General features: G+C 39.1%; 7 protein-coding genes across 10 annotated transcripts; 2 read left to right on the top strand and 5 right to left on the bottom strand.

Moving 5' to 3' along the window:
• Nucleotides 1-4,855: 4,855 nt before the first annotated feature.
• Nucleotides 4,856-18,205, bottom strand: LOC102226309 (potassium channel subfamily K member 4-like). Its single transcript, XM_023342210.1, has 8 exons — nucleotides 18,017-18,205; nucleotides 12,629-12,749; nucleotides 12,074-12,335; nucleotides 8,229-8,352; nucleotides 7,990-8,150; nucleotides 7,719-7,905; nucleotides 6,339-6,502; nucleotides 4,856-6,002 (listed from the first exon to the last, which is right to left on the bottom strand). Exons 1-8 carry the CDS (start codon nucleotides 18,201-18,203, stop codon nucleotides 5,409-5,411), a joined length of 1,800 nt encoding a protein of 599 aa, XP_023197978.1. The 5' UTR covers nucleotides 18,204-18,205; the 3' UTR covers nucleotides 4,856-5,408.
• Nucleotides 18,206-21,870: 3,665 nt separating this feature from the next.
• On the bottom strand, nucleotides 21,871-29,463 carry LOC102236833 (adenylosuccinate synthetase isozyme 2-like). The gene is made up of 13 exons (XM_005800757.2): nucleotides 29,168-29,463; nucleotides 28,495-28,597; nucleotides 27,451-27,519; nucleotides 27,320-27,370; nucleotides 27,154-27,220; nucleotides 26,943-27,050; nucleotides 25,986-26,067; nucleotides 25,741-25,867; nucleotides 25,494-25,648; nucleotides 23,869-23,993; nucleotides 23,687-23,784; nucleotides 22,758-22,907; nucleotides 21,871-22,670 (listed from the first exon to the last, which is right to left on the bottom strand). Exons 1-13 carry the CDS (start codon nucleotides 29,399-29,401, stop codon nucleotides 22,618-22,620), a joined length of 1,422 nt encoding a protein of 473 aa, XP_005800814.1. The 5' UTR covers nucleotides 29,402-29,463; the 3' UTR covers nucleotides 21,871-22,617.
• A 130-nt stretch (nucleotides 29,464-29,593) lies between these two features.
• mthfs (methenyltetrahydrofolate synthetase) lies at nucleotides 29,594-30,656 on the top strand. The gene has a single exon (XM_005800801.2). The coding sequence runs from the start codon at nucleotides 29,789-29,791 to the stop codon at nucleotides 30,503-30,505; it is 717 nt and encodes a 238-aa protein (XP_005800858.2). The 5' UTR covers nucleotides 29,594-29,788; the 3' UTR covers nucleotides 30,506-30,656.
• Nucleotides 30,657-42,516: 11,860 nt separating this feature from the next.
• Nucleotides 42,517-57,700, bottom strand: LOC102225792 (chromosome-associated kinesin KIF4-like). Its single transcript, XM_005800800.3, has 31 exons — nucleotides 57,516-57,700; nucleotides 56,123-56,267; nucleotides 55,933-56,047; nucleotides 55,589-55,779; nucleotides 55,278-55,367; nucleotides 54,998-55,164; nucleotides 53,926-54,020; nucleotides 53,501-53,620; nucleotides 53,048-53,223; nucleotides 52,755-52,816; nucleotides 52,531-52,663; nucleotides 52,330-52,388; nucleotides 52,000-52,105; nucleotides 51,396-51,503; nucleotides 51,111-51,269; nucleotides 50,931-51,034; nucleotides 50,684-50,828; nucleotides 49,433-49,543; nucleotides 49,261-49,344; nucleotides 49,063-49,176; nucleotides 48,823-48,978; nucleotides 48,624-48,721; nucleotides 47,794-47,923; nucleotides 47,547-47,717; nucleotides 47,327-47,446; nucleotides 47,136-47,213; nucleotides 45,539-45,640; nucleotides 45,208-45,375; nucleotides 44,239-44,364; nucleotides 43,367-43,483; nucleotides 42,517-43,031 (listed from the first exon to the last, which is right to left on the bottom strand). Exons 2-31 carry the CDS (start codon nucleotides 56,243-56,245, stop codon nucleotides 42,825-42,827), a joined length of 3,735 nt encoding a protein of 1,244 aa, XP_005800857.1. The 5' UTR covers nucleotides 56,246-56,267; nucleotides 57,516-57,700; the 3' UTR covers nucleotides 42,517-42,824.
• A 4,157-nt stretch (nucleotides 57,701-61,857) lies between these two features.
• ammecr1 (Alport syndrome, mental retardation, midface hypoplasia and elliptocytosis chromosomal region gene 1) lies at nucleotides 61,858-77,088 on the top strand. 2 transcript variants are annotated; one of them, XM_005800756.2, is made up of 6 exons: nucleotides 61,860-63,362; nucleotides 67,952-68,062; nucleotides 70,877-70,991; nucleotides 71,759-71,849; nucleotides 71,967-72,063; nucleotides 73,221-77,088. In XM_005800756.2, exons 1-6 carry the CDS (start codon nucleotides 62,902-62,904, stop codon nucleotides 73,333-73,335), a joined length of 990 nt encoding a protein of 329 aa, XP_005800813.1. In that variant the 5' UTR covers nucleotides 61,860-62,901; the 3' UTR covers nucleotides 73,336-77,088. The 2 variants fall into 2 exon arrangements, with proteins under 2 accessions (XP_023197988.1, XP_005800813.1); XM_023342220.1 differs by lacking the exon at nucleotides 67,952-68,062 and having other exon boundaries at nucleotides 61,858-63,362.
• tmem164 (transmembrane protein 164) lies at nucleotides 76,855-99,304 on the bottom strand. The gene is made up of 6 exons (XM_005800755.3): nucleotides 98,086-99,304; nucleotides 88,153-88,202; nucleotides 85,769-85,835; nucleotides 84,279-84,357; nucleotides 83,301-83,401; nucleotides 76,855-82,158 (listed from the first exon to the last, which is right to left on the bottom strand). Exons 1-6 carry the CDS (start codon nucleotides 98,521-98,523, stop codon nucleotides 81,952-81,954), a joined length of 942 nt encoding a protein of 313 aa, XP_005800812.1. The 5' UTR covers nucleotides 98,524-99,304; the 3' UTR covers nucleotides 76,855-81,951.
• Nucleotides 99,305-111,944: 12,640 nt separating this feature from the next.
• Nucleotides 111,945-231,932, bottom strand: LOC102225530 (gamma-aminobutyric acid receptor subunit alpha-3-like). Of its 3 annotated transcripts, none has more exons than XM_023342212.1 (11): nucleotides 231,547-231,932; nucleotides 187,186-187,292; nucleotides 164,546-164,670; nucleotides 157,733-157,800; nucleotides 144,132-144,352; nucleotides 135,671-135,753; nucleotides 133,358-133,501; nucleotides 128,092-128,244; nucleotides 125,351-125,556; nucleotides 117,619-117,657; nucleotides 111,945-117,476 (listed from the first exon to the last, which is right to left on the bottom strand). In XM_023342212.1, exons 2-11 carry the CDS (start codon nucleotides 187,269-187,271, stop codon nucleotides 117,156-117,158), a joined length of 1,446 nt encoding a protein of 481 aa, XP_023197980.1. In that variant the 5' UTR covers nucleotides 187,272-187,292; nucleotides 231,547-231,932; the 3' UTR covers nucleotides 111,945-117,155. The 3 variants fall into 3 exon arrangements, with proteins under 3 accessions (XP_023197980.1, XP_023197981.1, XP_023197982.1); XM_023342213.1 differs by having other exon boundaries at nucleotides 164,546-164,667; XM_023342214.1 differs by lacking the exon at nucleotides 117,619-117,657.
• Nucleotides 231,933-236,648: the final 4,716 nt, after the last annotated feature.

Here is a 236,648-nt window from a genome sequence, read left to right as displayed (position 1 = left end):
TAACATTGTTCAAACTGGGAGTTGGGTACGTGTATACCCCCTCCACTCTTGACACTACACCATTATCTGCTTCTAAATATAGCCCGGTCCCTGTTCGCCTGTGTGGTCGGAACCGACGCGGTCACGCTCGCTTCCCTCTCTCTCGCGCGCGGCGTCGGAGCTGTTGGATCTACCATGTGGTCACATGCGCGTGGCGGGCCGGGCTCGCGACTCACTAGAGGAAAAACTCCCGGTGCTGTCAGCGCGACCTTGAACAAGGTCACTCACTCGGCGCTGCAGACGCTGCAACTCTGCGGGGCTGCATCACAGCCTTCTGCTGCAGAGTCGGCATTATCCCGGACGAGAAAGCCGTCACGCAGAAGAATTCACGCCGCATCCAGTGGCGTGGGGCGGGGAAACACACGTGTTTTAAGCAGGTTTTGTTTTATGATTTACTGCTTCGTGAAATGTTCTAACAAGTCAGTGCGGCGTGTATCCTATGGTGGAGAACGACTTTATGGTCTGGGCGTAAGGAACGCTTGATGGATGCCAGCTGCGGTCTCAAGGGTGCTCCTTAGTGCGGGTCATGACCTCCGACAGGTGTAGGCTCATATGGTTTATAAATACCAAGGAGCCATTGTGCCTGTAGTGCACAAGCAAGTAAGGCGCAGTATCAGTGAGTCATAGATTACACAAAACATTGTTCACCTTTACACCAAACAACCTACTTATTTAAATTATTACACTATAAAAAGAAATGTGGAGGGTATTAAATGTAATCTAATAAATAGACATACATTTCGTTAATGCACAGTCTCTAAATGTGTAATGCTCAAAAATGGTGAAATTGGGCATGAAGTCAATTTGCCCTTCCACCAGTTCTATCCCCATTTGTACCTTCTTGTTGCCATTCAATGTGGTTCATTATGTATGTTTAGAGCTTTGATAATTTCATATCTTGCTTTTATAGATGTTGTCTGCCGTGTTTTCACATCAACCATCTATGCACTTAGAAATGTAGTTATATGACTCCAAAAACTCATATCTACCATCAGATCTGAGGTCATAATGTGTCTTATTTCATTAGACGTTTAGCCCAAACAACAATTAGAAATATGTGTCATGCATATACCTCCCATATCACATGCTATGAATGGTTATAGCGAAAAATGAAGAGTAATAATGATAACAATAATGATATTTTAAATTAATTTAAATTAGCTTTTGAATTTAAAGTTATGTATTTCTGTCATAAAGTACTGTGCTAAGTGTTAAGATTTACTCAGGCAGAAAGGAACCACATGTTCACTAGACAAGTAGGAAATGTTCAGATGTACAGTACAAAGCATTTCAAGGCCGCCGGCACCATTTCATATCTGAAAAATTGCATAGTGAAGGTCTTCAAACTTACAAGTATTTTAATAAAATGACCAATTTTTTCCTGATATTTCTTATGCCGACTTCCCATTGATTGAAGTTCCCCTATGACACATGACAGATTATTACTTCCCATTGAAACTAAAGTAACTAAGCACATTCCAGTTGGAGGCTATTATTACTTGTTAGAGGCATAAAACCACAATTGTTTACAGAAAACTAAACCTAAGTAAGTCTGCAGTCATCGAAGCTGGTTTAAAAAAATTATTTATGGTTGGTACAAAATGTTCCTGTTGTGGCCTGAAAATGTTTTGGTTGTTTTGTACCCAAGGTTTTAGGGTATTATCAAGTCAATAAAGTTAAGAACCCGTCACAAGATTTGTTATTGAGCATGTTTCTGTGTTAGGGAGAGAATTTAAGTTTGCATCCAGCTAAAACTCAAATAAACTAGCAAGTTCGGCTTCTTAAAACCTAAGATTACTGTTGTGACTGAGAAGCAAATCTTAGCTGCATTTGCCAAGGAAAATGTTGACAGTTCACCTTGACAACGTATATTTTAAAAGTTTAGCAGTAAAATTGTATGCCTTCATCACAAAGCCATTGTTAATGTTTGCCTTTGATGAGCCAAATGTGCCAAATGATCTTGGTAATTAAGTTGGTTTAAGAAATTGGTTGGTTTCATTTTTTAACTCACATGATGTCTTCGCAGATGTGCTGGTTCAAATCTACCAAAATAAAATGTACACACATTTTTAAACCAGTCTGACTGATTAGGTTTTGACAGTTTGTTTGATCGGTACACCGGCTGAAGAAGATTAGCCAAGAGCGATTTCTGGCCATCGGTCTTGACTGATGGCCAGAAATGAGAAGCCAGAACAAACCTGGGTCACCAAAAGGATAGTGCAAGATAAACATGCTTTTTTTTAATGTAAATTAAACTTACTGTATTCAGATTGCATAGGTTAAGTTGTAATAATTACCCATAAGGTCAAGGTCTACCATTGTTTTTCTGAGCCAGTATCAGAGAACACGTACTCAAGTCAAGGGAGTGCTGCGTTGGCAAAATAACTAACTTCTTTGTGGCACAGATTTCTCGTTGATTCTATATCTAGATTAGTATTGAATCATTACTAAATAAAAAAAAAAAGAAGTCCTGACCATGGGAACCCCAGATTTATCTTATTATGTCAAAAAGGCTGCGGTTTCTATCTTGTATTATGCGCAGCACTGTAGAGACACCATATTTGGATCTAAATTGGGTACGGATTTTCCCATTGAATTCAGGTCAGGAGTGTGCCTCGGCACTTCAGACGCTGCCCACCATTCGTCCTCTAGTGGCAGCAGATGGAGGCTGCGGTGGATGACGTTATAGCAGCTGAGAGTGTGTCCTCCAGTAAAAGGTCACCCACTGCCTTTGTACATCATCTCTGCTTCCTGAATTCCTTGGTTGCAGTCCCCAAACGTTTCCTTTTCTTTTAGCAATGTCCTTCAGAGCGGTCTCAGATTTCCAAGGGATACGTTATTATATGGTTCTTCGCCTTCATGTTGTTATTTGGCAAACCTGAGGCTAGATGGAAAGATAGGATAATTAAAAATAGCCTCATGTCGTATAATTAAGATTGATGCCAATCCACAATCAGGAGGTAGATTAAAATTTCACTCCAGCACCACAAAGGTATTAAATGTGTTGCTGCATCTTGCCTGCCATCTGCTGGTTGCCTTAACATAAAAGTCAGCAGTTTTTGTAACAAGCAATTGTGTCAAACGGTTTTTATAAGCATCTAGCTGTATTTCTAATTGAAAATAACTAATAGATAAGAGATCTGCAGCCACAGCAGCATTTTTTTCCCCAGTGCCGGTTTCAGACTGACTAAAGCTAGAGTTTCCAGCAGAGTATCACTTACGGGGATCACCTGAAAAGCGTCAATACAGGTTAAAACGACGACGACTGCAGGCGTATCACACTGTGCCTCCACGAGATAGAATGTCCTCTTTTGAAATTTGGCACCATATTCCTGACCTGGTCTTAAAATGTTAAAAAGTTTTGCGATGTTTAAAATATTCCAACCCATTTCAGAAACTATAGAGGTCATGATGCAGTTTGACCAACCCTATTAAAATTGACAAAAATATATTTTAATTTGAAAAGGGAGATTAGTGTTGACTGTAGAAACATGACATGGCGTTATCTGTTTTTCTACTGGATACACCCCCTGTCTAATTGTATACTTTTAATACATTTTAGTTAATTTTATTATGTATGGCATTTGGTCCTGTATTATATTTTAAAGTGCTTTTAAAAAACTGGACTGGATTGGAAGCTGGATAAACTCCAACATCATTTTATGGGAATTTATAATAGACAAGGACAAGGTACCATATATTTTTATAAAGTGGAAGTCATGTAATATATGGTTGCTGAAATTACAGCTTCAAGAATTTAATGATATGTCTGTAACAACTTTGCACTTCTAGACACGGAATCTCTCCCTGTTGCAAAATAACTCAACTTCAGTTTGTTTGCAATAGTGCTAATGCTAAAGTCAAACTTGCTACGGTGAATTCTGAACGTTTTTCTTAACCACAGCTAAAACATGTTGTTCAGTAGCAAGACTGACTTCAGGAAAGCTCCTGTAAACAGTCATTTCAGGTCTTGTTGGAAATTAAGTAGGATTTAATAGTACTTTACGTAACTCGGTTCGTAATTTTGGTTGGCTTGAGAACATCAAATTGCATGTATCACATTTGGGAGTAATTATGGACTCAGATTTTAAATTTAATAAACAGATCCGCTCTGCTTGTCAAAAAATAAATTTTCTTCAAGTTCCGACAAACACTCAGTTTTGTTGAGGGATGACTTGGAGAAAATAATAGGCGCCTTAAGCTCAACATGTCTAGACAACTGCAACGAACTTTATGCTGGTGTCAGTCAACAATCTTCTTCACAACTTCAGCTTGTTTAAAATGATCCTGACTGTCTTTTAATTTGTATCCAGACTAGAACACATCTCATTTGCTTTCAGCTGCCACAAAAGCTACGAAGAACCTTAGTGGAGATAAAGGTTTATCTGTTGTGCTCTCTCAAACTTGGGATTACGTTGCCTTATAAATGGTCAGCAGGCATATTTTCCTCCTATTTTTAAAGTCTCTTTTAAAGCCATTGTGTTTCAATAGCATATGGCCTGGTGTGGGTTGACATGCTCTTTCTAGTCAGAATCAGAATCAGATTTATTGGCCAAGATGTGCACAAACAACGAATTGGGCCTCGATATTATTGCGCTCACAGCGTACAGTCAGAAGACCAGTCCAGTGACCATTGGAGATAAGCACCAGCAAGTGTAAACAATGGATTAATGACAAAAAATTTTAAAGGTGCATCAATTCTTATGCAAGACTCTGTTCTTTTGGAAAAAAAATTGCCATTGTTTTTTTTTTGTATCAAGCAGCATGTATGAGGGTTTTGGTGGAAGTTTGAGAAATAGAACAGAATTTACAACAATTTCTTTTTGAAAAGTTCTTTAATGCACTTATGCAGAATAGTAGCACTGATGAATCTGACCATCAAAAATGCAAATGGATGGCTATGCATATTATTTTTTACAAACTCTTTAGGTACCAAAAAGTAAACCTGTTTGATTGTTGGCGGGATTCAAGGATAATGGACTCAGGTAACATTTCTCTAAATTGAGTTTCACACTGCTGTAGCAAGTTTCTGACAACACAAATCTGGTTGCAGTACCCGGATTATTTAAAAAAAAGTGGTTCATTTTGACACAGTGGTGATCAGTGCAATACCGTTTTAGGCCAGTAGAGAGCAGTAGCTCCTCACAAAGTCGTAGAACCTATGGCATCTTAATCTTTTCATTTGCTGCATATGCACTCACATGCAAAGAGAAAAGTTATATGGCAAACCACACAAAGGTTTATAAGGCATCAGCATTGTGTCTTCATTTTAACTGACAGTATATAGGCAGCATTTACACAGAAAGGAACTGCTGGACTGAGACCTCCTCTGTCAGCAGTGGGCAGAGTCTCATGAGGTGTTAGTACCTTCAGTCCAGAGGCTTTTTTGGAAGATCTGGGACAGGTGTTGTGTTTCCATTGGGTTGCCTTTTGTTATTGTTGGAGTAGTTGGTTTTAGAGCTTTTTCTATTAGTCGGCCGCCTATGGCGTCTCCTCTTTGCCTGACGAGAGTTGGGTTGTTTTGATTCTTGCACAGGTTCTAGTTGTATTTTGCCACTCTGAGCGTCCGAGGACTCGTCAATGAAGGCAAAGTTCTCCGCCAAGTAGTCCAGAGGCTGCGGCTGGACAAGGTCTGGAGGAGCCTCCGTTGCTGGAACCCGGTCGGTCTGTGTGGCCTGAGAGTCCGTTTCTGATTCTGATCCGGATTCTGATTCAGAAGATGAATAGGAAGAAGAGTAAGATCCAGATTCGGTCTGACTCTGGTTTTGCTCTTGTTTTTCTCCTGGGGCTCCATTGGCCGAGTGGCTGTGACCGTGACTGTGACTGTGACCATGGCTGCGATGGCGGCGCTTTCGCCGGCGACGCTTGAAAGGGTCCTCTAAATTTCCTGGAATACGAAAGTCCACGGACATGTTCTGGATGTTCTGGGTCCAGTCTGTGGCATGGGCTCTTAGTTCCTCCATCTGAAATAGACACACAAAAACTTTATCATCTTAAGATCTGTACGGAATGTCTCAACATTTTTAAACTCTACTTTAAAAAGAAAATCCTTTGTGTTTTAGTTATTTCATGCTTTACATGCATAACAGTCTCTTCAAAGCCAAAACGCTCTTGTAATGTTATTGGTAATGGTAACTCAAGACATTGGAGCTGATGTAGCTCATGGTAGTCCATATAGTAGGTGGAAAGAGACCCAAGAAACACTTGAAACCATTCACCATCATCTACCTTAGTACCTTCCCTCGTTAAAACAAATGATGATATACAGACAGCAGAAAAAATACAGAGAAAGGAAGTACCTCAGCCCTGGTCTTCTTTGATAGAACCCGGAGCCAGTTACCGATCATTGTCAGGACGGAAGCAAAGTATGCAAGACCCAGGAGGATCCAAAACCACACCAAAGGCTTATACCAGTACTCTGGCAGAAGGTTCTCTCCTATGCGGGTCATAAATTCACCTTCCCCTTTGATACAAATACAAAGTATACAAAGGAAAATGTTAATTAAGTAAATCAATCAATCAATCAATTACCCAATCAATCAACCAATCCATTCATCCATCTATCCACATTCATCCATTCATCAACATCCGTCCGTCCATCCATCCATCCATCCATCCATCCATCCATCCATCCATCCATCCATCCATCCATCCATCCATCCATCCATCCATCCATCCACCTATCCATGAGACAAAGTAATCAATAATTCATCCCTCGCACAAAATAGTTGAATAATTAATGATGCTGTCTATGCATAAGAGAACTTAATGCATTGCAACGGACATGTATTTATGGATGACTAATTAAGTCACATTGCAACTCGTCTACAGATCAATAATTTCATTGAAAACATATCAAAAATGGTCGAACGGTTCCGTTCACTTGAGTTCCTTTGCAGTCTGACATTACATCAAAGAATGATGTGTGATTTTAGAACAGTTAGGATTAACATTTCTTTTTGCCAAATACCAGAATAATGAACAAGAGATTTTTTTTTTATTTTGGAATCTTTTTAAACTCTCTTCAAATTCGGAAGTTTACATACAGTATGTCTCTTTAGCATTTGGATGAAAGGTCTTCAAACTGTATGATTGGAGTCTAAGATGTTGGGCATCCTACAAGCTTTCCACAGTAGTTTGTTGTAATTTTGGCCGATTCCTCTTGACAGAACTGGCATAACAGAGTCGGGATTGTAGACTGCCTTGCTCACAAACACTTTTTCAGCTTTACCTATGATTTTCTATTGGGTTGAGATGATGGCCTTTACAGAAACTGATTTTGTTGTACTTAGGCAAATTTGAAACAAAAAATGTCAGTATGCATGGGAACATTTTCCAACTGGAAGAAATGCTTTAGCTTCCTGGCTCATGTCTTGTGATGTTGCTTTAATATTTCCATAAAATGGTCCAATGGCCAAATTTAAAGACATATATCAAAGCATGTTGGAGTATCTTTTGGGGAAAAGTGTCGCTTTGAGAGAAAATGCTCTAGGGAAGCTTCTCAGTCATCCAAGACATGACAGTCCTAATTACTTAAGTAGCAGGCAACTAACGAAGCATGTTGAAAGAGAAGTGAAACATCAGAAAAAAACAAACAAACAAATAAGAGAATAAATCCAGTTTCCTACTACTTAAGAATACGCTAAGGTATGCCAGGTAAGTCAGAACTGTTTATTTACCTGCAACATAGTCACCAAAGCCCACTGTGGTCAGTGTGATAACCACAAAGTAGGCAGATTCCAGAAGGGACCAGTTTTCCACTTCTTGAAAAACCAAAGTGGGCACAGCAAGAAAAAGCAAGCAACCCAGCAGGATGGACAGGATTGCTGAGATCACACGCACAATAGTGGGACTAATGCGCCACTTCTGTCAACAAAGTGAGATAACATAATCACAAAAAAAAAACTTAAAATGAAAGGAAGTGTTTTAAATACTATGAAAGCGTCATACCAGGAAGAGTTTCTCTATTTTGGCAACAGTGTTCCTCAGGCCAGTACCGAGATGGTCCCCAACCCCAGCAAGCAGGATGCCAAACATTGGGATTCCCACGAGGGCGAAACAGATGCAAAAGAGCTTCCCTCCATCTGACTTGGGGGAGATGTTTCCATAGCCTGTACATGTCGTGAGGAAGCAGCTTATTTAAGTCAACACAGTTATAAAACACGGTGCATGTTTTAGCAGACACCTACCAATGGTAGTCATTATTGTCCCTGAGAAAAAAAGAGCACTAGCTACATCCCAGTTCGTGGCAAAGGTTTTATTGAGTATAGCAGCTTCAGCGTCCACTCCTGCACCTACAGCCTCAAGCACTTTCTGAGAAGGGACAAAGCACAAGAGATTAGAAAGGTAAAGATGCTTTGAAAAATGCAATGTTGATATAAAGAAGGTCTGTGAACCTTCTATAATGGCTCACCAATAAAAACCTAACCAACAGCAGCTCTAATGATCTTAATCCTCAATTAAGATTTATGTTCTGTATTGTTTTCTGCTCCTACTCAAACATAAATATCCACTCAACATTCATGTAAATTTTACCTAATAAGTTGGAAGTTCTGAATTGCACCGGAGAGTGATTGTTTGAGCTCATCTCCTAGAGTGATGTTTAATGCCTCAAGGCCAGCGTCAAAACTATCCCATCCATCTATTCGTAAGAGTTCACATAAATGAGATGTAGCTGGTTGTAGGAAAACACAACATTAAAAACAGTCCATGATTTGTTCGCTTGATTGCAATCACAGCAGCAGATATGTTCAAAAATATCTTCCCCCTCACCAGACACACAAACAACCCCTATAATATCCACTCACAGTTCCAAGATTTTCTACTTATAACTTTGTGGCTTTAGGCCTAGAACATACTGGAGCAAAACTTTGACTAAACCAAAGAGTTGTTTAGCATCCAACATGTGGCTCAATGAAACCTGACACACAATACCAACTTGGGGCAGAGGTCGACATCTGAGGAATAACTGCGAGGGCTGCCAACTCAACCATAAATAAGAGGACAGCAGTTCTTATGTAAGCTGTCATTACCTGCGTAGTCCTATTGAATAACTATAAAAATTAAGTAGGGTGATTTCTACTAACATAGCATAAATATTTGCCTGCTGAACTGGACTGTTAAAGGTCGCCATCAAGCTAATTTTCTTGTCTCTTCTAACAAGAGACATGCAAACATGCCTTTATCTTGGCTTTTTTCTATTCTTCCTCTTGTTCTCTCTCCCTGAAGAATAAGTTCTTTTTTTGTGACATTGTTTTGCTCGCTTATCTTCCACCGGTGCTTTGGAGGTTTGAATACGAAATGCACGGCAGCTCGTATTACCGGTGAAACATGACCTACCGCGGCCACCAGGGGGAACCCAAGAGCAATTTATTTTTTTCTTTTTGCTCATATAAAGAAGAACTTTATAATGAAATTGCTAAAAAAAAGAAAAAAGGAATTAGACTTTGATTTCATGTTTCTTTCAATGTACTAATATTTTAAATATAAACATTTTAAAATAAAGGCATCTGCATCCTGGTTAATGCATGGTTAGTGTAAAAAAAAAAAAAACAGAATAAACTGTTAATTTTCTACTCATATTTCACATTGTGTGATCTGTTGTTGTGGCTTTTAAATTTTTTTCTTAAATGCATAGCAGATTTATTTCGTTCATCGTTTCTATTGCCTTTTCATATTGATATTGTTTAAATACAAAGGTTTCATTTATGATTTATCTAGGAGGTGGGGGGGGAGGCAATTCTAGACTTTTCCAAGATTGAGTGGGTCCAGATCCTTCAGACTCCCCGAGATTTCCGCCCACGCATGATACAACTAATCACAGATGAATGAAACGGGTTGAAGTCAACCTGCTGCTGCTACACCTCTAAGCTGCTAAGCAAGGCAAAAGCTATGTAATAGTTCAAGGGTGTAATGTATTGATCACAGATGGTTGGCAGATTTGAGACAGAAACCAAATGATGAACCATTGCAGTGTGGTACATCAGGCATACTTCTTACCATGAACACACACAGGACAGGTCAAAGTTGTCACACACCTCCAGGAAGGTGTTGTACTCTCCCAATGTGATTAATCTTTTGCAATGGGACATGTCACATCCCATGCGGACATTACATCGAACCTACTGAGGTCCACTTCACTCCTCCTTTGGTTCTGAAGTGCCGGTTTTATTTGCAAGAGTGAATATTACTGGCTTGAAGTTGTGATTTATAATTAGCCAGACAAGCCACTTGGTCTTTGGCCTGTCTAATAGACATTTAATGGAAATGTTCTGTTAAAGAGGCTAGAACAAGATGCTATTCCCTCCTTACTATGTTGATATACTTACTCTGCTCTTGCTTCATTTTGCTCTGCTTTGTGTGACGTTTTGAAGACTCAAAAGCTTCACCCAACGTCTCCACAGCCGTTATGACAGCAGAGCAGTGTAGAGCAGAAATTCAGTCTGCTGATATGAAACCATGAATTATTGTAGAAACAACATAAGAGCAATGTTTCCTACTGGTTTACACCCGAACCAAAGGTCATCCTACTCTGACTGGATCAGCCATATCTCAGTTTCCCTCTAGACACGGACATCTTCTAATGTTAGACTTCATACTTCTTTATTCATTTGATCTCTCTCTAAAATACTTTACAAACTTGTTACTTCTCTTCCGTCCTTCGGTCACATTAACCTTTTCGCAAATGTCAGCCATCGCACATGTAGATAGCATAGCGAGCTAAAACAGTCATTTACGATGTTCTTTCTGAAACGAGGACAGGCATCTTTGGATCACAACCCGGTGGCCAAACCAGCAGTGTAAATTCTCCGCCTGTGTGTGGATCAACTTTCCTGTACTTAGACGCACCCTGCAGCAAAACCAGCGTCACATAGTTGCTCAGATCCCACCTGTTATCTAGTGGAGCTACGCAGGAACGCTGCACTGCTACACAGAACTGGGTCTCTATCCAGATCCACAAAATAGAGACGCAGTACTGCAGTGAGTAAACAACATCTGCAAATATGTAAAATATTCAAACATTTGTAATCTATTGAACTTTTACAACATATTTTGTCTAGAATCCTCTTCAGGTGACCATCAAATGTAGGTCTTATTATTAGTCGGCCATTCCAAAATGTTGAATTTCCACTCAAGAGGTCCATTTATTTGTTGATTTGAATGTCTGTTTAGACTCAATGTGATGCTAAAAACTAGAATCTCTCTTCGTCTTCTGCTTTCCACTCTGCAAAAACACAAAAGGCCAATAATGCCTTAATATTGACGAAAAAGTACTAGTTACAAATGAAGTAATCAGCCAGTGAAAAAAAAGTTTTATTTCATATTATGGATTATAATATGGTTACACCTGCTTATTTTTCCAGGACTGTGACGCACTAGTGCCTATCACCAGTGGCGAAGGCAGATACACAGTTTGCCAGTCACAAGTCAACACAGGGCAGACACCCATACACACACTCACATGCTATAACACTGGAACCTTTTGTATCCTGCTCCTGACTGACACCTTTTTGTAATGATAATTCATTTAAAAATACTTCAACTTGAATGAATCAGCCAGGGGTTTCAACAAAATACTACTGCAGCTTTTTATTTTCTTTTTGCCAAATAAATTTGTATGATTCATTTTAGCAATAAAATATTCCAAAAATAATTTCACATGAAGCTGTTTTTAAGTTGGATGATTTAAGCAAGTGCCAGACACAGCTAAAAGTTTAACAGCACCATTAAAAAACCCTATTTTTTGTTGTTGTTTAAAATAGAGAATATTTATAATTATAAGTATCATAATTTTCTTTAGGATAACAAAACTGAATTTTATGCAATCCAACACATCCTAAAATGGAGTTGAAAGGATAACAAAGCTAAATACTGCTGCTGTAAATGACAATGAAATAAGACTTAAACAGAAGCAGTTCAAAGCAGACATGGACACGACATCCGTTGATTTGTAGAAAAAGAAATTCAAAAAACAAAGTTATCTCAGGATAAGTGACAAAACAAGTGGTTCCCGCCTCGCCGGGTCCAGCTTTACCTGAACGTAGTCGTTGAGGGCGTACAGGTCAATGCAGGAGTTGTTGAACAGGAAACCCCGGGTTTGGTCCATCAGCACCGCATGCTCTTTTTCCTCCAGCGGAGCCTCCAGGGCGCGGAACACCAGCGCTCCCATCACCAAGTAGAGGAGCACCACGGTGAAGATCAACAGCAGGGTGGAGCAGCGCATGGCTGCACCGCCGCTCAGTCCGAACTCAGCCTGGTGCCTCTCTCTGACGGGGCCTCGATCCCAGCTGCTGCAGCTGAAACATCAGCAACCACAGAAGCACACGGATTTTATTCTGACCACACAGCGTCTGAAAGTGGCTCCTGACTGCACACATGCCTGCAGCAGACAGTCCAGTTACATCAGCTGCACCAGGCATTAAATCAACTCGGGCTTTACTGTACCGCTGACACACAAGAAGATGGGGGGGGGGGGGGGAGAACCTGTCATCTGGCCTGCCTGGTGACACTCTGAACAGAGGCCATTGTGTGTCTGTCTATAAAACGTCCACGATGCGTGTCATGAATGCAACAGACGGATCAAACTCACCTGTCGGCCCTCTTTATCTGCCCGCGCCTTCGCTCCTTTTTCGCATCGGCTCTAATGATGGTGTCCCTGGACCCGTAGTCGATGGGGAACCCGTCACCCTCGCACTCCAAGGAAGGGGACACTGAACGGGGAAAGACACTTCAGACTCCACACACCTTGATGTCACCAATCAAACCAGACTTTACCCATCTCTACAACTAGTGGCAGAGTGAAGCGAGGTGGAGCTTTCTGAGGAGTGTGTGGGGGTGGGGGGGTTCTGGCTCTTTATCATCAGCTGGAGGAGAGAGATGTGAAAGAGCAGGTTGGGTGGGATGACGCTGATCACTGTTGGCTCCGATCAAGACGGCACTCTACTTTATTAAACCCCAAAACAAGAGGATGTGTGACTCTGCACAAGTCCACCTTAGTTAAACTGATAGAGCTGACCACCAGCAGCTAAATGTCATCAGAAGCTCAGATGCTGAGTAAAGTTTGAGATGCTCTAACTTGGTTATCGTCCTGAAAGGCTTGGGTTACAAGTTGCGATCCTAAAAGCAGTGGACTGCATGCTAGGGGGGCAGCATAAAGGAGCACCACAGTTCCCTGAAGTTCAGAGATTGTAGCTCTTTAGTCAGCAGATCTGTTCTGGTCTGCATCCAAAACTTAGAGCAGTAAACTGCCACACAGTGACAGCCAAACAGACGTGCACTCTAACCAGTTTTACAGCTGCTGGGAATGCACAGAGGAACTGCCCACTTGCAAATATGAGCACATCTCAGTCATACATACATATATAGGTGTATAGAAGCCTTCCTAAATGGCTAAAAACACAACACGATGCTCGTTTGTAGTCACATTTTTTTATGATAATGCCGGCGCACAGTGCTGGTATCATTACTAAACACTTTTCTGCAGCACATTTAGAGACAAAATTTAAACTTTTACACGCTTCACTGAGCTCCTCTGTGACCAATCGATGTGAAATTGCCAAGCGAATATACACTTCAGAATGCTAAGCACGCTGCGAGACACTTGACAGAGGGAAAGTGTAATATGCACTGCGTTAAGTGCCAACAGGGCTGCTGCTGCTGCTGCAGCGCAAACGCAGCCCTGCATATGGATCCACTCTTATTGTAACGATAAGTTTCAGCCTGACAGATGCTGCGGACGCTTTGAGGCATGTGCTCTTACCTCAGACCCGAAGGATCCTCAGGAATCCAACAAGAGGCGCGGCGGTAAGATGCGGGGATGGGGGTGGGGGGGCGCGTCCCATGGAGTTCAAGCAGCCGCATGCAGACAAGTGTGTGAGAAAAGGAGCGCGGTCGGGTTGTGCTGAGCACACCAGAGAGGGAAAAAAGGTGCTCAATCAAACGGACTTTACGAACAGAGCGAGAGAGGGAATTAAAGAGAGAGCTGGAATGGAGGTTTGACAGTGTAACTCGTACAGTTTTTGGATTTTATTTGTATTTTAGGAAAGATTAACTGAATTATTTGCTTCAGTATTTTGTAATTGGTGTTTTGCTTTGCAAAAAGCAAAGAAAAAACAAAACTACAAAAAAAAAAAAAAACAGGAGTGAATTGAGTTGTACTATAGCAAGTTGGTCTATCAGTGCCGCATTTATTTATCAGCTCACGTAAATCCTATAAAGTCTTTACTCATTTATTTACCTATAAATAAGGTAATTATTTATTTACCTATAAATAAGGTAAATAAATAAGACTCAAAGGATCCTCAGGCTTACACACTAGACCTCGTGTGTAAGCCTGAGGTCTAATACCAGGATTTTTTGAGTTCCTGTGCTTGAGCCCAGTGAGACCTGGCCAACATACACATGCTTACATTCGTACTATTTCTGGCTCATCTGCATCAACCTAGAGTTTCATTCATAGGTCTTCAATTTCATTCTCCACTTTGATAGCTGGCAGGTCACCACACGCAGAGGAAATTGGAGTCCCACAAACAGGAAAGTCTTCAAACTCGTCGACCTTTCAGTGTTTTTCCCATAATAAGTCCAGAAAATCGAATGTGTTTCATTGAGTTTTAACGAAACACACCAACATAAGGTTGAGCAGTTGAAATTCAGTAATAATTTATTTATGCCCAAAGGGAAATGAAATGTTGTAACTCATATCATCAGATTATTTTCAAAGAGTCCAAGGTGTTGCTGTGGGCAGTAGCACTGCTAATCCCCCTCATTTGCTTTTGCTGCTACTCTTTAAATCTCTATCTGGCCAAATGGTTAGGTGTTCACTTTTTTTTCTTTGGGCTGCAAACCTCTGAGGTATTTTTCTACCAGCTGTTGATATCTAGAGGTTGATTTTTTGCACATTCTTTTTTGCAAAGTAGCTCAGGCTCGGTGAGAGCTGATGAAAAGTCTCAGTGTACATCAACTTTCAAATCTTGCCACAGATTCTCTGATTTAGGACTGGGTCATTCACACTGATGAGGAGTATGTTTTGATCTAGAGCATCGTTTCTCAAAGTGGAGGGCGCCGCTAAAAATGTTCGACTTTTGAAACTCAGAAATTTCCATGTTTTTTTTTCTAGAAAATCTCTGGGATTAATTAATTTATTTTTTTTGGGTGCAAATTACTCCTGCTTTTCACGTGAGGTACTCAATTCCTTGGATGACATTGTCAGATACATGTGCTTTCAGGGCGTTGGATGTATCATCTTCTGCAGCCATTTTCTGTAGTAGTTTGAGTTTGTGGAGATTTTTTGGCTACCAAGAGAATCTGGTGCACATGAGAAATAAACTTCTTTTCTTTTCTCCATGTCCCAGGAGCGTCCAAAATGGCAGTCAGGGGGACATTTGTGGGACCTCAAAACAATTTTGGGTGAAAACTTAATTACAATTCACAAGTAGCTTAAGTTCTGCAGTGGACTGGTGACGTGTTAGATAATGGATGGAAATGGCCTAAATTTGGTTTGATGGTCAGACAGTTGATGCAGAAACACATAAAGACATCCGGGGGTGTGATTTCAAGTGATGCTTTGTCTTTTCAAAGAAGATACAAAGTAAGATCTTTTTTTAAAAAATCATCCAAGCTTTTGGTTTCCATTTAATATATTATTAAAAGGGGGCCACAAACACACACAGTGACTTTTACTAAAAAAAACAAAAAAAAAAAAAACAATTGGGAATGTTCTTAACATAAACTTGGCAAAATATTTTAAGAGTGAGCCATATCCTGGACCCCGTTCTTGTTGTTGAATACACACACACACACACGCACACACACACAAAATAAAAAAATCTAGAAGAAGAAGATCAACCTGACAAATACAGAACATGATTTGCAGTTACTTTTTAAACTAGAAGTTTTTCATGTTTCAAACCTACAAAGATTTTGATTTGCCGCCAACAGAAATTATGAAATTAGACTGCTTTGAGTATTACATTAAAATATTGTTATATATATATATATATACAGTTTTTTGCCATTTTAATGATTAAAAGCTAAATATTTGGCAAGTACATTTAACTTGGTGTTTTTGGCCGTCGAGGCAAAACGTTTGGACACCACAGCCTCCAAAGGTCCTTGAAGCTTGGTGTGTTTTCCATCTCCCCAGATTTTAGCGTTCAGTGAACTATTAGCCTCCCTGAAGTTAAATCCATCTTTTTCCGTCTGGCTCCTGAACGTCTGTCTGCATTCATAACCTCCCCTCCACCTCCCACTTGTGACAGATGGTTCCCTTATGGTGCGTGAGCTGATCAGATGGCGCTACAATGACTTCAAAAATAAAAACAACAATATGGGTGTTGGTGTGTGTGTGTGTGTGTGTACTTTGTCTCTATGACAATTGTTTTCAGTGCGAGCTTTGTGGCTTTCTGTCGCATCAGATAACATGTTCCCCGTAATCAGAGAGTGATTATCACCCTAAATACCGGTTACCATGCTACCAACACATCTTCAGCTGTTGTGCATCAGTCAGTTTCATTCACTCCTTCGCTCTCGTCAGTTCCTCTCGTTTCTGCCCCCGGCGGCACTTCACCGACGCTCTCGGTTGAATCTGACCTGGCCTCCGAGAATGTGTAAATATTTTATATAAAATCTACGAAACTGCAGTGAAAGGTGGTTCTACAAAGAGCTGAGTCAGAGAGAGCGAATACAAATGAGCATCACACTTTTGACGTTCACTTCAGTTTAAAAACGACGTAAAACCATCTGGTACTTTGCGTTCAGCCTGTCACAATACGCACCAAACCAATTAATTGGTCATTTCCATTTGCATGCTTGTTTGCCTAATCTTTAAAGCAAATGCTGCTATTTAATACAGCCGCCATTTTGAAAAGGTTCAGCAAGCATTTGACATACAGTACGATGCCGTTAGTTGGGGTTTTCTTGCTACAGGAACTTTTGCTGGTTTTCTCTGTCTGAGCCTAATGATCAATATGTTTTGTAAGGTGATTTTCTTCATCTTACAATTTAATTATTGTTTTGGCTGTTTTCTTTTACTTATTTTTGGATATTTGAAATGTCTTCCAGTTCCAGTGTTAGATGTTCTTTGGAAAGTTTATTGATGTCTGAGAGCAGGTCCTTTCATTATTGTGCCTTTGTTACTATATTAGCTGAAAAGGTTGTCAAAACGACAATATTATCGTTGATTGCAATAATTTCTGGGACAATTTATCCATCCATCAAAACTGGTTAGAGTGACAGGACTACGTTGTGTTTCCTTAGATTAAAATAAATCAAAACACATTGAAGGCTGTCAAAATGTACATTTTACCACACGCCTCTCCATAAGTTCTGTATTAAATTAATTGGATGTTCATTTCACTGATTAATAATGTTTCCACAACAGTCCTTGTAAAAGCGTTGCATCGTGAATCACAGCTCAGCGCCGGGGTCGCCGAGTTTGAAACGCGACATTCAAAGCCGATTGATTATACACGGCTGCTGCGGCGCCAAAAAGCGCTAAACTTTGAGTTTCTACGACTGTTATTGTCAAAGGAACATCAAGTAAAGTGAGCTGCGATGGACCCGACTTCCAACTTCTCCATCTTTTCCCGCAAATACCGGGGAAAACCTCCACTGGGGTCTGGAGTTGCTGAGAGGCAGAATTGGATTTATTTTATGCACTGCACCTAATAAACTGTTAAATACATTTAGCCGCTTCAATTCAATCTGCGTGAGAGCTTCCGTCTGTCCAATCTCGGCAAAACTGAACTCTGTCCAACTGCAGTGAAAGAGGTGTCCCGTTGCTTTGAATGCATAAATCACTTCATGTGTGAGAGAGAAGAAAAAGTTTGATGTTTGACAAAACCTTAGAGAAGGGCTGTATTTTATTCTGCAAAACAAAACAAAAAAAGAACTTTTTTTCCTGGTTCAATCATTCATTTCAAGTCACACCAGCAGTAAAACAAACCAAAGAGTTAAACAAAGAAATTGAAATTCCTCTTACTTCTTGTGGACCAGTGACTACACCTCCAGATGTTCTTCCAGTGAAGTGCTTCGTTTTGTTCCTTGCAGCCAGATAAATATGTCCATCCAGCAGGAGCAGGGGAGACAGATCCAATAAAACATCTGCAAGACCCACACCGGAGCAAAAGTTTGCTCAGACTGATTGACCTGACGACAGACGCGCTCATAATTACTGTAGACATGAAAAGGACGGCAATAAAAAAAAAAAAAAAAAACAGAAGCAGACAGAGGGAGAGGAGGAGAGCTACGCCGCTATTATGAGCACTTTATTTTCAATTAAGCCCTCGTGCCTCCACAGCGAGCTCACTTTCTGACAGAGCTTTTGATGATGCGGGGACTTTCTCCCGACTGGAAGCTGCGTGGTTAGCAAACGTCGGCAACTTTGGTCATTTGAGGGAAGACGCGTTATCGGACACGACAAAATGAAAGAAAGGGCAGGAAAAGAAGATGAAATTACAACTGGAACATGTATATGCGTCTACATTTTATTTTATTCATGTTTATACTTTTAATCTTGTAAAATCTAAATAACAAAATGTCCAATACTTATTTAATAAAATGTTCAATAAATTCTCAGTCAGTGGCGCCCCGTGATTGAATGGGGCCTGGGCAGCAGCCCTTGTACCTGCAGTATACATGCAGGGTTTCTCCCAGTGTATTATAAGCCTGGCAGGCCACCAGGCTTTACTTGTGTCCCTCTAGGTTAAGCATTGCTTATTTAAGTTGTTTGTTTTTTTAATGTTTGCATTTTAAGACTTTACAGTTGATGTCCAGGTACTAATCTTCAAATCTTCCAATAACACACAGCTATCAAGAGATATTTCCTGTCGACTTTAAATATTTTTTAACTCTAAAACACAACGGGCCGGGCTTAGCAAGTTTTCTATGTTAAATACTGACAGAAGTATTTAACGCGTGAAAAGTTTTACAGGGTAAAGCGATAACGTGATCAGCAGCAGCTGTAGGCCTGAATCAATTTTCTTTTCCTTAATAAAACCTTGATGTAAAGACGGAAATATCTCATCTCTGAAATTGACCCAGAAAAGGAAAGCATCGACACCTTTTAATTATTTGCTTATTCATCGCATACATATTTAATTTAAGTGCTCACAGCACTGGGAGGGATCCAGAAATGCAGCAGAAAGCTGTTTCACTGAGCAAAGGACAGCTTTTTGTTTTTGTTCAGAATTTTTGCTGCTCTTTCCCCAAATCACTACTTATCCCCAAAATTAGTAATGTCTTTTTTTTTTTATACATGATTACATGCATGAATCATCAAGAAATGATTTTGACTAATCGGACCAGGACCTTCCACAATGGATGTGAATAACTTTGGATGAAATGGTAATCAATGAAATTATGTCTTTAAATGCAGATTAAATAACAAATCCAAGTTTTAGAAGTGTTTCTGTCTCCTGGAATAATTACATTGAATTTCCACAAAAGAATGACATTAAAAGTATCAGTAATGTCTTAAATCAAGTTTTCGTGCCATTAGGTTTGAAGCTTTTTTTTTTTTTTTTTTACACAATTTTCCTCAAAATGTCAAAATCCCAAAAGAAAACGTTTCAAAAAAAAAAAAAAAAAACCCAAAATACAATTTCTTTTTGAAATTACAGCAAACTTTCTAGATATTTATAGAAAAGAATAAAAGTTACTTTTTTCAGAAAATCATGCAATATTTGATGTTTTTTCCTGGACTGAGGGAAAAAAATGGCTCTTTAGTTTGCAGACCTCTGAGTACTTTATCTGGTTGAACACTCCACACCTTTAATTCCCGTTCATATTGGACTTTTCTTTATGATAATGACGACACCGAACCTCCGACTACGCTGTCTGAAATATTAGCCAGCTTGGATTCAAATCAGCGCATCAGTGTAATCACATTTCAATATTTTGAAGCAAATCCATTAATTTATATCAATAAAATGCCAGGAAACTCAAAGCGCAGACAGGTGAGCTAATGTGCTAAAACAAACTTAACTTCCATCTACCACAGTATGCGTTAGTACTAACTGAAAGGACATAAGTGTGACCTCATTTCCCCATTTTTACTCATCATCTGACACAGCAGCTGCACAGTGAAAAGCCAAACCTTCGAAGCTGGGTGCATTTGACACGTCCTGTTAACACCTCTTATTGATCTGCCCAGGAATCTACTTGACACTTTAAACCAATGCCTGGAGAAAGCTTTTAGACACTGAGAAGGAATCAGGATGAGTAAGGAAGGAGCGCTCTGCAGGAACTATAGTAAGGTGAGTAAAGGTGTGGGACGACAGTCGTGTCGATGAGAAGTTTTACATTTTCTTCGGTCATCATGACTCCGATTCAGATTTACTCTTGGTTTCATTTGCCCAGAACACATTTTTATGGAACATTACTATGTCCTTTAGAAATGCTATTCTGGATTTTATTCATAATCCCGATTCAACACACAAAGGCACATCATCTTTTTTCCTGAAAAAAAAAACAAAACAGATATTTCTCCTCAATGTATAACTAAAAAGTCCAAAAGTATCTTCTATCTTCTCTAATGAATAAAAAAAAACAAAAAAACGTTGAGTAATCACAAACACAGGATGCAAAATTAACTAACATGTTTGCAAATGTCTTTAAATCTTTGTTCCGTCTTAACAGAATGACGCCGTCTCTGTGTCCTAAGTGCACAAAGGAGCGTAATCACAGCTCCTTCCTCCCAGCTGCTGTTAGACTTTAGCCATCATTGCTCCCAGAAAACTGGAGCTGCAAAGCATTTTTTTAAAATTATTCTGTACATTAGTCCTCACTGTACAATCTATTATACTTACTGTTATTTTGTGAATCTACATGTTTCAACTTGCCTGTCGCTTTAAACCTGCATTTCTCCACTGAGGGACAATTAAACGTCGTTTCTACTAAAGGTTAGAAAAGGGGTTTTTTTTTTAGCATTTAGCAAAGCTAATTTTAGTTTCATTTTATTTTTTAACTCTCTTATAAGGGCTTTTATAAGTATTTTTCATTAGGCCTCTTAAACTAGGATTTAGTCTGAATTTTGTTGCATAAACATGTAAATTTGAGCTGGTATGACAATGAAGTTCCTTGAAATCATGATGAATTATACTAAATATGCATTATTGATGCAAGAGGTACGGATCAAACAACAAATTAAACACTTTGGATGCATTCTGACTGATGCCTAGTTGCTTATAGTACAGTAAATAGATTTTTGAGAGAAAGAGTAGATGCTACAAGATTTCTGTCTTTCAACCACTTCTTTTCATTCATACCTTTGTTTACATCAACATGTGACATATTTATTTTAAACTGTAAATGAATAAATACAATAAAACTTATAAGATCTCTCTCTAGAAAAAAAGAAAAATCTGATTGCGTGTTGCTTTTGCAAAATCTGACAGAAGTTTTTGTGATATTCCCAGTTAATTTCACAAGATCACATAAACATTTTGCAGGATACACAGCTACTTTTGTGAAATCTCACAAAGATTTAAGGGCGGACTCGGATCCGGCGTGTCGGGTTTTACAACAGGCATGTGCTGGAGACGCCTACACCTGTCATGTTATGTCCAGGCCAGCCTCTTTTTATAGATTTTCAACTTCATTCCTGAGCCTTAATAACATAAAACTAAGTATTTTTGCACTATGCTGATGCTGGCAGATCAGACTTTGACTATACAGTTTTTCTTTTCCCATTTGATGAGTAGAGAGACTCCAAATCAATTTCCCGTTAGGAACAATAAATCACCCGTCGACCAAGTGGGAGGACAATTTACGTTCTCACAAAAATGGTTCATAGACAAAATGATCTAACGTAAATTAAAAAAAAAGAACAAAAACTACATGTGATGGGTTCCTTTTAATGAATAGCAAGCTCTGGAATAGTCTTTTACATTCGCCACATTGGGCTGCACTCAGTACATCACCACCCACCATCTGAACATTTACACAAACTTCAAATGCTCGACTCTGTGAAAATGTGAAAAGCAGTTCATTGATTCAGACGGCTTAGTGTTGCCTTCAATCTTCAGGAGTTTTTCTTTGTTTACATTTTGTTCTTTCACACATCACACAAATTATCTACAAGTTAAGAATTGAGATGCATTTCTACTCTAAAATTTAATGTGCTAAGCAGAAAACAGAAAAGTCCCAAGGATTAGTGCTTCCCCCCCCCCCCCCGCCACGTAACAAATATAATCTCTTTTTGTTATTTGGAAGTTGCTCATCTTAAAATGTAAAAATAGACTTGCGTATTAAACAGATGTCAGATCTGCTTATTAACGTTCAAAGGCTAAAACAGGCTGTGCTTAACTGGACTGATACGGGGAAAGAGCTGCACCATTATTATCGTTATTCAACTTTTTAAAATGAACACCCTATATATAATTATATATATATATATATATATATATATATATATATAGAGGTCAGCATGTGGAATGCATAAATTAGATCTGAAGATGTTTTATTATTGTGGCACACAAGCAGCATTGCTGGTTTCTACCCCCTGACCTCTGACCTCCACTTTGTGTGAAATGATGATTGCTGATGTGAAGCTCCTCCTCTTCCTCGTCCTGCTGCTGGGGATCAGAAGAGTTTGATCATGCTTTCTCTAGACTTCCCCACTCCGACCCACTTCACTGAAATGAGAAACAACAGCGTTTGAGGACGCGACTGGCGGGTCCGGCTCAGGTTTCTCCATTAGCCGAGGAGATCTCTTTACAAACCCGGCACTTGCAGGAAGTCCTCGATGAAGCGGATGTAATTCTGCGCCTCAGGAGGCAACTCCTCGAAGCTCCGGACCGTCTCGGTGCTGCAGCGCCAGCCGGGCAACGTCTCGTAGTCCACCGACACCCGCGTCAACACGTCCATGTTCGCTGCGGCGCGAGAGACGGATATCGTAGTGAAAGTGGGAGAAAAACAAAAATCCTCTTTTAGGAGTTTAACGGCAGAAAATGGATGGGTTTTTATCTTCAAGTTTCGTTTTTATCCTTCTGCCTGGAGGAGCTGATCCAAACAAAATCAGCACCATGTTTATTCATCAGGGCCCAGAATCTATACGCAACAGATAAAGTGTCTTCTAATTTATGAATAAATGATAAAGACATGCCCACTTCACGGCTTTCACGGGAGTTAAATATTAAATTGTGAAAATTCAGTTCAATACATCGTATTTACTTCACACATAAGAACCAGCAAAGTTCCCAAACTTTTCCATTAATATCAATGAACTAAAGAAGACAGTTTCAATTCACTATTATATCATTTTTTACTGTTATTAATAATATAGTATTCTCCACATTCTACATCAGGGACAAGTAAACTAAAATAATGAAAACTTATGTCTAGACACCTGATTGGTCTGAGAAAGTCACAAAATTAAAAAGGTTCTCACCAAGTTTTCTGCCAAATTTCAAATAGAAATGATTTTGTTAATTCGAAAACAAGAAACGGATCGGCTTATTTAACCTCAGACATTCTTTAAATATCTGGTTTCAACTGTAAACAACATTTTCCCAAATTTAAATCAAGCATTTTCCAAACCTCGAATTTCACGTCTATTTGAAATTCAAGAATTTTCAAGGACTTTAAAGCAGCCAATACAAAACCCTGATAAACAATCCAGGAAGACCTCCGAGCAGCAGGAAGTGCTCACCTGGAAAGCTCGGCAGGGGTTCGCCATTAACCTTGTAAGCCACGCCCACTTTAATCTCTGGCAAGGTGTCCAAGATGTCCAACTTTGTCAAAGCGATTCTGCACAAACGAAGCACAGCTGTGTTGAGGGCTGGGGGCCGCAGAGAGGAGACGGAGAGAGGACGGCGCAAAACGGTTCCTTACGCCGAGAAGCCGTTGACCATGTGGGCGTATCGGACCAGAATCAGGTCCAGCCAACCGCAGCGCCTCCTCCGGCCCGTCGTCACGCCAAACTCTCGCCCTCTGCTCTGCAGCAGATCGCCGATGTCCTGCAAAGCCAACAGGAAGTTAAACCAGTGAAGCAGGAAGTTTATATACGTCTAAGGACTTTGGATTTTTAACTAAACGGCATCGATCTTTTTAAACGGACTGGTTTCCTGGTTTGGGTCTGATTATTAAACACAGTTCAAGAGAGTAATTTTAGGCTCCTCCCACTTGAAATTTCTGACCAATCACACAGCAGCTGTGGTCAGAAGACCCTTTAATAAAGTTCTACCCAGAAGACCCGTCGAGAGCTCCACGTTCAGGGTTTTGAGAACGAAACTAAATAATTTGGTTCTTGAATTGCTAGGAGAGGTTAAGTAAGTCAAACTTAGACACAACAGCACAAACACACTGGTTGGACATTAAAGCTGCTTTTGGAAAGAACAAAACTGTCTCACAATGTAGGATCTGGAATGTGGCGCACCGTTGGCCCCCTGTCCTCTTCCCCATCGAAAATGGATGAAAGTCAGGTTTTTGCCAGAAAACCAACTAGAAAATAAACTCCAATTGTGCCAAGAAGAGTGGTCGAATATTCAGCCTGGAATATGCCAGTGGGGTTTTCTTCTTGCCAAGAAACATTTATCCAGATTAGAACTGAAACGATTAATCGGCCTAATCAATGACTGAAATAATTGTCAACTAATTTAGTTTGAGCAATCATCAACTGGAGTATAAGACTCAAAAACACATTAAGAGCAGAAATTAATCCAAAACTGTACAAATAATATATACATTTTGCATTTATGGTAAAAAAAAATAAATAAAATATTTTTCTGTAAATATTTTCTGTCCTGGACTCCTCGAGTGGTAGCTTTACCTGGTTCAAATTCTGTAAAAGAAAACTAAACCTCCTACTAAGCACCTTTTAATGTCCAATTAATTAATTCTTCCAAAATTTAGCAGATAAATCCTTCAGTTTCACATGTTGATGTTGGCAGCATTTGGTTTTTTTGGTGCAGATGCCTCCTTTGTTACAAATGACCAAGCCTTCACTAAAGGAATGCTGAAAATTTTTTATTTTCTTACTCAAAAAAGCAAATGAATTACTTGTGTGTTTCCATATTGTAATGCATTTCTGACTTTGTTTAAAAAGGCTTTAGTGGTTAAATAAAAAACCTGCAGAATGTGCCTTTTTTATCTGATTAATTGGTAGAATAATCAATTACTAAAATAATTGTTAGTTGCAGCTCTAATTCAAATACTAGAGCGAGTGTTTGTATAAATTTCAGTGTCTGCAGATAGTAAATCTACAATAAATTCAAACTTATCTTATTTTTATAATATCATCCAAACTATCTGGTGTACATTCAGTCCAGCATTGTGAAAGAACGACTCAAAAACATAATTAAAAGCCTCAAATGAATATTTATACCAGCTGTGTCTGAGAATCAGGAGGCGTCGGACTTATTTTTGCAGAGCATCTCAGTGACTTCTGCAGCTTTTATGGGAAGCATTGCTCCACAAATCTGTCAGCGACTCCAGCTGGGTCACAGTTTCTCACTCACGTTATCCTGCTCAGTTGGAAAAGCACCAACTCCCACCCGGGTCGTATAGGCTTTAACGACGCCGTAGACCCGGCCGACGTACGAGGGAGGCACACCGAGCCCGGTGCAGACGCCGCCGACGGTGCAGTTAGAAGACGTGACGAAAGGGTACGTCCCTAAACAGAGACACGTCTGTTAGGGCTTTAACAGGGACAAAGAGAAAAGATGTTTCTTCCTCGTGTGTTGGAGTCGAGTCTCTGTCGCTCACCAAAGTCGATGTCCAGTAGAGCAGCGTTGGCTCCCTCCACCAGGATTTTCTTGCTGGGACCAGTGAGAGCTTTGTGCATGAAGTACACGCCATCAGTCACCAGGGGGCGCAGTTTCTCTGCATATTCCTACAAAACAACAGCGCTGCTATTACACTCAGAAATTCATCTGAGCATCATTTCAAATGATTTTGTTTGGGTTAAAAATTAAATATAAATGTAAAAAGGGAAAAACATAATAAGTTACTTTGAGCTGCTTCAGCTCCCCTTTGATGTCGACGTTGAGGTTTGGATACATGGCCAGGAAGTGATCGGCCAACATTCGAAACCTGCAAACCCAACCAGAGCAGATCTTAAGAAAAAAAAAAGAAAAAAAAAAAAAAGACTCAATTCACAACAGGAAAAAGATGAGAGCAGGGAGACGACAAGGTTCTTTCAGATTCTAGACTTTAGAGAGGTGCTGCCATCTGCTGGCCAAAGAACATACAGCCTTTTGTTATATTCATAAAACTGGTGATTTACTTGAAAAGTAGACTTTCCAGTCTACTTTTTCAGTATGAAAAGAGATTTTATAAAGTAGCGCTCTAAAATAAATTGTGGATGATATGAATTTAGAATGTTATCACAATATTTTGTGGTACTATTGTGATAAGGATTAAAAAATTATGATAAAAAGAATCTACTACTTATTTTTTAGCTAACTGGAACAGCATGCAAGGCACCAGAAACACAAATACTGCACTTGAAAACAACTTCCCATTTCTTAAAGAATGGGAAGTCCAGTTCATAATACTAAGCTGCAAAAATATTTGCTGACGGTTTTGTGGAACAAACAATGGAGAGTAGTAAAATAACAATTCAGATGTCAAGTTTTTTTAAACATTAATTGAAATTTATCGGGACAACTATACGATAAACGCCCACCACTATATGGATGCAACAAAAAATTTTCATTTTAGGAGATTTCCCCATAAATTTAGATGTCAAATCTTCTATTAATAGCTACAACAGGCTTTTCACAAAGTAAATTCCCTGTCCTCCTTAATTTTCCATATCGATAGGCTCACCTTATTCTACTTTTTTGCAATAAAACATTTTACTCTGGCTGGGTTTTATTTTGTAGCAGCGGGAGGGGAAAAAAATTGTCTCTGAATGGAAAAGGTTGGGCTGGACGGTTGGAACTTGGGACACAGTTGCCACTCACTTCTCTTCAAAAACCTTGAAATCTGAGACGAGGTCACAGACTCTCAGACCGTTGCGAGCGGCTTTGGATGAGTAGGCTGGTCCAATGCCTTTCTTAGTGGTCCCCAAACTGGAGAGCAGATAAAAGAAAAAAACACAGAAATAATTCACAATTTGAGAGGAGTTGCAGAGAAGCACATTCACATCGCGTTCAGGTAACTTAACAGACGTACTTTTTCCCTTCTTGCTGCTGCCGCTGCTGCTCCTGGATCCCATCGACAGCTTGGTGGAAGTTAAACACTAGAGGGGAGAGTGAACCGTGAGGGAAAAAAAAACAAAAAAAAAACATGTTTCCAGTTCAAAATTATGAAAGAGAACGAGAGAAGTAAGCAAACTCACCGATGTGGGCCCGATCGGAGATCTTTAACCTCTCCTCCCATCCCTGTAATCCTGCAGGAAACCGAGAAAACTTCAACTCACGTGTGTTTTTACACAAATCTGTCTGATCTGACTGGAGAAACGGTTTTTACCTTTCCCCTTCCGCAGATTTTTCTCAGCCTCTTCAAACAAACCGGGCAGGTGAATCACCACTCCATTGCCTGTTTACAAACAAGGAGGAGAAATTATTTAATACATCTAATAGCCTACAAAATTAATACTCATTGCATTTATGAGACTGCTAAAAAAAAAGCAACTACTTGTTAATGCATTTCAGGGAATAACATGTTTAATTATCTTATTTTAAAAAGGAGGTGAATTATTCATTTGCATTTTTTTTGTGTATTGCGCATATGCCGTACAAAATGTTTAGGTGGTTAAACGAAAAATCTGAAGAATGCGCCACTTTTTAAAAAATCCAATTAATCGATCACTAAAATTCAAATTCAAAAATACTTTACTGATCCCAAAGAGAAACTGAATGCTGCTGTAACTCATTTCATTCTAAATCTTTCAAAGAGTTATTGCAGATGACGACGCTGTGGGCAGGAAAAATCTTTAGTAGCAGTCTGTATTACAGCGGGTTTCGAAAAAACCTCTGACTAAAGACACAGTTTTTCCACTAATAATGATAATAATCACTAGTTACAGTCCTACTCTGGTCGGATAAAAACAAAATTGACCTTTTTTTGCCTGAACATCCTCTTCATGAAAGGGTGTCTTCAGTCAGAGGCTTCTTCACACCCTCTGTAATACAGACTGCTACATTAGAGCACATTTAGAGTCCAGACCTCAATTCGACTGGGAATGTGTATCCAGGTTTAAAAAAAATATATATAAATAAATCACTTGCAGGCCCAAAACAGACATCATGGAGGTGGGGAAACATTTGTGTGTTGAGTCCATTCATCAGTTCCACCCAGGGTAAACTGGGTCATCGTTCAGTTCAGCTTTCTGCCAAGCTGTACTGTCTCTATGGTTCAGTGCCCTCTGTTTACTACGGCGCTTTCTTATCTCTTCCTCAAGCGCCACTGGGGAAAAGATAAAGGAGGCCCGCTGAAGTTCGGATGCTGCCCTCGTTACTGATGCTTTTATCATCCCGCCATCTTCTGGCCTGAAAGCGAATAAAAGCCTACCGATGAATGAGATGGCCTTCTTGTTGAGCACGCCGCTGGGCAGCAGGTGGAAGTCGTACTCCACTGAATCCACCACCACCGTGTGACCTGCATTGTTTCCTCCCTGCAAAACAGCACAAAACATGCAGCCGTTCTGTCAAGACAGTCCTGCAAAATCAGGTTAGCAAGCTGTAATATCATTTTCTGATTAAGCCTCAAAAAGGCCGTGGCAGCTCTGCTGCTCGACAGGCAGGGGAATCACATTTGGGGTAATAGTCTCTGTAGCTGAGAGTGTGCAGAGCAACAGGGACAGCTTCTTTCTGCAAGGTCGATGCCTTACATAACGGATTATTCCGTGGCTATGCTTATCGGTGTGGAGGTCACGAGCTTCATTCTCTAACCGTGTCGTTCTCGTGACTATGACAAAAAAAAAAAGGAAGAAATAAACAAAAATGACTGCTAACATGAAACTAGCCCTTCCACATCCGGGAGGTCAGGGAAGGTGATGACGTCAAAGCCGGTCATGAATATGTAAAGGAGGCACACACACACACACACACACACACAAACAGTCTGACTTCCACTCACGAGTGGAAATATAACTGTTAGTTCAAATATAAAAACGACATTGGGCTAACGTATAGACGCCGTTAAGTAAAAACTGTTGCGCTAACACGGTGGTGTAGTTTGATACCTGGCACCTGCATACAATATCCGCATCCATGGCGAGCAAGTCCACAACTTTTCCCTTCCCCTCGTCGCCCCACTGCGCTCCGAGCACCACGGTCACTTTGTTCTGGGGCTCCCGCGGGGCGCGGAGCGACACGTCCTGCTGGACGTTCTCCCTCGGCCGCTTCACCACCGGCTCTCCGTTCAGGGAGGCAGCCTCCTGGCCGTTAACGTTAGCCATATTGTCGTCGGACGCCATGCTGCCCTCTCTCCTCGTTTTACCGCGTTCTCTCGCTGCTCCACGGGAAGTCCTGGCGTCCTGCGCCGCTAGGTGGCGCCGTTTCCTTAAATTCACTCATTGTTCTGGGTAAAAATAATTATTATTGGACGTTTTTAGTTTACTCTTTCGATTACCTCTATCTAGTGGCTGTGAATGACTTTGAAAGTATGTAATTGAGTAATTGTATTAAGTTTGAGCAGATTATCAGTTTATTAAAATATCGCGAGTAGGCAACGGAAAGGTATGTGACGTTACATGACGCAGTTTGCACAACTTCCGGTTGTTTTGCTTCGGTACTGAAATATGGAAAGAAAAAGGTCATGTTGTTGAACTCTTGACCAGAGTCTCTTGTCCTGTTAAGTGTTCATGTGCCTGTTAATATTTAACTTGCTGAATTGCACACCAGGCTGTAGATCTCTAAATCAGCTCCCGCAGCACATGAGGACAGAGGATTTTCCTGAGCGCATGTCCCTGATAGAGAGCATGGCTGTGCTGAGAGCGTCCAAACAAGCCCTGAGGAAAGATCTGAAGCGTCGGCTTGCTGCGCTTAGCGCCGAGGAGAAGCAGCGACAGTCCCTGGTGCTTTCACGCAAGCTGTTGGAACATCCCAAGTATATCTCCTCACAGCGAGTTGCAGTGTTTCTCAATATGGATGATGAAGTGCGCACTGAGGAAATAATCAGAGACATCTTCAAACGGGGCAAAAGCTGCTTCATACCCAGATATCTGAGCAGTAGCTCCCATATGGATATGCTGAAGATCAACAGTCTGCAGGACTTGGAGAAGTTGCCTCTGACATCCTGGAATATCCGGCAGCCATCGGATGATTGCAAAAGCAGAGAGGAAGCATTGTCTTCAGGAGGGCTGGATCTCATGTTGATGCCAGGCCTGGGCTTTGACCTCAATGGAGGACGTCTTGGGCGAGGAAAGGGCTTCTACGACACTTATTTGAGACGCTGCAGCGAACACCCTATAGGGAAGCCTTACACCATCGCCCTGGCTTTCAAAGAGCAGCTCTGTCAAAAGGTTCCTGTGGGCTCCAATGATGTCTTGATAGACGAAGTCCTATATGAGGAGCAGTAACCAGTCCCTTATGTGCACATCTCACATGATCCAGGATAATTCATGAATCACTTCCCACTTCATAGGAATAACAGCATGAATTCTTGTCTTTTTGTCTGACCTACTAATGAAAAAAACAAAACAAATAAAACACAAAATATCAAAGAACCAACCTGGTAATAAGACTCATAATTTGGACTTGCAAGCTTATAAACAGTCATGGTTTCTGATCATCGAGCTTTAACCATTTATGACTGAGAAATGGTGCTATAAGTGTTTTAACATATATTTTACATTGCAGTGGAGCAATTTTAACCCAATTTCCATTTTCAGGATTGTTTTACATCAGTCGCATTTAAGGGGTTTGAGCATGAACAACCTTTATAAGGTCATGCAGCAACATCTCAGGCTAATTTAGGTCTGGACTTTGAGTAGGCCACTCCAAAACCATCCTTATAACCAGCTTTGTGGACTCTTTCTCTTTGACATCACATTGATATTTAGGGTGTATGATAACAGAACAATCTTCTTCTCGTGTCATTCAGCTCAAATCTCCATTTTGACCTTAATTCAACACTCTGGCCCACTGCAGGCCGCTCTTTGTGATGTTCTTTCATGCAGGCATGCAGTATTGGCTACATATTGACATTTTACATATAAATCCTTATCTTCTCTATATATTGTTTGTATTTTTGAATAGCCCCAGCTTTCACTAGCTATACCCGGGCACCATTAGTTCTGTAACATTTCTATCAAACATTTTCTGTTCAAAAGCAAAATAAGTTGCTTTAGTAGTTTTAGACTGATGAATTTAGTAGTAATGTGGTGTATCAAAAGTAACCTGGGTTATTTATAACTATTCTTGACAAATTGTGTTTGCATTATTCATACACCACTTTCCCTGACAAGTGGTATGGTAGCCACTAACCAGCAGGAACAGAAACCTTCTGATTTGGGTTTAATGACTTTAAAATGGTAAATGTGCACTTGAGGGTTTTAATTACCAGCCTTTGCCTGAGCCATATGATATACAGATGAACTACTTAGGGCTTATCTTGGCTATCTACAGCTTCCAGGTCTCCTGAATAAACCTTGAGCACAACAAGCTAATAATTTGGGGGGGAAAAGAACTTAAAACATTAAAAATAATTAAATAAGAGCTCATGTAACGCCAATTAAGGCTAGGCGCCTGACTATGGCCAAATACATTAAAATTCAGACCGAAAGGTTCGGCTGAGGAGCCCGTGTGTGTGAATAAAACACCATCAGACAGGACGTAAGTTTAAGTTATTGTATTCAAATTCATATATTTGCAATAATAATATTTTCCTATAAGTATAAACAACAAGCACAACAAGAAATCAACAACAACAAAAAAATAAACCCTGATGACACCCAAGAGTGTCTTTTTCTCTTATTCAAGTCCGTTCTTTTGTATGCAGGGCGATTAATGGTCCATCAATCAATAATCAGAATGTTTTAAAGTCCATGACCCAAAGCAATAGGTCCGGAAAAGAAAAGTAATTTGGTTCAATAAAGTACTACCGCAAAGCTGCGGTGATCCAGTAGCTCGCCATCCTGGGTTGAAAGAGGTGGTGGGGGGAAAAAACCTGACCTAAAAAGGTCATAAATAAAAAAAAACATAATTAGCATTCACATTTAAATATTTTACTGCTATCCAAAATAGCTAAACATTCATCAAAAATAAAATTAATTGCTAAATTCCATAAAGCATTTCAATTCAAATGAATTTTAAGTTACATATCAAATTAAAGTGCACTTTCAAGTTGTATCTAAGTGTTATTGACATTAGAGTCAATTAAACTCTAATGGCAATTGTTTCAATAAACAACTGACAGTATTGTTTCAATAAACAATGAATTGTTTTTTTTGGTTTGTTGCGCAACTCCAAATAAATGATCCAATTCCAGAGTTCTGTAGACCCTCAACAAAATCAACGAAAAGTGACTAAAGGTATCCTAAAAAGGACAAATTTACAAAAAATAAAATCGCTTATTTAATACTTTGAGAATATATCTTCTATTCGGCCACAAAATGAAGAAAAAGAGAATGATCTTTTAATCTATAAGACCATTTTTAAGTCGCCAATGCATAGATTTTAAGTGGGCGTGTCGCTACCGCATTTCTATTGTTAAAAAACACAAAGTAGGTAAAATTAACGACTCACCGTCGAGTGGTTGTCAGAAAACACACAATATAATCCTTCGTCTGTGTTACTTTGGCTCGATCCAGCAGTATTCTTCAACGATTTTGGAAAACGCCAAGCACAAACAGCTACCCACAGGAGATTCGAGTTCTTCTTCTTCTTCTTCTTCTTCTTCTTCTTCTTTAGATTTTAACGGCAGCTTGCATCCATTATTGTTGCACTACTGCCATCTACTGGATCCTAATATCTATACCTCAAATTCTCATAATGATCCCAGTATTTAAAAAAAAAAAACGAAAAATCTTCTTTTCCCTATTTAACTGATCAACCACATTCTCAAATTTCAATTCCCTATTAAAACCTAACTCCGTTTTTAATAATCTTCTTTGATTTACATATTTTCTACAACTAATAAAAACCTGTTCCATTGTTTCTACAGTATCACTAACTACATAAACCAGTAAGATGTTTCCCCATCTTAAAAAGAGTTCCATTTAAAAAACTGTGACCGGTTCTTATTCTATTTACAATTATCTCCTCCCTCCTAATTTTTCCTCTAATCCTTAAACCATCAACTGCATTTTGTATCCTATATAAATGCCGTCCATTTATTATCCCACCTAATTTTCCATATTTTCTTGCTTTCTCTCCAAACTATACTTTTGCCTTCAGATTTAGATAACTTTACTGGCATATCAACATCTTCTTTTTTAATAACTTCCTTAGCCAACCTATCTGCTCTTTCATTGCCCAAAATGCCTACATGAGCAGGAATCCAAAATAATATTACATCTTTATTTTGTTCACATTCTACGATGAATAGCCATAACCTCATATAATATATTTTGATGATTATTTGTACATCCCTTTTCAATACTCAACAATGCAGATAATGACAAACTATTATTTTATTTATATTAGTATCCTCCACCCATTATAAAGCTACTAATATAGCCCTACTGTATATATACTGAGATAATCAGATGTTCTTTTTGAAATATTAATCTTTAATTCAGGAATCACTACTGCTATACCAGCCGCTTCATTTTTTGGGTCTTTTGAACCATCAGTATAAATCTGCAAATATTCATTATATTTATTCTGTATTTGATTATAACATTCTTGGTAAATATTTGCTATATTTCTTTCCTTAATGATCCGTCCATATTAATATATTTCCATGTAGGTCTCAAAGGCCACAATACTGTTGGACTAAATTATTTGTTATATACATTAAATGTTTTTGCTCTGTCGTCAGCCAACCCACCCAAAGCTATTAATTTGGTCCTTTCCTCTTTCCCAACAATTTTCTAATACTTTCTTAACTGGATGACCTTCATTATGTCCTTTCAAATTTATCCAATAATTAACCATTATTTGTTGTCTTCTGATACATAATGGCCTTTCTCCTGATTCTATTTGCAAAGCACATATTGGAGTTGATTTAACTGCCCCTAAACAAATTCTCAATGCTCTGGCTTGAATATCATCTATTTTTTTTTTTTTTATCTAGTTTTAGCAGCTGAACCATACACCACACTCCCATAATCTATTCTTGACCGAATTAGTGACACATAAACATTTTTAAGTGATTCAAAACTTGCACCCCATGTCAACCCTGCTAAACACCTCATAATGTTAAGAACCTTTTTACTTTTCTCCATATGTGATTTTCCCAAGTTAGTTTCTTATCAAAATCTACTCCCAAAAAACGAAAACAGTCAACCCTTTCTAACTCTTTCCCATATAAATATAGCTTTTTATCAACCCCAAATTTTTTATTTGTAAAAAAAACATTACTTTTGTCTTCTCAATTGAAAATTTAAAACCCCACTCTACCCCCCGCCCCCACTTACCCACTTTATGCTTTCCTGAAGAGATCCGAGTTCACCTCTGACCCGGAACTTAATAGTGTGCTGTCAGTTTGACCCGCCAAAATAAAACACGGGTTGATTATTTTGCGCAGATTACACTCATCTAGGTGCAGGGCGGAAGTTGCTCTACTGGGGGCCAGTGTACCCCTGCCTTCACACTTCATACTCAACTGTACAACTCTATTACAACTGTATTTTCGCTGGCTACATCCATAAAAATGGCCAATGTTTGTGAAAGTGGGATTTGTTGAGGTTTCCTGGTTGGTGGTAGCAGCTAAACACACACTCAAGCTATATGAGGTGAAGGGTTTGATCACCCTACGCTCCACTCAACCCATCACTGGCTGCTCATGCAGGAACGTGTTTGGAAACCTATTCAGACTTCTGACAGATAAACATGGCTCACCTTAAACATCTTGTTTCAAGTCACTTCACAAGATCCTGTAGTCCAACACATGTTTCAAGGTCATGTTTTCCTTGAACGGTTTGTGATACGTGTTAGAGTTCATACCATCACATTTCCACCTCTGTGCTTCACAGGTGTGAGTTTTCTTTTCCTGTTTTGCTGTGTTGGGTTTATACCAGACATGGCATCTCTTCTGATGTACAAATAACTCAAATTTTGACTGATTTGTCCAAAAACTATGTTTGTTTAGATGAGGGGTCTCAAACTCCAGTCCTCGAGGGCCACAGTCCTGCAACTTTTAGATGTGCCTCTGCTGCACCACACATGAATAGAATAATTGGGTCATTGGCAAGGCTTTGGAGAATTTATCTACACAAGGAGGAGGTAATTAAGCCATTTCATTCCAGTGTTTTGTACCTGTGGCACATCTAAAAACTGCAGGACAGTGGCCCTTGAGGACTGGAGTTTGACACCTGTTGTTTCGATCGTCCTTGTGCACAATTGTTAAAATTTCTATTAAATATGCATCTATGTCTGAAAATCACACAGGGTAGAAAAGTCGTTATTTTTTCCCATGACTGTTTTTTGTGGAAATTGTTAAGTGTAACCTTAAATATGGCAGAAACTTTGACGAATCAATTTGTTCTCGAAGTGAGAACACCTCCCCGTTTGATCAAACGGACTCAAATTAAAGGTTGTATTTTTGTAAAATCCCCAGCATGAGAGTGTGAGGTGTTCCTTCTGCAGCAACAGGATTTTAATTAAGGCTTAGGGGGTGACAGTAATTGCAGAGAGCACTCTATGAACACAACAAGCCCACAGTTTATTAATAATCCAGAGTATGACTGAGCAGTCCAATAAAGTTGTGACAGCTTTGAAGTGGCTACTTTTTCTCAGAAACACAGAGGGCAACAGCAGCAACCCGATGGTTTGCATAAATCATCGCTGCTTCATGAAGATAGCAGATGTGTTTGCAGGCTGAAAAGAAAAAGCGCATTAGCTGAATTATTACCACATCATATATTATGAGAACATGGCATAAAATTGATACGAAACTGAGTTTCATTTTCACGCTTATCTTGCTACTTTTTAATGATAACTTTTGAATCAGTTCTTACAACATTTATCTGCACAATAGCAATCATTGTTAGGATATTTTCTCTTTCACCAATGAAGAAAAACAAAAAATACTCTGTTATCCTCGATGTTAACATTTGAGAGATTTTTCTAGGTGGAACTGAACAAATGTGCTATCCAGGAGGATCCGGTGGCAGTTCTTACATGAGTGGTGCCCTGGGTCCCACTCTTATCTCAGACAAAGCTAAAAATATTTTCTTAATTAAACTAAAATTAACTTTACTAAATTAATTATATTAACAAACAGTATTGGAAAGAATCAAAGTTTAGTGCACAATAACCAAGTTCAAGATAGTCTTAGGATCTAAATTCGGTCAAGATTACTTAAAAATAGAGAAAAAACCCTTTAGTGTAGCCTTCAATCTGTAGCTGTAGCATCATTAAGTAGGTTTAATATTAAGAGGACATTCACATAGGAAATAGGAAACTATTTCAAGTCGCAACGGATCTTTTTTCTTGTGACGCCCCCGGTGGGACATGACGCCCTGTGAGGTTGCCCATATGTGATAAGACCTTTTCCACTAATGTCACCTGATCCCTCTGAGGTTAATAATCAGTCATCATTCAAAGACTGCATGAAGAAAAGGGAAACGTACAAACAAAAGACTCGTGGACAAATAACTGTATATTTCATTTATTGTAAGTTCACAAAAACAAAAGACAAAAACAAAAAAGTTAAAACGTCACCGGCTTCAAATCTGTGAAGGCTCAGAGGAACAAACGCAGCAGTGGCCTACAGAACTGACAGGCAGATGGTTGAAATCACTGGCTGTCAATTCATAGGTCATCACCTTGTGGCCCATTGCGTCAAAATAAATTAATAAATAAATACTTTCTCCAATCGGCAACGGCAACCTTTGGTAATCGGTCGGTCTCTGCAGGTAACAGCACCTCCACTGGAACTGACAGCAGCTTCCACATGGAGTTGCTGTTACATCCAGCGACAACCACTGGGATCGTCGTTGGCACGGAGGATGAAGATCGCCTCACACGTCCGCTTCCCTTCAAAGAGAGAGAGAGAGAAAAGAAAGCTAAGAGATTTAGTAGCCGGCCGACGCGGCTCCGCTCCCAGGCAACTTTGACCTGACAATTTCCTCCTCCCAGTTTTTATAGCCTGAAGTATAAACAGCATCATTGCTCGTACTCCTCCAACAGCACGGCCAAAGGGCCAAGGCCTGTGTAGATAACACAGATTTTATGGCAGCTGTCAACAATGAAGGCGAGTATAAGGGTGTGTCTGACCTGTGTACCTGCAGGCCCCGCGTTTCCTGCTCACTCTGACATTTGTCTTCATAAGCTCTTGCTAACTAACCTGCTTTGTAGGTTGAGCTGGAATATTTGGGATATTTTGTAGTTTTTATTCGAGCTTGGAAAGTTGCAAGAAAAAAAAAAAAAAAAAGAAGACACAGAAATATAACTCATTCGTCATGGATCAATAAAGTACTAAAAGAGGGAATAAACACCAAAGAAGATAAAGATGGGTTTTACCTTACAGAAAACCATTTTGGTGGTTTTGTTTCTCTCTTCCACTCACCTTCAACTTCAACATGGCCCGGCGGATTTCACAGAAGAGGCCAAAGGTTCGAAGAGCAGCAGGGTGTCGTGACCCACGGGCGGACGTGAAGGCCGGAAAAGGGGCCCGAAGCCCACCTGCCGGGACCGGGTCAGGCGTGAGCGTTGCCCACGGCGATCGGCCAGAACGAGACAGAGAGAGAGAGAGAGAGAGGGAGAGAGAGTGGGGAGGGGGAGTCCTCGTTTCGATGCGAGCAGCAGGAAAGACGGCGATGGCAATGGCAGCGAGGCACGGTGGCCAGTTTAAGTCATCGGGAGTCGCTGGAGGGTTAATTATTACATCTGCTGTCAATATTTAACAGGCCGAGCGCCCTGCCCCTCAACCCAACATCCTGATTCCACTCTGAGTGGCACTGAGGGTGGGGCCGGGCCCTCAAGTACATCTCTTTTGTCCCTCATGCAGAAAATATGTATTCAGCACCACTTATAGCCCTCTGGAATCAAAATCTACAAAAATAGATAACTAAAACTGGATGGTGAAACCTTTACTTCATAGACATTTACATGTAGAGATTACAGAGGACTTGATTTTGGTTGGAACGAATAAAAAACCCGCTTTAGCCTCAGGTTGCTTGATCAGAAGACAAACTCAAAACTGTGAAGCAATCTCACATGAGGAAGCAAAAAAATAAAAATAAAAATAACTCTTGATCTCTGTCGATCAGACGACATTACAATACAATAAAAGGTTAAAGCCTTCGTTAAAGATTGGTGGAGGCCTCTTTGGTGCGAGCAGGTTACAGAGCGTCGCAAAAAAAGTACTCATTTCGAGGACTTTAATCGCGTTTTATCACGTTATGACCGCAAACTGTGTTTTATTGAGATTTCATGCGACACAAAGTAATGCTTAAATGTCCAAGTGGAAGGACGACGACACATGGCTTTCAAATAAATAAAAAAAATAGAAATCTGAAATGTTGATTTGTCAAATGTTGCTCTGATGGTTGAACAAATTTTCTTGTACAAAAAAAATATTTGCCCTCTTTTGTTTTTTTTTTTACAAATCAGCTCAAACTACGTCAGGATGTCTAGGTCCTAGCACCCAAATTTAGTGTGTCTTTATCCCAATGATTGCCTTGTGCTTGGTCATTCATTCAATCAATCATCCATTCATCCATTTTTTTATTGTAATTGCTATTAAAGCTCCAGCAGACCTCACAGACTAAAATAAGAGCCTGGCAGCTGCAGTAGAAAAAGCTCTGGGAACATCTTAGGACACAGCTGTCAAACTCAAGGTCCGGGGGCCAAATCTGGCCCGCCGCAGCTTTTCATGTGGCCCTCCAGACTCCAAATTACATCATTAAGTCCTTCCAGTTTTTCCACAACTCTGAAAAATTCACACAAAATCAACAAATCTCCACATTTGCTTTCTGATTTTACTGCAAATTGTCTCAAAATTGGTCAAAAACTGTATGGGTTTTAGTGACTGCTGCCTCAGCCTTACTTGATTTTACAGTCTGTAATTGACACGAGTAATAAAAAGTCACATTTAACATCATACATTAGCGCGAATGTCGTAAAAATCCCTTACAAACATTTGTAAGTTGGCGCCACAAAATCTGTAATTTTGATTGCAAAAAAATCCCAAGCACTAAAGCAATCACAAAATCTTGGAGGAACAGCTATTTATTGATGCTTTCACTGCTTATTTGGTTTTATCAATTAATTAATAATTACTTAATATTAAGGAATTATATAAATATATTGTCTATTTTTCAATATATTTATATAATTCCTTAATATTAATTTTAAAAAAAAGTTTTATTTCCACTGGGAGATTACTTCACTTACAACAAAATATTTTTCCCATATTATGAGTGAAATAATCTGCCAGTGGAACTACTTTTTATATCAATATTGAGAAATTATTGGCTTAAAACAAGCTCCCATATCTTGCTGAAAAAGTTACTTTTGTCCTATTTCAACATATTCGAAACTAAACCAAAAGTTTTTGGTAGGATCATTTTGCAGCGTTCACAGAGAAGCTGGAGTGACACTGACATTGCACTGTACCGAGACGAACTCTATTCTCTGAATTTCATTTAGGGGTATCAGAATTAGGGAGGTTACTCTGATCTCTTTTCATGAAATGTTAGCGGCTGTAATGTGGAAAAGTTCAAACTGTACGACAGTTATTAAAAAAAATAATAATAATACAGATGTTGAACCATCTGTATTTTCTCGCAGAAAAGAAAAGCTGATTATAAAATACTGAAACGTGTTGTTTTGTATCGGCATCACGAAAACGTTTCATGAATTATAACCTGCATTTCTTCGTCTTATTTCTTCTTAATCAAACGGGCAAAGGTCTGTTTGTTCTGATTTGAGTCACAATGAAACGACCCTAAAACCATAAAAGAAAGATAAATTTTGTGTTTTTCTGTCACCTTTTTATACTAATCCTTCTTTTAAACGGTCTAATTTTTTAATAACGCAACACGCTTGCTAAAAAAGAAGAAGCATGAATTATGGTTCTTTTGTTTTTCCTTTTACCTGACTTTTTAACCTTTATTTTGATTTTTTTTGTTTTTTTATATTCATACACTTGAGCTATCTTATCTGAGGGATCGGTACACCTTAGAGCAGAGTCCAGTGTCCTCAGGAGAGAGAATATCCACACAGCAGTTCTAGCCGTGCAGATAAAGCCTCTCTTTGCGGCTTGGAGTCGACAGTGACGAAGGTCGTGATAACTCCGAAAGCAATTGAGATCAGATAGCTGCATCCGCTCGCCGAGCCCAGAGCACGTTGTCACATGCAGGCCCCTCACGCCCCCCAGCCTGTACCCGCTCCATGAGCCGAGTTCAGAAATGATTGACTCTTTAGGGTTGTATATTCCATGAGTTCAATGACTAATTCAAGTTTAGAGCAGCCTGTGGCTCCTTTCTTTATCTGCAGCTAGGTTTTGTTCCTAATGGCGATTGCCGCCTCAGCTTTTTGAAGATTTCCTGACATGAAATTGGTCATGGACTGCAGTTTGGTTGCGGTGAACGTGACGGGAGATGCTCGAGACAAAAGAATTTGTGTGAAACACCTGATCGAAGCAAGGAAGTGGGATCTGCCCACCGTTTCCACTGTATTCGCAGAGGAAACGGCCCTCCGTGCAAAAAGTGTTAACAAAAGTCGTCCTGAATCAACTCTTTCACTTCTTCTCCGCCGTGAATCACGCTACAAACACAAAACTTTAATGCATTTTATTCAGAGTTTAAAACTGCGAAGTGACGGGATGACGCATGGTTTCCAAATTCAAATGTTCCGCAAAAATAAATAAATCTGAAAAGTGTGGTTATGCATCTGTGTTCAGTGCCTTTTATGCTAACACCCAGGCGTAGACACTGTCTCATGCTACTAGAGCAACTGCCCTTTTTTCTCTCTGAACAAAAAAGTGCCCTTCTGAAATACTTGGGTTTTTTTTAGTGCATACATTGTGATCCAATGTAGCAATTTTGGATTTAGAAGTATACACTACCAGTGACCCACATTTTTGTAAGTTTGCCTGACAATACCATTGGATGCTAATGTTACAACTTCACTTGTCTCATTTTTGTCTAAGCAGAGCGAAAAACAGCAAACCGTTCCCTGCTGCGACATTATTAAGCATCGGCATCAAACAGAAATTAATGATTTAAAATGGGTGTACATGATGCTCCCAAATTCTCTCGCCACTACAGCTGTTAATTTGTGGCAAAAAGACAAAAAGGTGTTGGATCTTTGCGCTGAAACGTTGAGCTTCACCCAGCTGGGTTAGGGTTACTGTGACCTCTCTCGCCCTCTGCTGGTGGCAGCAAACATTGCAGACAGAGAGAGGCGTACCGGACCTGCTTTCAGTTACCATTATGCATTCAAAATAAGACAAACAATATTGTTAAACACATTTCCAGATCCATATGGAGCAACAGTAGAAAACTGAACTCAACATGGCCATAGATGTGCATTCTGAGACAAGTGTCAATAATGGTGGAAGTTAAATACAACAAACATTTAAATATTTACCCACAACCGAACTCATTGGTTAAAATTTCTACATAATTATTAAAGTAAATAACTGCATTAATAAGCATACTCTGTATGCATTGGCAGCAAATGTCTCTAAAGTGATATGTGAAGTGGGAATGCGTATGTTTATGAGAATCTTCCTCCATCAGAACATTTGCAAGGTCAGACACTGATGTTGGCTGAGAAAACCCGACTAGCACTCTCCCCTCCAATTCATCCCGAATGTTTCCTATTGGGTCTCCAACCCAATAGGAAACATTTTTGGGTTGAAAACAGAAAACCTTGAAAAGTCAAAGTCCGTTTGGTGTTGAGGAGCCTTACAGTGCTAGCAACTTGTAGCTAATGTTTCTAGAGGCTAGGAAATTCACCATCATGCAATCAAGTATCAAGTGTGATGGAAGAAACCACAACAGTTTGTAAATACTACAATTTTATTCATTCTAAAATGATGTTATTCCACAGATAGGTGATGAGATTAATGGTTTCAAGTAATAGTGACGCTGAGCTTCAAGGTCCGCCAGGAGACGGGGTCAAAGAAATGACCAATGTGAAGTCCAGAAAATTGAAACACAAAACTTCTAGAAAATGGGACATCTAAAAGTGTTAGTGGATGATGAATAAACTTGCCTAACAACGAAACAAAAATACATCTTAATTTTGTGCAAGCTTAATGTGAAAGAACTGGATTAATTAATGTAGTCAACTGTAAGAAATGGTGATTTTGAAAACGGATTTCAATGCAAAACGTCTCTGAAACAGCAGAAAAACTGGACATGAAATTACAATTTGGATAAATAAAAATATTCTTCATCAATGCTTAGAAATTTAATATTTTTGGAACAATAAAAAAGGGGAAGAAAAGTCATCTTTGTTCAAATCTAGATGTGATTTTAAGACTTTATTAAGCTCTGATACTAAAAGCACATACAAGGCGATGAGTGGCAACGGACTTTTTTTTTAACGCCAGTGAAGGACAATGAAAGTTCTGTGCAGGAGTTCTTGATCAGCAAGAATTCCAGTCGGTGGTTCAAAACTATTTAACGTCCATTAGTTTCTCTCTATCAACAGAAGAGTTTAAATCTACAGCTACTTCCACGGTACAGTAGAGGACATAAAAATAGACAAAAGATACGGCAAAAACAAACACTGACAACTACATGAAGAAAAAAACAACAACAGAAGTTATTAGGATTAGGATTCCTCTCGAATGGGAGTGCAGCCAGAGAAGAAACTGTTCTGGAAGCTGGTCAGGAGTCGCTTCTTCTTCTTGAGGAAGCTGACCGTCGTTCTGTCCTCGTTATCCTCTTCCTCGCCTTCCTCCTCCTCTGTCAAGGCGGGTTTCCTTAGCAACTTCAGCTCAGCGGTGCCTTGGCCCATGTCTCCAATTTCCTTCAGCACCTACAAAGTGTTTTTTTTTTATAAAGTTCATTAGGAATAAAAAAACATTCACAGCATTGAACAGATTAGTTTGTGTGAAGTTAAATGACCTTCCTACTCAAATTAAATGCTTAAACACAATATAAGTAATCATTTGACTTTCTGTAGAGTCTTGTCAAAGTGTATTACAAAACTGTGCAGAAAAAATATCGAGCACTTTATAACGAATCAAGTTCCGTGCAAATCTCAAAAACATCTTATCGAAGTTTAAACATTTTGAAGGATTTCAAGCACATGCATGAACAGAGCTTCTGTTTGCGACTCCGGGAAAATGCTGTGCCCGTGTCCATCGTTACCTTTTTAGTTGGGGTGCAAGATGGAGGCTTGAAGAAGGTGGCGTTGTCGGGGCTGTCGCAGGACGGGTCCTGCAGGGACACAGAGTCTCTAGAAGCGCCGTCTGCGATGCTTCCGTCCTGAAACGGAGATCAGAGGTCATCGTTTTTCATCGTTAGAAAGGTATTTGATTTTAGGTTTGCTTTTTTTGGGACTGATCAAAATGAAGCGGTTCTGCTGCAAGGTAAACAAATAAAAAGCTGTGCAGCATTGTCACTTGTTCCATTATTAAATCTATTACACGTCACAGATGTGTTTCAATGCATTTCCTGTTTTCCTGAAAATGTGAAATCTTTCCTGTATGCTTGGTTTTTGGGGTGCAACATAAAGAGCACTTTCTTCAAATCAAATGAAACTTGTGTCAAACGTTTGTGCAGCAAAAAAAATTTGTATGTGCCGCCATCATTTTAATAATAATAAATATTTCCACAGGTCAAAAATCAACCAGTTTCCATCCCCACGTCTACAACATTAAACACATTGACTGCGCTACAAAGTTTTTAGCTGCACAAACATGCAGGAAAAAAAAAAAATATGAATTTTGTTTGATTATGTAAATGTGTAGGGGCAGGTTGAACTCTGGAAAAGTTTTGGTTTTAAATGCTAAAAATTATGACGGCACAAATGAAAATTTTTGCCACACAAACCAGCAAAAAAGTAGCACGGTTGATTGTATTTTATTAGTTAATAGTGTTAATATGGATAAGCTGGTTGACCTTAGAAGACCTCTGGAAAAACTTGCCTTTAAAACGATGGCGGCACAAACAGAAAACGTTTGACACCATTTTCATTCAACTTGAGGTCACAGTTGGACTCTGGAGTGGCAGGAACTCACCGCGGCCGCCGCCTGGCTGTCCAGGTTTCGACACTTCTCGTGATCACACTGGCAGTTCTCGCCGCACGTCATCTTCCCTTTGCGACACCTGCACTGCTTGTTGCTGCAGCGACCTTTGCACGCACACTGAACAAAGGCACAGAATTTGGCGTTAACGCTTTTCTGACTCAGAGCTCAACTTTAGGAACTACCGGACTGGTTTATTGGATTAAAGCAGTGCTAGGCGAGAGCTGGTGTGCTTTCTTTCTGGTTTATTGATGAAGGTTGCAAGCCTGAGTTGTAGTCCACAGAAAGGTTGCATCATATGAAGAAATGATGTCATAAACCCAGGATTTCTATCAATTCCACTGAGTTCAATGTAAGAATTTTTAAAGGTTTCAATTTAAGACCTGAGCAAATCATAAAAACAACTTTGCTAACTTAATAGCCAACACAGTTAATAATTATGTGAAATCAGATAATGAAAGGAACTGCAAAGAAGCTGCAAAAAGCCAGGAGCAGAACTCTGCCTACAGGCGTGAATGTTTGGTATTCTGAACCGGACACATTTCAAGAAAAGTGGGAGCAGGAGGAGCTAAAAGCCACAAAAACATGGAAATTTCCCTTTTCGTTAAACTAAATGTGTGTTATATTAAAATGGAAAGTAAACTCATCAAAATATTTGGTGGATGCGAGCAAATCAAGTTGTGATGTGGCAACTAATTTAGTTACAATAAAAAGAGAAATAAGCCAACAGAAATTAGGCATAAGATTAAAATCTAAATTCTAACCATTTTTACATATTTATCCAGATATGGACACACTGCTACTGACACTTTTCATTTCTTTCTCTTTTTTTTTTTGTATTTAGCAGAATTTTGAGAAGCTGATTTTTTTTAAAAAAAGTAAGTATCTTGGTTTTCATTTTTATTTAGCGTTTCCCACATCGTGAATCCCGTCTCCGTTTTGGAGAACTCAGGTTGGTCTTACCCCGGTTAGTTTGGGTTTCTTGGAGGCCCTCGGTCCCTTCTCGGCATTCTCGGGAAGCCACTCGTCCACTTCGCCCTCGTCCTCTTCCTCGCTGGGGGACAGCAGCTCCGTCACGTTGATGGTTGTGTTCAGAGCTGCCTTAGCGGTGGTGAGCCTCTTCTGTTTGGGCTTTCGGGAGAACACAAAGTAAACAGAATCAAATTGGGATTACAAGTTGTGAGTCTAAACACTGAGCCAGCTGCAGTCATGAGGCAAGATGCCGGAATATCTGGGAACTCAGGTGGGGCTGGGAAAACTTCAAAATGGCAAAAACATCTTAAAAAAAACTTACTTTTGGAGGAACGTACTCGAATGAGTCGTTTAGGCTCATTTCATTCTTGATGGCAGGTGCAAGAACTTTCTTCTCACTTGCCAAGTGGAGCAACGAGAGTTTCTATGGTGGGAAAAAAAAAAGTTTTTTAAAGCCTCGTTAGATTAGGGGGGGAACAACTCCTGCTAGCTGCCTTTGGGATTTCATCCCCGTTCAGCTCGCTGCCTGTCACGCTTTCACGAAATCCATTTCACCTCAGGCAACAAAAGTAATAAAGCCACCTTGTTTTCTTTTTAATTGATTATTTTACTGTACATTTCCTCAATATAATTTAGATTTGTCAAATTATCTTTTTGGCTTAAGACACAGCCAAAACTACAAATGCAAGAACACATGAAACATCTGCAATTATCAACTCGTATGGACAAATGTGAGTTTTCACCAACTTTTACTATTTTCTTTATTATGTTTCATTATTAAAACATCATCACTGACATTTCAGATGTAGCCAGAAGGGTTTCTAATCCAAGCAGATGATTTCTCTCAATCATTTTAAAATCAAAATACATCAAAGTTTGTCATATTTTTCCCCCCCAAACAGTAAAAATCCAAAGCGCAGAGCAAACATTTCCAAAGTGAAAGTGAACAAGTCCAGGCTTTCTAGGTTTACCGTAGACCCACCATGATAAGTGCAAAAAAGCTAGCTAGCTAGCAAGGGCATGCTAGCAGCTAGTTAGCGGTAGCCTCAACCGCCTGTAGTCACGGAGCGTAATGAAGATGTCTGCGTGCGACAGAAAAGTCCCACGAGAAAAATAAACTAAGTAGAATATACTGGACAAAATAGTTTTACCACCACAAAATTCAAGACCTGCAATTAATGTATTTAAGGCTGACTTACCTTTTTATAATGATTTCAAGACATTTTTAAGACCTTAAATTAGATGCATTCATTTAAGACTTTTTAAGAATGTGCGACCACCCTATATAATATTTTGAAAGTTAATTTATCATTTCAGAAATGGCCCATTAATGAATAATAAATAAAGGTAGTTCTTTACTTTCTGTTTAATTTATTTACAAGTTAGTAAAAAGGTGTCAAATATAAATGAGATTGATTAATATTTTAAAACGATATCATTATTTCAGTTGATTAGTTTCCACCTTTAACAAATGTGTCAAAATCTCTGATTGATAAGAAATTAGCCAAGACGAAACCAAGTAAAACTAAAATGTTTAGAACATCATGAAAAATCTCAATACTGTTAATTGACACTCATATTATAGAAATTCATTACACATAATAAAGGCTTGAAATATTTCAAGAATTTATTTCTTGTTATTCTGATTATTATGGCTTACAGATGATAAAATGTCTCAAAACGTTTAAATATTGTGAAAGTTACACCAAATTCATGAAAAGTTGAGTGGAAGGAAAAAGTGTGGCATTTCCTTCTCATTGGTCAATGAGAAGGAAATAATTCAGGCTTTAGATCCACTTTAATTGATTTTCTCTAGCAATCCGAGTATAAAAGTGAAATTATTTTAAAATAATCTAATGTAGTATCAATCTACCGTACAAACTTTAAAAAAAAAAAAAAAAAAAGATTAGGGATGTTACCTCTCTGTACTGCTCGTTCTGCTCCATTAGTTTCTGGTTCTGTTCGCTTAATGTTCGTAACTTTGCGAGCTCTTCCTCCTAAAAACAATACAAACTTAAATACTTCATCAGAAGACACTTGCGAAACATTTAAAAAAAGTAAAACGATAAAATAAAATAAATAACAGACATTAGATGTTGAATAAACAAACCTGGACTTTGAGGCGCTGGAGAAGCTCTCTCTCTTTTGAGCTCGTCTCCTCTTCCTGCTTCGCTTCTTCCGACTCCTCGCATATGGGTTTGTTCTGCAGCTGGTTGAGGAGGTAAAGAACCTGCAGAGAAAACAAACAGAAAGGGTTCGACGGACAGCGCCGGGAAAAACGCTCCTGTCTGAGGAGTTGTTTTTTATTTTTCCCCTCACAGATGCATCACCTTCTCTTGGTGCCTCTGCTCCAGTTCCACCAGCTGCTGCTGATGCTCCATGTCCATGGTGCACATCACGTTCCGCTCATCGGCCAGCATCTTTCTTAAATCCTGGGCGTTTCCCTTCTCCTGTTTCAGCTCGCTCTCCAACTTGGAGTAGGCCGCTTTAGCCGACACCAGCTGGGAATGAAAGTTGTCGGTGACGTTTGTGTATGAAATGCATTCAAGTTTAATTAGCTTTATTTTTAGTTTTTACCTCGGCCATTAGAACCCGAACCGCACTCTTTGCGTCCACTATGCTGGTGAGGCCGTCGACTCGTTGTTTTAAACGCCCCTCGCCGTCGGCGACGAGGACTTTCTGCTGGAGGTCAGCGATCTGAGCGTTTCTGTGAGGAATCAAACCATTTAGCACATCTTTTCACATTGTTTTATAACATTGTTTTGCTGCCAATATCAGATGTTCACAAGTTATTTCTTGAAAGTCCAAGTCAAGTCTCAGTCCCACAACAGTCATATTTCTGCTGTTTTATGGTTTGCATAAAACACTGGATTGTGATGCCTAAGAAATGACTATTAGCTTAAAATCTTCTTATAAACATCAACTTATTAGTGGATGCAGCAGTAAGCGTCTGCTATATTTTACTCAGAAAAGGAAAATGAGGGCTGTGAAGTAAAAATAAAAACCCTGCCTTTTGCTAGCGATATATGAATAAAAACTAAATCAAACTTAAAGACAATTTCAATTTAACAACAATTCCAACATGAAAAGCTCTACAGTAACAACTTTTGTTTCTTAATGTAATCTGGTGTTACTACAAATATGATTTTGAACGGTGGCGCCGCCATGTTTGTGATAGTTAGCATGCAGTATTTGTGTCACTTAGCGCTACGTTAGCACTAGGTAAAGAGAAATTAATAACCCAAAGCAGGCAGGCCATTAGCCAGATAAGAGATTATAAACAAAGCATTAAAAAACCCATTAAAAATAAAGTCATGTTCATAAGTTTTAAAACTGCGAGTCGAGTCTGAAGTATATGTGATTTAAGTGCTATTGCACACTGGCTGTAAGTGGACGGTTTTATTTACCTCAGGCCCATTTCTGTCTCCAGGTTCTCCACCTGCTTGGACAGCGGGGTCTCCAGCGCCCCGTGGGTCTCCAACTCAGAGATGATCAGAGTCCGACGCTGCATTAAAATATCCCACAAAACAAAGGAGTCAAGATCTTTCCCTTTTCCTGGATTTCTTTTACATTTTTAGGCACTCCAGCACAAGTGTCTCCACCTACTCTGATTTTAGGAGCAGGTCTCTCCCCGGCCTCTATCTGCTGTTTGAGGTTGTTGATCTCCTGAGCCAGGACCTTCCTGTCGTCCAGCAGGTCGTTGAGGTGGCGGCGCGCCTCCTCCGTGCTCACCATCACCTCCACCTCGTTCAGCAGCCACGTCTGACGCAGGGAGAGCCGCAACTTTAAGTCAAACTCTTTCATGAATAAGTGTTTATTTAGTGAAACAGAAACCTGGTCAGCTACCTTGACTCTCGCAGCAGCTCCCTCCAGGCCTCGGTTATGGCCATCTTTGCGTTTCTCTGCAGCTTCGCTTCTCTTCAGCAAGGCATCTTTCAGTCTTTTGTTAGCAGCTGCTGCCTGTGACGAAATGACAAGTGGGTTAATGTGCTGTGGAGCAGCACAACAAAAGTAAGCAACACAACAACAGAAGAAGAAACCAACCTCCTCAGTTTTACGCCGCAGGACGTTGGCTTGTTTCTGGAAATCTCTCTCCAGTTTAAGCAGCTCGTACTGCCGTTTACGATCCTGTAACACGATTGTGGAATAAAAAGCAAACATATGAGGATGGCCTCTTCTCTCCAGCTTCTCAAAATGACTTTCATTTGTTCCAGACCTTCTCCTTCAGCTGCAGGACCTCCCTGTCCTTCTTGTTCTTCCACTGCCTGTGTTTCTCAGCATCTTCTCTCATCTGCTTCATCAGCTGTATTCGCTGCGACTTCATAGCCTGGAAGAGAAAACACCAGGTTATTTCAGTTTGTGATCATGTAACTTCAATGTAATAAGTTCAGCTTTCCCCTCAGAAAACCTGATAAGGCCATCATTAAAAGTTGACAGGAAATAAATATCAATTATTTGAACTTCAAATAAATCCTTAAGTAATGAGCCATTGGACCTTAAAACTCACATTTAAAAGCAAATAAATTAAAAGAAATTATAACAAATATTTACAATAAGTATTTGTAAGCTTAACTAAGTATCCTGGGAGTTCAAAATTTGGATATTTATTGTATTAAATTATCTTCTACTTTGCTAAATCCTATGGTTTGGTGCAATATTTTCATTTCCTGGTTGTGATTGGTTACTAATCCAAGCCTAACCAAAATTTGCAAGGTACACTCCGATTGGATGAAAATGACGCTTAAACTTTGTGACATTTAAAGCGCGTGTCAGAACATGTATTAAGCAGAAGACATAAATGCACGCCATTTACGTCTTTACTTCACAGCCCTCATTTGTTCACTGAGCGCTCAACGTAAAAAAAATTTTTTTTAAAACGCGACTATCCACCTTATTCCTGGGAGGCTTACTGGGGAAGTAAGACCCATAGTCGTTTCCCCAGTAAGCCTCCCTGGAATAAGGTGGATACCTCAGCCGTTATTGTACCTCAGCGTGAGTCGAGGGTTTTATACTTGACGCCCACTTTGGTACAGCTCAAGCCGCCATACTACCGAGGCCAACGTGCGGTGGCGAGGACGACACGTTTGCAACTGCGCAGACCAGTTTGCTATTGCGGTTTCTGTTGTATAAAAAAATTATTTAGGACCGTCACGCGGCTTGGTACAGTCGTATACGCAGCTGTACCGAGTCCGGCTCCCGTCCTCGGTTCTTTTACCACAAGTCTTCCCTCCTTCCTGTCTGATAACTGTTAAATAAAACGTCACTAGTGCAAAAAAAGCTAGTGCTGGCCTGAGGGGGCAAGTGAAGTTAGACGGCAGCCAGGTTTATTATCCACTGGGGAAAACACAGAGATAACAGTAATATTTACAACCAACTACTACTTGTTTTTAATTTAAAAGTAAAGATTGGGCATCTTAAGTTTTACAGATCACTTCAAGTTAACATATGTTTTAAAAAGACCAATTACCTGTATCTCCTGCATCAGCTTGCTGACTTTCTGAACAGAGGATTCCTTGAGTTTCAACAGCTTCGACTGATCAAGTAGCTTCTTCTTCATATCTACAAGCTGTGCTTCTAGCTCCTGTAGTCTCCTCCTCCGCTGCTCGCTGAGTCTACAATAAGTTCATGGATATCAGAAGTCAATGGAAACATCATTTTGTACTTGTACGATTTTAAATCAGATCACTGCTACAGGGAGGATAAAGTTGTCATACTTTGCCTGGTTGGTGTCTTTCTTGGCTGACTGAAGAGCCAAAACCAGTTCCTCTTTTTCCTTTTGCAGAGAATCGACGGCCGACTGCATAGTTTGGACGTTTCTCTGGGGATCAAGTCGATCTGAATGAATGACCTGGACAAACTAACACTGAGCTCTTTTGCTCTTCTTGTCGTCTTACGTGGTGCTCTGACTGCATGGGCTCCAGCTGGCTGTCGTTCTCGCACATTTTCCTCACGTAAGCTTCCTTCAAACTCAACACGTTGTTCAGCTCTATGAGCTCTTTGGAGAGCTGGGCTTGTCTCAGAGCATGGTTGGCTGTGAAAGCCTCCGGGTAATCCTTTGCAGACGCGGGGGACAAAAAACAAACACAAAAAACGTTAGAAAGCGTATATGTGTTGTTTAAAACAATTTCATGCTTTCACAACAAACCATCTAAAGTCATCTAATTGCACAGAAACCGTACTGATGCAGACTGCTCAGGTGGATTTTTGCTGCCGCCCGCTGCCCCCTCTGGTACTTCCTCTCTCGCAGACATGGCGTCAATGGAGGCAGATATGCAGACGCTCTCGTTCTTACAAAGCAAACACATAGCAAAGAAAAAACGGAACAATGAACACCTGTAGTGTCAGCCAAGACAATTACATTCACTATAACAGAGGTGTGGGGCGACAATTCTGATAGACAAAATTGTTTTTCGTTAACGATAACATTTTATCGTTGACGATAATGATCATTTTAAAAAAAGACATGGCAAAACTATATGATGACTAAAACGAAACGAAAATGTTAGTATGTAACTAAATGTATGGCAAAGAGAATATTTTTTGGCTCTTTTGGAAGTAAAGACTTTGTCGACTAAAAACAATCACGTAGAAACGACTAAAACTAAGACGCATTTTTGAGAGAGAGAGAAAAAAAACTAAGACTAAAACTAAAATGGCTGCCAAAAGCAACAATGCTTTCACACTGCGTTTATCAAATTCATAGATGGACATTTTCCCTATCACATCAACTGCAGCAGCTGCAAAAGCTGTTGGCGTCATTCTGATGAAAGCTGGTTCATTTACCTTGAGCTCCAAGATGAGCTCTTGTAAGTTCTTCATCACCTCCACATTTTCCTTTAACTCCTGGTCCTCCAATGACTGCAGCACTTTCTGAAGGTCGACAGCACAGCTGAAAGAAATAAAGAGTTTAAAACCGTTGAACTTAAAAGGGCATATTTAGTAGGACACTAATTATGCTTCTAATTGGTTTAAAAACAAGAAGCAAACTTGATGAAGCAACCTATTTTTTTTTTAGAAAGTTATTAGTGAAGTCTTTATATTTTGAAATGTTTATTTTTCCCATATATATCCAGAACAGGAAACAACTGCAATCAGACCATTTTGAAAACTTACGCTGCATGGCGCTGAAGCTGCTCCAGTTTGCTTTGCAGTTTCTCATTAGTTTGTTCCGTCTGAAAACGAAACAAAACAGTCGACAGTGAAGTTGAGAACCTAAAATGTTTACTTTAGTTTGGAATAAACCAATAATCCCCCCTATTGATCCATTTGAAACTTTATAAATATCATTTCGGAGATAATTCTGGTCCCACTTACCATGATGATCTTCTCAAACATGAGGGCTGTCTGTCCCACCGCCTCGCTCAGCTCTCGGCACAGCTTGCTGTTCTCGTCCTGCAGAGTGCGGTTCTTCTCCAGCAGCTTGCCCACGTCCTCAGCTGAACTGGGCCTGGAACAGAGAGCCGTGACCAAGACGTCGCGCGTGTTTTTCTGACTGGATTTATTAACTCATCCTCCCGGTTTGACCCCCGACCTCTTACCCGGAGAGCACAGGAGCGACTCCACCTCGCGCGTGCAGAAGCATCACCTGCAGCTCTTGAACCTGGAAAGGAAAAGATTCTTTAGGCTTTCACTTGTTCACTACTTCCAGAATCAGGTTTTGCATCTTGGAAAATACAGGAAAAAAAAACAAACCACAAAATAGTTACAAAGAAAGTCATGCTGCCAGATAAATAGATTTCCAACTAAATTAGAGTAACTAGTAACGATTCTTCAAACATAACATGTATATGGAGCGTTCAGCTTCATATTGATTTTTTTTTTTTTTAAATACCTGCTGTTTCAGTCGGCTCATTTCTGCTGCTCTGGGGTCGACGTTAACAATGGGTTTATTCTTAATCTTGCGCGCTCTGTCGGCGTAGCGCAGCGTGTTGATGGTTTCCTCCATGTTGGAGTCTGCAGGACTGACGCATGCAATCATCAGAGTGTGGCTGTTTCCTCCGAGAGAATCTGAAGGAAAGAAACAACGCATACAAGAACTGATTTTTTTTTTTTTTAATGGAAAAAGCAATTAGAGTGCATCGCATTTCTGAACTGCATTGTTTTTGGAAAACAGCCTTCATCCTTTTATTAATTAAAACGCAGAAGAACCTGCATGAAATGCTTTCAGAAAACAAGTTTGGGGGGGGAAAAAAAGGGATTATTTTTGTTAGAGAGAGAAAAAAAGCGGCATTTATCCCTGATCTAATGACCAGCAGGACTTTTGAACATTTAAATCAAAGCCTACCCTGCAGCAGACGGGTGAGCTTGGAGTCTCTGTAGGGAACAAAGGTGTTTTTCTTGCTTTCATCACCCAAAGCACTGATCACATTACCCAGACACAAGAGGCCGCGGTTGATGCTGATTCCTGTGGATAAAAATAAACAGAGTCACAAGACAAGTGCTCCAAGAAAAGTTGTAGTTTTAAACACTGGAAGACGCCGCATTAAATAGCATGCAAATAGTTAGACATCCCCGGCTTACAATGTTTGCTCGGAGTAATAAATAAAAACAAAAGAGTGTTTTGTTTTTTTTCTAACTGCTCCAAAGCAAAAGAAAACAAAGAAAACATTTTTTCCAATAAAACTGTAAGCTATCTGAAAACCTTTTTACAAAAATGAGTGAGGGAGATGTATAAAAATAAATAAATAAGTAAAAAGGTATTGTGATTACCTTCTTTTAAACGGTCTCCCTCTGCTTTGGTTTTCTTCTGTCTCTCTGAACCCGCCAGATCGACAAGGTGCAGCTTTGAAACAATCGAATCCACTCTGCAGCAGAAGTTTGCATAGATTGTCTTAATTGGGCTAATGTTTGCTCAAATTATTTTCTTGCTGGAAAATTATTATAAAATTTTTTTTCAACAATAGTTTGAGGAGGTTGACGCGTCAGAATCACAATAAACAGTAGGTGAAACATTAATTTTTGTACTGTTGAAGTTTTTGCAATTAATTGCGTGTTCGGATAAATAAAGTCTATTGTTTGTGTCATAATGGGTGAAAGAAATGCTGATGAGAACAGACTCTGAAGTCCAAAACATATTTTATGTAGAACAATCTTGAAATCTTAAGAATTCACATTCTGTTCTATTCAATTTTGACCTTTTCTGCTCATTTTCCTTCAACATCAATCTGATATTCTGTATTTTTTGAATGAAAAATGCAGGATATAATTAAGCTGCATGTTTTAACTAATCATGCGGTATCAGTAAATAACCTTTTTTTTTTTAAATCTCTTTTCTGTTACCTTTTTTTTAATATTTGTGTTAATCCGAAAAAGTCTGTTGTCCTCAGCTCTAAAAAGATGACTTTGAGAACCACTTGTAACTTAAATAATCAATGTTTTATTATTATTTTCTTGCTTAAAATGAATAAATCGGTCAGGATCTAAATTTGTTTTCAGTTCCTGTCAATAGAGTGAAACTGTGGCGATTTTGCTGAACGTTTTAACAGAGTCGGGCCTAGTAGCAGATATTAAAGAAAATGTGTTTTAAAGAAAGAAAAAAAAAATCACACTGAGTAACTGAAAATGTGTGAAAAGCTGAGTATTGAAATTTGAATACATTTAAAGAAAAGTAATCAGAATCTTTAAGGGACACGTATATGCGGATATTATTCCACTGTAGTGTTGTAATGAGAGCATATTAATAAACTGTTTGTGGACATTGCTGAGAAGCTATTCGTATTTTTTTTTTTTTAAATTACATTAAATTAAATGAAAAAAAAAAAGAGAAGTGTAAGAAGCTGACTTGTCTGATCCTCTCCGCTGCTCCAGTGTGATCGTGAAAATGGCATGGGAGCGTGAAGAGGCCGCATTCATGGCCGTGGACCCCACTGTGCGCGCAGAGTTCCCGAGTTCCAGACAACCCACCATCTCCGGGGCGGTGAACACCTGCCGCTCAGTCAGCCCAACAATCTGGGGGCAAAAATTGTGTCATTTTCAAAAGTAAAACCAGAAAAGACTTAAAGACCCTTAAATATACACAGTATAGCATTACTGTGACGTCTCGCTGGCTGAAATACACTCACCTTAATGCCTTCTTTAGGGTCCTCCCGAATGCTAATGGCTGGTTTATCTTTAGAGGAACACAGCAAATCTAATATGTCTTCATTATATATCTGGGGGAAAAAAAAATTTAAAAAGCAATTACAAAACGCTTGACACAATACAAAATAAGACTGGGGGGTGATAATCTTAGAGTTTTTTCATACCAGATCTGATTTCAATCTTTTTTGTTTGTTTGTTTGTTTTGTTGTTTTAAAGAAATTGCAGAATCTACAAAATACAGAATTTTCCAAAACTGAAATCTTCAAATCTAAGAATCTGGTTAACAGCCAACCTCCAGATACGATACAGCCAGACAGAATTCAGAGTCTGCTCTCTTTTCTCTCTCCTCAAAGATCCTCCGAATGACTCGGGGGATAACTCCGACTGAAGGGTCGTTTTTCTGCGCCGATGTGTACGTTCCTCCCATCGAGTAGGTTTTTCCTGACCCCGTCTGTCCGTACGCCAAAACAGTGGCATGGTAGCCTTACAGAGAAAATGTTTGGCAGAATAAAACGTTTGCTCGCCCGACTTTGTTTTCCTAAAAACTGCTAATATAACCAGAATTGTATGCAGCTGATAGTACACTGCATTCAAAAATTAAGTGTGATAAAAATGCACATCGCCAAGCGGCCTTACCTTTGAAAAGTCCGCACAGTAACGGTGAGATGGCGGTGCCGAACACTTCCTCTTGTTCGGCAGCGGGGTCGAACACATAATCGTATGTGAATCCTTTCTCCGTGCCGACGATCACCTGAGGAAAAGACAAACACACTGTACAGAACTTCATCTTAATCCCATTATTCAAGTTTAATACAACCCGCCGCACCTGTGGCTCGTCAGGAATAAACGTGAGGCAGGACTGACATCCCTCGTTGATCTCTTTTGGCACCAGCGGGCGACATCTCAAGGCGACGCGCACCGGGATCAGCTTAGCGTCTTCATTCATCATGGTGAAAGATTCCGCTCAGCAGCTTCAAGACATTTAAAGAGCAAACATGCTGAAAAACATGGATGTGACTGAAGCAGATACAGTTTTACAGCACATTCACAAAGTGGAAAGTAGCTAACCCGATCTTAATGATGTGAAACTGAAACTGAGCCGCCAAACTATTAACATCTTTTTCTGGTATAATGGACATAATTTAGTCCATGTATTCAAATCCAGAAAAAGCGAAATAATTCTTTTTTAAAAAGAACATGTATAACAATAACATCTAACAACATTTTACCCACAATTGAACTTTTTTTTTTTTTTTAAGCACAATATTAACCAGATGAAGCTAAAACTAGTCCATTTGAGGAGTTTTGGGTAGAACATTTTACACACAAAGAAGATTTCTCATCTTAAATACAGAATATACATGTATATTTTGTACAGTTTTGGTTTAATTACTGCTCTGAATATGTTGTTTTTTCAGCAAGTGGGCCTTTCTTTCCAGACTGTATACTCCAGTTAACAGTTATTTGTTTACTAAATTAATGGAAGATTATTTCAATAATTGATTAATCACAATTAATCCGACTGATTGTTTGAAATCTAATCCCTTTATTTGATCAAATGTAGAGGGGAAATGAACATTAAATCCAAGCGGTTAATTATCCAGCACAGTCTTGTGGCATAAGTTAAGTTTCTCATGTTTTACCATAAAATCGCATGATATTATCAGTCGCTAGTCTTTTTGTTTTCCATCATTAATGAGGCCCACATTCTTCCTGAGCTTTAAGGATCTTGTTCACCAAAATCTCTCAGATGTGGAGATAAAGGAGAGTGGAAGACTGCGTATAAGGTTAAAATGGAGAGCTAAAAACAGACAAGTGACTTCAAGACAACATAGTAAAAACTGTCTCTGGCCACTTCAGAATGAGCTTTTTGATCTTAATATTATATCTTTATATAATATCTTTTTTCTTAATATGTGATTCATGTACAAAAAAAAAAAACCCTGTCACAATACATTACTGCACGGTATCACTCAGCTGACTCCATGTTTTACTTTTACACGTCAATACAAAAACTAGTTAGCGGACATAAACTGTGGGGTCTGGAGGCAGAGAATGACAATTAACTCATTTATTTATTTCTTTTACATTAATGTTATCGCACTGAGTTATTAATAAAACAGTCTGGGTTGCGCTGTCTGCTAACTATATACAGTCAACGTCAGCTTGAAGTTTAACAGCTAGCTGCAGTTATTAGCAAGACGTTGCCATTAACGTACCTTTTTCAAGTTTTACCCAGGACTTAGGACGATAACTGCATTCGGTAGCTCACGTTGACAGCGGATTACTGTCACATAAGACACGATAATGCCACCGTCCACCGTTTTAAACCCCGTTGATATTACAGAAAATTTCCCGTCACCAAAATGTAAGAAGAGTTCCTGCCCGCCACTTTCAAACGCGCAGCTCCGCCTCCTTATTTTTCTTCTGCACAAAACAGGAAACACACGAAAACAGCGCTACTGACCTCTACAGGGCAAAGACGAAAAATGCAGTACCACACTTAGATCATACAACTGTAACTTTTTTTTTTTTTTTTTTTTTTACTATTTATGGTATTTATGGTATCATCACAACATTACAATCTGACACGTTGTTTAAATAGACTATATCAGTGTTTCTCTAACACTTCAGTCAGACATCAAAGTGGAAATTAATACATAAGTATAATGTATATACCAAAGTCATCCGGCACTGCTTCATCTGTTGAAATTATGTTATTAATTTTCTCTCAAAAGTTGAAAAAGTTCAAAGTTTGTAGATGAAAACAATTATTAGTAAGACGCCTGAAACTTCTTTTTAGATCAGGGAAGACATTTAAGATATTTGAGAACACAACATTTTCTGGTATGATTGTTTTTAAGTTCCACAATTTTTTGAGGCAGGAAAACACTGACACTTCGCTGCTTTTTGGCATCTGTGCCAACATAGATAACCTCTAATGTATTTGAAATTTACAATGACTTCTCAAACCTCGACTGTATTGTCCTACAAATTTTAAAACTCTGACACATTGAATATCTTTGGCATCAGAATCACATCCAAGTCAAGCACCATGAAATTAATTTAAAACCTGTACTTAAGAGGATTTAGAGGAGAAAAAAGAACATAAAATGGCTGTCTTAAAAACATTTTAACAACTGTATAGGCCTATGTATAACCACATGATGTGATTATGGTAAGTAAGATGTAAATATAAAAGAATATATTAAAAAAAATCTTTTAGAACACTGATTGTTCTCTTCACTGCAGAACATGAAAAATACTGCAAATCGGTCCGAACGTCCAGTTACTTTATTGCAAACTGACAAGAAAATGGCAACAGTTTAAGCCTGAGTGCTGCAGCGATCAAAGATAAGCTCTCACGAGGCACCATGTGACTCTGTGACTGTCAGACAGACCCTGTCCATTCAAACGATGAAATGCCCAGGATGTTAAAAAGAAACAGAAGAAGAGGGACAGAAAGAAATCCAAGTGGGCGATATGACTTCCCGGTTGATGGGAGGAGTTCCTCGTCTGTGGTGGAAAATCACCAATTACTCCCGTCCTGGGTGGAAAAGAAAGGTCACTACAGTTGGAGCCAGAGGGTATAAGACAGCTGAGCTGATGACAAGGTGTATGCAAAGACAGACAGCTGGACGGACTGGACATCAGGAGAAGTCATTGCATGAACTCACGTTGCATTTTTCTACATCTAATTTGAATGAACAATTTCTGTAACACGATGCATTTTCACAATTGCGCAAAAAAATTCTTTTTGTGCGGACAAACCTCATCCCGTCAGTGCACAATTTGCAGGACAAATGAGCATGTTGTGAAACACACCAACGTTTATGGAGTTGAACGTCTTCAGTAGCTAGTGGGCAAAATGTGGACTCCATCACATAGCAACACAGAGACACACGTGCATATTTTTGGGATTGTGGGAGAAAATCCACACATGCAAATTTAGTCGATATGCTTTCTAGAATTTTTGTCACGACTCTTAATAAATATCTCTTAATAAGACTCTTAATAAGATAAGATTTATCTTATCTTATCTTATCTTATCTTATCTTATCTTATCTTATCTCCCACAGATTCATGAAGCTGATGTGCTGTCCTTACTGTGTAGTGTCTTATTCTTATTTTTCTGTTTGTTTGTTTGTTTGTTTATTTATCTTAGTTTGAATATGCATGCTTCCAGTTACCTTTATCTTCCTGCTGGCACTCCTCGATTTCCCCACTAGACAGTAAAGAATGTTTTCTTTTCTACTCAATTTCCAGTTCATTATTTTATTAGCCCATATAGGTCTAAAGACCTGATGAGCATTTGAATGCTATTGTCCCCAAATTTGGGGCTTCTAGAGATGAGGCAACAGCCATGTTTTAGTATTTAATATATGTATTAGAGTTTTCACATAATATACAAAAAAAATTACAATTCCAACAAGGAAGAAGAAAAAAGAACAGAAGAGAAAGAAAAAAACCCACCCATAAATACTGTCTCCTACAACATATATAGCAAAAAAAATTGCAGCAGCCATGATTTACTTCATTTTCAGTTAATGTGAATTACAGTCATCACAAATGATTAAGTTATTTATAAGAACTATTCACAGATATTGTCAAAAAGGACAGTTTTAACTACAATAATCACAAAAATCAAGATCAAAAGATACAAAAAACATGTGTATTAATAATAAAAAAAACTGGAATAGAAGAGGATGCATGAGAAGACAAATATAAATAAGCACTAATATAAGTACAAACCAGAGGCAATCAGTTTGCTAATTGACTGACTCTAACAATTGTAGAGACACAAGTATTGAACCTTGGGGAACTCCTCAGGTAGTTTTTGCTTAGAAACTCTTTTCCTTTAAGAGCAAAAACAGTCAAATGCAGAATCAGGAATTCTTGCAGTCAAGTAGCAAAAGCACAAAATAATTCACAGCAGCTGCAGCCATCAAGCAATGTTTGTGTTCCTTCGATATGTTAGTTTTTGTTAAATGCTAGATTGAAAATAATGAGAAAGTTGCAGTCTGGCCTTCTATTACGTTCTAAAAAATTTTTGCTAATGAATCATGCATGCTTTATCAGCAAGACCTAACAATAACACACTATGCTGGGAATATCAGACGATGAGAAACCTTTGATCACTCCATGAGCTTTTTTTTTTTTTTTTACTACATTATTATTACATCAATCGCATCAATAAAACTACAATGGCAGTGACGATCACGTTCATCTCAACCACACCTTTGGTTTGTTACTTGCGGCTGAATTTCAGCAGATGTGAGGAGAGAAAATTCGGCCTGCTTCACCCTTTTCCTGTTGTAGCTTCGAGAGCTAATGGGGATGCGGCGGATTGCATTATCATGCATTTCTGAAAATCACTGGTTGCGTGAAGAGGATTTTATAGGGAATACACTCTGCTCTGCAGCACTAAGCCGTGTGTACACACCAACTTTATGCTATGCTGAGTTAATGCAGTTTATTATTAACAACGGAGAGTTAAACTCAAATTCAGAATGAAAGAAGCGAAGACAAGAGTTGTTGTCCTTTCTTTTATCTGTTAACTTTAGAAAGAGTTATGCAATTTCTTTAGTATATAACCCTGACTTGCAGCATTCATATAAATGCTGCTCCACATATGTGACTATTAATGTCATGAGCATTAAAGAAATAAACATTACTCGGTCATTCAGAACTTAACAAAGCTTATGATGAAACTAAATGTACAATAAAACTTAGATGGTTGGAAGCAGGCTGTTTATTCAGGAGGATTACAGGGTGTTAATAAGGTAAACTCCAACAAATCCAGACTTGACTACGAAGAAAAAGCTCAATTATGCTGCAAACTTCATCAGTGCTAATTTTGTTTTGTTATTATTATTATTTTTATTAAAGAAGAATTTTCCGTACTACTCCTGCAAACACTGTCTCAAAGAACTAAACTCAAGTGGAGCTATATGTCGCAACCAGAAACCAGACTTTAAGTGATGTGCTAAAACCCAGTAGTGCTTCATGACGCAGTTTGTTTTCCAAATAGAAAATCTAAAAAGGATGGGATGCGTTTGCAAATAAGTAATTTGCATCTTCATCGTTCTGCGGAGTTACAGCTGCAAATCGTTTATCTACCACTTTTGCGTCACTGTAAAGTCTTGTCAGATTTCCAACAATCTTTCGATTCGGACATTGGGTCATGTTGTCAGCCTTTGGGGTATGACTGCTTTTTGAAGGTGCCCTGTTCCTAAATGAATATGACGAATCAGAAGAAGTAGAAGAAGAAAAAAAAAATCTTCATTTCTATATCTCCTGCTATCCCGAGTGTTAACGGCTTGAGCACAGAATGCTCACGATAAGATTTTTGACAAGATAATCCCAGATTTGATGGGAACAGTAAATTCACTATAGTCCTCCTGCGCCTTTTACAACTTCGGGGTAACTGCTTTTGTTGTGCACGCGCACGCACACGTCATGGTCGCGCACGCTCCCACAGCAACGAATATTTCTTCTGAATTGCAAATTCAGCAGACCCCCCCCCCCCTCTAAAAAGCTACGCAGTATGAGTAGCGACTGGGCGCAGATCGTTTTCTGAATCCGGTTCCGGCGTGCCGACGACACCGATGCCCGTGCCCACTGACTGATCGCAAGGCTTTTTACCCGAACAGCACAGAACTGTAGCAGCTGACAGGCGGATGCGGAGGGGAGGGTCGCCAAACCCGGCGGAATTCTCACGGTCCGCGGACTAGAAGGGCTCTTCTGTCCGAGTGACAGCCTCCCAACAAACATATGCTGAAAACTTTCAGCTGTCCGTTTTGACGCGGGGGCGTTTATTTAGATTTGCAACACCGGTCCGAGAAGCTGTCATGATGCAGGTGCAAACTGTGGGCTAACGGTACTGAAATGACTTGTTTCGGCGCTGACGCGATTCGTTGTGCCATGCCAACCTCGCATTGTCAGATGCCATTTTACTCTGCGTTTCCCCGGCGTTTGGGTTTCCATTATTGTGGGCCTGTTGTATAATTAGAAGTTCACGAGGCAGTAGCAAACAAGCTGGTGCAATGAGAAGCTACGCTGTCCGAGGAGCAGTGCGCAGTTTGTGCTGAAGCTTATGGGTCCTGCGTACTCGAGCCCCCGGCTTCCAGTTGGAGAGGTGTGTGCTGCGGGACTACAGCGCACAGGCTGTCGGCCACACATCTGGACCGCCCGACTGCTGTCATCTGCGGCCTGATCGGACGGGGTACTCCTTGAACTTGTGTGTTTTAAGGGGGTAACTGAGTGAGGTCGCTTCGGGCGGTGTCGTTCTAGCAAGGAGGGGTGTGTATTTGGCTCGGACTTGGGGTGGTGATCCACTGGAACACCACAGTCCGAGCCCTGACTGGCTGACTACTCAAGGAATAAACGCCTGTCCAGCGATGAATTTTGCGTAGCCGAGTCACGCATTTTTAAAGGCAACGCTAGAGTGACATTGCAGTCTTCTCGCCACATTGGTTATTTCTTTGCCAGACTGAAAAAAAAAATAAAAGAGTGAAAGTGGAGTATTGTCCGTCGTACGTCTCAACGCAGTGGGATTTCTACGTCTGGTCGGCGTTCCCCCCCACCCTTCCCGCGGTGACGGTTATGGGTCGGAAGCGGTGTGTCGGTGCAGATTGTTCCAAGATGGCGGCCGGGTGCTGCGGGGTGAAGAAGCAGAAACTGTCGGGATCTCCCGGGTCGGGGGGTCCCGGCGGGGTGGGGGCGGGAAGCGGGGTGGCAGGAACCGGACATTGTGGCTCGGAGTTGGGGATTGGCTCCTCCGCGACGGTTGCAGCAACGGCGAACGTGAGCAGAGCCAACGGCCTGGGGGGACCCGGAGGTAACGTTAGCGGTAGCAGCGGCGGCACAAACGCTCTGTCCCCTGCCCCGGCCGGCTACTCTACATCCGGCCTCTCCCCGAACCTCAGCCCAGGACCAGGTTCGGGAAGTGGCGGCAGAAAAATGGTCGTCTCAGCAGAGATGTGCTGCTTCTGCTTTGACGTGCTTTATTGCCATCTGTACGGATACCAACCTCCGAGAACACCCAGGTTTACAAACGATCCCTAGTGAGTATTTATGTCTTTTGTTGTTGTTGTTGCTCCATTTCAGCTCTGACAGTTGAATTTTCCCAATAGGAACTTGTCTGTGAAAACCTAATACGTCCACGTTTGGAATTAGTTTTGTCCATTATATAGAATTCGAATTGTCACGTGAAAGCACAGCTTAAATTCGGTTGAGTTTAATTCATAAAGCTCCTCCCGATTGTATCTCCACTGAGCAAGTTTTAAGTAGGGCCTAGTGATAGAGGCTGCTCGGGCCTTCAAGCTACTCAAACCGCACGCCAAATATGCTCTTCTTTAGCTGAATTTTTGAATAAAATATATGGAATGTTAATGACTGTTTGAGGCACCAGGTCAATTTTAGACTTTCCACGAGTATTTGTCAAGAATAAATATTTCACAGTACTTCTAATCTAACTCAAAAGCTAGTAGCCAGTGTTCTTCTCTACTAGCGCTAGCTTTTATCGGCTAGCCATTATTAGCATCTAGAAGATAAAAGGATGGAGCGTTTATTTTTTTTATGTTCAGCAACTTTAGGTTGGCTGATTTATTGCCGGACGTTGACTAAAATGTATTTAAAAGAGCCCAATGTTTGACTTAAGTAGTTGTGGTTTAGACATTTATCTCAAGTAAATACTTGGTGGCATATACTGAGCTTATCCTTGTTAGCCGCTACATTAGCTTACCATCATAGTACCAATGAGCAGTTAGCGTCTCATTAGCTTTTTTTTTTTTTGCGGTCTCCCTCATATATTGACAAGTTAATGGTTGGCAGTTTATTGTATTTTATTTTACAGGTTTTGCTTTTTGTTAAGTCGTTTCCTATCGAAGTAGGGAAGAAATAAGTTTTTCATAAGCAACAAAGAAAACATGCTACTCGCTAAGTACTTAGCAGTTCTAAGCTATACTTAATTTAACCGGTATTAAAGACGGACTAACTCCATTAGTAGATAATCAAAGGAAAACAACAAGCCTGTTCAATATCACGATCTGAGGGATCCACAAAATATACTGTAGTATGATAAAAATAATTATAAGATTTGTAAATGTATATTTGTTTTTTTTTTCAGTAGGCTTCATGTTGAGGCCTCTATAGAAACATTTTGTCCCCTATTTAACATGGTAATATGACACCATGTGACCTAAACGGGTGTCTTACATTTTTTTTGAAGTATTTTCCATTGTTTCGAAACCAGAGCTCACTTTTTCCAGAATAAGTAGGAAAACGTTCGTTCATGTGGCAACTTTTTCAAAAGAACATACTCAGTGTATTGTGATGTTTGTTGATACAGACATAGAACAGTGGCAGTTTTTTGAGTAAGGGCGGATTGAGAGTCAGAACAAACTTGAAATTAAAAATTAGCTGAAGTGTAAAGCTGGTGCAGAATAAACTATGTATTTTGAGCAATACTATTTTGTACCTCTTAGCACTTTTGTCAAAGTTTAAGTTCAACAAGAACTATTTCAAATTGAACACATTTTTTAAAATATTATTTAATACTCGTCTATTCTTTCAGCAAGCAAGGATACAATAAAAATGTCCTTTATTGCCCTCAGTGGGGATATTCCGGTACCATAATTTGCAAACGTTTGCCTAATAAAGTATCACTGTAAAAGAGCTTGTATTTTATTCACTATATAATAAATGTGAGATTAGTGGAATGCTGTAATTCGTGATAACTTTGAGTCTTTGACAGAAAGAGAAAAAAAAAATACTTTTATAAAGGTATTCTCATAAAGCTCATGACATTTTTTATTCAGTCTTACAAAAACCAACACGACTCCATTAAAATCGTCATCAAATAAATCAAGGTATAGAGTAAAAGATTGGTATGAAAAAGTTTTACATTCTTCAGCTTTCCCGGTTTTTGAACAGTGGCATGCATGACGTCTGAAGAATTCACCATGTCAATGCGTAACAGTGTGTGACTGCAAGGGAAAAAAAATGTGGGTGGACACATTCTTCTGTGAAGGACTGTTTTACCTAAAGTGCTTTGCATACATCATTTATTAATGTAATAATGTGAGATGTACGTGACTTACTTGGGTGAGAACTGACATGGTCTTCAGATTCCACACTTTGGAAAGAGAATTTTTTTTTATAGTATTCTGTAATTTAAAAATGTTGAGATATTTGACGAATGCACAAACGTTTTGCACCTAGGTATTTAATATTAGTCACCAGAATGCAAAAAAAATCAAGTTAATTTTGACAAAAAGTTTGAACCATCTTTTTAAATGTATAGCAACAGAGCACCGGTGCAGATCTCTACAAATCTTCAAAGTAAATTTTTTGTCTTTTAGTGCAACATTTACTGTAGTTTTGCTAAAATATGCTGGTTTAAATATTAAGTTGGAAGAACTGAAGCTTGGGTTTCTATCTGGTCTTTAATTTCTCCGTTTTCTTTTCAAACAAATCTTTTTCTAAAGAGACTTTCTCCCATTTGGACTCAACGAGCTCTGAAATCACATCTTGAAACCCAGCCTTCTCTGCAGAAGGAAAAACGTCCCGTCTCCACGCTGAACTCGAAACCCTCCCGGACGGGTAACATAATCTGCGCGAGAGGCAGAAAAAGTCGGATCCGAAGTGTTAACAGGAATTTTCCACAAGCTCATAATGTCTTAGGAGTAATTTAGCATTAGGAGCTTTTTGTGGTTTGGGTGGGAGCATGGAGGGGGAGCAGAGTTAGGTGACTGAGAGCTGGTCACATTACCCAACCGTCATAGTATTGCCCTGGACCAAAAAGATCCGTCAACGGATGCATAACAAGCTAATTCCTGCTGGATGTGTGTGTAAGCTCCATCCGGTCGGAGGAACTTTTGAGTACGCTGTGCGATGTCCTCGACATGTCCTTCACTTGGGGGGGGGTGTGAAGCTTGTCAAGCTGAATTATTGAAATGCTCTGACCAACTCCAACTTTGGTCATAGGCATAATGCTCTGGTGTTTTTGAGAAAAACATAAAAACAAGAATCTTACATTGTTGCAGTTCTGTCATGTTTTTAGTGATTAAAGCAGAGAAGAGTTTCCTGTTTTGGAGTTGTCCTGTGGAAACATCCCTAAAATAGTTTATTTTTCTTACTTAGCTTTTTTTTTTTTAAGCATAGCAATAACGAAAAAGGGAAATTGACAATTCAATCATTATTAAATTGACTTGTCCACATTTTGAGCTAAAAAAAACATCTAAGATAAAGACAAACATTGCTGTTAAATAGTTGCTGACCTTCATATTGGTTGTAGGCATGTATATCTCCATAAAGCCACGGCAGTGATGTAACACTGAGTGGCATGTCACATGCATCTTGTGGAAAGCAGAGCAAATTTTCCAAGATAATGTAAAAACAAATGTGTAATGAAATTCTAATATAAAAGTACCTGGTTAATGTCATCGTGTCAATAAATGTTTCCAGTGTTTTTAATATGAACTAGTTGTTGCTTAGGAATATTTTTAAAAAGAAAGTAGATGAGTTTTTTTTTTTTAAAGTAACTCTTGACAGTTTAATATTAAGAAGCACAATTGTAAATGACTTATCAGTATTACAAAATTATATATATATATTTAATTTTCAAATGAATGAAAGACTTATTGTGCTAAAATTGTAGAAGTATTCAAAATTGAACTCTTCCAAATGAGGGGAAAAAAGGGCATGTTGTGCATAGGCACGGACTGGTATGAGATTTTATTCATTTTTTTTAACAAGTTGTAGAACATCAGCAGCTGCAATGAATATTTTAATTTTTAACAAACAGTGAAGCTGAAGTGCAGCTAACATTTACTGGGGAATTTTTATGTAAATGTTCTTGATGCGCTTTTTAAGTTTTAACACAATCATTATATGCTTTTTAAATGTGATATTAAGTTTTTGTTCCACCTTGTTTTGGCGACTGACATATTCCCAATCGAAACTCGAAAGTTTGGTAGCTTTCTCTCAGCCGCCTGACTGGCAGTGTGCAGCTTTTTCGTTCTTGAAATTGCTGTCACGCAGAAAGAGAAATCGCTCTAAAATGTATTCTGGTGACATGATAAAATTTAAATCTTGTTTTTTTTCGTTGTTCCATGTTCATGTTGTTTATGTAATTCCTCTAACACCACTGACATAAAACTTTTTTCCTTTTTACCGGTGTCTTGATGTTCTCTGCTCAGACGCGGTATTTTGCTGCGTTAATGCAGCATCGCATTGGCTCTTCATTGTCATTCATGGCTTTGTATAGACATCAGACAGTGATTAATTAGCTATGAATGTAGAGCCACTGCAGGGGCTTCAGTTGGGTTTTCCTCAATCAGAAGTTATCTCATCATAAAAGCTGGAAGAAATCTCAGCTACAACATGAAAGGGGGGGTGAAAATTGGAGTCAGACAAAGAGTTGGTTAAGCAGGCGGCCCAAAGCAACGAAGGAAAGGCTTTGATGGAAAATGATCCATCATGATGAAAGACATTAGAGCTAGTTCCATCTCAAGTGAGTAAAGATTCTGTCGTATTTAATAAGAAAGCAGCAGGTGCTGACGTGCTGCTGGAGTGTGTGTGTTAACATCATTTAGACTCAGTAAATTAAATGGATCACTCTGGGTTTTTTTTTTTTCTTTCTGTTTTTCAGCCCGCTGTTTGTCACATGGAAAATAGGCAGAGACAAACGGTTGAGGGGTTGTATAGGTACATTTTCTGCCATGAATCTGCACTCAGGACTCAGGGAGTACACCCTTACCAGGTAAGCAAACACAGTTGAAATATATTACTTATCTGTAAGATTGATCATAAATTGGGCTGTTTGAATATTTTACATTGATATCTGTGGTTGTAGAAACCAACCTGTAGTGGTAATTCAGTTTGTCAGGGTTTTCCTCAGTATATTATAAGCCTGGCGGGCCACAATGCTTTACTTGTGCACCCACCAGGCTAAGCATTGCTTATTTATTTAAGCCTTTTTAAAATATTTGCATATTTTAAGACTTTAAAGTTGGTGTTTAGGTGTTGCTTGTTAATCTTGTTAATAACATGATTTTCAAGTGATATTTTTAAATTTCCTGTCAACTTTAAACATTCTTTAACTCAAAAAGACGACAGGCCGCTGGATGAATGACTGCCCCAGTGCCCAAACACCAGAGTTAGCAAGTTTTCTGGGGGAAACCTTGAGTTTGTGCTTCAGCCTGTGTTTCTTTACGCTGGTAAAATATGTCAGTAACAAACCGACTTTCTTAATGTAACTTTGTGTGGCGCCCTCTACTGTGCAATATGCAGTTTAAACTTATTCAGCTAGATCAGTGGTCTGCCAAAAATGTTACATGTTCTGATGAATAAAAACAATTTAGAATTTTTGATAAATGTCCACTTCAGAAATGTGTCTATTTTTCTTTTTAAAGAAAATGTTTCAAAAATTTATTATTTTTTGGGTTTTAAATAAAAGTATGATATTAAACTTTTACCAAAAGAAGATGGCTATGTTTTCTTCTATGGAATGTTTGCGAAAAAAAGGATTTACAAAAAGTACTTGATGTCACAGTGGAAAATTAATGCAAATAGTTCTCAAAACAACAGCAAAAAAAAAAAAAAAAAAAAAGCTAAAACTGAAATTTGTATCTATATTTAAAAACACCAGTTTATCTTTTAGTCAAAGTTATCATGGGGCATTGTGTAAAGTCTTAAGAATGCGCTTGTGGCTCAAGGAGCCTCATGTTGCAGACCCCTGAACTAGATAAAAGGCAACAAAACAAAAAAAAAAGTTCCTGTTGTCTTTATAACAACAGGAACATAGGAAATTAAACCGTCCTGCATGCTGACATCTTCCTAGTGCTGAGCACCATCAGGGATTGTCTTTCTGCAGCACCAAACATACAGTTGAGAATTTCAGTAGCATAGATTCAGAGCCAGAGGGCGTGGGGCCCCACCGAGCCCTGATCTCAGCTGGATTAAGTCTCTCTGTCATAGAAACATCGAATTACCTCATTCGTGCCTTTAATTTCATGCAGCCCGTACAGCATTTTATTCTCAGTTTCATTTCACAGTGAGATCTTATGATTATTTCTTTTTTTTTTTAAATTTTTTATTTTATAATCTGCGTCCCCCCGTTCTCCCCACAGATGTAGTTGAGCTCGGTGATCTTTGGATTAGTAGTGCACATGGCCGCCTGCGTGCAGTGCCTGTCACTTCCATGTAGGTCTTTCTGCAGACTCGCTGTAGCTCACGCAGAGTCCAAAATTAACACCAGCCAGGAGCCAAAATGCTGATAATATGGTGAGAAAAGCAAAGTGTGGCCTGGTAAGTAGCTTGAAGTTACAGGCCTTTAATCGCTTCTTTTTTAAATTTATTATTTTTTTGTTATTCTAATCCTTCCCAGTTGAGACTATATGATCTTCACTTCCCACCCTCTTACTCTTTGATAGCAATAAATGGGACACAGTCACTGTAGGTTACCAGGAGGTTAATTTGCCACTGGGTGTTTGGAGACTTTCGGTGTTTTCAGGTTGATTGAAATTCTTAAAAATGCTTGATGTTTCAACTAGATGTTTTCAAGGTTGGGAAAGTGCTTGATATTCAAACCACACAGTTTAGTAATATATTGCAATCTAATGTTTGATTAAAAGTCAAAATTTGGAAAACGTTATTTTGCAGTTGAAATCAGGTATTTTCATTCACGTAATATAAAGACACGTTTTTTTTTCACACTGTTTGAAGTTAAATCACAAAACTTTTCTTGTTTTTAGTTAATTAGAATTAGAAAAAATATTTCTATTTGCTAAATGTCAGGAAACTTGGCAAAAATATTTTTTTAGAGATTTCTTTGTCTCTTTGTATGTTGTGTTTAAGCATTTAATTTGATCAGGAAGGTCATTTACCTTAAGGTTTTTAATATAATGAATATTTATTATTCCTAATGGCTCAATGACTAATTGATCTGTGTAATTGAGACAAAGGTCATAGTTCAACAACGTTATTGAAGTTGAGGGAGTTTTTTTTTTGTGTTACATGAGTGTTTTATTCTCTCATCAGCCAGCTCAACAGGGTATGTGAGAGATCCATTCCAAAACAAAATTTTGTTATATTTTAGTTTACTTGGTGCCTGCGGTAGAATGTAGAATACGATCACAAGACAGTATTAATAACAGTAACAAATTGTCATGTGAGAGCAAATTGAAATTGGAGATAAAAACAATACAAATGAACAAAAAAGAACAAAGTGCAGCGATGGAAAAATTTGACAACTTAACTTGAAAATCTTGAGTTTTACTGTGGGAAAAGTGTACGAACCCGGCTATAAGGTCTAACCGAGCATTGGTTAGAATATGCAGCTTTTAAAAGCTGCATATTTAATTTAACTTAAAATGTTTTAAGAAGGCTGACATAAGAAGACCTCTTTTGTCAAACTCTCAAATATGAGTGGTTTGTGCTGCATTTTCTGTCACTGGTTTTGTTCCCATCAGCAGGAGTCTTGACGTTCACGTAACGATCAAACACACCGGATCATAACACCTTTCATCCATATGATCCTCTAATGCTGCTCGCCTGTGTGACTTACTGTCTGCAGTGCCCTTAAAGACAGCCGCTTCCCCCCTATGACAAGGGATGAGCTGCCTCGCCTCTTCTGCTCAGTGTCTCTTCTCACCAACTTTGAAGACGTGGGTGATTATCTCGACTGGGAGGTGAGCGCTTCACGAGGCAGTCGGGTCACATTTCCGAGAGTTTCTTTTTCTGTCGCTGCCGCGCTAATTACTCGAGGTTATTCTGCGGGGAAGTCTTGTGAAATGCCAAAGAAAAAACAAAGTAATGTGCATAACCATTGTGCTTGTCATGCTCCTTAGCAAGGCTGAAGAAGCTAGTGGTCGCGGGTTATGGGCAGGTGGACGGACGGACCCAAATAACACAATTTGAGAAAACTTCTTTGAAGCTGAAAAAGATTTTAGACTGGGAAGGTTTAGATCAAATTAAATCAATGTGTTGCTGGTCCAGTCCAAGTCCAGACATAAATCAACTTTGAAAGCTGTGGCAAGTTCACTGACACTTCCTGTCTAATGTGACAGAAGCTGAGCTATGCCGGGAAGAAGAATCGACTGTTTGTGTGGATGTGTATAGGTGGTAGAGACCTGTAAGAAGTGCTGCATGCCACACTTTTCAGATTTGTGTTTTTAAAAAGTTTACAAACTATGCCTCATTTTCACCTCTATTGAATCCGCTGAGGTTTATTGCTGTAACGTGATGACGTTCAAAGGAACCGTACGAATATTTAACGAAGCTAGTCGTCATCTTAAATTGGTTTAGGTGCCAACACATTTATAGTCATTTCTATTCATAAAACCGCCTCCGTTCAGTTGTGCAGGAGTTTATTTTATTAGCCTAAAGCAGACGTGAAGCAACTCTGACTTTGTAACGCAAAGTTCTCTTTTTGTTTCGCTTTTCTCTTTGCTTTTAGGTGGGTGTTCATGGTATAAGAATAGAGTTTTTCAATGAAAAAGGATCAAAGCGCACCGCCACCTACCTGCCAGAAGTTGCAAAAGAGCAAGGTGAGCATTTTTGTGCCCTCAACTGAACAGCCTCTCCTGCCTTCAAACAAACTTGTCAAAATAATTACACAATTGCATTTTTAATAATTGTTTTATTTTTTTTTTTAATGATTCTAGGTTGGGACCACATTCAAACCATAGATTCCTTACTACGAAAGGGAGGTTACAAAGCTCCCATCACAAATGACTTCAGGAAGACCATTAAGTTAACCAGGTATAATTGGTTCTATTTCATCAATATTTGAGTGTGTTGGTGTTGTTTCCTACCATAGCAACACATTTTCACCTAGATACCTGTTTGCTAACAGTAGAAACTTAAATTTAGCCAAATAAAGATGCACAGAGAAATGGAAAATCGCCTCAAGAAAGAATGAAATGTCACCAGTTAGCCCTGGGTTTGTCTAAGTAGACCAGGGGCGGCCAAAGTATGATTTGTGGCCCATGGAACAATCTAGTATGACCCTCCAGTTCAAGAATGCTACAAATTGAGACCACCGGTGGGCACTTTTAATTTTAAATAATTTAATTTTAATCATAGTAAGCAACACTATAATAATCCAGTGACTTAACAAAAAAGCACATCAATTCTTCTAGACCAGATGAACTGGAAAAATTTTACCCCAAAAATTAGGAAACAATTTTTTAGTTAGGCAAAAAATAATATGCCACTCTGTTTCATATACAACAAATTCACAATGACATTATTTTGCGTTAAATTGGGAAAAACAGTATTGACTTTCTAACGCCTACGATTGAGATGACTTAAGATTTCACCAAAAACCCTGAGAAGTTTGGGAGGAAAAAATCTGGTGCTGAGTAACAGGGTAATGCTTAAAAAGTCTTAAATGTACAGTATGTATTTAAAATTAAGGCCTTAAAATGTCTTAAACTAATTTGGAAAAATAAAGTTGGCCTTAAATACGTTAATTATAGGTCTTAAATTTTGTGCTGACTAGTTTATCTTGTATATTCAATGTATTTATGGGATTTTTATGCCGGGCAATAAAAATCCTGACATATTTTTTTGAGTCGCCTGACTTATCGAGGCGGTTCAGGCTACCGCTAGCTAGCTGCCAGTTTAAATTCATTGCCAGTTCACTGGACGACTTTCTTTGCCGCTGCCTCACTTCTGTTGCGAATCCCTACGAGGCTGCATTCATTCTGTGCAAGAAAAGAAAAAGGCTTGGCACTACAACTGTGTGAAATATGCAGTTGTCTTTTGTATATCTCTGTCGTGACGCAGGTTTTAAATTTCATTCATATTGGTCGTAAAAGTCTTAAATTAGAGTCGGTGACATCTGCAGAAACCCCTTCACTCATGTCGGCTTGTGAGGACAGACTCTCGGATTTCTGTCTTCTTCTCTGTTTCAGGTACCGTAGCGAGAAGATGACGATGGGGTATGCAGAGTACATCGCCCACCGCCAGCACCATCACTACCAGAACGGCATTGGGCACCCGGTGCCGTCGTATAACCATTATTCCTGACAGCGAGCCGCATGACCAATCATTGGACCTCTCCGCGGACCTTTTCCCAGGAGAGCCCGCCCCCTCCTGGTCTAGCTATTTCTACTACTGTACCATTTTATGATGATAGTTTCCGTTGCCATGCTGGCCGTCTCACAGACGTTGACATGGCAACGGGTGGCAGTGAAGCATCGTTCGATTATGGCGAGAAAACCATGTTCCTTTTGTTTGCCTGTGGTTGAGCTTTTGCAGCATATGTATACCTATATCTATAACCTCACCCCCCTCCATTCGTTCATATTATTTTGGAAAAATTAACCAATATTAGATTTTCATTAATATTGCGTCTTTTCAGCAAAGCTAATCAGGTGTTTGATTCTGTGGATGGAAGCGAGTCTCCTTGGGTGGATTTAGGCTTTGCTACAATTTTACATTTACTAACCCTTTTATTTTTATCGTCTACTTGTCGTTTCTTTAACTTTACTATCCAGACGTGTAATATCATGTAGCAAAGGCAAACTGCAGTTCCAAAAGGCTGTATCCTCACTACTTTCAATTCCTCTCCAAAACGTGACGGCTGAGGTCGCGCTAGCCTTCTAAACTCTCGTTGTCGTAGTTGGAACTCGTACGTGGGATACGTGTTCTCCAAAGTGTAGATAGGATTGTGACGCCTTTTGATCGGCTTTTGCTGATTCTGTTTATTGATTTGGGTCACAATTGTGTGTGTGTGTGCGTGTGTGTGTCACTGTGTGTGGATTATAGGCTCCACTTTGTCACAAGACGGAAAACCAGTAGAATAAATTAGAAATTGGGTTTCAGCTACAGGCTCAGCTGCATTTGTTTGGCTACCTAAAATTTTAAGCTTATTTCCGAGGGTTTATTTAGACTTCAAGAAGGCCGAGGAACAAGAAGATGTACATGAAGCTTTTGTTTAATGAAAAAATTTGTTTCTTAGTTGTTGTTTTTTCTGCATTTACTGACAGGGAGTCGCGCTGTAGGGACGTGCTAAAACAATTTAAAGCCATACTCTATCTTCCACAGTTTTGTCCGTTATCAGAGGCGTTGGGTGCTGAAACGTTGAGATGTCGCTTCAGCCCGAAACCCCGCCGCTTCACTTAGTTCCTCGTGTCATCGTGAAAACATCGTCATGCATTTTCCGATTATTAACCATCGTCCCGCAGAGTACGACGTATATTTAAGGAGAAGGAGAAAAAAAAGTCGCGCACAAACAGACGTGATCTTACTAACATGTTTGTGTCATTTAGAAGTGCATGTCATAGTGCGTAGTCGTGGATACGGCGCCGCCGCTGTTCCCCTCACTCCCGTTGATCCACGTGTCCGCAGCACAGGGAATGTTCTAGTTTCTGTCTGTTTCAATCAGAAGGTTACAGGAAGTGTACATTTTTTAAATTTGTTTTATAAAAAGAAAAAAAAGCCAGGGCTTTGTAAAGCCAGTTCTTATCCAAATATTACCCAGGTGTGAGTTTGAGCCACACACACTCTGCTAGTTAGGCGTACTTTAACGAATGTTCGATCTATCGAGGATCACCAAGTTGTCGGTCTGCGTGTTTCTGTTGCAAACTGGAATTGTTGTCTTTTTTTTTGGAGAGAGGTTCTTGTTACTTGACCAACATCTTCTGTCGTAACAGCCTTTTTCTAACTGACAGCTTCTTTCTTTTTACATACATTTTTTTCTTTTATGCAAAAATGTCAAGGGCTTTCGGCAATCCATCCACAGTAACCCGAAACGATCCAGATTTCCAGTTGTGTTGCCTTAAGTTTTTTTTAATAAAAAGAAAGAAAAAAAATCAACAAAAACGATGGACCAGGAGAAAGTCGCCCTGAGTGTATCCTCTACTTGAACGGCGTAGACGCTCGTCGTCCGGGAGACTCCGCGCGTGCTTCACTCCATATCCTACGCTTAGATTTCACATAATCAACGTTAAAGTCGAGCACCGTTAAAAGATCCAACCACAAGGGGTCAGCGTTGCGGCCGTAGGAAACCGTACCGTACAATACTACACCAGAAGAAGCCGCAGTCAGGCGCCTGCTCTCCTGGTCCGTCGACTACAGCACAACCTGAATTTTTCTCTGCTGCAAAACCAAATTGACCATGCTCTTTTACATATATGTCTTTGTATACACATGCAATGTATTTAGTTGCATGTATGTATGAGTATGAGACCTATGGTTTTATCCATGATATGCTTGATCTATGGCTTAGACACTCTTATTAACCATTAAGAGATTTAAAAGACAAATATGGTGCTATCTGACCTCATATTGGGGTGGTCACATCTCGTGACTGGTCATGCGGACTCATTGATCATATCATATATATATATATATACTTAACAATGCGACATGTAAGATTTTCTCTGGAGTTGCGTTGCTGCGCGAGCCAAGTTGCGGTGAAGGATCCGTGATCTCCGACGCGGACGGAAAGCTTTTTTGTTGAGGTGGACTTGGGTAATTTTTAAAAAAAATTTTATTTAATTTTTTTTTGGGGTGGGGGATCAATTCCACTCTGGGAAACTGACATTCTCTCTCGTAATGAAGAAAGACTCAACAGGCGCTATGGAATGTACTGTTAACGGTCACCAGGGGAATTGAACAGCGATGTGTAATAAGAGAAAATCCTACATGTTAACCTTGATATATGCAGATCTGTTCAACAGGTGTTATTTTTTGTTTGTTTGTTTTTACATTTATGTTGTTTTTTTGTCCTACCAGTGCAAGTCAACACTGTGCAGGTTTGAAAGGACAAGAAGTCACACATTTTACCTTCTGTCCCTTGATTACTCCCTTCACTGTGGCCCAACCTCATGGCCTAGTTTGTCAACGTGTGATGCATGTCGTTCACTGGCAAGATGGCGGGAAGATCCGAGGTTCCCGTTTTATTTTTTAGTTTATTTTTCTCTCTTTTTTTGGGAGGCTTTTTAGCTGTTGAATCGGCTAACCACCTCCAAAAGGGCAACGTGTAAGACGTTAACTAGCATAAGGTCCTGTTGAGGTCGTTTCAGCCTCTCTTCATTGAAGTTTACCTCTACAGTGACATAGATTTTTAGTTGTTTTTTTTTTTAGTTTTTCTTTTTCAGTGCTCTTACGCACTGATCCGACATTTCGAATCACTGATACCTCAAGGAATCGCGAGGAACGACATCGGTAGACTGTAGTAGCAGATTGCGTGTTTTGGTTCCCATACCAGGGTTTGGAGTTCAGCCTCGGCATTCCTCGCGCCGCCGTCACCGAGCTCTTTGTTACCTTCGTATGTTCGACCGAACCAAAGATGCCAGCGGCCATGCTCAGATGCTGCGTTTTTTTCCAGGCCTGGCTTCCTGTCCTTCCAAAAACAAGCCCTGCTCGTGACTAAATGTTTCTTCTTTTTTTTTTTTTGTGCGATTTCTGACTTGTTAAGCAACCCAGTTCTTCAATGAATTGTCATTGTTTCCGTCTCTGAAGCCGTTCGTGGCGTCAAGACGGCGATAAAATGGGTGCAAATTGTTGTTACTTGTTTTGTTAGTATTATTATTATTGCTATTTTTTTTTTTTTCAAAAATGAAAATCCCATGGTGTGCCTCCTAGCTTTATGGGTGGTTTATAAATGTTTGTTTTCCCCCTAAAGACCAGCAGTTATACTTTGTATAAAAGATGGATTTTTTTTCCTTATTTTTTATGCCATTAAAGATGAAAAAGCCTGTTTTCTTTACTCGACCCAGTAGCTGCACTGGTATACAATCGCACTGATAGAAGAATTAAAAGAAAAAAAAAAAAGTGAATCAATAATAATAATGACAAATAAGAACTACAATAAACTTGTGTTTGAAGCTTTTATTAAAAAAAGTTAAAAAAACAAAACAAAACAAAAAGAGACAATTAAAAAAAAAAAGAGAAAATGACTGTTTTTGTACATCAAAATAAATTTTTTTCAAAGGAATATTTTGGATCTAGTTTCAAAATTATTTTAGTGGTTTTCTATGTTCTGAAAATTTTTGAGACACACTTCTGAGACGTGTCGCTGTATAAAATGGCTTTCTTTTGCAGTGGCCTGATGGGCTGGGAGGGTTACCTGGTGTAACTCCTCATACCAACTTTTATTTCCTTTGTCAATTTTTGAATCTTTTCCTTTTTCCTCTCTCTCTCTCTCTCTGCTTTAGTACTCTGAAAAATTGTTGATGGGGGAGGGGGGGAAATAATGAACTGGGAACTTTTAATTCCATCCCTGTAGAACTAGAACCCCTCTTCCTTTCCAACTGAATTGCTGTTTAGTGTGATGGAACTCCAAAACGGGCATTTATGATCGTATGACACCAAAAAGAAAATAAAAAAGTACATAACGCAAAAAAAAAGGTAAAAAAAATAAATAAAATTGTGAAGAAGGCTGAAAGAAAATATATCGATGGGTTATCTGTAAGCAATGGCTGTGAAAATAATGTAGTTTTAAACATTGTTACCTTTTAAAATCATTTATTCAATAAAAAAACCCCTCCAAATCAGCTAAAAACGTGTCGTCCCTCTTGTTTTGCAGCACTTCTGCCGATGAGGCAGGGGAGACGTGGGTCGGATGAAATGTTATTTTTTTCCAGTTGCTGTTTTAAGCATCTTCACTAGCAAGTTTACCATTACTAGCAAAATGACAGCTGAGTCATTTTATGATATGTGTTGATCAAAATGTATCGCACAATTAGCAGTTAAAAAAATCAAATCAAATCTTGAAGCTTTAAAGAAATGGCAGGCTTGATGTGAAACGGATACATGGGATTGGAAAAGGTTGGTGAAAACAGAAACTGAGTGGGCAGAGAAGACGAGCAAAAGTTTGACTTTCACTTAATTCAGTCTGAAAACCTTCACATTCGTTTAGCTTTAACTGACATTCATTTTTCATTCACACTTTAAAATTAATGCCACATGTTGAAATGACCAATGTATGAAACCTTTACTTCAATCAATTTCCATAACTTAGTTATGTTATTGTTAGCTAATGCAGGCTAACATGCAATTGATGTGTTTTATGAAGTGGTCCAAAGTCAGTCAATGTAAATCTGAATCATTTTGTAAATTTGAAAATATTAGATTTTCTTTTCTTTTTTTTTGTACCCTGGAATTAAAAATCCAATCTTCATCAGCCGTGTGTCGTCAAGGAGACGGATTGGGAATATGTCAGGAAGTAGTTTCCTACTTTCTTCACATTCATGACTAAGTGTAATTCTTCTCGTACTTTTATAGATTTTTACTTTATGATTGTGACAAACACCTGTATTAGCTTATTCTGTCTTAAGAAGTTTACGGTATGATCAGCTGAACAAACAAAGTGCGATTTCATACCGAGACCCAAACTAATTACAGTTTTTCTCGGTTGTTTACCCACATTTTCTGAAAGCATGCCTCATACTCTCAGGACTCTACACACAAATAAAAACAAATACACACCCCATGGGAAAAACCATCCAACTCTGCTAAATGAAACGTTTACATTCGAAACAATGTTATCTTTTCTTCAAATGACAGTTTGCTTTCAGTAGAAAATAGAGCAGGAGAAATATCTGACTTAAATTAGACTAATACAGAACATAAATACAAAAAAAGAAGAAAAATACACAAGGAAAACTTTGGCCACTGGAAATCCCTTTAATTGTTGCCGCAACACACATCTGAACTCAGAGCTACAAAAGTTTCTCTTCTCCCTTTTCGATACTGAAATAAAGACGGGTGCACAAACCACCTCGGACTTGAAATGAAATGTACATACGAGTGACATTTTCCTATAATAGGTGTTGATTTAACGGCATGAATTTTGGAGGTAAACATTTTTGTGCATGATTTGTTACTGTTGGAACAAGAGTTTCTTTCAAGTGTCTTGATACACAGAGAGCCTAGTAAAAGTATTCACACCCACATTGCACTTGTTCACGAACGGTGATGTATCTTATGTGATTAAATTCACGACTATTTGTGAAGCAGAAGGAAAAATGATACATGGTTATAATAGCTAGGTTATGAAATAATAACCTGACTGGAGTACGGCGCAGCTGCACCCAGACACGGCCGTCCACCAGGCTGAAAAGCGAGATAAAGAAGAACGGTTCTGTTTTGGGGATTACTCTGGAATGTCTGGAGATTATCGAACAAAGAAGAATTCTTTACAAAAATTATGGAAAACCCTGAGCATATTCTTCACGAGACTGTTAAAAAAAAAAAAAAAACAGCAGAGTTTTCAGACAGAGGCTTCTTCTGAGCCGCTGTAACACAGACTGCTACAGGCTACAGACTGCTTTGCTGAATAATGTCCGCTTTGGGCTGTTTAGGTGTAGCTGTACTACACTCTTTCCACTTTTGGGCAATGGATTAGCATAAAACCAGAAGAACTATTATCTGTTATCTTGGGCACCGGAATAAAGAAACCTTCACACAAACGCATGCAAAACCAGAAATGACCATCTGTAATAATGACGGCCTAATAAAAGTCATCAAAATGTGGAGGTGGTAGCACGACAACACGAGGAAAAGGTTCAACGGGTATGAATGGTTTTGCAAAGACCTTCAGTTCCAGATAAGACGCAGCATCTGCCTGCCATTGGCAAATATTTTTTTCCTAACAATGTTCTCAAGGTTAAACCTCGACGAATATAGTCAAACACCACGATAAAAACAACACAGAGAGAGAAACAAAACAACAACCCAAGTCCCACCCATTCACTCCTTATTCTTCACTTCAACCTGCAGCATGTAAGAAGTCCTTCATGCCTCCTGATTATCATAACTGGAATGCATTGAACAGGCTGGAGACTGGAAGATAAAAGCCACTTACAAAAATTAAATCCTATCCTTTTCATATGCGTTTTTTTTCTCCACTCATAAAAAAACCCGACAAAAGATAACATTCACATCCACGCGCTATTAAACAAGCAGTGACTTTAACAACAGCTCACATTTAAAATCTGCTTCAAAGCGCACTTGAGACAAATAAAAACGACTCGGTAAAATGAGAGTTAGCATAACTAAACTCAGTCAGAGCTGAAAGCAGCGCCTCCCACCCGCTGAGTACCTGAATGGTCCCACCTGCGCCACAAGCAGGTGGGACCATTCAGGTACTCAACGTCGACTTTACATTTACAACAAAGAAAAAGGCAGCAGGATGAAAACTGTATCACAAGGTTTCCCCCAGCTTCCGCCATTACAAGCCCGGCGGCCGCTTGGCTTTACTTGCCCCGCCCACGTCGCTAGTTTGTTTATTTCAGATTAGCTTTTAACACACCAGTAACAGCGATAGTGAAGACGGATCTATAGTTGATGCATTAAGCTGGGCGCGACGACGTGTTGGCGTCTGGTCATTGACGCATGCGCCTCTTGAAGTTTTGTCAAATGGCGCGCGCCACCTTTCACTCAAACCGGAAGGAGCTCCGTCGGGGTTCATTTCCGGACAACGCCGTATCGGCGGCGTACGCTCGCGCAAGCGCAACGTAAGCCGCCGATACAATTTCACATATAGTCGCGCTTTTTGAGGTTCTCGTTGCGAACAAAGAGTGACGTGCGGCGTATGTGTTTACGTATCCCACGAGCTCAATACGAGTTCTGGCAGGCGCTTGACGCTTCTCTGCACTTGCAACTTGATAAAGTTAACCAGTCAATCGTAGACTAGTCGTTTTCAAACAGCTTTCCTCGCAAATATTACATTCGCTTGGATAAATAATAACCAATCCCAACCAGCAAAATACTGCACCAAGCAGCAGACATTACTAAAGGAAAACTTAATACGAGAAACACTTAAATTTTGTACACTAAGTACATTTAGTTAATGTACTTAAATAAACTGAAAAACAGGTAATTGGTTATTATTTGTGAACAAACCAAGCTCAAACGCAGATTAAACTCATGGCCTCATGTTGTAGTTATGGTAACACAACAATCATACTATGAAGAGTTATTTTTTGAACTTTTAAAAGTTAATCTTGCCAGCTTTTTCAAATCTTAAATTTAAATGGCAAAGAATTTAAAACTTTTATCTCTACTGAAACAATTACATCAAATTTGATAGCATTTTTATTCTCAATAAAAACAAATGCTAAAATGTTAAAAGAACTATGGTTCATGTTAAAATGGCGGCTCCAAGCAGCTGCTTAGTTTGTTTATGCATTAGGCCGGCTGAGTGTGACCAGCATTACATAACAGGCCAATGTCTGATTACTTAGTTAGAAATTAATGCAAAAAACTGACAATTTGAATTAATTATATTTTTTGTGTTTGTATTTTTAAAACTACAGTTGTGTGTTTAGGTGTTGCCAATAATACCTTCAAATAGCATACAGTTACTTAGTCATAATAAATTTACCGTCAACTTTTAGCATTTTTTTAACACAAAAAACAAACAGAAAAACAAAAAAACGGCGGGCCGCTGGTGGACCGCCCTGCCACCGGGCTTAGCAAGTTTTCTGGGGGAAACCCTGTCAGTGAGCGCATGTCCAGCTGCTTAACAACCAGCATGGAAATTGTACACATACGTATTTGAGCCACCAAGAATGATGTGTGGGTTTTATTGGCCCCTGAAAAGCTGCCCATGTCTCAACAGGGCTAAAAGATTCCAGAAAACGTAGATGTAAAACAGAACAAAGCCTCGGGGGGCCGCGTGTGCGCGGACGTCTAGTCGACCTTCTTGCTGCGCAGTGGAAGCGTGTCCAGCAGGTATCTGCAGGCGGAGCCGCTGTACTGAGAGAGGAACGTCAGGAGCTTCCCATGGATCAGCGTCAGCGCAGTCTGGTGGCCCGTCGCCCACACCCGGTACCACGGCCCGTAGAAGGGATCCGACACGGCCGGACACAGCATGTTGTTCAGGTTGACCTCTGTCGCCTGGGGGGCAGGAAGGGGGAGAGCGGGGACAGGTTAACTGGGCGTGAGACCTAATTTTCCTGTTAATGGCGATTAAAAAAAAAGAAAAGAAAAAAGGAATTATCCACTTGGATGAGGCTCTGGCGAATGTCATGCTCGACTTAACTGTGCATATCTTTATGAATCATTAATTTCCTCTGGATTTCTGCTCTAAAAAGCCCCCTTCCCCGCAAATGGAATGAGTGATGAGTTCACCGCCTGGAAGTCCTCCGTAACTTATTAGTCTGCAGAAACTCATTTGGCTGCCAAATGACTTCACATCTTGTTAGCGCTGCAGATTTTCTCTGGATTCTTTTTCTTATTGCTTAATTGGCTTCATAGCTGAACGAGAAGATAAAAAAAGACAGATCTGCTGAAAATCCTCAAAAATATAATCATATTTTTATTTACTTAATATAATTTTTTATTTCATATAAAATTTTATTTATATTATAAAAGAATTCTTTGCTGAATAATTATTTATGTTTTTTTGTTAATTAAAATTTTTTTTGTCTTTAAACAACTTGATTGCACATTCCTCTGAACTGGAGTATTTTTTTAACTACCCAGTGTGCAGGTATATGCTGAAGTTTTGCACTTACTGTACAGTACTTCATTCTTGATTTTTATATATATATATATTTTCATATTTTATTTTGTGTGAATTTTTAGTTTTGGTTGTAATTCGCTACAGTTGCACAGGAATGTCCCCATTTATTGATCCTTTATTGTGGATCAATAAAGGATATTTCTATTCTACACTTTAATCAGTTTTCAGATCATTTCGGCTGAAAATGATTTACGGCTCTTTTTGCATTAATTTCTCTTCTCAGAAACAGGTTGAATTCAGCAACTGGCATTACACTGATTGTGGGAAGAAGTCTAACTTTTGCGTCAGAAGAACCATCTTTATTTCTCTTCTTTGCAAATCCATCATATTGCTACAAATGTATTTGATTTTACTGTGTAAATACATCTAAATCAATTATAATTTCTCTTCAGGACTTCCAGAATTACTCATCATCAAACTGTTTTGAACCCGCTCTGCTTTTGGATTTCCACAATTTGCAGCCATCGATGGAAGAAAAGTACCACCCGAGCGCCTCTAGAGGGCTCTGTCTTACCAGGCCAAGGGGCTGCAGGAAGATGATGTGGTAGAGAAACAGGATGCCAGTGGAGAGCAGCGCCCACCACATGTTCCCCAGAGGCTCGGGCTGGTACACACCTGCAAGAGCCACCAGTGAAAAATCTCACACAGTTTGAAGGTTAAGCAGAGAGCAGGTGCATGATATGCATCTCGATCGCCGACCCCGGCCACCTGTTAGACATCCTGCTGCTGCAGCATCGAGGAGTGTGTTGGTGTGTCTGTGGGCTTCACACAGGTTTTCCCTGTTGTCTCTTTGGCAGAATTTTCAGGTGCCAGAGGAAGAACTCTCACTCTATCAACGTTACAGATGAAATTATATTTTCTTTGTTTGGCTTTCGATGAGATGCTAAGAATGAACGCTGAGTGTTTGCATCACTGTGGTACAAACCAGATACAAGCCTTCTGTCTGGTTGAATGTTGCCCTTTGACCTCCTATTTGCTGCTTTGCACTTTATCCAGATCAATGCAACATAGTGAATAAAACCTAAACCCACTCATGGTGGATTTAAGGTGACAAAACATAAAGAACTGAGGGTGGGAATACTTTTGCGAGGTACTACATGTTTTCCAGAAGCACTATGGATTTTTCCTCAAGGTGTGCTTATTTGCTTCAAACCCAAAGATGAGACACGATCAATTTCTGCACTGCAGTTTCTGATGCGCATAATATCTCTGCATCCTGTTGCTATAACGACAGGAGAAACAAAAACCTCTTTTTTTTTCCCATAGAGGGGAGCAATACGCAAAATATTAAAGGGTCTTTTACAAACTGCTGGGTCAACATTCTGTCATCAGATGCTTGTTTACAATAAACACAGCAGTGACGTAAACCGGAAGTTGTGCACTCAAAGTCACAACAGGAAACTGCAGCATCGTCAGCAAGGGTGCAAATCATTGTGCTGTTTGAACTTGGGGATGTGTGACTCCATGTAGAGACCACATTACTGCCACCTACCTCCTTTTCTCATGAGGTAAACAGGCACCCAGTACATCATGGAATGTTGGATGTAGTAGGTCTCCATCTCAAACGGCAGCTGAGGAGCAAACAGAAACGTCATTCACGTCAACGTCTCTCTCTGACATTAATAGCGTACTTCTCAAAGTGCCACATATTTTTGCTTTTTCAGACATTAGTGAGGTAAAATGCATCATATATATATCTCGACGTTTGCTCCTCGCGCTTCAGAACCGGTGGTCAGATAAGATCACGCACACCTTTATGGTAAAACAGAATGCAAAGCAGTCTGCTGTAGCCGTACTTTCCTGTTTGGGAATCTGATAAAAAAACTTACAGTTGAAAAAGACAAAAACACACATTTGCTTTACATTTGCATCTGATATTAACGGTAGATTTTCTTGGGCTATGAGTCAAAGTTTAAACTGTTCAAAGTTTAATTTCTCAAAAAGCAACAGAGGCAGCCCTCATTAGAGAGGGCAGGTTCACTTTAGCTCATGTATAGTAGCAGTAAAGGTGTTGGAGGATTTTTTTAAAACTAAATAGCTAGTTATTTATTTACTATACTGAACTTTGACTATTCATCCTAGATTTTAGGGTATTTATTAAAAGGATTGTTCAAACGACAGATATGTTCAAGTGTAGGCATGTAGCTGTGCTCTTCATGTCATTTCCTGAATGACATATCAGGAAACTGGCATGTTCGGGATGCTGTGGTGGCGCAGCGGTTAAGCACAACCCATAGATGGAGGCCTTAGTCCTCGACACGGCCGTCGCAGGTTCGATTCCCGGCCTGGCAACCTTTGCCGCATGCGTTCCCCTTCTCTTATTACCCACTTTCCTGTCAACGCTGTCAAATAAAGGCCACTAGAGCCAATAAAACCTTTAAAAAAAAACGGACATGTTCTCTGGTTGTTCCCGGTTGTTTGAAGAGCAACTATAAGAAATCCATTAGGTCATATTTTAATTCATTTCCATTCAGAAATACTTTATTTATCTCAAAGGGACATTAAATGTTGTAACTCATATCATACAAGTACGTTCAAATAGATGCTGTGACCTTTGACTGAAGACTTTTGTGGTATAACAGTGTAATGACTGTCATAGCATGCTAACAGCTCTATTTCTGGGCAACATCCTGGATGACACCATCAGTTGCTGGCAAGAACTGCTAATCCACCTCATTTGCTTTTGCCGCTAAATCAATGGCTTCTGTTACATTTTGCCAAACAGAAATTAGGGGCAACAATAAGACTGGTAGAGATTAAAAAAAAAACAACAACAACAAATAATACTCAACACAGGAAACATTCCCCATTGAATGAACGTACTGAAATTACATTGCCCCAACAGGCAGTATGAAAGTAAGCTCTACCTGATGGGCTCCTGTGCTGGGATGGATTTTTTTTCATGTAATTATTCCAAAGAGGTCACTTCTAACTAATAATCATTACGAGTAAAACGTGGCAAAATGAGCGGGGGTTACTTACCAGCCTGGTGTTGACTATAGGGAACGCCAAACCCAACAGTGCTCCATTCAGCATGTGAATATGCAGTCTGAGAAGATGCAGAAGGAAAGTGGCGTTAAAGTAAAGAGCAGAAAGTGAAAACTGATAGAGCAGGAGGTTGTTATTATCTAGAGCCATTTCTGATGAGTCTTTGTAAAAAAAAAAAAAAAAAAAAAAAAAAACATACAGAAAAGCTGCTGAGAAGAAACATCAAGCATCCCCTAGCCTCTGCAGTTCTTCCTCCTAAAACTCGGATTTCCAGTAGATCAGCCTTTGGGGAAAACACACTGACTCTTCTTTAACTACACATTATTCAGTAGCCGCCCTGCACAGTCTTGAAGGCCAGGAGGTTGTGTCAAACCACAGCCCCGACATGTCCAACACACAAACTGCTCTTTTTGGCCAATGAGCCAAAATAACTGTTGTGACAGATAAGGTCATTGGGAAAACAGAAGTGCTCTAGGACTGTCACTTCTAATACACCCAGCTGTCAGTCTGAGCAGCCTCCTGACTTTCTTTTTTTTTGTTTTTCTAAAAAACACTTCATTCTGATTTAAATACACCATTTCCTTGCACTAAATAATGAAGGAATGTGTGTTTGTGACGCAACCAATTCCTGCGTCACGAACTAGATTTATGGAGGGTAACCTCACACCCTTTTATTTTCAATACCATGTGTGAATAATTAGACGAAATATATATGTAGTTTTATTTAGCTTTGCACAGCAGTTACAGTCTAGTGAAATCGTAACCATAGCGCTGTAGGTTAAAATAGTCACTATTAGTTGGACGGCATTCAACAATTAGGTTATTGGCAAACGTTTTAATTAATGTTCTTGTTCTGAAATAAGTTAATTTTGATACATTTTACTGTCCAGCTAAAGACACCCAAACTGGAACTGTAAAAAGTTCTTTAAATGGAAGCAAAATACAAAGCTTGTCAAAGCGTTAAAACCAATTTACTGGAAACTAGCCACAAATCTGAGATTAACAGCATCACTAGATTCAATATGCAGACTGGTTCAGTCGTGAACTCGAGTCAGGGTTTTTAACTTCCCAGAAAAAGGTAAATGCTTATTCTTTTCTTTGTCGTTTCTGATCCAGTGTCACTTTAAACCCAAGACGTTAAAAGTGACATGGAATTTATTTCTTGTTCAGAATAAGGTCAGAGGTCAGGGATTTTGCTGCGCATGTAAATGGGGCTGTTCCCTGAAGTGATCATGTGAGAGAGAAGTCGCCCTGGAGAAGTCATTTGGCGAGTCGCCGTCTTTGGGAATTCAAAGATCGATGGCTTAAATCCCCCGGGGAACAGAGTCTAACACACCAACTATGCGGCGCTTTATTCACAGGTATGCTTTCAATCCGCTTCTGCTGCATCTATATGAACGCAGGACTTATTGTTATTCTCTGTGCAGCAGCTATTCTTTACAAAGGAACTTCCAATTCTTGAACTTTAATGTATTTTTCTGGGATTTCATGTAATAAAAACCACAAAATAGCTTCTAACTGGGTTGTGAAAACAACAGGATTTTCAAGTGCAAATTTGAATGCCACAAATTTGCATTTAGCCCCTGTTTAATGGACAAATGCTCTTTCAAAAAATGTTGAAGTGTGTGTTTGCCACGCTTAAGGGGTGTGAGTACTTTTGCGAGACAGTGTAGTTTGATTAAATCGTATTACTAATGTATTTTATGGGGAAGAAATTGCGCAAAATGTAGGACATTTAATCAAAAACCAGTTGAGAAACACTCTTTACATTTACAGCAGAGGTGGCCACTAATACAAATACCGCATCTCTCCGCCTCCAAGAAAGTTTTTAGAAAGGAAATAAAGTTGTTGCATTTTCATTTCAACAGTCGAGTTTTTTTTTAATGGGGCAATATTTCATTTTTTCCTCCCATTTCAAGTGTACGCACTCATATTGGCCTGCTTTAACGTCCGACCACTCACTGCGATTGTTCCCTCTGCTGACTTACAGAGTGACCCAGCTAGGATTTATTTCAGAGTAAATTCCACACTGTCTTCCCCGCCGGCTAAAACCTTCTCATGAATAATTAACCTCTCTGACCAGAGGAGGTTTAAAGGAGAGACTATAAAACCCAAACCAAAGCGTTACAATAAATCTCCGGAAGAAGCCGGCACACTCCAGCGAAGCTTACAGGTCATAACAATCAGCGATAATGATGATGCCTTCAGGATGGAAATGAGAAGTACATTCACGCTTTTACAGCTAGAAGTCCCCATTGGCAGGTTCTTAATGCTAGTGGATAACATAATACAGGAATCTCAGTTATGGGACTTTTCCTTTCTCTGTTAGTTCTTAAAAACCTTTGGCGGACTACACCCAAGAGGGTAAACACACTCACCTAAATACAATCATCGCTGTTTTGCACGGCGGGCAGGCCAGCAGGAAGATCTGTTGGAGAAACCACAAAGTGAGATTGAAAACCACCCCACATCACATTCAGCTCAGACGGTCATTAGGAACTGCTTGAATGCGTTGAGAGCTTCCTGCTCTTAATGCTGCAAGCAAATATACAGTAAGAGATTTTGACGAGATCGGTCCTTAGGGATCCGCCTCCAATCAATGAAAATAAAAACACCAAGAGTTTGGAGAAGGCTGAGACAAACAGCGACAACTTAGACTGCTTCACATAGGTTTTAAGAGAAGAGCCGTATGTCTTAATCTGTAAGGTAAAAGCATGCATTTGACACTTTCATCACTTGGTTTTTAAAATCCTCTCCTAGATATTTGACTCGGCAACCTACATGGTGATGAATGCTGCAGAGCAGCTGCAGAGTAGCCTGGTTTATGTTAATATTTGCCGTCTAACGGTGTGTGTGTGTGTGTGTGTGTGCCGGGTCGATTGAATTGAGTCGGCTTCTACTGCTTTGTGGATCCTGGCTTCAGCCTTGCCAATATGATAATGATAATGACTGCTTCTTTTACACCTACCTCTCAATGAGATAATAAATACATGACAGGAAACAGTTGCAATCTAATTTCCATAGAGGCATCACCAATCTGTTACTATAGCTCAAAACAAAATTACTATGGAATATTTATTTGTATATTTTAAGAATAAAATTGACACGTACTGATGAGATATTTTTAGATAATAATCTAATGACATACTTTGAGGTCAGTGGCATTAGGTTTGTGTAGCTGTAGCTGCTGCTGTGGGTCAAAGGTCAATTCACCTCAAGATTTATCCCATTTTTGTTCCTGTTTTGTTCCCGGTGAACATATAATTTCACAACCATGCGGTTATAACATGGCACTGTGATATTAGTATTGAATATTGTGTATTTTAATTGCGATTAACATTTTACCAATATATATTTTTTAACTATGCTACTTTACATGCTATTGCTCTAGTATTTCCAAAGCAACCAGTTCATTCATTTTGCTGATTGGCTGAATCCCCCCAACGGCTTCGACTGTGCACATTAATGAATATTAAGGTATATCTGGTGTTTGAACTCGAAAACATTAAGGAAATTAGGGCCGATTTATCTGTGCACCCCTTTGATATATGGAGCAGGTCGCCTTGATATCGATAAATGGATGGTAACACAGATGTCCTTCAGTTACCATTAAAAAAAAAAAAAAAGATGGAAAATATTTGGTTAATGTGACCACTGCTTGCTGAATTGATGCATTTTTTCCCAGCTCTACCACCGCCGCTTCAACGTTTGACATGTCCTCCGTTTTCTCAACCTCACCGTCTGTTTTGCTTCTTGTCACAGACCGGATGGGGCGGAGTCATGTGACTGCAGACTGTACATATACTGTAGCACAGCGTCTTAAAGGGACACAGCCAAAAAAAAAGAGACAAAAACGACCTCATGTTTTTTCAATTAAAAACACCGAAAATGCCGACATGAGTAAATTGACGTCTGTCATTGTCACAAATTTCATTGTCATATTCTCCTTTGGAGGAAACTGTGACAATTGAGAATGTGTAGGTGGTTAGTGTAAAAGATGGCGTATCCACAGTCAGTGACCGTAAAACAGAAAACGGTGTAAAAGTGCGAATGAGAAAGACTAGAACATAATTGTTCACCCTCTTAAAGGCAGTTTACACTAAACAGCTATGTTTAAAATGTGCAGCATAAAGTGGAACGTGTGTTGTATCACCACAGCTGCACGGTTCACGGCCTCTCCTGTTTGGTCGGTACGAGTAGCAGATTGGATGCATGTTTTAAGTTCAGCATCAAAGGGAAGACAAAGGTACACAGGAAGGTTTTAACGTTGCCCGGAGAACCTGCAAACTCCGTGTTTCCATAACAACAGTATGAAGCCAAAGGACTACTATGGAGACAGATTGAGATACATAAGAAAGCACCATATGACGCCTTGTTAAGATCATCTCAAAGGAGAAAATAAAAGGCTTCAAACTACTCTGCTCATTCATAGCAGCAGCATCTTTTTAGTTTTGGACGAGACGCCAGCTAAATTGGTTTAATTTGGTTCTAGCCACTGAGATTGTAATTCTTAGACAGAAAGAAAGGAAGGAAACATTGCAAATGCAGATACGTGCAATATATTGCATAATTAGAACATTCTTTTCAGTGGGAAAGAACTTCTCTTTCTGAAATTCAGAAACAGACTTTCTTGCAAATCAAAAAAGGCATTTTACCAACTATTGCACTGTAAGGAAATTATTTATTACTAATTTAAATTCCTAAATATGAATATGGTTACCCAAGCCAAATCAAAGACAAGAGAAGATGGGCTTTTTAGCGTTAACCCTGGCAATGTGCAACAAACTTCTGTAAGGCCTTGAACAGCAGAAATGATACTTGAGCAATCTTTATGGTGATTATGACCCAAGATCATCGCCTTTCGTTAACTGACTTAGAAAATAGCTTCTAAATTTCCATCTTTGCTCTTGTTTATGATTTTAAATGTAAATTTTGTTCCTGTGTTCTTCATATTAATAAAAGTTCTACGTTACCCCAATGAATAAAAGATCATTTTCTCTTCGGGTTTGCTGAGTGCAACAAGCAGCAGATTATCTTCAGATGTACTCACTCAATCTACTCTTTGTAACTTGCAGCTTGTTGCTGCAAGTTACAGCAACAAGCTGTAGCTTGCTTTGTGTTTGCTTTGTGCCCAGAACTTAATTAGATACAGAAAAGCAACATATTGGAGAATTTCTAGCAACGCATAATGTGTCTTGCATTTGCCTCGAGATGTTGAAACATAAATTTTTTAAGCCAGGTTATGAGGAAAACAAAAGGCGTTCTAATTTTAGTTAAGCTGAGTATTTTTATGCGTGTGATGAATTCAGAGGTTTATCTATAAAGTACCACAAAGAAAAATCACCAAATGTCTTATTACCCTCTCTTTACCTTTCAGAAGATCATAAGGCATAAATAAGGTGTGCATCACAAAGCATAAGGATGATATGAAAGGGGTTTTTGCCACAGGTCACACTATAAATAACTAATGACCTCCTATGGCAAAAAATATAGATATATTTTCCATTTGAATGTTTTTTTTATTTTATTTTTTCTAATAATAATTTTAAAAAGAAACCATCTGAAAACGCTTGGCTACAGTGTTCTCATTGGATTATACCAAACACTCAGTTTGCAGTAAAAGTGGACATGACCAAAAAACTATCTTCAACATAGTCAAGAAGAAGAACTGTTCTTTTTCAGTTTCACCATTAAAGAAATCAGTTCACATTGTAAAACATATGATTTCCAGACCAGGGGGGAAATGAGCTTGCAGAAACAAATCTGATCAACTTTAAGCATCTTGAATGTATTCAGCGCGAGTGGGTGTGCGACGAGAAGCTGGACTGATACCAACGTGAAATATTTTACAGTAACGCCCAGTTGAAGTCACTCATTAGCCTTGAGCCAGCAGAACATTCTTCACACTTTGTTACAAAGGGAGGCGAGATGGGAGTGAAGAGACGCAGAACCCGCCTCAGTATCAAGTCATGAGATCTGAAAAGTGAGAAGGCTACATCCTCTCTGTACAGATAGTTTGGCCAGACCTTCCTCTTTTCTGACAGGGTGTGTTGCAGATCTACTCAGCTTTGTTCACACCTGACGATCTCTCATTTGGAACTGGTCTCGCCAGTAAAACCAGTCTTTTCTCATACCACATGTAACATCACCAGCTTGTTAGAAGACTGAAATATTAACACCTAGACACCATCTGTAAAGTCTTTAAAAAAATTAAATCATAAAAAAAAAAACGAAAGTAAATTAACAATGCTAAACCTGGTGGGGGCACAAGTAAAGCCTGGTGGCCCGCCAGACTTATAATACACTTATAAGGTAAACCCTGCATAGTATATACACTAAAACTCTGTCAACGTTGCAAATTTCTAACTTTGACTCGGCTGTAGAGAGCAATCGTTGTGAATCAGTTACTATTTAGACCAGGGGTGTCAAACTCATTTTAGTTTTGGGGCCAAATACAGATCACGAATGCTCTTAAAGGGCCAGTTGTGCCAGAATGCATCGATAAAACCTGTTCGCAAACTGTTAAAATATCAATGAATTCTTAAAATGAAATAATATTATTGAACATCTTTTCAGTTCCTCCAGGATTTTGCGGTTCTTTTTGCAATTTTTTGCAATAAAAATCAAAGTGATTGTGTTTGTTATGAAGTGTAACCGAATCCTTTCTGCGTTGTGCTGGTTTTATTGAGTGATCAGGCCGTGACACGGCTTGTCTTTAAATAGGATGGTTTCTCGATTTATTCTGACGAGAACAACATACAGAAAACAACCGCGTTATAGGCTGCCCGCTCCAAGTCCTACAAAAAAAAAAGTACATATCAAAAATGAACTTAATAAATCTATAAATAAACTGGATGTATTTAGATGAAAAATAAACAGCACCTGTCATGTTGTCTCCTGCAGGACAACATGACAAAAGGGGAGGGTTAAAGGGGGGCAGATATTTGCGCTTATTTATGACGGTAAATTTGACTTTTTAATTACTTGCTGTATAGATCATGGACTACAATCATTTAAGGCTGAGGCAGCTGTTTAAGTACAAGTAGGAAAGTCTTTGAAAATGAGAAAAATCTGCAATAAACTCCCAATCATGCATTAGCACAAACAAGTGTGGGAATTTGTTGATTTTAGTGTGAATTTCCATGATAATCCTCAAGAAACTGGTGGAACTGATTGATATAATTTGGCAGTAAACAGATAAAAATTACATTGATTTGATTGATAACATAAAATATGAGCACACAGAGTTTAGTCTAGAATCTAGAGGGCCACGTAAAAAGCTGTGGCGGGCCGGACATGACCCACGGGGTTTAAGTTTGACACATGATTTAGATAATACCTCCTCTCCTCTGTGTCAAAGCTAGAAAACAATAAAGCCTGAGTCACTGACGTATTCAAAACAGGAACATTTAACAAGTTTAAATATTCCTGCTAAAGTACTTTTACATAAGTTATGAAGTGTAGTTGCCATTACAGAAATACTGGTTATACAGTAGTTTGATTGGTGAAATCAGGGCTTTTTGTTTTCTCTCTCTCTGACACTGAGAGGCTGGAAAGAAACAACAATCAATATCCCTGCATTAGGAGAACGCTTTTGATATTAGCTCATGCAGTTTATATAAATCAGCCCAATTTGGGTGGACATTCACACAAGAAAATCGCTTTCTGCTGGAGAAGCGTTCAGGTCACATAGTCAAAACAATAAATAAATAAATCGACTGACAATTTAATGCTGAGGAATCAGTTTGCCAAGTGGTCTGAAGGTTACTTTGACTTGATTCACAGTATAACATGTGCAAAAAACAATGATTTTTTGTTTAAATCAGGTGGCAGTTTTAAGTTAATCCTGTATTTTTCTGTAAAAAAAAAAAAACACATTTGATTTCCCCTGTCTAATAATTTAAAAACAAGAACTTGACGCTACAGAGTTAGCTTTTAAAACCGTGATAAAAAAAAAACACCTCAAGAGGAGCAAGAAATGAGCACCAGATTCATGTCCTCCGATCAGCATCTCAACCAGCTTCCTCATCTCCTGCAGCAATAATATACAATAAGGCTAAGAGCATGAATGCATTTATGATAGTCAAATCGAGCAGGATGCTGCTGCGGCTGCACTATTAAAAAACAAACAAATAAATCTAATGGGTTTTTCTTTCTTCTTCTTCCTTCTGGAGATGAAATGCAATCTCATCTCAAGACGCACCAGACTGAAACATAACACAATCCGTCCTCTTTCTGTCCTGTCTTGCCCTCCGTCTGACTCGTGGCTCAAATTAAACAGGATCTTCTACGTACAGGTTCCAGGTAAGAACGAGCCGCGAAGGGAACAGTTAGTCAAAGAGACGGATGGAGAGTCCCAGAGTCCTTGAAGGCAACCTGAGCTGCACTGGTTGTTAGCATAGTATATTTTTTTAATGCCACATTTGCACAAGCAACTCTTCAGCTGCCTGAATATGACGAAATGAATCATTTTCTCACTGCTGCTGAGCTTTAAAAGTGGAGCGTAAAGTTATTTACCAAAGACTATCAGTTTATAGATTGGCGTATCTCAGTGTAGATACGTTTTCCCCCCCCCCCTATTCCACAAGGAGAGCCATGTCCTTCCAGCCTTATCTGAACAACTGAGTCAACAATCCGCTCAGCTGGCTGTTAACAGCTGATACCGTAAACATGGCCGTACTTAATGAGGCTGACACCGCCTGCTAAGCTGATAGAGAATATCTTGGTGATATTTTCACTGGAAATAAATAGCTAAATCTTACGTTAATTGTGAATCCTTAAATGCATGATGATTGCATCCAGCAATCGTGATTTTTCTTGCTATTTCTGACTTAATTTTGAACAATTTCACACTTTTAAAAGGACTAGAACATGAAAAATTGAGGCTGGCGATATGGACCTAGAATTTTATTGCACTATATAGTGTTATATCATTAAAGATGATTAAAAAATATTTATTAGTTGTTATTTTTTCTTTTATGCAACTATTTTCCCATTTCAGACAGGCTTCTTCAGGATGTCACTTAGTTAAAAAAGTGATTTATGTCACTAATCTGCACACATTAATCCTATCATAAAAATAGCAAAAACATTTCGGATCATACCGTCAGTTTTGTTTTTTTTCATTTGCCATCAATAGCTGAAATTCAACAATACATCAGAATTCTTATCATGATAAGAAATTTTTCATGATAAACGCCCACCCCTAAAGAAAAGTCAATTTTCTGCCAAAGCTCGTACTTTTGAATTCAATAGAAAACGAGAGAAATACAATATTACTTCATTTCCTGTATCATAGCTTATGTAACTGACCTTTATTTTTTCTACTTATATATATAAAAAAAGTTCACTAAAACTAAAACCTTTGTGTTTTACACACAAATGTTTTAGTACCATACCAGACATTCCAGAGGTCAGATCAGCAGGATGAATCTTTTCCTGCAGTGTGTGAAAATATTTCCCATCAGCCCACCTGATTTCTGCAGGAAACTCTAATGTGATCTAAGTGGAGGTTTTCTTTAACCTTTACACCTGAACGTGGTTGATTGCACTTCCACAGTGGTAAAAAAAAGAAAAAAAAAAAGCTCTACCTGAGAACATTTTGGACAGAAAGTTTGACCGCCTTGTTTAGCTGCAAATTTGTAATAAAAGACAATCTGAGTTGAAAATCAAAAATTCAAATATTTCTGTTCCTAATTTATTTGTCTACAGAGCTTCGCCCAATTCCAGTGAAAATGTGCCACAGTTAACTGATAAGCTTGTGTGTAACTGCTAATCTGATGGCGCACATACCAGACGTCCACGTTACGCTTAGAGAGGCCGCATGTCATTTATTGGACACTGAACTCATTCCTACTTTATACATGCTTCCTTGTCTGTTTTGCTGATATGAATCTTGACCTTTTCCACATTTGGTGACGACAACGGGACTTTATGTGATAAATCTGGCACATGATCTCTGCAGATGTCACCAATTCAAATTGGAGACGTTTCAAGACCTGTTTAAGATTGCTGTGAATGCATTTTAAGAGCTGGTAAAACTTTAAAATCCACTAAACCTCCGACTTCATAGTTTGACTGTCCCACTGTATATGGCTCTCTACAGCTTTAATAGTGCCAACCTGTTTATGCACTATGAACGTAGCATCACACGGGTTGGCAACAGGATCGAGCCAGTGGTGAGAACAAACACTGTCCTCCCAACTGGCAATGACTTTGCACTTATAGACACAAACAGGCTAGCTGGAAAAGATATATTAGCAGCTTGTTAGCTGTAGCTTCTGCCAAAAAAGAGGTCTGCGTTTGACTCAAACTTTTGCCTGACAGAAAAGTCCTGCTGGGAAAAAGTAGAAACTATCTAGAATATTTGACAGTAAATAGCGCTGTCAACAAAATTTAAGACCTTTGATTAACCTATTTAAGCCCAACATACATTTTTTAATGAATTCAATACGTTTTAAGGCCTTAATTTTAGATACATAAAAACATGTATGTAAATTCATGTATTCTGAGCTGAATTTTTAAGTCTTAAAATTGGAAGACTTTGTAAGACTTTTTATGGATGCGTGAACACAGAGCAATGTGTAAATAAAAGACACACACTCCAAGAAACACGTGAGGCTGATCAAGGATAAAGTTGTGAAGTCTGAAACAGAGTGAAATAAAAAACAAATACTCTAAGCAATGCTCAATCCATCATCTGAAAATGGGTTGAGAATAAGAACAGCAGACAAGAAACTCTTGGTAATGCTGGAGAAGATGGTGAGAACCCCTCCCCCTCCAGCACATATCGGAAAACTTAACTACCACATTTCTGATTCTATAAAAATATCTTTCAACACTCAATAATTAAGACTAACTACCACCATGAGCCCTGAAGAGACCAGAACAGCCGTTACTATGGAGGTAACTTCATTTGTGATGGAAAAGGATCAGAAAGGAATTTAAATGGATGAGTCACACCCATTAGGAGATGAGGAAGTGTCACAACTGCAGGAGATATGCAGCCCAGAAAAATACACATTAGATTTTGTGCTCCTCGACACTGATGTTAGCTGGTCTGGATTAAACAAACACAATTATAGGCCCTATCCTGCTCAAAATGCATCATGCCTTTAATCTCATTCCAGCCATCCTCTGAAGAAGTCCAAACAATGAACTGTTGACTCTGCAAATAACTACAAAATACTCACCCAGCTGGGCAAGCTACCAAAATTGAATTATGGTAAAAAAAAATAAATAAAAAAAACGCCATCAATGTTTGACGGACAAGGTCAGTAGGGTTGTTTCCGAGAAGGAAACTGCACAAAGGAGTTTGTTTAAATAAGTCATATGTGTCGTGTTACCACTTAAAATAATTCATTTAAACAGTGATTTAATATAATAAAAATCAATGATCAAGTCTTTCCTGGCATATGCTGATTTGGGGTTTTCCTTGGTACCACCTGCTAATTCATGTTTTTCTTTTCCCAGAACTACAAAGTGGAAAAATCTGAATGAAAAAGAGAGAGAACCTCCACAGGGCAGTTGTTTTGAACCAAACAAAAAATGAAGGATTAAGAAAAAATCTCAAAAATAGTGCAAGAATATGTGGTTGAGGTGTCTTTGGGTTGAAAACAATATAAGTTGTTATGAATAATTTATTTAATTGACACAGTGTCAAAAATGTAGAGAAATATATTATATTGTAAAATATTGGTTATTGGTCATAACAGCTGTATTAACATCGGGCCAAATTCTTATACCAGTGCATCTCCTCATTCCACCCTAAACTTGCACGAACTTTTGCCTTTACTATTATATATTGCCAATTTTATTTGGTAAATATATAACAGTACAGGCATGGCAAGCAAAAAAATAAAACCCAATTTGAAATCTAATCCAAATGGAAATCCACTATAAAGGCTTTTTCCTGGCTGATACAGACTTCAAGTTTTCTTTGAGCAACAATCTGCCAATTCAAATTCTTTCTTACTTACAATGCTGCATAAAAGAAATCGAAATGGTCTGCAGATTCTAGGAGAGAGGTCAGGATTCTTTGACCTGCCACTAACAAGTTTGATTTTGATCACTGGCTGAGGAATGCAACAGCACAACGGAATAATTTCACGTTTGAGGAACCCACATCCAGGAAGTAATTGCTGCTTGTAAAAATCTAATCTCCAGTGTTCCTCCATTACAGTTTACACTGGCTGAGGCTGGACCATCACTACTCCATTCAACACTTCGATAACAATTAGAAGAGGATCTCAAAGGGTAACAAAAGTCTTCAGACACATTCGTTGAACAGTTCACGATCAGCTCATGCCTACCTGAATCATGGTGACTATATGGCAGGGATTCAGAAGATATATCACAGTCTTAGTCGCAAACTTGAACCCGACTTCTATTCCAAAAGTCATGCAAAGTGAGACCAGCAACAGGTTCTTGCCCAGACTGTCCTTCTTCGGCTTCACGCAGTCCCCGCCGACAACCTTGAACTCCTTTGCAAAGTTTATCTTCCTCAGTGCAACACCGACCTCCAGCAGCGAGATGAAGAGGATGGCCAGGCTCTCCACGACGCGCTGCTGGAGCGGGAGGAAGGCTGCGCACTCGGGCCCCCCGTTGCCCTCAAACTTCGGGTCCACCCCGCCGTAAATCCAGTCCAGCAGGCTGTATATGTTGTACCGGGACATGTTCCTCTTTTCGGGTTGGAATAGATACGAACAAGATGGGATAAAAGACGTCACACCGACTTCTTGGCGAAACATGTACAGCGGGATTTCCTCGTGGTTCACTCCGTAGTAGACACGCACTCACCGCCTGGGTGGGTTTCATACAGCTAACCCGTTAAACTACCTCATCCGGAGGCGGAGGAGGAACTTCGGTTGGGGACAGGAGGAAGCTGTTGTCAAGGCTACCCGTCGCTGGTGTTTAGTGTGGAGCAAGCCCCTCTCTCGTTTCTCGCGTTACTCCAAACAGGTTAACTCGCCGGGCTCATTTCAAGGCAGAATACGCTGGTCACCAGCTGCTAATAGATGAGTCATGTTGTTTGGAGAAGGTTACCGGACGCAGCGTTAGCATGTGCAACCGCCGACACACCACACAGGTAGCTAGCCTAGCTTCGGAGCCCCACTGAGCTGCCGAAAGAGGTGCCGCTTGTTATCGCTTCACCCCGTTTTTAGTTTCGCAGGCTGCATTAAATTGTCACTGAAAGTCACGATTCTGCTATTGTTATTCACAAAACCGTCTTTTCGGACTCATTATTAGCAGTTGTGGGAATATGTTAAGGCTTACACTTGTCGAGGTAAACCACTGCCATTACGTCAAAACTACCTGCAAGTCAACGCTTAGGACATAACTGGATAAATGAACACCGCCCTTTGTGGTTCTATGTAAGTGGTGCGTTCATTGGGAATGAGGAAATTTTCACTTTCTTGTATCTTTTAGAACAATTGGATTTATCACGTTGACAAAGCTATTTTAAACCCCAGAGACGTCTCTTGACCGTATTAACATTTTATGTAGGGACCTTCCAGCTAAATAATAATAGCTTTATATAAGCCACGTTTGATTTTGCAGTTGCATAACAGTTATATTTCACAGCTAAAAAGTCACACCCACTACCAAATATACAGTACAGATAAAATTCTTTTTTTTAAATCAAATGTGTTAAGCTTTTGGGGAGAAAGCTGTTTTTTTCTCTCCTGACAGTAACATAAGTTGTGAGTTGTGAAACAATATTTTTGCCTTCTGAATATTTCTTCTGTTTTTTTTGGCACACCTTAATGTTTTTAGATAATAAAATAAAGGTTGACACCTGACAATATAACACAAATAAAATGTAGCTGTGAGTTGACAATTTCTTTTAGGTGAGGAAATCACCTGATGTAAAACAAACTGTTGCCTTGCTTGATGGTAAAAATTGCCATCAAACATCTGTTATGCCTGTGGCAGCGAGCCTTTTTATGTCGTGAGTAATTTTAGGGTACTTTGCTTTGCAGAATCGTTTCAGTTATGCCACAAAATAGGTTTTCTTTCTGTTTGTTTAGAGAGCGTAGCCTAGAGGGACATTTGGTATTCATAAATATTTACTTGATTTGAAAGTGGTGAATATTGGACAAACTTAGACAACATCACTGGAACAAGCAGCTTTTTTGATTAAATACCAATGATAAGTAAGAAGAAAATTAATTTATTTTACATCTGGTATGAAAAAATTTAATTGCATTAATCCTATATGAAAGATACTGATTTAAGTAGTTTCTTCCATTATATTATAGGATATTAAACAAAACTTTGAAGGCAAGCAACATCAGACATAAGGTTCCTTATAGTCCAAGTATTAAAGAAAATTAGCCATAAACGTCTGTGAGATAAGTTGGTTGACAATCTGCACAGGAGTTGTTGTTTATTCTCTGTGGTAAAAAGCGTTTATTCTGACACCAATCCTTTTGTTACTGAATTTGGTGATAGCTCAAATAAACACCACAGCACCAGGTTATAAATTTGGCTGCAGATCCGCTGCTTTGATTACTGGAAAGAAGGATGCCAGTGGCCGGCTCACTAGTGGCAGACATCACTATGGAGACCGTCAAAAACAAAGTATTGTTTTACTTGTTGTACATGGTGCATGTGTACTTACGGTTGTCCGTAACACATCCTGTTATCCGAGGACAAACATTCGTGGGAAACAGCCACGGTGTAGTTGCTTCATGCAGCTAAGCTCTGAGCTGTTGCTAAACCTATGGCAACCGGTTCCTTCATAAAAAGTCACTTATTATCCTATACCATCAGAAGTTATCTTTATCTTAATGGAAAATAATATAAACCCCACATTGTACTGAATGAAGCCCCAAAAAATACATTCTTTCCCTGGAGCAAGAAAGGCTGCTGTAAACGTGTGTGCAGCCATTCTCTTAACAGTTAATAGAAGGAACACCATCTTCAATTATTTTGTTCCCCCCAAACAAGAATGAAAAGCAGTAGGATCCACATCTACAAGCATTTCACAGAAGGATGTGTGTCCAAAAAAAAAGAGTTCTCCATATTAAAGATGCTGAACCAGTTGGATATCTTCAGCACTTTTGGCTGAAGGCTGCTATCACCATGGCTACCAGAAGACTCACGACTCATTCACCTGTTTATTTTATCAGGCAAAAAATAATAATAATAAAAAAGTACTTACACTAATGGTCAAAAGGCACATCGTAAAATCTGTAAGATTAAACTAATATGGATAAAAGTCTCATCACTTTTTAAAAAGAAGTTAATTAGTTGGAAGAGGAAATAAGGACAGGACTGGTGGACGTGAAGTAGAAAGCACAAAAGGACAGTCCAGAGAGGGCTTTGTAAGCTGGTGTCCTTGGACCATGCTCGGCAGTGAGCTTATTTCCTAGTGGTGAGTAATGCAGAACAGTCATTTGTTAGGAATGCATTAGACCACAAACATTTTCAAGCACGCGAGGGGAGATAGAACATATCATACAACGGTACAGGGACTTGCCTACCAAAGGCTCATGGGAAAAAGAAGATATGGGAAATGAGAAAACGTTCTGACTTTGGCAGGCTACTTCTTTCCAAACGACCACAAACTAATATTGTCACATCAATGCAGGGTGTGTGCGGTACATGCTGCACAGTGTTTGAAATTAGGTCCAACATTCAAGGTATGGATGTCTGTGTCGATGTTTGAAAAGAAAATGCTACAGCCTGGACTGTGATGGAATACCATAGCATTAGGGTTTGATTCATACTGTGACACATATATAACATCTCTGTGTTTTCTAACAGCTTGCCTCACAACGTTAAAGAACCTAACAGCAAGAGATAATTACGCTCTTACATAATTCAGCAAATTCGTGCTCAGAAAGGCCTCGTTAAGGAGAGCTAAAAGAAAAGCATGCATGAGTTGTGATTGAATAGCAGCCCAATACCCGTATGACAGTATACACGGTTGATGAGGAATTGTCTTTTTTTTATTATTATTCTAAAAAAAATAAAAACCTGAAAGTCATGCTCATGCTTTTGGTATCCATTTGCGATCCTATTACAGCTATAGGTCTTTAGGTTTAGATTGTTTTAGAAGTTGTCACTACAAAGGGGGCGAATGCAAATGCCTGCCTCACTTAAAAAAATGTAAAGCTCAGTGAACCATCTGTTCTTTTGCTTCCACTTCACCATTTTACCCTACTTTGTAAGGGTAAGTATATTGCAGAAAACACCAATAAAGTACATTAAAGTTTGGGGTTGAAAACAAAGACAGAACGTAAAAACTGAGAGGTGTGACTGCAAAGAAGTAAACGCAGGGTAACACTCGGCATTTAAAAGGTTGTAAGTACTTCCCCATCCCATGAGGGAAATTACTGTGGCTATCGTTAAAGTCCAGGCTGCTGTTTCAGGATCTGAAGGCGAGCAAAGAGAGAGGACTGAAGATCAGCTTGGCCTTGTAGCATGTAATCCTGAGGGATAAAAAGTGAGCTGGTCCTCAAGCAAGAAAAGAACCGACAGGAGCAACTTAGGCAAATCACGACCCTTTTGGTCTGGTTGAAAGAGGCCAATTAGCTTGAAACAGAGAGAGTTGAGGAAGAACAGGTGGATTGGGAGCAGAAACAGCAGCACGGCTTCAGCTACACACACAGGTAGTTTTTTTTTGAGAGATTTGAGAGCATTTGTAATTCATTTCTAAAGGTTTTGTTCCTCTTTTTTTTTTTTTTTTTACAGAAAACAGAACTCAGAAAGGAAATTGCAGTCTATACGTAATACCCATAAGGAATTTTGTCATATTCATAAGCCAAAATACGACTTAAAGTTGTACTATTATTATTTGTTGTTATTAAATGTTTTGCTATTTAATATTTTACATACCTCCATTAAATGAACTATCCCAGGGGTCACTCAGGGAGCCACAAGTGGCTTTTTGGACTTTTCACAATGGCTCTTAATAACATTGTTAAAAATAATAAAGAACCAGATAATATTTGCAAAAATGGCTAAAATCTATAAATGCAGATTTTAGCCATTTTTTCATGGAATAATTGCATTTAAGTTCCACAACAGATTGTACCAGCAACATGTTTTTAGATCAACTTTTTTTGTCATTACATTAAAAACTGTGTGCCTTTAACATGTTTTCCACCAAAAGCAACATGTCGTAGAAGAAAATGTAGTCATCCTCTTTTACACAGGTTTTATGGCTTCTTTATAGATGTAAATAGATGTATAGATGTAAATAAAGATGTAGATGTAAGTAAAATAGTTGTTTTTGAGAGCATAAAACTTATTTCCTGCAGTAGATGCTCATTAAAATTATAAGTCGTCTTTGTTCAAAAGGTCACGTGACGTTTGCGGCTCTAAACAAGTAGCTGGACTGAGGTCAAAAGTTGTTCTTTGGATTGTATACTAGAGGCCAACACGAGGGATTTTGATTCGCCACCAGGGGGCGATATTACCATTTTCCTATGACATTTGTATTTTAGATTCCTCTGGGTTCAAAAAAGCTGTGCTGCACTGTAAATTCCAATGTTCTAAAATGCAGGAAATAAAAGTTCCTTTTATGATCTCCCTTTCAATACTATTAGTGGACATCAGTTTGCTTCAACGCAAATTTTTTTTATCATGCCTGTTATAGTTTTGCAATAATTAATCTTTTAGTTCTTGCTTAATGTTTGTGGCTTATCAATTTGCTACATAAGCTTTAATGCTCAAATGCGTGTTGTGCTTTGAATGCAGTTTTGTGTGTCTTTGCAGGATGCTCTGTTCAGCTAGAGAGAGAGAGTGAGAGAAAAAAAGGGCTGTTTTCTAGCCACATGTGTGGACCTGAGGCTGCAGCTTCTACATGGGCGACAAATAAAGTATTTGCTGCGTTTCGGGTTTATGTTTTGTCAGAACAGTGCGAAAATCGATCAGCTCCTGCGGGGGCGGCCGGGCTCCGATAGGCCTACTTGTCTCTTCACCGCTGAGCAGAAGTCAGTCGAGGATATTAATCTAAACATCAGTCATGCATGGGGAACACCCCACAAGGAGAATAAGCTTGCTCACCCATGCGTCTCCTGGGGGAGGTATATGGAGCCTCAGATAGGAGGAGCTGTCCTGGTAAGTGTGTCGGGGTATCGTCTCGGGAGACGTAACGTGGGCCGACTTCAGGTCCACAGAAAATAAACTCCTGAACAGAAAAGGCTGGCACCATCACGTCCTGAAATTTGAGCATGGCCCACTGGACCACATTATAATCCTTGCTGGAAGAACGTCAGACAGAGCTGACAGCACCACAGTCCAGACGGTGACCCAGAAAGGGACAACATGTGTCCCCAGCCCACATCCCCTCTTCAAGTGGGAACAGAGGAATGCTGTATTTCTGAGTCATTTTCTTAATGTAATTCATCTCATTGCCATCCAATCCTCCAGCCATTCTAATGAGCCAGACAAATAACAACACACAATGTAGTATAATGCAAGAGCAGTCTATTATTCATTACCTGCCCCATGTTGTATTAGATTCTCTCTAGGCAAAATTAGAAACCATCTCCTTTGCCTCTTTGCTTCACTTGCTCGTACTGGGTTGTGTTCCCAAGGACAAGTGGCGCTCTTGGTTGGTTTCTCCCTTTGCTGACTGCTGGGCTCTGAGCGCAGATAATCTACCACAACTGTCCTGTTTCTGTAGTTACCAGCTATCTATAGCTGGTAGCTACCAGCTATAGAAACATGTCAACAGTCAATTTTAACTGGCAAATCAAAGGTATAACCTGAGCTGAAAATCACTGTAGGGCACTGAAGCACCTGCACACATGGAAAAGCTAAGCAGCTTTTTCAAATCTGCTGTACTGATACAAAAAAAGAGAGCCATACTAAAACAAATCTTTCAATTTTATCCAGAGACACCCAAAATTATCTGTTAAAGTTTGCAGGTGTTGAAGGATCATCTGAAAATGGAAAGAGTATGGTACAGTTGCAAATATGTCAAGGCGGAGCTGTGTACCAAAACTGACAGAAGTGGGCATGGAGAACATTAATTAACTCTGGTGGAGCTACAGAGACACTCAGGTGGAGTATTAGTCATATACTTCAAGCTTAAGCAATAATCTAGTTTGCGGTTTGCATGTCATACAGTGGCAGAGATGGGGAATAATTAGCTACATTTACTCAGATGAATGTATACAAGTAAGGTTTGGGAAAAAATAGAAGAAGACTGTAAGCAAACCTTTGTCATGTAAACAAATCTTTAACTTTATTCTAAAGTGAGACTTCTTGTTTGTTTACAAGTTTCCTTGTTCTGATTTTATTTTCTATCTGCTGAACCCGTTCTATAACTTGGAGGTAAAGAACTATAGAGTGTATATAGTTCTTACTAAGAGTAAGAACTATATATTGTTATTGGAAGTACTTTACCCTGTTCTAACATATATATTTTCTTCTGTATGTAAATGTGTTTCATAAGGTCCATCTATGAAAAGAATTTATATAGAGAAAAGTTTCTTCCACCTCAATTTGTTATTTAGCATTTATTTGTATTCATTTTAATCTTTCAAAAACCAGAATTTGCACACATTTTGTCTGTTGGATGACATTATTATTAAGTCACATGCTCTGATCAGTTAGTATTTTACCCACCTCTGTGTAGTCGTATGGTTGTGTTTGTCTAAGTAGGGGAAGAAACCTATTAGATCGCTTGGACCTGAATAAATGAATATCAGGTTTAAAAAAAGGTGTTAGAGGCTGCAATAGACTTAAAACTGGGTTGGAGTTTCACCTTGAATTGACTTGAATTGAATGAGATAATTATCACCTTTCTAGGTTATTTCTTTTTTTTTTTAAAAACACTAAAATTATGCATCCTTTAATAAAATGCTATAAACCCCCCGTACAAACAGAAGCGTCTGTGTAGCTCTGACTACATTAACAGCCAGCGAAGATGCAAGTCAGCTTTCCTCCAAGTCAAGTTTTCTCCAGGTCATAACATATTTATTTCCGAGCCCATTTGTAAGTCATCCATGTTCTGAAGCCGTTGGGACTTTGCTCGCTCGAGCAGCAGCAGAGTGCAGACAGAACTCATAGGGAGACGAACACCCTCATCAAAATGCCTACACCAGTCAGTCCGCCTGCTTGAGAGATCCGTGGGGATTAGGAGGCAAATCAGGAAAGACTTGTTTCCTGACTGCCCATCACTTTCACTGATCAAAGACAGGGGCTATTCATATAAAAAGCAATCACAACAGTTAATGCTTACATAACCCATTTTAAAAAAAATATACTCCATTTAAGGAAAGTGTGAAATGAGACATGGCACAGGCATGCCACACACCATCGCAGCTCATTTAATCTGACTGAATATACGAGGCGTCTCGTATTGCTCTTAGTGTAATACTTCAACATGAACAGACAAGTCCCCAAGTGTAAATGAGGGAATTCTTATTAAACAATTACAGAGCGGGTTAAAGTGGTGAAAAAGCTTCTTAGAGATGTATGCTTTAGGTATGCTTTAGCATACCTAAAGCATTTCTTCTATGACATGTTTCATGCATGTCTCATGACAGAATGTGTAACAGGTATGTTGCTGTACAAAGTGTTAAATCTTAATGTTGCAGTGCAAGATTTTGACCTAAAAAGGTTTTCTGGGATTTGTGCTGGAATTAAATCACATCTTTAATTATATATTACAGTGTGATAAATGTGTCACTGACTAGATCCCTCTTGCGACTTCACCTCTAAATAAACTTTGCACAAAATTTTAAGGAAATTTGTTTGATCAATTAGGTCTTTGTTGTAACAGCGCTTCTGCACCACAAGAAGTACTTGTACTGTTATTATTTCTCTTAAAATGGTACATCCAAGTCTGTGGGTTGCAGTGTCATAGCCTTCTCCTATTTGAAGAAACAAGTCACCAGTTTGGTCACACACATCTAAGGTATGGCATCGCATTTTTCAGCCAGCATTCGTCCCAAATCATTGCTGTGAAGCTAACGTCCCATCCACGCTGATGCTATAAAAACCCCGTACTCAGTGACTCTGAGGTCAGGACTGACAGGTTTCCCACCCTCTCCACTCCAGGTTTTTAGAGGTCCTGTATGGTTAAACTCATTCTGTGACTCAGGCTCAGTCCAAGACTTTGGAGATATTCACTTACTATAAAATCTCGTTTTGATGTCTTTGTGCTAAAATTGCCTGCAGTGATGAGAAAGCTTTTTTTTTCTTCCAGTGAGTGAGGTGGTTCTACCAAAATCTACCACAATCTTATCTTGTCAGAGCAGCAATCAATTAAGCATTCCCCACACTTTGCTGTTGCAATCCAACTAGTCAGATTCTGGACTCATTGCTGAACAAACGAGGTTAGTTCACAGTGCACATGTTTCCAACACTACTGCCAATGGGCCTGAGAGTGAAGGGCCATCATGGCTGCCATTCTACAAGATAGGTTGAGTCTTGACTGTTCTAGATGTCCTTAGTCATTGACAGTATCATTCTACAAACCCTAAGTGTAACAAACCTTATGTGTAAAAGACAGTCATTGGTTCTTAAATGCTGAAGGGGTGAAAGAATAGTCTTCTTGGGGTGAAGACTAGGTAGGGTTTGGGATAGAGGTAGGGTCTGCTTTGGGTGCCCACTTTTTTGTCAGTCTCTGACATCCTCTGTTACGTTGGAGTTAGCCTTAAATCTGTAGATGATACTGCTGGTCATTCGACATATTTCTTCAAACTGGTTTTGTGGAAGACATGTTTGAACATTTTCTTTGCTACAGGTCTGACATGAGTGTGGTACCACGAACTGATATTGAGGGTCATTTTATAACAAAGTAAAATGGCAACAAAAGACAGATTTTTGTAAAGGAGTTAAAATGTTGTTACTGTAGCATTGCAAAAATAATTAAAACCTGCTTAAAAGCAAAGGCTACAAAACTAACAAAACATACTAAAACAAAACAAGAAATAAAAAATTGTCCTAGCTTCTCTATTAGCCCAGCTCCGATGAGGTTCATGTAATAGGCAGACCAGAGAAATCCTCATGTGATGCAACCCATATACCCAACTATGCTAAATGGTATCAGACATATTGGCAAGATGCATTGCTACATGAAAGAAAAACAAACAAACAAAAAAAATCCACCAAACACATATTTTGTTACTTTTTGTGATAGGTTTGCACAACATTTTTATCAGCACTAAACTTAGAGCACAGTAGCAGAAACTAGATTTGAAATGTGACAAGGTTTAGGGGTTTTCCTTCTCCACCCTGAGTCACCAGCAACTCTTACCTGCCAAAACGCTTCAGGCAAAATTTATGACCGCAGGGTTACAGTGCCTGATAATCGCTGAGAAACAATACGCACATGGAGTCCAGGAACCATCCTCTTCTCTGAAAACTGACGAGCTGACGAGTTTTGTAACCAAGGCAAATTTGGCAATCTATCAGCAAAACAGAGGAAAACAAATCAAGGTAATCACAACCTCTTATGTTATGTTAGTGAGAATGTTGAGACAATTTTCCCAACTGGTAGTTTTAGAATCAATCATGTTCTCATTAAAAAAAGAAAACTGACAGACTTTCACCATTTACGTAAATCATTCTGCTGTGGTGGCATCGCTTTTACTTTTATTTCTCCAAATGACAAGTGGATAAAGATTTTCTGTGAAGTCATGGTGGGTTATTTAGATGAGACTAAATCCAGAAGATATGACATCGAAGCAGGCTGCACAGTGGTGCAGTTGGTAGCTCTGTTGCCTTGCAGCAAGAAGGTCCTGGGTTCGATTCCCGGCCGGGGTCTTTCTGCATGGAGTTTGCATGTTCTCCCTGTGCACGCGTGGGTTCTCTCCGGGTACTCCGGCTTCCTCCCACAGTCCAAAAACATGACTGTTAGGTAAATTGGTCTCTCTAAATTCTCCCCAAGTGTGTGTGTGCATGGTTGTTTGTCCTGTCTGTCTCTGTGTTGCCCTGCGACAGACTGGCGACCTGTCCAGAGTGAACCCCGCCTCTCGCCCGGAACGTTAGCTGGAGATGGGCACCAGCAACCCTCCCAACCCCACTATGGACAAGGGTGTTAGAAAATGGATGGATGACATCAAAGCAATTAGTGGAAAAATAGATTGCCTGAATTGCCGAAGCTGAGCTGCCCTTGTGCTCTCCGGCAGCATAAAATACAGATGATACTGAAAAGAAACAAAGCCCCAGGGCTTCAATTTAGCAAGGCGGTGCAACTGGCTTTTGACTATTAAAAATAATAACGCTGCTCTGAAATACAAATATGTCAGAGACATCGCTGTAAACAGGGGTCAGGCTTTTCAAAGCAGAGAGGTGGTGAAACAGAGACTCATTAAATGTCAGTCCAAGTTGATGCAATACCTGCAGTGTCTTCTTCTCACACCCACATGGCTGTCTGAAGCATCTCAGCATCCGCCGACCGTCTTGACAACTTCTGTCTCATTAAAAGGTTTTCATGTGAGTAAGCTGGTCTTCCCACAGAAAAGTTTATTTGTTGTTGTGGTTTATGGGTAGTGGCATATTTCAGCATTAAGCCTCTATTTAAGCCCAAGCATAAGGATTTAGGTTTTCACAATGTTTTACAAATAAAGTCAACACTTTGCAGAACCACCTGCCTCTACCAGGTTTGAACAACGAGAGACTTTTGTTTTCTATTTTTAACCAATTCCTCTATGAAAATTAGTTTGAAGGGGGGAGGAGGTATTATGTAAAATCAACTTTTTTAAGATTTATATCATGTTATAATGTTATTCCCTCATCAAACACCAGATGTCAAAAAACCAAGCACTGTTTTTGTGGATTCCAGGTGTGCACATCCTGTCTGCATGTATGGCTCAGAAAGTGACTTGTTTAAAAGTTTCTACTTTTCAAAGTGATTTTATGAATACATCAGATGTTCTCACCCAAAATTGGCAAATAAAGCAGAAAATGCCCACATACTCATATTTAAAAATATGCATGGTAGATTAGAAAGAGACTAATTAATAACAAATTTAAGATTTGTGGTTTATAATAGTCAGTGTGATGTACAGAACAAACAAAGCACTACAATTGAGTTTCCTACTTAAAATTACTCATCTGAGGTTTTAAAATAAAATCTGAAGTAGTGTAATTTTCTCAGATGGGATAAATATAGATCTCTGGAAAAAAGGAAGAGACCACTTAAAATGATCATTTTCTCTGATTTTACTTTTTATACATATATGTTTGAGTGAAATTAACATTATTCTTCTACTCAATGAACCACTGACAACATGTCTACGAGATTCCAAGGAAATCTGTTTGCAGAAAACGAGAAATGGTAAAAATAACAAAAAAGATGCAGCGTTTCCGGACCTCAAATAATGCAAAGAAAACAAGTTAATATTCATTTAGAAACAACAATACTGATGTTTCAACTCAAGAAGAGTTTAGAAATCAATATTTGGTGGAATAACCAGGAGAATCTGGTTATTTAGTTATTCCACCAAATAATTTTTTTGTTTATTTATTAAAGGCCACACTGGGTCCAACGTCAAACCCAAGGACACTTTGGATCAAATAAGTAATTTTGTAATTGGAAGATGGCCATTCTTCTGCTGAGCTGGTGTTCCACCACACTGACTTCATTTATCAGAGCGGATACTGCGTCCATGTTTTCTTTTCTTTTTTCATACAGTCATTGATTAAGTCTCCAGTAGCTGCTGCTAACAAGAAGCCCTGCCACTGCTTTGGTGTGAAAGTAAAGATAGCAGAGGTTTTAGAAAGCAATCGTCTTGGTTTGACTGATCCTGGTCTCATCTGGCCGTCCTGGATTTAAATCTGTTGATTGTAGGCCACCGTAATGTGAACTAGAGACATCGATTCCTTGACATTTTAGACTCGGTGTACTACTCATTACTCAGATATGTTTTATTTTGTTCATTTGATGAACAAGCTTGTGTGAGCTAGGAACTAAATTAAAACAATTTCCTATTGCAAGTAAAAAAAAAAAAAAAAAAAAAAAAAGAAGACGAAAAGAGAGTAAATTAAATTCTGTCATTTTTGTGCCAAGTGTATTTTTAGTGTTTAGGCTTTGAAGATGTTAATGTGACAGTTTCGCATGAAGCTCATTTGCATAATAGTTAATAGTTTTTCATCCAAAGGGCTTTGTGATTGCGACACACAAACTAGGCCATCGCATCACTTTTCCAGTGAAAACGTCAAGTTAGCTCAGCTTGAGCGAAATACCTCATTTTAAATTATTAAGTTAATGCCACTTTCTCCTTTTGTTTTCTATCATAATTGAAGTGCTGAGCATTGCATAATTCATACCAGTGCTGCAAGTTTCAAACGCCGAAGTTTCTCTCAACTCGTCAGACCGACTTTCTGGTCATTCTTTGCCACACAACCAGAGGGCATAACCGTTGTCAGGTTTAGCTACTAATTACTTATGTCACAAAGTGAGAGCCACAGATTTGCTGTTGCTGCCTATCAGCTGGATTGTTGAAGTAAAACAGAAAAGAAAAAAACAACAACTTTGTTTTTACTTTCAGATAACTTTATTCCCCTGTGCCGTTTCAGAAGACTTAATGGGCTGCAATTCCAACTTGGCTGGAGTCGCTTGTCTTTCTACATAATACCGCATTTGCTTATTATGTTTTGCTTTGCATTTATTACTGTGACTCCAGCCTGGTATGTTTACTTGGAGGCATTAATGAGCCTGGGGCTTTTAAGGAGCAGTCCAGCCTTCAATTGTGAAAGTCACATGAGCAGAAGTTCATCATGTAGTGCTCTTTGTTAGTCTGTCTAGTGTGCTAAAAATCCATCATTATTAAAAAAACCTTCAAAGTACAATGGAACGTAAAGAACGGGGCTTTTGGACAAGAACCAACAACGACAAGGTCAGGTGAAAATGCCACTAAAATGTGTTTGTTTGTAATACCTTGTGGGGACCATTTTCCTGACACATATTACGCTGTTGGGACCCACTGCTCCTTGTGGGGGCCGAAGCCTGGTCCCCACAAGGGAAAACGCTGATTTTGGGTCAGGAGTCAGATTTAGGACTAAGGTGTGAATTGAGTTTTGGTTAGGGTTAGGTATGTAATGGTTAGGGTTTGGATAAGGTTTAGGCTGTAGAAATGAATGGAAGTCAATGGAAAGTTCCCACAAAGACAGCCACGCAAACGTGTGTGTGCATGTGTGTGTGTGTGTGTGTGAGGCTCAATTGCGACCAGGAAGGGCCCTTATTTGAACGCCAAGACAAAATACAACGTCCTTTTAATCCCTATTTCCATTTGCTACATCTCATACAGTAAGCACACAAACAAGTGTAACGTACAGAGAGTCCAGTCACTGGGCATACAGAGAGCAACTTCCAGAGAAAAATCACAAAGTCCACAAAGTTCCCAGAGCAGTCTTTGTGGAGGAAGTCCTTGGTCTCTCAATGCGGAGGGACATGCAGTGAAATCGCTGGAAGGAAAACACAGTGTGTACAACTCTGCTTGCAGACAGCTGCTAATTCACAGTTAGGTTTGGAAAGTGCACACAAGGTACTGATCTTGTAATTAGCTCGATGAATATTATCTCTACTGTTCTTTACTACCATAACACTTAGTGTTACAGATCTCACTGTAAGACAGCAGTATCTATATGATGTAAAAAATAAATGACATGACATATCGATATTCACAAAAAAAAAATCTATTGGAATTGATTTCACAATATCTACAAATTCACAAGTTAATTACACTTTCTGAACAAGTTTTTGCCATTATTAATCTCTTTAGCTGATCTAGTTTTCTACGGCTTTCTATGCATCCACACCTTTGCATCAATGCTGTAGAGGTTATGCTGTATCAAACAGGATATTTAATGCTGTACTAATTAGCATAAATATATTCATATAGTATTATACTCTTAATATACTGTATCTCACTGTATAGAATGACATGGTTTTACTGATTTTAACTCTGGCCCTGTTTGGATAACACCACATAATACAATTAAACCCCAACCTGAATGGCAGATTTCTGTTTATCAAATCTTCTGAGGTGTGTGGGAAAAAAAATTAAAAAATAAACAAAATGAATATTTCTCACGTTTCTCTGACTAAGCCAAAATGTGCCTGCATTAAAAAGAAAAATCATTAACTGCAAATAATAAAAATGACCTTTTTTTAAATTTTTTTTGCTCGCTCATTTACATTTTCCGTTTGCTGATTAATTCAGAAATGAATCTCCGCAGGGTGATTTTATCATGGGTTATCTGTGGAAACAGTCGCTCAATTGTGCAGTTCTGAATGCGTTTTCCCTTTTTTTTGATACCCAAACATGTGACAGTGGTGAAGGTGAAAAAAATACATGCAGGATTTTATTAGAAAAAAATAAAATAAATAAAAAGCTGTTATTTTAAACAACGTAGATGAGGTTTCTAAAGACTTGGTTTCTTTGATATCACTTTCAAAAACAAAATGAAAAGTAATCCTACAGTTAGAGCGCCTTGCAAACGTGCTTCATCCTCGATACTGCACAGAGACTAGCTTCAAAGAGACATGGTGGTGGCAGCATCATGCTGTGGGGCTGCTTCAGTTGGGAAAAGAAAAGCCAGACAGAGATCATGGAAAGAGAAATGCACCAAAAAAAAGAGAATGGAGCTCCAGCTTAAATAATTCTTAATGAATTTGTTACAAATAATCAAATTAAATTAGTCAAGATTAATTTATTTATGTTTGTTTAACATGACAGCTTAATTAAAATTATATATTTACTTGGATAAACTTAATTTGATTAAGTTTAATCAAATTTAAAAGTTGCATCACATTTTCTTTTTTTCAATTAGGAGCCAAGTGAAGGCAGAAAACTTGTTAAAATTCCAAAATAAGATGTCACAGTTTATCACACACTTATCACTTTATCATATCACTTATCACACTTTATCATAATGTGATAAAGGGAAAGACAGTTTAACATTTTGGCAAAGTTTGTCCATTGCTGAATGTTTTTGATGGTAAATGTATTATTTTTGGTTAAATAATGCTTCTATGGTTAGAGACTATTGATGACATTAGTCAGAGAATGACTATTATATATATTTTATGCATACCATTTGACAAATGCAGCTATTTTGTTTAGAGCCACCAACCTACAGTAACTCCAATCCAGGAACCTGGAGTAGTCAGACGTAATTATTTAAGATGTGTTGACATATGCTGAATTAAATTAAAGTAAAATATTTAAAAATAAAAGGGTTCATCTTGACTTGTGCAAAAAAAAAAAAAAAAAGTATAATAACTGCAAACAATCAGCTTACGGTTGATGCTATGTTTCATTTAGTTGAACTAAATGATACATTTAGTTGAACATGTTAAACACTCAAGTGTGTTTAACATGTTTTAAAAAGGGATTCTGCAAGTTTTGTTTACCTTAAATTAAGACTTTAAGATCTTGTTAAAATCTTTATTACTTAAATGAAACACAGACAAGAATTATAGACAATCTTAATACCCTACAGCGACCTTGTTAAGAGTAAATGGAGACGGATGTCGAGTCAGTTCAGTGGATCCATGTGTTTAGTTGTAAACTAAATAAGGGAAAACCCGTTCAGAGGCCTGTACTAGAGCTTGTTCTAAGTGTTTATGCTACTGGTTATTAGTAGGTAACAAAGTGACTGGGATGAAGTCTCAACTCTACACCCTGCTTCAGTGTGTAGTGAATAATAACGCTGAAAACTGCAGGAGCAAACGTACAAATGTTTATGCCAAATCAATGGCTGTTAGATTTGCACATGATTGACCGACAACATTTTACTGGAGCAATACTCTTTCCTCCATACACTTTGTCGGAAGCCAGTGCAAGTTTGGATCTCCAGTAAGTCTCTTAAATAATCTTTACTTATTGAATTAGACAGAATGCATCTGGCAAAAATAATATAAATAAATCAAAGTGTTTTAGATTCAGATTGCGTAAATACATAGGTGCAAAAGCCAAAAACGTATTATCTCTCTCTCTCACACACACACACACCCGCACACACTGAAGTCACTTAACAAAGCAGAGACACTCGATGCTCTGTAGCCAAATCTGATGTGACTTTGTTCAACATTTATCACATTTTCTAAATAAATTAAGATTTGTTTTCAACTGGAAATATTAGGCTTTACAGTAATTTCCAGTATGTAGATTGCTGTAATCTAAGTGTCTATTTGGATTAATTAAAATTACTGTGTGACACATTGCCATTGCTGTCTACAGCAAAAATAAAGTCAATATATGTGGACAATAGGATCAGCACCAAAACACGTCACAGGAGAAAGCAAAACAGAAAAGCGTGAATTCTTAGCTTCATGATGACAAGAGACATGATAAACATTTTGGAACAGCATCGAATACAAAGCCAAGAGGGAACAAAGAAAAGAGTAATTGTTTTCATAAATCAAAAGTAAAACTTAAACCTCTTTAGATGTGTAATTCCAAATTTGTCTTCCTTCTGAGGTAATGGTGGTAGTTTCTTGGTTAGGGTGCTCCATAAAAACCCCCAACACAATTTAAATGATAGTTGTTCTCCACAACACTGGAGCCTTGAATCTCTTTGCAAGATCATCTCACAGGAATAGGTCTTTTAACCCTTCGCACTAAGAGGCAGTTTTAGTCTGGGTATCTGTGTGTGTGTGTGCGTGCGTGCGTGTGTGTGTATGGGCTGGTTTAGGGAGGGGATAGCCATACACTGGAGTAGATAGAACTTACAGAGACCATTAAATGTTTCTTGACAAAAGATACAGTACTTTGCAAAAGCATTAATACCCCTAAAAACTTGTTTTTTCTTATTGTGTCATGTTACAAAGACAAACTTTGATGTGCTTTTAAAGATTTTTTTTGATGGAGCAACTCAAAAATGTTGCACAATTATAAAGTGAAAAGAAGATGTCTTTCAAAGCCTTTTCCGAATAGAAATCTGGAAAAAATGTGGTGAATAATTGTTTTCAGCCTCTTTTATTCTGAAAATGCAGCCGATAGTCTTTAGACGTCACCTAGTTAAGGGTGTTTTCCCTCCTGATAATCTGGTGGAATCGGTTTGATTAAGGTCCAAAATTGCAACATTTCGTAAATTTTTCAGCTGCACTCTGTCAAACAAACAAAACCCCTTGCAAAACCTGTTCACTCCTTGCCATTGGTGGCTCTGCACCAAGAACCACTGAAGGAAACGATGTGAAAACCTGATATGACACTGGATTTAGACCAGAACTATGTTGATGTGCTTGAATGGTCCAGTCAAAGTCCAGATCTCAATCTAACTGAGAATCTTTTGCAATATGAATTATTTCTATAGACGTTCTCCAGCCAATCTGAAAGAGTTTGAGCTATTTTTAAAAAAACAAAACAAAACAATGACAAAACTGAAGCTGTAAAGAATGAATCAGAGGAGCTGAAAAGAAATGCCTGCTATATTTTTATGACTTGTACCTAAACAAATTAAAACTAAATAATTTTTTTTTAAAACTTGACATTCCTGCAGGTCTTTGTGCTGATTTGCCACATAAAATCTCAATGAAACACACTGAAGTTGGTGGTTGTAGCAGGACAAAATTTGAAAAGATTTAAGGCGTGTAAATATTTTTGCAAAGCAAACGCACATTTGGAAATGCAAATGTGGGCATGTCTGACGTTTTTCCTTCTTTGTGATGAGTGTTTTCACCAAGGCACGTATATTATCTGTCGTTGAACATAATCAGCCAGTTAAAACAATAAGAGCCAGTGGACTAGAAAATGTACATGCAGCCCTTTGAGGCTGCATTGTGTGTGCTGAACTTCAGCAGGAGCTGAAGGCCAGAATCTGACAATTATTAATGATGTTCCTATAAAACTATACAGGCCGCCCCAACCAACAGAATCACAATAAAACGGCCAGCGGATGGCTTTCCTTGTGTTTTCGGCGGTATCGGTGTGTGTCTGTGTGCGTACGGCGTGTCAGCGCCTTATCACTGGTAATGAGTCGCGATGAGAACAGAAAACGCATGCGTGTGCTGACTTATTATAAGCAATGAAACAACAACAAAAAGCAAACAAACCCAAAACATGTCAAAACAGGGGGACGCACAATTCGACTACTGTACAAAACGGCAAGCAATCAAGATACAGCAAGGGATTAAACCACAACAGGGAACAGGGCCAGAGCTAAGTGTGGGGTGGAGAAAAAGAAACGGCGCACAAAACACAGACTGATGAGAGAATGTGCTTCCTCCGAGGTCCACCGCTGCACGTGAGTCTAATGGAAACTGGATTTGCCTCCCAACAACAACAGCCGTGCAAAAATATCAAACGTTTAAGAAAAAAAATAAAATAAACAGACACACGAGACATGCGCGCACACACAAACACACGCACGTTAAGATGCGATGGACTTGGCTTTTCCTGCACCTACCTATCTATCTATCTATCTAGCCAGCTGTCTTCCGAAAGCCAACATTAGGTGAAATTCAGTTTAGGTTGTTTGCCTTCATGATCGCGGGCTTTCTGTTGACATACGTGGCCCAGTAGCCTAAGTTGAAAATGAAGAACAGCACTGGGAAGATGATGCGCGATATCTTGTCCACTTTGCTGACGCGGTTGTAGGACTTCTTGGCCTCTGTGTAGGGGTCGTCCATTTTGTGCAGAAAGGAGTGTTTGATCGACGGTCCCGGGGCGCTTTTGGAAATGGTCGTTAAGCCTTGGTCTTTGGCTACGTTGATGCCGTAGGTGGTGCCGACAATGTTGAAGGTGTTGTTGGCCTTTTTAGTCAGCGTGGCCGACTCTCTTCTCTGAAAAGGAAGAAGGCAGTTAAGGTCGTGAGTCGCAGCAGGGCAGTGGACTAAACAATACTTCCATTTGAACTCATAAAGAGGAAATAGAAGCAACACCACGAAACACGAGACACACACAAGAACAAAACAAAAGCCTAACCATATCTTTAATCCTGGCCATGTTAGCCTGAAACGGTTCCTGAAAAGAAAAGTAGAAAAGAAAAAAAGTTTACCAATTATATTAGAATTACCCAACTTACAGAATCTATTCATCACTATCTAGCTGGAGGTGACTTTCTTTTTAAAAAAAAATTATTTTATTACATTTTAACAGTTTTTATAATGTCAAATCAATAGTATATTACACAAATCTGGATTGCAAGAGGAAAATGTCATGAGTAAAAATATCATGACGAGAATATTGAGCTTGTGAGATAAAGAGTGCAGAAAATTGGAACAGTCCTCATGTTTTTATTTGTTATTTTTTTTAGGGGGCGCGTGGGAAGGAGAACCAGGCTGGACTGGCGTCTGGTACTGCTAGCAGTAGCAGTAACAGCACAGAGCAGGATTAGAAACAAAGCAAAAAAAACCAAAAAAACAAAAAAAAAAAAACAGCGCCTGAAAACATGTCTGACAAACTGTATCAATGAAGGCAGCCAGGCCTCTTCAGGCAAACAGCTAGTGATAAAGCAAACATGACAAAGGCTGTGTGGGATAGAGCAAGCTGGAGGGTCCGCCGTCTTCCTGCTTCTGGAGCCGTGCGATTGCGGCGCCTTTTCACTTTGGAGTTGCACGGGAAGACACAGTTTTATTTGCCACATTGGCACTCTCACATAACTAAACTCGCATCTCTGGAGGATCCTGCCAGTCTGACGGAGCACAGTGCAACGAGCAATTTGGATGTGGGGAAAACAAGTAGGGCAGTAAGATGGATTACTGAGCTCACTTCTGGTTTCCTGTGTGGCTCGTGCTGTGGGCTTGTACTGCGATCATTTCCTGCGCACCAATCATTCCCACTGCGACCTCTTTCAGATCAAGACTGGAACAGTGCATGTCATGGAGGAGGAGAGTTTCAGATTCATAAAGATTATTGGTTAAAAGCTCATCCAGATTGGGTGGAGAGCAGCGGCGGCATATGGACGTAAACTTTAAGTTTTATTATGATATTTTGTGGTACTATTGTGATTTGTGTCACAAACAGCACACAGTAACTATAATAACCATATTTTCAAATGTATTGATATTTATTGATATTTTCATTGAACAAAAATTACCAAAAAAAAGTAAAACCAACAATCCTAACAGCACTGACAGCTTTTTTGGGGGTTTTAAACATCGTTAATCAGGATTTATTGTGACTATAATAAATCAGAATTTTTATCACGATAAGAAATTTATCACAATAAATGATGAATGATACGATAAATGCCCACCACTAATGGAGAGCATTAGTGTAAGCGTAAATATTTTAGTTTGCCACAGACTTACGATTGGGCGTATTCTGTGGCTCAATCGTAAGTCTGTGACAACTTGACTGGGCTAATCCAACAAATGAACACACTTTGATATAAGCCACTCCATTTCAGCCCTGACTGCATGTTTAAGCTGGAAAATGAACATCTGCTGCAGTCTCGGTTATTTTATAAACTCTAGCATGTTACAACAGGTAATAGCTCTTTCAATCTTGCTAGCATAACGCTGTTTCGGCCAGATTGAAGGGGACCGAATACAAATGAAAGAATTCTCTGACTTCTATTTGCAAACAAAAGTGCAAAATCCAAGTTTCATTTAATTCCTATTGCGATTGGGCACCACTCTGTGTTGGTTTATTAAACAGAATCCCTAATAAAACACATTGAAGCGTCAAAACGGTCAAGGGGTGTAAATACTTTGCAAATAACGTCCTCGTTTCCCTTCCAATCTTTCTGCACACAGTTCTTAAAAAAGCAAGCACAATACTGTTTTCATCTGGGATGTATGTTTAAGCAAAGTGCACAGGCAAATGTCAGTTATGACACAAATATGAGCAATTGTGACTCCGGATCTGTTAAAAAACATAGTTTTAGACGATACATTGACGTTAGCTGAGGAGGAAATGTGCGTGAAACAAGAAGGGCTACAGGAAGAGGATGATCCCCGGTTTGCTTGGGCAGCAAATCTTGTTGAGGTCTAACGAAGCTAACAGGGTTGCAGTGATGCTCCCAGATAAATGGACGCTTCCCCATCTATCCCCCAACGAGGCCCCTCCATCACAGTGACAGCTTGGATCAGCAGGAAAAACTAATTACGACATTCAAGTGTCGTATGACCTTAATCAAAGATCATTCGGCTCCCTGGTCTTTAGCGTTAAGGATGTTCTGTGCAGCGCTAACCTGACAAATGAGCTGTACAGAGTCGTTTTCTGTTGCTTTTTAGCTGGGCTGTCATCTGCGCTAATTTATTGGGCCTAATTATTGGGGAAACCATCTGTGGCATTGGGCTGGATGCATTTTGTTACGAACCTAATGTGTCACAGCACATAATTTACTTCTGCTTAAAAGATCTGCATGCACTAGTCCAAGTAATTGGGCTGGCTGAAGGCAAAAAACCATCACAATGCATCTGTTGACCTTGTCCTCATAGCATCAGCAAATTGTTGCTTAAGAATTGAAATGTGTCTCAGGGTGATTAAGCGATTGTGCTGCCCTGTGCTTCACTGCTTGCAGCTGGGAGTGTGCATGTGAGCAAACCTTGGGACGGTCGGCACCCCCTCTATGTTTGGAGATGAAATGTTGGCATGTTTAATAGCCTCAAGTGAGTAAGCATGTGGGGGAACGAGAGTGTGGGCAGCACATGGAGAACCATAATGACCTCGCTTGTGCCTGTGTGGTTCTGGAATGACTGTTTTTATTTAGATGTAGGTTCAACGGACGGCCTCTGTTAATCCTTTATTTGCATGTTTTATTGCATGTTTTGTCCCTTTGTTTTAAAATCTCCTTCCGGGTTCATTAGTTGGATATACCAGTGCCATATTAAGACAAAAAGGTGTTTTGTTGGAGTAGTTTTTGTAAAAATCTTTTTTTTTTTTGCATAAAAACTGTCACTATGTTTTCACATTATAATATGAGACAGATAATCTGTTGAAAAAACATCAAGCTCCTCCTTCTCCTCCCAGTGCTATTGCTGCCATCTGCCAATCAGAGCCAGGAGGAGGGTCATAGCGCTGTCAATCATTCTCATGTATGGCCTCATGGTGGAGAAACAACTTACCGTCACAGGAAAACTGTTTATCCTCTGTCATCGGCGGCCATGGTAACTAACCTTAGCATTTGTGGCAGCCTACGTTGTGGAGAACTACAACGTAGGCATAGAGTCGGGGGGCGGAGGGAGTGAGCGGTGCGCACAAGCATGACTGTCAATGCTAAGGACCTCCTCCTGACTCTGACTGGCTGTTTCTGACCGAGCTGTGTATCTCTGTAGATGGAAGTAGAACCACAGGAAGGGGGCAGAAGAGATTTTTATTTTTTGCAGATTGTCTGTTTCATATTATACAAGTGTGACATAGTGACAGTTGAAAAAAAAAAGTATATATATGTTGGGTTTTTTTTAATGCTGCAGCTTTAAAAAACAAATGTGTGGAAAAATGTCTGACAATCAATCAAAAATTGGGTCCATCAAACTTCTAAGAGATTTAGGCGTTTATTACAACAAGTAGACGCAGCTTTCTAAAACTATCAATAAGTATGTGAAAGAAACAAAATGTGATCATCTGTTTAGATATCATGATTCGTGCTGCAAGCTCAGATATGTGTGAAACCACAATCATTTTGTGGCTTCATCAGAGAAAGCCGCTGTAACACCAGCTTGCGACTCTGCCTGTGCTGACGCAAACAGAATACATCTCTCACCGAAGCGTCCAATCGTTGCAAGAATTTGCCTTTCTAACCAAAAACTCCCCACAGGCTAATTCCTGAGATGAGCCCGCCTTCAGCTGCAAAGGGGAGAGCTAATTAGGCACACGGCGTGGCAGACAGAAAATAAGGTGACGAGAAAGTAAAAAGCACACAACGACATTAAAGTAAACCATTTCACACGGGTTTGCTCACAGTCGGGGATGTAAAAACAAATATTAAAAATAATTGTCTGTTGCTACTGGGTGTACAGCTCTTTGCCAAAGTATTCATGCCCCTTGATGTTTACTACGTGTTGCAATGTTGCAGCCATAAACCTCAATGTATTTTTAACATGATTTACCGTTCAAAAAATTCAAAATAACTGAGAGGTGCCAGGACAACAACAAGGGGTTTTCAAAAAACATTCCTTGTCAAAGAAGAGTCTGGATTTTGCTCCAACCATTTTCCAATAAGCTTTGCTGTTCCCACAGCACGATGCTGCCGCCAAACTACAGCAGATTATGGCTTTCTTTATGTTTTCTTTTACGTGAGTGCCAAACAGTTCTGCCAGAAAACTGTCACATCTATCAGTGGCTTTTCTGTCCAACTCATTTTACACTAGAAAAACAAAATCCTACAAAGTATTTTAGGTCTAATTTCTTATGCAAATATTATCGTACCCTTAAAATAACACAACACAAACTTACAAGTAACTTTTCAGCAAAGTGTAGGAACTTTTACATAAATAATTCTTTAATATTGATTTTTTTTTTATTTTTATCAATGTCAAGACATTATTGACTTACAAGCTCCTGCACTTTACAGAAAAGTTACTTCTATGTTAGTTTTGTTGAATTTTAAGTAATCTGAGATCTTTGGACTAGAAACTAGACAAAATATGTGGAAAGATTTTGTGTTTATTTATTTCTTTTTTTTAGTGTAGATGCAGTTTTTGCAGCTGTAATGCAGCCGGTCGGTTTCGGTGAACGCTCACATCTTGGTAGGTTTATGGTATCCAAAATAAGGTGGCTAAATTCAAATGAAATACCACATTTCTCATATTTTTATTTGTTAAGTCCTTCCACATCGCAATTATGCACCATTTTGTTCACCTATTGCATAAAATCCCAATAAAATGCAGTTTTTACGTTTTTGGTCGTAATGACAAACGTTCAGGCTTGTCGCTAGACGCCACGGAGCTTCAAAGTCCACACGACGACCTGACTCTAAACTCCAAAGCGACCCTCTTTCGTCTGACGGTTTATTGCATTAGATCAAATCTTTTGCTCCATTTGTCATAAGGCTGCGTATTTAAACTCCGATGCCACTGCTTTCCAGTTGCTTATATCTGTAGGGAATGCGACGGCAGAGTCTTGTGTGTCCGTGTGACCCCGTTCCGTTTTATCTATCATGACAACTGCGTGCTCAGCAGAGCCCCTGAGTACGCAGCCCAGGCTGCTGCCATTAAATTCAGCCTTCAGAAAGGAAGGAAACTCTCCCTGCTGACTAAAAAGTTCCACTGCATCTCGGCCTGTCAGTCTCAGGACCAAATGTCACGCTATACAAAAAAAAAAAAAATAAATAAATAAAAGCGCAGAGGCGGCATTGATTGGGTCAAACACTTTGTACATATGTAGCAAAAATAGACGTGTGACAATCTGTCGAAGCTGAAATGACTTTTGTTGTGTTTCTGACTGATAAGTGTTTTGATGTGCTTTGTCAGCGACTCTGTGGGATTTTTCTTTTTTCTTTGGTTTTCACAAGCATCTTGTAAAGCCATTTTGTCAATAAAGCTTTTAGTCATTTGCATATCTCAGGAGATTAACTGCTCTCATTAAATCTAAAAAAAAACAAAAAAAAACAGAAACAACTTCAAAATTTAAATGCCTGATCTATTCATTTTATTTTTCATGTGTTAAAGTATATATTCAATTTTGTGTTAAAATGTATTCACATTTTAACACAAAATTGAATATATACAACTTCCGTCACAACTTCAACCCTGCCTCGTTCAAGCTCCATTAAATATAGTGTCAGGATCCAAGTTGACAATGTGAGAACAGCTTATGCTGGCATACATAAAAAATGTAAGGAAACCAGAAATAACACTGTAAATAAAGCATTAAGAGCAATTACATCGCAGAGAGCGTTTTCACAGAAGTTTAATTATGGCTTTAAACACTAAACATGCACTGTATTATGTGGGAACATTTGTTCATACAAGACAAAACAGCTCAAGCAAAAATGCTCACCGAAGTGGAACGATAATCAAAGAAGGAGAAAATCTTTTTCAAGTTCAAATTTGTCAGCTTTTTCTGCCGCGCTATGCATCTGAATTTACTTTATTCTGACATCTTTCCGACATTTTGCACGGATCTGCGAGGCGGGCTGACGCTGATCTGAAAAACAAAATTAATTATTCACTGAAGTATGTAGATCTAAATAATGTTTTTGGGAGGAGGACGACGGTTTGTTTACATTCCGGATGAGATTTCATCCTAGCAAATTCAATCAAAGCGAATACTTGACATCTGACTCTTAACATGCTGAACCAGAGAAAACTGTCAAAGAAATGTATTTATTTTTTTATTAAGCTCTCTTTGATGGAGTTCCAAACTACATAGGTTTTTTTTTATTTCATTTTATTTTTTATTTGGTTTGTTTGGCATTTTTCCACTGAAATTTCTTCCAATTTGGCTTTTTTCCCCCCACCTCACATGTTTCAAATAATCACACTCATTTTAAGGTCAGACAAAAACACAAAATGCAGGTTTTAAAATGATGAAACTTATTGGAGGGGGAGGCTGTCCAAACCAACCTGGACCCATGTCAATAAACTAACCCCCATGGCCTTTGTTTTTGTGAATCAACTAATTAACCACATTTAATGGAAAGCTAAATTCATTTTCACTCGACTAAATACAAAATAAATAAACCTTATCAAGCAGTTTGAAGTAGACTCATAGAAATAAAAAATAAGAAATTTTTGGGTGCTACAAAAAACGAACAAAAAAACCCTCCTCTTTTTCCCCCCACATTCATTTCTTCTTTTTTACATTTATGTTCAGATTGAAGAAGATGCCTTTGCATGAGCTGAGCGTGATTCAGTCAACATTTTTCCATTCAAAGCCACTCCAAAAATGTACTTTTACATAGAACCAGGTGGGTTTGGAAAGCACTTTTTCCCTTAATGAATAAAATTGTCATTTGTTTCTCTTTGCCTCATATGAAAATAGGTCTGATCATGTGAAACGGAGGTGAAATCTATTTTTGAAGCTCTAAGTATAAGCAGGTTACGCTCATATTCATATTAAGCTGTGTGCTCCGACTGCAACCAGTACTTTAAATGGGTCACATGCAGAAGAAAAAAGTACTAAAACACCAAAGTTATATTTCTGTGTCACAACTTTACCAGAAATGAGATCTTTTTTTTTTGTATCTTTGTAAACAACGCACAAACGCTCCTGCTGTACCGGTGAATAGAAACTGCATAGGTTACGATTCATCTTGCTCTCATACGGAGGGAAAGGGTAAACCTGAGGTGATTCATTTGAAGTGAAGCACGCTCACTCTCTGATCAGCATGCAAGATGTAAGGATGGAGTCTTTTTTCTTCTTCTTTTTTTTTTTTTTAGCGAGAGCGAACGCACGCTGCCTTTTTAAAATGAGCGCTGAACATATGCTGCGATTGTAAATCAGGGCCAACGTCTCTGGGAGTTTACTTCTGCTCTTGCTCTCAGTGTTCCTGTTCCATTTGGCTGCTAATGAATAAATAAAAGGCCTCTTTAAAGTCTTTAAAGAACACTCAAGGCTGTGTTTAAAAAAAGAGGAACCTGCTATGTGTGGCCAAAACTGAAGATTTTCTCAAGATTATTTTTAACATCGAGGTCAAAATCCAAGTTAATGATATGTATTAAGTGCAATAAAACCCTCGACTTATTTCTGAAAAGCGTTCTCGGATTCCTCATGCTCTTGCAGTCGATAGATCCATGTATGCCGTGTCGATTGTTTCATCACTCACCCTTATTTCCATGCCCTCTCTTTTCCCATCCCACGCCCAGCTGCGTTTGGTGAAGTAGTTGACTGTCGCAAACTCTATCAGGGCAGAGAAGACAAAGGCATAGCACACTGCCATGAACCAGTCCATGGCAGTGGCATAGGCCACCTTAGGGAGGGAGTTTCTAGCACTGATGCTCAGAGTGGTCATGGTTAGGACCGTGGTGACCCCTGAAGACAGAAGGAAAACACAAACGACGAGGTTCAGCGGAGGTAAGAGTATTTCTTTTACAATATTTGTAACTTTTAATTGGTTCAGAGTAGGGCTTAATCGTGATGAATCGATTAGTGAAATAGTCGTCAACTAATTTAGCAATCTATTGATCGTTAACTGGAGTATATAGACCTAAAGAAAAAAAAAGGCAGCACAGTCAAAACTGAACAATCGATTCATTTCGCATTTAGAATAAAAAAACCCCAACAAAACGTATTTGTTTGTAAATATGTTCAACCCAGAACTCCTCAAGAGCCATAATATCCTGGTTCATATTCTGTAAAAAAAAAAAAAAAAAAAAAAAAAATCTCCTATTTTGCACTCTTTGCATTCCAATTGTGAATACAGAAAAATACTATTTTCTCTCATTAATAGAAGTAATGAAATTGTTTACTTGCATTTTCTAATACTGTATAAAAAGCTTCAATGAAAACTCTGCCGAATGCGGCATTTTTAAAATCCGATTAATCATCAGAATAATCCAGAGATTAATCGAGAACTGAAACAGTTGCATTCCGGGTTCAGAGTGTGCGTTTAAAATCAATGATCTAACTTGAATTTGCACTTTTAGATGAAATTGGAAGTCGAGGCTCTTACATAAGCTGCTTCACATAAATCAGAAATCAGATCGCAGCGCTTCATAACGCTGACACAGTTCACTGACGTGTAAACATCACAAGTGCACAGGGTCAGTACATCGAGTTCAGACGACCAGAAACCAGCCGCCACTGCATTACAGCATTACAAGGCATCTATTGTTCTGTGTTTTTTTTCCTTTTTATTCTGTCTTAAACAAGTCTGATGCAAGAATTGTTAAATAAATGATAAATGGATAAGTGGAGCGCTCTATGGCGGTGAGTTGAGAGGAATTTGAAAGAATAAACCATCAAGTTGCAATAAATAATTAAAAGAAACAGAAACATTATATAACCACATTTTATGTTGGCTCCCGTTTGTTCAGAAAGAAGTGAGCTTTCTGCTGGTTTGGCTCAAAGCGATTCACTCCTCTGGCAGATTTAGCTTTAAAGGACTCATTTACTTTTATCAAATCGTTTATTCTGACTGGAAGTAATATTGATGCTTTTGAGTGGCCCAGAGTTGAATCTGATGTAGAATCTGTGGAGGGAGATCAAGATTAAAAGGTCTCCCAACCTTAAAAACTGGTGAAATGGTGAAAAATAAAAAAGCTGGTCAGAAATAACAAGCACTTCATTGTTGTAATAACGTTTCCGTCTGATTTTCAACACATTTCTTTTCTTAAAATGTGAATAAAAAAGAAGAATTTTCGTCCTTAAATCGATTCCCCTTGTAGATTGAGATTCATGTGTCATTTCCAATCAGAAACAAGATCCTTGGAAGAATAAAAATAAGACATAAATCTAAATTTGATCGGGACGTGGGTAACGCCGAGCCCGACTGTACACTTGGTACGAGCTGCGTCATTAACGGGCCGGTGTCATCGTCAGCAAAAAGTTTAGATTGTGAAAAGCGAACAGCAGATCTCTGTCTACTAAAATGATATTAATTGGGAAATGAATCCACTGAGGTGTAAACTGAAAATTTCACAGATCATTTCACATCCCAGCCTTGTCACTTAGCAGTGGCGGGAATGAGATTTGGCTCGGACAATGGCTGCCCATCCAACCACATAAAAACAATCCTGTCTCCGCTCCAATCTATCTTATCTCATAAAAATGGACATGTACGGTTGGGAAAAAAATGGCAGAGGGGGATGATTGAAAACGAAGAGCAGGGAGGTCAACCCGTTTCAGTGAGACACGACTGAGGAATCATAACAAAAAACACAGCAACTTGTAGATACGAAGAATTATATTAAAAGTTAGTTACAGTATTTTGCTAAAAGGAAAATAGGTTTGGTGAGCAGAGTGAAAATTCATTCTCAGAGCTGAGAAGAACAGTTATTTACAATAATAAATCCCTACATTGATTGAATCATATTTAATGATAAAAAAAAACTGGTAAAAGCCCATAAGAGAAGATAAAAGATAAATAAACGCCATATTTTTTTAGAAAGACCGCTCTTTAGTCAGATCAATATGTGAAGGTTAATTAAAAGCCACTTGGAGGAACGCTGGACAGAGTGATCACAACTTTTGTTTCATATTTTCTAATGCCTCTCCAATAAAAACAAACTGTAAATAAATATATTGTAATTCTTTTATGTTCTGAAGGATTCAAGCTTGCTACCTCTATCAAGAATCATATTTAATTTTTTTTTATGGCTATAGTTGTTGATTTGGTTTAAATCTCTTCTTAGACATTATCTCAGAAATAAATGTCTTCTCATTTCCTGCTTTGTTACTTGTAAAATAGCACATTTTCAACTAAAAACTCACAAAGTAGCAGCACTTTAAGCAAGGGGAAGGAAGCCGTTGCGTGTGGGTTTTTTGCATTATATGGAAACTTTGTTTGGTCGTCCCGAAAATATTCTTAACCGATCAAGAAACCAACTAGCAATTAGCGGCACTCACCAAACACAGTGCGGGCAGGAACCGATTCCCTGTTAAGCCAGAAGGAGACCTGAGACAGTATGACTGTCATGATGCACGGAAGGTAGGTTTGAATCACAAAATAGCCAATTTTCCTTTTCAAATGGAAATATGTCGTCATCACTACGTATTCTCCTGCAGGAAACAAAAACAGAGGCAGAGAGACAAAACAAGTTGTAAAGACTTTTCTTCAGACGTAGTTACAGCACAAAATTGTTACACTAAAATCTTAAAAAAACAATAAAAAATAAACTGTGAAAAAGGATTTGAATGCAACCCTAATTAAAGATCAAAGTAACTTGTAAATTAAGCTTGCTTGTTGGAGATTTTGATGATTTCAGATGGCCAAAAAAAAAAAAAAAAAACCCCAACAAAACAAACAAACCAAAAAAAAACAAAATAAAATATACATGTGTGCCTTTCCATCAACGAGAGAAGTGCAATCAAGCATGAGTGGGGGAAAACATCCAGTCGGAGAAAGATGTTTTTATGGACTTTTCATTTTCAGCACATTAATTTGAATTTTAAAAGCCTCCTGGTACATTTGGGTAATATCAGAATGCAGCGTGCCGCACCTCAAAGGAGATTCAAAACCACAAGTAAGTCAGTAGTTGTTCAGGTGGCTTAACCCGTTTACAGAACATTGACATTTTCCTTTTTGCCACTCTTATATGTAGATATATATTTTTGTGGAGAGTGTGAGGCTGCATCTTTCTCCAGTGTTTGTATTTGTCACTGATGGCAGCAAACGGCCAGATTCACACTTTCCCTAAGCGTTGGCTCTCACTCCCGCTTTTTGCAATCTGTGTTGCAGAGATACGAGAGGCTCCAGTCTCCCTGAGGTGGTTCCTCTGACCAGAATCCGACCACGACTGAAGAGGCTCAAACTTCCCTCAGCCCCGCTCTGCACTTCGTTAGAAACTAACTTGAGAAAATTTTTTGATTTTTTTTTTTAGACTAAACCAGTTCAACAAAAGTAGTTTAGGCGCTCCTAAAAGTTCCCTGTGTTTTTGAAGCATTAAAGAGCCGCCGCGGTCAAATCGACTGCGCAGGACGTTCTCGCTTGGTAAGAAATACGGTTATTTAAAAGTCTTGCAAAGTGTGAGCGAAGCACGGGTGTGTTTTGTTTGTTGTTCTGTCACACCTGAAGTCTGACAGATCTCCGGAAACGCTGCGAGTCGCCTCCTGAGAGCGGCATCTGCAAACAGCTTCAGTTCTGAGGTTAAACCTTTCTGAAAAGGAGGTCGCTGCGCCTCAGTTGTACGCTGCGCCTCTTCCCAATGATTTACAGAAACAAGCTTTTATCATCAGCTTTGCACCAAGGTCTTCCTCTCAGCTGCCTGATGCGGCAGTTTTACGTCAAACTGCCACATCGTGTCAGTGCTTCTACTGACAAATAAAACACTTCACATGAGAGCTGTGGTGATACGGGATGTCAGAATCCTGTATAAGTATTATTGTATTGTTATAGCACATATTTAAGTGAAGTTTACAAAAAAAAAAAAGAGAAATAAAGTGCTCTCCACAATTTTAATTCTGTCCCCAGGGCGCAACATGGTGGCGGCAGTATTACGCTGCGGGAAGATTTTTCTTCTCAATGCACAGGAAACTGCTTCAGAATTGATAGTGAGATAGATCGTGCTAAATGCAGAGGGATTCTGGCAGCAAATGTGTAAAAACCAGAACCAAGCATAGAGACGTTCAGCTTTTATGCACCGTAGATCTGGAACAAACTTCCAGAAAACTGCAAAAGAGCTGAAACACTGAGTTCCTTTCAGTCTAGACTGAAAGCCCGCCTGTTTAGAGTTGCTTTTGAAACATAATCAATGAAACACTAATCAACAATCTGATGTGATTGACGGCACTTGACAAAATGTAACGTTTTAATTGTTGACCGTGTTTTATGACTTTGTGTTTTTATGATATAAAGCATTTTGAAATGCCTTGTTCCTGAAAGGTGCTATAAAAATACAATGTGACTGATTGATTGATAAAGGTCATTTTGTTTATTGGGCCATTTTCCCCCCTCGATTTTAATCTTCTGAATTGTTATTTGATTCACCTGGGAGTGCAGATCTCCCCGCTTAATGCAGCGGCCATAAAAACTGTGAAATGTGAGGAAAACAACAACTCATCTCAGATTGTTTTCTGGTTTAAAAGCCGCAGACTGCGACTCCAAACAGGGTGGAAATATGCGGGTAGAATCCTCGCTTTCAGCTTTTCAGCTATCTGAAGACACAATTTATCACAATTTCATGGTCTTTAAGCAAAGAAACTAAATAAAAACCAGTCTTAGCACTGAATAAGTTTTCGGTAATTCACATATCTATAATAATTAAAGCCTTTGAGATTTCTTGTAGGCGTTTCTTCCACACACCCACATGCTGCAGCAGCTTGTCTGCTCCAGTCAGACTTAAAATTCTGGGGCATTGCAAAAATGCTTTCTTTATCTCAGAACATGAACACTTAAGAATATTCTAATGTTACCTGTAAAATATCTTAAAACGGCTTTTATGAGTTCATTATTCATCCTCTCTGTGTCCCTGGAGATGAAATTGTTGTACGTCCAAGCTCCCATAAGGATTACTATTTTTCAAAATGTATTTAAATGCAAACTGCTAAGAATCAAGAGAATGTTTAATTGCAAACTATGACGTAAAACATTCTTAGCAGCCATTCTTAGATTTGTACCCACTTTTGTCTGATTTTAATTTTGTTTCCGCAGTGGAAATGAACCTTTAAGAGGCTGAAAATATAAACCAAGCAAAGTTTTGACTTCCAGTGGAACAACAGCTGAAGCTATTTTAAGAAAACTGGGTTAAAAAAAGTTTAGTGTCAAGAAGTTTGGAGCTGTTAGAGGTACAGAATATCGACTCAGGTGGGCTGAATCCAAATACACACCACACTTTTCAGATTTCCTTGCGTTGATCCATCACATAACATGTAAAATGCTGTAATTTGTTTATTTAACACTGGTGTTTGCTTGTGTAGAGCTCTGACTGTATACAGATGTTAAGATGATTCACCGAGAAACCTCAGAGACCATCAGCAGACTCCAGGCTTTAATTGATCTCGGTTTTAACAAACAGCAGGTTCACCAGGTTGTTCGGCCTTCAGCTGCCTTACACTGCAAGCTAACCTCACAACACATGGAAGAATCTATTTCTATACCCACGAGTTTTGACCAATATCGCACTTAGTCATTGACTATTGCCTCAAGACTCAACGTTTTCTAAGGGTTTGCATTACATCCCGGGTTCCTTCAGGTCTGTCTAAGGTTTTTCCCTTAAGCAGGATTAAGATACAAATGTACAGAAAACACAGAGATTTCCATGCTAACCGTGGAAATGGACCTTACCAAGCTCCGCCCACAACCGACCTACGTGACCGCAAGTCTCACAAGCAAAGCCTCGCAGCGCGTTGTTTCTATGTAAACATGACTCGATTAGTGCATCATTTCTACCAGATTTTCACAATATATCAGCTACTAAATGGACAGAGGAACTAACAAGTTCATGTCATCATCTGGGAGGAGGTTACTGGTTTCTCAGTCACAAGCTGGTTGCAAACCTGAGGCCAGCAGGTGTCAGGCAGTTATGGTAGATCTGAAATTTGGTTTGATGACGTCAATATGAGAAGCTACAGACTGACAGGAGGAACCAAAGAGCTCTGTAAAGGTAAAGGCAAATCTTCTGAAGTTGGGCTATAATTAATTTAATTTCACATAATAATCGCGGTAGAAGCCATTTGTTTGTTAAAATTTTACGAAATATATTTGTTCCATTTGATGTTTGTTGCGAATGACGTAAACTCACAAACGATCGAGGTAATTAGTCCAACGTTTAGAAACTACAGCGGCTGTAATGCGCCACAGCAAAGGTAAACAAAGGTAAAACAACCCGAACAGGTGATCAACTCAAAACCACTCCTACCTTTTTACTCTCTCTCTCTCTCTTTGTAGTTTAAGCACACCTGTTGCCGTGGCAACCGCCTGCTCCCCGCAAGACGAGCAAAGATTAAGTTAAAAACATAACATTCAGTCCGTTACGATATCAAGTTTCCAGGCTTAATATTTATTTCTGGATTATTAATCAGCGCTTCCCTGAACACAGCGATGGTTGATTGACTAGCTGTACTTGGTGCTAACGTGGCTAACAGGAGTAACAGTTTAGTCCAAAGCCTTTTCTGCTAAAATAAAATCTTTAGTGTATGTCAGATACAGTACAGATTGCATATTGATCTGTTTAGCTAACGTAAGACTGTGTAGCAGACAGGCTTCAAGGTGTAGAGGTTGTATCAGTTCTGCCATTTTGCTGTATTTAGCTAACGGGAAGCTAAGTGTGTTTGTGAGACGGCCACGCACGTGACCACGTAGAATGGGCATCAGCCAATGAAAAGCGGCTCCTCTGGTAAGGTCCATATAATCACAGCAGACATTTTTAAACACAGCAGAAGACATGATTAAAATTGCATATTGTTTACTTTTGGGAGTGTGGGAAAAAGCTGAATATTTTCAAAAGGCACTTTTGAAGAGATCCACACCAATTATGTATGTTTCATAAACCATAACATCAGTATCACTGTTGGCACAGCTAATTTGATACCTTTGCCTTAATTTGCTGTAATAAACTTTATGTTCTCTAGTGTTAGAATAAAAGCATATGTGTGTAAAAGATAATATAACTCCCGTAGTGTGATGAAGAGATACACATTTATACACCAAAGAGCTTAGGCTAGAAGATATTTACATTTAATTTGAGCAATTATTAAAGCTGACTTTCTGGCCTCAACACATTTGAGCAAACCTTCACCGCTGGCACACTCTCTCATATTATCTTTGTAAATATGCAGAGCAGTTCGCCTGAGAAAAAAAAAAAAAAACGCACAAAAAACTGGTAACAGTCATCATTTTCGCAGCATACCCAAACAATTTAAATAATTCAGAAAAAGCAGAAGTAAATAGCAGAGCGCTCGGTGAAAATAGTGCCGGCCTAAGCTGACATCAATGAAATGGTTGAAATTATGGCAGAACAAAAGCAGAAAAGCAAAACATTTTTTTTTCTGATGGAAGCATCTTCCTGTGACTCATCCAGTGTTTTTACCCTTTTCACTTCATCAAAATGTGTTAAAAACTAGTTTTGAAATTCTACCTGACCTGCCTGCAAAACGTTAGCATGATGCGCTAATACTTTGCACAAAATAAAAAAAGATTTTCAGCTAGTCTGTTACAGTGTGGCGTGGCATATACCTGTGCTGGAGCTGATGGTTTCTTTGCCAATGACGTGACCCAGTAAGTCATACTGGTTGAGCCTTGAGCCGTCCTCTGCCACCGAGACAGATCTCTCGTCTCCCTGAGTCCACAGGTAGATCACCTCATTGTTGGTGTACGCATCTGAGTCGAAACGAAAGGATAAAAAAAAAACCCAGCAAAGACGAATTAGATGTCAAAATCTTATTGTAGCAATCTGCAGATTTACTACAGTTACTACATATTACCACATTGATGGCCATATGTGATAACATATTACCACACGTGTGATAATATGTGCAAACACATTACCACATGTTCCACCACATATTGCCTATGTGGTGAATATGTGGTAATATTTGTGTAAATAAGATTTCTACCTCTTTCATAAACAGTTATGATCATGTGTTTTCTTTAATTATGACTCAGAAATCCAGGATGATAGATATTTTTCTTTATTTGCTATCTAGCCAGCTTTAGTCATTTACTTTATTTTTTTAGTTTTTGCTAATTTCGAGAAATCTATCTCCCTTTTAGCCATGCTAGCACAGCTTTTTCACTCTATTGTGAAAGATTTTCTCAATGTTTCCAAAATGCAACGAAACTGCAATTAGATTTTTTTTCTTCCTTTGTTTTAATCAAAACTTTTAATTGACAGTCCAAAGTGCAAGAGAAACTCTTCACTTACAAGCTCCTCTGCTAGCGTAAGAAACAAATCGTTACATGAAAAAAGGCATAACGACCTTTTTTCTCTCTCGTCTAATTCTTCTCTCAGTGATGAGACACATTTTTAACTGGAGACATATCTGGATTGCAAAAAACTCGCTCAAGCACACACACACGCACACAAACATGATCATGTTCTATTTAAGTCATGCAGAGTTTCTCTGATAAAAGCCTGGATGGTCTTTCCTAACCATCATGAATTTTAACAAAAAGAAAGCAGAAATGTGAACCACAGGACGCGCGTTAGCCGTCTTTCTGTCCACCTCAGATAAACTCGGTCAGAGTGGGCTGGACTGAGCTTCGCTGCAGAGCTGCTGCACGGCATCCTTCCCCAGTAATACGGATTTATGGTAAATTTCCTGACTCAGGGGCAGACTGTGTTGAGTGACAATTGTTCTCTAAGGCACTGCTGAGCCCATGTGGCTATAATGATCACAGTGATTGTTTCTCACGCGGCGCAGCCTGAGGACTCAAAGGTCACGAGCGTCCAACGGCGGGTTTCATCTCAGCTGGGATGAGCTGAGGATGCACAGGCTTTCCTGCAGCCGATGTAGCGTTAGGCTTTCCAGAACTACAAGAACTTTATTAATATTATTATTATTATTATTATTTTTTTTACATTTTGTTACCTTACTAACGCAATCTTTACATATTAGCTGAATTTTATGTGATAATAGCAACAGTGAAGTGGAAGAAACAGCTTACATAATGTAGAATAGATGCATAGTTTTCTTAATTCAATTGAATGCCTTGATTTTCCCCACAATTACCAATGATTCTCACTAGAATTTAGGTGAGGACTTTGACTGGGCAGTTCTAAAATATGAATGTGCTTCAATGTAAACAGTTTCACGTCATATTTTGGAGGGTTTCTCTGCTGTAAGGTGTCACACCTTTTGACAGGTTATCTTCCACTGCCAAAGTATTCATAAGACCACGAAGATAAATCCACCCCACTGTAGTGATTCTCTTCTTCTGCTTCTAATCCTGCCAGCGGGCTAGACGTTGCAATAATAGAGAAAAAAAAAGACCTTAATTATGGCCGTGTAGACCTGCTGCTGTGAGTCCAGTCTTGATTTGCAGCGGCACATGTACATGTTTATGAATCCAACACGCTGCCAGACGGTGATCTGAACAGGTTTTCACCTGCAGACCAGTGCCCGGAGTGTGCGTTAACATTAATCTACCTCTTCTATTGCTGTGCTGAACTACAATAAAGCTTGACATCTGTTCTATGGTAAAGATATATCTGGAATAAGCTGCTTGCTGCTTGGCTAATGTTTGCCCAGGCACTTTAACTCTATTATGCATTAGAGTAATATTCCCTCTTTAATGGTGTTTAAATCTCGGTCCTTATGTAGTAAACCTTTGGCTCTGCAGCGGCTGGGTTAAATACATGGGTATTTTTCCAGCTCCTCACAGCATATCTTTCATTACAAACAATAGTGGCTCGAAGTAGTTTGTTATGCAAACTGTTCTGAAGAGCAAGAGGTAATCAATATCTCCTGAGGACAATAACTTTTGTCTGTTTGGTGTGATTTTTTTTCTCCACAGAGCTCTGGACTCGAACACGTGGGACTGACTTACAACTTCCAAACTTCAAAGGACAGGCGTGTGCATCCATCGGGAAGTCCTCCAGGTGCATGGGGCACTCTGCATGGATGGTCAACCTGAAAGAGCAGAGACACGTTATACACCTAACGGCAGGGTGGATGCGGCAAACCCTGCAAAAAGAGTGGAAGCCCACGGCTGCAAATGCAGTGGGGAAAGTAAGTGTTTGATACAATGCCGATATTGCAATTTCTCTACTTGCAAAGAGTGGAGAGATCTGGAATTTGCATTGAGACGCAGTATCTAGACATACAAATAATAATAAACAGGGTTTGATTGTCTTTTAATAATTAGTTCACAATTTGTTGTTTCCTGTAATTCTTGACCAGGTTTTCACTCACTGGGGTTTCAGCCCTCTCTTCCACGACATATTAAATGAACATAATCAAATACTTCTTTTCCCCACTGTGCGTCACGAGAGGTTTCACTTTTCGGATAGACAGATATTGTGGCATTAAGTCCCTCAGCCGAAAGAGGAGCGTTTTGAATGTCCGAGCTACAAAAATGCCCCCTAAGCAAACAGAGAAACAGCTCATATTGTCTTATTCATGAATGTTTAATCACAAATCAAATCCAAGTGATTCAGAGACTCATAAAACCATTCCTCAGCTGACTGAGTTGCCCATAAATGGACCCAGAATTAGGTTATTCTAACTGAGTTACAGCATTTGCAGTCCATACATCAACTCAGGATTGGGTTACTTGAGAAAAAAAGGAAAAGGACTGTAAAAAATTACAGTGTGAGTAAATGCTGCGTTTAAGCACATTTCTTATTCCTTAACCATGCTGGTACTGTTGCAGAGGAAACGTTTTGCACTGTAAGGATTCAGTGCGAATTGTTTTGCTTGTTTAATTTTTATACGTGAACAGATGAATTGTTAATTTCTTTGTGGAACTTAATAAAACAAGTCAGGCAATGAGAAGGTTAGAGTAATTTGGTGGGTTTACTGCGGCACATCGTTCCACACGTGAAGTTCATTGTGGCCTGAGATAAAGAACTTCCACCTTTACTGCAAACTTTATGTTTCTCATTAGATCCCCATGTTGTCTTAACAACAACCCTGTGGCCTCAATTTTCCTCTCACCCCGCTGGTTGCTATCTGGCACTACCTCGCTCACTGATAAGCGTCTCAATAACTACCCTCAAATTAACTCGACAGAGCACAAATCAAAAGAAAGAATCGCACCATTGCATATCGCCCAGCTCTTACATCAGCGTCTAATTGATGTCATTCATCCTGCGCCTGATCACAACTCAAATTCTCCCAGAAACAAAGGTGGTGGCAACGCCAGAGTTACTTTGATCGCAAACAAAGAAGCGAGATCTCTGTGAAACATAACTTCACGCAAAGGTACTAAAAGGAACAGCCCCAGCGCGCTCAGAGAGACTCATTGAGATCACAGCTGCTCCTCAAGCAAAACGTAACAGTGTACAGCTACTGCTAATGTCTGGTTTTAACTTTTTTCAAGGTTTCAAGTACAGCACATCTAATGAACGTCTGGGTGTGCTTGTCTCAAACCTTAAAATTAAATTCAGAGAACACAAACATGCACAACACAATGCCCTTCAGTGCATAAATCCTCTGTAATTAATCATGACAGTCAAGGCGGATTGACTCTTTTAACAGTGTAGGAATATTCTTCTGTACAATTTGTTGGATAAATCAGACAGACCACTCACTTGCATTTTCCACATTTTACATTTTTGTTTTAGTAATCTTGCTTGTGCAGCTATGCAGCAGTGAGTTTACGGCTGGGACTCTTTGGGTCATTGGTGTACTGAAATTCAACAAAGTACCTCTCGGACGTCTAATTCGGTGCCTTGCGGAGGTATTCGTCACCCTTGAATATTTTCACATTTACCTCATCAGACAAGAGCAATCCCTCCATGTGAGGTCGCCCCTGGAAGGGGCAGGGATGCCCAACAGAGCTCAGTCCGGTCTCTGTGACCCACTGTTAGCCTGACAAAGCCCAGAGAACCGTAGGTGGCCAGCCAAGAACCCATCATGCTGAAATGTGGCCCAAGCCCCTCCACTGGGGAAACTGCCACAGTTCCCAGGATAATCCCAGCACCACCAGTTCCAGCTGAACAGACAGGGACACAGAGGCAGGGGCAATAGTGGAACATTGCTCTGCCACCTCCGCCCAGGCCTTCCCTTTGGTGCGTCTGTCCATGACTATAATAATGCAGCATGGTGCAACGGTCTAATGCACCATACAGGTACAGTAAATCCTTAGACAAAACTGTTTAACCCTTCCAGACCAAATGGATCGCTGGTGATCCAGCCAAATTTGTTGTACCGTAATAATTCCGCCACACTTTGCGCTATCTGAAAAATTTCAATGGTTTCTGAAAAGGGGAGACGTTGCGCTTTCCAGCCAATATTGGGTTATTATGGTAATTTCACTCCCGCCGTAGCAGGGAGTGAAATTAATCTGAGGGGCGCTCTTTTAATAGACGGTAAATTGTGAAAATAACTTGCTAGATATTGAAAGTTCCAGTTGCTATGGAAAAATGGGCAAATATATATGTACTCACAGGACATTTAAAGAACTGCGTACAATTAAAATAAGCAAGAATATCCAGGCGGAGATTTGAAATTTAGGACATAAAGAGTTGAGACTGCAAAAGACTTGAGATTGCAGAAGAGCTTCAATATCCCCGCACATGCAAGCAGAGCTGCAACAAGATGGTTTAGATCAAAGGGGAGTGGCTCAGTCAAAGTTCAGACCTAACTCCAACTGAGAATGCATGGAAAGACCAGAGAAAGGCGGCTGTGCAGACACCCTCTCTTCAATCCGACAGAACCTGCTATTTTACTGACATGTGAAGGCAAACCCTTATGCACTTGCTGCTACAATTGGAAAGAAAGAGGGTGGCTTTAAAAATTGATTAATGGGGTTTGAATGCAACTCAAAATTTCCACATGGGAAGAAACTTGTGTTGGTCTATTACAAAAAATCAGAATAAAATACACTGGAGTGTGCGTAACATGACAAAATGTTAAAAAGCTGCATGATCGCATTTGCAACACAGTGTTCCTATGTAAGTCATGTTGGTATTCATAAGATGCCGAATTTAGTTCATTGCCACTCATTTACATCTCATTTATTAATTTATTTTAACCGCAATCGCGCGCGTTTGTGTTAATGAAGACGATTTAATTTATTCATAAATTCACATTCACTCTCAGGGACAAAGTTGTTGTAGAAAAACCACAGCTGGAGTTGTACTGTTGCGAGCTGACAGTGAGTGATAAATGCTCTCCGAAAAATAAGACCGCAGCAGCAGCTCTGGCAGACAATAGCAGCTCCCCTCCATTCAAAATAACGACGCAAGCCAGCAAAGCCGAGGCCTTCTGAGCCGCTGCAGACGTGCTGATTAACTGGATTTAAGCGGTTGTCTAGTGAGAAGTGCCAATCAACACCGAGTGCCAAGTCAAAGCACTCCACATTTCATATAAGATGGATTTGCATTCTAAAGCCTAATACTGTACCTGCGCTGTGAGCAAAAAGTGATACGAGTCTCTACTGTGGTGTGTTACACACTGGGGTTAAACGGGGATTTGCGATGCGTATGGGCTCTGTTGGGTTTGGGTTGCAGCAGGTAAATCCTCTCTGAGTGTATAAACAACAAAATCCAAGTGTCATTATCTGACAAACCGATCTGCACCAACAAAATCCAGTGATGAGCAATATGAGGAGCCCCGGTGGAAATTGTGTGATTTAGCAGTAGTTTAGCACAGATAGGTTACCATCACTCAGCAGGGAAATGCAAACCAAATCCGCTGTTTTTTTGTGCATTTTTGCACAAATGCGACCAATATCAATCTATCCAAAAAAAATCCAGTATGTGCCACTTCCATAATGTGATATTAAATCTGACATGTATTCGACCTTTACAGTTTCATTCCATTCTGAGAAAAAAAAAATCAACTTTTCTCATTGTTATGTCATTTTATTTCCTTTCAGTACACTCGAGGACAACTTAGATACTAAAGACAATAAGAACAATGTTATACAGTACCTAAGTGTGTGCAAACTCATGCAGCCACACCACTGCCGATTTTATATTTGTTTACTTTTTATATCAACCCAGAAAGTTTTTTTTTTTGTTTGTTTTGTTTTTTTAATCAAAACACATTAGACACATTTCAATTTCCCGTTGGAGAAAGTTTGGAAATGTTATGTAACTCTAAGTTTCTCCAGGGGTGTGTAGATTTTTTAGACTTTATTTGGGAAATGATTTGTATCCTACTCTACTATAAAACATGTTTTGTTTTCTTTTTTTGAACAACAACAACAAAAAATACTTTACAAAGCTAAGTGTGTGAAAAAACTACAATATGATTAAAAAGTATCAGAGCGTTTTTCACTTATTTGCATAAACACAGATTGCATGCTAATCTATTTATATTAATGTTATTGTTAAAAGCTGGCCATAGTAGAATATATAATGCTTAGGAATTTTTGAAGTTAATTTAATTTATACTTTACTGTGAACCTGAATGCAGCACAAGGCTTTAAATGGTTAATAGAGAAAAGTAGAAAAAGTCTAAAGATTTTTTTTTAAATGGATACCAGTAATGTTCCAGGCCATTGAGTTTCCAGTTCTCTATTCATCCATTGCATGTCTGCCTCTCATGTTCGGTGTTATCTGTCAGTGTGCCAAGTAACAGAGGAAATGGATGGAGCGGAGATGTGAGTGTGTTCTTCAAGCCTTCAGTTGTTGGTGCTGATTGTTAGCATGGAAGCAAGTTTTTATTTTCTGCTAGTCTCTTTCTGTTTCATTGTTCAGTAGTGGAGATGGAGAAAAAGGGCAAAAAATATAAGTAGTCCAAAACTTTGGCTTGTTCACTTGTTCTGACAGAAGCTGATAGCAGACGTTTTCTGAGAAGTTATTGTTGCTTTTCTGAACTTGATGAACTGCTGTGTCCAAGGACACAGGTGCAGTCGGAGTTGTGAGAAAACTGTGTCTTCTTTGTTATGAGCTGATGGGAAGTCCCATGCTCACTGGTGAATGTTAAAGAGTGATGCATCTCTTCTTTCTTTACTCTTGGATTTGCAGACAGTCTCAACAGTGATATTGTTTTCTTTGACTCTTGATTAAAATAATGACAGAATGCATTCTGGGTGTTAGTCTTGATTCATTCTTATTAATTGAACTAGTGTCTCACATCAAAATAAGATTAATTAATTTATCTTCTTTAACATATTATCAAACTTTGCTTCATCACTTGATTATGAAACCATATGGATTCTTGTTTTTTTTTCACAATTAAATCACACATTTCTTTGCTGGTGTTGACAGAACAGCCACCACATGTGAGATCACAGAACTAAACTCCACTTCATCTAGACTGAAACCTAATAGAGAACAAAGGGATAATAGTGAGCACTATAAGAACCATTTCTTCTAGATGGTCTCATGGAAAGTTTACTCAAAGATTGAACGCTAGGATTAGATGATATCAATTAATTCTTTCTGGTACGGTGCGGTTCTACTCAGTACGGGTGTTCCCTGCTTCATTTTCCACTGCAAACAACACCCGCTCAATACTGGCGGCGTCAGATGTTTATCGTTGCCATGTGTGTGAGGCTTCTGAGAAACACACACACACACACACACAACATCCTTCTACGTGTGCTTGAATTAGGCTGCACTACACTGAGTTTACAAATACTTTTAACCGAAATGGCTAAAAATAAAACCATGATACTCTGCGCCAATGTTCCCTCTAATTTTTTCATGTGTCTGATCATACGCACAAGCTTCCTGAGTACACTGAGGACCACTGTGGGCTTCATCGGATGTGCACACCGTGGCCACGCACCAGTATTACATCTGTCGTAAATCTGGGATCGTAGCAAGTTGCATGGCTTATTAAAAGAATCAGATTGCATCAGCAATTTTCATTTGTTTGCTTTTAATATAAGTGATTTGGCCCACTTAAAATGAAAAAACAAAAACATTGCTGTTCATGAGATGCGTAGTATGTTATAAGTAAGAGACGTGCTTTAGCCAGACTGAAAAATGACACATTACACCTTTCAGACATAACTTTTTGTTCACATTAAAACATTGACATTTTGCACAATGAAATGTGTTCTGTAGCTTGTGATACAGTATAAATTATTGTAAAATATTTAATTACACAGTTTTTTCACGTCTGCCCTTCTCACTTCTCCAGTGGTTGTACACTTTGCCCAGGTTGATGGCTCCATCTGCTTCTAGCTTTGACTTTATGCGCATCAGCTGGTCCAAATGTGCCACTTTTGATGATTTCCATGATTTCTGGATGCTGTTTTGATATGATTCATTAAGCTAAATCCCCTTTCATATTCAGTACTGGATGTTTGAAATGTAGAACAAATATCCACAAGCTGTGAGATCTCCTTTAACTCCTCACATCTAAGTGCTGCATCACCATATCTGAGAATGTCCTGACTGACCCCTGCTTAGGTTTTTGCTTCATTATGTACTTGAATTCAGCATACTGACTGCTAATGGCCTCCATAGTCTGGATGGGTGGGGGAGAATGGCCTCATACTTCTTTGCCAGTGTACAAATGTCTGCTGGTCCATAGTCAACATGTCTGAGCTCAATGCTTCAATGTCAAATGCAGACGATTCCTTTAATTCATCCTCTGAAAACAAGCATCAATGTGATCACAGAGCTCACTAATAAAAAGAGTAATCTCACCAGTATTTCTGCCATCACCTGATGAGGTTTCCACTGTACACTGTACTGTTCTTCTATTTGCACAAACTCCGACAGCCATTTAATCTCAAAAGTAGAGCATTTCTTTTTTACTTTGGCTTGGTGAGTGGATGTCCCACTGCCCGTTCACTTAGACATGATAAGGTGTTAGCTTTCTCTTAACTCTGCCGCACTATTCTTACCTAGCTAATCTGCATGGTGCCACAGCGCATATGACCAAGGCACACACACAATAGCATGCGATGATTGGCTGCATAGTGAAAGCGAACCGTATCGTATCATTGGCTGGACACCTGTCACTCACTGAGTTAGATCGCAAAGTAGTACAGAAAAATATTGTATTGGTCCATAGTCAAAACTGATGTCTGGACTTTATTTTATGACTTACACACATTTTCTCTGAGAATATGCGAGAAGATTGCGCAGGCGTGCAGCTTACAGGGAACATTGCTCTGCGCTAATACCCCTGGAGAAGTCTGACTAGTGAGTGTTTTTTCTCTCCTTTTGTTGATTTTTTAAAATATATTGTAGTGTTTTGTTCAAAATTTATGTTAATGCCATGACATCAGGGTTGCACAAACAGAGAAACAATATGGCGACATGATTCCTTCATTTTGAAAATATGCAATTCATTTATTTGTGAGCTTTACTGTCGTAGCTACATAAAAATATACATCAAGTTGTCAGAACCTGAGTTGTTTTGGAGTTTGATTTTGTTATTATTCTGTGTTCTTTAGTGTCTTTTTTGATTAGATCAGCTTTGTTTTTGCTTTGTCTTAGTTTAGTCCTTTAGTTACTTTAGTTTTATTAATCCTAGTCACCCAGTTTGTATTTTTTCTCTTTCTCTCCCCTCACATCTGCAGCTCGTTTCTAATCAGCCATCTGTTCCTTGCTCAGTAACCAACCTCCCCAGTATATATGCAACTCCTCAGTCACTCCTTGCTGGTTCCTCCTGTTATCTCCCTCCTACTTCCATGTTAATGCCCTGCTGTGCTTTTCTGTTTTGGCTCTGTTTTGGCTCACTGTGATGTTTGTAAGTTTTGTTCTTCGTTTTTCATTAAAATATTCATCATCTACTCAACGCTGCTCTGCTTTCGGGTGCACCATCGTCACCACAAATCGTCACAACTGTGGCCAACAGGGACAGTGAAAGTTTATCCAACAAGTCAAATTCAACATTGGCCACAATATTTGCATGTATGGCCCTTGAAATAAAGCATCCTGCCAAATATTCATTCCAAGATGTCCTTGATTGCAGTATTACACATGCTGATACTGCTGTGATGGTCATAATTAATAAATTGTGCAGCTCAGAGGGATAATGAGGACATTTATTCAAGGTCTTTATAAATAGAGATATTGCAAGGAATCAGATGTTGTTTACGTTTTTAAATTGTAGTAAGTGATTTTATGGTTTACAGTTCAGTTTTCAAATAGACTTATGACAACAAATTATTTTTAGAGATTATTTGCTCTTATGTGGCTCTGACTGTATGCAGTTATAGATTTTTAAACAAAAAAACAGATTTTTTTTTTATCTTCATTGCAACAAATACCAGAAAATATTGAGAGAATTGTAAGTTCATATTCTCCATCCCTAATCAACATTCTCAAAAATAAACACACAGACTAGATGTGCTTATAAACACAGGCGGTGCGATTCCATCCATCTATCAAACTTCACACACACACCGATGTTTAAACACACAGTCTCACCTCATTGTATAGAGAAGCGTGCCGTTGTCAACTAGTCGTAGTAGTTTGTTTGGAGTTGTCATGTTGTGGGCCACAGATTTCTTCCCGTTGTGAAAGAAGGTATCGGGCGTCCAGATCTTACTGGCCAGTAGGTTGTTAAGCGGCAAAACTTGCATTGGACCGTCGAACTTAAGCCTCTCGTCCCTCCAGCTTTGACGGAAGAAGACATCAATGGTATACTCCTACAGGGAGGACATTGGAAACAAAATAGTTAAGAGAAATGTCTACAGAACTGGAGTATAAAACCGATTACCGCAATTACATGGACCAGTTAAACCACAGTGCAATTAAGGCTAAATTACACTTTGACTAGAATGGACTGGGCCTACGGCATCGTGAGTTCAGTGGAATATAGTTCTTTCAGCTGGTTATTATGCATATATAGGGATAGCAATCTGTTTTTCTTTTAACAAGAAAGGCACATCTTATCTGTAAAAACATCTGCCTCTAATCCAACAGAATACGCTAGAAACTAGATGTGTAGTGATGGACTCTCTGAACCTTCAGAGACACATAAAGACATTTACACAGTCAGTCTTCCTTCAAGAGCATTTCTGAAATTAAGAACAGTCAATTGGACAGCTGCTAGCATTTTTACTAAAACTAGTATATCACCTGAATGAAAACAGCAAAACTGCTGAAACGCTGAGTTTGTTTAAATCATCCCCCTTCGTTCAGGGTTTGCCTTTGATTAATAACAACTGGAACGTTGATTATTTCTAGTCTGAATGGTAACTTTTTTACTTCTCTGTATGTCCCCACTGTGATGTAATGTTTTGCACTTTGAACTGCCTTGTTGCTGAGATGTGCCGTACATGTAAACTGAGTTTATTGTATAGACGTAGACATAAATAAATAGCCTTTTTAGTGCTCACTTTGCATAAAATGACCATATCATAAGGACTGTAATATTAGACACTGATTAAGTTCTCTAAAACACGGTTTTGGATTTGCAAAAACTAAATTGCTTCATCAACTTTACTTTCATAACGACATATTGCAGAAAAATATATTACAAAGAGAAACAACTGATTGATTATTTGAAGGCTTGTGCAACAAAATATCTCTACTGCTGCTTCTATGGAAAACAAGATTATGAGGAGAAACTGCAAGAATTCAGTAGTCGTAAATTTATTTCATAATAATTACAAAGGCTTGGTGTCCTAATAAAAAGCTGTGCAGCTTGGACCGATTGTTGAAACAATCGGTCCAATGTTCTCTGTCCCATGCAACAGGATGCATTATTAACAATCAAGGACATTTTTTATTTTTATTTTACTCACAACAGAAGCAAACTTCACACCGCACAGAATGTAATCGTCTGCCCCCTTGGTGAAAAATCTAATAAATTAATTTCTCAATGGCTTTAACGACAGGAAGTAATCATGCACAGCAGGAGGGCCGTACCACTTCCACTCAACACATCAACAGGGGCTCCTCTAAACAATGCTAATTGATTTGAATGACCTCCTGACGGCATGGCAACCTAGAGTGCAACCAGACAGACTGCATCAGAAGCCTTTTTATAATAGGGCTACAGAGAGCGCCACTGAAACAAAAGAGGAAGAAAATGACAAACATTCCCCCCCCCACTACTTCCATCTGTTTGTGTTGGATTTTTTGGCTTAATTCTGTTCTAAACACACAAATCTCTAAGATACTCAAACAAATCCAGAAATGAAACGAAGCTATGCTCTTTATTGTTTGTTTAGTCATGTTCCACGTAGAAAATAAAGAATTAACACAGGCTGAGATAACAATAAAATAATACAAATTATAAAAAATCCCAACCCCTGATTGTTTTCTGATCTGCACAGAACAATTTGACCAAAACTTTCCAGCAGTACCAGGTAATTTCCTGTAACCACGGGCATCCTCATGTTGTTCATTTTTCATGAAATGGCTGCTGGTGAATAAACATAAAATAAATGTATCTGACGAGGATGAGGCCATTATTTGCTTTGTCCCCTGTGGCAAAAAAAATCTCCTGTAAGCACTGAGAAATAATTTAAAGATTGAAAGGCAGGAATGAGGAAAAATGTAGCCAATCTCCACAGGGCCAAATGGCACAGCCGGTTCAGATGCCAGCTGGTGTTCTGCAGGGACTGAGTGATTGATTTCCCCTTGACGGAGGAGACAGCAGGAGCCTTCTATCCCACCATAATTTTTAAATTTCTCTTCCTTTACAGGAAAGAAAATCGGGAATGGATTCGCCCCCATAAACATCGGTGTTCTAGGCTGCATTTAAGAAAATAAAAATCTTCCTTTTTTTATCGGCTCAATATGTTTACAGTTTTACAGAACCCATTTAACTCTTCACAGATGTCTTTGTTTTTTTTTATATCAGACATAGATACCACAAATAATAATTTCATGCATTAAAGAAAAAAAAAAAGGTGAAATTTCATAAATGCTTGTACCGCCTTTGGCACTAACAATTGACATCAAGCATTTGCAGCAACTGGCAATACTTGTTTTTCATCTCTGTTGAGGAATGTTGACACCAGTTTTTTTTTTTCCACTATTGGTTTTTCTGCAGCCACATCATCGTCAAGATGTGTCCTCTTTGCTCAGCAGAGTACTTTACCTTAAAACTATCCTTTTGATGCAATTTGCATCCAGTCTGTTTCTTATTGGTGAAATCTGAACACTGACTTTAACTGAGGTAGATGAGAGCTTTAGAAGTTGTTCTGGGTGAGTAATTTTTGCACTCTTGGTCACTCCTGGGAAGGCTCCCCACTGCTCCACGCTTCTCCTTTTGAGGATAAGGATTCATTATGGTTTACTGCCATCTTAAAAGCCCAAAGCTTTTGTAACCTTTTCCACACTAAGAGATGTTTTTGCTCGGTTTTCTCATTTGTTCTCGATTTTTGTTTTGGAAATTGTTTAGCCTACTTCAAGCTGTCAGACAGGTTGTGTTTAGGTGATTTTGTGATTACACAGATCTGAGAGAGATTTGTTAATTGTACTACCATATAGAGCCAGTTTGGTTTGGCTATCTTTTGTTCCTAAATTTAACTACATATCTATGCTAACTGTAATAATAAAACTACTTACATGATTATGACAGTTTATTATGAAGGGGATTTGAAGGGGATTTTACATTTAGAAACCAGCAAAGTAAAAAATAAAGAAGATAAATAATATACACTTTATGTTTACATACATCCATAGGCTGCCGAGTCAGCCAGGTTTCATCTGACAGAATATGATTTATACCCTCAGATGCCCTGAATGCAATAACAACACGTTTGTTTTTAATCATTTTTATGATGCGTAGCTTGGAAGTAACATCTGTTTGTTCACAACTTCAACCCTAATTTCATTTAGTATGATAATGACTCCCAGATATGTTCCCTTTATATGCAGTATCATGATCCCACCTTCTTAGTCACTGCATAAAAACATAACACTTCAAATGATTCTCATTTAATTAGAATACAACGCTTACATTTACAGTGGGCAGCCTAATGAGCTGAAATGAATAATAATAAAACATACAGTGGAACAATATTGCTTTTCTCTTGACTGGAGGATGTTTTAGGTGTCAGACATCAAGCAGCACTCGGTAAATGTGACATCCACAAAGGACTGGGCTGTCTAAAGAAAAAAACAATATCAGTGAAGAAGCTTGTATTCAGGCAGGACAACTTGTACAGTGACATTGGGTTTTAAATTGAACATGTACCACAGAATCATCAGAATAGCTCACATTATATTTACTGCTTTGTCATCTGGACAAAAGGATGTTAGCTGGAGCTTACTTGTTGGAATAAGAAACATGGCTGTCGAGTCGGTCAAAAACAAAAACACAACCATCTTTAACTTGTGGTTGTAGGCACTGCGTGTGGACTGGCTGTAAATGATCCATTCCACGATTTTCATGATAAACATTAGCAAGTCAACAGAGAGGTGCAGCTCTAACCCTTAGTCTGACGTCAACTTTTGACCTCATGAGATATAATGGAGGGTTTTCTTTTTTTCAAAGAGAGGCTGTTCTTTTTCTACATCCTGTGGACAAGAGGATATATGTTCAGCTGTGGAGTCAGCCGTCTTTCACAAGCTGTCTACTATCGTCCGTACGGCAACCAAAAATTTACTGAAGCACGAAAAAGGCCTGCAACCATTCTCCAGTGTGTATCGCAACGAAGTATAAATCTTTAGTCTGAACGAAGCAGGCCTTTCATGTCTGCAAGTTGGAATTAATCTCTGAACCCTGTCCGCAGACGCTGCTGGTCCGTTATCGCAGCGTTTTGCATGAAAAAAAGTGCTGATGGAAAAAAGAAATTAAAAATCAAAGGAAAAAGATGTGAATGTCACACATCTATAAACGTCTCCTTTATAGATACTGGTCAAAGTTGGAAAGCAGCTGCTGGTGGCGAGGCCAAAACTAATGAGGATGAAAGGAAATGATGAAAACGACTGAAAGGCCTGATAAGATGGCAGTTAAGGTAGGATGTACAGCAGACTCCACCAAATGAGTCTGGACATTAAACAAATGACAGCGGCTGATTATGGCAGGAAGGTTGTGTCTGATAGAATATTAAAGGAGCTTTCTATCTGGAATAAAGGAGTTCATGAAGTTTAACTGTTACATCTAATTTCAATAATGCCATCATCTCACTTTGCTCTGTAGATCTGGAAGTTGTTTCTACAGCTTGTTTTTTTTTAATGTTTCAAATTATGCACCAAAGTTCTAGCTTGTTTTATTTATTTGTTTGTCTTTGGAATCTATTTTTGAAACTGCTGAAGTTCAGGAGCAATTAAAAAAAAAAAGTATTTTATTTTACATTTTGCAGATTTGATGTATTGCTTTTGACGACATATTATGTGGAGGAAAAAAAACATACCAGCTGTTGTTCCACTGAAATAGTTTGGATGACAAACGGCGCCTTGTTTGTATCTGCACACAGCAGGCCAGGGTTAACATTGCGGCTCGATTGTGTGGTAATGACACACATCACTTCAGGGGAGGCTGCACGTGTATTGGACCTGGCTCTGCCACTCTGGGTATTGCAATCATCAGTCAGACTTTATCAATGTTTTAATTACAACTCCTCCTTATTCCCCCGGTTGTAAATCATCCTCCCTCGCTCCACTTCTCGTGTGCCGTTCGCTTTTCCCTGCTGGGAGAGCAACCTGTGCGAGATTCGCAACGAGCTGTGAATCCCACTCCAACTCCAATTATATTCACATGCATCCCAGCGCTCTAAGGTTCGAGCTTGTTTATCCTTTCGCTGTGCTGCACGTCACGCTTGATGTGTCTACGTGTAAAATGTTCAACAAAATAGAGAAGCTCACCGTAAAATGGAGATGTTTTGAATTTGTCATAAGTCACAAATTAACAAAAGACCATTAAAAGAATGAGAAACGGCAGAAAATATATATTTAAACATTTATATAAATCTATTTAGTTATTCTTCTCCATAAAACTTTTCTTCCACTTTGACCATTTCATTTTGTCTTTCCCGTTTTCTTACCTAGCAAATTACTTTTGACCTTTTCTCCCATAATCTTCTTTCAGCATTAAAGTATAGTTGTCAGATAATGAGCTTTTCACTCTCTACTGCCAAACATCCAGATTATACCTACCAGCCAATTGTAAAACCCTGCATGTGTAAAAAATGACTTCACAGCTCAACTCTTTTTCTTCCTCTGGCAAAAAAAAAAACAACAAAAAGAACCTTAAACACACAGATCATAAAGTAGGGGACACTGGTTTAACGTGATATCGTTAGAGCTATCAAAATCTTTCCAGAGGAAGGAAGAAAGCGTTTGAACCTACACTGATGTGACACTCATCCTAAGTGAACGACTTTTAAGGTAGACATAGATTAGTGATCAGCCTCATTGGCTGGAAAATGAGACGTTTCAGATTTGTGCCTTGGATCTTATTTAGTTTAGCTCTTACTCAACAGTAGAGCGATGAGCATGCAGGAGGGAGGTTGAAATACAGACCAGCAAAAAGCTAGCATACAGAAAGGAAGACATAGGGAAGCAACAGAAATATAATCAAATTAATTATCTCTTGTCTGTTGCCTAATGGGATATACGCAAGCACACCAAACGCCTACATGTTGAGTTGTAGAAAAAAATGGATAGAAGGGTACATAACACACAAAAAAATCATGAATATTAAACAAATATTTCTAGACGTATTTAAAAACGTGTGCTTATTTCTTGTGTTCACACCAGTAAAACAGTTGAGATGTACTCACAGTAATAAAACAGATTTCTAACTGACGCCAGTGTGACAGCTTTTGGATCTACAATTTAAACAATTAACGCACACGGCATTATATTTTAGGAGTGCAAACAGAAGTGTATAAATTACACAAATTACGTCATAAAGAATCGGCACAACGGAAAAAAACCATGACTCTTATTGACTTGGAAAACTCACATTCTCAGAGTTAATGGACCAAATAATCCATCAGTGCAGCCAGTCCACTGCCTGCTGATTGCCTGCTCAGTTTCTATGTCCTACCAAGTATCAGCTAGCACAAAGTGGAGTCGCCGTTTGGTGTTTCAGCTGTGGTCAAACATTCCAGCCTGGTGTCAAAGAGGTGAAGATAACAAACATAGACAGTGCACCACTCAGCATATTTCTACTACATGTCTGTTTTGGTAAGGATGAAGGTTAAAGTTCACCCTCCTTCAGTTTTAGGTTTTATTTTTCCAGACATAAAGCTCATCTAGATATTTCCAGGCTCTCAAGTTATATCTATTTGACCTAAAGTGGCTAGATTACATACTGTTGTTATTTATTTTAAAAATTAGCGTAGAATAGGAGAGCCTAAGCATAACTCACGCTTCATTAGCTTGTAGAATCACATATGAAAAGTGAGGTTGTATTGGACCTAAAGACTCTCCAGGCCCGGTAGCTACAAATTGGCCAAGGTCATCGTCCCTCCACCACCATGTTGGTTCAATATGTTTGTGAGGTAATGTTGCGATCTACTTTCTGTCTCCCTCTTTGCAAACCGTGCCAGGTCCTGATAAAGTAATCCTTCTTTATGGCGAAGTGGTTTTCTCTTGGCCGCCCAAGACAAAAACCTGTTCATACATTCTCTTGCTTTATGATAAAAATAATGTCTCACTTTATTTTAGGAAGCAGTCATTTTATCAATCTGTTTGATACTGGTGACCATAATTATATGTACGTTTCAGCATAGGTTTGAAGTAGGACGTCAGGGTTGACATTTCCTCGAAAAACACATTTGCTGAAGTCAATTACTCCTGGATTATCGCTTCTCCATAATTGCTTAGCCTTCAATCTCTGACCTCATCAGTGAACAGTTGAATGTGATTGGTTAAAACTGGCTTGCCCAGTGGGAATCTGTAGATTTACAATTTTAAAAATAAATGGAAGACTTTAGTTTTCAAAACTGGTTAAAATCTAAATGACGACTTATCTCGCAGTTTCTTCTACACATTTGGAAGAGAATGAGTCACGAAAAAGGGCAATTTGTTGGTTATGTCCCTACGAAACAAAGATTAAGCTTCTATTAGAATGAAACATATTAAAAGTTAACACTTTATGTCTTGTTTCATTGTTTTATATTAATTAAGTCTGTAAGGTGTAATTTGAAGTTAAAGTCTTGCTCCTTAGCTACTCAGTGACAGTGCGTGAAGTCCTATTAGTCCTATTAGCTGCTGTTTTCCAGAAACTACTCTGCTTTCAACTTGTTTGTAATCGCACATAAATCATTCTCAGACATCGGGGGAAACTAGTTACGTCCATTGTGGATGATAAAAACAAACAAATCTAACCTTACATTAACTTGTGTATTGTATGGGAAAGGGTGTAATTGGGCTTACCAGCCTTTGAACAAGGACAACATGATTGATATGGAAACCTGGAGTTCACCTCCAAACGTAAGTGGCACAAATATCCATCTTCTCGGTAAACACCTGGAGCGGAGCGGGGATCCTGAATTTTGGGCATACAAATGTATCGTGAGCGTCTCATTTCTCAGGGGTGTTTGCACCCAGAAAATGCGCACACCTGGGGAGATTAGGCCATCGCTGACATCTTGTCAAAACAAGCTGGAGCGCGGCACACGTGACAACCTGAACTGCTTCATATCAGCGCAGACCTGTCAAAGCCCGCCATGAGACAGGTACATGTGCTGCAACGCTGCACGCATGCGAATGAGACGCGACTCTGCAGGCTTGCAGAAGATGAAGAGAAACACGTTCAGCTTTTTTAACAATTTTCTTTACCAAAGAATGAGACATGGGTGTAAAAATGTGGACATTTTTGTCCAAGAAAGCCAAATAGTAAAACGTAGCTCCTGTTGCCATACGGGATACTGAAGGAAGACGTGGTGTATTGAAGCCAGAGTGAAGACTTGATGAGAGGCCCCAGGGCTGAGAGAAGAGCAGACATTTCTGGGACACTTGATATTACAGTGAGGGGTAATTGAACCATTGGATGTACACAACATAAAAGTTTGACATGCCGAGGGTATAGAATGTGCGCTGTCTAGGAACATTTCAGCTTTAATATTCTCTTCCAGTGCTGCAGTTTTTTAGGGCCACGCTAGCAGCATGACACCTGGGATACGAACATCCTCCAGCTCCTTCCTTTGGGCCACCATAAATAATCTCACTGTGCCCTGAAAGAATCACCATTAAAATCTGATCTATGCTCCTTTTTCTCTGACTGTGGAACCCGGTTGACTTTAGTTTTCTTCTTAACGCTCTTCTGTCATCTAACATGTTGCACCATATTGCGAATTGTCTCGCTTTCCCCCTCTAGAACTGCGGTTGCGGTTATTCTCAGTGTATCTCCACGAATCAGAATTGCAACAAATTTGCATAACGTATGCATGCACTCTTTCTAAAAGCCTCCGATTATCCTCTGAAATACAGTTTGGATTGTCCATTTTCTCTCCGTTCAGCTGATCGACAAAGAGCCTTTACGTCCCAGAACAGAGCAGTAATCTGTGCTGCTTCCTACTCAGGCACTGCACCGGTCCACGTTTATGTAGCCTGAAAACCCGAGAAAACACATTAACATGCCCCGTCCACGACCCACTGTAGATATGCTTTTATCAGCTCTGAGTAGGAGGTTTTTCCCCAAGGCACATCGAATTTCTTTCTTCCCCTAATATGTCCCAATAAACGTGGTCCAATTCATGCGGCAGTCTTTTCAAATTAGTCTCTACAAAACTCTTATTCAGAAGGAGCCCAACTGGTTTGTAGACAGTTATTGAGGTCAGTGTTTCAAATCTTTAAGTCTGTGGTCAAGACTTACTTTTTGGTGTTTATATTATTCACTTGTGCTACTTTTAGTGCATAACCACTGGCTTTGCTTTACCTTCCCTTATTTAACTGACCAAGAGGTCATGTAATCCCATGCAATGGCCTCAGATTTAACTGCTAAAAAGGAAAATAAAAACAAATTCAGTGGGAGGAATTATTAGAGAGCAAGAGTAAAGACAAAAGCATATTCTTATATTAGATTCTTATGTGTTATTCTTGATTGCATCATGACCAGGAGCATCAATACATGTTGGCTTCAAATGATGAGTCTGAACTGTTGTTTTTCCAGAGTGGAGTAACTATGATGAAATTATGATAAATGAATTGAAATATAACAATGTGCACAATTTGTTGTGGATTTTCAAAAATATCAACATATGCACCTATTAATTAAGTTAGTAAAATGTTTATTGGAAGGTTGCACAAAATGTAAAAGTGTGTCCCTCTGTTTTTGAAAATCTTCAAAACAGTTTCCCCAAAGATATTTATTTGAATACATAAGCTGATATATATAGGAGGGTAATTATAAGTACTGAGAACAGATAGAAACATGATACTAAATCTAAAGTTAGTTTAGCACACATGGGATTAAATGATACCTTACCACCTACTTTATAAAAAAAGACCAAAAAGCAGACATTTTGTATGTGTGTGTGTGTGTAGGGGTGTGTGCGTGTGTGTGTGTGTGTGTGTTTGAGTGCAGTTCTTGTTTTGCCTTTGACGACCGACAGGATATACCCGCACCGACCTCACTATCTTTTTATCTGGCCAAAACATTATCACAAGTGAGACTCTGTGTCCCAAGCTGTTTCCACTTGATTCATGTTCCTGCCAAGTGAAGCATGTGAAAAAAAAATAAATAAAAAATTCTAGATCCATAACTGAGCTTTGAGAGACCCCAAAGGTGATATGTCCTGAAAAAGATAAAGGACTGTCTATTAAAATAACGCAAGTGAGCCAACATTCTTTCACAAAGCAAGTTGGGAATAGAGTGTTTCACATATTGAGTCTTCACAGCAGCGGGATCTGGCTCAAACCGAGGATTCCTGTAATGAGGACAGATAAAAATATGATACAACACTCCTGGATGAAGCACCGTTTCACTTTAAGTTAGATATTCTTTACTTTTTCTGTAAAGAATATGTATGATGTGGCCAGAAATGCTGCAGGAGGATTGTAAATGTCTTTTTAGAGTTATGTTTCAGGAGGGAATAAATAAAACCAAAATATTATAAGCTGATAGAGTTTTTTTTTCTATAGGAGAGAATCCCAGAAGATAGCACTAGAGTGTCAGTTTTGCACTGCAGATTTCCACATAATTAAATTCCTCAGATACGGTAGTGAATAGCTGCATTATTTGCTAATAATATGCCAATTGTTGTCTTGGTCATGTGCAAATATTAAAAGCTACAACCAATCATTGCTTAGTTTACAGATGAGTCTATGTATGTTTACAGAAAACTATGTATTACCGATGGTGTGTATTCAAGATATGAATACAGGTAAGAAGTGCACTAAGTGCTACATGACAGCAGCAAGGAATGCTTTCTGTCAGATTAAGTGTTATCCAGTGGCAGGTTGTACGTAAAATAAATAAGATGTCGTACAATTGTGTACTCCAACAAGCTGCCTGCTTCTGGACAGATGCTCCAGCCAGGTAATTAGTTAAAAAATCAGTCCTGAGAGAGATTTATAAAACACTTTCAGGAAAGAAATTCAACAGAACCCCCCCCCCAAAAAAACTAACAGTTTAGGTAAAATAAAATATAAAGAAATCTGTAAGAGACATTTTTTTAACAGTTATGATACTATTGTCATACTATTTTCAATTTTGCCATGTAATTTGATGCATTGAATAACGTATGTCATAAAAATCTAAATATGAGTAAATGAACACAGTTCTTTGGAAAGTCAAATCCTGTATTTTGCTGCATTGTACTTTCATTTAGTTTTTCCACAGCTTTTTTCCCCCACTAGTTTTCTATCTTTCTGGTCACGTTCTTAAAGCATGTTTTTATGAACTGCTATTTTGTAAAGTGAATGTTTACTGAAATGGAGTGTGTAGGATTCAGTGTACCACAGCGTCATGACAGAGAACGTTACTTTTGCAGCGACTTTACTATGAGAACCAACTGGCATTCTGGGAATTGAGATTAAATGTTGCAAGTGCGCCATAATACGATACTAGTAAGGCATAATTACCAAACAGATTATTTTGCCATCTGTTCAAAAGCCAAGTGTGGAGGTGAGTAAATCTTCACTGGTGCAGACAGAGAATCTGCATAAAGCAGCATGAGAGTAACATTTTCTGTATGCATGTGTCTCTGAATTGTGACCAAGACCTGGCTAAGCTATTGATCAAACATTGTTTGCTACAGTGGCAAATCAAGGTGATGCTAAAATGTCATTGTTCTAAACCTCTGTCTCGTTCTACACTATTCAAACACAAAGCATAAAGAAAAATAGAGTGCCTCCTAAAACTATAGCCATGTTTTATTTGCTTCTGTTCTCCCTGTCATTACAGTCTTTGATGTACATTTAAAGTTTAACAGAAACAGAGTCGGGAGGAAGTGAGGCAGATGTTGAGTAACCTATTAAAATGGCTCTACTGTTGTTGTGGTCTCTAGCACGGAAAACAACAGTGTGTATGCGCAAATTGGGCCTCTGTGTCATTATTTTTAATAATCGCCTTATCTCCAGTCTACAAATGCCATTTAAAAAAAACCAAAACTTCATTCTGGAAAGCATTATTACAAATCCCAGTGCTCCTCGTGGAAAAACTCTTTGTGTGGACGAGAAATGGAAACAGAGCAGAAAAGCAGAAGGTCTCCATTTTGTGAAACATATTAGTGAAGACGAGGCCTCAACCTGGTGTAGATGTCTTGAAATGAAGATCACCTGGCTGCATGACGAAAGCATCAGCAGAATGAAGAAAGATAGATGCACTGACTCAGTGTTGCGAAGCTCAGCTAAGCTAGATTTTTTAACAACCTTAGCCTAGCATAACATTATGTAAGTTGGCATAAAGCAAACTTGGTAAATTTTAACGATAACACAAAAAGACAGCTACGGTGGTGTTAACATAAGTCAGTGAGATCCTCAGGAGATCCTTGCCGGCTCATGGAAATCACAGTCTGACAGAGTGAACATGACCTGCTCCAAAGAAACCAAGAGCTGAACCACTGTACATGAACGAGCTGTGTAGTGAAACCACAATGTTCCTATCTTGCTGTGTCACTCAGGCTGACAGAGCAGCTCAGAAGCAGGCAAAAGAAACAACCTGAAGCCCACAGTGGGCAATTAGAGCTGCATGATCAAATGTGTCAAAAGCCGCAGGGGGTCCCAAGATTAAACAGAGGTCATCCGGACTGGCTTGAAAGGAGCTTTTGACTCTATTACACATTCTTTGGTGCTATATTGTGCAGCAGCAGAACTGTCATCATCGTTTAAAGTTTAAAGAAAAAAAAAAACAGCAAAAAAAGGGGAAAGGTTTCTCTTTGTTGAGGTACTTTGTGTCAAACGTCAAGTCTGCTTTAATCCAATTCTTAGTTCATTGGTCTAGAAAGTCTGTCTCAAAGAATTGAACTCTGGTCTGCCTCAAATCCCAGGTCTCTGTTCGGTTCAACTGAAGCAAACTATAATGTGTGGCATTCTGGGTAAATGCAGCCTAAACAAACATGTGAGTCTAACGATAGCGCGGGGAAACGGCTTGTGGTTTTGTACCAAAGAGAAGCAAAATCCTACAACTGCTAAAATCTAATGCCACTCCATTTTTGTTTACATTTTGTGAAGAACTAAGTTTCACTCAGTGTCTTCTTCAGAGACTTTTTTGTCATTTCCTTCAAAGGTTCTTGGTGCAGTGCCACCACAGGCGAGGGGAGGAACAGGTTTTTCAAACGGTTCGGATCATTTGACACAATGTAGTGTGAAAACAAACAGCACCAGCTGAAAATGTAACAAATATTGCAACTTTGGTCCCGTATTGAATAAAATCTACTGGACTACGAGATATAAAAACACCCTTAAACTTCACTGCATTGGCATGTTTTAAAATATGCTTTTTCATACATAGTTTATATTTCGACCAATGAGCTCGGACATTGATAACTGGATAAAGAAAACTAAAGTAAAGCCAAGTAAATTACCATTGTTATTTCAGATGCTGTTTCAATCCAAACTACTTTGGCTTAACAACGGTAAGTGATTGCATGCTAAATGGGGAATTTTCTTTAATTTCTCCATTTACAGTGGAAACTAGAGATAGAAGATGGAAAGAAGAAGGAAACACTCACCATGTCTGTGTCCGACACCGGCCCAAAACTCGTCACATAGATGTTTGTCCTCACTTCTGTCACGCTCTCTGAGAAAAGAGAAAAAAAACAATAGCACATTGCTATTCAAGTTCAGGTTTTAAAAAATAAAGATTCCTCGCACCACAAATGAATCACATCCAGCTCTGGTTATATTTGCAACAAAATAGTTGTTTGAATACTTATTTGAAAGAATGTATTTTTTTCTTTAGTTTCGTGCTGAAAATGAGTTTGCTGCTAAAACACTGGAACAATATTTAAGTCAGCAATAGGACTATGGATAGCCTTATAATGTATTCTAACAAAAGCAAAGAGTTTACCGTAAATAAAAAATTGGTCATATTATAATATTCACAAATCATTGTAATGCCTCAGGTAGTCGGCAAAAACAAACTTTCAAATCTTTAGTATTATTAACTTATAATTGATCTAAAGTAATAAGGATCTCAAAACCTTCCAATAAATGAAACCAACAAAACGGTCTATCAAATAGCTTCTATTTCAAGATGAAAGAATAGTTCATTAAAATTATAAAGATATTTCACAAGCTTTTACATATCTGCTGGTGAAGTTACAGACAAAAGTCTGTGAGAAAAGAAAAATCTCCTTCATCTCTCCAAGACAACTGGACCCACTATGTTTACTTCCTGGTTACTCGGTAAGATTGATGAGCGTTTGTGTCTGACTGTATCCTGGTTGATCCTCAGCCTTAGACGCGATTTTTGCGCTTTTCTTCTTTTGGTACTGGAAACAAGAGTGTTCAGATCCAGAGATCTCTGTAAATAGCACTTAAAAACATTGCACTATTTTTAAGCAATAATCCGGGGCCTTAACAGACTTTGACTTATGTATGTAATATTGGCTCACACGGTGCAGAAAGGCAAAGGAAGGCTGTGCAAAGCCTACTGAGTTATCAGTGTAAGTATGCTGTGTGAATACTTTGGGTATTTCTCTGCAGCTTAATCCATGGATTCAAAGTGTCTTTGTTCCTAATCTTGTCTGATCCACATCTTTCTTGTTAAACTACACACTGCAAGTTTCGGAACATAATGTTGGCTTAAGAGTATCGCAGATTTGCTCGAATGGATCCTCCAGTGGTCCTAAACAGCATTGGTTATAACAATCCCAAGACTTGGCAGAGAATGGTTTATATACAGTATATATATATATATATATATATATATATATATATATATATATATATATATATATATATATATATATATATATATATACACTGACCTCAATTCTGATGCAAGATGTTGCTTTGAGCAACTTCTCAGGCTGCTGCTGAGTAAAACGACCATTTGTTTGACTGAAGCTCATCCACCAAAGCATAGAAAAAAACAAAAAACAACCTGCTCTGGGCTACGCTGGAGTTGATGTCTTTGGAAAGAAGACATCCCTTTTGACCCAAATTAATTTGAGCTAGCTTGCCCCAAAAACATTTAGCAATACCTAAGGGACTGGTGATTCAGGAAGCGAATGCAGCTGCTCGGCATCCAGCATATGTCAGTGTGTCCTCTTTGTTCCAAGCACTTCGCACATCTTTTCACTCATGTTATCCACATTAGAATCTGACTGGAGGACTTTTTCTCTGTCTTGCAGTCACTTTTTAAGTTTTTTTTTAAAGCCATAATAGCGCTATTTCATGTTGTGTTAACACAGTATCCTGCGAAAGTATTCACACCCACACAACGTTTTTCGCTTAATTTATCTGGTTAGGGTTAAATACTGCACAGTGGCACATTTGATAGCACAGTTGCTTTTCTGCATGGATTTTCCATTTATTTGTTGTAAAAGAATTTCAAAGACGAATATTTTGTTGCATCCACTACCCAGTTACATTTTACTTTGCGTGTTCCTTTATTTACAGCATAATCCATTGAGTATTACAAACATGAAAATGTTCTAGGTGCTTCTGCAAAGTACAGTGAATTTATGTGCTGGTGAAACCAAAAAGTAACATGGACATCACAATGCATCAGCACACGACTAAAAGAACACTGTACTCACTGTGAAGTATGGTGGTGGCACTGTCATGCTGCGGTCACTTTTCTATAGATGGCACTAATGTATTTGCTAAAATGGATTAAATCTTTAGCAGATTTAAACATAATTCGGTTTTGCCTCAACTTTCATGTCTCTGTAATTAAAAAAAAACAAAAAAACAGCTGAAATTTAAATTATTTTTTAATTTTCATCACTCTGACTCCACATCTATGTAAAGAGATTCATCACCAAAAGAAAAATTCAGCTCAGAATTAAATCTGACTGAATGTCTTTTATAGAACAAATGCTCTCACAAGCAGAATTTTATACCCGCTGTAAATGACCCAGTAGTGAGGGACGTTTTCTGAACATTTAATAATTCCTCTAAACGCAGCATTAAGTAGGGCATGCGATAAGAATCATGGCAGTCAAAAATATGCCCTCTTCAGTGTGGGCTGAATCAGCTCCTCTGGGGCAATCATGCCAAGCAGACTCTTGGGCCACTGGCGAGACAAATTGCTGTTCCCAGTGGAGCAGCAACAACTAGAGATAGATGAGCCCTTTCTCCAGAAGTGAATGGATCCTCAGCTCTAGCTGTGTCCCAGATCTGAGCGACCACCCACAGGTAAGTCTCTAATCCTTTAGCAAAGGGCCCCACTGTGAGAAAAGATCCACTGCCACATTAATCATTTCTGCAGCACAAATGGCTCTTCCAAATATGTGATTATCGCAACACAAAGTCAGCAGTTTGCATGGCAGGTTTAGGCATTAGCAGAACAAGTCGCCCTCTTTCTGTTCCTGCCGCGGCCGGGCAGCTGAACAACAGATGGAGACGCTCCTGAAAACTAAATGAGATTGCGTTTTCTAGTTGTTGTTTTTTTTTTTGAAGATTCTACGACAGACATAAACTCTGGACAGCAACTAAAGTAATCTGTAGCTATTCTTTCTTTCGTTTCAGACAAAAGCTAATTTAAATTATGTGTGGGCATCCTCGCAGAGAAATATCACTAGTAGATACATAAGCAATGGTTTTAACTGGAGAAAAAGATTCATTTATGCTATTTTGGTTGAAAATGAGTTTTTAAGTATCAACTTCCCTTAAAACACGAAGCACGAATAAAAGTAAGAGTGAATATTCAATCACACGTGGTAAGAATATGTAAAAATTTGAAGTCTTTAATATAAGTACAATTATTTAGTGGGAAAAAGAAATGATTGTTTTCTGTCAGTGAGATTATAATTGGTGACCTTAACATTTACTGTGAAATAAATACCAAAACAAAATCTGTTCTTAAATATTACGTCTTTTTAAATTTTTTTTATTCTAGGAAATCCAATGAATACATGTACTAAACAAAAGGTTGAATTTCCTTTTTTATTTTTAGGTGTTTCCCATGGGTGCCGACAAATGTGGCAGACACTTGTTGACTCCAGAAAGAAGAATAAAATGACTTTAATAGGCAGGAAAAACAACATTGGCCTTAATATTTGTAGATTTGTTCCCTTAACTCTGCTTATTTCCAAACAACACATCAGGTGAGAACAGATCATTCACATAATTCTAGTGAGAAATGGTAATGACCAGCATGTTCACAGAGACCAGGTTATCCAGCCTGGTGACTGTAAACCCCCCAGGAAGGTTTTAGGCTTGAGTAACAAGCAATAGAGCAGAAATGGACATTCCAGCTTGCTGGTCGAGAAATAATGAAGCCCTCTTGATGAGCATGTGGGCTCACTGTTATGCAGTGTGTTGTCCCTGGAGGGATGAATATTTGGATCAAATGGCCTTAATTGGCGGGATTTTCACTGACATATATGCTTATTTGCCATTTGGGTGCGATTGAAGAAAGACTTTCACCCAGAGGGAAATAAATTTCCATAGCGGAGCCGCACAGAGTGACCTGACTTCATCATGGGCCGGCGAGTCGTCTCTCCCAGCTAAAGCGCCCCGGATAGAGGGAGATTGATGGGAAACAAAAAAAAAAACAAAATAAGAAAAAGACTAAACTGTATTTTTGTTGTTGTGGTACAACCAAAAATTAAATGGATCTTTATGGAAGACAGAAGTTAAATGTTTCAACGTACATTTGGGGAAAAACTGACACCGAGCATCACCCTCAATATGCCATACCAACGGGAAACATAGTAGTGGCAGTATCATGCTGTGGTGGATGTTCTTCTTTAGCAGGGTCAGAGAAGCTTGGCGAGAACAAAATATAGGATGAAACTGAAAACATAAGAATCCAGACTTAGTAAGACGACCGACCGTGCAACCAGAGCTCTAAGGGAATTGGTTTAGAGCAAAGCATATTTATGTTTTATAATGGTCTAGTTAAAGTCCAGAGCAGAATTTATTTCAGAATGTGTACAAATGCATGCCATACCACGGTCGACCCACGGCTTAGGCAGTATAAACAAATGTTAAAGGTGTCATAAAAAGGGGGAAAAAACCCCGCAAAACTTTAAAACAAGAAACTAATCGATAATGATATGATTTCCTAATACGAAGTCTGCTGCACCAATTCAAACAAATATTCTATACTCCATCTAAAATGAATCAAACTTTGCTTAGCTCTGAAACTCCACATTTTCATGACAGTAAACACACACACAGCGTCCTCCATGGCCAAGGCGACACATTTTGTTTGCATTGGGCTGCAACTGTGCCAAAACATTTACAGAATGAAAAAATAAATAAGTTAAAAAAATTGCCTTCAGTGCAGCATTCAGTGCACCAACGTTGCTTGCCGTTGTAGTTTATTACATCGCTTTCATGCCAGTGCCATTTGCTGTCTTCCTAGGCTGAGCCAAATTTTCCTTCTTCCAAAAATATTGGATCCAGAATCAGAAATGCTTTGATGCAAGTTCTGTTGATTTTTCACTGCATTTTTTTAAACAGTGGCAATATTGTGAATATTACATAATGCTGCAAAACCTACCAGAGAATAAGAAATAGAATCACGCAAAATTTTGCAAAGGATGCCAAAGTAGCTGCTCTGTTAAATAAAGAATTATTTAGTATTATTTGATTACAATATTATACTAGTATTTTAGATTATATGCTGTCTGAATTTTACTATGCTATTTTGATTTGCTTAATTTACCAGTTGTGATTAATAAAGAGCAATGAGCCTAAACATACAGCTGTAACGCTCACTATGTGAAATCCATGCGTGCTAAACTGGATTTTGCAGCGGCATCATTCTTTTAAACATGGCACTACATTCATGAAAAATTATAAAAAGGGTTGTGACAATTTTGTGGGGGATTTGTGTAAACAATCACACTATAGAGGTACAAACCAGCACAAATAAACACACATTTCCAGGGATATAAAAATAGATGCGTCATAGAACATTTTTCTCGCTGTAACACAGACAGACGGTGTGGTGAAAATTAAAAGTCCTGTTTGGACTCTGCATGTGCCTACATACAGCATGGGAGGTCACGCTGAAGCCGCCTGAGGCTTTAAAGTACCTTCAAACCTATATTACCTTCGTAAGCTTTGCCAAGCTCGGCTGCGGTATCTGCTGACTGCGTCCGAGCAAGAGCAACACGCCAACCTCAACTTACTTCCTCTTGTTTTAAGGACATTTCACATGCAACTGACCTTGAGAGTCCAACCACTCCCCCCTCTCCCTCCTGTTGCCACTGCAACTGATTTTTTATTAATGAAATGAAAGGAATTAAATTAGAAAAGATCTAAATCACGGGTGTCCAAAGTGCGGCCCGGGGGCCATTTGCCGACCCCGGACTGATTTTGTGCGTCCCCTAATTTTGCAAATTTAGTCCTGGTGGGTGATGCTGATGCAAACTAACCACACAGTTTTGCATTCTTTTGCAAGAACAAAGTGACTTCTTAATTATTTATTTATTTTTTTGCCATTTTCTTTCAATAAACACTTGAAAAATATTTCTTTTACTAGGACAAACCCACAAAACTCTTTGTATTTGCTCTACAGTAGTTTACACATCTCTTTCTGCAAAAAAAAAATCTAACAACTTTATTTGTTTAGTAAAACTATTTAGGGTTGAAATTATTAATCATATTAATTCTGATGAAACAATTATTGAAGTCATCGTCAGCTAATCTAGTAGTCGATTAATCATTAACTTGAGCATAGATTCTCCATAAAAGGCCATTTCCTGAAGGAACACAAAAACTCAAATACTATTAGACCAAAAATGCACAAAATATATACAAACTTTGCATTTAATTCCTTATTTTTAAAAGGAATTAAATTATTTGCTTATATGTATCATATAATATTTTCTAATATTTTATGAGAAGGCCAAAGAGTTTAATTAAAAAATCCGCAGAATGTGCCAGGTTTGTTTTTAAACGATTAATTGATTAATCATCAAAATAAACAATAGATTAATTGATCATCAAAATAATTGTTGGTTGTAGCCTTAAACTACTACATTGTTGAGTAGATAAAACAATATGACGTTAGTTTGAATACATTTTTACTAAAGAAATATTCCTTTCTTTTTGCCCCACGAGTCCATTTGACTTGACATTTTTAGTCCAAGTGCCAAAAAATTTAGACCCAGCGAAGAACAGCAACTTTAAAGCCCCCCTACAGTGCATTTACATACGTCGCTAATATTCTTTAGGAGAGCAATAAATGAAGAGTAACATCTCAGACACCACAAATGAATATGCACCACCTCTTATAATGCCTGACAAGTGTGTTTGTGCACCACGTTATCTTCATTCTTGTTTCTCAGTCTGAAGCCGTCAACATCATGGCTGAAAACGCTCTGTGTGTGATTTATCTAACAAATATCATGGGTTACCTCCGAGCCCAGGACGTAGCCTGTTGTCGTATCCATCCAACAGCCTGTCGAGGATCCGGGTGAAAATGGTAATGTTGTCTTTGCTGTCATCAGGCAGCGGCTCTCTGTGTCCAACGACTGCCCTGCTTGGGAGACAGAAAAGACAAAGGTGGAGTCACAAAAGTGAAGCAATAAAAGACGTAACAATTATCAACGAGGACAGATATCTGGAGCCTTAGTCTTTAGTTTGATGGGAAGCCTGCTGCCTGCCTCAGCCGTGAGCTACTCCGTTTTCTCACAGCGCGGCTTTCTGTTTCGAGGCCGCGCAGATTATAGAAACAAACGGCATCTATTTATTCACATATTCTGGGTAGAGATCGGTCAGTTTGTTAAGGATGTTTTTGTACGTCGCTGAGATTATTTTAGATCAACGACACTTTCCCTCCAGCGTTAATCAATATTAGATTATCGTTGCCTTTTTGTTTTTGTAATGTTTTCACATGGCTGGCATTGTAATATTGTCAAAACGCAGAACTCGTGGTGAGGAAATGCTTCATAAAAAAAGAAAATCAAGACAGTTTTTTCATTAGAATATGTTTCATCCTGTTGTAGATCTAATCGTGTATTTAGTGTTATTTTCCAAGGAGAAGGTGAAGCGGTTTTTAATTTTCTTTTTACTTTAACCATCTCATTGCTTCCCTTTCCAAGCTGAAGATAAGCATCTCCACTACATTCACTTTCATACCTCTCTTGTTTTGGACCTGATGTTTTCTAGGGTGAAATGTGGATGTCTTCCAGGTGACGTTTCATACCGGACCTGCTTCCAATCGGCACCTGTCAGGTTCAGGGTGATCCAACTCCAGGCCTCAAGAGCAAACACTCTGCTTATTTTAGGAGCGCCTCCGGTCCAACAAAGCAAATTCAAATGATTCATGTAGTTGGATCAGAACTAAAGTACACTGAAATCGGGGGTATTGCAACTTTTTCAGAAAATAATGTGCGGTTAAAATAAGTAATTTCCTGTAAGATTTAACAATAAACTGATACACGATGCTTTAAGTACACAGGTGTGAAATTGTTTCTTCGTAGGTACCAAACAGATTTAGGACACAATGAAATGAAAAGGTAAAGCCATGGCATTTAGCAGTGCTGGTGTGGCGTTCGCTGTGATTTCCAGTGTTGGCTTCCACCTGCACATCTTGGCAAAAAATAAAAAAATAAACCATTCAATTTTAGTCTCAACCTGTGAAAACTTTCAGTAGCAATTCTTCTCGCCACTCATTCTATCACAGCTAGAAGAGTGATGGTTTGTGCATGACGGTTCTATCGACACCCAGGACTTCTTACGGATTTTATTTTATTTTTTTCCAAATCACGGCTTTCCTTCCTGGCACTCTTCCATAACAAAGTCCAGGTGCAAGCAGTGCTTTCATTAGCAAATCCTTCACATGCCATAAACCACTCTTATTAATTTATATCGCACCAAATCTCCAGCAGAACAATAATGAGTTGAAATGAAAAGGCGAGTATAATGTAGGTGGAACACTGATGACTTAATGAGTACCATCTTTAATTAAAGCAAAATGCCCCAAGGAGCTGACCTATAATATCCCAGTAATCCTCGTGGAGAACAGCTCGATGCGCCGCCGCTCTCTCCCAGACCCGGCCTTACGTCATCTCCTAACGAAGGAGCTTTAAAGGAGTTTAGGAATTGAAGTGTAGCCTATATACGTTTTCTCAGTTCTGCAAAAGTGAACCGCCACTCACAACAAATCTGTCCTTTCCTGTTACGAAGGCTTTCTGTAACTTAACAAGCCCAATAATAACAGTGAGAATCCACCCAAGCCGTAGCCATGCACACACACTGGCTGCTGATCCTATTACTTACAAGCAGCGTCCATTGTAATCAGCTCAGTGTGTTCGAAATGACAACTGTGTGCCTGCGGCGTCCGGGCAAGGACTTCTAAAGCTGATAAACAGTCTTTTTATTGATTGATTGCTAAAAGATATTGACAGACGCAGTGCAAAAACAAACAAACGAACAAAAAAAAAACACGTACCATAATCAAATTTTAAGATTTTAACTTGTCCCCATGTCCCCAAACAGAAGACACACTCACACAAAACTAAACCGGAAACATAAATGACTTGGACAAAGTAGAAATAAGATACAACAAATAAAAATGCATGAAAACAAAAAAGTGCTGGGATGCATCAATCCCAGATTAATGACCAATGTTTGCAGACTTTCCTATAAAGTTATAACCGGTTCTTATTTGTAAGAAGATCCACTACATGTTTGAAAATTAAGTATCCGGGGTGGTGGAGGCAAACAAGCTGTCCAGATGTACGTTGTACCAATCTGTGTTATCAACTGATTTGGGGAACCACCTGATTGCAAGTCCCTTGAGCTTGTGGCATGTTCCCAAACCATGGGGACATTCCATGTTTGGTGCTGATGGACAACTAATCCAATACAAAAGTCAGGTAGAAACCAACCTGAATGAAAGCCAATTCATCTCTGTAAAAAACATGGTTTATAATTTCCTTTTTGGTCAAGTTAAATCAGTAACTCCAACACTTTTTAATGTGTTCATTAAAAGGGACTACTATCACAAAGTCCCCCCAATATGGAGACTTTTTGACAGTATCTTCACCCAGATGGGTGGAGATATTGGGTTTACTATCTCCACCCGGTTAGCATGCAGCTTTAGTAGAATCAAGCGCACCCATCCATTTCACTGCTCAAGCTCAGCAGCCACATTTACAAGGTAACCTGGTTCACCTGTGCTCACACAATGACCTCTCCTCTGACAAAGAACCTCAACTGAAGGCTTCCTCAAAAACACCACGGGTAGGAAATGGACAATTTTCACACTTTACATGATTCAGGTTGAATTCAGAAGACTAAAATAGATTTACTGTTTGATGCAATTTTTTCCCATGTGTTTGAAAACAGATTAGCTGCACTATTTGGAACATAGTTTGTTCATTTATTAATTTAACTTAAAGGTAAATTATAAAATCCTTACTTGTGAAACTAGTTTAGTAGCTAAAGTTAAAATGAACTGATCTGTAATTAATATTTTTCCTGTTTGTAGGTTTTCAACCTACTCATATGAACGATACACGTTGCCTGTTCATTGCTGCTGCTAAGATTCATCTGAAAAAGAAAAGATTAATAAAAAATGTCACTAAGTTGAGCTGTTCCTTTGTCTCTTTGGAGGAAGCAAGCCTTTTTCAAGTTGAGGTGGCTTAAGAGAGTTAAAAGCTTGACACTTTTAAATATTATTTTCAAAATTGTTGTTCCATTTCTGGTTTTGTTTTGAGCTAACAAACTCTTCCTCACTCAGTAACAACTCTCATGCTGAAGGGTGTTTTGCTCAGGGGGCTAAATGGTGCATCTTAAGATTAACACGCTTCATTTTAAATAAGCGATGAGGAAAAACAAGTTGTTGCCATTACAAATGTCTGAATAAAAACCATGATCTCTGGCATATTTCGCATCAGTTTGAGGTAGTGAAGAAAGCAGCAGAGCTGCGATGGAGGCTGTTGGGAGAAAAGCAGCAGGGTGCACAGGCTGCACACCTGCACTAGGTTTGCAGACAAAGCTGACAATTATTTTTGATTGACTTCCTGAAACATGTTTTGTTCAGACGCAGAGCCAAGACGCACCAGTTTTCAAGCTGGAGTTCTGACAAAGAAGCCCAGAGTGCCATTGCTTTGGTATTAAGCTCTTCAGAGCAATGCAGACAGCCGGATGCTGCTGAATCAGGTAGGATTTCACTCTTGCTAGCAGTAATCAGCCGAATATCAGCGACTCCACTTAAAGTAAGCCTTTTAACACCACTTTTATCTCTTTGACCAACGCATTCTACGAAAGTAGCTCAAAAAACTTTGACCGGAAAATGCTTCAGAAATGTCAAGTTAATATCCCACTCGCCATGAATCATGTGTCAAACAAAAGCCTCTCTGACCTCCCAGTCAGCCCCTGTGCAAATTCAAAAATTAATGAGAAACCTTCAGTCCCTGCGAAACCTTTTCAGCTATGCCTGCTCTCCACTAGAATATGCATTTCGGAAAAACAAAACACTCATGTAGTGAGTAGCATCTGCGTGTTTTCACTGGAGTGACACACACACACACGCACACACACGCCTGCACACACGATATTTTCCAGTAGGAACCAGATGTTAAAATTCACAGATGAGTACAGAAAAAAAAAAAAGGGACACTCTCTGAATTGGTCGCCATTTCTGTTTTGGTTTATGCTTCTTCCAGCTGCTAGTTTTACTTTCTTGGTTCTCTTCGAGACGCATCAATTTATTCTGTCTGCAGCTGACATTTTGAAATGTCTGAAAACTGCCAACGAGTACCGGAGAAGACCCAGGTACGCACGTGACCACGGAGGCTCGAGAAAGACGTTTCCTCTGAGGTGATTTGTCTCATTTAATTGACAGGTCTTAGCTCTTATTAAACGTTTTTACGGCTTACGTGTTTTGCATATGAATGGTGTTCATTGTTAATAATTGCTAGGCTCTCTAACTGCACATTCTGCTCTACAGAAGCTATATTGTTAAAACTTAAGAAGTGAATGGTGGGGGATTTGATCATTAGTGATACGCTTGACTGTGGCTGTTAAAGCCCGAGGAAGAAAAGATGGTGAAATCCGCCTGTTTGCTTTTAGCAATACAAAACTGTTTGATGTGGAGCAAAAATAGTGGAAGCCCACAATTTGGTGGATAAAATACAAATCACTGCGAGTTTAATAGACAAACATGTGGAGAGTTAAAACAATGTTAATAAATTGTTAATAAATCCAGTTTTTTTTTTTTATTGCAGTAGCTTTATTTCACACAGAAAAAGTGAGGCAAAATTCAGCAGGGAGAAAATTTCTGCTGTAGAAATAATTAATTTCCAGATCATGCGTCTTGTGTTTGTTTCTCTTCATTTCACACCAAGAGTTATTTGTAGGATCAATGGTCTGGATCTGGGCTTTTCACGCTCCACAGCATGAGAAAGGAGGGAAAAAAAAGGAAAACAAAGTAACTGTGGACCTTTGGTCGACTTCACCAACCAGTTCTTTCATTCAGCCCCTGGTGGCTCCGTTTAAAAGTTAGCTGGAGTGGAGTTGTTTCTTACATCCCAGAATTAGCTGAAAACTTAATATGGAGTTACTAAATTCAGCAGTGAGTTACTTGACATTCATATTGTTTTCATGCTTTTGACGAGGGCTGTTAATTTTACCACTAGGTTCTGTGTTTAGATCTCGATTTGTCTGTTTTACCACTTCTGCATTTGTGGAATGGAACTCCATAGTGAAGTTTGGTTATTTTTTGATAAGTTTGTGTATAAAACTATGTAAGGTACTAAAATGGGACCTTACATAGTCCTTACATAGACCATTTCCTTTGTCCTTTGCTAAGGATCCTTTGTTCTAAGGATCCTTAGCAATTCGGGTAAACTACCCAAGGCCCAATTATTTACTTTTCTGGTGTTTCTGATATCTTTTGAAATGCTAATGCTTGGGGGGGGCGGGGGATTATTTCGGTCATTGGTATAAGTTTGCTTGAATGTAATTATGCAATGTTCATTTATTAAACTATTTTTTGAATATATTTTATTGAATTTAGAGTTTATTGATTTGCCTTTTCATTCCCCATTAGTTATTAATATGAATCTAAAGCAGGTCAACTCCACAACATCAGTCAAATATGAAACATAGGGACACCAAAACGTTTAACGTAACCAAGTTGGGGGACGATTTGTTCCGTAAAGGTGGAGTAGGTCTACCAAATACTGAAGATTCATCCTGGGTTGGATGAGAAAGTTATGGAAGAAGGTTGATTTTTCATTCTTTTGCACCATTTTTGTGTAAATTTAGCCTTAAGTTTATACTGCTATAACACCAAAAGGCCCAATTATCGTACATTTTCAGAAGATTTTTGTTTAATATCAGGGTTTATGACTCAGACTAGTGTCTTACATCATCATCAAGTTCAAAAAGTCTACATTAAAAACAAAATCTTTCAGTTAGATTAATTTCAAGGAGATTGCTAAAGATACCAGTAACTGTGCCATGTCAGCCAATGTTGCAAATTAACTCTGGGCACAAAATTGCCAGTTGCCATAGGTTGAAAACAAGGTTGTAGAGATTTTTCCACACTTACAAAAAAAAGAAGAAAAAAAAAACACTCGAATGAGACATTTGGCAGCAGTGAAACTGTCAATCCAATCCTCAGCTTAGTAAAACACTGATTAATCGTCTGAATAATCTATTTTCTATTTTGAGATGGCTGTCATTGCTCGCTGGTGATTCATGAGGCTGGAAAGTAAAAGAGAAAAAAAGAGATGAATATAGATACATAGGTGCAGGTAGTTTAGTTAGGGTGGAATAATACAAGCCTGCAGCCACCCTCAGCTCTAAATAATTTGCGCTGGCAGCAGCAGCTGTTAAGAGAAAAGCAAACAGATAGTCGACTTCTTTGGCATTTGTGACACAAAAATGACCACTTCCAACAACAGCACGGCCTTAATGAAGCAGGGAATAGTCAATGTTAGCCCGAGGCGGACTTTGATTGAGAGATGATTAAAAACAGATCTGAGTTAAACCTGCAACACACACTCGTTCCCATTCCCTAACACACTGGCGTTGCGCTGGTTTTCAGCTGCATCTCGAAGGCAAATCGCTTTTAGCTCAGCTTCTGCTGTTTGCCAGCAGTGTAATATATATTCAAACATTTAGCCCCCTTAATGTAACAGTTAGGCTTTAATTTTGCATTCAAATGTACAGGTTTGTTATGCGGCAGCAGAAATTAGGCACAATAAACACCTTCACAATCCTCTAACTGTTTAATTAGACAGGATATGTATTAAGTCAGGGATAAATGTCCCAGAGCACAATTATGCAACCTAATAAAGTAAGCCCAAACTTTGCGGGAAATTTCTCCCCTCTGATGAAGACGCAGTGTGAAATGTGATATTACCCTGTGAAAATGAAGTTGCCTAATTAGCTGTATTCTCTCAACATCATGGCTTTAATTCATTATTCCTCGCTTGTTTTACTGAAAGGATCCTGTGCAAATTATTATTAATATTTTTTTTTAGATTTTCGGATCAATATTTAATAGATGGTGTCAAAGGCCCTTTGATCCCGACTTCAACAAACAGCTGCTCCCTGTGCCTTTATGCCGCTGGATGGATTCGGTGATGTCGATTGATGCTGTGGCATGCACTGCGAACAGGAAACGCTAAACCTGTGGCAACAACCGTGTGTGTGGGGGTGTGTGTGTGTGTGTGGTCTGAGGACCCCGGTGGTTAGCGGACCGGGCGTGCTCTGAGTGAGTGGTCTGGCTCTGATCCAGGGTTAGTGCGCTGAACCGATCTGACAGGTGAAGGATTGCAGACTTGGAGGTTGTAGGTAGCGGAGGTCTGTCGGGGCACGCAGGTGCCAACAAGGAGGTGTGGACTGAGCCGGAGGAAAGTGAGCAGTAATGAAAGCTGTTTTGGTGGCAGTGGGAGGCGAGCGTGCTTTTTATGAGCTGACAGCGTGACGGCAAATGGAACTGAGCGAGGAGGGGTAATTATGCAGACGAAAGTTCAAATGCAAATGACTGTTTCATTAAGTAACTGATCGGTCCTGTTACATAAGGGACGTTATGCCATCCGACAACCTGCGTGTTGAATATCTAGTGCCGTTAAGGACAATCTGATTTCACCGCCATATTTTATTTCCAGTTTTTCGCCTGGAGGTAAAGATGATCAAGTGAGATCTTATAGCGAAAAATTGCTGCCAATATGGTGAATAAAGCCTTAATCAACCTGCTGGTCCCATGAAACACCAATATGCTCTTCTAATGGGAAGCATTTCCATGAAAAACATGTTCTCTAAGCAGTTAGGAATATTTAAGTGCTCTGGAAGCAGGAAGGGCTAAAACACAAAGCCGAAGTATTCAAACCCCGTGAGGTTACAACCACAGGCGTCGATGATTTTATGTGAGAAATCAACACAATTTAGTTAATGATTATGATTTTTGGCAAAAATCTGAAAGTGTGGCAGGTATTTGTATTTACTGCTGTCTGAGTGAACGTTTTTATTTGTTTGTTTTTTTTGAACCGGTGAAATACTTTTCAGGCTGCATCTTGGCATATCTGGATACTGCATTTGTTGTTATGCTAATTAACTTAAGCTCAGTCAGATTGGATGAAGATTTCATGTAAACAATTTCAGGTCTTTCCACAAATATTCAATTGAATTTAGCTCTCGACTTTGACTAGGCCATTGTGTCATTTCATCAAAGCTCTGACTTTTAGTGTCGTTTCTTTCAGGAATGTCCTGAATTCACCTTCATCTTTCTTTCCATGAACTCGCACCAGTTTAATCACCAACACTGAAATGTTAACTAAGAAACACAAGAGAAGATTCAAACTGAACAACTTTGGGGATTACCTTTTACCCAAACAACTCAAAATGGCTGCTTGAGGAACCAGCCTGGTCTCCTTTACCTCATCTGAGGTGAAATTACAACATGAGGAAGAATCCTGAAATCCCACCACTGCTAACGACCCCGATCATGCAGTAAAACGCTCAAATGGAAGTGACACACCGATCTGAGTTTTCACATTTAGACACTTGTTGGTTCCTACTCTAAAGCGGTTCGTTACATAGGAACCGCTTTATTTACTCAAGTAAAAAAAACAAAAACTTTCCATATTCCCAACATCTAAATCCCACAAAGGAGAAGAAGCCAGAAACCGGGGAATTTCTAGCATTCTGTTGATTAGATGGTAAATTTGGAACTTGTATTTATTCATTAGGTAACCTTTGCATCGCAACTAATCTTCTTTATACCAGATCCTCCCACTCGCCGCTTGAAAATTCCTCCAACAATATATTGATAATGCTGTGCAGCGGGGCGTTATGCGGCGGATTGTTTCCTACCAGAGGATGCCTTGTATCGTTCACAGGCATTACAATGTGACTGATTTTTCCTTGTGAGCCTCTTTGTTCTGTCTTCCACTTGTCTGTTTGGGGCAGATAATGTGCACAGGAGTGAAGCCGGAGCGAGCGGGTGGAGGCGATGGGGAGACGGCGGGGGTTAACTGTTAGCAGAAAATCTCCCAGAAGGCGTTCCTCAGTCAAAAAAAAAAAAATTCCCGTGTCTTTCTTCTGCTTTGATAGATGTGTTCAGCAGGACCTGCTCTGGATTGAGAATCTGTGGAAACATCAGCGGTGAGAGGATTGATGCAGGAGTTGGTTTCAGCAGAAATGGGTTTCGCATTTCCTCCCTAAGGACGAACTGTTACAACTCTTTGCGGTTTTCTCCTCTACGCTGGGCGCGACATGGATTGGCTTTGCTTTTATTCCCAATCGTTTGACAAATCAATGCTTTATTTTGTTTTTGGTAATTAAAAACACTAGCATTTTATTCACAAGGGACAGGTATTGATCTACTTTGTAGCAGGACTGTGCGATATGCCTTAAAAATAAAATCTGATATGTTTTAAGCTAGATGCATCATTTTCTTTTCTTAAAAAGAATTTAAAAAATCACATAAAATATTTTACAAAAATGTTTTTTTTTTTTTTTTTTTTTTAAAAGTATTTTAATCATCCCTTCTGTAGGGTTATACAACAGAGAATTAGGGTCAGGCTACGAGAATTTCTGTTTAATTACGACAATATAGTAAGAATATTGGCCTTAAAAAAAAGATGCAATGTGACCAGAAAAAAGAAATTAAAATGAGCAGAAAAAAGTTTAATCAGGAACTGATGTGAGCAACTCACTTCATATGGTTCTTTCCTCAAAATAGAAAATTGTTTACACAATCATTTGAAATTCCTGCATTGCATGAAGCCACATAAAGTTGATCTGAATCCAAAGTTAAAATAAGAAGAAGCTGCAGAGAATGCTTGCTGACATAACTCTGAATTATGAAAACCATAGGAGTGAATTGGTAAAAAAAAAAAAAAAAAAAAACAAATTTCCAAAAAATGTAATCTTAAAACACCAAAATTTGATTATTCCATAAAGTTTATGGAATAAACTTAGGCCAGGGTTTGTAATTTAGGCCAGGGTTTGTAATTTTTAAATTTTTTACATTTTTTGGTTTTAATCTGTGAAAATACTCATAGTGAACATAGCAGTAAGCTTATGCAGGCATTTTGTTGGAACCATCACAAAAGGAACATTTCAAAATAAGAGCCCCACAGCATGTGAGGTTATGCAGATTAGTTGCTCTGAACTGCTGCATGACCTTTGGGTAATAACTTGACTCATTCTGACTCAGAGGAGCAAATCGGGCCGATGCACATGTAACATTTTCACTGGAGCAGAGATTTCCATGGGATGATAAATATTTATCACTGCAGCTCTGTTAAAAAGATAGGTTCTGTTTCCCTGCGGCAGGTCGATCTCACACCTAGCTGAGCCCCACAGCTCAGAATCTGGGTCTGAATGCCAGTGACCCAGATTCAGTTCAATAAGGTAACATTTTTTCAGGCACACATTTTTTTTTTTTGATACAAAGTCGTCCGTTTTAAACTCTCTGTGCTGACTCTGACTGTACTCAATTAGATTGCAATTAGTTTGAGTTTGAATGCAGGAAAGTGGAATCAATAGGCTTGACTTGTAATTATATAACTTCATAAAAGTCTAAATGTGACTGTTATCTGTTCAAAAATTTTTTTTTTGAGTGAACTTGATTGAAACTTACATGCATACCAGATTATTGTGTTTTGGATGCAAGTTACTGTTTACTTTTTTCTGTAGTCTTCTCAGAAGACTTTATTTGTAAATCCGTCTCTTTCAATAGTTTCACACTTCGTCAAATTACAGATTGAAGCAGAAATGTTCAAGTGACATCACAGGTTTTTAACTGGCTGGAATTTGACTGGTCCATTGTAACACTTGGAAGTTCTAGTTGTGCGTTTAGGATGGATTAGACGGACGTCTGTTGAATGTCAAAACCTTGGCATATTGTTTTATTACTCAACTGTGCTTTAAACTTCTCCACAACTTTTTACCTGACCTGATATCTGCTGTTCCTTGGACTTCACGATGTTCACTAATGTTCTCAAATAAATATTTGTTTAATGTTATTTGGGGAGCAACTCATTAAAATGCCTGTTAGTCTTTACAGATCCGTATTTGTGAAGGTGCACATCGATCCATGCATCCTGTCAGAACCTGAGACATTCCCTTGTTAACGCTGCTGGAACGTTTCCAGTTTCATATCTGGCTCTCTTCATAAGGCAAGCACCCGAGGGACATTTTTAGTGAATCTTTAAACCACCTTCCACTGTATACACTCTGCAGTGTTTACACACTACATGCCAAGTTAGGTTATTATTTGCCTTCTGGGAAAAAAAAAAAAAAAAAAAAGTCCTCTGAAGTTATGAACCTGAAAGAGTTCATAACTTCATAGAGCGCAGAAAATTTAAGATGCAGCTTTTGCTTGGATGAGAGGAATGCTCTGGCAATTTTAGCCCGGGGAAAGATTATCAATAGTTGTTTGGTAATCGTCACGACGACGTCCAACAGTTCTTTCCAGGAATCTGTTTTAAAACACTTCCAGATCAAACACGAAGCCGGCGCCACTTCAGGGCTCGCCTCACTCATTGATTACCATTAGTTGCAGCGGTTCAGCCAGTTCAGTAGCTGCTGCTCGGTACCTCACACTAAAGAAAAATTACCTTATCTAACAGTTTGTGGAAGCTGGTTCAATAGTTGCTTGTAAAACACCGCAGTCTGAGGTTTAAACATAGATTTTAAACATAGATTCACCTGCAGTGCGAAACAGAACATTTTGCAAAGTTTTTTTGTTTTGTTTCTAGAGCAGATCTTGGTACGCTTGAAGTAAGATAAAACTAACTTATAAATATCTTTTAGAAAGATATAGGAGTATGGCTTTAATTAATTGTTATTCATTATTGATTTACAAGTATTAGTTCTACTGTCAATGTTTTTTCACTTGTTGAAAAAATAGTGAAAATTAGTGAAAAGATTCACTGAGTTCCACACAGTGGAAGTAATACTTTTTCATTAACTTAAAAGTGTTATTTGTAAGTTCATTTGGCCACATTTCAAGTGTACTAAGATATTTGCTCTAGAAATTAAACAGAAATTCTTAATTTTGTGTTTGTGCTGCGTGAAACGTTGTGCCATTTCAGTCGTCCGACTATGGAATGAGGCAAAAATTTATGTAATTAATGACGAGACATTTTCAGGATGTTTCCAACTTGCCTGGTAAAACTCTTCGTAGCTCCATGCCTCTTAACATATTCCGTGTTTTCATCCCACACACAATCTCCATTCCCCCAGTCCGTTGCAGCAAAAGCTTCTGCCTTTCTTGATCTGTGAATTTAACAATTTTCGCCTGCCTTGTTGTCCTTGATCTTAAAGCAGCTTTAATTCACTGCCATGACAACCAAGGTCAGAGAGGGGGCAGACAGATGCCTTGCTTGTCTCTCTTTTTTTTTTTTTTCCCCCACTGCAGCTGACCAGTCGTTGAGACTATGTGATCATTTTAAGAGTTTCTTCTTTTTTCTTCTAAAATGAATGAGTGGTTGTGAGGAGTTGGCTGCCATGTCTGTTGCGTCAAGGTTTTAACCAGCTGGGCTCTGCGTGTCATTCCACAGCTTGGCGTTACTGCAATCAATTAATCTTGTGGATAAAAAATAAACTTGAAAAGCAGTGGAAGAGGACTTATTACATGAGAATTTTTATCTTGAAGTGCCTCCATGCTCCATTAGGACTCTCCCTGCAGCAGCAGCAAATGATATTGAACACGAGGCCTGATTTAAAATGTGTGATATCAACAATTGTGACATCAGCCTGGTTTCGGGGTGTACTCAGAGGTAAACTACGACTCTCGGTGTCACATGCGGCCCCCTATATCTATGGGGATTACAAAAAAAACCCTCCATCAGCTGAAGCGAAGGTATCATTTATAACCCTAAGCACGCTCCACAGAGCAGCTTCACAGCCGTAAAAACCCGACTCTTCAAATGATGCGGTCGTTTTTCATGGCGGACAGAATCACCAGCCTATTTCCAATTGTGACTGCTTCCGTACAAGGCTAAAGAAAGCGAGATTAAAATCGGCTGCTGGCGGCGTTTGAATGTTTTCCACATTCAAAGTCTAATTATGCCACTGGAATTATGGCAGCATTTCTTATTTTTCTTTCAACAGATGTAGAGGGAAATCAAGTGACATCTAAGGGGTCAGACTGAACCATGACGAAACATCCTGTTGCAGTTTCGCTCATTAATCCTTGCTACACAGGTGACATACAACACTCCATGTAATTTCCAACCATGGAATGGGTCCATATTTCTTGTTACTCTGCTTGAATTGCTTTGATTTAGAGATGCCGTGGGTGAGGGCGGCATGCTGCACATTTTACAACCAACCTCTGTTTTCTCCCCATCTGGCTGAGAAGTGGTGGATTCTCTGTGAAAATATTGGAGCCCATCCTTCTCGCATCCTGACATCAGTGTTATCCTTTCCTTCCTCCGCCGTCTCAGTAACACATGTTTTCTCTCCTCACTCTGCTTTCAAGATGATTTCTCTCACTGCTTCATTTTCTTTTTTCGGCTGACTGCAGCAGAAACGAATATTTCCCATCTGTAAAGCAAAGTGAATGTTACTCATACTGGTGGACCTGTGCATATTGCTATCTGAAATGGCCTCCAATAATATGAATTGGTCCATTGGTAAAGTTGTTTTAAAGTATTTTGGATGGTCGCCTTTCCAGAAAAAAAAGCATGACGCAGCACGTTACGGCAGGAATCTGTGCTATAATTAGGCAAGGGCGAGTAGGAGACTCCCTCTTTATGATGCCCTCAAGTAAAAATGGCACATTTTCAAATGGTACTGCAGAAACATGATGGAACGCAGTTTATTTCTAACAGCAATGTAACATTTACTCATACTGCTGCTGAACATACATGGGAAGAACTTGGAAACTCCATATAGAAACCAATTGTGACACCATGCTGCCCTTATCCCACCTAAAACATATTTACTATTTGAATGGGAATAAAAGCCACTTTTCAGTGCATGTAGATGTGAACGCCACCCACTGTAAAACGTTCGAGTCACATTTAGCCGATATTTTCTACTCTTTAAGTCAAATCAATTTAGCGAGTTTTAGATTTTTAACCCAAATGTGAGTTTGTGAAAGATAAACCTACAGTAGTAAGCCTTTTTAGCTTTTTATTAATTTTGTCAAACCTCCAAGCATTGAATAAACTGGAGTTTTTATGTTGGCACTAAAGGTGAAAGAAGAAAGACAGGAGTCGGAGCTATTTCCCAGAATGCTTAGCGGCATGTTTTTGTATCCTGTGTTGCACTGTGAGTGACATGGAAGTGTTTTACATTAATATGACTCTTATGTTACGGCAAATGTTTATTTTAATCCAGTTCTCAGTATGCAAATGAGAACTGTTCACCTAAAATGTTTTTGAGCTGAATTTATTACCAGATTGGCCATTTTGTTCATTTTGAAACAAGAAATTGAAGTAAAAAAAGTAGTTATTTTAACTTGGTAATAGAGAAATGTGTGCTCTTTAACAAGGTGAGGGCTTTCTTCTCTCTTGCATATTGTGAGATAATTTGGTTTAAATTGCAGCATTGAGTTAAAACTCACAATTCAAGATTAATGAACTGAAAAAACAATGTTCAGACAACTTATCTCTTGTTGTTAAATCGAATTCATGAACCTTAATTTGTGAGTTAAAACCAAAACAATTTTCTTGTTAACTTAAATAGCATTTTCAAGTTAAACCACCTTTAAATGTTTTAAGGTGCTGATTTGAAGAATTATTCACTATAAAAGTTAGAATTACAAGTAATGTCTAAGATTTAGTCTCTTATTTTGATTGTGATAAACAGGCTTAAGCAAAAGTAGAGAAGAAGTAAATTTTTCCATGTAAACATACAGACTCAATCCTGACTAAATCTGACAGGGATATGAATTTTTTTTTAGTTTGATTATGTCTGTATACATACTTGGGAAAGTTATTTTTCTAGTAATTAACTCAAACAAGTTAACAAATATTGATTGGGACTCATTAGGTAAGACACTGACTCCCCGGTTTCCTCGATGTTGCACGCATAGGAATGTGAATGTGTGTGCTTTTGTGTTCGAATGGCTGAATGCGAGTTGCATTGTAAAAACGGTCAATGAAACCAGAAAAAAAGAAAACCTATCAATCCAATCCATTTGAAACAGGCAGCTTGTTTATCCCTATAAAAGAGTTTACTGTCACATTTGAAAGTCACAAGAGCCGAAACGAGATTAATAAACCAGATGAATGTCATTGATTCATCAGTGTATTATCCTCCTGGAGCACTTGGCATCAGGCTGCAAATTTTACAGCAACTGTTGGCAGAGGTGGTGAAGAAGGATGTGGAGTGGACTCTTTTATTCCTTCCAGTATTTCGCCTCCTTTATGGTAACGCCTGCTCTTGCGACACATTCCTAAAATCACATCCATTCATCCAAAGCATAGGTTCATGTTGGTCATTGGCAACACATAAGTCTTTAATTTGTCAGGTATTTAAAGCAATCATCAAGAAAAATAAACCTTTCACCTTTATGAGAAAGTTTGAGATGGTTAAAAAAAATCAAAAGCACAAAAAGGACCTTTCTCTAAATATTCAATTTATTTTCCAGTCATTTAAAAGAGTGATCCAGTTTTTAGGTTTCCTCTCAGGTTGGCAGCGTTGAGGTGGTGGGTGGCATAATGACTGACTAATTTTTACTCCGTCGCTCCGTCTCCTGCGCTCAACACAGGAAGCGGAGGACAGAAATTAACACTAACAAGTGACAGCAGACGCTCTGACGCTGCGCTCGGATGCAACAAGGGCACCCTGAATGGATGGTTGCATAAAACATATTACTTTTGCTTTATGACATAGTAAAAGGTTCAGAAATGCCAATTAAAATCCTAAGTTTGTCCTGCTGGAATAACGACCCCTGCAAGGAATTTCAATTATGATCACCACTGACAAACGGTGGTGATAGGCTGAAGGTTCACAACTGATATACAAGTACAGCAACTAAAACAAAAAAAAGAAAAGAATTATGAGAAAGCTAAATCTTTTGTCTTTCAGTCAGTAATGACTTCTACAGTGAAGAGTGTTGTGAGCTTGACATGAATGGTGATTTCACTACTTGGAAAAACAGTCATGACATTTAGTTTCCAACCAGTCAGTCAAAATAAAAATTTTCCTGATTCTGGTCACTTTCTACCCTTTCTAAACATCTCTAATACACAATTTATATGTATTCTGGCAACCACAGAATTTCATCGTATAAATATGGATTTTATTGTATTTATATGGTAAAATACCAGCAGCTACAACTGCTGATATTTTACTGTAAATTATATATATATATATTTTTTTTTGTTTGTTTGTTTTACAGTGTACATAAGATGCAGTCACTTTCAGACAGACTTTTGCATATTTCTATGAAAAAAAAAACAAATTTTTTTGAAGAAAGAGCCTTTTGACAGCAGCATGTACAGGTCAGAATGAAGCCTTCTTTGTTCCTAATGGGAGTCGATACATTTCCAGTATATAAAGTGAGCCTGTCACTTTGAAAATCAAACTAACGTCAAAATAAAGTGACTCCAGCTTTTATATATCGGTTCTGCTGGATTCTTTCCTGCATGTACGGCAGTTTGAAACAAACCTTTCCTCAGTTTAAAATCATAATTGAGCTAATATGACATGACAAAACTGGATTGCACCTGATCGAACTGGCAGGGTAATGTTTTAGAGCAAATGTTTAGGGACCTGAATATCACTGACTGTTTTGAATATATAAACACTCGGTTTCATCTGTGGCTGCAATACTTTGGACACAAAAAACAACAACAACATTGTGAGAAGCTGTTAATTGATCGGTGAAGCCGTAATAAAAGATGAAACTCACTCCAATTATAATTCACTTAGTGCTGGTTCAGCAAACACTGCACTGAGATGTATTATCTGTCTAAGTACGATCTTTTTAGATTTGATTTTTCCCAGTTTGTTTGTTTTTATTTTTTTTACTAACTTACTAACACTAAAGATACAAAATACATCCTATAAAAACATTAGAAAGGTGCTCTGCATTTCAAAACAAGCTGATCATGAAACGATTCAGCTAAACTTTTTTTATTGTCAACAGTTTGAGTGAGCCCACATGATATTTCTAGAGACACTGATGGGTTTAGGGATCCTAATCTGCACTGAATAGCTTTCTTGTCTTAAGCTTCCCCACATCTGACTAGTTCAGAGGGATTTGGGGGTGGATGTTTCTGCTGGGGGACGGATACAGATGGATTGCAGTGGTTGTCTCATATGTTGCGCTTTCATGGGAGGTGACTCAGAGCCCGCACAGATCCTGCACACCTTATGTTAGATCAACAAAAACAGAATTTGCAGCAGAGGCTTTATTGCCCGACTGTCAAGTGCAGGAATTCATAAACGCGTCAAATAAATGTTCAGCACCGGCTTTTGCTAGGCATTCACGGAGAAACTGCTCAGACCGTGGCTGTGAAATCCCCTTCCTGTTTTGTTTCGATGCACACCTTCCGGGGTTTGATTGATGATTGGCAACTTAGAACATCACTGATCAGATCCTCGCTGTATCAATAGAAAATTGACTGGAAGTCTGAAGTAATTAGAGTTTAGATGAGTGAAACTGGAAGGCGTCCCAGCGTGGTCAGCTGCCCAAAATGAGAACAAACACTTACCAGGTACTTTATTAAGCACACCTGTTCAATTGCTTGCTAACCCAAACAGTGGCTCAGTCAATCAAATGTCAGTAACATTCAGACATCTAGATATCTCAAAAGTCAAACTGAGCATCAGAATAAAAAAGGGAATTTAAGCGACTGAACGTAGCATGACTGTGACATACCTGATCCACCTTGGAAAGTGAGTAGAAAATCTGTCCAGCACTGCATTGTGGGAAAAGTGTAGTCTGCGGGTGTGCACAGAATGGAGATATCGCTTGGTCATCCAGGGTCTGTGCGATCTGAGAAATACCTTGAACACCAGAATCTAATGAAGATGACAACTTGGGAAGGCTGGTGTTCAACGTTTGTCTTTTGTATTTAGAGCACTAAATGCTGATAGGCAGCCTGGGTATGGACTGTGTCAGCGTCTAGACCTCAGGAAATCACCTGCTTGGATGATATCTCTGAGTTATTCTACATGATCTGAAAGAAAATCGCCTTGTATGATGTGAAAGGGAAATGTGACCCAAATATGAGAGGTGTGTGGTAACTATGATGTAAGAGCAGAGCTAGAGCAGTAGAAGGTCACATCTCGTCAGGCTACAGGTGGCACAGGCTATACAACTATGGACGACACGATATTGGAAAAATGTTACCTTGTCCAATGAATCAGCTGCAGGATTCAAAAGGTATAGAGTCCAAACTGGTTGTAAACAGCATGAAGTCCATCTTGTCTTGTATTAACTTTTCAAACTGCTGTTGTAATGGATCTTTTCACTTTGGGCTCCTTAGTACCAATCAAGCGTATTACCACTGACCCATGCCTATCTCTTCATGACCACAATGTCATAATCTCATCTTGTGATGGCTACGTCCAGCAGGATGATGCGCTACAAAGCTGAAATCATCTCAAACTGGTTTCTTGAAGTTACTCCATTGACATCCGCAGATACCAGACTTCAGTCCAGTAAAGCACTTTTAGGATCTGGTGCAACAGAGATTTGCATTGTGGATGCACAGCAAACAAATCAGCAGCAATTATGACTGCCTCTTTAAATGGAAGGCAATGTGCAAGAAAAATATTGACAAAAATGATGAAATGGATGCAAATATGTAAATCTAAAACTATAAAAGTCCCTTTTTAAATGAATGGTTGTGTTTAGATTTCTACTTAAAAAGTCACCTTTGTAAGCAACTCTTAAATGCAAACAGAAAAAGGCTGAATAGATGTTTCTGATCATTTATTTCAAGCATGTATATTGCAGAGAGCCAGTGTTCCTGTTTGACCAAATGACCCACATTAATGCAGTTCCCAAATCCTTCCAATAAATATAACACGCACTTGACCTCTCTCGCAGTTGTAGAAATGAATGGAGCACAGGCTAATCCTCCCCTGCGACCTCCGCGTGTTCAATGAAATATCACAAACGTCACCTTAGGGTCTGACCAATAACAACAAAATGTAATCAAATACAAAAAGCTACCAGCAGTAGATCAACTTGACCGGTGTGCTGTGATTTGACCCGGTTTTCGTTCGTTTCGTTTTCCTGCTCGTTCGCTCGGCGGAGCGGCTCGGCTATGAATGCATTACCCTTGTCTGGTCCTGTGACACATTAACCTTGACAACACCCGCCGAAACAAAATGTTATCTGTTGACCGGGTCGCATCTCAAAGCGATGCCCCCCCCCACATCTCCGCCCCTCGCTGCCTTGTCGTGAATAATTTATGTGAGACGGGTGGAGAAAGCCAATGGAGACCAGGCGAGTTCGGAGCCAATCATCGGGGCGAAGTGTACATACAGCTCTTTCATGCATATAGCTATTGATTATGTGCCACGTTAGCCAGAAGCCTGGCAATAGATTACAAACAAAATAGACAACAAGACAGACCGACTGTCCACTCATTTTACGGGTCTGTCCTACGAGAGGAAACGGTGGGGTCAGAGGGGTGGAGATAGATTGATGGGACAGCGTTCTCATGCATGCGCTACACATGAACCGCAGCGATTAATGCCTAATTATTCTCGATCTACCCATGTAGGAGAAATGCAGAAATGTAGGATTGGCAGGCTGACAGTCTTTTTAAATAGAGGATTTGTCTGTTACACCTTAATCCGTTAAGAAACTCTTCTGCAGCAACTGTAGCAAAGCCGATTTCAAGTCTGCAGATAACATCAGTGAGCATCAGGGAGATGGCAGCTCTCAGGGAGAGACTGCTTTGCTGATATGCAGATATTCTGTGAGTGTGTGCACACTGAGGATTACTCCTAAACTTTGATGAATATGGAAGAAATACTTCACCAAATCCCATTTTAATGCTGGCTCTAGGCGCATGCAATTTTTTTTTGCCCTCACGAGAGTTTAAATAGTCTTTTAGTACAGTTTTACTTGAACAAAATGTTTTAAGTAATGATTGCTGACTTTGAATGTGTGCCCTGCATAATAAGTAAAATAATGAGAAATAAAATGCTACTAAAGGACGAAGATTTAGTCTGCTGTGGATTCTGTTTCATCGTAGCAGCCGTATTTGCATCTGTTGATATTTTTGGAAAATAGGATCTAGGCATAGGGCACGGAGAGATTCTCATGGTGTAATGCCCTTTAAATAAATTACAGTGAAACCTCTAAATACAACACAAGAATACAAATTTCTCCAAACGAGAACACCCAACGAAGATCACAAACAGTACATTTTTTTATAACAGTGGCGAGCTCACAAACAATCCTGCTGCATTCCGCTTTGTTTTTCCATTGGACTCCACGTGTTGCAGCTAAATGCCCGCTGTGTCTCCTGCTTTGCATTTTGCCAACTTGTCCTCTGAAAGCTGTGATCTCGGCAAAGAAGGCGATGGTGGTCTAGCGGTGCTCTCTTCCAGAACCTTCAAAGTGCAAAGCTGCTGTGTGCAGCCTCACCCCAGCAAACCTTTAGTCTCTGGCAGCGTAGCTCAGTAACTGTAAGCACCTTATGGCACTTTTCCTGACATTTTCAGAGAGTGTCGGTGGGAGCAATTTCCTCTTAATTGCTGGAGACGGCGACACCGATGCTGCAGATGCTTCTAAAGACTGACATGAGGGAGACCAGTGCTGGCGTTATCGACATATGACACTTCTACGTAGCTTCAATCATGCTTAACATTATTATCCTGAGTTCTGTGCAGGATTTAATTTCCACATTCAATCTGTCGAGATATAAGTTGCTTGTTTGAACAAATACAATTTGTATTTTTAATGTCCCACTGCGTTCACCCAGCGACTGCTGGTTCTGGTTCTGGTGAACCATGATGGTTTCACTGTACCACAACTTCATTTTATCAAGGCATTCACAGAACATATGTGATGGTAGTGACTTTTAGTTGAATAAAAAAAACAAACAAATCTCATTCGTTACTGCTGTAATAAGAAAACATTTCAGTCATAGTCATTATAATTGTATTGATATTTGATTTTAGTTCGTAGTCAATCGTTCGAAGAATGAAATATCTCTTTTGAAGTTGAGTCGATAAAGTTTTTACAACCAGAACCACCTACTTTATATACTAATGGTAATAAATTACTACTGAAATATATTTTGAAAGAGGAGGATTAAGTATTAAGTCGCACTACTTTAGTTGCAATTTAAATGGTGCGGTGAAACCGATAGGTAAATTTTGCGGTGTCGGTTTCCGCTTTATGGTGGGACACATGGGAAGTGAGCTTTAGCTGCAGTGACGCAAACAAATGTACCAACGCCAACAGAGAGATAAAAATAAATGAACAGATTTTGAATTTATTCAGATCTATGACACAGTGTTGTCTCTGTCTCACTTTCCCTTTAGCCTGACCTCATGAGGCAGATGGCAGGCGTCTCTGCACAACTTTATTCTGCCCAACACTTCTCTTTTGTTTCCAACAAAAAAAAAGGTGCTACAAAGACAAACTGGAATAAGTACATATTTTTAATGCCAGATTCTTAAAATTATTTTTTAATAAATAAATTCATTTTCTACATATTTGGGCTTGTGTCTGTAATATTTTGTGGCTATTTAAGATATGCATGCCTCCTGTAGAAAAATACTTGGGGTACATATTATTTTTAGTACCAGCTGACCTAATATTTATATGTATTATGTGCATTTGCAGTAACCTGAGTTCCAAGTAAGCAAGCGGCGCCAAGTGGCACAAATAATGAAGCAATGTGGGCTAATCCCTCGCAGATTTCCTGCCAGAGTATCCATTCTTCTGCATTTTGTCACGGCTTTTGCATCGTGCAAATATGAAAGCGACTTGAACGTCACGTCTGCTGTGGCAGTTTACCTTATCAGCAAAGCTAACGTGGCGACCTGCGAGATCTTCTCATTTGAAATTATGAAATGACTCCTCCACACGTTTCGTCTGTTTCTTTCTGCTGACTCAGATTCAGGCCATAAAATCTGCACAAGACGCAGGAGCTGCCCCACAATGCAAATTATTTCAAAATTAAGCAAAAATTTGGATTGGTGGAGAGGAGTGCACAAGCTTTGCACAAACTTTAATTTGCTTTCGAGGACAAAGTGGAACAATTTGCATTTTAACCTTAAAGATTTGAAGGGCGCATTTCTCTCAACAGAGGCCATAAATGCTGAAAAATCAAAAGTACTGGAGTAAAGAAGAAAATAAAAATGCTCCTTTGAATTGCTGAATGGTTTTATTTAGCCCCTTCTCTAGACTTGAACTGTTTATTTCATTTGAGTAAATGACGGTGACAGCTGAGAACATTTACTCCCAGTGGTGTTTGTTAAATCATCACTTATGCTGCAGCGGTAAGCCTGGCTGCTAATTATTCTATAAAACACTGGAGCAGCAGATGCTGAGTCTGATCGAAAGGTTGTGTTTAAAAAAAGGATGACAGTAAAACAAACAAACAAGAAAAAAAAAAAAACAATAGAGCTTTAAGGAATATCTTTGTACCTGGCTTCAGGAAGAAGGCTTAGGGAAAGGAGGAAGATCCACAAGTTCTGCTGTGGCGATTTAGCCTTCCACTGTAGGGCAGCCATGTTGGTTCAGAACAGACGCTCCTTTACCGAAAAGAGAAGAAGATGAGGAACAAATTGAAAACTGACAGATAGCTGCAGGGATTTAAGCATGTTAATATAACTGTACTTAAATGAACACATGCACAGGTACAATTTGTGCTGTAGAGCCACATTTCTACCCTCGAATTTATGTAAATATATGCTTTTCTTATTGCAGATTATACTAAAAGGTGATATAGGCCCATTTAATGCATTATCAGTTTACAGTGGTGCTAAGGAAATCATTTTCTTAATGTCTAAAGGAGCCATGTGAGATGGAGAACAACAATCTCCTCTAATTGCGATCTAACAAGTTGCATCTTATTTTACAAACCCCGCAGTAAAGATAAATGTGTAAATAATGTCTGCCTGTAATGAGCTGATTGTCCTCATTGTTCTGCAATAGTCAAGTCATTTGAAGGCATTTAGTTTGAGAATACACACACAAACTACAGGGATTTCTGCTGGTGCAATTTATAAAAACAACTCGGGCATCGCTTTGCAAAACTTCGTCCTTTTCTAACAATAAATTTTAATATGGTTTTTAAGTTTGTTTCCCCTTTCCCCCAAGTTTTATTCTGAAAACCTATGTTTGTTTATGACCAACCCCCATTTACACTCATACCTCTGAACAAAATCAAATGCAACTAATTCCCTTGATGAATGTAATTTAACTTCAGTATAGCTGTCCTGTGAAAGCCTCAGAACATTAGAGAAGAAACATCACAAAGACCAAGGAACACCGCAGATCAGGAAGGCATTTAAATCAAATGTAAAGCCTTGAACTTGTTAAGAAGTATTTTTTCAACCATAAAAAAATGTAAAGACTATGGCAGTAAGTCACTGTTGAAAGAGAGCCACAAGTAGCCCCATTCTTGGTTAGCCACAATCACGAATCTGACAGATTTTGACCATAATTGGAGTTGATTGGAGTGGAGCTTGTCGCATTTTGCAAAGCAGAATAGGCAGGGATTAATGCACTTCCTGTCCCATCTTTAGATTGTATTTGTCTCTATTGACTCGCAAGGCCTGAATACAGATGTAAGCTAAGCCTTTTCGATTTTTAGGGTTAGGTAATGTGAAAATATCTGAACTGTATTTCTCCCATTTCACAGTTTTGTGCAGTTAAACTTTTGCATAAAAGACAAAATAAAATGCACTGGAGTAAATGTTTTTTTTCTGCAATGATGTGGATAAATATTCTACCTTTATTTGGCCTAGCTTGATTTATTTATTTTTGCTATTTTAATAACTTCAACATAGCAAGAAGACATAGACGGATCCAAACCAATTTAGTTATCTAAAACAGCTAAATATACCAGAGTCTGCCTTTCTGGTTTGTATAGCACAATGCCAATGTTAAGGGTGACGGCTGCATCCTTGGCATATGTGTGAGGCACAATTCAGGATTCAAGGCAAAGAAAGAAGCGATGAAAATCCTTCTACCTGGAAATGCAAGGTTTTTGTACCGAGAAGTCTTGGTCATCCCCAAACTCCTGTTCATCTCCTAATTCTTGGACTCCGGCAGTATCAGTGCATCCATCATGCAGTATTATGCAGGGGTGTCACTGTATTTTTTTTCTTGTTAGTATTCTACTTGCTCAGCAGGTGTTTGACAAATTGCTTGTACTGTCTGTGTTATTTTCAGATTTCGTTGCACTTGCTTGTCCATATCTCACCCGGCTGCTCTGTGCTTGTGTGTGGGAGGAGCTAAAGCCAGCACTAAGGCATTATTACACGCACACACACGCACACACCCCCTCACTCAGATTTCAAGATGCATCTTTGACCTTTACAGCCAGGATCTCTGTTATTGGACTTCAGTATTGGTAAAATCATCATAACATTTTTGGTTTATGAGCAAGAAGCATATAAGACATCCAAATATTGTGCTTCCCTACCAAAGACAGTCATCATATTTTTGACTCATACACAAACTAATATTATCACAAGAATCCCTGAGTTCATTCCTTTATGCAATGCTCATTTTTTGTTGCTTTTTATGGCTAAAAAAATCATTTTATATGCTGTATATTTACACACATTTAGTGAAAATGTGTAATGCTACTTTGCTATGCATATTGTTGTCACAGCACATTTGTATATTTACACAGTAATCCGAGTCCAGGACACGATTGTAGCTGCAGAACATTAAAACCTACTTCAGTCACATCATCGCAGAAACGGAGCAACAGGAGCCTTTCTTGTTTCCCCCTCCACCTTCACTTCCTCTCGTGTTGCACGGCGACTGCCTTTCTCACACGCGAATTATTATTAATTATTACAAGAAGGTTGCAGCCCAGCAATTTACCGAAAAACTAAATGACCCCCTCATTAAAAAATAAATGGGCTCAGAAATTGCTCTACCTAATTTCGGATGCAGCTTAAAAACAATGAGGGAGTGAAGGCGCAACCGACTGAGGACTGCACAAAACACACACGGACGCACACACACGTGTAACAGCTGCGTCATACTTAAAAGGCTTCCATTGTGTGAGATCCAGCTCTCTCCCCCCGTTTCGGCCGCTGCATAGAAAGAGGATCAAACAGTTTCCACAGGGGGATCGGTGACCCCTGTGTTGCAGCAGGACTCCAATCGTCAGAAGAGAAGTAAACAAATGAACGGCTATAAATCCACCATTCGAGGATGTATGTAATGTTAATGCTGCAGCCGGCTTCCACTTGTCACTGAACTGATGAGTGTTTATTTTAAAAGAACTTTCCAAGCACCCCGTTATGTGAAACGCCGCTTTTATGAAATCTTTGCAATGAAACTAATGGATGTGAGACAGAATAGATTATTTCTCATTAAAATATGAAAAAAGCCCCTTTACAACTCAAACATAAGAGTGTAATGAGATCTCAAAGCACAAGATGCGTTTCTGGTGAAGTTAATATCATGGGCACCAAGATATGAAAGTATCCCTTCAGTCTGACGGGTGAAGACTCTTATTTTAAAGTAAGAAAGGAAGATGTTTATGAGCTGTCCTGTTGTGTTGAGAGAGTCAACTTATAAAAAAATTAGACAAGACTTGGTTTTTTTGAAGAAGCCTTCACCGCTTTTAAATTGTCCTCCATTTTCTGAAGCTTGCGGGAAAAAGAAATGACACGTGATGTGAATGATTTGGAAAAACTGCAAGAAAATGACTAGCCGAATGCTACCAACGCAAAAGTTAGAATTGGTTTTGAAGGTTTTTATTAATGCTAAGCTAAAGGTCTATTTCATATAGGACTGTATTTGATCATCTTTGGGTCACCATCTAAAAATGCTAAAAACATTTTTTTAAATGTTTTTTTTTTTTTTTTTTGGCATTGGCTTCACTTTAGCACTATATGATCACAACTCGGATGTCATCATCATCAGATCTTGAAAGCTGCATATACCATTACATCTCTCCTCATGAAATGCATAAATTAGCTGTAATGACCAAAACAGACTTGCAAAATAACATTTTTTTATATTTACTATTACTTTTGTACTGTTTCAGTTTCCTTAGGTCTTTCTCAAGGTATAGATGCCAAATGTCCCTATTTTTAAACATTGTGTCCACTGGAGTTCATCATTTTTGACCTCCAATCACCATAATCCAAATGTGGATGTAGAGACCAAGGCATTTCAAAATGCTGCAGCGCAACTTCTTTCTGTGGGAGTGAATAAACTCCCACAGAATGTGTATTCTGTATGACACACATATCACACACGTACAGCAAATCCCTTCCTTTGTACTGCTAACCTTAATCAAGCCGTGTCAGCTCTTATGGCGCTTGATGGGGCTCGAAGTTACACAAGTAAATTTAGCTGAATTAAAAATCCGCTTCCTGTGGAAACAAAAAGCCCAACACATAGAACCTGTCATCTTATCCATACAAATTCAAACACCAGCCTCCGTCTGAGATCTACAATCACCAAACGTCTGCTGCTGCTTTCTGGTTATTTCTGGAAAGTGCCTCAGCAGGAGCCCTATAGCATATAGCAACTGAACTGCTGAGTACCACCCACTGAGTCTCCTCTGATTCAATCAAGCAGACCGTTCGACATTGGCTCCTGCCTTATGCACCTCAAACCTTCACCTTGTGAGTCAATTTGAACAGCTGTGACAACCTCATGTTTAAATGACTGGGGAAAAAAAAAGAAGCAAAAACTTGATTAAAAGGAGGAACATTTCAAAAGAATCAAGGCCAGAGTATCCAAGATTGTATAGACAAAAAGCATAAATCAGTAAATGAACAATAGAAAAACGGCAAAATAAATTTTGTTCTGACTGGACACTGACACTGGGTGAATGCTCATAAAATATGCTGGGATTGACTGAATTTGAGATTAAGTTAGTCATTAGACACTCGATATGTTTCTTGATCAGCTGCATATCACAAAACTTCTACAAATTTAAATGAGCTAAAATAAATCAAACGGCAGATAAAATAACCGTTTCTTTTTTCATTTCATACCATATTAACCAATTATATGTTACGACTTCTATATTTAACCTGAATTCATTAGTTGGTGCAAGTAAGCTAATTTCAAGTCTTCAGCAAATCCTTTCTACTACACACAGCTATAATTTCAGATGTACAGATTATATAAAACATTGTTTAAAGTAATAATCATTCATTTATAGTGACTCTGTGTTCATTCTTAGCTGTATGTGAAGCTTCTTCATTCTTCCCTTTCTTATCTATGACTATCAGAATTCCAGATCTATCTGACCTTTGACCTTTTTTTTTACCAGTATGGTCTGTGTCAGGAGTGAGGCATCTTATTGGCAGGGAAAATGTGAATTTATGGCAGTTTATTTGGTATAAAAGCTCACCATATATACATTCCAAACAGTCCTTAGCGATTTGCACACAAAGTGATGTCACAGTGCGAGCGTAGTGCCAATTTCAACTTTATACAAACTTACTGGTCTCACCTGAACTTCATTGGTCTCTACCAATAGAAAATAGGATAAACCCAACAAAGAAATCGGAATGAGATTTGTGGACCAAATTTATTTTCATCCACACAGAATGAACTATACAAAACAAACAAACAAAAAAAAGCTCCTTTGGTTGATGTAATCAATGACATCATGAATCCATGCAAACAGGAAGTGCCGATCTGGCCCCTTCCATACACTTGTTGTGGATGTAGGACCTGAATAAAGGGACAAACAGTGAGTATAACTAAAGCAAAACATTAACAGATGTAATTCACCACACATTTACAATTTAACAAAAGTAAAATCCAAATGACCTGATGGTTCATAAGTGTTCGCTTTAAAAACATATGCATGGATGTAAACTAATATAATGCTACCTTAAATAATCCTGGGATATTATGTAAAGAAAAGCAACATTTAAACTGCACCATTATGGCCAACTATAAAACAAACATTAGTACATTATGAATACTTTTCTCAATCACTTTTCATAGAACATAAAACCGACACGTTCTCAAAGTTTAAATGGCGGCAGGATTTAGCCAGTGATTCTCCGTGTCTCAAACTTAATTGCATAAAGAATCACCGTTGATGTAGAGTTAGCATAATCATAAAAGACTGTTCAAGTGCAGAAATACACCAAGTTAGTTACAAAAGCAAGCTAAAACATCGTAATGTAAAAATTCAGAAAGTATGTTACGAATTCAGTTCAAAGACGACTTTGACTTCTCTGGGATTAAAGACGTCTGGGGCGGGCCATCACACAGTGTCCAGAGATGAAAAGGGCCACCCTGACTGTTATCGGTCCAAAAGCCAATCTGTGTGATGGTATAGGAATGGATGAGTGCCCTTGGCAAAGGACACTTGCCTCTTCTGTGACGGCAGCATTAATTCTGAAAAGCACACTGAGATTTTGCAGCAACATATGCTGCCCTGCCTTCCAGACAACATCTTTTCCCGAGGCATCAATGCATTTTTCTAAAAGACGTTGTCGTATCACAGGCTGCACATTCTACAGAGGCTTTGCTGTGAAAGACAAAGGGGCAGGTACCGCGCTGATCTGCCTGCAAATGAAAAACGTGAAATGAAAAATAAGAAGGGCGGGGGGAAAGTGGCAATGACCCGGCGCTGCTCCACAGCTCAGCGGCCAAGGAAAACCCTTCATTCCCCTCATCACATCAACACAAGATCGCTTTTAAAAGTTAGGAGAAAGTACGGCAACAGCTAAAGAATATCAATGCGATGCAAAATGAAAAACTAAAAGAAAAAAAAATCAGGTTCACTAAACATGAACGATGTTAAAGATGTAAAAGTACACCACAAGATTTGTCAGCATGGTGATGTTAACGAGGATTCAGATGTATTCTCACTCATTTGTTCACTTCAATTCCCTCAAAACTAGGCTGCTTAAATTAAAGCGCAAAGAGCAAAACTACAGCCAGATGAACGGAGCCTCGTACATGCAAATTAGACAAAATGTTACATTTTATAACTTCTGCCTTCATCTCTCTTTCAACAGATGTCACGCTTGAGGGTAAGCCAAGTCCCAGACTGCGTTAAATTACACCAATCATGTGCTGCCTAACAAATGCTAGTAAACAGATAGCTTCATTTTTTATTTGCTCCCTTTTCTCTGTTCCCTTTGTTCTGCATTTCGCAGTATTTCATGTTGTTTAAGCTGATTCTCCGTCAGCAACCATTAAAGAAAGGGATATGCCTTTATGTTTCCCATAAAGCTGCAAAATGTCCTCTGGTGTCAGAGATAATTTTCTTCCCAATTCTTTGACAACTGCGTTGACAATTTCTAGATATTTCACTTGCCGTCATTCTTGTCATTGACTGTGACTTTTTAAAAGAGTTTAAAAGTCCAGAGCAAAGATTTACAGAGGAAAAACACTGAAGTAGATTTTTTTTATTTAGCTCATTTTGTAAAACAGAAAAAAAAATGTAAACGTGTGTACTTTAATCTCAGTTTTAATCTGAGAGACCTTACAGGTTTATTAGAGAACATTAGTGAAGAAACGGCATCATGAAGATCAAGAAATGCAGCAGACACAGTGGAAGTGAAAGAGAAGTGTTAGGTTTGGTTATAAAACAATATATTATGCTTTCAACATCCTGCGGAGAATTTCTAATCTTTCCATCATCTGAAAATTAAATAAAAAAAAAGAGAACTGCACCTCAATATATGGCTATTTTCCTAAACTGACAAGAAGAGTCTTACTCTGAGAAGCAACCGATACGTCTGCAATTACTCTGAATGAAGCCTAAATAAAATGCCTGCCACACTTTTCAGATTTATATTACTAAATTTTCTTTCCGTTTCACGATGAGCACTACTCCGTGTTGATCTGTGACATGACATCCTAATCACGTTCACTAAAGTTTGTGATTCAACTGTGAAGAGGGTCAAGAGGCATGAATACCTTTAATGGTTTCCCATGACCTGGAAGCAGATGAAATTGGCTGGTGTGTAAATGGAAACCGGTGTTTCAGAGGGACAAATAAAGTAAAGATTTGTGTTTTCTTAAGCCCTCTGTAAACTCAATAATCTCATTTCCTGTAGGACTTCTGTTCAGATGTTGTTTCACTTCATTTTTTGCCAACAAGCTCGATCAGAGCTGCTGTACAAAACGCCGCGTAATGCTGTTACCAAGCGCTTTCATTTCTTTTCTGTATATTAAAAACATAGGCAGACCAAACAGACTCTGTACAATGTACCTAATTTACCAATTCTTGTCATGTAAATGAGGGGCTCAGTGATCCCTGGGGCTCCTTGGATTGCGCTTGAAACAGAAAAAACAAAACAGGAGAGTTAAAGCAAAAAAAAAAAAAAGGCCTGACGCTTTTGTTTGGAAATTATAAATAACTTGCCTCAGGTGACAGCAGACCTAAAGCCTGCTCCATTTCCAGTTCTAACATTTGTTTTCAATTCAGCTGTCAGTTCATCTTCTGTGGGGGGCGTAACAAAAAAAATCTGCAAAGACTGATGTAATCACTTGTGACAGAATTAAAAGCTCTGAAGGGATTCAGTACAAGTCATGCTATTAGACTTGTTGTATGACAACGCAGAAATTAAAACAATATAAAACAATGAGGGGTAAAATAGGAAGTGTTAGGCCCAAGTCAGCTGGGATATATTGTGTTTTTCCTTTTAATATTTACATTACAGTCACAGCAGATGGAAATTTAAGCTGCGACATACTTTAAGAGATAGCCGAGCGTCTCCAAACGAGACTTCTTCATCAGACAGAAAACACTGTCAACTGCGGTAATTGTTGAATTTAGGACACAGCTTTATGACCATGGAATCCAAGCGGCTGTTCACTAAAAATAGCTCCAGATCTTGTCATATTCAGTTTGATGAAGCGGTCACGGACTGAATATCAACAGTAATCTGCGCTACGTTATACATGCGAATGCCTTTGATTGTTTTTGCCACTCGGAGACATTACAACAGACAGGAGGCCCGGTAGGTGTGCCGTTTTTAAATAAGTCTCAGGAAGATTGGCATGTTTATTATCCCGCTGCAGCTCGGGCAAAGAACATATTCGTTATTGCTGGGGATCTCAATGCAGCTCGTGTCCTAAAGCCCCGGGAATGAAGCGAATGGCTCAGTCACACCGCAGACTGGGTTCGACTGGAGACCAAAAATTGCAACGTTTGTTACGTTTTCACCTGGTGTGGTTCTCCTTCACACTGCACTGTGTCAAACAAATCAAACTCTTTGAAAAACCTCTTCCCTCTCCTGCCTGTGGTGGCGCCGCACCAAAAACTACTGAAGGAAACGACATGAAAACCTGTGAAGAAGACATGAGCACAACTTCCTTCTTCACAAAATGTAAACAAAAATAGTCTCATATTTTAGCAATTGTAGGACTTCTCTTTTGTCACCACAAATTATTATTTATCCCGCTAGCCCTAAACTCTCGTGTTCGCTTTGGTTGTATTTACCCAGAATTCCCTATTATATTGTCCACTTTCTGCTTTTGGAGCGGCTTCCCATCCGTTTGCATCCACATAATGCACTCGAACCGCACCACGGTTCATTTAAACTGAGCTGAGTGTCAGAGATCGCTTTTTTGGTTCGCATCACAGTTTGATTTCTCATTCTCACTTCCCCAAACAAACTTTACTTTCTAGGAAAACGAACTAGATTAAAGCGGACCCAAAGAGGACTGGTGTGAAAATACCTGCTAGATTTCAGTTTTACAAAGTCTATTTTTTTATGTAGGACAGAATGATAGTTCACAAACCATTGGTTAATGTTGTAATTGAATGAATGTATGTATGTAAAGATGGATTAACTCATAAATACAAATGGATGGATGGAAAAATGAAAGTGGTCAGCTGATGAAGGGAGGGACAAATGAACGGATGAATAAACTTATGGATGATATACCATCAATTGGGCAGATAGGTAAGAAATGGACAGTAGACTTGGGACTAAAGCCTGAAATTTTTTTTTCCCCACAATTCTCCAGGTTCAATTTAAAACAGAACATAAAGCAAAGTCCCACACTTCTCCAGACTTTTTCTGACTGTGTAGAAAGGCTAAATTATCACAAAATGGAGCAAAGGCTGGCTTACATTCAGCAGTGAGAAACGCAGTGACTAAATGTAACATTTAAAGACAAGAACAGGCTGTAGCTCGCATGTGAACCTTCTTATAGAGGAGGACATTTTTCTCTCAGCTTTGGGACTGGGAGGATGCGTGAAATTATGAGCATCAGGCTGCATCACAAGCCAGTGATCAATGCATCAGGGCTGCCAGGCAAAACAGCCTCTGCTGGGGCTCATCGTGATTATGTTATGCCAGAGATAATTTGTCAGGATTTCAGTTTTTCCCCTCACAGACATGTAATGAGAGCAAAGCAGATCCATTATGAACATGGCACCACATGACAATGACCCTCTGTTGCCGTTTTCGGCGGGGGCCAGAGGAGCGATGCATTGTGTTGTCACTTTCATCTCGTCGCGCCAACGCTTTGTTGACTAATCGTCAGAGGGAGTTGTTAAGGTGTTGAAAAGAACAATGGGACCGAGGAATAAAGCGGGCTAATGCTCTGGTTTAATCTGAGTTAAATGGACATAATCTCCTTTGAATTTATGGAGAAGTGACTTCACGAATCTTTCACAGCTAAACTTGGCATTAATCGGTCTCTTGCCGGCTTCTTTTGCCAAGATCTGCTTCGGGACAGTTTACTCTCCTGATTACACACCAGAACGGGGAAATGCCTGCTTGACCTCTTAAGTTTAATTTTCAGAAAAAAATAAAATAAAATGTGTATATATATATATAAAAATATCTTATTATTTATTTTTTTTAAAAACTAAGACAGATTTCTGCGTCAGTAGTAAGGACAGAGAAGAATTGTGGTTTCAGAAATGAGGCTAAAAGCAAAACAATGTCACTGTCGGACATTAAACATGTGGGTTTTGGTGTTCTGGGGGAACTTTATAAGGAGGAGATTCCTGTATTGTCTCAGTGCTGGCCCGCACGGTGACAACTGATAAAACATTCAGATTACTCTCGACGAGAACCTTAAGTTTAAACGCATTTTCATGTCAGACGGTGGAACGCTGCTCCCTCGACAGCGCAACCTGTTGCAGCTCCAGGTCTTTCAGATTGGGTAGCAGGATGTACAGGATGTGCGTGTGAGTGAGAAGGCTGACACGCCACTGCAACAGAGTTTAATTAATTGAAAAACCGTGTAATTTTCCTTCCACTTCACAACAATGCGCCGCTTGGCACATTGGATCACATAAAGTCCCAATAAAACACATTGAAAGTCTGCGTGGCAAAAAGTGCAATTAGATACTTTTATGAGCCATCACAGTCATCTGTCAGGCTGCAAATGGCTGGGATGTGTAACGCTTATCCCAGTTGAGCACATTTGCACAACGAACAGCTGGTTAATTCTCTACAGATGCTGCTGAAGGTAAAATGTTTGATATCCCTTTATCAAAGCTGCAAATCAGACAATGAAATGACCTCCGGTGTGATTCAGTGGAAGCAAGATGGAACATGCTCCAATCAATCCAGTAACTATTTAAGAAAGACAATAATTAAAACCATTTCTATTAATCAACCGGTCACAATTAGTTAATTGTGAAGACGTCTACTTTAAATCACTTCCACCCCCCCAAAAAAACCCCATCTAGCTTTGTAATTTCCCTGCTGAATTGAAATGATTATGAAGAATATTCAATAGGAAAACAGTGCCTGCTATGAAATTAATTAAGCTGCTGGAAGAGATTTGATCTGATAGCATAAGGAGAGTAAGCATTTAAACCGGTGTGGCTCGTATAATTACTACGGCTGCACCCTGTGTCTGAGCACAAGTCAGGGCAGCTGTGGTTTTAAAACAGCGGAAAGCAGCTGGGACAGGAGGCCTGCCTCGTAGGTGAAAAGTGTCAGAGTTCATCAGGGATCCCCGCTGAAGAGCAATACCTTTTCTAGCACAAACCACCTGTGCTCATGTCTTACCTCCGGCCTCGTTGAGCTGCTTGGAGCACAACGCAGACCGCAGCAGACCATCGCTCCGGCTATTTTACAGCTTATAAGCAACCTAATGGCTTGTTTAGTACAACTTAATATTACAATCAGCGAAACAGGAGGAAAGGCAAAACGCTACATGTGAGCTAAACATGTGGAGCTGCAAACAGAATTTGCTCCCTAATAAATCTTTGCTTTATTTTATTTGACACATTCAAGACTATCATGATTGAGGAACAAAATCAGAATAAAACCATTAAAAATGTATTAAAGTTATTATGAAATTAAATCAATCCAAAATACAATTATCTGTGGTTAACCACTTTTTCTTTTGACAGATAATAAATTTAACCTCACTACACAACACAAATTAAGCAAAAAACCCCCAAGAAAAATAACATTATTTCCCTAATTAAAACAACAAAAAAAAAAAAAAAATATGATGAGAAACAAAGAAACTGACATCTACCCTTTCTGGAAAAGGTTGCAAAGTCTTTTATAAGATTGGAAATAGGAGACATCGTTATACACGGAGAAAACAAGGAACAGCTGTGACTCTTCCCAGGAGAGGCTGCTCTTCCACTATTACTCCCAGAATGCATCAGCAAACTTATCCATGGAGCCACAGAAGAATCCAGAACAACGCCTGAACAACTGCAGAAACCTCCTCCCATCGGTTCAGGTCAGATGATCCAACAATATTCAAAAGACTGGACCAAAGTAAAACTCATCCATGGGAGAGTTTTAGAGCCAAAACTACTGCGGAAGGAAAAACAAAACAACAAAGTTTCATATTTTCCCCCAAAACCTCTTGGAAATTTGTACGATTTTTAGAAAAATACTGTATTTGGGTTGATTTGACAAAAGTAGAACTTTCTGGAAGGTGTTTGTCACAGTAGATCTGGCTTAATCAAACGCAACGTTTTAGAAAAGTACGATCATGCTGACAGTCAAACATGGAAGTGGTAATGTGATGGTCTGGACCTGCTTTGCTGCTTCAGTACCAACTTGTGATAATTAATGGAGCCATCAGTTCTCTACCAGAAAACTCCACAGGAAAATGTTGGATCCAGCTTAAGCACGCTTTGAGGGTGTAGCAGAACCTTCATTCACAGAAAACCAGCTAAAAAGATCCCCTCAAAATATAAAGAATTTGATTTGGCCTAGTCACAGTCCAGAATTGCCTGATCTATATACATTTCTTCATAACTAGAAACCATTTTGTTTCAGAAAACAGAGGAAATTTGTGGAGAGAGAATTACTACATGGCTCTGTAAGTCTAATTTTATTATATAATTGAGGATGCAAATCATTTGCTTGAACGGGAGCAAAGCCTTGATAGAGGAGGGGAGGAACAAAGTAATTGTCAGCCTGCGCAACATTATAATTATTTAGATGGCGCAAAACAGAAAAATCAGCAGAAGTGCTTCTAAGGAACAAACATATTGTACGCCTCAGAGCCAACAGGAAAACAAAATAAGTCACTATCTGCACAAGGCCAGAGGAGACGAGGAAAACAACATGAAAAATCCTAAATTAGCCCTGATGTTTATGCAAGCTATAAAAACACAACGCTCTTATTCTGAAGGAAATAGCTCGTCTCACACAACGAATGTAAACAAATTCCTAACCAAGAAAATATAAGTCACGCAGAGCTCTACAGAAAACAAGAATCGTCTTCAAGCAGATATCATTGCCCGGTCAGTGGTTGGATGGGGGAAGTAATAACGCCACAGTTCAGATGAGGGCAACTTCGGCATCTTTACAATGGCTTATGATTAAAGCTGGAAGATGCAGTGAGCCCAGCAGGATGCTGGCAATCATCAGAAAAGTGGACCGCAGTGATGGGATTGAGAGATGAGATAAACAGTTTACAGTGCAGACTGGTCCAGCATTAATACCAGCTTCTAGGAGGCTGGAGGGTCTTTGATCTGAGCCGGTGATGTCAAGCATATCACAGATATACACAGGATACATTTATATGTGTCCTTTTCATCATTACGCTCTTTTTCTGCTCTGTACTCGCTCCAAAAGCGATCCGCTGACAAGCGGCGCCACAAAAACGTACAGCTGGCTGTGAATTTGATCACATTCGAATAAAAAAATCTAAATTTTTGGTTCTGGGGATGCAGAGCAGAACCAGAAGACCTGAGGGGTCTAGAAGGTTGGTACAACAGCAGGTCTTTAATGTATTGTGGTGCTAAGCCGTTCAGTGATTGATAAACAGTATTTTAAAATGTATTCTTTGAGCTACAGGGAGTCAGTGGAGGGACTTTAAAACTGGTGTTATGTGCTCTATCTTCCTGGTTTTAGTGAGAACACGAGCAGCAGCATTCTGGATCATCTGCAGCTGATTGATTAAACATTGTGACCACAACACAACCACATGATTGATGTTCATCAGTTCCCCCAGCTGTCGGTTCTTTTTAGTAGCTATTTATTTAGCTGTAATTGCAGTCGCAGGTGGATTGGGTTTGTCTCTCCCAGTTTTCCGCATGTAGAAAATGCTAACCTAGCCAATGTCTTCCTGGCATCACAGAATTTCTACTGGGCCAATCAGCGAACAGACTGAAGTTGTGAACGCAGAACGAGGTTGCAGTTTTACCATATTCTTCATGCTTGGATGATGGAATGGATGGTGATCAGTTGGATATTAAAAGATGTGCATATTTTGTGACATAATCCTGCTTTCAGGGAGTCAAATAAGGCTTTATTGTATTTAGATTATGTTACACTAAAGCAGACTCTTTCTACTAATAAGCGGACTTGGAACATGAAGGCATCCTAGAGTTAAAGAAGTGTTAATGTGCTTGAAAGTTCAACTTCTGCCATCACTGTTTCCACGTGTCGATTAAAATCTACCTTGCAGTTCTGAGTTTGCGTTAACAGGTCATTATCAGCCAGGCGGTGCATCAGCGGAGAGTTCATTACAGAAAAAAGAATTACATTTCCAAGTTAAGGAATGATCAAATTAGATTAAATGTTATCTGAGAGACGGAGACTCCCACAGACACAGGACTGATACTTCAGCACAAACTTCAGCTGAACATATTGAGTCATGTTTCGCCAAATCACTTCAGTGACGCGGACACATCTCGGTGGTTGTGGCGGTCAGCAAAGATACATGCCGGTGTCATGATGTGACGGGAATACAAATGAAGGCGGCCAAGCAGAGCCTGCAATGGAGACAACAGGCGACGCCTTTGTCAGTGAGGAGAGGACAGTTTCTTCTAAAACTAATAAAACAACAAGGTCTGCTCGTTTGCTCTCTTATTTCAGTCGTGTGCATAAAATGTCACTATGACAATATTATAGCTACAGCAAAGTGAGGTGCATCAAAATAGGATTTAAGTCAGTAACGCTCCTTTAGCCAAATTAAAACCTTTCCACTTTGCCTTCCCAGATAGCCGCCTCAGTCACTATGGAAACAGAGACTACAAGTCAATTACATGTATCAGTAATTTCACCTACTACTAACGCTTGGTTTCACACAAAAGTTAATATCTCCGGTGATTTGTCCAGATATGCAGCAGATGTGGGACGTATGTGAAACAGCGTAAACGCTGACCTCTTCTCTTTCAGAGCCACGCTCGAGTATTTCTGCTGGTCCAACGGTTTTGAAGAAAGCAGAATCAGTTGAGGTAACTTGACACGGGGTAAACCCGCTACAGAGCCATCGATCAGACACAGAGATCCACTGAGAAATGTGCTGTTAACAGGAATGGACAGTTTTCTGCCTGATTGGTGACGAGCTGGATGGAAACTCGAAAATCTTCATTTTTACCCCAATCAGTGAACACACTACATTCTAACGACAATGGCGCTAACTCAAAGTTAGCTAAGACGAAGGCATTGTACTGATAAATTGCTCTGTTTAATCAAGTTGAACTTTCATCACATCATTGTTTTTGTTCATCAGACGGTCGTATAAAAATCTGTTATGGTGAGGATCTACATCTTCTAAGGCACGGGTGTCGAACTCAAATCTATAGGTACATAGTTTTTATTTAACTATATGACTAGTTAAATAAAAAATACAGCTGTGGCACCAGCAGGGCGTTTACTGGTGAGCCATTATTTATAGACATTCCTAATTATCTCGGGCCAAATGTAATTACACTGCAGGTTCATTTGGCTGCTAGAAATGAATTCGACACTTGCGCTCAAGGGAATATCCACAGAGATTCTGTTTCTGTAATGCTAGCTGCACCTACTGCGCTAACCACAGTCAAGTTATAAAAATCCTCTGTTTTAAAACCTTAAAACCCTGCTTTACAGTGGCTGTGTTTATGACCACTCAAGACAGAAAAGCTGGAGAATCAAAAACTTGTTTGGAAACAGACTTCTGTGTCTCCAATCATACCAGATCAAGAGCTTCAACTTAAAATTTAGCTAATGTGTATAATTTCAGTGTAAAACCGCAGTAGATGTTCCTGTGGTTTCAAAATTAAGTCATTTGTGCTTAACTGATCATCTGTAGGACAATGTGGGACAACGTCAATCCCCACTAATGGCCCTACTGGTATCTGAAGCAGCATGTTGCTATTTGTTTTTTTACATGCCAGTAATTTGTTCACGCTTAACCTTCTGACTTGATGTATTTGTTGAGCTCACAAGTAAACTCAACAACTGCACAAGCTCGTTAAAAGTTAACTTTTCTCCTAAGGTTGTGACAAAACTTTGAACTTCATGGTGATGTTATCCACTAAGACAAATTGTCATTTACTCGGAGTATATCCATCACTCAACTACAAACCGACTGTTCTGACATGAAGCCGCCACTCCATCAGATTTATCCCTCAGCTTCCCACGGCTTCAAGAAAATCTTAAAACGCAGAATTCCTTCGTACTGTAACTTACCTTTCTTATTTCACGTTTCATATTCTGTGGGATACATTTCTAACCAGATATTGTAAAGTGAGCCCAGAAGCAACACAAGTGCAGATATTTAAACTTTCACACTCGCTTTTTAATGAGCTAAAACCTCCATCTCATGTTTTCAGACAAAAGTTCTTTGCCCAAGAGCTCCGCCAACCTACTACAAACCCTATATCTTACTAATGAACCATTTATTGAATTCACTGTACAGGCGATATCATGTCAGAAGGCTCTGCAGGGTTCCTTTAACACAGACTGTGAATTAACTCAGCTGACTGGTGCGAGGCAGAGTGGCACCCAAAGCCAAAAAAAAGCCCACAAAAGTGTTTAATTGCACCCCAAATTATAACCTAAATACACCCCGAGCACCGCTTAATTGTTCGTCCATTTTGACTTAAATCGCAGTTTTCCGGGTCATAAAGCGATCATGAAATATTCAGCAGCATCAATATTTCAGTGTAACAGTCCCTTAGCAGGACCGACAGGCGGTCATCCAAAGTCATTAGCGACGCGTAGCGAGGAATAAATGGAAGGCAAATATTTGTCAAACTTTATTTTGTCCTTCGAGTCTCCAGACTTCAACGCCATTTAAGACGTGCTGGAGCAAAAGCATGACATGGACTGTTTGTTCTCCACGGGTCCTTGGATGTCGCGGCCATCAATCAAACGCTCCACATGTGCCACTTTTTATCAGCACGGGAACAAAGAGGGGTTTGTACACGAGCATGTCAGGTGTTCCCCATTATCTAAGTGACAAACCCGCCGAAAGTTCTTCGACACAGAGAAATCACTCTGTCAGCAGATTTACTGCCTCTGTCCAGAATGAAATATCTCAGAAAATTGACTGGGTTGACTGGCCTAAAAAACTCACAGAGATGTTAACGGCTGCTGACTGATGCTGGCGGAAAGTTTCTGGGAAGCGAAATGAGGTAAACGCGTGAATAAAAATGAAAGAAAAAATCCTGCAGTTTTGCAATATCTTCGGGGTCAATGTTGGTTCATAACTTCATCATGACGCTGGGATTTATTCCTCTACAGATTGCCAGTTTAGACTGCACATCTCAATAAACTAGAATGTCATTGACGAGTCCGTTTTGATTCAGTAAATCGGTTAAAAATGTTAAAACTCAAAATTCATCGCTGCAAGAGGTGGGTAGCAAACCAGAACTGGAGAAAAGCATTCAAGACATTTAATGTCTTTACATTCAGACTCGTGTCAAGATAAGAAATGGTGTAGCACATTCCTCAAGTTTTTGCTTTTTTGTTCTATATAAATGAGTAAATGTGAACTACAGTTTTGCTATCATGACTTCATTTATTAATGAAAAGCCATGTTGGCCTTGACAAAACACCAGCTGTCATGACTCTCCAGATCATCACTGAATGTGGAAATGTCCCGCTGCAGCTAAGGCAACTTGGTTTCTTTTCCTCCCATCTCCTCCTCCAGACTTTCCAAATGAAGAAAAAGTTATTTAACTACTGAGCAACTCTCCAGTCTTGTTTTGTTTTTTCTTTTCTTATCCCTGGTAAGACGCTTGTGGTGTTGCCTCTGGTTCAGAAGTGACGTAACATAAGAAATGTGAGAGTTGTGGATCATGTCCTGGATCCGTCTGTGTGTGTCGTGGCTCTTGAAGCAATGTCTCCAGCCACAGACCATGCCTTATTAATTTCCCTCAAACCTTTAAATAAACTTTGTTTGTCTTGATCTTCTGAAAGCAGCAGGGATGCTGTGTTGTGTATCGACTTGCCATTTATGTTTGTGGGTAGATTACTTGTTGAAAACTCAACTTCTTTCACTTTTTTGTGGCTTTCCTCTTTGTGGACTGTTTGCTGAATCATTATTAATCCAGCTGTGTTTGTCATGATCTTTGTAATTATTTACTGTGTAAAATATTCATATGTCTATTTAATATTAAAGTAATTTAGGGTGTCCATCAGCTGTTACCCTAGTTATTAAAACTAACAGAAATACACACTATATGTACCTCTGTATGGAATTTGTCATGGATGTCCAAAGTGCAGCCTGGGGCTATTTATGACTCATGGACTGATTTTATGCTGCGACCCAAAAATAATACAAATTTGGCCCACCAGCAGATGGGGAGTCTGCCTGTTTAAATACATTTTTACTTGCATTTTGAACTTTCTTCCAATGGAAAAATATTAGGTACAACACAAAGTAATTTTGACTTAATGACGACATGCTTTTTGAATTTTTAATTTCACTTTGTTGCATCCAGTCATTTGTTAAACTTGATTAAATACAGCAGAATATTTCAAATAAAAAGTGATCCAAAAATGTTCAAAAAATGATTTCTTTTAAACTGAATATTTTTTAATTTTTATTTTTTTTACCTTTGAGTAAAAAAAATTATTATTTATTTATCATTTTGCCCTTGTGTAATTCTGATTTGTTTATTCTGGACACTGCTTGTGTTTATTTTTGGGACCAATACGAATATTTGGGCCAATATTTAGGTCCAATATTGGCAAACAACTGATATTTACCAATATTATTTATATTATATTAATTTTCCTAGTGTTTCGACACTTGGAAAAGAAAAAAAACACACCATTGTCATTGCTTCTTTGCTTCAATTAAACACCCGCAATCCTTTGCTGCATTGGTATCTCTCTCATATGCCCAAAGAAATACCACCTGGCCAACCCTTCTCTCTCTATGAAACACATAAAAACACAAACAAGATGGAAATAAATATTGGTTGTTTATCTGCCCAGTTTTAAATATTGGATCAGTGCTGATATGCTTAAAATTGACAAATACCAATGTTAATACTTTATTAATTTACATTTCTAAAGCAAATTACCAAAATGAATGAACTTTCATTATTTACATCGTAAAGAAGCTCCTTTACTATTACATTTTGTCCTTCAGCATCATTTTCATGTTGGTCCAGTTGCACAGCACTGATTCCTGTTGTTCTTCAGACAGGAAAAGTTGAAGGTTTTGGACGTTCCTGGGTGAATTTTGTTCTCCTCAGAGCTGACACACCTAAAATAGATTTGTGGGAATGATGAATGTGTGTTGGGTGTCGTGGATGATATATGATCAATCCAAGCCATGAGAAAATTATGACGAGTGGCTGTTTTCATTATACCACCAGCACTCTTAATCAAATCGTCTGTAAAAACCTATTAATCACCTGATAATTTATCTTTCCAGATATTACTTTAATTTGGTTTCACCGCTCTATATTTCAACTCGCGTGAATTTTCCTCGCCTTTTTCTTTATGATGTCTTTCTTTGTCACTTCCATGCACAAGAATAGATTTCCTTTGAACACCATCGATTACATTTTAGAGCATTGACTTAACTAAAGCTTGTATGGATTCACAACAACCAGGAGCAATCAGGTAACTACATGAACCCAAATCTGTTTTCACAAGCATTTCTCAATCAGCAACGTAAATGCTGTTAAAATTTTCTGATGTGGTGGATATTCCTTTTTGATCACATATAGTGGCGAGGCTTTCAAAGTATGAGTTACATTGTTGCACAGTAGAGTTTGGTCAGATGAAGAGTTTGGTCACACATCTATTCAGGAGTCAGGCAGGTTGTACAAACCAAGATTACACCCCAAAGCAGCTTGAACTGCGACAACGGATCACTCTTCAACACGCAGCGCTAATGAGTACGATTGGTATTCAGCGCGAGGAGAAGCTGTAGTTGTTACTAACATGAACGACAGCTATATAGCCTACCTGTAATTGGAATTCAAGGCTCCACTCTCTCATAACAGCCATACGAAAAGCAGTAGAGTTCAACCCACACACTAGACTGTCCCAACAGAATCATTTAAGCCATAAATCAAACATCCACTCTGGGGTTCACCTTGAAGCTCCTCCACAGGCCTCTCTTTGCCACTTAGTCAGAAATTGTGTTAAATAGGTCTCCCTGTTTTTGTATCCTATCTAAACACGGGATGCAGCGCAGGGGCTCAACGATGTATCGTGCAACGATGAAAGGTACTGGGTTCAGCTTTGTGATGAATGAGGCTAAGTTTAAAAGCCACAAGCCAGTTTCAGCTCAGGAAATAAATTTAATCTGATCGGCTGCTACAGTACAGCTCCAGCAAGGCTTTACACATACAGCTGACGATACGGAGACAATCTATCATCCATCACAGTAGATTAAAACGGCTGCAGCTCATCCATAATAACTGCTGAAACTAAGAGAAATGTATAGACATAAGATTTATTTTAATAGCTTTAATGGTGCTATAACATATAATTGGCATTTTTTGTCATTTTGAGCTTGATTGGTATTTTTTCAGTTTATGTTGATGAAAATAGTTTCATTGATTATGTGACGCTTGATGCTTCCTGGGTGAGTCTTATCTAGACTTCAGACTTGTACATATTTGGGTGTTCCAACATGGCAGTGCTCCCAAACAAACATCAAAGGTATTTTTTTTTTTAAATAGATTAAGTAAAGTAACCTTAAAGGGACGGGCTTATGTTTTTTCCAGGCACATTATTTATTGTGCCATTTTAGAGCAAAATAAAGTAACAATTCTGCCTTCAGTTGTTGTATATCAAACACAACTTTAAAGAAAATTGGCTTTATCTGTGAGGCAGAAGCTCAGGCTGAAGGCTGCAGCTCCAAAGAGGAGCTTTAGGTAAATATTTGGCGCTTTGTATGACCGAACATTTAGGCATCCCTGAATGGTTGCCATGGGAGATTAAAGGATTTCTTCAACTAAGAAGCAATCAAAGCAACACTCCAAGTCTGTAATTGATGAGGCCATAACATCAGAACATGGCACAAAGCTCAAAACAGTTGATTTTATGTAATATCTTCCCTTTAAAATTCTTGACTCTGCTGAAATATGTATGAAGAAACATCCAGAAAAAACACAATTTTAAATGTCTGCAGTAATCCAAATATTAGTGAGTTTACTGTATAGATTACAACATTCATGCCAATAAGTTTATAGACCTTTAATAGACTCTTGTCTCTGAAAATAATGCAAAAATCAGGTTTGTCACTTTTAAAATTCAACAACTTTCTATTGTGTTTTTAAATAATTTCACTGACTGACTTATAAATAAATTATACTTCATCGTTTTATCATTCAGCCAGAACTGTGAGCTCTGGCTCTGCTTTAGGAACAGGTGGCGATATTTTGAGGGCGTGATACTAGTGATGGTGTCCCACGCTGCAGAGCGCCCAGATGTGCTGCATCCAGACAGAACATAGATGCCCTCAGGTTTCAACACCTATCCTGCTCAGATGAGCAGAGGACAAATTAGAATTTCATTCAGAAATATTGCTATTAAAATCTTCCCCGGGTATTTTCACCATTTCAGGACACAGTTCCTTAGAGTCTGAATAAGAGGCTGATCTACCTGAAGTGGGACAAGGTGCCAGAATCAGCTTTAAGTTCTGCTGGGAGTCTCTGGGGGTAAATATGTTGTGTGGTCACTATCCCGTTCAGTGTGAGTGATGGCAGCTGTGAGGGCGCCTCTGGCAATAGTGACTTCAACTATGGCTGCTTGGTCTCATGTAACAGCGCCAGGTGCTCAGGCTGTGCGGCACTTCATCGAGCATGCATGACTGTGGCCGAGGTAAGCACGTTTCTGAGGAAAACGATGCCGAAAGCCGAGTACAGTTCTGGCTCTGATTGTGGAAAACGTCAGCGCCGAGTTTATCTGGCCCCGGTCGGATCGTCCTTGCCTTAACCCGACTAATGAAAGCATGGCTGACTTTCTCCGACGGCATGGTTCTGGAGGTTCTGCGCGGGCCGCTGCGGCTGTATGGAGTGGCAGAGAGGGGAAGAGCGATCCCGGAGTTGAAGGCAGCTTTGACTGCTGGTGCAGCAAGTTATCACTCTGGTGTAAACTGCTGGTTGGGCAGGAAGGGGTTGTGATGGACACAACAACAAGTGTGACTGACTGCAGCTGTGGTGAGCAACACTCAGCACTGCATTGTTCACGCTACTTGTTACAAGCACGACTGGAGTGCGAGGCCAATGAGCACTCCAGCATCCCGGATAGACACTGCTGAGAGTGATTTCACTTCCAAATATAGCCAACGTTCAGCATTCCAAAGCATTTGTTTTGTTTTGGTGATGCAATTAGATAGAAATATAACTCGGCTTGGCTAACACAAGACACTTTTATTCCTATAATACCATTAAATGGTCACAAGATTACATATTCAGAATGTAAGAGTGTGCAGTGTGAAGAGAGACGATTTGGATAGTAATGTCAGACAAGCCTGAGGGAAAAGACCACGGTTACCGCATACATACAGTACATGGACGTTTAAAATGTGTGAACATATTCAGTTTTACTGAAAAATAAAGAAAATAAAAAATATAAGTACATACAGCTCTGGAGAAAAATTAAAAGACCACTTAAAATGATCAGTTTCTCATTGTTTTATTCAATGAACTGAGAACATGTCTCTGAAATTCTAAGCAAAAATTCAGTATTTATTTGCAGAAAACGAGAAATTGTCAAAATAGCAAAAAAGATGCAGCGCTTTCAGACCTCAAATAATGCAAAGAAAACAAGTTCATATTTATCAAGAAAAAACAATATTAATGTTTTAACTCAGGAGGAGTTCAGAAATGAATATTTGGTGGCATAAACAGGAGGTTTTCAATGGGATTCAGTGCAGTGGTATCTTAATTTATTCCAGAGCTAGCTAGCTATCGATCTATCGATATATAGAGATAGATATCTATATATGTACATGCCCTTCAGATTTAAAAAAAGAAACAACCTTTACCTCTTCTCATGGTGTGCTATACAGACACTCTCTCTCCCCTGATATAGAGTCATTCATCTCTGCATGGTCCCGAATAATTGGAATGGCTTCAACGGTAGGGCAATATGACCTATGTTTTGACAAAGTTAGCTAATAGTTATTTGACCACACAAAGAAATACACATTTAACACTTCCTAAATGGTTAATAACTTGCTGTTTGTCTCATCACAGAAAGCAGACCTTGCATCTTTCATTCTTCATCCAAACACACATGCAAACTATGAATGCATCATCACCTACTTCAGAGACATCACATGAACTTATGTCTAGCACTATTACTAATCAAATTAAACATCTTGTGATGGCAAAATTTGATTCCTGGACAAAGTTGGCAATGAAACGAACAAAACTATAAAAGGTACAAAAGGGGCAATGGGGAGAAATGAGCACATGCAGCTGCAGAAGCAATTGGAGAACAATAAAGCAGTCAGTTCATTTGTGTGGGATCACAACCGTCGAATCAAAAAGATGTGATATGCAAGCTGTGCTCCTTGTGGTGTCTGCATCGCTAGGCAACACAAATATGTATGACTACCTGAAATTTGAACACAAGAGTTTAATAAAGAAAGTGATAAATGTGTTGGTTGTATTCAGCCAATAATGGAACCAAATGTATGAAAGCATCTTTTACCTGTTTGTGTGAAAATGTGTGTAAACTTGTTTGTCTGAAGTAACTTGGCTCAGTTATTATTAGTCATAGCTTTTATAAAATTATTTTGTATTATATGAATTGGTGTTATTTTTATGTTCAATGTATTTTTTTAAAGACTGTTGAGACGCATAAAACCAGAAATGATTATTTTTTTAAATTAAAACACTATTCTTAATCTTTTGCCTGTTACCTTAATTCAAGACAAAACAAATCATGAGTTGAACGCTAACCAAAATAATGATGATTTTCTGCTTGCTTATGCCCACGTAAAATGCATTTATATAAGCTGCATAAGCATGTGATTCACAAGAACAAAGAGGCCATGATTAAAGAGTCTGAGGGAGAATGTTGTTTTTCCAAAAACATAACAGTTGAGCCTTTTATATTCAAATTTGTCGTGCGTAAAAAAAAAGAACTTAGGGGGTCTGTTCATGTCTAACCATTATACTTTTATCTATTTTTTTTTTAAAGTTATTCTCCAGCTTTTGGCTTGCAGCCCTCAAGACGCCCCCATTAAACCCTCCATCCCACTCAGACAATGTTGCTTTTCTCTGTCTGCTTACGGTTTTCTTTTGGGACCTGCAGTAACATTATTAGAAAGAGAAATGGTTGCACTCCTGCCAGAAAAAGCCCTCTTTTTATTAGCTGGAAAACCTGAAGCTTCCTTACAGATCAACTAGCATGCTCCCAGACATTTGTTTTTCCTCCCATCATCTATAGCTAAAGATTTATTAACACGTTTAATTAAACCTGTTATTTTTCGTCTCTTAGACCAGTAAACATCAGATTCTAGCTGAATTCCTGCGGAGCCCTGTTTGCTTTCATTCATTTTCTTTGATAAGAGTTCAGGGCCAGTAAACCCCCCCAACAATAGCTTCCACGGTGCTCAGTTCAATAAAGCTGCCCGGCTTTTTTATCTCTTTCTTTTCTCATCTATAATTGAAAGCTGGCAAATCTACTTCGGGAAAAACTCAGCCTATAAGTCGACACAACACCAAACACAGACCGCTGGGTCACTTTAGTTCAGTGAGTAAGTGCCTCATAGCCAGAAACATGCAGGCATGTGAAGAACCAAACAGACTTTACAATATGAGCCGGGTTTTTCCCCCCACAGTAGTAGAGCATTGACATCATGGTTGATCTGATTTTTATAAGACTGCTTTTTAATAACTCAAATAATGTGTAGATAAATAGATCTAACGACAATATGAGGAAGCAAAATACCAGTTTAATTGGATGTTTCTGATAAAGCCTTACACAGAAATTGTAAAATACCAAACTAGTTTATTCTGAAGTGGTGTTAATGTGAGGGTGTGTGAGCCATGCCCTGTGACTGAGACCAATTATTGATTGGACTAAATAATTACTGAATGATTTACAGACAAAGGAAAGCAGTGACTAGGGCACAGTAGCATATCTGGCAACGGTAAAGGGAAAATGGAGTTGATTATTTGAAAAAATAAACCATTTTGGTTAAATATTCAGCGTTTCCAGGGTAACGGTAGAGCGTTAATCCTCTAGCGATTCGATTCCTGACCTCAGGACCTTTGCTGCATCCGTTTCCCTTTCCTTCACTCTCTGTCCATTTCCTGTCAGATAGTCTGATCGATCCTTTAAAAGTAAATAAAGTTTATAAAATAAAGCCGATCACATGTGTTTTGCATTCCTGTGATTGTGTCTGTATTAGAGGTGGCTGACATGGCATCGAAATTACAGGATTTCAAGAGACATTTGTGCTAAAGATATTTAAATGATGATATTTCAAAAAGCTGAAGAGGGGCCGCAATAATAATTAAATGGAAGAGAATAATAATAATAAAAAAGTGAAAGAATTACTCCTGATGGCAGCAGTAGGGACATTTGCAAATCCAAGAAAATTATTGGTATATGAGTAGTTATCTTAGGTTTATTGCATCCTAAGTGAAATGATAATGTTAAGCCCACATTACCGCTTAAACCCCTGGTAGACTTAAAATTAATATCTTTTACTTTTATTATCAGCATTTATTTTGACTGGAATTATAATTAAGTTTGATGGTCTGTGAGAGGAGTTAAATATTCAGAGGATGGCAAAGAGGCCTTACAACTTTAATTACTATATATACAGTATATATATGGGGGGGTGTGTGTGTGTGTACTAGATGATGCATGGATGGATATTATATGCTGAAATACTGTAACATTTAGAGCCTTAGCTAATTTGCAATGCAAGAATCCCCTAAAGGGCCTTTAGCAACATAAATATTCCTCTTTATAAATGCTCATCTTTTGAGAAATGCCTGATAAATGTAAATCTAAATATGCTAAAAAAACAACTTTACAGTGATTATTGCCAAAAGAATATCACCCTGCTGTAGTTGAGCTGGCTGACCACAGATGTTCAAACATTAATCTTCTGTTCACTCCAGCATACACATATAAACAATATTTTGTATTTTGTAACCATGAGAGTTTCCTCAGTGTTGCCGTCTCTGCTCCAACGTGGGGTATAAGGTGGGTTTCAGAAAGCTGTCACAACGTTCTGACAGCACTTCACCCAAACCACTTTAAGCTTTATCATTTATTTAAAGGACTATCTGACTCAGTGCAGACGGCTGCAAAAACGTCAAGAAACTTGCATCTCTCTCCTACTGAGGATCTTTGCATCAGAAGGAGTTTACTGATGTGGCAGGCTAACTCTAGCCAACCCTCTGTTTTAATGGCTGACAACTCGGACCAAAACATGTCTGTGGGGGAAAAAATGCACTGCACTAGACCCACGCTTCATAGATGTTGTGCTTTTGTAAATTTTTTAATTTTTATTTGTTTTCAAGGAATATTGTTTTCATGCTGTGCCCTGAGCTGCCCCACCTGACAGATCTGACTCAGCTCGTTGAGGACGGCACACAGGAAGCGTTTTTTTTTTTTTTTGTTGTTGTTGTGAATGCTACAATATTTGGCTTTACAAGAGATTCCTCCACCCATATAGAGAAGTCTAAGAAGAAGCAGACTGTGCTCAACAAATTGTTTGTGATCTTTTGGAGAAGAAACTAAATTAAACGAGAACAAAAAAAAAAAATGTATTAATTGCATGGCCCTAATAGGCTTCATTCGCGTTAGATGCCATGAATGAGGATCAGCTTTTACTACCTGGACACCAAACTCCTAAGAGAAACATCATATTAATAGAACACCAGAACAGCTGGTTACAATAGATTTTTTTGCTTCTTATTTTTGTTATTGAGCTGCAAAATAAAGACAAGTAGTTGTTAAGAAGCTAAGGAAAGGAAAGGTACAGCATGACAACAGAGGGGGGCTAAAGGCTCACATCAAGACAACCGTGGAGATCCTCTCTGCCAGATGTTTATCTCCATCTGGAACAAGGAGCGCGTTTCTCCGTATTTTTCACGCATCCGCTCCTGTAGGCAACATTTGTTTTTGTCATTTACTTTAAACTGAAGATATAATATTTTTTCCCCCTCTTTTTTCAGTTTTGTTTGTCACTAGCAATATGCCGAAGCTGACATCGTGTTGACCGTAACATATTCGTACGGGCGGCACGGCCGACAGTTGGTTTATTTCCTGAACATCCCTTCGTCTCTTAACTCATCCTCATCAGCAGTTGTTTGTGAGTTGGGCTCTAGAATCAGCCACCTCTCTCTGCTCACACCTCCTCATTTAGGCCATCAGCCTCTGGTATAAACCACTGCATCACTAGGAGATGCTTTCAGCTAAACGGTTTTTACTGCTGCTTTTTTCAGCTCCATGTGATCCTTTTCAACCAGATGCAAAGATCAGTGAGGGCTTTGTCAAACCAGACATTGTTATTACAGTAAATATTTTGAATTTTACTGATAGTTATGTTAGTCTGGTGTCCTTTTATGCAAATATGATGACTAATTGACCATAAGTCATTTCAAAATAAAGACAAAATGGGTGCTGACTGATGTAAGACAACATCTACAATTCATAAGATGAACTCTGAATATCATCAGCTTTGTTTAAAATGACACTCCCCTTCTTCACTACACCAGCTTCACTGCAAAACGGCTTGGCTGGCCTCATCCATTCAAAAACACCACCTTCTAAAAGGCTAAAGCAGCCATTGCGTCTGCCATCATGATGAAAGGTGAAGTTTAATAGTACCGGTAGTTCTTACCTTGGCAGCATTGTCAACGAGCAAGGTGCTGACAAACAAATATGGAAAAGAAAAGCTTCGTCAGCTCTCCCACAAAACCTTCACAACTGCAAACCAGACACAATCTGCAAACCCGTACATGTGCCAGCAAGTGGAACCACAGCCTGAAACCTGCAGATGAAGGGGCTTAGGAGAGGGTGGGTAAGCCAGCGACAGCCTTGGAAAAGCTCGCAAAAAATTTATTATGGATCATATTTTCTGGTTTCATGCAGAAAAACGGAGCAGATATATCCAACCATCTTTACTGACTGGGAAATTACTAAAGCGAGTCCAATATCCACAATGGATGGAATTTTTGGTTAACTATAATATTTGTGATGCTGTGATTAAAAAAAAACTCTATTTAGATGATATTTCTGGCCACTTGGATGGACTTTCACAATTTTTTTGTGCCAATAATTGATACAGATGTTGCTGACAAAGATTAGAAATTTAAACAAAAGTGGAGGGGAAATCATGGGTCAATCTTTACCTACATCATCGAGAGGCGTAGGTAAGGTCACCAGACCATCAAAGTGTAAACACTAGCTGGGCTTCCATTACAGAGGTGCACAAAGCTTTGTCAATACGCCGCTAATGCAATTACAATTAATAACAATTTTGCAATTGTGGTGTTAAGTAAGGAACGCAATTAAAATCACAGGTGAGTAAGTTTGTTCACGCGATAAGTCATTAAAAACAGGCTGTGCCACGATGCTGCAACTACTTCCTGTTGCCTTCTTTGTGGTTTGCGGCAACGGCAACATCCGGTTGCCGCATTTTGACGCGGTCAAAAACCCCCACCTCATTTTAACGCAGAAACTTTTTTTTTGTTTCCATCAAGCAAATTTATTTTTCAATGTCAAATTGCACAATTATATGGTTAAAGGAAATGCAGCTACAGAGACAGACAACTACACCTAAAGACAATTTATACAGACCAATCAACCCAACAGTCATGTTTTCAGTCGGGGTGACGAACCCAGAGAGAACCCACACAGCTGTGAGAACATGCAAAATCAATGCAGACACCCCACGTCCTTCTTCTGTGATTTGGAAATGTTTGCCTTCCCTTACACCATCTAGGCGTACTAACTGTGTTTGTCATTAAATTGAGGTGAATAACATCAGTGATCCTCTGCAGAGGCAAACTTAGTTTTGGGGAACTTGAAGTTGGGTGTTTTGCTTGGTCAATTCCTTCCCCCCTCAACACCTCAAACTTTCGTTTAACAGGCCTGAGGAGACATAATGTTTAAGTTCTTGCAGTCGGATCCTATATATCACCTTTATCACCTTCCTCTCTAGCTGTCGGTGAAGGCAGACGCTCTTTTTCTCTGCTCCCTCCATAAGCGCTGTTTGCCCTGCTTTGCTCTCTGTTCTGCACTGTCTCTTTGGAGAGTTCCCAACTCGCCTTGTTCGCTGGCATGTTGTCTCTAAATGTTGCTCATATGTGCAGAGGTTTTTTTTGTTCCTGCTGGATGCAATGTAGGATATTTTTTCCCCCCTCACCTTCCCCTCCTGATGTCTTTTCATCTAATTAAAATAAAGGGCAGCACCTCTGCACTCGCGGACGACTATCTTCCTTGCTTTTTTTCTTGTCTTTCTATTGTCATTTTTGGATGGGTTGTATTGAAACAAATTTTGTTTTGTTTCTGTACAATAAGAAAATAAAAAAAAGCTGATTCTGATTCCAAAAGTCAACACAGACTTCCTTTTACAGCACTTCGAATTGCACAGCAAAGAGCTGCAGGATCTCGGAGAGATATGTTGTTTAATCGTTAGTGGCATATAAACTAAATTTAATAATTTACCTTTAATGTGACCTTTCTGTACAAATAGTTGCTCTGACAAGAATTACTTTCCCTCTCACAGCCTGCAGGGTATGAAATGTGTGCATGTAGCAGAAGTGAGACATGGACGTATTCTCTGAGGATAACCTGTGACAGTTCTTTACCAAGAGGGCAGAATCAGGGCTACAGCTCATCCTGTCCTCCAAAAGGACTACCTTTCCCATTCTTGGCATGAGCTCAAGCTCACTCAAAGTGGATGATAGAGTCCAACGCAGTTGTCACTTTGTCTTTTCCTGCAGCTCATGGATATGCTTCAGTGCAATGCCAAGGTCTGACTGAGCACACCGAGCGTAGCAGGGACGTCGCTAAAGCTGGTGATGGAGAAAAAGTGATGCAAAGAGCTGAAAACCAACATTTCTGATTGAACATGAAAACAAAGCATCACACTTTGTTTCCTTGCAAAAGTACTTAAAACAGCCAGCTTCAATGTATTTTATATAGATTTCACAAGGTGGAATAATTTGTGCATCTGTGTGGTCAGTTTTCTTTACTCTGTTGCTCCTTAGTGAGAGTCCAGCCGTGACCGTATACCATGATGACCAAACATATGGAGAAAATGAGACTACTCCATGACTGTCTCATTTTTACCTTTCAATTTGAAAAAGTAACATTTAATTCCATTACATTTTTATCCAGTTTAAATAGTCAGTCTGAATAAGATGAACAGAGAAGCCATCAACTTTTTCTTCACGGTAAGAAAAACCACCTACTGTTGCCCCAGTAACATACATAAATGTATAAACGGTGGATTTAAACGACTTTTGAATGATTTGTCTGCCCTGACCTGAATGCGCAGTCTCACAACTTCCTCCTGGTCCTCATGGACCTCAACTGCGCCCCAGTTTGTGCGTAAACAAGTGTTTCAAGGTTTTGATGTCAGTTTGGAAGATGAATCCACGTTCTGCTGCCACATTTTAGACTTTAGACCGGAATTACAAGCAACACATCAGCCCAAGCTTTGAAAACGAAGAAACGAGACGATGCTCTGAAGAGAATTTACTTCTTGATTCATTTGGTTTCTTCCACGATGTATTTGTATAGTTGAAAATGTCTACACGTCTGCATCAAGCGATCTGTCAGATTTTTAACAATTTTGTTTAAAAAGAATGAGCAGAAATTTCCATCTCTACATTTGCAATTCTGGCAGAGAAGTAACTCTTAACAATTTTCACCTGTATCTACAGTGAAGAGTAGTTGTGCAAAGTATTGACCCACTGTTCCTATCGAAGGCAAACTTTCACACTTTTCAGCTTTTTAAATACATTAAAAAAAAGTAAAATTTCTTCCACATAATAGTTATTTGCTGTTTTGCCACATAAAGCCTCAATTTAAGTAGCTTAAGGAATATTACACAGGTAGTGTTTTAGAAATACTTTTGCAAATGAACAGCAGTTATTTCCTGTACTGTAGTGTTTTTTTATTATATAACAGCAATCATGTGTGCCTTGGCTGTGGTAAGAATTTATTCATGTCTTATTCAGCTTTTATCAAAGAGGAAAGTTCATGGTTTTTCATCTGGGACAAAGAATCATCCACGGTAAAAGCTCTCCTGGCAAATCCTCGATGAAATTGGAATTTTGTGGAGACACGCTGTGTTTACAAGTACCAAAATACAAAACACCAAATGCAATAAAGTAGACCTGTGATAAAATTGCTGGTGGCCTCTGTAGTCTCTTAGTCTTTTATTATACTTACTTTAATACAACAGTTCCTGCTTTATCAAAGCTGCTGTGATGCTTTTTTTAAAAAAGCAATGAGATCACTTTACTTTCTTTCTACAATCTTCTCCCAGCATTACAAAACCTTGAACTAACCAAAAACCTTGTGTGGAATATTTACACATGAACCTAAAAGCACTCATTAAATCCACCTTCAAAGCTAAAAATGACCCCCGTCTCTTCATTAGAGCTTGGAAGCACACAAACCACCGTCTACCACATGTGACATCACACGTTTTAATGCTTTTAAACCACGAACAACACATTTCCTGAATCAAACGCTAAACAATCCCGATGTGCTCGTTAAAATGAAATAAATTCAGTCTAATTCGAGCCGTAAAATCTCCTTGTGCACATAAAAGGTTTATTTGAATGACTCTGACGACACTTGCACTAGGTTCGATCATGACGGTGCAGCATAGTGGATGGAAAATAATCTCTGTGAAATAAATGTCTCTGTGCTATACCTCGAGTAATAAGGTGTAGGCTGAGACAGCAGGAAGGTGTCCAGAAGCTGCTCACATTAAAATACCTGCAATCCTCTGGGACTGTCTGATAAAATAACTATAAATACTGCCGTCTCCGAGGGGAGGGGGGATTTACTTATGAAGGAAGGAGCTGCTGGTTCTGTGCAGAAATTTGCTGTTAATTTAAAAAGATTGCAGTCCACTCTGCTGGGTATACAGAATGACTGTCACGTAAACTGAATTAGCCCCGTTAACCTTTTACTTCGCACCACCACCACAACCTCTACTGGAACTCATTTTGCAGCTTATTAAAAAAAAAACCCACAAAGAATATTGAAATAACTTTTCATGAATTGTTAAAGAGAAAATCTGCTAACCTGCTTAACAGATCTACAGATTTAAAAAGACAATACAGTTGTTGTTCTTCAACTATATCTTCATGGATGAAGTGTTAACAAGTTGAAATCTTGTCAGTTTTGCTTTAACATCATATTTTGTTTACAATATATTCAGAACTTTTAACTTATTTAATTACTAACTTTTTGCAAAATCTGAGTAAAATTCAACAAATGCTTTAAGTTTTTCTGTCATTTAGAGTAGGGAAAAAAAAACATATAGTTGGTAGTATTTATTAAATTTCCCATTGGGATCAATACATTTTCTTTAAATTTGTGTCGTCCAAATTATGCTTCTCCGGATATATTTGATTATTGGAAAAAAGAAATCAGAGAGTCTGAAGGGAAAAATAAAACAATAGTGAAAAGGAGGACTATACGGAAAAAAGAAGAATCTGGCAGGAAAGTAATAAAAACTGTCTGGCTTTTCTCTGTGTGGGAGGAGATTAAATGACTTGAAAACCAGGTGAAATGAACTCAAGGAAAGGAACTACTGACTGATTAACACAAATGAAGGAACAACACATTTGTGTATTCAGAAAGCAATCTTTCTGAACCAAAAATGCTAAAGACAAAACACTAAAATACAGATCTGAGATAATGCGCAAAGTACAGAATACAAGAACCAACAAAGTTCAACATGAAGGAATGAACTGAGTATGGGATGCCACAAGCAATGGAAAGCTGTTCTTTAAACAGCGCAGAATAATTCAATCCTGGCTGTATTTTTATATGTAAAACCTTTTTTTGTTTTTTAATGCAGTTTATTTTTTCCAAAATTTCATTTTTGCAGAATTCCACGTTCGACACCTGGACGCCCAAGTTATTCTATCACCATTACCTGTTGTATTTTGACTGTGCTCTGCTTCACTCACTCAGCAACAATAATGTTTAGAATGTTGTTTCAGTGAATTTTACTGCATTTGTTTCTAAAGAGTGACAAACACTTTGAGTTACTACAGAAGAGCCCTCTCTTTTTATGACCATGCTTGACTGGGTTGTATCGAGAGAGCTACCATGTTATAACAACATACCTAAACATACATAGCTTTACCATTCCTTATCTGGAAAACTGTCTAAATCCGTATGCATGTCTTCAGAAATTTTTATTTGCCTCTTAATACTAATTTGCTCCTGCTAAAGATTTTAACAGTGGGGCAATTACATGACAAGTTTAACATTGTACTTAAAGCTCATTTGATCAGATGGTTTTAATTAATTGCGTGGAGATGAGCAAAACTTTCTGAACGATTAAGCAATTAACATTAGCTAAGCTGATTACAAAAAGCTTACTGCTTCAGTGACCAATAGGGTCGGCCTGCCACTATGAACATCAGCTTAAAGGGTGAAATAATCTTGATTGTTAGGATGAAACCACAATCTGTAGACCAAACTCTGGTATTCCACGTCATACACAATACTCCATATCAACGGTAAAAGTGATATGAATGGAAATTAATTCCATCCATGTTTCTTCATCTGGATGAAGTTTCACTACCCTAAACTTGTAGGTGTTCCCAACTCCAAAATTAGCTGTAAAACTAACATGTTTAAACAAAGTAAAAGTCAAAAGCTTTAATTCATTGCCTTTCTGTTCAGTGTCTGTTATGTGATTGCTCATGAAATGTGTTTTCAATTTTATGAATGAGAAATAACCCTTAATAGAAGCTACAAATTATTATTATTATTGTCTTTTAAACAACCTTAAATAAGTGTAAATTAATTTGGCGATTTGGGATTTTTGATGGACATGAAGCTACTAATCAGACGCCAACTTTTGAGGTTGTGACTGACGGTAGCGACTGCATTGAACAGCATTAATATTTAACTTCATGCCTTAAAGACTGCTACAGTTACTTAAAAGAAAATCAGGGGTTTCTTCAGGTCTAACCAAATTATGCTGAATACAGGTGGAGCGACTTCCTCTAGATGAGAAAGTGACTGAAGGCTGATAAAGAGAGAGCAGGAAAGAACAGGCTTCTCATGATGTACATGAAATACTGTGCATATATTATCCTTTTTCTTTGCAACTTTTACAGGACATTTTGAAAGGCATGTCTGCAGATCACGTTAAAAAAAAAAAGCTTCTTCTTTGTTGGCGTTAAAATACCTTTGTTCTTTACCTTTGCCACTTTTGCCACCTTCTTGTCTCTCTGGTTTTAATGTAGATATAAATCTTAAGCAATCCCTACTGTTGTCTATGGAAGCTGCCTTTTCTCTATACTGCCCAGAGGATTGAGCCTTTGAAGCCAGTTGACTTGGCAACCTCTGCTGTGATATTACGTTACAATCTGAGCTTAGAAAAGATGGATCACTTCTAATTGTACAAAAATAAAGACATCTCAAGTCTTTTAAATGTCACATCTGTCAGCCAGTGCCAATATAAATCGGACAATAGCTGGTCTTGTTGAACCATCAGCCCGGAGCGCAAAATGTTTTATTCACGACCACATAACAGGCAAAAGAAATAATTGAGACGCTAAAACAAATATTGACGTGTACAGCCAAGTGCAAATTTCTGCTTTTTACATAACTGGAACATTTACGGCCAAGCGATGAGAAGTAATTTAAACATGCCTGCAGGATACTTGCATCTGTGTTTCCTTTCCAAATTACTTTAAAAAGGAAACTCTGGGAGGGTGAAGGGGGGGCGGTGTTATTGTTTTACTCTGATGAAAAGATATGTCCTCTAAGGACAGAGAAGGCAACGTCTACAGGAATTCTGCTCACACTGCTAAAGCACGATCACACAAAGCCCAATGACGTTTTCTGCCTTTTATTAATTATTTTTTTAACTTGCTCAGGAACTCCGGGTCACAGAATAACAACAAAAAAAACCCACGCATTAGTCGATTTGACAGACACACAGTTTTCCCGCTCAAGAAGAAGTGAAAATAATTGCATTGCTCACGCTGCAGATTGCGACACCCTCAGGAGCCAGTGACACACACAATTTACTCAGCTGCAATACAAAATTAAATAAAGACAGCTAAAGTTTCTCTTCTCTTACAGAAACCCTTCAGGACTTCCAAATAACCTCCACTATCTTTGGCCCAAGAAGAAGAAAAAAAAAAAAGAAAACTCACCAGGTTACCAAGGCAACAGCTTGCTGAATGATGTTTCGCCCACAGTGTCTTACGAAAAGACGAGCATCATCACACTTATGAAAGTCACCAAGGAGCGGTGAATTATCGCCTTCATTTGCGCTCGTTACCTTTTCCATGGTCAGAACAGTAAACAAAATGTCATCTTCAAGATGTGGAGTGGCTGTGGAAAGCTTTAATTACCGATATATGCTTGCACCAAAAAACCCATTAGTGCTCCACCCTTTCATCCACACGACTCGCAAATGAACCAAGCATGCCGAGTCACGAAAAGTGCATCCGCCGTCCAGCAGAATACCCTTTAAGTCTATCTTTTCCAGCTTATCTGGATCCACGGCGAAAAATACAGCCAAGCGCCGTCTTTCCTCGCGGAACTAAAATTGCTTCTAGTCCTCTGCCAGCTTTAATCGTAAGTCATATATCAAATATTTGTATTCCGTTCTCACAGCCAAAAAATAAATAAAAAATCAAGTTAGGGAAAGGCAGCGTTTTTTTTTTTACGGTTTTAAATACGGCATTCATCATCGACACTGTTTCGGGTCTCGGATGTCTGACATTTGCAAAGTGTCTCATGACCTGCAGACATTCTGTCTCTGGTGTGCGGCTGGACCTAAAATTAAGATGTAGTCTCCTTGGAAAGGCTGACATTTGGAAACTTTTCCATTCGCCTTAAGCTCAGACAGTACAAAAGACACATAGTGTCTTGTGAAAGAACGCAAAACCCTTGAGTTTTTTTTGTCGAATTTGCCACATTACAACCCTAAAATGAGATGATTTTCATGAGATTTTATGTGAAAGACTAACAAGAAGCGCAAGACTGTGACGTGGAAGAAAAAGGGGTTTCAAGCATATTTACCCCCCTTTACTCTGTTATTGATAAATAAATCTAAATGCAACAAGTTGCCTTCAAAAGTACACTTTTCAGATTTTATCTGTAAAACAATTTGCACCATTATACATCACTGGTTGTAGTTTGACAAAGTGTAAAAAAGTTCAAGGAGAATTAATACAAGGCAAGGAAAATGCAGTGTAATATGTATTTAACTTGGAGAAAAATGGCTACCCATACAAATCAATACATGATGAGATCAATCCCTACTGTAACTACAGCGCAGACGTGCAGGTTTCAAACGTTACTCTAAAAATACCGGAGTAAAGGATTTAACTGTGGATTTATTATTTTTAGCGAGTCATTATGCGATTGTGATTTCTCACTGCCTTCCTTCTACAGAACCGCACAGCGTGAGGCGCTGACAATGGCTTCTAAGAACACTTAATATTAGAGAGGGAGGGCTCATGAATTCATTTAAAAGCGAGGGCGCTAAATCCCCAAAAATGTTCCTCAAATTTACATCCCTTTCATCATGTTCAGAAGAATGCAATCCCACCACCGTGAAAAAGGTCCAAATCTCAGTACAGAATGGCGGAAGAACAAAAAATGACAAGAATATGTTAAACCGTGCCGCTGGGGAACAAGACGATGATATTTCTGCTCGTGTTTGTTTTTATCCCTCCTCTAATTTATTGAGATGTGCATCTTCAAAAAAAAAAAAAAATCCTCCTGATCAAGACTCTTCTGTTTCTGTACAAACTACAGAAATTATAGTCCTGGAAGAATATTTGTCCAGGAATAAAGCAACTACTGTGTCAAGACAACACTAACCAGCTTGCATACAGAGCTAATTCTTCCTATATGAAAAGAGATTGAATGATTTGTTTAACATAAATGCTGAAAGCATTGAGACCAGAGCCCGATGGAGAATAAATTAAAAAAGGAAAAGTTATTGAAATTTCAATAATAATCCAAGACAACACAAGCAAACACAAAGTTCAGTTTTTAAATGAAGGTATTTGCTATTAAGGGGAAATTTCAAAACCTAATGGTTGGGTCGCCCTTAGCAACAACTGCAACCGAATGTTTTGCAGAAACTTGCGATGAGTCATTTACAGCTGTGGAGGAATTTTTGCCCACTCCATCTTCACAGAATTGTTGTAATTTAGCCACATTGGGGGAGTTTTCCAGCATGAACTGCCTCTATAACGTCGTGCTGCAGCATGTCAGAAGGATTCAGGTGAGGACTTTGACTAGGCTACTCCAAAGTCATTTTGTTTTGCTTCAGCCGTTGAGAGGTGGACTTGCTGGTGTGTTTTGGATCATTGTCCTGCTGCAGAACCCACGTCAGTTTCATCTTGAGGTCATGAACAGATGGTCAGACGTTCTTCTTTATGATGTTTTGGTCCTCAGTGGAATTCATGGCTCCATTTTCTTCCAGGTCCTGAATCAGCAAAACAGTCAAAGTCCCACAACAATGTTTTATTGTTGGTATTATGTTTTTTTTTCTCTTTCTGATATCTGGTTTAACTTTCACACCAGATGTAATGGGACACATGCCTTCCAAAGGTCTTTGTCCCATCAGTCCAGTGAACGTTTTCCCAAAAGTCTTGGGGATTATCAAGATGCGTTCATGAAAAATGAAAACAATGTTCCTTTTGCTCAGCAGTGGTTTTGGAACTGTCATGCAGAGTTCAAAAACCCAGTCTCTTTCTTATGGTGGAGGCATGACCTCCGACCTTAACTGAGGCCAGTGAGGCTGGCACTTCTTTAGATGTTATTGTTGGGCCTTTTGTAACCTTTTCGATGAGTCCTCTCTGCGATCGTACTTGGGTGTTGGAGAGGCAAACCCTTGGGAACGGCCACAAACGCGGCATATGGGTAAAACACTTTTGAATAACACCCAACTTTTTATGAACTGTGGCATGCTGGAGCCAGCTGCAAACTGTTCAAAGAAACATAAACAAACCGTCATCCTCCTACTACTTCCTGTCGTCGTCTTCAGTGTTTCTGCCAGTAACATTTTGTCAGGCAGGTCCTATTTAAGTGATGTCTCAATTAAGAGCAAGTGTGGCATTAATCGGAGCTGGCTGTGGCTACAAACAGTGAATGTAGGTGTGATAAACCTACAGTTATGTTTTAGCATGGAGGGGCAAACACTTTTTAACACAGGGCCATGTAGGTTTAGATTTTTTTTTCTCTAAATAGTAGACACCTTCATGTAAAAGCTGCAGTTTGTGCTTACTTTTCTCGTCTATGACTGATGTTTAAATTGGCTATCAGTCAAAACACTTAAGTGTGACAAACATGCAAAAATTAGAAAGTCAGGAAGGGGGCTAATACTTTTTAACACCTCTGTATCTCCACTTCTTTGTCTGCACAAACTCTGCATAGCTTTCTTTTTATCTTGGTTTGTTCCACCTCTCATCATCTGTTATCTCCCCTCAGAGCTCAGTGTTCAATGACTGACGTGATTGTGGTTCAGTATATGCAGGGCCTCTCATAATTACATACTGTTATCATAATCATTTAAAGGCTGCTGCTGCTGCTAATTTAGCCCAGCGCCTGCTTTACCAGAACGACGGAGACACATATAGAGACTTCCAAGCTAGCCTCTTCTCTTCTCGCCTTTTTTCAGCATAAACATGAGACATTTGCGGAGTGAATGGTAATAACATCGTCTTGCTCTGAGAGCCAAAAGCGCACACTCGACGCACAAAGAAGCAACAAAAAACTGTTTTTGTTTTTTTTTTCTCCCCAAACACGGAGGAAGATATTACTCTCATTTATTTTGTAATCACTTGAGATGCTTTGGTTTTTACTGCATCATGCCTCCATGTGCCTGAAGGAACAATAATGCAAATGCAAACCCCGGCAACAATCTGCCTCCGTCTTGGCCACATTTCGTTTGACTGCACGTGCGCGCCGACTTCAAAGAACAGAGATGACAGTGGCTGGGAAAAAAAAAAAAAAAAGTATTCATTCCCCTTAAGAGATGAATGCATTTTGTCCTGTAGGAACCACGAACTGCATTGTATTTTAATTGGATTTTATGTAATAGACCAAGACAAAGTATAAAGTGAATTGTTAATGGCTGTTCAGGTTATTATGAAAATGTACAAAAATCTGAGAGATATGCTCTCTCCCCTGAGTCAACACATAATAGAGCCTCCCTTTGCCTTTAGGCTCCCAGGTTTGTCCATCTCAAAACATCTCTGATTATTCTTCATTGCAGAATAGCATAAGCTTGAAGAGTCATAATATCATTCAGATCTTGGCCTGGCCTGTTCTAACGTGTGACCACACGTTTACCTAAACCTTTCCATTGCAGATCTCTCTGTATGTTTTGTTCTGGACTATTTCCCCACTGGAAGGTAAACCTGTAACCCCGTCTCAAGTCTTTTGCAGCCTCTAATAAGTTTTCTTCCATGGATACAATGTATTTAGCTCCATCAATCCCATAAACCCTGATCAACATCCATGTTCCTGCTGAAGATGTGCATTCCCACAGCACAATGCTGCCACCACTATGTTTTATAACTGAGTTTGGAGGGGGCGGGGGCAAAAGTAGTCTCTTATTAGGACACCTTCTAATGCATGTTTACTGTGTTTCCCGACATTGCTTGTTGTAAAAATTTTTTCAAGAATGTCTTTCTTCCAACTACTGTTTCATCACCTCATGTTACTAAAAACTGCTTTACATAGACTGAGCATTAAATAAAACACGTTTCTTAATTAATACAAATAAAATATTAAATACTTATCATATATAGAGGGAAAAAAAACACTTGCTTGGTTGTTGTTAGCTGCTAGTTCTCTCTAGGTCGCATAAAAATAAGAGAAGATTATGGTGCAAATCAAGATTAGCAGATTTCATGTGGATGCAGTTTCCCTCCAGAGCTATTGAGCTCTGCTGCTCCTCCAGAGTCGCCATGGGTCTCTGTTTTATTTTGTTTTTAAAAAAAGGTTTAAAACTGGTGTTCTAACAATCTGTGCTACGCAAGAATCCATCCCACCTTGTGGTAGCGTGCATGCGCACATTGATGCTACGTCACAAACTGCTTACTCAGCAGATTTCTTATCAAAACATCCTACCTGTGGAAGTTTTGTTTCGTCTCTTTCTTTTTTTTCACTAAACCGTGCTAAAAAGAGCATGTTGGTAGCAATGTGAGATTGAAGCTGTATCTATGGTGTACTATTAGTGTATATTAAGGATACTATCATTTCAGATGCACAGTGACCTGTGCAATCCGGTGGACACATTGTGGCTGTGCTGCATTTGAAAAAGTCATATAATGTATTGAGGCGCAAAAAAGAGTTTAAGTGAACTATATTTGTAGATGTCTGTGTTTAATTTGTTTCCCCGGTGTGACGCTGTGACGTCTGCGATAGCTTTTCATTTTAAGCAGGTAGGACATTCTGATGATGAAGTGCTATTTTTGTGTTTTTGTTGTGCATGTAAAGCGTTCCAATGCTATTCTGAGCATAACTCCTAAGATTCCACTTCAGTCCCGTCACTTAAATGATGTTATGAACACAGCCTGCTGTAGTTTTCGGTTTGTAAAAGTGACGGTAGCAGTTTTGGACGCGTAGCACCGACAGGTAGACATAGCTATCTATTCGTGCTACAGTAGGAAAATCTGACGAGGTAGCACTGATAGACAGAACACCGGCTTCTCTTCACCATTATGCACCACATTGTGCCGGTCCATCACATAAAACCACCATAAGACACATTGATGTTGTTTTGTTGTGACTCGTCCATAAATGCTAAAACTTCAAGAGGTATAGTTACTTTAAAAAAAAAAATCTTCCTGAAAGCCTTCCATCTTTTTAACAGAGTGATGTTCCAGCTTCAGAAAGATCTGCTCAGTCTGCTAGCTTGCTTGCAGTGGGCAAGAAATCTGAACAGCATTTTGTTCCCCACACAACAATTTAGTGTGAAGGAAAACATGGTGGTGGTTTGGGGATGGGAGGTGAGGGGGGGGGGGGGGGGGGCGGGGGGAGCTCCATATGTCCAAACTGGCTAAGCCATTTAGTTGTGGTCACACTCATGAGTCCAGGATCATCATGTTTCGTGCAGACTGAGAGCTGGCCGTGCGGAACACCATACGGCTGTGTGTTCTGTCACACTGAAAGGTGTGGTAACAACAATGGAGAGTTGCACAAGGGAAAAACTGCCTGAAACATTTGCAAGCGGGAAAAGCGGTGGAATTCTCCTAAAACCTCAAACTGGACGGTGTCCAGTAATTAAAACGAGAACGTGGCCTCTGACTCCGGCTGGTTGAAAATCAGGAAAAAGATTAAGCTAAAATTCGAGCAATAACGTAGCTCCCTCTGATATGCGGGCTACATTTTAACCTCTGCACACTTCAGACTGAAATTAGGTGATGATTAAAAGCCACCGTGACGTCACCCGCAGCCTTAAGGACTTAACGACCTATTTTGAAACCTCTGCATGCAGCATTCTTGGATGTTTTTCAGACAGAAGATGTTCAGAGGGCAGAACTATCTGAATACCTGAAAACTCATTTAGAAAGTGGCAATGACACTTATGAGGAAAGAGTTAAGTGCTCCTGCCAATAATGATATTACATTTTGAGCTTTAGTACAATTTAGGCGTACATGGTGCCTTGTAACATGTAATAACAAAATAATTGCAGTAGTATGCAGCCTAAAACATAATAATAATAACAAAACCAGTGGGGCAATCATTGGGAAACTTTATTAATATTTTTTTACAGTCCTTTTAGCTAACAGGAAGTTTTTAGTCAACTTCAGTAACTTTAGCTAACAGGAAGTTTTTAGTCAACTTCAGTAACTTTTCCAAAGGTAAGGACAAAAAACAGAGATGAATCACAGACTGTTTCGCTCTGCACAGTCACTTTATATGTCCTGGGTTTTCTCTGATGCTCCTCTCTCTGTAGTTCACCATACTGGCTTTCTACTGGACTTTAGTTTATGTCCTCGGAATAATTTCTGTCTTGCTATGGATCAATAATTCATCATACTAGTAGAGTCCACCAAATTTTTTTTTTTTTATTATTAAAAATCTCTGGCTAATTCAAAAAGTTTGCAAACCGGCCCACAGCATCACAGGCTCTCCGCCGTGTTTAACAGTAGACACGAGGTGCTTTTCCAGAGCTTCGTCCATTGTTTGACGTCAAACCCACTTGCAGAGTTTATGACCAAAACGCTCAATCATTCCAATCTGACCAAAGCACACTCTGAACAGAAAAATGTATCTTCTTACATCACTCTCAAAGAACATAGTGTCTAATGATTGGTATGGAGACTTTGTGATCTCTCTTTGTTGGAGGGCTATAACAGCGAGCTATAAAGATATATTTTACCTCCCTTACCAAACTCTGTGTGATATAAATATATGGTTCCACTACCAGCCTGTGACCCGTGCCTAGAAAAGTGGGCCTCTTTGTAATATCGTGTTTGTACCCCAGGGGAGAAAGAAAGTAATGAATCACCAACAGGAAGATTCTAAAATACCTAATCAACTTTAAATATGTAAATATGAATAAAACATGATGCAGTCCCATTTATTTTAACGAATCTGTTTGAGGGAATACAAGTGACTTTGTTGATAATATTAATCCTTTAATGTTTTCCCCACTGGAAAAGTGCAGTTAATTAATGGTTAGCATTTTCTTAATCTTTGATTGTGAGCTGCTAATTAAAGACGACTCTATTTAAGGATTTTCTTTGCGGAGCTTATGGAAAGCATTGAAATCTTTTATCACAAACAGCTTGAAACATTAAGATGGACATTTAAGCATGTATGTGATTCAGTGTTGGAGTCAGTTGGCAAATCAAGACAGCTTCAGCAGCAGGAAGACAGTCTAAATGTTATGAGGGCATGTTCTTTGTTTGCATTGTCTTAGCTGACCCATTTTCTACATAGTTTTCATGAGGGGGGTGGGGGGCGGCTTCTGCCATCAAGTGGATGTTAAAGGCAGATCTTAATGTTACAAATACATTATTCTAGCAGGGCGCCGTGCTGCTTCTGTGTCCAGTGACAACACACACCATGCGGGGGCAGCAACGAAGGAAAGGCACCCAAAGAGGTAAAGAAGGGAGCAGACATGTCTCTTGTCATTATGCGTTTAAGTATATCAATAAGAAATTCTCTTTAAGGCGTCTTTTGTAATAAAAAAACAAACAAACTTGTGAGCAAAGAAACGTCAGAAGTATGAGCTAAAGAGAGGTAGTGTTGCAAGGTTGGGGTGAGGGAGAGGAGGTGGGTGGGGGGGCAGACAGCTTTAACGAGGGGTGGGGAGGTTTATTCCAAGGTTAACTTAGCCTCCGCTCAACAGTCTTCTCTCATGTTGCGGCATCTCCTCTCTGACGGGCTGCAAGGCGCGCGGGGGTCAAAGCACGAGACCGGAGTTGGGACGAACGCGCTCGTGTTTTATTATTTTCTGTCAACATTAAAGCCAAAAAAAAAAAAAGAGAGAGAGAGGAAAAAGAACGTCACGCGCGCTACGTTAATTGCCTATTATCAGAAAGTAACAATTACCCGCACGAGCCACAGTGTCGCATTCCGCTGCCATCAGAGCACAAAGCAAAACAACCAAACAGATGAAACAATTATTTAACACGTAAAAAAAAAAAAAGACACGTTTTCTAACACTACTTGTTTCCCGAGCGCAAACGAAACGCAGCAGGCAGGGTGCGCATGCAGCGCCGCATCCTCGGTCCAGCACCGTCTCCACTTTAGCCACGGAGACCTGTTAAGCCATCAATTATACTGCGGTAGCTCCATGAACAGCAGTTGTTGCATGTTGAATGAAACATCGCTGCCGAGGACGTCAGAAAACGTCTCCCGCTGTCATTCGGACCTGAACGTTAACGAAACTCTTAAAATAAATAAAAAAATAAATAAAAAAACACGAGACATTCAGCGGCACAGGTAAAGACGAGCATTGAAAAAATAAATAAATAAAATAATTAATTAAAAGAATCTGAATCTCACCCGCAGCACTGAGGGTTGCGTTCCTGCCGTTTCTTCTCCCTCCTTGGATTGGAGTTAATGAGGTTCTGACGCTTAGTCCGTCTGATTTCACTCTCAACTGTTATCATCCACTGGGTCTTTTTTTTTTTTTTTCTTTTCCAGCGGTGAAATAGGGGATAATTTGGCGTGCTTTCGCAAAGCTCTGCCCTCTTCAAACTAACCTTCCCGCCCCCCTCCTCCTTCCCTGCTCAGATTGGTGCTGGACAGGAGGGGCAAACCCTGGACCCGGGGGCTGGTTTAGAGGCGCTGATTTGTCAAGGCGATCAGAACCCACATGGACACGGTAGTGGACCGTCTGCGAGAGGGTTTAACCGAGCAGCTTGTCACTGATGCTCCCGACAACTAGAGGACCCTTAACCCCCCTCATCCACCCTCCCTCCTCCTTGTTGTGCGCCTGTGCGCAGCAGCAGCCTCTCAGACGTGAAACGGCGGTGAGTGGGCCCACTTGCTCCGTGGGCTTTGGCGGTCTGAGCTCTGACGCAGGTGCCCAAAGGTTCAGCCTGGACTGACAGAGATGCCCAGCCTTAGAGCTGCTGCTGACAGTGATAAAGTAATCTCATCTGAGTCAGTGCAGCAGCAGGAAATGGGAGCTGATTATCCCCCACTACGTGACCTTGGGGTGCTGCTATCTCATCAGAGATCCTGGCAAAAAAAAAAAGAAAAAAAAAAAAAAAGTGGGGACAGCGAGGAGAGGGGAAATATGAGAGACACCTCACTTTTGTTTCCCTGTGCCCAAGGTGCCCTCATGAGGGAGGAGGTAACAGCACCTCTAACCCGCTGCTCACACAGCAGCAAATGGCAAGAAGCTGTGTTTGCTCTGTTCCAGCTCCCAGGTGTGTTTGTGCGAGCAGCAGACCCTGACCTGATTTTGTTCTACGCTATGAACACAGATATGTCACAACTGTCAAGAGAAGCAACAACTGATCCACATGACCTCTCAGCCAGATTTCAGCTGGCATTAAAATGGCTGCGTGGTTACAGGAGGGGTATTTCTGCAAACTGCTGCAAGAGTTTAGGCACCAATGTGTCCTCAGAGAGGTTATGTAGATAAACCGATGCTCCAAAAGAAATATGAATGTATCTTTGGAATGATCTTTATTATATGTTCGAATTAACGTCCTAACATCAAAATGACACCATAGTAATATCTTCGTGATGCGGCTTATATCATCTCCGACGTCTACATATTTTCTTTGGATTAGAAATTTAGTGTAGATAATGACTGATAAATGCTTTAAGATTAAATATTAGCAAGACAGATGCAGAAAAGTTCAAATGTGTCCTTGTTGTGGCTGATTTTATGATTGTTTCTCTTAGAGGACTAGTCTAAATACGATTATGTGTTTAGATGCAATAGAGTAAAGTGACATTTATTGAAAATGTTGTATACAGAATAACACAGTTCTGGTCATCTTGAAGATGACATTCATTGTGGACAAAAATTTGAACTGGTTGTAAATTTTCTCTGTTCTACAACACCAACACAAAATGGGCCAGCAAAAAAAGGTCACTCACTCTTTATCTTTTGTTGGACTGCATTTAGCTTTTATTACGGCATTCATTTACCGTGGAGTAGTTGTGTAATGCCACAAGATTTATCCTGGCATTGTCATGTTGGATTGTGCCTGTGCTGAATTACCTGGTCCTTCAGTATATTCAGGTATTTTTACGCTGGACTCATCAGACCACAGAACCCTTTTTTGTTGTGGAGTCCTATCTTCATTCTCCCTTACAAATCAAAGACTTTTTCTCTGGTTAGCCTCACTGATTAGTGGTTTTCTTAAGGGATTGGGACTGAGCACAGCTGTTCAGTCCCAATCCCTCGAGTTCCTGTCACACTGCGCATACGGAAATGTTCCTACTTTTACTGTTCGACGTAGCTCTGATTTTGACTGTTGCGGTAGGAGGTCGTCTTAATCAGTGGGTTTCCGGTTTGAGCTTCCCTCTGCCTCATTATGTCCTTGGGCAAGATACTTCACCTGCCTCGCCTGCTGATGGTGGTCAGAGGACTCGGGAGTTTCAGTGCATGCCAACCTCGCCTCTGTTACACTGCCCTGGGGCAGCAGCTGTGGCTACAATCCAGTAGCTTGCTACCATTTTCGTGTGAATGGTGGCAAGCACGCTAATGATGCTTGCCACCATTCACTGAATGTGAAGCGCTATCGGGGTCTTCTGGACTTGATTAGGCTCCAAACAGCTACAGACCATTTGCCATTCTTTGATTCAATCTTGCCACGTTAAAGTGATTGCTGATTGAAATCATTTAGGATTTTTTCCAACCACATCTCTTCAAAGATATTTCTTCCCAGGTTTTAACTATAAATTGGGTACTTCTCAACCCAATATCAGAGGTTCCTGAAATCTGCCTAGACTTTTCCTCTGCCTGATCAATGCCATAGATTTCACCTTTCTTATGAACACTAGCATCTTTTCGAAGATCACTGGATGTGTCTTTCTACAAAGTTGAGTAACTATTCATTACATAAGTTGGAGTAAATAACCTGTTGCTAGCTGAAAGAAAATGGCCAGAGCAGCAATTCTTAAATTACTCAGAGAAATACATGGCTTGTACCTATTTTTTCTTAGTTAAATTGAGTTGGTGATGTTTTGATTTTGGCCAGGATGTGTGGATACATTCATCTCCATTGACCTTTGGTTGAATGTCCCTGAGCAAAACACTTCTACCGCACACCTTTTTGTGACTATCAACATGGTATGAGTCTATTTTGATGTTTAACAATGCCACTTGAAATAATTAGTGTAATTCCTTTAAACTGGTTACTGTTCTGCCAGCGACCAAACCATTGGATCATACATTTTAAACATAGCCAGGGTTCGGGCCATTCCAGAATCTTAATCTTATTCATTCCAAAATGTGTTCAGGATTCTGCATGGTTCTGTTACAACACGCAACAGTGCCCACGTTTTACCTCCTGACCCAATCTGTCACTGTCAAATGAAAAGAAATTGATTAGGATGTTCAGAAACAACTCAAGTGCCACCATTGCTTGGGGAGATAATGGCATGGAAGCTGCTGGAACACCATTGTTACTCTAGTAAGTTCAACATTAACATGTGAGGGTGAAGCCACCCGCCTCTGCCGTTGTGTCCTTAAGCAAGACGCTTCATTGCCTTGCCTCCTGTTGGTGGTCAGAAGGTCCAGTGGTGTCGATTGTATGGCTGCTTTGCTCCTGTCAACCTTCTCCAGGTCAGCTGTCGCTAAAGTGTAGCTCCACACCATCAGTGTGTGAATGCGTGTAGGGGTGAATGTAAGGTAAAGCACTTTGGAGTCCTTGTACTTAATAAAGCTCTATAGAAATCCAGGCCATTTACTACTTAAAATGACCTCTACAATTTCTGATAAAAGGAGTAATCAAAATTCCTGCCAGAATTGTGTTAGGGCTGTGTTAATGGGTACAGAAACCATGCGGTTTTCATCAGTTTCCACCTCAATCCGGATTGCTTTTTCCTCCCGGTGAGTTTCACTGCTGGGTTTCCTGCCATTTGTCCCTGATTAAGTTTTCTTGATAGGCTGTTGTTTTGTTCCCATTGAGGGTCTAAGGTTAGTGGGGAAAAGAAGGAGGCGTACTATTTTCATTTATCATTTTCATTTATTGTTCCATTTTGAAGCCCATTGAGACTGTAATTGTAATTAGAGACTGTAATAAACTTGATTTGCCGTGATCTCCTGTGGGCGAGGAGAGAGAGAGGTGCTGACTTTTAATACCGAGGAGCCTGAGAATTAAGAAAAGAAACACTTTGTGTCAGATTATTATCTTGGGAACTTTTTTTTCTGGGGTGGGGATAAGGATTATACTTTTTTCACCAAAAAAGCAAAAGATTCCCTGCACACACGTCTTTATCACTGATGAAGACTCTTTTCTTGATCAGTTTTTTCTTTTATGTTCCAGCAAACAGCATGTATGAAGTATTTCTTTGCAAAGGTGACCTGCAAAATGGGTGACATTTAAACTCCATTTCATGTCCCTCTGTCTTCGGGGAGGTGAAATAAACCCAGCCCGTTGCTGCGATGTTAGCGTCCCTTCAGTAATTCCCAGAGCCAGTATAATCATGTCCTCCAGCTAATAATTATAAACTCTAGCAACATGACTCTCAGGTGTGTGTAGGTTGCTGCTTTCTTTTTTTTTTGTGAATTAATTTTAGAAAGATTCTCTATTTATTTCTCTATGTCTGGAACTAAATCAGGCCAAAAACGTTCATGTCTTTGATCTGTTGGGATTACCTAAATTATTTCTATTTGCTAAATATCAAAATAATGAGTGAAGTGTTTTCCAGAGACAGGTTTTCTGTAATTTCCCTAAACTCAAGAGTATTTCCTCAGTATGTGGTAAAATTGCTTTCCCCCCAACTGCATGACTCCTCCTACAAGGTTTTCTAAAGTAAGAAAAATAGTTTGCTGAAATTCTGGTTGATACAGACCTGCAACCAGTAACCAGCCCGCAAATTTAGTACAGGACTGAGATCAGGGCTTTGTGATGTCCTCTCCAAATATTTTTGCTACCTTCAGGTCATTTTGTAGCTAATTTGTAGCTAATGCTTTAGTTTGTCTCCATTTGGAAAACCTGTTTTTATCTTGGCTTCTTCCTCCCAGAGTAAGCCTTTCATCCCAGGCTATTTTCAATGGAAATAATCTTTTATCCTAGGGCTTATTCACATATATACAACCAAAACATTTTCACCTTTAAGGCACAAAAAGCCTTTCTTAAATGGTATTATCTCTGGACATTTCTATGTGAATAATTGTTTGAAAAGATGTGCCTTTAGGCCTCTGGGAAAGTTACTGTAAGAATCCACAATTTTCTTCCTGATATCTTGGCTGATATTTTACTATTTTTTGTGATGTCAGAAAAGAAAGCTGTGTGTTTGTAGTGTTTCCTTAAAGTACATCCAAGGGCTTCATTTAGCTCATAAGTTGTTAATTACCTTATCAGAAGCTGATAAAGCCATAGCATCGTCATCAGGGATTTCCTGAACTGTTAAAATCATAGTAATCTTGGCGAAGACAGTAATGGAAATATCCCCTTAGTTTTCTGCCACTTAGC

This window comes from Xiphophorus maculatus, chromosome 11 (assembly GCF_002775205.1).
Source record: "Xiphophorus maculatus strain JP 163 A chromosome 11, X_maculatus-5.0-male, whole genome shotgun sequence".
In the NCBI taxonomy this organism is placed as follows: Eukaryota; Metazoa; Chordata; class Actinopteri; order Cyprinodontiformes; family Poeciliidae; genus Xiphophorus; species Xiphophorus maculatus.
Note: the sequence above shows the minus strand (reverse complement) of the source record. Positions and strands in the feature narration are given on the sequence as shown.

Coding starts and splice junctions, on each gene's coding strand:
- tmem164 (XM_005800755.3), bottom strand. CDS start 98,523: ATGTTTCGCCAAGAAGTCGGTGTGACGTCTTTTATCCCATCTTGTTCG. Junction 88,203..98,085: donor ATATAGTCACCATGATTCAG/GTAGGCATGAGC, acceptor TTTCTCCAACAG/ATCTTCCTGCTGGCCTGCCC. Junction 82,159..83,300: donor TCCTGCAGCCCCTTGGCCTG/GTAAGACAGAGC, acceptor CCTGCCCCCCAG/GCGACAGAGGTCAACCTGAA.
- LOC102226309 (XM_023342210.1), bottom strand. CDS start 18,203: ATGAGCGCGTCTGTCGTCAGGTCAATCAGTCTGAGCAAACTTTTGCTC. Junction 12,336..12,628: donor CAGATAAAGAGGGCCGACAG/GTGAGTTTGATC, acceptor CTGATGTTTCAG/CTGCAGCAGCTGGGATCGAG. Junction 6,503..7,718: donor CTTTGGTGACTATGTTGCAG/GTAAATAAACAG, acceptor TTTGTATCAAAG/GGGAAGGTGAATTTATGACC.
- LOC102225530 (XM_023342212.1), bottom strand. CDS start 187,271: ATGGCTGCCCTACAGTGGAAGGCTAAATCGCCACAGCAGAACTTGTGG. Junction 135,754..144,131: donor ACGCTTCTCTATACAATGAG/GTGAGACTGTGT, acceptor CTGCTCTTTCAG/GTTGACCATCCATGCAGAGT. Junction 125,557..128,091: donor TCCTGCCCGCACTGTGTTTG/GTGAGTGCCGCT, acceptor TTCTGTCTTCAG/GGGTCACCACGGTCCTAACC.
- ammecr1 (XM_005800756.2), top strand. CDS start 62,902: ATGGGTCGGAAGCGGTGTGTCGGTGCAGATTGTTCCAAGATGGCGGCC. Junction 63,363..67,951: donor AGGTTTACAAACGATCCCTA/GTGAGTATTTAT, acceptor TCTGTTTTTCAG/CCCGCTGTTTGTCACATGGA. Junction 70,992..71,758: donor GTGATTATCTCGACTGGGAG/GTGAGCGCTTCA, acceptor CTTTGCTTTTAG/GTGGGTGTTCATGGTATAAG.
- mthfs (XM_005800801.2), top strand. CDS start 29,789: ATGTGCCTGTTAATATTTAACTTGCTGAATTGCACACCAGGCTGTAGA.
- LOC102236833 (XM_005800757.2), bottom strand. CDS start 29,401: ATGGCGTCCGACGACAATATGGCTAACGTTAACGGCCAGGAGGCTGCC. Junction 27,520..28,494: donor GAAGGCCATCTCATTCATCG/GTAGGCTTTTAT, acceptor GTTTGTAAACAG/GCAATGGAGTGGTGATTCAC. Junction 27,221..27,319: donor CTCCGATCGGGCCCACATCG/GTGAGTTTGCTT, acceptor TCTCCCCTCTAG/TGTTTAACTTCCACCAAGCT.
- LOC102225792 (XM_005800800.3), bottom strand. CDS start 56,245: ATGATGAATGAAGACGCTAAGCTGATCCCGGTGCGCGTCGCCTTGAGA. Junction 55,780..55,932: donor ACTGTGCGGACTTTTCAAAG/GTAAGGCCGCTT, acceptor TTTCTCTGTAAG/GCTACCATGCCACTGTTTTG. Junction 48,979..49,062: donor GAGCTGCTGCGAGAGTCAAG/GTAGCTGACCAG, acceptor TCCCTGCGTCAG/ACGTGGCTGCTGAACGAGGT.